A 269,314-nucleotide genomic window follows, 5' to 3' on the forward strand; every position below is an offset into this window, starting at 1 on the left:
CGATATCCATTAATCAAAAAAAAAACTTATACATATAGATATACATATTCTATATTCGTTGATCTATTACTTATAGCATTATTATGTATAATATATGAGCATCAGATATTTATGTAATGTGTATAAGGTGCGTATTAATTATATCATAATAATATAATATAAATAATACCTACGTTAGAACACTGTTGTATACAAAATATCTACCTAGTACCTACTATATATATACTATTTGTTTTTTTTGTTTTAACTTTTAAATAATGGAAAGCATATAAAGTTGTATATAATATATACCTACAAAGTACAAAGAATTTTGTAACACACTCAAGGGCATAATCAAAAATGTTTGAAGGCATTGGAATTTAGATACCTATTGTCGTCGCTATAGATAATTACGATTTTACAATATTAAAATTCATTATTCATAGCCTCATAGGAATATGTGTTTAACAATATTTGTAAAAGTATAAGCTCACCGACCAGCATAATTGAAATATTGACGTATCTTGAATTATCTTCGGAAGAATTTGGATCCCTTCATAAATTATTTATGATAAATACCTACGTCATATGGCCCAAAACAATATTATAAATTTTAATGAATAATGATGAATCGATAAAAAAAATTGAGCATTTATATCCTATGTATATTTTAAGATATTATTTCAAACATCGGAGACGAGTGCGATATATTATAGAAATTAAAATACAAGGAACTTTTTCCGAAAACACCTGGAAATAATGAAGACGTTTTAATGACTTCAGGTATACGCCAAAAAGAAACAATATATTAAATTTGATTATATATTATATAAGAGATAGGTACTATATGTACTTACATAGGTATTATAATAAGAATAATATGTTCTAAAATAAGTACCTATGCCCTATATAATATAAAGTCGATCTATACACATACATGCATCATTGATTATCAGTGTATCTAGTATTTGTAGTCAGTGAATAATGATATTATTATTATTATTATACTTAACTATGGCACAGTAGCTTAGCGTGCGTGTATGTTGTGTATTCACAGTCTACACTTCAAAAATTGAGAAATAATAATTTTTTTTTTATTATTACATTACATAGTATTTACTATTTTGTATTTCTGTGAACAAATATATTTAGTATTATGGATTATTTTCATAGTTCGCGGGGATTGATCAATCCGAAAAGTGGCTACGTCATGCGATAATGTATAATAATACAATCGAATCGCGATAACTCGAAGTTGAAGGAAGATATATCTAATTCGAATTTATATTAATTTATATATAATTTATATTTCTAGAGGAACAAAAAAAAAATTCGAGTTGTCAAGTTTTTCGAGTTATTGCGACTCGATTGTATTACAATTTACAATATTAAGGGTAGTTTTGACTATATTTTTGTAGGCTCTACCACGCCATAGTATAATTATTTATACCTATGTATAGTGATAATAATTTATATATTTTGTTATACATGATATATTTAACAAAACATAAAACGCTTTTAGACTGTCGCTGTCGTATACTCTTCACATGTATGCGTGATCACTGATCAGTATTACATACACTTTAAATTTGCATTTTGCACGTTATTCCGCCGCGTATTTTATATTTTTAACATTTGTTATTATCATTTAGACACTCGTATTATTTGTTTATTGGAATCAAGAGCGGATCCAGGGAGGGGTCACTGGGGCAAGTGCCACCCCCGTTGGAAAAAAATAGTATTAAAAAACATAAATTGTATCATATTGTTTTTGTTTGGTGGGGGGCTATATCTATATTATATAATGTTTCCTATAAAGTGCCCCGGCCGTAAATACATGCTGGATCTGCCATTGATTGGAATACTGTGTTTTTAAATTTAAATTAGCATTTTTTAAACTAATTAATAATTTAAAAACTATTTCTAAAGCCTTTCATCAATTCATTTAATTTTGATGAAAAAAAAGTATTATTGGGGTAGTAAATAGTAATAATTAATACGATTTAATATATGAATAACTTATGTATGTTTAAAATTGTATTTTTGAAAACTGAATACTATTTTGTACTCACGATCGTTTATAAAAGTATTTGCGTATTGTTGTCTACGAACGGTTTTAATTTCAAAATTTTCGTTTTACCGGAATTTTGTTGCATTAAAATCATCGAAAACCGGATGGAGAATTTGCTACCATTATTGTAACAGACAAATATTACCCCCAAGATATTTTTACGGGGGGGGGGGGGAGTAAGATTTCCTAGGCATATTTTACATTTTTACCCTCGATACAATAATATTCCTAGGTTATCTTTCCCTTGATAAAAATATCAGGATAATTATACTCCCTCCTCCCAAGAGAAAAATTTATCATTTTTGATACGTATAGTTTGGTTTATAATATTTATACATACATATATGTTTACGCTTTATTCTAAGGTATGCTTAGAATGTAACTGAAATGTAATATTTTTGATAAAAAATGTACAAAGAAGTTAAAATAAGTAACATATTGTACTCCTTAAAACCAACATTGCATGAAAAATGTATTAAATAGATGACAGGAAAAGCGAAAATAAAATTAACAATGGATAATTTAATTTTATAAGTTAGGCATTGAAATAGTATAGGTAATCTTCGAGTGATTGTATTTAAGAGAAAGCGTTCACTATTTTTATGTTTTTATATAGTTTTTGCGCATAACTCAAAAAGTAATTATTTATACAAGTACATTTCTACATCACTGTCTTGAACATTAATAAACGAATCGATTAAAAAAAAAAATTTAATTTTTAGTGGTTTTAATTTTAAATCTATACAATCCTAGGAATATTGTACCACCGTGGAACATACGATGGCGGATAAAATACTCTAGTCAAATTACAACCAATCACGATATATTATTCCTAGGAAATTCTTACCTGAGTTCATATTATCTTAGTACAATTTAGGCAGTTATTTATAAATGACTTAGAATATTCTTACTGGAGGTTGAAATTACGCTGCGATATTATAAGGGAGAGAGGTAAATATAACCTTGGAAAATCTTGGTAGTTATTTTTTCTTTTTGCATTGTTAAAAGCTAAAACTCATTGTATGTTGAAACAATTAAATTAAAAAAGATATATTGTTCTAGCATTTTGACATTTCGATATAATGCAATTATTATATCGTAGAAAAATGAAAATAACATTTCGCTTTTCCATATGTATTGTAATTTATATTTTTATTAGATAAATATTTATGTCTATATGTGATTACAATTTAACCGTTATGTCCAAAAGAAAAATAATATTATACGATAATTCATGCAACTAATATTGAATATCTTTTATAAAGCGCGGTTTTATTATACAATCCTTATATCAATATAATATAAAAGGATTTTGACGTAGGTATTTTGTATATAGGTGTACTGTATATGCTTGTTACAGCCTACAGGCCGTCTATAAAATATCAACAACAAAGTTATAATAGTAATTTATAACATTGCATATTTGTATAGATTCTATTAAAATGCAATCTCGTCGGAAATTACAACAAATTATAAGTAGATTTTGATCAGTCAAGTTTGACAGCTATATGTCATGACACGCCCAAGCGTATGTATATTAAACTCGAACAATATCGTAACATAAAAATTAAAAAGTTAAAATTGACATACCTACTAAACTTGTGCCTATTTTTTTAATAAATAAATTATACGGGTAAATTCAATAATGTATTGATGCGTGTATACGAAGCAGGTAGGCATATGAAAATGAAAATAATTATTTACAGTATTGGTTTTACTCAAAAACATGTTTGTTGTCTGTACTTGTACTTGGAAATTAATGAATTGTGTATGTGCGTATAATGCACTACATAAAAAAAAAACTACAATAATAGACTTTCAAATACGAAACAGAATATCACAATTTACGGTAACTATAATATAAAAAGTTAAAATAAAACGATATTATACTTTTTATAATGATAAATATATTTTTAACAAGTATAATACTGCGAGTATACTTACTTACTAATTAATATTTGTATCAACTTTAATAAATTAGAATTTAAAAATGCATTATCTGTTTTCTAACAAAATACTAATACTTAAGTCAACATTGAAAATTGTATTTTACATTTGAATCATGAACTAAGGTATTATCTTAGTTCATGATTTAAATACTTTATTTTTTTCATTCTCGTATATGATAATATGTAATCTGAAGAAAATATTTTTGTATAATATCTTTTACTTTTAAATGTTTACATAGGTAATGGGTAAAAGTTAATAATTCTCAATAAAAGTATTTTATTATTACACCATGTTATATTTTTAACATGCGTAGAGAAAAATTAAAAAATGTATTAATAAGTAAGATGGTAATTTATTAAATTAATAATTCAAATAAAAATATTTATATTTTCTTAAATTTGATTCAAACACTTAAATTATACCTACCTAAATTTTGGCGTAAAAAATATTTTAAAAATAATTATTTTTTAAATAATACTTTTAAAAATATGCCTCTATATTAGTCATATTATTGCCTTAAAAATATTTATGACAACCATTTTTATTATTAGTGCTTTTTATTACCATGAAAATAATAAGTTTTTCAAAAAATTTTTTCATGTTGAAGTATAAAATTATTTTTTATAAAGACGTTGTAAATTGAAAAAAATATAATTTATGATTCTTGAGACACAATTAAGCTGTGGAAATAGATTGTATTACAAATTGTATTATTTATTTTCGAAAAGATGCTATTTTAGGACTTTTTCATACTATTCTCTCTAAAAAAGTATTTTTCATAGTCCACAGGGTATGCAAGCACAAATCTTGCGTATCTCCTGCACACGTACAGAGATATAATAATACGAGTATACATCTCATGTATACATGTGCAGGACAGTTTTTTTTATGCAACACATATATTATGTAATCAAAAAATAACATAATATTAGATATTATTATTATTATTATTATTATTATTTTTAATATTATGTATTTATTTAAACGGAAAATGAACAATAACCGCCGTGGCAGTGGCGGAGGGGATGTCGGCGTTGACGTTGACGTGATGGTCGCGAAAACGGAAAAAAGGCGGACCCACAGCCGCCGCCGCCGCCGCGCGGAGTCAGTACACGAAGACGATGGTCGTTCGTATAGGATTCCGGCCGTGGCGCTTTATTGTCAGTACGACGCACGTGGTGTGCGCTCGAACAGACGTTTCTCCGTCGCTGCCGCTTTCGCCGCCAAAGTAAAATTCTCGTCGGCGTGAAAAGTGTATTTCAATTATTGTTCGTTTTTAAAATAAAAATATATATCAATCGTTCCGGTTTCTTTACTGCAACTAGCAATTTTAATACGACAAAATCTATTTTTTCGCGTTGTAGGCCGATCGCGTCGGCCGTTTCGTCGCTTGTCGTAATATTATTATTTGTACTGTTTCAGCAATCATTTAGTATTATACGCGTCGATATCGCCGGTTTGTTTCGTTCGTTTATTTTGTCGGTATTTTTCACTGTTTGGCTGGGTCGAGGATATCGAAGTATATATTTAAATAAACACGTGTCCATCGAATGAGGTAAACACACGAGATAATTGTAATTTTGTATAATATAATTGTATTATTGTAGGATAAACGATTTTTATATTTAATCCGCGCTAAATCAGGGGTCTTCAACCCGCGGATCATCTTTTCGTTTTTTGAGATCCTCGAATACATTTTAAGCATAATATGTATGAATAGTTATATAATATGATCGTTCGATACACGTTTTTATTACGAATATCAGCCCACGAGATTTAAAAAAAAAAGTAATAAGTGGCCCGTTGCCTAAAAATGTTAAAGATCCCTGCAGTCCTAGATCGTCACTATTGGAATTTCTTATAACGTAGCTATAATATTATATAGTTGAATAAGACGACAGGTTTGTTTGATAACGTTATGTATTATATATATATATATATGTAACTAAATTATTATACACTTAGGAATACTTAATAGTAATATGTAATAATATAATATCTTATACGATGTCGGCATAATAGAGACACTTTGGAGTCACGGACAAATAATACAATAGTCAATAATAATACGTTTTATAGGCGGACTTTGATAACCTTTCGTCTTCATCGTCGTTGTATATATATATATGTGTGTGTATACACATAATATACACATGACACATAAGACAGTATCCATATTTTATGTTATGGTGTTACTTATTATTATGTCATCGTGTTCGACAACGGAATCGGTTGCGTATAACGGGCAGGAAAACTTTCGAAGGATAAAATAAAATAAACTTTGATAACGATATATTATATTATATTATATCCGGAGCCTCAGCCCAGACAACGACGATATTCGCTCATTTCTCGCGGATAAATTCCCCCGACGTGTAATGCGTTTTTTTTCCGACGACGACGATTACGACAGAATACTGATGTGCTGTGATATATATTTTATACATTATATGTATAGATTATATAGGTACTGGCTGACCGAATATTGTATCGCGATGCCACAGTGATGATGACGTCGTAAGCGTACGAGTATAATATTTTATCGTTCCATAGTAATATTTCGACAACAGTTTTTGCGACACTGGCCGTGTCGATACATTGATTTTAGTAAGCGAAAAAAAACAATTTTTTTCTTTGATAGCTGAAAACCCGAACGAACATACAGTATATAAGTAGTAGGTACGCTACATAAACATAACTACGTATAAACGCGTTGTGATTTCGACCAAGCGTTATTAGACGTGTTAGCATAATGTATTGATGTTTAAATGTTTTGCCTTTAGGTTAAAATCTATAGACGAACCACGAAAGCGTGTATATTAGAATGGTGTTAATGTAATAGTAGCAATTAATAATAATAATAATAATTTATAAATTTAACTTTGTGATAAGGAATAATGGAATATACGTTTTCCGGAATTTATTAACGGCGGAAAAAAGCATTGCTGCTAATTAACAAATTATATTAATACGTACCACATGAAATACTTATAAAGAGTAGATTTCATATATATTTTGCATTTGGTAATATTTTTAAGATGACTCGTATAATCGTGAAAAAAAATTTCTTTTCAGACTTAATATTATATAGAAACGTAACATTAATAATTTTTTTTTAAAGTTATTAATTACAGTATTACACTATTTAAAGAAATAATATTTTAGTTTAAATATTTACTTACGGTGTTACTCAGAAAAATGTCTGGTAGTCACAAAAAATGTATTTAAAATAATTAGTATTATCGCTAAACTGATATAAAATTGTTACACAATAATGTAATAGAAAAAAAATAAACTGTATATACATAAATATCAAATAAAAAGAGCTGATATAAATTATTAATTATATTAGAACTGATAAAAATCTGTGTTAATGTTTTCTATAGTAAACATTTAATTGTGACACTCTTGTAGACTTCCGAAAGTCCTTAGGGGCATTCATAAAATTAAATAGTTTATCTTGACCAAACGCGTTATTATTTTGTTGCAAATTTAGCGTGGTTAAAAAAAATCGCGTACAACCAATTATGACAGCCAAGGATATTGATATATTGTAAACCCATCTATATATAAAAAAAAATTAACTATAAAGACTTGCCGAAACTCGTACATCTCGTTTTTTTATAAAACCAATCGACTTTACAACAACTAATAATCGTTTCTATTAGATATTTAGATTGTGAAAGTTGTTGCCAATAATCGATCATGATAAAATAATTAAACAAAGACGAAGAGAATATTTCGTACTCAAATCTCACACAATTTATCAGAAAGTATTTGTTTCCAGATGTCATCGAACTAATGATGTGGCGATTCACAAAAATCGTAAACAATCATCATTACAAATTACGATTAAACGGGTATAAGAATTTTTTTCAGGTAGTGAAAACAAGTTGTCTAAGTCTAATATTATTGTATAAATTTACAAATTTAATATTATAACGATACGAAAAATATTTTTTTAGAATTTTCGTGTAGTCCAACTGCATGTATAAATTAGTTAGTATGTGACATAATAATAAAATAATATGATAATAAGTTTTGATTAATAGCGCAGTTGTTAGCTTAAATTTTTTCGTTTTATTTGATTTTATAGTTACCGTGTAAAATATAGATTTACTATTATATAATCTAAAAATATTTTTTATTATCTAATTAACAAACCATATTATTCATATTGTTCAGGATATTTTGTATTTAAATAGACTTTAGATTTTAATGGAAATACAAATTGTCAAGATAAACGTTTAAAGTGACTGGATTTATACAACCTGTGTTCATAGGCGTGTCCAACGGGGGAGGGGGGCAGGGTATGCACTTGCACCCCCTGCGAGATCACGCGCAACCACTCATACTACACAAACAACTTATTGAGTGGGTTGAATTATAATGGTAATGGTTAATATTGCACCCCCTGCGAAAAAGTTCTAGACACGCTTAATAAATATCAAGACTTAAAAAGTAAAATTGATATTTTGTGAAAATTATAATTTAATATAAAAATACTGCGTAGAGCCTAAATAACTATATATCGTACAATAATTAAAAATTATTCTGTTGTATGTCATAGGAAATAAATATAAATATAATTTTTAGTAGATAGCCAATAATAAGTATTATATAATATATGTATTTACTAATTATTAAAACAACATAGGTAGTACTTAATCGAGTTATAGGACTTAAAACTGAATACTATTATCCCATATTCTAATTCGTCAATAATTTGTACAATTTTGATAATATTGGATACCTAGTTAACCTGTGGAATTATTTTATGAATAAAAATCAATCATTTTGAATTACGTAATTGAATTATTGTCTTATCCAAAATTCATTATAATATCATGCACTATACAAATACTGAATAGACGATTATTTTATTTATTAAGCTTTCAATACAAATATAGGAAATGCATAACATATTTAAAATATTTTTTCTATGCTTTTCTTATTAAAACGATTTTATGGAAGTTGTATTATGTAGGCTTTTAGAAATGCATTTTTAGAATTGCGAAGAATTATTTTACAACATAATATCATCGTCGTTGTAAGTGGTTTTACGTTTATTTTTACTCGAGAAATAGTGTGGTATTTTATATTTTTTAGCAATACAATGAAATATCGTTATTTTATATTTGTAAATTATTATTTCAACAGTTTTCCAATTTTATTGTGAATTGGTAAATGTTATATTACAATATATTTTGAAATTGAATTTTTATCATGGACAAATAGGATAATAAATAAATAATATACTTTTATTGTTACACTGATAAAGAAATATTTGATATTTCAATTTAATCGTATTTTTCTGTTTATAGTGATTGCAAATAATTCATTGACTGTTCGATGATAACCAGTTTTTGTTGTTCTAATAATTCACTGTATTTAAGTTCCACAAAGTGCATTTAATAGTAATAATATACTCTGGACTTTGTACGAGTTTGTTCTTAACATGGTTATTATTTATTATTATTATTATTTTTTTTTATCACGATTAAGTTTTATGAAAAGACATTATCATTATTGAATATTTATTAAGTTCTTGTATAAATTATATAATATATAAGTGTGTAGAATATTTTATAGGTATATAAGTAAATACTGCTTTTTTTTTATTATTAATTTTTAATCACATGTGATGATTAGTGTTTAAACTTTATGTGTCAAGCGATCTCAAGGAAAATCATTATCATTTATTTTAAATATTTTAAATGTATACACATTACGACAAATATAATGGTGTAGTTCGGATAAACATTATAATATATGATCTAGTAATAGGTATTCTTTATTATTTTGAAAAATGTCTTACTGACTTTACAATGAAATTCCAAAACAGAATGTAGAAAACAATTCATTTTTCCAATCAATTGTCCACGTTAATCACTTTCCGTAGCCTATCGAGTCTCCATAATATTTCATCCAGGCACCTTGAGTCCCTCTAATTTTTCTCTTTTTATGGTCCACTGCGCTCGGTCACCGGATTTATTTGGTAATTTTGAGACAAATAGCTTTGTCTGCAGTCTTCTAAAGCTGCCACGTCGCGTGCATTAACCAGCCAAACGACAAAGCATTTAATCATTGGCCACCGAGTTTTTATTCTTTTTACGAATATCATACCAAAACTTATTATATAATTGAATCTACTAAATACAATAATAGTATTATAGTATATAGTTGTGTTTGCGATACACGTAGTGGTCGGTCGTCTATTTTTCCAAGACAAGGCAAATAGTGTTATCACTGGATTTTAAATCGCATGATTCGTATGTGCTTAAGAGCGTCGTAATTTCATGGATTTGTCCAGTGTTCATCGTCATCACACTATGGCAACAGAGTGCATCATGTAATACTGTATAGCTAGCGAAGAAATGGGCTGAAGAATTCTGGAATGCAGTTTGTGGAGGGAAAAAAACGAGTTACAAAAAACATTTATACAAACCAATATATTATATCGCATGTGTGAAGAGGATCTTACGGGATGTAAGTAACGTCGATTAGTGCGAGACATTGGAATATAGTTGACATGTATGAGAGAGAAAAAGTTTTTTTCTAACAACGTTGGTCCAAGTTTTTGAACGGTTGAGTGAATTCCGTAACGAAAAAAAAAATTCCTATTGCATCGAGTAATATAATAAAACCGTGTTACTATTCTTTATTTTATTTATCGAGAATAGATACTAAATATATAATATGATGTACTGTATAATATATAAATGCCACTCGCAGTTTTATCGGATTTATTAATTTGACTTGAAAAATAGCGTAAACGAGACACGAGTATTATTATTTATTGTCAGACGTGTATTTTGTATTCTTGTTGTATTATTTAATTATCGTTTGCGCAGAAAAATAAGCAAAGCTATATATATAATATATATATAGTATTCAGTAATGCATTTTGAGAAATGACCCGCTTTTACAACTTTATGAATTCAACATGTAAGTGAGAAGTATTTTATAATTATGATTCGGTAAACATATAAATGCTTTAGAAGTTTTAACACTAAAAAATAAATATGTTTGTCAATATCAAATACTAACATTTTAGGAATTTATAGCTATTAACTATGGATTCTCTGAAAGTTTTCAAAAAATTATTAAAACTAATACATAGGTAGGAATTAATAAGGATTTAGATATATAAATAATAAAATAAGTGTTTACATTTTTATTTTAATTAATTGTTTTTAATATTAAAAAAAAATTGTCATCGAACTTATATAGGTAATGGAAACATATGTTTTAATATTTTGAATGTTGAATACACTGTAATTACTAATTAGTCATCTTAAATTCAAAATAATTTTTACTATTCAATTGGTTATGAAATTGCAGTAGGTATGATATAGATATTACAAAATTAATACATAATACCGTCAATTCTCAATATATTATATATGATATAGTATCATGTTGCTTATTACATAAATAATTATTAATTACATTATATTTTTATCGTTTAAGATTTGTATACAATAAGTGTCAAACTTACCATTATTTTTAAATTATGAAACGATTTTATTTATATAATTACGTATGCGGTATTTTTTACGTCAAACTCGAATTATATTGCAATAAGAAATAGTGATTATTCGCATGATTTCCTCGTGGTCCAAAATTCCATTGTTAATTATTAATAGGTGTCATCGTTTACTGGTTTCATTACCATTAAAAAATACTCTCATCAGTACTTTATGAAAAAAATATTCCGTGCGTGTAAATATTGCTGTTATTACTAATATTATTCCATATGTATCTTATAATAACCGGTTCATTCGGCACATAAGAGACATTGACATTTCGAGTTTCCTCCCTTTACCGGTTGCTATAGTATTATAGTCATGAAAGTATAATGGTTTTACTTAATATCTGACGCCTTTTTACCATTTACATTTATATATTTAATACATCTCATGTATAATATGTTTTAATATTATTATTTTTTAATTGGCTTATGAATACCACGTGGGTCAAGTCAATGAGACGGGTTTTATATTTATATAGCAGGTATATACATTTTCAAACTGTTCAATTTGTTTAAAATGTAATAATATTGTTAATATAATACCTGTCATTTGAATTTCAAATATATTTATTTTTCAACCCTTTCCCATTAAAATAATATGTTTTAAATAATATATTTCCCATAATACCAATTAGATGTTTTAATATTTGCGTACAAATCGTGGTCGTGAATTCTGTTATCTATACCAGGACTGGCCAACTTTAATTGCTTCGTGATTGACCTCTGAGTTTTTCTAGGTTGTCGCGATTGCGACTAAAATATATATATATATATATATATATTATTATATATAATATTTATATGTGTTGCACTTTTATTTGTTTTATCTAGAATATTAATAAGTAATAATAACGTTTAATTTCATAGTTTTGCACAACACGTATTTTAATAAACTTGATTATAAATTGTTACGTTTGACTTATTATTACTTGTTTTTTGATAAAAAAATCAAGAAAAGACATAAGAGTATCGCGATTGACACGAATTCATGTAGCGATCGACCTGTTAGCCACCCCGACTTATACAAACAAAGATATATGTATCAATTATAGAAAAAAATAGATTTATACACTTTTATAAAATTTATATTGATTTTTGTCATTTTTCCTATTGTATAAATAGTAAAAAAAATGTATAATTTTAAAAGTGGCAATACTTGTGGGTAGTAATCTTTCCGGATTTACAACTGAACACATAATATATTTGGCATTATGCAGAAACATAACTTCTATTAACGTTTTATTGTTGACGCCCGTGGACGATTTGAATAGATTTTAGGAAAACCAAATTGTACTACTTTTATAAGAATTATTAACTTGTTTTTTTTTATTAGTATACTTAATATACTAAACGAAAATTAGACATGGTATCTATTATCGTTTGTTGAAATTTTAAATAGGGAGAACTAACTCGTTCTACAGTAATTGTTCGTTTCATCGATGACCTGGAAGCATTCCAGTAACGGACGACAGATGTCAGAGATATTATTTTTGTCAACTTCGTGGTAGATAATTTGTTTGTACAATTAAAAGTGCATTGCGTTGAAGCTATTTAGTGCATGTTTGACCATCACGAATTTGGCTCCAATCCGAGGTTATTGTCAAGAATAAATGAATAAATTTTCGGATAATGCGCCGAAAAATGGTTATAATTCTTTTGTACATTTTCAATATTCTTATAGGTTTTTGGTTGTACACCAATCTCAGTTAGCCGACAGATTAAAAATTAATTCGAAATGCTATATTGTACAGCATAAGACATATAGGGCCTATAGGTGTATTGTATTAAAGTATGATAATTATATTTGTGTAGGCGTGTAATACAGAAGCACGAATGACCAATATATATATAGACAAAGAAATTAATTCTGCAATGTATCTGTATATTATATTATATACAGAAATGTGCATATTTGAAATATTACGTAAGTCTTCATAAAATATAATATATATCTATATTATAGTATCGTAACAGTCCATGGCCAGATTATGCGGACCACGATGCATAAGACGGCGGAAACAATAGTTTATAAATATCGTCTATTTTTTGTTTTCTTAAAAATGATTTCATCGTCTCGTTAAAGAAAATAAAAAAACACCACGGTTTTAAAACAATATAAAAATATTGTGAATTTATACAAATTTCGTGAACGGCCATGAAGTATTTAAAGATTATATTAATATTGTTTTTGTGATTCAATAGTAGGTATACCATAAACATTTTACAACGCAATATGCATTCGTTTATTCACGTTAAGGGCTTTTCATTTTTATTTTTATTTTTTGTTTATCTACACATGAAGATATTTTAACAGTTAGTTATTGGTTAAAAGACAACCTGGTCATATTGCTGTGAAAAATATTTCATTTTTATGGCATGTTGATATACCCTTGTAAGGGGAAATAGTTGTCTTTACCCAGAATGGACTAGTATGCAAAACTGTATAAAAATAATTTCGAATATAAATGATTTAGATCTCTGCAAGAACCTAAGATTTTTATTCATCACTTCATCATATCGTTAGTTATGTTTAAAAACGTATTAGAAAAATAAAATAAAATATTGTCGCCTGAAATCATATGTACACATTTAAAAAACAAACGTTAAATGTCACGTATATAATATATCATAATGAATTAAATTAACAAAACAACAACAACAACATAATCATGCTGTAATTATTCGTGAATCGTGAATTTAATACTTCGTCTGTCAACGATAACGGATGATTGAGGACGCCGTATAATAATAGTGCGCGTTGTGTATAATATTATTGATTGATAGTTATTCAAATGGTTTGAAAATAATTCAGTTTAGCATTTTATTGTACGTTGTAGCAATTTACCTACTTACTCATCATACACGTGTGGGATACTCAACGGTTGAGTTTTAAGTATCCTGAATTCCTTCAGTATGCGATTATTTAAATATAATACACGGATATACCTAAAATATTATAATGTTGAAAGTTTTTTTTGAACAAGAATCCTTTCGTTGAGTTATCGTAACTATTCTCGCGGTAAACTATATTGTGAAGACGAAGATCTTTGTCATAGTGGTGCGCGTATAAATAAGACATTTTTTGAGAACATTAAAGACTATGGTTAATATTATTTATAAATGGTTATTGTTTTCCGGATAATATAAATTTTACATTATGCACGATATTATTGTAGGTATTATTTTATGTTTTAATTATCATTTATCAGGTGTACAGTTACTATAGCTTTGACTGAAATTAATAGAAACATTAGAAACACGCGTGTTTATGTTTATCCAAGGTGCATACTATAGACAAACCATAACTATAGTAAGTTATAGTAAAGGGAGTTTTATTCTATAAAAATGTTTGGTAAATTTTTATTATATCAGTTTAGGTATTGTGTAATATTTTTGTTTATTAAATTTATTATGAACTCAATAATTTTTTTATAATTAATTATATAACTTAATAACCAGTAAACATCAATATCGTACTGCTACTACAAAATATATTAACACTCTTATTATTATTATTATTATTATAGTATTATCTTAGTTAAATAGTGTGGTAATATTATTTTACACGTCTGCCTGTATCAACACTATCAACTCTTAAGCCAAATATTTTTTTGATAATTCTATTGCGCACATAAAAACAATTGAAATTAAGAGGCCCGGGTCATTTAATTTAACGGATGGGGACAAAAAATTACTAAGTAAAAAAAGTATAGATAAAATCTTCGTCAATCTTTACAGTGATGAGTAAACTATATTGTCTACTAAACATAATGTCGTGAAATAATGTTTAGATATAATTACTGTACAATATTATCGTAAAAAAAAAAGAGAGGAAAATACGTTTTGTAATATCGTTGTAGATTTACGTGCGACGGCCGCCCGCCGTTTCCGCGTGTTGTCGATGTTAATAGACTTGAACAGTCGAACGTCCGAACGTGCACAATATATTCCGTGTCACCACCGCGTGTACCTATAATATATTGTAATACCTGTTACACACGGTTCGACAGCCGAGACTTTTATATCATTGTATATAGCGTATGAAGAAACGGGAAAACTACGTTATAGACATGCCTCGGCGCAGAAGTTTTAATCGCGTGTCGTCTCGGCTGGTGTATATGGCGATCGGCGGCGGTGACGTTGGATTTAGCGATTCCGCTCACAGACGACGAGCGGCTTACCCGAAGTGTATTATCCAATGAATTGTTTTTGTTAGCCGTACATGGGATTGTCGGTGGAGTAAGAAGGAAATGAAAACAAAAAAAAAAAAAAAACTGACGACGAGAAAAATGAGTAGCGTTTTATTTTTTTATTATATTATTTTCGTATTACCCAACCTGCTGATGCCTATAGGATATTTGCGTTGCTTCGAAATAACTCTTCAAAAATAAAACTTATTTATTAGGTGTGTCATTCTTTGTACTTATACATAGTGTTTTATTGCGTTTGTTCTAGTCTTTATATATAGTTGTCACATGATATACTTAAAGCTATAAAATATAAATTATGATTAAACAAATCATAACAAGAGTTATACTAACTATATCAAAAACAAACTTTGAAAACATAGAAACAAAAATAAGTACATTTACTTTTACTAAAAACACATTACAAACAAAAATTAACCTTTGATTCTTTTTAATATGTTATAAATAATAATTATGTACGTACTTAATGAAAATACACTTTCCTATTTAATCATTTACATATGTAATTAGTATTTACAATTTTGATTTAAATATCATATGTAATATATTACGGTTTTGTAATCATTTTTTTTTTTAATACGTTTGCAATGACTATCGGTTATTATGACCGACTTTCCTGGTACTTTGAACGTCATTGTAAACGATTTTTACTGTGTACAGCTACTTATATATCTAACTATTTTTAAGGGACGTATACAGAGAAATGTAATTTATATTATAATAGGTGACCACTGACCGGGTATGATATAATGTAATAGAACAAATATCGCGTTGAGACACTCTGTACATTGTATATTAATTTTGTGCTCTGTCACCGTATATAGGTACACGGTAAATAGATACCGTAGATACACTATATTATACATATAGTGTATAGTATAGGTACCCTCGACTGATAAGTCGTCCTGGAAACACCGGTGAACGGTAGACCGTGACGAAGCCTGTTAGTTACTTGGTTAGTTTTTGTACCCGTACGATAATCGACGTCGGCGAAGCTTTCTAAAAACACAATTTGCGGCCGATAACGCGCACACTGATGCAAATACGCCCGCAATTCCTATAGGCGACCGCAGATTAGCAGTACGTTTATTTGCATACCTACTATTATTATAGTACTACAAATTACACTTAATATATATACATAACATTATGCAAAGTAAATATAACATAATACTCCACGTATCATACTAACACGCACAGTACAGGACGATTCAACAGCCACCACCGCGGGATCGTTTAAACATGCGGTGTCATATACTATATTAATATATTAAGTTCTAAACAAATAATTAATACATACACGAATATACCGTTTATTGTAGATGCTATAATAAGTGTTAGTATAGTCTGCAAAAGTCAATAAACGGTTTTGCGTATATAATATAATATAGGTACCCACCCATAATGATATTTTTATTATTATATTGATGCTACACGCCTAGGTATATGGAAACTTTAACGATGACATAAACAGAACAGAACACCAATAAAATATCTATATTATTATAAAGGAGATAATAGCTGCTGTTAACTCTGAAATAATGAATGTTAATCTAAAACTAGTAACGTAAACAATGTTCGGTTGTTTGGAATCCAACCACCATAGTGACTCTCAAATGTTGAAAAGAGACTCAAAATTTATTTTCTCCACAAGACTATTTTCTTGTCCAAAATTTTTAAATATATCTTCTATTTTGGATTAAAGATAAGGCACTAATTTAAACTTTTTAAGAAAACTTCTGGCAGACGAGGTTATTTCTCCTGAATTACTTTACTATGTTAATTTTAAATCTTAAAAATAGAACCGATTTTCCTTTTTATATTTATTTTTCTTTTACTAACTATTTATTGTACTCTCTCTTAACATATTATCGTGACTTGGAACGAGGACCTCGTTTTATGTATGAGTTTTTAAATTATAAGTTAGCTATATCATTAGATTCTTATACATTACTTATACTTTTACATTGGTTTTCGGTTTGCACTTTTTAAAAGTAAATACATACTATATTTTATTGTCGTACCTACAAAAGTTGTCGAGACACAATTATCGCAATAATATTGTATATTATACTATTATTAATGTACTACAGCTATCGATAAGTTGAGAACTGGGAATAACTGATTATATGGGTTCGCATAATAATTTTTGCCGGTCACTGGGGAAGAATACATAAGTGTTATAGTGTAATACTGTACCGGATAGATATTATAATAAAATAATAATAACATAAAAACATGTCGTATCGTTTGTAAAAATAAAAACTCTATTTAGCATATTTAAATATATTTTAAAGTGGTTTTCGTATAAAAATGTATTGTCGATATCGTCGTAAGAAAAAATAAACAAGTGCATATAGTGGTACAATACGATTAAATTAAAAAAAAAAATAACCATTAGACATATATAGCATTTAAACATACACCGTACACTATTCACTATATATTATTATGTAAATTACCAAAGAAAAAAAATGTAATTTATTTCCATGATTTTTTCTTGCGTAAATCAACCTAGCTGATTCTTCTATTCTGTCTATACTCAAAACTATATGAAAAACACTATTGCTGAATTTTTGAATATCTGCACGTACCATTATAATTTATAGGTTTTAAAAATGTGCATGCTTTTTTTTTAAAAGTTATTTGGAGGGAAATGTACTCCAAATAGTTTTCTTTTTTTCAGTAACACGCAATTTATTTTATTATTCGACAACATTTAACTATAATAGCTCAAACCAGTGCAAGCAAAAGTATACACGAAAGCCAGCATTTATGAATTCGGGATATTTATTGTAACCAACACACATTTGAATATTGCAGTTACCGCAAGTTATAATAACGATTATTGAATAATACTCGGTGGACAATATCGCGAAACTGACAACTTTGCAGAATATGAAAGGATGAGCTTTTATAAAAGACTATATAAATACGATAACTTATTGATATTAATAATAAATATTCATTTTTAGCATTTTTAAGAGTATTTTTGAATTATGTAATTTTTGCGAACCACGTGAATATGTGATGATTTATTAGTTTATTACACAGAAAAAAAATAATATCTACTAATAAATAATAACATTTTTTCTGAACAATGTTTTTAAATTTGTCTTTTATATAGTGAACTAGGTGTATTTTTTTATTGTTGCTACATTTTTTTGAAATACAAGACACGAAAAATCATTAAAAGAAGTCATCCGAGAGAAATATTTTTTTGTTCTCTTTTGACTGTGATACACGTAGTTACCTAATAATTATATACCTATCCTTTATATGATATATACATGTATATTATAAAATATGACATTTTCATATGTGTTTATGTTTTGCCGAAATATTGAGAAATACAAATATTAAAACGCAGTATATTTTTTCAAAACATAAACTATTCCCATCGATTTTTTTCGTCCGTATAGTTTGATATAAATTTAATATTGTTTCCGAACATTTTTATTGGGACCTTTGTATGTGTCACGGTGTTGACGGTTTTTGAAAATTAAGGACATTTTAGAAGAACAACATTCGAAACGTGTTAAAACTTTGAGACGAGTAAAACAGATAGCAAAGTTATTTTCTAACGACTAAACCATCGTTTTAGCGTCCTATATTTTAAGACGCGAAGGAATTAAACAAATCAAACTCTTATATTGCACTTTAATCATCATTTTTTTTTTACAAATTTTCTAAGAATTGTAGGAAAAATCGAATTGAAAAAGTTCAGTAAATGATGTTTGCAAAACAAACCGTGAAATTAAGGACTCGTGCACTGCGCAGGAATACGACACTTGATAAAATATATTAAAAATCACAGCCACATTTCATCAGCTTTTTTTTTTTTTTTTTTTTTTTTTTTTTTTTATTTAGAACTTTCAGTATATAACTATTATAGTTCGACAGTTATTACAATATATAATATATGTATAAAAGATTTACAATAATAGAATCTTAATTATAGCATAATTTAGATAATTTGGTGATTAGATAACAATATAAAATGAAATGATACAATATATTATGGTGGACGTATAACGGTATATGGAATTACAAATTACCTTTATTTAATAAAGCCGTTAGGAGAGACAGGAGGGGTTTTATGATTGCACTGAATTCGGTAATAAAAGATGTAAATAAAGTTTCTATATTAGGAGATAGGTGGGAATGGTTATGATTGGAGGAAGTGGCTTCGGCATATGATGGTTTATCGGTATTGGAATTTAAGGTGGATTTAAGGAAGTTTGTATGAGATTTGGGAGTAGATATGAAATGTTTACGACGAGGTGGTCTGTAATTAAGTTTTTCATAAACGGGACAGCCTTTGTAATTGGCAGGGTGGCTACCTTGGCATAAAGCACACCTGGCCGGAGATTCTGGTGACATAGTGCATACGTCAGATCTGTGTTCTTCGCCACATCTGATGCATCGTGGAATGTGGTTGCAGTAACCCTGAGTGTGCCCGTAAGACAGACAACGATGGCATTGAGGTGGGCCTTTACGTGGATGGGGCTTTTCGACAACAATTTTGGTGTGCAATAGATACTCGATTTTATATAAATCCATGTTGTTGGTGGCTATTTTGAGGTCGACGAAAAATAGAGGTAGAGGTGATTTATCGGAAGAGCGCTTAATGTTATGAACGTGGGTAACCTGGTGTCCCAGTTCCGATAGAGAAGTAATTATATCTTCAGTAGAGGTAGAAGGGTGGAGATTGCGGATCACCACCCGTAATGGACGCTTATCATACTGCTGGTATGAATGAAAACTGATGCTGTTTTCAATTAGATATTTAATGAGTAGTCTGTAATGCTCATAGAAATGAGTATGGACGATCAGGTAAGAAGGTGTGGTTTTACAGATAAATTCTGTTGTATTGAAAATTTTCATCAAGTTTGAGGTGAAACTGGAAAAATTACTCACGCCTTCATCAGCTTTATATACTTGAATTATAATACTAATCGATAGTATTGTATACCGTACTCAATTTTTTCTTAATTTGGAGCTATATTTAGAGCATAAAGCTATAATAAAACCAAATATTTTCTTATATCGAAAATGTATATTATGTAGTTAACTAAACCTGAAAGTTCATATCAGTTATTACTACGAAGTGGTATTACACTGATGCTTTTTATTATTTAAGTGTTATTATTTATAGAAAATACTTATCAGTTCATTTGAAGTATTTGACAAACAATTTAGTAGAATTATAGTAGCGAAAATAACTATAAAAATGACATGAAGTATGAAGATTTAAACTTTTACTACATACACGTATATACTTAAATATTTCAAAACTAGCCTATATTAATATTTAACTTATCATAATTTGATGATATAATATCAACGTATAATCTACAACGGTGATGGTTATGTATAATATTTTAAAAAGCAAAATGTAATTTTAGAAGGCATAACATCCAATTGTTTTAATGCATATAATTTATATATATTATATATTATCCTACACCTATATGTGTAATGTGTGCTTCAGGCATAGTTTTTTAGGCGTATATATACATATTTTTTAATGAAGACATTTGAAGAATGTTCTTTATTAAAAACATTATTAATTTACAAAACGTGACTTTCAAGGTCGCAGTTTTTTTGGGTGTTACTGAAACAGAGTTCATTTTGTGACGCCGTCCTCGTATAGAAGGTATTACACGTCAATACTTAATAATATATACATTTTGATAAAAATACGCCCACATTATTTTTAAATTATTTGAATGTTTAATTAATAAATCTATCTGTTTAAAATTTTTAAATCAAAAGCATTTTATTTTAATTTTATGTTTTTAGTTATTTTAAAACAGAAAAATGTATAAACAAGAAACTAAAACTAACGCCTAATGACCATAGACTTGATTACCTATAAAAATGATAAAAACCTTTAGTGTTTAATGTTAAACAAATAATTTCTGTTAAAATTATAATAATAATACATTATAATATTGTTTAATGTGTGCTTTCAAAAATCAAAAAGTTGGACATACTTAACACGTGAAGAGCATCTGAACACTTAGGTATACGAAAAGTCCAATTTTTATTCGTTAAATTGACTCGGGAGATTATAATTTGTAAAATAGATATTATTAGATTATGATATATTGATATTTAATACTTTAAACTATTATTCTAAAGGTCTTATAAGTATACATAGACCAGAAAAAATTGAAAAAATTGAGCTGAGGAAATGCTAAAAGATTATTACTTACTACAATAAATCAATAATCAAAAATAAGTAGGTAACTGAATATAAAAAATTAAATGTCAGACAGCATAATTATTAGGTGTTTTAATTCATATAATTATTTGCTCTCGATATATTCACTCATACTGTAAATCATTTAGTAAAGATTATAAATAATACTTTTTTTTAAATAAAATGTGTAGAACAAGTATATGATGCATCGATGCATATACGAGTACAAAAGCTTTTAAAGATAAATTAACCTGCTATAGTGCTATTTATTGAGCTATCTTTAATACACAATAATTAAAATAAATAATTTGATGATGTTACTAAGTTTTATAGATTTTGTGAAGAATAGAATAAAAAGAATATTAAAAACTAACATCAAAGATCAAACCTAATGCTGAAATATAAAGATATCGATATCATATAATATTTATGTCATTTTTTTAGTTTTTAAATAGTTATTTTTAATAGATATTTATGTAAGTTTTTTACCATGAATTTTGTTTATTTTTTAAAATTATTTTCGATCAATGTTGAAAAAAATATGAAAACTGAAGTACATGTTTCATTTATGTTTTAACACGTAATGTATAGTAACACAAAAGACGTAAAGTAGTAAAGAATATAATAATTATAGTCGCCTACCTATATAGTTAGTGTAAAAATCGGTGTGCATAAAGACCATATGTCATTTTGTAAACTGCATTTCAAATACTTAAAACCGTGACAACTTTTGTTGTTGGTATCGTGCACGTGTGTTGATTGGATATATATATTTTTATTATTGTTCGTTTGTTCAGAATACTGTCTAGTTTTACCAATATTATACCTTATTATATGCATGATATTTGGTGAGTTGAACCAAATGTTAACGGAGTAATATGTTTGACGCTTATAACATGTAATACTATTTGTTTCATTTGAATCGATAATATTTATTTTAGTTTACATGCTAATATAATATGATACGAGTATATTACAACATATCTTCAGGCGGATTGGCATATTCATATTATTACCGACGGCGTGATTTTATCGTAAATCCGTAGTCGGTGAGTTTTAAAATTACCCGCACATTAACCCGCGTATTCGATACTTTTCGCTAACAATTTGCATTTTAAAATTTGTTCGAATAGTTGGTTTGGTTTTGCATAACTACACTACCCATACGTATACAATATACAATCCAGTGTATAATATATACTCGTACATACCGTCCCAACATAGACGCATACTAATCGAACTATTTGTTGTACCGCAACAACGGATTTTTATTTTTGTAGAGTAGACGTATACGCGTAAATTATTTTTTGATGCATGATAAACATTTAAACAAACATTTTTACAAAAGTACGTGAAGTTGGAATAATTTTAATTACTACTTATGTAGCACAGTCGTTCAAAACTCGACTGCAACAACGTGATTGTCGTGTTACTCGTTACATAATAATTGAGGTTGTCATTTGATCGATTAAAAATAAAAAAAAATGTTCAAATAATGGTAAATTTGTTCATTGGAAATACGTAATTTTATTTTTATATTTTTCTTATTACACGAGATATAATATAATGAATATTATACAGTTATATTAATCATATATCTTATGATTTTTATTATGCGTATAATTATATTCACTTATTATTCACTCTAACTAATAAAACCTATACATGTCGACGATGACGATGATGACCCGTTGAGCCTAACGACCGGTTCATGTTAAAAATTATATAAATTCCTAAATAAAGTTATACACATTTATTGAATAATCCATTTAACGTATCATTTATTATTTTAAAAATTATTAATGTTTTGTAAAAATTTTTTTTTTCATAATTATGTCGTTAATAACAAAACATTTTTTTACACAAAAAATATATATTATTAATAACAAGTATTTTTGATTCCTTATTCCAAAACAGGATATTTTTTGTTTTACATCGGAGTATAAAAATCGAATTTTGAAATAGTAGTTTAAGAGATAACTTATTTATAAGTATTTAAAGTTTTGATAATCATTGTTGAATGGTACCCTTTCTAAGTGTTGGTTCACTAAGTATTCCGCCCATCTAAACTTTGAATACTTATTACTGTTATACTACTTGTCCGAAATTTTTATAAATCGAAATACTTATTCCAAAAAATCTTCTGATTTGGAATATAAAATTAAAAAGTCTATGTCATTCAAGTAATAAAATGAGTAAAAACTTAAAAATATAATCAATATAAAAAATAGTAAAAATATATTTAAAAAAAAAAATTGTTTATTAATAACTTGAAATCGTGTAAAAAAATATTTTCAAAACCTAATGTTTTTAAATAATAAGAGTCTTGCTTTAGATAACATTCAGTTTTATATTTACTTAAACAAATAGATACACGACGACGACGACGACGACGACCTGTTGTTACTAACGCCCGGTTCATGTTATTTCTCGTGTGTACATATCTATATGTAAGTTATATATACGTACATATTATATGTATGTATATATAATATAATTATTAACATATGACACAATCCGAATCGGTGCGTTTATACAATGTATATATTAAATTTACATACACTCACATACATTATATGTATGCACATTACACGTGTTGTACAGATACACACACACACACCGGTGTGCTTAAATAAATTCATATATAATAGCTTACAATATTATTATTGTACCGATGTCCTATATTATGTTGTACACGACTCGAGACCGATAGCATAAATCGTGTATATCGTATGTTCTCATTTATATTTGTACATATATTATATATATAGTAACTACTGACTATATGACCGTCGTTTAACCAAGACGATTTCAATGGGCGCCGGGCGCGGGTTTCGTATCAATCTCGTCCGGCGCCTGAGACGTCTCCGTGCGAACTAATGCTGCAGCTAAGACTGCTGCAGCAGTGATTGAGCGATCCTCGTGTAGATAAATCACGGGGACAGCGTGTGGAGCAGTCATTTCGTTTTCGTTACAATATTATTGATTGTATAAATGTACTTTATTTTTATTTATTTAAAATCGATTTTTTTGCCTATAGTATATTTTATAGGGATTATTGTAATGTACAATTATCATAACGGCTGCTGCAGTGTTTATGTGAGTTGAGATTTTATTATAATTTAAAGTTAGGTATGCTGTATGTGTATACAAAGCGAGCCTATTGCGAAAAACTCAACAATACACGGCCTGAAGTAAACAGCGTGATTTTCCTAGCACGCTCAACCTTATTTTTCTTTGAATGAGTTTATTCAAATTTCGATTTTTAGAATTTTTAAGTTCTTGTGATTTTTTATAGTCTTATTTTATAGTCTTATGAAGTTTCGGAGATTCAAACTTATAATGTAATAATTGATAATTTTTATAAAAATGTCTATGCATTTAATTTAAAATTTAAACGATTATTTTTTCAGTTATTAAAATATTTTTATTACGGATAAAGGTCTTTAAAAATGGTTTTACAAAAATATAAGATGATATAATATCAGATTTAGTATTTATTATATTTGGGCCATTTGTATAAATAATAAACACTGATAGATAAATATAAAATATTGAAATTTTAAAATTACTATATAGTTTCCTATATTATATTTTAAGCCCATTATTATTGACATATTATTCTAGGTACTTAAAAATTATTCGTTAGAATTTCGACATCAATAAGTAGGTACGTTAACGTTTTCAGAAAAATTATTCGCTAAATAATTTATAGTAAAACAGGACACTTCTTAAGACTATACAATATCTCATGAATTTAAAAATATGGTCTTCAAATGTATTTAGAAATTCTAAAAATAAGAGTTTGATGAAATAATCTATTAGTAAAAAAAAATGGGGGTGCGGATTCCTAACGATTAACGAATCACCCTGTATGTTATATTATATTATTATTGTTATTATTATGTAGCTACTGCAGTATAGTAGTGTGTGCGGGAATTCAAACGAGACTGGATGTGTTTATGTGATTAATTGGAGATTAGATCGCAAAGACCTCGGTCATGAATACATCTATATCGATCTATTGTATAATTAATCAGAAAAAAATATAATATATTAAATTATATTCTAGTCAATAGTTATTAATTTTACATTAAATTCCACAGTTGCAATATGTATAATAAGAATTGATAATACATTGAATAATATATATGGACGTCTTTTCGAGTGCAAGCTATTTTTTTTATTGAATAGACACTAATATTTTTTTTAATCATCGTCATGCACTTTTACGTTAAGCATGGTAAAAATCCTTAACGTTAAAATTGTTTTTATTATTATTATTGTGACTTAAAAAAAAAAAAACACTTCTGTGATAGAAAAATTTGTGTTATACAGCCAACGGCGTATCAAGAATTGTGCATCATGTAGCGATCTGTAGTACTACATGGCTGTTACCTGTACCTATATAAAATATATATAGTATAATAATAATATTAATACCTATGTCTAAAATATACGCCTTTTGTATACGTAGAAAAGGTCTTAACACTGACAAATACGTACGTTGTAAGACGGGGCTCAAAATAGATTTACTAAAAAATAATAATAAATATATATAATATATATAAGACCTGAGCTGTTACCAAAATGAAACCGAAGAAACATTATTCGGAAAAAAGCAATAGCGATGGACATAAAAAAAACGAAAAAATGATGGGATATAAAAGTTAATTCATTCTTTTGTCTGCGTCATTAAATGTATCGATTGTAAAGTATTACAACCATTTTACAAGGTGCGACCGTTTTTTCACATACGATGCGTTAACAGTATCTTGACCATTCGCGTGACTTATCTCTAAATGTGAATTATGTATTGTTTTAGTTTATATTATAAACTTTATACATTTTTGAATTATTTCGCATACAATATATAATACATGATTCACTAACCATTCTTAGTCCCTTTTTATTTTCAGTATTTCAATTATTCAAAATCTGATTTTTAGAATTATTAAATATATTAATTAAGACTATATTTTAAAATTCTTGAGATATTTTGAGTTATTCTGTGAAAATGGATACTTTTGTTTTTCAAATGCGAACATAAATTTATCGCTATAAATTATTTAGCAGATAATTTTTCTGAAAACAGTTACGTATAAAAATCAAAATCGGAACGAGTAATAGGTATTTGAGTTATTTAACTTTGTGTATACTTAGGTTAATAAGTACTTAAATGGTAATAAATATGGATGATATGGGGTTATGAAAATTATAAAATTTTAGCTATTAATATTAATCTCTCAGTGTTTTTTATTTTTAGAAATGGTCTAAGTGTAATCACTAGATATTCTAGATATTGTTCAATATTGCGTCTATATTGCATTTTTGTAAAACCATTTTTAAGGATTTTTATCCTTGATATAATCATTTTTATAACTGAAACTACCCACTAAAACTTAGAATTAGGTACATATAATAAAAAAAAAACCAATTGCTCAACAATAGAAATTGGGGGTTTTTATTTAAAAAGAAATTTATATCGCCACGAACACTCTTTAAGTAGTACAAAAAAAAAATTTTTAAATGTGAGTTTTATGTTTAATTCAAAAATCAGAATTTGAATAAATTCATTATTAAATGAAAAATGAGGTGAACACGTTTGGTGAATCATCTTGTATATATAATTATATCCCGGGTATACCTTGATGCTATTGGCAGAAATCGTACCTTTACGTCGGGTTTCGAGAAATATATTTATTTCTGGTTCGTAGAAAATTAAATTCCGTTTTAAACGACCGTAAAAGAGATAAAATAATATATTATGTAATCACTGATCGCAAATGAATATAATAGACATTATCAAGTGAAATCCTAAATTAAATAGGTAATTCGCTTAAAAAGGTACACAGTTTTATTTCGCGTTATTTTAGTTTTTAATAAATAAAATCTTAACAATCTATAAATATTACAATATTATTCATGCTATTTAATTGTTTATAGGTAACTCATAATATAGGTACTTACGCGTTTTTATTACAACGTGGTCTCTTAAATGCTGAGTTTTAAAATTAAATTATAAAATATCAGTAACAAAGTATACCTACTGGTATACTAGCTGTGTATTCGTATAGGTAATAGGTACTCAATTTAAAATTACTTTTAAAATTTCTATTAAGATAAAAAAAACACCAACAACCGAATGATTGTTCCGTTTAAGCACTGTCATCCGACAATAGGTGTTTTTAATTATAATTTAAAGTTAATGTAATAATAATTGTTAATTGTATTCCACCGCGACTGCGAGTGAACCGGTTGTGACATTCCGGTCCTCTTGTCGTTGATTTAGGGCATAAGGTCACCCTTTTATTTATACTGGTGAATAATGAATTTTTTTTTTATTAAAGATGTTAATGACTGAAAAAAATGTTAACTATATGAATAATCTTACTACGTACGTAACGCTATTATTGGCTATTGATTATTTTTAAAAGACATATTTTGTTTTTTCATTAATGATAATAATTAATAACGTTTTTAGAATTTTATATGATAATGAAAACGAGGTGCTTAGTTGCAAGTTATTTTGGGTACACAATAAATCAGTGGCACCCAGACTATATTTCTCATGAATAGCAAAGTTAGATTTTAAAAATATAGTATCACTCACCGCCTTTATTTTGGTGTTTCATAAAAACATTAAAAACAATACATATTAGAACTAGATGCGTAGGTAATTTTCATACCATCTCTCAAATAATGTGTAGTGTTTGCTATAATTATAATATGGTTTGCGTGTAACTGAAATGCATTATTTGTCTGGCAAAGAAAGAAAACTGCGATTTTATTGATAAACCTTAAAGAATGGATATTTCCTGAATAAATCTCTGTTTCTCAGATTTTTATTATTATTTAATTTATTGTCTTTGTATAACGCGCATAATAGGTTGCAAAAGTTACTTTAATATTGTCCAAAATGTTCAAATTGACGTACGTAACAACAGACGTAACAACAGACGTTTATATGTTAGACGAAAAGACGAGCAACACTAATTTAATTTGAATATCATTTTGGCGCTTTCGTTTGTTCGAATAATTGAGATAAGTTCACGCGTATAAATCGTCGAAGTGTGATGCGTTCGCGTTTTTAGAAACAAGGACACGTTAATCACCTAGTGTGCGATTCTAAAGAATTTTATGCATTTTATGTTCTTTATGCACTTTGAATCATTATTTAAAAATATTTAATTAGGTATCCTAACCTATTATACATTTCTAATAATATTTTATGTACAGGTAGTTAAATAAATATGAAATATCACTGTCATCAATCAATTAATCGAATACTCATGCATTCAAGTAGAATACAAATTATAACGTTTTTTTTTATTAACTATGCAATAATTTATGTTTGCAGTTTGCAGTTTTAATTTAATAAGATGCGTCATGCGTAGCACTGAACTACCAAAATGTAGAAATTTTTAATGAATTATATTTTCTGATAAATATATTATATTATAATCTAATAAATACATTGTCTATTTGAAAAACTATGTAATTTTTAAATATGATCTATTATTTATATAATTTGACTAAAAGTGTATAGTTAAAATATATATAATTATAAAAAAAAAAATCGAAAATTGGTTATGAGATTATTGACAACATTTATCTAAATTGTTGATTAATAATAAATAGCTAAATTAAAGAATGAATATGCGTATTTTATATTTATAAACAATATATTATGGATACGTAAGTTAAAATGTGATTTTAAATTGTTAATACTAAAATGAGTATCTTAATTTGCTTGTCTATATAATTTTAAACTATTTTTTTCTAGGCATGACATATAATATTGTTATATTATTTTTTATTGATAATACACAATTTCAGAAGCTAAGGCCATTAATTTAAAAATATTTTTATAATACGTCTAAATACATCAGATTACATTTCTTTTATACACAATTTATTATTTTTATTAAAAATTATTATTTATTATTATACCTATATTTATACTTTGAGGATCCATTTGACGTGTATATATATCACGTATAAATCAAATCAAATAAAAAAATAATTTATATTTCTAGAATATATCTTACATATACCTACCAACCTATGTGATTTATACTAAGTAGTTCATCTCGTAATAATATTTTTTAATTATTACGTTTTCTTATAACGTTTAAGATTTTAGTTGATTCGTTAGATTATCGTATACATTAATCACTATTAGTAACGGATTGTCTTGTTTAAAAAAAAAAATCACAGTACATTACTATAACGAAAAAAAATAAAAATGAGTGATTTTATTGTTATTATTTATTCACTGATTTTTTTTACGATCTTTTTATAATATAACGTTGTTATTTTTGTTCGTTGTTATTGGGTTGTTTATATTATTGCCGATTTTTATGTATTTGTTTTTATTTCATCTGTCAGATAGGTTTTAAATACACGATTCCTATATTATATGATTATATATAAATGTCTGCAGATGTGTAAATGTCATTTATAAAATAAGATACTGTTAATTAAAGGTTTGTTATTTGGTTTAGTCCTTATTTTAAAATCAGATTAAGCGTTATGTACAGAAGATAATATCAATAAACTGATCAATGTGAAAATAATTGTTTATAGTTCTTAGTAAAAACAAACCATGCACTCCAAATAATGGTTATAAATTTAGTTAAAACGTTATTTATTCCTAAACATTAACTAAGTTGTATAATATATTAATTGCATTTTCATTTTATTATTATTGAATTTTAAATAACACTGATTAACATGCAAATACTTAAGTATACTTTTAAAAGAATACTTTTTAAAAATAGTTAATAATTTGATAACTATGATAGACGAGATTTTGTAGTCTGCACTAAAATATAAAATATGTAATTAATTTGCACCTCCGCAAGTAGTCGAAAATAGTAATGTTTGTAATTTGTATCAAAATTAGTACCTATCTATGTTTTTGATTGTTTTGTCGGTACTCTCATTGACATAGATAGTCGAACGGAGTTAAATGATAATAATGATTTTTCGATATTTTTATAACTAATTGCCGCCTAAACTGGTAAGCATTATTATAATGTTTGATGTTCGATCCGTCGTAATTGCGTTATTAGTTAATTACACAATATCATGTATATTAATTTTTAAAAAAAATAATGCATTTATTATATTAATTATTATTATTTATATTTTTCATGTATTATTGCTATTATATAGGTAATTTAAAAGTCAATACTGACGTTCCGTAGTACGTGTGGTGTAAATAGGTTATAGTGAAATAACTACTCAGAATCTAAAATTGAATATTATATGTTATTAGTTTTTCGTATATCAATATATTATGCTCGTACGCACTATTGATATTTTAATTTTTTGTGGATATTGAAATTTATATTTTTTTACTAAATTATATATCTTTATTTTGGAGCAAATTACAAAAGTGTTTCAAAAATATTGGTGCTAATTACATATAATATTATTTATAATTCAAGTAAATTTTAGTGCAAATTGACAATAGACCTATAGCTATAATATTCATATTGCCAAGAATCACAAACAAAAATTAATACAAATTTGATTTTATTAAAAAATTCACATTAGTTTGTAAAGATTTTAAGAATATTACTCATCATATAAATCATGTTTACTAGTTTTTGCGATTGTTAGTAATGTCTAGACACTATTATATTATCAGAGTAACTAACGAAAAACATTAGGTGATAATTTCAAAACAAATTACCAGAGTTATAATTCACGGTTTTTTTTTTATCATAATATTACGTTGCTATTTTTTTGTTTTTAGACTAATGTGTCTCTATTGGTATTATTTACAATGTCCGTCATCGTAATCCTCTAATAAGATTGATTGCCCTTCTCATGGTTTTCGCTTTAACACTTTAGTTGTACTACTTATATGACGTAGGCTATTATACTTTATGGTTTCATTACTGTTTGTTTTATCCCCTGCATGCGAAAAATAGGTGGACCTAATCTTAAATTATTTTACCTAAACAAGATTTTCATTATTTCACTAAATACGTTAAAGTAGATAAAAAATTGTATGAAATACATGAATGCATTTCTCATAAATAATCTCATAGTTTTAAACAGTAAAATTAAATGTGTAAAATGTAGTTCTGTCATAAATAATAATAGTACTAATTAAAATAATATTACAATTTACAATATAGTATAGAAGATATAAGTATAATATCAATTTGATATTGTGTGTAACGTCTAATAAGTGATATATAATCATAGACCTTAGGAGAAGGTAGTATAAGTTCTATGTATATAATATATTATAACTGTATATTGTATTTATATCATGGCTAGAAAATAGTTATTAACATAATTGTATTTTACACTAAATCAGTGGGTTTGAAGTATTGAATTATTAACATAAAATACGAATAATGTTTTAAAATGAATTATACAAGTCTATTCCCTGAAAAAATTGTTGTTTTGTGAAATTTTACATACTTGTAACTATTTTAAAACTATGGAATGCAGATATTAAATTAAACAAAGTTTAATTTTAATATATTTTATTGGGTACTTATTAAAAAAAAATATTGTCTATTTAATTTTATCTGTTAAACTTATAGTATGACCTTAAATCTAATCAATAATCGAATTTAAGTGTTAATTATGACATTATGTGCGTAATACCTACTGATAAGGTTTTGGCTGTTAGAAAGCCTTAAGACTTTTAATAGAATACAATTTTTTAATGAGAAATTCGACCAGACAAATAATAATTAATAAAGCGTATAATATACAGACACATTATGAATAATATAAACTATTATAACAAAAATTGGTTTAAAGAAATATTTCTATTGATATTTTATTATAATTTTGCCTATATCATTTTATTACAAATGCTTTTTTTTAATTTTAATATTAGGTAATTATAGTTTAATAAAATTTTAATGAACTTTAAAGGTATATTTAATATTTAATTATAAAAATATGTTTTAATTATGATGTATTGATGTTGTCGAAATAAATTGGTCCTCGACCGATATATCAATAAAAATAAAACATAATATTTTAAATAATAATATTTACCTTCAGGTGCGTATTAAAAAATGTTCGATAATTTTTAATAGTTACATTAACTTATATTATTTTGTTTTAAATACTGTGCTGGTATTAGTGCAATAACATTTTTATATTTTTTATTTTTAAAATAATTTTAAAAAACGAGAATAATATTTGTAACTCTTTTAAACCAATATAATACTACTATACTTTACTCGTATGCCGCAAAGAAAAAAATATTGCATTACCTCAAGTACTTGACTTGTATTTATAGTCATATATATTCACATAATTTTGTTCTCTTAACAGTAATTACTTATGTTTAAAATGATGTATTGCAAAATTAAATTAAATGTGGTACAAAAATAAAACTAAGTTTTTTGATCATTAATGAGTTGTTACGTTACACGTTTTATTATGACTACATTAGGTACTCTCGTATTTGGCTCGATACAGACATTACAAATTTTGTTATTTATTGCTCATATATTATATTAGTAATCTTCCAAATGTAATTTAATAAGCCACTTTAGCATGGTTAATTAATGTACCACCTTCATGGTATATTGTAGTATATCGTGGCAATAATACATGGTTAATAATAATAATAATAATAATAGGAATACAATTAGTATTTTAAGCGAGCGGTTAAAAACACGAATACGTAGATACCTATAATATATATATGACTCGATCGATAATAAAAATAAAGAGATTTTTTTATTTAAGCGGTTATGATTTTATGCACACAATCCGCGGTAAATCACTTAAAAAGTATACAATTGTAACTACAGGGATACAATTGGATATGAAAAAAAAAATTAAACGATTAAAAAAAAATGTTTACATTTATTTCAGTAGTACACGCTTTAAATAATGTGTATATAATATGAAGGTTCATTTGTGTGTGCGATCCACTGCAACCCGTATAGGTAGGTTTACAAGGTGAATTATTGTTGTAACTAATTGTATAGGTTAATTGTGCGAAATAGCTATAAAAATTACGCGCGGCGTACGGCCGTCGGAAATAACACTGCAGAGAGAGTCTGTGCTTGCCGAATTACGCACGAATACCGAGAGGATTACGCGTATATAGGTACTTAATATTTTTTATTTATGATACGCTGTCTAGTGGAAAAAAATGAACCAACGTCTTTCGATGCTTTATGTTTATAGGTAAACAAATGGTGGTTTAAAATATAGGGCTGTATATGCTTATGACCATTTATATTTAACTCGGCTAAGTAAAATAAATTAAACGAGTTGATGCTCATTCGACTTTTGAAATAAATGGATTAAATCAGATGATCATAAAAAAAAATTAAACGAAGTGGAACAATAATAATAATAATAATAATATCACGACATAACTATTATTCAATAAATTATTATCTTATACAATATATTATTATAGAATAAAATGTGCGAATTAATGTCCGTCTTTAGATTTAGTTCGGGCGTGCTCTTAACCTGACCTATAAAATATAATGTCCGATATCGCTTATTTAGACCGACGCATCACTGTTTGGGGTTAACTGTTAATGTTTTAAAATTATAACGTAGGTTAGCTAAGGTATCCATGTCCTGTCGCTATATTTGATTATTATTATCATTATTTTTATTTATCAATTATTGATTATTATTAATAAATTATTTTATCTTAATTTCAATATAATTATAATAATATTAGTCCTGAGAAAAAATTTTACTCTGCAATTGTTCGAATAAACACTCACTACACGTTCTATTTCATTTTAAAACAAATTTCCAAAGAAAGGAGAACATTTTATCTATAGGTCCTTATATTGCTATTAAATTATATATCACTCGTATATTGTATTAAATTTTAATTATTTTACTAATAATTAACAATCAATACTAAGTGCACAAAAAGTTGAATACAAGTAGGTACTAACTATATTTAATGAATGGCAATTTTACCGTGAAAAAATGTTTAGTAATTTACTGGTAAATTTTTTGTAAACTTATGTAGGTATATTTTTTTTTCATAAATATTGAATGTTTAATACATTTATTATGAACTCAATAATATTTTTAGTATTAATTAAATGGATGCAAATATTATATTGCTATGATACATTTTGTCACACCATACGTATTATTCTATACTATTATTATCTTAGTTTACCTCAATAGTAAAATATTATACTTTAACTCCGTGAAACTCGTGAACCAAATACTATAAAAGCAACGTTATTGAGCACATACGAATAACAATTGAAATGAGGGGTCTCTCGATTTGATAAACAATAAAAAATTACCACATTTTCAAAATTATGACATATCTATCCTTATGTTTATTATAAAAACTTAATGTTATTATTTTGAAAAGGTAACCCACTCTTCCTATTAATATAATTAGGACTGAGGCGATAACTATACCCATTCGTCGTAGCCATTGGTCTTAGGTATACCGTTCACGTGTGTATATGTTGTAGTTGTACGTAAGAAAACGGAACATATTTACGCTGTAATAATAATAATATGTAATGAAAAAATAATGAATAATTTTCAACTCAGCTGTCTCCTTCGGACGTGCAGTAGTATAGCATAATGGGTACGCGGCAGATATATAATATGTGCACAACACTATGAACAGCGTAAAATGTAAATATAATTATATACGTCGTCGTTTAAACGTGTATAATAATAATATAACATAACATAGTAGTAGTGCAGTACCACCTACCTGTATAAATTGCACATATACGGACGCGTTAAAAACCGTATTTACCCGTTCGGTCGGTCGTGGTCATCTACCCATTATACCTGTATCACCTACAATTTGCGTTTTACGGTTTTTTTTTTATTATTTAGTAGGAGAACAGAAATATTATACGCTTGTTAATAAACGTCGTGTATGTGTGTGTGCGCGCGCGTGTATTAAATTAGGAGCGGTTTGTTTTGTGTGACACTAACTGCAATAATATAATATGAGAAACTGGTGGGCGGCATAGCGACGTTATAATAATATTTGCTCGCACACTCGCATACAAATGCGGCGCGCGGTGTACCCATATGTCATCGATCCGACCGCGCAAAACGGAATTTTTTTCAAATAAACACAAGAATATTATATATATTATATTATATAATAGATTTAATGCGAGTGCCTATATCGTCGAAGTCGGCGCGAACACAAACAAAACGACTATATTATTATTATTATTATTATTGTTATATTGTGTAACTGCCTACGACCCGTCTACGAGATGTCTCGTATAATATTTATGGTAGGCTGGTATAACTTATACCCAGGTATAGGTAATGTATGGTAGTATTTTATAGACGGACAACTTTGTGGTATACCTACGTACTCTATACATGCCAGACTAGCTGCTGCAGTATAATGTCCCGCACGAATTAAAAATGAGTATGTTCTATTGTTAAATTGATCGGTTGTAGCGTTTCAATCGGTTCGTTCTATAATATCTATATAAGCAAGTTCACTTCCTTTTTTCCTTTAATAATAAATAACGAATTTATTGTAAAATATAATTAATAATCAAATTTTAAATTCTTGATATTTTTGTATCACTTAGAAAGTGTCCCGTGGCGACATAAACTTCTGTTTTTCAAATGAAAACCCTCATTTTTAATCTAAATTATTCATTGAATGTTTTTTTTTTGAAAATGCTGGTACACAAAATTCAAAATTCTAACGAGTAGTTTCTCAGTTATTAAAAAGTTTATACTAAGAATAGCAGCCCTTACAAATGGTTTTACAAAAGTATAAAATATAGATTTACGTAATATTGGAACAAGAATTTATTATACTTGGACCATTTAAACAAATTAAAAATGTTGATAAATTAATATTAATTACTAAAATTTTCAAATTACCATATAGCCCCTATCCATTCTAAACCTATCACACAGTTCACAAAATTATAAATAACTCAACAACTATTCATTCGAATTTTGATGCGAATATTTTATTCAGAAAAATTATCGGCTAAATAATTTACAGTAAAAAAGTGTTTTTATCGGGCATCGTTGAAGAAAAAATGGGGCCAATGGGGGTGAGCATGTTTGGTGTATCACTCGGTATATAATCCTAACTATGATTACAATAATATAATATGCTATATGTCAATAATATTAAACAGTTTAATGAATGAGTATATTTCTAACGTTTTAAATGAATTTTACATATTTTACGGATTTGAAGTTTAATAATAATAAAAAATAGTATTTTCTAGTTAAAAATATTAACATCAACATGTATACAGTTGATGGTTCGATAACGTTAATAAGTTATTATGGTTGCCTATTGCACGTAAAATTATACCTTAACGGAATTATTTTGAACAGTTTTATTGCATACCGCGGGTGTCCTTAGGCTTTAATATAACACTTTAGTAGGTATATAGCAATAATCGTAATAATTATATTATACCGTCAATATAGTCATGCGTATATTCGTTATTTGCGATATTTGTTTGCTGGTTTTATTCATTGATTATTTTACTTACTATAAACGTCATGTTCTCTTTAAAAACATGTCCATAATTTTTCTCAATAAGTTTCACCTTAGGCGTCCAACTTAACGTTTATTACTCGTGGTTGTTAACGCAAGACGTTAATAATATACATTTATATAATACTGTAAAAATCGAAGACACAGAACTTTATTTGAGATTGTATCGCAATAGTTATGTAGTTTGGTCTTGACGTTTGAAAATGTATAATTGGCTGTCTTGAAAACTGGCGATGGGTTGTTTTTAGTTTTATACGATGATACACAGTGTGCAGTATGTTTAATAGTCGAAAAATAGTAAAGCAATATTATTATACTTGTATCTGTTTAAGGATATTCAATTAAGCGTCGAAAGACGTCAGTAATTAAATTAGCGCGTAAAAATTGGATAGCGAAAAAACTTTTTAGACGAGTAGCCCTGTTCGGATTTTGAATTATACTATTAGCGTTCGTTTAATAAATTACCAAAGCTTTCGTAATTTTACCACTGCGCGGGTTGTAATTTTTTAGTTTGTGAAAAATACTTTGACCCCATTACTGTTGCAATGTGCTTTTGTTTTTAGATCGAAATGAACATTTCAACCAGATGACGGTATTTTTGATATTCAATTTTGCACACGCTTTTCTATAATAATTGGTATACACTCATTTTTAACTGCGACTGTGATTCCATCATGAGAAAGATATTAATCATTGTAAGATAAATATAATATTAATTTAATTCATATCAGCGGTTATTTTCTGCGTTTTCACTATGTATCATAGTAATTTTGAAAAAAACTCTGTGAGAGCTATTTTTTTAAATAAATTATAGCATTTTTGCATTCCTGTAAATCAAAAATTCAATATAATATCAAACATAATAATGGCTATTTATACAACGAGTGGCGGTCGTCTGGGTGAGTGAAATAATATTTAACCGTGTGAACGATTTGCACTTTAATGTACATAGTACATGTTATTTTATTTTATTATTTTTTGACTTTATATTAGTAAATTCGAATACTACATCAATGTGTTTTTAAAATTAGAGTTCATTATTAATTATTATCATTTATGTAGATTGTATGTGATTTTATTTTATTCTATCCTAAAAACCTACTAAACTCTTTTGTTCAAACAATATATAGCCTATAACCATTCACCCAAATAGACTACATTTGGGTCGATTCGCCATGTAGAACAGTACATAGTATTAATTTATTAAAATAAAATAAGAACTAGTTAAGCACGAATGGCTTAAATTATGACGGTGACGATAAACACCCCTTTTGCTCCACAATGGCGTTTATGTCACTGCATGACCACATTGTATTCATAATAGGCGTCACAGTATACACTCTTATGCGCGTTCTTTACTTTTATTATGCGTTGCGTTATAACTACACACTCGTATAATATAATAATAATAATAATATTCTATATGTTTTGTGCGTGCATTCTGTGTACAAACAATATATTTCTTAAAACAGTCGACCTAACCTAGAAACCGTTGAAGATTTGACGGATGTTGACTGTGTAATATCATTATAATAACACTATAGGATGGACGGATGAAAGTTTGATCGCGTATGTACCTACAATTTGTAATAATATATAGGTCCTTACTTACTGGTTGGTAGAGACTGTCTACCGCTATTACAATACACTGAGAATTAAATTATAAACCTTGACAACGCAGTATAATACATTATATAATAATAAGATGTAATAATTCATTGGTTCTACGTGCACCGTTGCGGTAAATTATATCTATAAGCTTGTATTTTGCATATAATTGCAGTATTGTTATGCGTAAACAAATTATTACACAGTGGTGTGTTTTTTAAATGTCATTCATTAACTTTATATTTATAATATCATTTAATTTTTTATACTAATTATAGCGATATAGTTTCTATTTAAAGATAATTTTAAATGTTTCACAATTAATGCATTTCTTAATAGGGGAAACATGATTGAACATGGGATAACTTGGTTTCTTTATAGTCGGCGATTTTAATATTAATAAAATATTTTTGGAATAATTTATGGAGATAAGTTAGGTAGATGGTATTTGATAATAAATCAGCGATGACTAATAGTTGATGCATATAACATTATAATATTAGTATTTTTCAATAAATTATAATCTCTCAACAAGTTTTTTTTTAAATGTTGTGTAAATATTTTACTGTTTTATGTTAAGAATAATTAATTAATATTTAATGTATAATTTTATAATATATTTACATACATATTGCTGTCGACTTGTTTTGTGTCATATTTTTTATTTATGTATTAAAAATGTTTGAAGTATTGAATTGAAAAGGTTCAATTGAAAATAATAATTCTACGTGGGGCGTAATGAGACAAGGTCGTCGTATAGGATATAACGAGTTTATTAGTTTGCATCTGTTTGTAGATTATTCGGGTATTTTTAAGGTATATATAAGAAAAATGTGTGTGGAATCTTTTTATTCTAGTAATGTTTCTATATGTCCTCATCATATTATTCAGTTTTATTTTGTAAATCAAAACGAATATTTGTAATTGTTTGTAATTTTATAGATAGTACATTTTCATACTTTCATATTTTGGAAAAAATTTAAAACTTAAAAATATCTCTCTTAACTTAATATCATGTAAATAAATAAAAAGTTTCATTAAAAAACAGTAAGTAGTTGAATATATTGAATATATATGGTGTCTCGTCTTACACCCGGTTCGCACATAATGTCTTTTAAACAGAGTTATGATGTATATTTAAATACCGTGCTCAAAAGTGTAAAAACAATAAGATCACGGAAGAGGGTAACCTGGTTGGCTAATCCTCTTGTTGCCCCCCTAGCTGAAGTACGTCACTGAAACTATACTCCATAATTAATTCGTGACATCGATCGTTTCAACGATATATTATATTAATCTAACGACTGATATCGCATGCGATTTCTATTATAACACGCAACAATTTTTTAGATTTACTACATATAATACCTATCTGAATATACCTAATATGTAATTAAGTGTATGAAATTCAAACTAAAAATCGGTGTTAGGTTGTAGTAAATTATATCGATCGTATCTATATAATACAGTCACGAATTGCCATATTATAACAATAAATTAGTATACGTAGTGAAATCCACTGAACAACTTCTAAGATTCAATAAATTAAATGATATATTGATATATATATATATATTATTAGTTTATTAGCATCTGGTTTTTAAAATAATGTACTCGTTGAATAAAATCTGTTTTCAATTTAAACATTTTCTTAACCTTCGATAACGCACGCGAGGTAATTATTTTTCGCAGTATATATTTTTGATGATATTATGGTATAAGTTATTTTGCGAACATAACACTCAATAGAATTATCCTATATTACAGTAAGTATTATCATACAATTAAAAAATGTCAAATACCATTTCTAAAATTTTTTTAATTATTAAAAAATAATTAATTTATATGCAAAAATTAATATAATTCAACGAAACAATAAAAAAAAATGTATGATAATTTATATTAAAATTAACAAAACACTCAGAATTATATGAAGTTTAAATAATAAAAAAATGAACACTTGTACAGACAATTTTATGGTCTGTACTATACACGTAACTAAAGGTTAAGAATTTTTGAATATTCTTAGTAAAAAAAACGAAAAATAATACATTCATTATGTCAATAGAAATAACGAATCGTATAACTGCTTAGCACTATCAGTTAGACATGTAATCAATCGAGAGTTTTTTTTAAATGATGCGCATAACAATGTTATCATCGTTTCATGTTGATGGCATTGTAAAAAAATTATAGAAATATTTCGATAATAACAAAATATAAATAAAACAGTAAATATCTAAAAAAGAAAGCAAGACATTTTTGTAAGTTGTAGATACTAATTTTTTCTACATCATTTTAGTATATAAATTTGAATAGTTTGTAGTTTATTGTTTATGATGACTTAATAATTCATAGGAGAAAAATTATGTGTTATAAATTGTCACTAATTGTTAATCAAAATTTACATTTTAAACATTATTATTTGTTTATAATGTAATTTTAGCATTTTAATTGCGTCCTAAACAAACGTAATAAACGTCACTAAAATTGTTTGAACCACACAGAAACTAGAAACTGCGCACTTAAATAAAATAGGTGCCAAATTTGTAATCTCTGTAACGTCATGAAACGAATATTGTACGAGATACATCGTATATACCTATATTATAATAGAGATTCATCGGAAAAAAATGCAAATTCATGTACATCTGGATTCCGTGATCATTAAACTCATAATATACAGGGTCTTATCGAGAACTATTCGTTATCTTTTTTTAAATAATTGTAAAAAATAAGGAATATATTTTTTATTATTTATTACCGTCATAATTATTATAAGGTAACACATGTATTTTTAATTGTATAATCTGAAGCAGAATATTCTTTGGAGTATTTCATTTAAAGTTTGGACGAGTGGAGTATTGTTGCACACCTCCTGTGCGGATCCCGTACAATGTTGGTTTGCTATTCCGCTTATTTAAACTTTAAATACCTTTAGAATTCGTAAACTATTCGTCCAAATATCATCTTTACATATCGAAATACCTCGTGTAGAATTAAATAATAGTATTATGTTACGGAAAATTAAATTAAAAAGTATATTATATAATTAACCTGAACTCCTGTAGGTCACGAAACAAAATATTAACGTGCCGATTTTCAGGGCGCAGTGTCGCTGCTGGCAACAGGACCGTCCCGCGTCGGTGACGGGCGGCCGACGGCTGCGGCCGTCGTCGCGTTGACGTCCCCACGGTATCCGGATGTGGCCGAGCCGTCGCCCGTATGCGGGTGAACCGATGACCTGTCTGCGGTGTATGAGCAGGAGGAGGAGCGGGAGGAGCGGCTGCGGCGACAGCAGCGGCACGCTTTCGGCCACGGTCCGCCATCACCGGTTGCGGTCGAGCATCACCTAGGCACAGCGGCCGACACGGCGACACCACCACCACAACCACACAGACACCACGAACACCACCGCTGCCGCGGCCATACGCATGATTTCCGCCCTGGACGTGGTCGCGTTCGGCAACGACAGCTCGCCGCTGACGGTCGGCGGCAATGACACGGCGGGCGGCGCCGCGCCCTCCAACGACACGGCCGCAAACGGCGTCATCCAGTTCCTCGACGACGACCTGTCGTTCCCTGGTTACATACGCACCACGTGCATGGTGGTGTGTGTCATCATACTGGGCGTAGGCGTGGTCGGCAACATGATGGTGCCGATCGTCATACTCAAGTCCAAGGACATGCGCAACTCGACCAACATATTTCTGATGAACCTGAGCATCGCCGACCTCATGGTGCTGCTCATATGCACGCCCACCGTATTCGTGGAGGTCAACTCCAGACCGGAAACGTGGGTGCTCGGCGAGGAGTTATGTGAGTAAATTAAAACATTCGTTATTGCTATTATTATCCTCGTCTCTAGCTTTCGGCATCATGTGTTCTCCCGCAGTACCTATACTGCCGCTTAAGAGTTATACGAACCATCAAGGCCGATTTTAGTTTTCTCGGTTTTTCAAAAAGAACCAAAAACTAGTTCGTTGCTATTGTTTTCGGAAGTTGGTAATATCACAAAATAGGTTAAATTTAACCTACACACAGTTAGTACCATGTCTCAAAACAATTGTTATTGCCAATTCTAAAAAAACACGTACCTACTGCACTAATGTTGCGTCTTTTTGAAAAGTTGGTTTTACTGAAAATTCATGCGAATGGTTTTGATAGTGTAATATTTGCTCTTTATATAGGCCATAATATTTTTTGTTTTATTTTATCATTATTATTATTATTATTATTATTTTTTTTTTATCAAAAATGATTGTTCACTAAAGATTCACGAGATCGTCTTTAATGTTGTAATATTTGCTCTTTAGAAAAGCCATGATTTCAATTTATGCGTTTTAATAACACGAATCCGTTAATCTATTATTGATCTATAAGGAAAATTTGAGTTTTTAAGATTGGCTCTGATGGTTTTTAATCTATAATATTTTATGCATGTGTGTCCGGGGCGATCAAACGCGATTATTACTTATATCGTTTTCGTCGTTCACAACAATAGGAGCACTTCGTATTATTTACCAGCGACGGCGGTAGGATTTTGTATTATAGATCTTTTACAGATTACTATGACAACAATTTACGGTACTAATGCGCATGCTTAATGTATGGTTAATTTAAATTTTATTTTAGTCTACTTACGTTCATCTAACTACTCAAGTTTATCTTAAGACGGCGGAACGGTTTTTTTTTCTATGGAAAAAAATAGACGTTTTATGTACTACAAATTAATAATATAATGATAATTTACATGATATTATATGACGGGTTTATAATATTATAGTATGAACATAAATTTGATTTTTTTGTCGTTCGTAACGTGATGCCACTGAATAGAATTATATTTTTTACATGGCACGTAACGAATATTTTATATATAACATTGTATTATAAGTTATATTGTGATAGATATGTACTGTCGTCTGTCTTGAATGTTATAAAATACTTTGAGAAAGTTGTGGGGTACAGAACGTGTAATTGCACCCTTAAAATGTAAAAAATATAAAATAATAAAGGTGTGACTTTTATTGTATTTCTAGAAATAAGGCAAAAGTGGCATAACTACATAAGAATTTTAGTTTTTATACATTATATTATTTTTTTCCTTCGGAAACTATGATAGGTATCTATTAACAGCTAGTCAGAGTTTAACTTCTGTATGTCTTATGGTTATAATTTATGTATATATTAAAAACTATAATCATAATGACTTGCATTAAAAAGTTTATTTCATTAAAGAAATCATTTGATTTTTCGTTTGATAAGGAGGGAGAGGTGTGTAATGTTTTTAAAATTCTTTCTAATCTTCTGAACAAGATAACTATAACACCACATATGATCACGAGCCTATATATTACACGCTCTCGATTATCTTATTAGGCGTATATACACTATATTATATGTATATAGTGCTGAAGCAGTCGGCCTAGCATAAAATAAAATGTCGATTGTTTAATCGTATCGAGTTACCCTATTACATTTTATCGTACATTACGACGAAAAATAAAAACACGCCCCTTCTTTAAAACAATGAGTTGCTTCGCGTGACCTACATTTCGCATTTCCCGGATTCTTCTCGTCAAACTATAAGTATACGATATTATACCGGAAACCATATACGCTTAGTGTATGATAATAATATGATATGATGTACAGTTTCGATGTGATCGCCTCGAAAAGTCAGAAGAAGTTGTGCGAGAAAATTTGAGGCGACCGTTGTATTATATATAAAAAAAATGGCCTAGTGATGTTATAAAGAGGTAATGATTACTTCTACATAATAAAAGGATGATGGATGTGTGGTTAGGTAAATTAATAATTTAGTATTAGCTATGACAGATAGATGGTAAATGCCTTTATCAGGTATTCAGTGGATGGGCGAGTGGAATATTAGACTAGCCTCTGAAAAAACTTTCACGTGTTGATTACAATTTACAGCTCAAGTTAGCGTGCACTTGAAAATTTGATTGGACTATGGACTTATAACTAAAAAATATTATAGTTTGTTTAAGTAAATAAAACAGAAAAGGTCTATTTATAGTTTGTAACCTAAATTTTTTTATAACATACAAATATTGTATTTTTCAAAATTTTTTAGGCTACATGCCATGTAGGTCTTTTGCCGTTCCCATCACTAACAACACTTTCTCTTGATAGTAACTTCTTTTAAGCATTTTTCTCATCATGTAATACCTTCTATTTGCCACACCAAGTCTTAATTTTATTTTATTATGCACTTTATTTTTTTGATTTATCCAAAAAATTGTATGTTTAATAATTTGGAAGGACTAAGCATTATAATATAATAATATATAGTTACCACCATAAAAGTTAAATTATATACTGTTTTTAGTATTCCGCATTTCCGCATACTTACAATAATAATATATAGATATATATTTATTATAGTTTGCAACGGGTACATTAATATTTTTAGTTATAACAACAATGATACAACAATATAAGTTACAACTAACATTAAACTGTTGATCGCTTCTCTCTCGGAGTTCATAATGTTATAGTTCATATTCTCGGATGTCCTTGTCTGTATATATTTTATACCTGTTTCCTGTTTTACCTTGATATATTAATACTATAATTTGTAGGTGTGTACCAAAACAATAAATATAGTAGGTATATAACGTATAACAAAAAGATAAAATTACTATTAGGTAGTTGATTAATCGAATTATTGTGTGTCTAATAATATAATGTAAAGACTAGGATTTGCGAGTACAGCTAATTCGCGAGAGACTTCCGTGCGGCGAAAATAGCATCTAAGTAGAGACGCTACTACCGCCTCTTTCTAATGCAACATTCTTGGCTCCTGAAATTTCACCTTCACCCACTTGTTGTTCATTATATATGGTGCGGACTGCAGGACTACTGCAAAGTCACACTCGTTATCTAGTTAACAGCAATTAAAGGACTTCTGTAAAACCAAGCAAGTACAATTTTTTCGGCAATGCACTTTTGTTGGAGTAAAATAAAGAAACAATCATCTAAAATTATGTGTAGTAATCATATTTGTCTGTCATAATATAAAAGCATAATTTTTATAGTAAAAGGATTCAATCTGCTTTTGTTTTTAGGTACTGCAAGAGTAACATTTGTCAGAATTTATCTTATTTATTGTCGAAAATATTGCAGATGTTTAACATAATAAAAATGAGTAGTATGCATAAGTTCTATACAACTTAGTGAACTTGGTTAATGTCAAATATTTAGTTTTGTTGTAATTAAAAAAATAAAAGTAACTAGATTTTCAAGGAAAACAAAATTGATAATTATAATTGTGGCGATAAGACAGACGTAGGGAAAAGTTCATTACATTTTTATAACATGTAAATAGTACAAAGACGAACTAATAGTATCCATACATCATGTCTAGCATCTTTCATAGAATTCAAAATTGTAAGCATAAGTATAATTTTCAAATACATTTTCTAACCATAAAAGTATTTTTTGATCATTCTGAAAAGTTGTAAAAAATGAATTACTCTGGTTTGCACAGCAAGCCTTTTAATATTATTGTATAATATATAGACAATAGACATAATATAATAAACGGGCAAACGCGTCGGTTCATCTTGTATACAATGTACAATATTTATACATAAATCCCATTTCTCTCTCATTATTTTTCCGTCTTTCTTTCTCTCTACGATTCACGGCGACAATGACAGCGCGCGTTATTTTACGCAAGTGATTTCGATTACAATATTATCTTTTCGTTTCACTGTTTCAGACGCATTTTATAATTAGACGGGAACGATAATAACGACGAATCGCTCGTCTAACCGACCGCTCCCGCACTCGTTCACGTCGCGTAGAGTGTATATATTCAATCCTCCCCCCCACATATCTTCGCGACAATTTTTATATTGGCTCTCTCAGTTGACATTCTTTTTCCTGGTCGACGCACGATACTTAGCTTATTACATATATATATAGGTTTGCGCTCGAGGAACGATGACGGCGGCGGCGACACTGCAATTTTTCGTTTTTTTTTTCGAACGCCTGAAAATCAAAATTGACGGTTAAATCGAATCGTACGAATACACACGAGGGTACTAGGCGTAGGTGTATGAAGTTTCATTGATGTAACACGTATATATTATATGGCATACAGAGTGATTCACCAAGTATGCTCACCCCTATTTTTCTTTTAATAATGAATTTCTTTTAATTATTATTTTAGAAATTTTTAAGTATACTATTTAAGACCTTATTTATAAATCTTGAGATTATTTATATTTTGTACTATATAAAAAGTGTCCTGTAGTGATAAAAACATTTGTTTTCAAATGAGAACCACCTTCCTTCTCGCTGTAAACTATTTAGTGGGTAATTTTTATAAAAATGTTTATGTGCCTAATTTAAAACTCTAACGAGTATTTTACAAAAATGTAGGGTTTATTTTATATTATATTGAATTTATTATTTATTATACTTTATTTTTAGAAATTACAAATGTTAATTGATACTAAATAGAAACCTTGCGTGCATAAAATATTCAACACGCGTATATCACCACAATATAACAATACATAGAAATATTGCTTAATGTCCATTATAATAATACGCTTGTCGTTATTATATCAAGTAATGTATTGTACTTGGATATTCGATATAAATTGACGGGGGTGTCCCTGGGAATGTGTCTCGTTTTTAATTTTTAATATTAACCCGAGTGGTTTTGATGTCTTATCCACGTATCCACAAATTTATTGAATTGACCGAATGCGTCCTTTGGTCTGCAGTAAAAATTTTTTAGAGACCAATGATCGAATATGATAATCAGTGGCGTATTTATGGGCGGTAGAGGGCGGGGGTTACAAGAGTTTCCTCCCAGGGATTGATTATTTAGAAAATAAAAACAGTAAGATTGATTTAATTTTATAATTTTACTATATTTATAAACTTTTCACCTCCCCCCACCGGGGATGTATGATAAATGATAATACAATATGCTTAATGTTTAATTACATATTAAGTAATTTTTTTTTACAATCACGACTGTGGAAATGGCAAGGAAATCACATTTTATTATAATTTTTATTAAAACAGAGCACGAATACGGTTTACATAGGTCTATATTTATAAGTAGTGAATTGATGAGCGAATTAAATAGAAAAGTAGTTACTAGTTACATATTTTTTTCAAAACATGTATAATTGAATTAGAGATAATAATAAAAAAAAATATCATAATAATTTAGTAGGTAAACTCATCTAAGCTTAATATGTGTAAGAATGGTTATAAACACAAATTATAAAATAAATAATAACCACTTATGCGGTTCTACCTGGGGAACTTAAACGAACAAGAATTTTCATAAAGGGATTATTATATATTGTTTTTTGTTTACGTGTGTGATATAAAAACTTAAATACTTACAAGCATGTTTTAATATATGAATATAACATTTCAAAATATTGAGTAATTTTTTCTATAAATTCTAAAAATTTTGACTAGTTTTAGTGTCTTACAATTTTTTAAGTGAGTCTAAGATTGCCTCATTTTAAAATGTTGAATCGTCTACTTACGAAAATGTCGTATTGTATACTGAATACTGATGGAATATTGCAGTATCAAATTCAATATCGGCTGCTATATCCAAACATTTTGAGAAACAATACGATAACTCTTTTGCATTCAATACGCATTACACAAAGATTAGTTTTTATTCAACGTAAGAATGCCACAAATCAAAATATGGCAACTTTTATTTTGAATTTTAACTTCTATGATTATTTGGATGAATTAAAAATGCAGCAATATAAAGTAAATATGAGATTTTTGTTTTAAATAATAAGTAAAAATTTGACATAAATTTATATCTACGAGTATCTATATATACTTATGTACATACCAAACCAACACACTATTCTTGTGGTCGAATGTAAAGTTATATTGTACATTGTGTTCTTGCATTACATATGAGTTTATTTTAAACTACCTAAAATTCGAGTATAATAATATTTATGATCTATTTCAACATTTATACATTTTGAGTTGCAATGGTCTCGTTATAGGTGTTGATTTGTCTATAATGAAATATATTTTGTGAACTTTCCGTGTATTTCATATTTATGGAGGTACAATCAATTCGGTATAACTGCATATTGTTACTGTTACCACACACAACTATGTGTGTATAATAGTCCATTTGTATAGTTTTATGTGTATATAATTATATGTGCATATTATATCGAATGCCTAAATATACATTATAATATCCATTATCCACTCTTTTTAATTATATGCGCATGCGATATGGGCACATAATTGATAAACTTAGTCGACCAGCAGGTTATAATATACATATCACCATAATTACATTATCATTGCCTTCAACAGTTGATCGGCTGAAGTCGCTCTGAACATAAGTGCAGCATATTTACATATATATATATATATATATATATATGTGTGTAGGTACTAGCGGTACTGCAGTTATAATATTGTTCAAACATCGAACATTCTTACGGCCACATTATAAAATCGATTTTAAACGAGGCTCAGCATAATCAAAATCATTTTAATTATCAAACTTAAATTTCTTTGTAATATTTTGTTTAAGTGATTTTTGATAAATCGCCGGTCAAAAGTAATTTTTATATATGTAAATGTATATAGTATACAATAGTCCGTGTTTGATTTAAGACCTATAAATTTAGTTGATTCTAAAAATGAAACTCTTTGAATATTATTATTCCGCCTGAAGTATTTTCTACAAATACTAAAAAAAATATAAACACACACACACATAAACCTGCACTATAGAAAAAACAAAAACCCAACCGTCTAACAATTTCAACTATATAAAAATAAATTGTATATAAAATATTCATCATCTGCGCAAATCGTGAAGATATTATCCAATGATGGCATTTCTGAGAAAAATCAAGCTATGTCGATAAAAAATAGAAAAAGCGGAGGATAATGAAATTTTAGTATCCATATGATATAAATTTATAGGTACCTATCTTAAATACAATAATTCGCCTGACATTTTGACTGTTATAATATGTTTTAATACGCTTGAAACGTAAAACGTTATTTATAATTTTGTAACGTTTCTCATAATGTATTATGTTTTAAATTTAATATTTGACAGTTTAAGATGGATTTGTTTCAGCAAATATACAGGGTAATTCACAACGCATAATAGTCCCATTTTTTTACATAAATAATGAATTTATGCAAATTCTGATTTTTGAAACTTTTAAGTACTTATATAGTTAAGTAAAATATTTCTAATACTTAAATTTGTTAAACCATTTTAAGTGTCTTACGAAAAATAAACTTATTTTTTTCAAATAAGAATCTCCTTCTTTTCCTTCACGGTGAATAGTTAATTATATGTAACTGTTTTGAAAATTCGATTAGCTTATGAGTTATTTAACTTTACGTACTGATAAAGGTTTGAGAATATTATATATACTTAGTATCTAAGTACGCTATAATATTTTTAGCTTACATAGTATTACTTTAACAACTACCAGTTCGAATTTCGATACATTTAAATTTTCAAAAAAATTACTGGAAAAAAGTTAGTTTTCGTTTATAAGTAAAACATTTTGTATCACCACGTCCTTAAATAGTATAAATAATCTAAATAATTAAAACACGGGTTTTAAGTAAATTTAAAAATTCCGAAAATAAAATTTGAGTAAATTTGTTATGAAAGGAAAACACGGGGGTCATTCGAAATCATTCCAAACATTTGAATCATTCTGTATAATACTATACCTATAATATATTATAATCGTGTAATACTCACAAACTATACGATGTTGAATGAAGATAATATAAAATATATGACACTATCGTATTATGACTTGACCGATACATACATTATATTATACAATATAATCGCGTGCGAAAATTCTATACCAATCGTTTTGTTTGGTATTGTATTTTCGAAGAATAACATATTGTTTTCGCTCAATCTAAATCGTGTCTTATATATATATATATATATATATGTATATCTATGAATAGAAAGAGATACTGCACATTTAAGCTTAAGCAGAATTATAAAGCGAGAAATAAACAATCGCGAAACTTTATACATAACTGCAGATTGCAGTGACTTCCAGACAATGTCAGCTTAATCACCGCAAACAACCAAACATCCGATTTCATAAGCGTAATTTGCTATTTATTAAACTTTAAGTTGAAAAACATAAAATCGCGTAATGGATGGATTTTCATTTTTTTGCACGTAATTCTATTATAGAAGGAAGTATCAAAAAGACTTAACATATAATTATATATAAATGTGGGTCACTCAACTATTAGGTACGATTTGCAGACTACAAAAAACGTAGTAAATAATCTACAGACTTCCGGGTTGCTTCTTTAATTAAAGTAGAATGCAAATAAAAAATATATAATTAAATGGGAGCATTGAAAAACGGAATCAAAGATTTAGACTCTACCGAACGAATTGTTTAATGTGTTTTAATTTCGTAGATTAAAATGTTTTTTTTATTTACCACGCCATTTCTCTTTTTAAATGCCCGTAAACATTGTATGTTTTTTCCCATTTAATTATTTTCCAATGTGTAATTTGTTATATTATTATTCAAATTTCATGTTAGTTGCATACAAATGTATGTGATAAATGTTGAATTTTCTGTAATATTCCTGCACAGAAAATTAAAATTGTACTAGCGTGATATTCTATAAATAATATTCATAATAATTGTATTTAGCACGAAAGATCGTTTTTTTTGCAATATCACGAATTTACATAATCTCCTAAACATCATCGTTATTATAACTGTATTTCAATATTAATGTACAGTGAAACATTTGTATGATTTATTTTTATATTTCTATATAAAATATTATTATACAGATTGTATAATATTATATCAGTACCATTGTACCGAAACCATACAAACACAACAATAGAATATAGGTGCACACTTTAATTATAATAAAAAAAATATTTACAATTTTCGAATCATTTTTGTTTTTGTTTAAAAACTTTAATTCCCTCTGGGGTAAATAAATATAAAGTATATACACAGATATAAATAAAATAATATGTAAACATGGAAAATACAGTGTACATAGGCTGTATTATTAGAGTTTAGTATTATTATATTATAGTTTAGTATTATTATATCATAGTTTATCTTATTCAAATATAGAACACCCCGCGGGAGAGCATCGTACACGCGATCACGTACACTATGCTTATTATAATATAGTGAGTTTAAATTTATTGTATTAGATAAACGCGTAGAAAAAAACCGAATTACGTTTGAAACGCCGCATGATGATTTTCAGTGATATTGCGTATTATTCGGACTTATATATTGCAATCTGATTAAGTACAGATTTTGGAAAACGTTAAATGTTAAACGGAATAATATATTATATTATATAGTTCGAGTTGGTCGTTGGACACGACTGTTTTTTAAAAAAATGTACAATAAATGTTTCAATATGGCTCCAGAAACGAAAGTAATCATTTTTACTACGATTTTTATCACTGTCTTTAATCACTGGTGGACACAAAGAAGTTTGAATAGAAAACGAATAATATTATAATTGATACAATCGGTCGTGGCTGTAGGCAGTAATAATAATCAATGCACAAGTATATATTTTATATATAGGTACACGGGGACACGTGTAAAATGTTACGTCCGCCTAATTGTAATGGATGCACGTGCGTAAATTTCCTTTACCGGTATACCTTTTTTTCGGTACCTACCATATTATAGATTATAAAGACTGGCTGACTATACATATGGCATACGACGTATAATATATATATATATATATATATATACATATACACTATATACAGTGTAATATTGGCCCCCTAATTCGTCCTTGCACACATTACATCGAACCGACAGGGACGACCCACGCCTACTATAATATATATTATGTAAAATACAGGATGGTCACCACGGAAACAGGACGATTTTTGAGTAAGAGGTAACTGTACTATAGGTTATTTTTTAAATACAAATCATTTTATTACGTGCGATTTTTTTTTAAAATAACGTTAGCTCTATCTAACATCAACTTTACAATACTATGCAAGTTTATCCATAAAGTCGAGGTGAATGCTTTTAAGTGTGCTATGGAGTGAGTAGATCTGCACATTTCCGGTGGTGGAGATGCCCGATTGCGGCCCGAATTTGAGAGCCCTATTGCATGTCAACTATACAAAAGTAACCCTATTGCATCATAGCCACATTTGGTTCTAGTTATTTTTTTCTTACATATATATCATTAGCTACACAGCATACACAATTTTAAGTATTATAGTCAGTCGTAATAAACGTAAATATAATATTAATACGATAAACTAATCTAGATTAATTATAGTATAGTAATTGTTTACGTAAAAAAATAATAATAATATTTATTTATTATATAAAATACTAAAATTGTAAATACTATTTTGATACAAAAGAATTATAAATAATAGATCTCCAATAGCTGTAAAAAAGGAAAAAGACTCCAACTATAATAAGAGTACAAGGGAAAACTTTTTAAAATTGACTATATTAAGCTAAAATAATATAAATAATATAATATATTATTCGTAATATACAAACGTTTTAATGGTATACATATACTGATATACTTAGTTAAATTTAGTAAAAGACATAAATTATACACAACGAATAAATTTTTTTTTTTTAATGTCATCAATATGTTTCATTTGTTTGTTTGTTTGATTTTTTTTTTTTGTTACTACCGTAGTACAGCTTAGTCCTACTAGCTTTGTATTCTTCTAGTTTATCTGTTCTCTTATCTTAAATGAACTAGAAAATAAGGATATTTTTTAAATAGCGGATATACTTGGCTAACAAAAATATGTAAATAAAATTGCTTTACTTGAGAAATAACCAATGAGTATTATTTATTTAAAAATCGTCCGTTTTTTATGAACTAAATGTGATCTCCATGAAGAACAAAAAAATTTTTTTGGTTGATTTTTTGTTTTTGTCATTACTTTTTTTGGATAATTATGTGAACTAAATTTGTATGATCTTCTAAAAACATTAACATTAACTCAATACTTATAGGTACGGCGGTGACCGAAAAATAATACATCACGTATTATAGGAAGGCTGCCATCACCGGAAATAAACAAAAATAGACGCGTCTATAAATTTTTCACGAGATCGTCAATGGGCTGGGCTTATATGGGTAGAACGAACGTCGTGCGGTATGCGATGGTTTGATTTATTGTTCGACACGTCACGAAGAATCGTTTACAACGACTGACTCACGCGATCGAATTGTATTTTATTTGACATAACGGCTTTCGCAAATTATACACAATATAATGGTTATAATATTATTCTACAATATATAATAATACTAATAAGATTGCGTTCTTTTATAATATGACACGTACCCGTTTATAACGACAAGTGGTGGTAATGTTGGTGGTTGTGGTGATGGTGGTGTGTATATAATAGGTATATATTAAAAAAATATCCGACGCGACAACTGAAACGAGTTTAGGAGTGTTACTGAAATGATATCTAATACTGATTTCCCATACAAGTCTTCGAGCGGAGTAGTAATGGACTTTTACGGTCAAACCAAATACCAATAATAATAAGAGTACCCGTACGAAGTAAATACGTCAAAATAATAATTTATGACGTGTATAATATAATAAGGCTGATAATATTATTATATAATATACAGGGTGATTCGCCGCTCATACTCAATCCCTTTTTCCCCTCAATCCTGGAATTACTCGAAATATGATTTTTGGAATGTTTAAAACTACTTAAAGTTTATATTTTCAAATCCTTGAGATTCTTTGTAAATATTATTCAAGGAGTGTCTTGTAGAAGTTCAAGCTTTTGTTTTTTTTGTTTTTTTTTTAATAAGAACCCCTTTTCTTTTGTAAACTTTTTAGCGTATAAGTTTTTTGAAAATGTTGTCATTCTTAATATAAAAATTCAAACAAGTAGCTTATGAGTAAGTATACTTTTATTAGTACTAAGTATAATCAGATGATATAATAATCTTAAAAATTTAATTATTAACAATTAATCTATCAACATTTGTAATCTGTAAAAATGGATCAAGTATAATGAATGCTAGATCCAATATTATAAAAATCTCAAGAATTTTAAAATAAGGTCCTTAAGCATATTATTTAAAAATTCTAAAAATCAGGATTTTAATACATTTATTATCAAAGTAAAACACGGGGTAAAGCGAATCACACTGTATATTTTTATATCATACGTCGAACTACGAACGTTTAGAAATTGTGCGGTGGCGGATTTCGTCTCGTTCCTCTCGAATAGGTTCTGGTACTATTTGCAGTAGACGAGTCGATTGACTGCACTGCAATATATGGCCGCGATATCTACTATAGCGGTGCTTTCAAAATATAAAAAGTAGTTTTCACGTCCCGCGGTCCGTTTGATTAATCCGTACCCATAACACATACCCACCTGTACATGATAATATGATATGCACGAAATATTCAAATTTCAAATCCTAGTCCAAAGAATATAATATAATGAAGTTTAAAAATATTTTAAGTTTATTGTATATTATTAGCGTCAGTTTTAATACGAGTACAACGATCGATATATTCCTAAACTATGTACATATAAATAGTATATAATATACACTATCGCGTATTTCGGTTAAAATATTATTTTTATTATTATTTATAACCTTGGCTCAACAATCGCTCAACGTGTTAATATAGTTATACTTATATTACTGCTGTTTATTTATGAATTGTATTTGTCATATTATTCGAAATCGGATTTTCGTGAAACACGTCTATGGTCGTTATTACGTAGTTACTGATTTGCATAATATTAAATTAAAATATATTTCAGCCTTCCGACGCGGGAAATCAAAGAGCATCCTTTTTATTTAATATATCGTCAGTACGCTGTAAACGTCAGTTCGTGCATATTTAGATTATTATTATATGAGCGCGTGTACCGTGATGCGTATAGTGTAATACGACGATTATTCTCCTGTTATGGAAACTCGTTTGCCACAGCTCCGCCTAAATACCTACTATTTTACGTCTATATTATTATTATGCGTTCGGTCGGCGTGATGCGCCGTGTGTCGGACCGCAGACGTCGGCAATTCCCCGTGAGTAGGAAATCGTCGAGATGAAGCTGCTGCACGCGACTAACCGGCCGCCGTTTCCAGCCCGGAGCGGGCCACCTTACCGCTGACCAGTACATCTATACCTATATCGAAACGATTGTGTCCAGTTACTATGATTATTTGGACTGCAAACGGAATGTTAGTTCTAGAAAACTGTAATACAATATACTCGAATGGGCGTTCGTCGAGATGGTCGTGAAACAGTATATAGTCGCGCGTGTATATACATATATATATATACATATACATGTATGGTTTACAGGATCGGAGAACGGTTCAAGGGCGGGCGAGGGATGATAAATAAATCCGGAAGGAGAGTAACGAAATGGAAAACTAAATGCACAATAAAACAATAATAAAGCCTAATATGCGAAGGAATCACGATTTGGGGGAGGGGAGAGCGGATGAGGGGGAGAAAAATAATAAAAGAACTTTGCCCTGTTTTGGAGTAGAAGGGCCCTGCCGCTGCTTCTGGTGTATTATTATTATTATTATTATTATTATTGTTATATAGCCGCTGCTGTTATCGCGGCGCGCGTTGGGGCTAGTGGAGCATGTCTTGTCGTGTTTGGTTAGACCCTTTGCCCGCCCGCGATCGTTCTTTTCCTACTCGCTGTTGTTTTTAATACGATATTTAGGTCACCCAGCACCCTTTAGAAACGTCTCGGCACGTGTCCGACTGCGGTGGCTATGTCGTCGTCGTTGTCATCTTTGTCTCGATCTCGTGGAAGACGGTATAATGATAATAATAATATGCGTAATATTATCATAATAATATTGTATTATGAACGGACTTTAATAACACTATAATACTGTAAGCGTTAAGTATTTTATTATCAAATAAAATTATGGTCGTGATTTTCAGTAAATAATCGGCTTGGAGACTCAAAATGTTTCACCGATAATCGTTGACTCGATTTCTCGATGCCTTTTTTAGAGACCAAGTTTTGCAGGGTTACACGTGTGTACAATTTCGTTGTTTTTGTCTTACACAACACGGAAATAAAGTTTTGCTATTATACGCTAAATAAATCTTTATTGTACATTTAATAGTATTGTAGAGTGCATTATTATACCAAATATATCAGAAACACAAAATATATCTAATCGGAAATAACAACAATATGACATTACAGTAAGTTATGGCATCATCGTTAGTAACATTGTATATTATTACATTATATAATAACAATGTGAACTATATAATAATATACAACTAACACGAAAATTGAAAAAAAAACTGAGTGAGACAAAATATTATGTTTATTTATTTAAATAAAATCAACCTTGTGTTTGGTTCGGATTACAAATTGCAAATAGGTAGTAGTACTTCAACAATATAATATTACCTTTGCACATGAACTACAATATGTTTTATACGGAAGACGGATATCTCCTTCTTATCGTGGGCATTGCCTCTTCTTGAAATTAAAAAAAGTAATAAAGACCTATTTAAAAATATTATATAGATTTGACAATTTTAGACAAATTTCGTTTATCTTATTAATTAATGATTGTTTCTTGTTTGATTTATAATACACCATATTATCATAATTTATTAGCTGCCCGATATTGTTTTGGAAAAAAGTATATTTCAATTATATATTGACAACTTTAACTATTTTTAAGGTTACACCTTATTATACTTCATAAATATACAAAATATTTGTGAAAACATATAGTTATTATTATTGTTGATTTATATTTTTTTACATATTTTTTTATAATATAATATACACATATTATTTTTTAAAGTATTGTTATTTTCATATTTTTCTATTAATAAATGAAATATTTAAAATCTGTTTATGTAAATCATACAACGAGTAAAAGTTATAGTAAAGCGTGGTATTATAGGACATGTTATTTTAATAGAAAGAAGTGTCCAATGGCAACACTTAAAATGTCAGAATTCAACACGTTTTGAGATTTAATAGTTTTGGATAAGTCATATTGTTAAAGTTAGATGACATTAGACTTAGTAAGGAGTTTATTGATAGCTGTTTTTAATGGAAAAAAGTATTTTTCAGATAAACAATACATATCAATAATGATTAAGACCTGTTTAATTGTCTTGGAAATAATTGAATTGTTTTTTAATGTATTTATTAAAGCTATAACAGCGTGCGTTTTGTCTTGAAATAAATTAGTGAAGTTAAATAAATATTTTTTTAAATTTTAATCTCTCCAGGAAGACTATGTTCTAATGTCATTTTATATAAGTCCCCTTATATATCCCACTGTAGAAGATCGTGTCGAGGTTAAAATCAAAACGTTTATAATAGCGTTGTGTACCCATAAGGCTTAATAAATTAATAATTGTGTAGAAACAATATAACCTGGGAGGTTATTAAATCATAATATCAGTGGGTAGAATGGACGAAGGGATGCCGTCGTTACGATCTCGAGTTGATGGCAGTAGTGTGTAGTGCGTGATGGTAAAATTCACCAATCTCATTAATAAATTATATATATGACTATTGGGACGCGATCAATTCATTCTGTTATATTTTATACACCTGTAGTTGCACATGCCGCATAGTATATATTTTACGAGTATATATACGCCGAAATCGTCGTAAATAATAACAGCAGTAGCGGTAATAACATTTTATTACAGCCGACTATTATATATAATATATTATTATATTTATATACTATAAAAATAATACATAGTCGTGTTGTATTACAATCGAAATCGGATACGCTCGAAAAATTAATGGTCTACAATTTCGTCTTTAAAAAATATGTACTTGTATTTGTTGTTTACTTTTAACACGTATCGAACGTAAATAATAATCTATGAGGTACATTTTGTTTTGTGTGATAAATCTTAGATTTAAAATACATTTCACTCATCGGGTGGTGTTTGCTCCCTTTATTCTTTCACTTTGGTTACTTACAGAGTTAATAGTCAACATTGAATTTACATGATTATTTAATAAATTTTAGTTGTTTTTATAGTATTATACATCATATTGAATACGGACATATATATTTTATTATTTTCAGTGCTTGTCAATTGATAAAAATTTAAATTTAATTTCCTTAGATTTTTCATCGACGTGTTTTGAATAGACTCCAGTCATTGAGTTCTATATTTATTATTTAAATACAAAATATGCACGATCTCTGCTGTGCTGAATATTGAAGTCTTAGTAATAATGCAGTAACTAAAAAATTTGATTATCGTTTTAAAATTTCATTTTTACTTATAGGTATAATTATTTTGCTAATCCCTGGGATGTCATCTATTTTGATTCGTCGTATTTTTCATAGTAAATAAAAGATTTTTATTTTTTATCTTTAATTTTTTGAAACGATCGGACAAGTATAGAAAGGAGGAAAGAGCTTTACGGATAATATGTTTATTATTTCCTCTATATTATAAAAATAAGAACTTGTCATTCTTTTATTAATTTAAAATTTGAATAGGTTTGATTAGGTTAAGTAGGTACATATATTATTTTATAGACAAGAATATATTTTTATTTATGTTATGACGTATAGATTAACATCAAATATAATATAAATTAAATTAATTAATAAGTTAAAAATCATCTAAATAAAATATTATTTTTATAATAATCGAAAACTAAATTACTGTACATTAATTTTAATATTTGAAACATGAATAAATGATTTTAGTATCCGGGGAAAAATATATGTATTAATTATTATTCTAGTTTAAAAAATGTATGGGAAATAATGGAAAGTATCTTTCCTTTTTTTTCGGAGGGAAATGATCTCACTCGTGCACAATTTTGAGTTATATAATCGATAATCTTGCCGTGGTAAAATAATAAGGTATCTAGAATATGCAGTAAAATATTATTATGCGGAATAAGGAATTATCGTTTAAAGGATCGCGCGGTTAATCGCAATTTGTTAGACAAGGGGAATATTATTATTATTGCGAGGTGTAATTTATCGACGCACCGTTGTTTGTTGGCTTATTAAAAATATGACGGTAGCTATATTTACACGTACATGCACGTAAATTATATTCCGGTATATTATACGCGCGCGCGCGTCTTAACCTTAAGGTCGTACTCATTCGTTTGATAATTTGTTATTATACGGCGGGTGAGGCATACGAACCGATATGAACGAGAGATAGGTGTACCTACAAATTCCGTTATGTTCGAGTACGGACTCGGAGTTATTTTCCCACAAATACTTTAAAAAAATAGTAATACTTAAATAATAATAATAAAAAACAACGTGATAATAATTGAGCTGGACAAATAATATATACATACCTATATATATAAACGTATAACGCATATTCATCATTCTGTCAATGACGGCGACGTGTGGTTAAACGACGTCGAAATTAAATTATTACTTTTAAATATGTATATCCGGTTTCCGGTTTGTTTTAACGTTGTAGGTACAACCTACCATTGATTTCTCATATAATAGTATGAACGTATTTTTATAAGTAATAATATATCATTAAAAAAAATCAATTACACGAAATTAATTTCAAACGTGAATATGTTAAATATTGTTTAAAGTTTTTTGCACCAAACCCGCATAATTGTATTAAATGAAATTATTATTTTTTTAATTAAATCAAAGATAATTACAATTTACTAATATTCATAATACAATATTTCTTTTTGATTTAGGTATCTACGTTCTTAAAGCGTTTTGTTTGTGTTGAAAGTATAAGGAGGTTGTTTTAGTACTTATAATAAATTGTATTGTTATGATTACATTTTGTGATAACAGTTGGATTATTAAATCATATTTAATATGTAAGTACAATTATCACTCGATATAAACCATATACATTAAAGATAACTTGTGATAATTGATTACGTATTTATAATAGTATCTACAGATAGGTAATGGAAACTTACAGTAATGACTATAGTTTTTATTATTTTATTTAAAAAAATTGTTCGGTTTTTAAATCTAAATTTATATAGAATTGTAAGGTTTTGGACCAAGATAATCCATAACTTTTCGCCAAAAGAAGTGAGTTAGTATAATTAATTTTAGCATCATAATATGTTCAAATTTTTTTTTCAGTAGTTATCTACTACTACACTATACACATTTTTAATGGAATTCTCTATCACTTATATAATCGCATATGTTTTGTTAGCTGCTTTATTGGCAACATTTCGATTTGCGGTTAGAGTCATGTTATTATTATTGTTTACCTCGTATATTATTATTAATGGTATTATATTTAAATCACGCTGCACGATTAACTGCACAAATTTCGCGTCCTTTCGTTATCGACTACTGCGTACATAAATTTAATAATATAAAATATATATTATTTCCCCTCGCAATTCCCTCGTCTAAGTATAGGTAAGTATATTTGCCAGTGTAGACAACAATACGGGGGACGCATCACTCAACCGCGACGACTTTGCAGTTGCGAGTGATGTACGAGTATAAATATTGGTGTCCAGCCAAATCGACGTCCTGCAGGAAATATATTTTGTGTACCGTATAATTTCCTACTGTATATACCTTTAAATAATATGTATAGTATGCATACGACGAGACTGCTGCTGCTGAAGTAGGTGTAATCGTTGATGTAGTATATAGAGACTACTTTGCTGGTATATGCGTCACGTTATGTTAAAAATATGAACAAGATGGAAATTAATATAAAATAAAAACATTCCCCCTCACCAAAGACTAACAGAGTGAGGAGAAAAAAAATGGTTATCATAAGTCGAAAAAACTCTCGACGTCTCATTCTATACAGTGTGTATTTTAATCGTTTTTTCTAAATATATCTTTATCCGTCATGTTATAAAATAAGTATATATATATAGTGATTTTTAAATACAGCCAGTATCACATTATATCATGAATTTTTTGTAGGTATATTATAAAATTAAGTATCCAATCTAGCTCAAATATACGTGCTTAGGAATATTCAATGGCGCTTTCTTATTTCCAGGGCTGATAAAATATTTTGTTTTATACTTAGCTAGGAGGTACAGTGGTGTCATTTCAGTTTTTAAAGGATAGGTAAATGTTTTTATGAGCTCATTTAACTAGAGTAAAAATTTCTAATTAAAATCAAAACCACAAAATATAAAATATAATTAAGCATAATATGTTTATTGAATGCATGTTAAAAAATCGTACTAGTATAGTATACAATATAAACGTTACCTTAACAGCAATAAACGTATCTTATTTGGGGAAAAATATTTTTCATTTCCTTGTGCACAAAATTGTTTACAATTATGCATGTGGTACATTTATTATTTTGGCGCAAAAAGTGATTATATTGATCAAAATAATTATCCATAATTGGACGTTTGAATTAATTAGTAATAGATTAACAAGACTACCAAATTTTAAATTTCATATTATACATCTGTTAACAATCAATAAGTAGAGAGGAGGATTAAATCCCATGAACTCGCACTCTCTTGAGTACACCTCTGATCTCGTTAATCGTAATGACACATTTAATATAGTCACTTAGGACACAGCGTGGATTTTGATTTATGGTGGAAATAAAAACGCAGCCCTCGACGGTGCAATGGTGCAAACGTAAATGTAGCCATTGGCGATAAATGTAATATATTTTGATAATAGCAATTGACTCCTATGCTTTGAGATTCTCATAATGTATGAGATCCACAGAAATCGTGATTATGTCATTTGGGATGCGCACGTAAGCTCGATGGTTTTTATTTTCATCGCTATTACGAAAGCATAATATATCCTGACGGAGACTCCAACCTGGATAGTAAATATATAATATAACGGTAGTCGATCTACAGAGAAAAATCTCCCTCACCCCGCAATAACAGGCGGTCGCGGTGGCAAATCAGTATTAACGATCATCGTTATTGTAACAGTTTGCAGCCCTTGTCCGTGGGCGCAATTAATGCCGAAACGGTTGCTGCAGCAGGAAATTCGACCAAGGATAAAATCCCGCGTCCTCATTTTAGACGACTCGACGACGCACACTTGCGCCCGCGGGGTATGAGGGATCGATGATGGACCCGGCTTCGTCGCGTTCAATTTCCCTCCTGTCGTCGTACTATGTACATATTATTACAGTCTCGGTACAGTAATAACGTAACGGCAGAACGAGTACGCGTGTATAGACGCGTATACAATATGGTACATAAAATCGTATTACCCGTGGCCTCGCGACACCGCCCGCGGCGAGGCCACTCTGCTCCTAATGGGTCCGAAACATTTAAAAGCGCTCACCGCGAGGACTCTGGCCGCACGTTCGTAATGTGACGGCTTAAGAGTGTGCACTATGCCCGCTGCACGATCAAGACTTTTTAACTGTTGTGTCAGACGATCCACGACAATGTCCGACGGAGCAACGGCGTGTACTATATTATTATTATATAGCCTCGACGACGATTTCTATTTCCGCGTCATCCGTCGGCTAGAAATGCGTTTCCTCCCCCCATGTTCCTAAACTGCGCGAAGTCTGTTCGGTCGGTTTCTCCTCCCCACGGCCGTAATCATTATATTATCGTAGACCGCTTCGGACCTTTTACCGTGAGTGTCCGAGTGCTTGCTCTTATTCTCTTGCCCACTCTCTGCGGTCTGTCGTCTCTATTTATTATTTATACGTTTTAATGTTTAATATATTACAAAGACCCTCTTCTCTCTTCTGCCGAAAACCGATATTAATGTAGTTACTATATACAGCGGGAATGCGGCTAGACTTGAATAAATATTAAACATAAAAATTAAACTTCGAGTTAAAGTTACTTAATTTTTTGTCAAAAACTAATTGAATCTTCAAAATTTGACATTTATTTATCTAAGTTTTTTATACAAAGCTTAAAGTTTGTTCGAACGGTGTATACCAGTTTGTTGACACTACGATATCGTTTTTTAAATTTATTTAAATTAATTTATTGTAGCTTTATTGGAATTAAGATTTGATGATTTCTCTTCGTATGGTTTTCGTAAGTTCATTTTTGTTTCTGGTTAGAGATTGCTGAGCACATAACGGTACTGGTACGATTAAATGCTTTATAAACCAACCAGTTATAAACGTTCAAATAAATTTGAAAAAAATAAGATAAGAAAAATATTAAATGAAAAAATAAAAATAAAATAAAACGGTTATGTGCGAAAAGTTAATCGAATTTATTAGGTGCATAATATAGAACGAAAATATTGAAGTTTGGAACGACGCATCAGATCAAGAACATTGAAAATGTATCAGCAAACCGAAATTCTTTAGTTATACATTAAGATAAAAACGTTTAACTGAGATTGTATAAAAATATAGTGAATATCAGCGTTTGAAAAAGATTATGGGTGAAATGAAAATGGATATAAATAAGATGTGTAGAGATTTAAAGAAATTGACTCTGGATGAAGCATCGATGAAAACTTTAACAAGCGGATTCTCTTTCCTATAATATATGAACAAAAATGGATGACAATAATTTAGAGAATACGTTTTATATTATAATAGTATTATTTCGCATATAAATAATATCGTAAAAAACGTTTTTGCGATTAATTATATAGTATATTATACTACAATATAGTATTTGAGTGTAAACTATAATTGCACGTGTAATATAAATTAACTATAATATTAAATACTTATAGAAGTATCCGTAAAAACAATATTTTTAAATTCTTGAAATTGTTTGTATACACGTGCGATGGTGGTACAAACTTTTGTTTTTAAGTGAGTATATCCTTTTTTTTTATGTAAATAATTTAGTGGGTGGTAGTTTTTTAAATGTTGATGTACCTGAAAAGGTAGTTTTTTAGTTATTAAAATATAAATAGGATTATAGCCCTAAAAATAGTTTTATAAAAATATAAAATAGATATAACACCTATATTTAATTATATTTGTACCATTTTTCTTAATTAAAAGTTTATAAATATTGGTAGATAAATAAAAATTGCTTAACTTTTTTAATTAGCATTATAGTTTAAATATCTTTTTAATCCATTATCATGAACCAATTACCCTTAATACACAAAGCTAAATAACTCAAAAACTATTCCTTCGAATTTTGAATTAGATACATTAAAAGTTTCAAAACAGTTATTCGCTAAATAATTTACAGTAGAAAAGGGGTTTATCGCTTGAAAAAAAGAATTTTATATCATTACTTGGACATTTCTTAAGAAATAAAAATTTTTTTAATAATTTTAAAAAATAAGTATATTTAAAAAAATTGAAAATTCGAATTCAAATAAATTCATCATTAAAAAGAATGTGTAGATGTACATGCCTGGTAAATCACTCCATGTATTATAGTAAAATAAATACTATGGTTGAAACGAAATAAGTTTACTGACGTAATTAATGATTTTTATTCGTTTTGATAATATTATTTTAAGCGCGTATAAACTAAACTTGAAATAATTTTGCCACAAAGTTACGCATAGCTGACACTTTGTAATTAATTCGCGATTTATGTGTTTTTGTATATGATAATGGATAACTAAAAAGATCGTGCGTTTGTTGTGATTATTATTGTTATTGTTATATATAAATATAATAGTGGAATGTAATTTCATATTATTCGCACTGTGTCTCTGGGTCTACGCTGTACAGTATTTTAAGTGAGTGCGCGTAGTGCTTTATTTTAATGCAAACATAAATCTTTCCTTATTTAATGTATTTTTTTTTATATTTTGTTTGTTCCAAAAACTTTATTCATTGCAATTATGGCTTAATTAATTCGAGAAACCTAACATACTGAAGAGTGAACAGTGAAAATCAGATTTTCTCGATTAGAGGTACTATTGTTTTTAATGTTTAAACAAATTATTAAATTATTGTTATTTTCACACTTAATATATTATAATAACTTAATGTGTATTGTTTCTATACAGCTATTGTTACACTTATATTATAAGCTAAAATATTTTAACGTTATTGTTATATAAACGATTTGTAACATAATAATCAAATATCAAATATTATAAAAAAAAAAAAAAAAAAAAAATGCATAAAATACTAATATAATAAATTAATATTTTAATAGATAGGTACCTATATAGCCAATATATATATATATATTTATTTATATTTATTATTGTTATTACTTTTTAGTGGTATAAGGGAAAACACACATACAAGATACAAGTATGAATTGTACCGTTATAATGTTATATTATTATATTCAATTTACTGAAATTGCAATTAAGATTTTTATACTTATAAAATGTCTATTGTCTTACATAATAAGTATATAATATTATGATATTATTGTATAGCATGTTTATGACGGTACAGTAAACGAAAGTTTGTTGACGCATATAGTGTCTACTGTCCGAATAGACGGCGGCGGATACGGCGCGTCGTCCAATAGAATTTTGTTTTGTGTTAACAAAAAAAAAAACAGTTTTTAAGTTGTGTGGCTTCTACTTTTTCAAATAATGAAAAAGTTTGTTTCAATTTTCATATCTACAACGAATAAAATTTATTTAAGAAAAACACGTAACGTACTTTTTAATTAAGCTCTATAGTGTATAATGTTATATCTCTCTATATTATTGTAAATAACAATTTTTGTAAATTTATGTCTTTCACATAATTAAAATATTGATAGTAAAGACCGAATTTTTGTGCAGCTAACTTCTAAAAAATGTGCAATTAAAATGCTGAAATGTGCAAAATCGTGCAAAACCAAATCTTTATTAGGAATTATGTAATACATTTTTTATTATAAGTACTTCAAATTTTATTTTATTGCTATTTATTTTTTTTTTTAATATTATTATTTATTTATTTATTAGTTGGAATTAACTATTAAGTAAAATATTTAAAAAAAAATTATTTTATTTAAATAAAATAATAATAAATTGATTTACAGTATTTGATTAAAATTTGTTATTATGTGCATTTTCAAGTTTTTTCTATAAAATGTTATATTCTGTCATCGAATATGTGTAAAATATTGATGTACAATTTTAAGATACAATGTTAGGTGACCTTTGCGTCTTGCAGACGACTATATAATATTATAAAAATCTTCATAATATTTTAATTTTTTACGTACAGATTGTTCCGTAATATTCACATTATGTATTATTCGTCATATACACCCGCGGAGCTTAATACAATTACCTTTCAGTGATACAACTTTAAAATTTTGAATGGAGAATAAAATTTTCTATAGCTTTCCCCCCTCATTTAGACAAATATCGGAAAGATTATTAATTTGCTGAAACTATTTTATATTTATAATATTTTGAGTTAAACCATTATATAATTCGCGGTTTTAAAATATATGTTTATCTGTTTATGCTATTTTACACAATATACTCTTGAATATTTGAAAGTTTTTATTAAAATATGTACATTTCTAGCAATAGTAAGTTGCCGTACATATGAACTTAAGGTATAGTTTTATGTTCATAAAATTAAAACTTAATTCAAGAGTTTCTTGGAATATTAAAATAAAAATTAGAACATATAGACTACAGTACATTTACTACACATAATATTAAAAGAAAAACATTCTTCGAGCCTTTTTAACGACCGGGATCAGGTACTCCTATCAGAGGGTGCCCCTTGATCCGTTTTTGGTTACATCGCAGTTGCTATAGCTCGCCAAATACGACAGACGTGTTTGAAAATGAAATTCAATCCGATCCGGTACTCAATCGCGACACTGTGAAGTCATTGCTTATTTATTTGTTCGTATTACTAAATTCATTGTATATGATCACAATAAATAATACTATGATTATGTTAATTACGGAATTTTTGGATATTTGCGAAGACTTAAACAAATCCTTAGCGTGAAAAGAGAAATAAACGTTAACAAAAAAAACTCTTAGAGTTGGTAATAGACGTATAACTTATATAATATACACGACGTGGAGAGTGATACATTATTTGTATTAATAAAATATTTTAACATTTATATTAAAATCAATATACACTGATGATGTATTGTTGGAACGATGGTGTACACATAAACGATAGTCGCGCGTTCGTTTTTTTCTTTTCGTGTCATTTAATTTTGTGCGTACCTAGCTTATTATATATATATATATTTATTGTGTTGGACTACTCGCGTGAAAAGTTAAGCGCACGACTACCTTCGCGGAATTACTTTTTCTTCTTTTCCCCCCTTTCCACCACCACCACTAAAGAAAATGTTCAATTTGTGGTCCTATTACGCAGTACGCACAAAAATCTGATAGGTATCGTTAGTCGTTACGCAGTTTTCTTTGGACGTAGTATAATATAATATTATACAATCGCCGAATTTCCATGATCAAAAGACAAATCATACATTGATAATACATATTATATATTTATACATCGAAATGGCATTGTGTTGTATGCCTACCAAGTTATTTTTATTAAAACATGCCATCAAATGCTATTGTCGAGAGAATTCCCGTGGCCTACGGTAGATATATTTTTTCATAACAATGTCTAAAATGACACGTGAAGGTACGTCATATTATATATATTTTTTTTTTTAGAGAGAATCGTATTTTACGCAATATTACAAAATAATAATAACAAGAAAGCTCTTGTACTTATAGAAATATTATTATTAGTCGGTTGTATATGTCCGTACGTGTGAGTGTATGCAGTGACGTAGGGAATTTAAAATTGTTTCTAAACTAGTCGAATATTCTACCCAGCAAAAAATCCCGATAAAAATATTTACTGTTATATTTTTAACTATTTTATTTTTTTATTTTTCTATTATTTTAAATTATTATCGTCCACCTATTGAAAACTCACAGTCGTCCTTTTCACCATGTTATAGGTGCATGTATGAAAGCTTTTATTTGTTATTAATTTATACGTTTGCTATTTTTAGATATTGGAAAAGTATAGAAAAACTCCTTTCTAAATATATATTTAATTTTATTTAATTCGATAATATATATTATTGCCAATTTATTCCTGTACAGTTATCTGCACTCTGCAGTGATTGATAACTATTTTCGGAGTTAATAAAACGTACACACAAAGTTTGCGATCCATAATATATTATTATGTAAACTATACGTGAGTATGACAATGTTCTATAAGACTAATATATAATTAATTAACTGATGATATTGTAGGTAGACAAAAATGACACATATTTATGTGCTTACACTTTATAAAAGTTATTAGGTACTTGACAGTTGATAAGTAGGTATTCGAAATTCTATGAACGTAGCTATAAATGTAGGTATATATAAGTACATTTATAATATTTAAATATTATAAATACGCTTTTTTACAACAACGCGAACCGTAATATAAAATAGCATTATTTATCATATTCCGATAAAAATTGTATTTTCATACTTAAAGTTTTGCACGTATAGTGTAACCTGCCTAAAAGATCGACAATTATTGCACTTAAATATAATATATGCATGCAGATATTAAATACAACATTTCATTCAATGTAGGTAATTCTATGATATTTTGGAAATATATAATATATTAACTTTGTAATTGGAGAACAGCCAAAATCGAAGTGTACGAAATCTTTGTACGTATATTTATCAATTAATATTGATAAATTAACTTTTTTAATTTTGATTAAAAATATAAAGTGTAAAATTACATGAGTACATGAATATATTTGCGATTTGGATAAGCACCTGTGATATGGCCAATAATTAATTATTAATTAATCGTATTATAAGCCGTAACTGTACAGAGAGACTTATTTATCCTGTTCAACAGCCAGTACTCAATAAAAAAATTATCAAATATCAGCTGTGGAATATAATGTAATACAGCTAAGAACAAAAGACGGATAACATTTTTTCTATGCCACTGAGGAAACGCGCATATAAATCACGAGTTGTCAATTGTATTTTCATCAATATATTTGATATAAACATTAAAAATGATTGTTTACTGAAAATAACGTTATGTATGATAAATCCCGTTATATCTGAGAACAAGTCATCGTTAAATTGCACAACGGATTAACATCACATGGACAGTAAAACGCGTTCATAATGTTTTCTACAGTTCTGTAAAACTAACAAATAAATTTGATTAAAATGTATTCACACTGATATATAAGGCTCAAACTGCAAGTATAGGAAACATAGACAGTTATAACTTAAATAATGCATACGGAACAATAAATTTGTTTTAATATTCAAAATCACGAAAGAAATAATAATAAAAAAAAAAACCATTGATTTTCCGGAATTTTGCATATGTACATATTATATGCTATTATAACATAATCATTTGATAATAACGATAAATGTTAAGTATACAGGTTGATTTGTCGAGTTAACTCAACACCACTTTTGTATTTAATAATGAAGTAATTCAAATATTCTGTTTTGGAATTTTTAAGTATACCTAAAGGCCATTCTTTTTTCAAATTACTAAGATTTTTTATATAGTTTAAGGAGTGTACTACACCGTATTAAGTAGTAAGCATGTTGTATGTGTTAAAAAACAATTTACGAGGAAAATATTCAAATATAATTTTATATAATTGTGCAATATTTACATAAAAACTTTATCATCCATCTTGATGTGCATACTATTGAAAGTCTAAAGTCTACACACAAATCAGACTCGTACATACGAGACTTGAGTGCATATATAATGTGTATAATTTATTAATGTACTACCTATATATATAAGATAATAAAATAAATAGTATTTGATGTATCGTAAATGCATGTGTATACAAATTATATTGCTTGTCTTAATGTAAATTACTGATATCAACAGATTTTCTTTCATAAAGTCTTTTGTGAAATTCACCAATCATATTTTTTTAAATTTATTATTGACTTTATTTGAATTCGAAATTCGAAATTTTTAAATATACTTAAGGACCATATTTTAAAATATTTAAATTTTTATTTAATTTAAGGTGTATTCTGTAGCAATGTCCGTTTAGTTTTTTCAAATGAAAATCGTCTTTTTTCCTTACATTTTTAGAAATGTCGATAGATCTAAATTGAATATTGATGTTATAGTTTTTAAGTAATTTAACTTAGCGAACTTACTAAGAACAACTGGTCCATGATAATATAGATTTGAAATACATGGGATCTTATTTAATCATGAATATATAATTAATATTAATCTCCTAGCATTTTATAATTTCTGTCTGAAAATTGGAAGACTACAATAAATACTAAACTAAATATTATATATTATACATTTAATATTAAATTTGTGTAAAATCGTTTTTAAGGATTATTTTTATTTTAATTTTTTGCTTGAATTTCAACTTTAATTTTCAAAATGTATTGAAACATCATATTATTATGCTTAACAACTTTAGTAAAAACAGGCTGGTTCTGGTTTGAAAAAAGAAGTTAGGGATACTCCTTAAATTATATAAAAATCTTAATAATTGAAAATATGATCCCTAAGTGTGCTTGGAAATTCTAAAATTTATTAACATCGAAGCAAACAATGAAATATGCATAGGTACTTTTGATGCATGAAATCAAATTAAAATATATTTTATATTATACAACTGTTAGAGATGACATATAGTATATACATATTAGACGTACATATACACCTCGTACGTTAAGGTTTGACTTGTTTGTAGGTTTTCGAATTTCGATAGTATATACACAGAGAGATGGGCGATTGAGTTTTTATGCGAATATCGCACAGTCTATTTAAAATTATGTTTGAATTTTTTTCTAGTATAATTTTTTTTTTATACACAAATAACGCGCGTACCGCTCAATCCAGCGGTGGCGGTCGGTGCGAAGTGAAGGATACATGTTATTAAACGTCTCGCTGTTGGCTCGAAAACAAAATGCTGTTCCAGGTAAGTGCCGTGGAGCATTCCAACCATATAATTTGTTTCTTTATTTATTTTCGTACACAGCAGCAATATAATAATCTATGTACTAAGTGTGTATAAAAACGTGTCTACTTACTAAATATATTATGATAATAATATTACAACGTCTTAAACTAAAACACCCCAGTACGGTATATTCAAATTTCCGTTATTGTTCGGTATATTATTATTACCAGGACTCAGAACTCCGTACAAGGTACTTCATTTTGGGTACCTACTTACATTTAGTCATAGTTATTACAAATTTAAGATTTTATTCGATACGAATTTGTATTATATACAACTCAAAACCAAAAACGTATGCTTCATATTTTCGCTTATTTTACCAAATTTAAGTGATTTAAATGGTCTATATACTATCTCTAAGGGGTCCGACAGAGAAAAAATTTGGGATACGCTGACCCATAGATTATGTAGATTAATTTGTATATTAAATTTAATATTAATATTCAAAATGAAGATATTTTGATGATGATAGAAGAAAAAGTAAAGCGCATAATTTTGGTACTTGTATCATCAAAATTTTTGAATATTTATGAATAAAGTTTTTTCTCATTTAAATGCATAATAAATTTAAAAAAATTGCATTTATATGATTGTATATACATTCTTTTTTGTAAATATGGTTGCACCTATTTCATTGTTTTAGCGCATAAAGTTTAAAGTCCTGATTGTTATTGTTATGATGTTTATATCATATAGTTGTATAGTCCTTAGTGTAAAATACAACAGTAACAAAGGATCATGTAAGCATTTGATTGATACACATATACCATTATAACGACTCGTTTCCATACAAAACATCATAATAACATATAGTCATATAGATATTATGCAGTAGACAATTAATAAATTGTTTTATTTTTAAATTGTGTTGCGATTTTTCTCCATTATTTCAGCACCTTGTTTAGCATTTACCGGCTTTGGAGTGGCGCCAGAATTTAGGGACAAAAAAATGTCCGAGAGAAACGATTTCGTTCATATTATTCCGAGATGTTATGAGGACGCGATAAATCAAGATTTGGCCGCAATGCGATACATTACATTCCACGCAAAATGTCTCCGGAATAATAACAACGCAATCAATTAGCTCACGTTACTCCACTTTCAAAATGTGAAATAAAAAACAATATTCATAAATCATCTATATTAGTATATTATATTATTAATATATGAATATTATTACAATATTACGAATATAAACGATGTATGCGATCGCGGAATAAACATTAAAATAAAATAAATTAGATAAATTAATTCATTATGAATGTACCATTGGTTCACCACTTTGAATATTTTCACTTTTTTTTTTAAATTTTAAAAGTTTTTGCATAATTTCAAAAATATATAAACCTAAAAAAACGCTCTTAAATTCACTCTATTTATTTACTAAGATTATGCCAATTTTCTGCGTAAACTGTAAATACATTTATACGACGTTGTAATTGGATGGCTGAATAATGAATAGCTTTGGTCGCTTCAGAGCTTTAAAATTTCCCAAGAACGCCTATACAATTTTTAATTTTTCTCTAAGTATACAAATAATGCAATTTGTTGTAATATATTTGATTCGAAGCATACTACCTATTTATAAAGTTTTAATTTTTGTCAAATCAAAATCCCACATTTGTAATTTTTGTTGTATTCGTTATCATAATATGTATACCTATATGCATTACAAAGTAGATACATTTGTATTTCTTTGTAGCTTTTTCACTGTAAACCGCTGAAATCTAAGTTTAAAAATGGCACTTGCATCATAAGAGTAACTTCATCGTTTGTTCTAATATCAGTAGGTAAATTTCACTTGTGGTGAAGAGAGGGACATTGAATGTGGTAGGTACATAGATCAACTCTATTTATGTATTAACAACTAATTCTGATACTTGGGTAACTACACAGGTATATTATCTAATACTATAACCACTGCTATTTCGTATCTATATATTTTCTTAAATGCTAGCGATACTTATTTTAAGCTAAATTATGAAAATACATCAATCCCAGTTGTATTAATTTTCAATACATCTAAAATTATTATAAACCGTAGAGAAAAAACAACGGAATAGGTATCATGTATATGATAAAACTGTCATTGACTGAAATGACCGTTTCAAGGAAGCGTGTGTGATAGGAATCGAGAAAAAAACCTCTAACAATAGTACTGATACATATGTTATAAATATTTTGCTGGTAATACGTAAGTAATTTCTAAATTTACCGATCGTATATTAAAATATAATAAGCTGTATACGAATAATGCATGACGCGTGACTCTAAAGGATTACGCGACGGTTTATTATACTTAATGATTACTTAAGATGATGTCCAACTACATCATGGTGTTTGCAAACGTGGATATTATATAATATAAATTATTCATTTTTTTTTATGCGATTATAAGATTGTAAATTATATTTAAACCAGTTCGTGAGTGATTGCATCTCGATATAATATTATGGGTAGGTACGATAATTTTGTAAGTACACGTGTTATAACCATACGAGTATATACTGAATGATTTTATTATCAAGGAAAGCTCGTAATTTAAAAAAAAAAATGTTAACATTTTTGAAAATATTTGTTTAACATAATTTAAAGTGATTACAAAACAAATTTTTATTATTATCATTGTTATTTTTTTAGTTTTTACCTCGATAAATAAAAATTTAATTTTAAACGAATACCTATACTATACCTATACTCTATATAGTTTATGACTGTATAAGCTAAGTACTCAGAGTTTGAATGAGCGTATCGATTTTGATTCCCTACTTCGGTCATTTAAACTTTAAATATACTATATACTTATATAACTGTAATAATTAGCAACTTGTTCGAAATTTGATTTTTATCTACCAAAATACTTCAAATACCCAAAATTGTGTTATAAAATAACGTAATGTAATAATGTAACGTTATCAATAAAACCAAGTAAAAACTTCAAAAACTGATAATAATAAAAAAATTTTAAAAATCTTTTTCAAAGATGTTCTATAACGAGCGTTAAGTAAATACTTAAGTCTTAAAGTAATGTAAAAAAAAATACTTTCAAAAACGTTTGTTGTTTTTGAAATAATGAGTGTTTTATGTAGTTAAACGAATCGTTCGGTGTAATCTATATTATATTACAGTAAACTATATGAAAACTATTATGTATAATCTGTGCGATGACATGACAACAATAATGTTTTAAATAATGATGCACGTTATTTCGGGTAAATAGAACTGCGGTGTCGGTGCGTCCTTTGAAAATAATATCATGAAAAACGCTACAATAAGACGTCGGACCACCATCACAGTCGCGACATTATTTTTATCAGTCGCGTGCTCGGTGTCCGCTGCGACCTAGCACGCGCATTCTCAAATTCCTAGCGCCGGAACAGAAACAAAAAATCAGAAAAAAAAATATTAAAAAATCACTCGTCCGAATCGTAATAGCCACAGTGCGCGGTGGTTCGTATCAAACACAATAATATTTTATTAAATACCACGATAATATTATATTTTTTCTATCGTTGCCGTGTCCGACCCATCGATTATTATTATTATTATTATTATTCTATTATTATGATATTTTTATATTCGCCCGGCCGCCGCGATAATGACGTTCGATTCGCGCACGGTGAGATATCCTTTTCGACGTCCGGTCGACACGTTTTTAAATGACCGTGAGACGATGACAATATGTACACATAATAAATAATATAATCGTTATATTGACGCCGCCGTGTAGACAATAAACGTCCAATCGCCGTCTGTCGGTAATTTTGTTATTATTATTATTTTTTTTAATCCACTTCAAAAGAATTGTGTCAATTTAGATGATAATCCGCACCGTACGTGACATAATAATTATTATTTATAATATTATTGTACTATTATTGTATCATCGACGCGGGCGCTGAATACTGCCGCACACATGATAAAATATAAATATTATGTATAATAGGTACGATAAATTCCTACGCCTATACATAGTGATAGTGACGGACACGCACGACAATGCAGCGGGCCAACTTATCAGGACCGGTGCCAGATTTGTCAAAAATATAACGGGCTGATAAATTTATAAAAGTCCAAAAAAAATAAAATTAAGCCCAGTCGAGTTGCGCCACCAGCGACGCTAAGGCGGCCGAAGTCGAAAATATTTATACGCGCGCAATTTTATAGTTTTATATATATATATATATATATATATATATATATTATAATACCTATTAATATATAATACCATTACACAGAGTATGAACTGAATATTTGTGAATTTGTTTTGGAAAGAGTTGTTATAAAAACTAATATAGCTTGTTATGGTACTAGGTATCCCCTCACAAATTTTCTACACCCCCTTGCCATAGGGGTAAATATGATTACATTTTGAAGGGGATAGATTTTGCGTGATTGATGCTCAATATCTATTATTATATTATCTATCGGGATTCTACTTTACTTTCATTGTAAAAAAATTATCAGCCCCTCTCCTCAAAAAACTTGGCTTTGCCTTATCCCCATGAATAAAGTTAGGTAACATGCCACGAATTTTTTGTGTTGAGATATTGAAGTATACGTATATGCCTAACGCTTTTGTTTTCTGATCAAATGTGTATCATATGGTACAAATTATTACCTACGCTAAATTTTCTGTTACGAATCCATGATGCAGACAAAACTAGTAAATATAGATGGTAGGGGTTGGCACTTGATGGGTATTTGAGAAGTTGTGATATTCTTAGAAAAATAAAAAATATAAGTATAAGCTTCAGAGAATAAAATTTAAAATGTATTTTGTCATTAATAAAGTAACAATTTAAAAAAAACAATTATGATAAAAATTATTTTTTTTTTTAAATGTTTAATTCAACTAAAATTATGTAAAAAAGGTTTTTTTAAAAACGTTATTATATTTGAAATAGTGAGTGTGGTTTAATAAAAGAATCAAGTATACATTTTGATTTACGGACTTCAATTGTACAATAATAAATTAATATTATCAAATATGCTCTAAAAAATGTAAAATAAAATATATATTCTTAAAACTATAAAAATCATAAAATATTCAAAAATATACACTATACATTTTTAATATACATATATATATTTATTTATTTTTTTTATTTAATGATAAATCTATAAAAGTCCACGATAAACTTGCAACAATGATCTAGCCTTAGTTATAGTTGTTAAACAGTTATATTTTTTTATTCTACATTTTATTTTCATTGTAATATTTAATATACAAAATATTTCCCATATTTTAATAAGTTATTATTTATTTCGTCAAAAATCGTTAGTTGAGCACGTACATCACTATTATATTGTAGTATTATACTTAATACTTCGTGATCAACTAACTATATGTATTTAATAACATTCATTGATATTTTTTAAAGTATGACTATTAAAGTTGAAAACTATCACATTGAGTCGAAATATATTTCACGGAAAAAGGTTTAGAAAAAAACAGTTTAAAACACACTTTGCATGCGATACGAATGCATTCCATTACGATTGCGTTGATTTACCAGTGAACTTTATATTTGTTCTTTTCCGAGTAATTTATCGTTGCGTATTTATACGCGTTTCATACTATTATTTTTTTCTGTTGAATTTCGTACTAAGGTTAGAAGACCGTGTGCGATATTTACTGGCTGAGCTTTCATTATATAAAACAAACGGAGGAACACTTTCCGATTACGTTATATTTATAAATAAACTCGTATTAAAAAAAAAAATCATTCGTGACATGGGTGGGACGTGGGTCATATGAAATCACTCTTAAGCCACATTTAGATTTACGGAACATTGTCATAGACGCTGCCGCCGCACGCACCGGATGTATTATGAATTTAAAAAAATATGTATACCTCTAGTTTATTGATATATTAACTTTAATATTATAATCCGCTAATATGTCTTATTTAATCGAATAATATACGTAACAAAAATATTAAAAAAATAAAATATAATAACGATGATGTAATCGCCGAATATGTCCCTACGAATTTATATAAACAGATGTCGTCTATTATTATTTTTATTGCGTTTATTCTGCTGTACGATATTATTACACAAATTTCATTACGATTCAAACGCACATATGATGAACTAGAGTCCAGAGGATTTTCACAACTCTCAGGAAGAAAGTAAAGACGGCAAACAACTTTGTATCCTTATTATAATACGTTTTTTAATTTTTTTCTGATCGCATCTTCTTGTTTAGTCTAAATTTTCCCAACTGTAGTTGAATTGGAAGCTGAGTTGGTTCCTGTTAAAATTTGTGATGCATCCTATTACTGGCCTAGTTAGTTTTCATTTTTCGCATTAAGATAGTCAAGTGTGATATCCCTTCTCATTATTACAGGCTTAGGACTGTTAACTTAGAAGTAAAATAGGCATGGTTAAAAATGTGCGTTAACGACCATTGAAGTGGGAGCCAACTGGTCATTACTTATGTAAATATATAAAATTTAATAAAATAATTTCAATTTGGAGACTTAAAAGCATTTTATAATATATATTAAGTAATATGTTTCTATATTTTCTAAGTTGAATACAAAATGGATGGATGAAAATATATCATTAATTTTTTTAAAACTGGAAAACAATAAACGCACAAGAAATATTAATAAATCTAAATATATAAAAAAATTGTTCACTAAAATTTTTCCTTCAGAGCTGGCTGCAACAGTCTAACACGATTCGCATGCCGATAATGTTAAATTCCGATTTCGTACGCATGTCTGTCCTTGTGTCATTTTTTTCTAACATGTACCAAGTGATTCGTTTGAAACGACTAGATTTGCTTAAAATGTGGTTAATTACGCGCACCATTGACGCGTTTTTCTGGTGACTGGGTATATAATATAATAATATTTGTGCATGCATTATTTACACGCAAAACACCGTGCCCACCATAATTGTGCGATATTATTATTATAATATAACATAATATATTGTGTTCGACTAATCAAGAGCTGCTTGTCGGAAGGCTTATTTAGAATATTATATAATATTATTATTATGTGCGCGTAGGTACCTAACATATTTGACGATAACCCGTTTTGGATTCGACAACCGTTTCTTTTTATTCTCAATCTGCAACACTATTTATATATTATTATTAAATATACACTACAGTAATTTTGCAAAAAAAAAAAAAAATTAAAAAGAGCAATTTTAAATACTATTTATTCAATAAATAATAAATTAGTAAATTATACCATCTGAACAATTTTTATATAATAGGTACATTTTCTAATTTTAAATATCAGTATATTTATACAGTTTAAAGGTCAAAAGTATATTTAAATGGGTCACCGAATTGTCTCCCTTGGATTTTTTTTCTAAGAATTTAACTTAATTGCTCATAGCTTATATACTTAATAGTCTTTAATTATCATATAAAAATATTAAGTTGATCAAGGTATCCATAAAATAAATATACGATCATTGATAATAAATCATTTGGACAATAAAATGTATATTAGAATCTAATATGATTTATTCATAAGTGGTATTTTTATTAAATGTCCCCCCTCTCGTTGTTAAAATTATTGTCCAGGAACTTTCCTAGGAAGATTTTTGAAAACTATTTTTAAATTATTAATTTTAATACTTCATAGATAGAAACTTGTTTTTTTATTATACTTCTAACTCGTATTTATTATAATTGACAAATATTAATATTTTAAAATTAGAAATAATTATCAAGATCGTATTTTAATGATAACTGTTTTATTATTTAAGATAAATTGAATTATTTTTTATCACTGTATTCTTAATTATATTTTATATATAAATGTTTTTTTTTACATTTCGAAAAACATTATTAGTTCATAATTAGTATAATTTGTGTTTGTAGTAACAGAATGAGTTGAAAAATTATATTATTTTAGTGTTGAACGTGTTTATTTTAACTACAATTCCAAATATTAAATTCAAAGTTAAAAAAAAGTATTTAATACAAAAACAGTACTTATTTAAAATGTACTCAGATACTTGTTGATAGACAATATTAATGTTTGAAAAATTTTTTTGATTACCGATATTCAAATATTTGATAACACTGAAGGTGGTCACACTATACTAGAATTGGTGTGATATGTACCTACTCGTAAAAAAAAAATTGAAGAAAAAAAGGAAACGTCGAAGCCCACCCAACCAGAATTTTTCTTTTTGACCGCCATATCGTTGGTTTATACGATTATTATTATTACTATTATATGCGCAGGTATAGTATGCGTATATATAGGGACGCGCGTTACATGACGGAAATCCGGTCGGACGAGAGAGGGGGTCGTGTATAATATGAGAGGAAAGAAAACCGTTTTTTTGACGACCGAGTGGCATACATCTATATGCGTGCAAACTTCGGTACGAAGACAACGACGACAACGACGGGTTTATCGTAAAGTTTTACTGTCCTATGTCGCCGTATTATCGCAACGATTTTTACGGTCTAGTAATATATATATACATGTATAATAAGTCAAGCCCAGTTCAGCTCCTTCGCGAGAACGATGAAATTCACGCACACCGTATATGTGTGTACTATGTACGTACATTATTATACATCACACGCACACTTGGTCTTTTTTCTCCCTTCGCACTCGGTCAGCTGCACGATAGCCACTGCAACCCGAGCAAGTCCCCCAGCATCACCGTACATATAATAATACATGTATGTATCTATGTTTCGATCCCCGAAAAGTCGTCGGTCTATCCCTCCACTTTCCGTCATCCGGATAGACCCCGACCATAGACGTACGATTGTACTTATATATAATACTTGTCGTGCCCGTCGTCTCGTATAACTTTAATACTTGTCGACGCTTAAAAGTAATTGCGGATTCGATACCCCACTGGTTTTTTTTTTTCCAGGCGTAAATGGTATTTCGTAATATTATATAAATACAATTTATACGCTTGGGCAAGGACGAACGGAGTATGCAATAATAATCTATAGTGGACGTGATTTTCCAGGGCAAGAAGGGGGTGAGATCGCCGAGATCGACGAAGAAAATATACTAAGCGATGCTTGTCACATATTTTTTGGGGACATAAGACATTTTTTTGAAGTAATAGATATTACTTAAAATATTATAAAAATAATAGTATAGGCATTTGTGAAAATTATGTTAAATAACTGTTTTAATAGAGGACATGCTGCTTTTAAACTTGGAAATATAGGTGTAATTGCAAGTAAATTTAAGTAAGCACTTCAAGACGCAAGTATACATAGGGGAAAGTGTATACAATGAATATATATATACATAAATAAATACCATATGGTTAAGATGACACCATATAAACTCATAAATTGTTGGTAAAAACTGTTTCACGTGAAAAACAACTACTCAGGTTTATTTTAGTTTTATTGTTAAGAAACCAAATTTATAAAAGATACAGAAATTCTATAACAGAATACAATATTTTCTCTAGCAGCTTTTTCCAATAAAAGTTAGGTAGGTATTTAGTTAAGTTGAAAAAGTATAATTATTTTAAAACAATAAAAGATTTTTTTATTAATTACATTAAAAAAAAAAAGTTAAAACATGGAAATATAGTCTTTTTTATCACGCATAAAATTGGTTTTTAAAATTTATCCAATCTGCAGAGTAGTCTTTTTTTTGTGTGAAATCGTTTTTTTCATAATGTAATCTCGTAATAATTACGCTGTTCAATCAGTAATGGTACTGATATTGGTTTTCGCTTATAAGTTATTTTTGGTCAATATATATTTTAGATTTAAGGTTTTAAATTTTATTACAATTTCCAAAACCAAACTCCTTGAAAATTATGTGTGTATTGTTAAAATTTTAATTTTGTAAATTTTATTCTTTTTTGAAAATATCATACAATTAGCAATGTGACATATAACTGAGACGGTTCTATATACTATTTCATGTAATAATATTATAATTATTATTATTATAAAACCATACTAATAGAAAGCAACAGTGAGGATCTAATAACCCTCACGTCCACCCGCACGATAATAATATACATAAATGCAGAATTCACTCTGGGAACTATATTTATTATGCGTTATAAATTATAATATTATGTCTATGCGATCAACCTGCTGCACGCTATGTATTTTACGACTTTTTTTTTTTTAAAGAAAATTTATATTTTTGAATAATCGCATCATTATACTATATGCCATCGATTATAAAACAAAATTTATTATCATAGGTACTGTTTATTCCATGCCGATTTCTATCGCAGCGAGACGCGCGTCGAATGGTCGTCCGCGGACTTTGTTATTACTTATTATAATAATATAATATATCGTATGTGCGGTCGTCGAGGTGTGTGGTGAACATTCGTTATAATATATTTACAGTGGTTTATCGTGTTCGAGTGATTTATTACGCCTTGTCGTGCGCTCCGCATACGAGTATTACACGTAGATATGCACGCGCGTTACGAATTTTGGTGGATGAACAGTTTTGTATTTGATTGCACTCGAAAATATTAATTTACACATGTTCTTATGTCGAATAAATTTTACGAGCGGTTTGAATTAAAAAATAAAAACAACTTCGACTAGTCGTGTATACTGCAGTATACATAGATGCGAGTACTTCTGTACATACCAGATGATTATAATGTCTAAAAGAATACTAATTATTATATAAACAATAAAAGTTAATGATGATATTCTTTTTATATAGGCTTAAGCCGTAACAAATAAAACATTTCCAAAAGAACTATATTTTTTATCGTTATCCATTTTTAGGCTTTTAATTTTCTATGACAGTATGCAATTTTAATTCTTTATTTCAAAGTTTGATCTTTTCTGGAATACACCGATGTATAAAAATTAAATTTTGAGCAGTATTTTATGAGTTATATTTATTTAAAGTTAAATAAGCGGAGTAAAATGCTGCAAGAGAACTCCTAAAAATGATGGTTGAACCTTTCGTTCATCACAACTTTAAATAATTTTAACTAATTAAGTACTGTTTAAAATTTTGGTTTTCGTGAACTTTTTATTTGTATGAAAAAAACTGTTTATTTTTTAGCTTCGTTTTAATGTCAAAGTCATTCATTGTTTTGTAGGAATGTAAAATATTACGACGCACGTAAATATGGTTAATATTCTAAAATTAGCTCGTATTGCATTTTCAGGACATTTATGAAATTGTATCAGTAAAACAGAAAAAAATAAAACTGTGTAGACTTGATTTCTGGTAGATATATAATTATATTAGAACCTAGTGATTATAGCTACGTATGATAGTATACGCAATTCGCATATGTACGGTTCGTATTGAATTACGGCAGTAATCCATTAATATTTTAGAAAAAAATTTGCCAATTTAACCTCTCGCACATCTCACTCCCTCCACTGGTACCTGTTGCTATATATATATATATATATATATGAGATGTTTAAAGACCATTTCGTATATTACACAAACAACTAGTAGAACAAACCACACGCGTTTTGTTTACCGCGAAACAACATTAAGCTGTCAAACATATAATATTATATATATATAATTTGCCAACGTTTATTCGTCAGTCGCGGTGCATATTTTGGGTCGTTTGTGATGCTCTTCATCTGTGGTATATTGTTTTTTTTATCCTAGTCCATTTTCCCGTTCATCATAAAATACAGGCTGATTCACCAAACATGCACACTCTCCTTTATTTTTTGAATTATACAGAATTTTATTTTTGGACATTTTAAATAAAGCTTAGTATCATATTTTTAAATACTTGAGATTGGATGGAGATAGAAACTTCAGTTATCAAATGAAAATCCTTCTTTTCAATTGTAAATTATTTGGTGGATTTTTATGAAAATTAAAGTAGTTTTTGAGTTATTTAACTTTGTGCACTGAGGGTAATAATATTATTATTTAATAGGTAGAATGTATGAGTGTTGTAGTAACTTTAAAGTTGTAATAACTAATATAAATCTATCAACATTTATAATTTGTAAAAAAGGTTTAAGTATAATAAAATGTACTATTATTATTATTATTATTATATTTTAATCTATACATTCTAGTAAAACTATTTTAAGGACCATCAAATAATCAATTTATCATATTACATTTTAATAACTGAAAACACTATTTTAAATTTTGAATAAGTAAAACATCCTTTTTAGAAAAATTATTCACTATATAAGAATATTGTATAATAAAAAAAGGCGTTTTCAGTTCAAAAATAATAGTTTGTATCACTACAAAACACTTCTTAAGTATTAAATCCTAATAATTTTAAAATATATTTTTGAAGCATTTTTAAACATTTTATTCCAAAAATTAGATTTTGAATAAATTCATCATTCAAAAACAACTTTTGATAGTGACCTAAAATTTCTGAATGTAATATATGCTAATGTAGAATGCTTCTTGTATAAATTATAAGGTTCTGTAAAATATAAATGATATTTTCTATTCGACTATCTATGTGATAAATTTATTGTTATTTTAAACCATTTAAATTTGTAATAACCATGGCCGGTGAACAATGAAATTGAAAAAATGTACATACAATTAAAAAATATTATTTTATTTGTCTGAAATTATAATAATTATCTTAATAATAACAGCCATAGTTTGAGTTTTAGATTCTGAACGGGTGAAACATACATAAAAACAAACGAATTGAATAAATAATATTTATTTAAACAGATCCAAATACATATACATAATATAATTTATAAATATTTTCACATAACATCAAAACGTCTCTTTAGCCGTATTCAGTCACGTAATAATAATAATTATAACAATAGTATAAATATATGTAATACATAATTGTAATTTATAGCACTCTAGTACACACACTGCTGCTGACAGTCTGAATACGTAGTTATGACTAGGATGTTCAAACATTCCCCGAAAGTGTTTGTGACAATACGTCATGTGAAAAGTCTTTGGTACCTATTTAGTAATTGTCATCACTATTTAGTCAATATTTTCGTTGACGTTTCAACTAAAAACATTGGAAACGAGCTCGTGGAGGGGCATTATACATGTATGCTTCTCGATAGATACACCATACACGACCAAGGATCACGTATATGGTGTACGGAAATCATATACGTTATATACGTCATGCATTTCCGTATATACGTGTGTAGTTCTCAGTCGTAATTCTGTATTTCCATCAAGAATACTGTTTTCATATAATGCCTTACCTATCTTTTCATTCTGATTTATTAATATTACCACGCGTTATAAAGACAATAATATATTCCTACAATTTATAATAATATTATTATTGATCACCCCCGCTGAGTTTTGTATATTGATTGATTAATTTTGAAACATAGCCAAAGGTGTAACATATCTAAAGAGAAATGTTTACACAAAATCAGTTATTGACAAAATATTTTCATATTAATATGTTGAAATTCAAAAACAGTAATCACAGGTACTTGAATTTTTTCTATAATTAGTCCATAATATTTTTTTAGATATGAGCTTTTGAAAGAATTGTCAAAATCACATAAATTTGTAAATTATTTAATAGTTGAAAATATATAGCAAAGATTTGAAAATTGAATACAAGGCTTCCTCGTAAGTAGTTCATACTGAAAGTAAAAAATCTAAATAATATAATATGTAAAAACATGATTTTTTAGACATTTGAAGTTAACATTTGGATGAAATTAGAATAACAATTTTAGTTATTTTGTTGTTATTCAAAAATATTTTTCGTTGAGATTTGAAGCGTATGTATTTATATATTATTATTTTTTTTTACAGAATGATATTTAAAATGTCCTTAGATTTATTTTATGCTATTATTTATTTATACCAAGAACCTATTCACACCATTTTTCGATGTGTTGGTATTACTTAAGAGTCAATTACAATAATATATAATATGAATATATTTTATTATAATAACTAGTTATATAATAAATTAAATATTTATAGTAAAAATTAATTTAACCTATAGCATTACTAATAAAAAACTAAATTAGTATAATAGCAATATTAATATATCATGTAATATACTTAGTTATATAAGCCCACAGACTTGGATTCATTGAATTTAAATTTAACACATATATAACAGTGACTCATCCAATAAAAAATTCACTCGAAATTTACTGTAAAACTTAGATGGTATTTAATTGTCCTCCTTTTTAATTTTTTTTCAAATGAGTGTTTTTAATATTTAAATTAACGAGATTTGTAAAATGTATATTATATCAATTAATTAAGTGGAATCTCGGGTCTTATAAATTATTATATATATTAAATATTAAAGATGTTAGAAAAGTTTCTAACTTACAGCCTACAATTATAACTCCTTGATATTTGATACCATTTCTTTCTGAATAATAAATACTAATAAAAATATGCTGTACTTATATATTAAGCCGAAGAAATTACGTATCCCGGTTAAATACTTTTAAATCCCGAATCGTCAACCACGGCACCATATTTACGAACTTACGAGTCCTAGACTGATTAGACTTATTATGACCCCATACAATATGTTTGATAACGCAATATTAGTGCAATCAATTTGCCGTGATATTATGACAACATATAACGCGACGGTTTTTTATGTAAGAAAAATATCATTTTTACACAGGAAACGCACAGTTATTTTTTCCTCTCTCTTGTTAATATTATATATAATATATATAGCACTTCTGCACTTTTATGCGCTTATCGCGTCATCCCGGTTATTTTTACAGTACCTATAGGTACTTTTCACACAATTTTACACACACACACTTATCACGTGGAGTCGTATTATCGTGTATACGATCCAATTACAGTGCGGTGAAGACATCGGACCATTACAACCGTATATACTGCCAGTACACATATATACTGAAGCTCGCACACCGAAATGAACATAATATATAATATTTGTCGAAATAAATATTATATACAGAAAAACCAAAATCTCTTCGTGTACACGCCTCGCCCCTTGGACCCAGTAAATACACACATATATATATATATAAATTATATTATGGGCGAGGAGATATTTTACAGCGTGCAGTGTGTTATTACAGAATTTGCGCGTCGTCTCGGGCGAATTCCTTTTAATTAATGTCGGAAATTCGGGAGCCGGAAGAAAACTCTTAATAATATGAGATGCGACCTCGAACGCTATTTGACAGCAACCAAAGGGACTGCCAATCAGCGAGGCATTATACATTATACACACACAACCGAATATATATATATATATATACATATACACACAAAGTATATAATATAGTATATACATTATACACATGAATGGCGTCACGTATACACACACACACACACACACACACACACAAACACACACACATATATAAATATAAATGTATTCCGTATAACGAAAGCGGTAGCACTGTTGACCTTTTTGAAAGGAACTCTTTGGATGACCACTAATTGGACGGCATTACGCGTCTTTTTCATTTAATTACTTGTTGTTTCTTGTGAATATGTCTTGGTTGTTATCAAAGGCCACTACCGCCGTACCTCGTTACCACTCCCCCACCAATAACCATTGCTCCTGTTTCCTTTTCATAACGCTCCCACGTCTAAAAGCCTTGGCTTTTATTATGTAGGTATACGTCTTATATACACGAGCCTTTATTATTATCTCTACATACCGCCTTCTCCATAATTTCGATTCGAAATTGCGTACACTGACTTACTATCGCGGACACCCCCCCCCCCCTTCAACATCACTATACTCATGACGCCCGTTATTCTTTTGCCGTTTTTTTCCCCAGCGTTTGCGGTGAAGTAGAAAAAAAGAACACTTTGAATTTATATTTGATGTGGCCTCGACGATAGTATAATATTATTATGAAAAAAATATATATATATAATATCATATCATCTAATATATAGTGACCGTTATGGTTGCTGGATTATAGTCCATAAATTTCTCAGACGAATCTCATATACTATCAACCACGCGCCCAATTAAATAGTTTACCCCGAATCCAAAATATACACCCTGACTCCGAGCAGAGCTTCAGTTATGGTTTACTTTGTTACGGGCAAACATCGCATAAAAAATACATAAATGTTTTTACATTGATTGAGTGTTGTAAAACAAGACACTTTGTTATAAACAGGAGTATACAGCAGCGTCACAATTCCGAGTTGCAATTGTGTCGCGATGTATTATATTGTTTTACCGAGAAGAACGCACATATTATCGTGACAATCATCATTGAGGTGAAATTCGTAAAATATCTTTTTTATTCAAATTTGATTTATATCTAAAGATGGATATACGTATACAAACATATTGAATTACGTGTCTCTATTGTTAACGCATTAAATAATAATATAATCGCTGTAATTTTTACCGGTATGTATAATGTTACTAGTCATTATAATAATAATATTATGTAATAGTGTAATACACTGTACATAGTAATGAATATTATAGGTACCTAATATTTTAACTGTATAATATGATATTCAGCGTATAATCATTTGTTATTTATAATTCAGTATTTTTAATAATTCGGGACATCCATTGTTTATATTAATACTATTATTTTTTATATATAAATTTGAAATCCGTCCAAAACAAACAAACAGAACTCTGAAATTTACTTTTTTATGGTCAAATAACTAATCTTATTTTTATTTTTAAATTTAATTCAAATCTTTAGTTTTTACTATAAAATATCTATATATATCTACATATATATTTATATATGTATTGAAATTAAAAGTCCATTGTTGTGCACTTTTGGTGATAAAAAAAAAGGATACAAGGATTTATTGTAATACAGTTTAAAGCCTAAATTTACGTTCGAAGACGGTTTTCATTATTACGTTTTTCAAACTTATTATTATCAGTTGCTTGACACTAAAATAATCAAGTAAATGAATTCGAAATATTTTTATTATTAAATTAGATGTCTCTACTCAAATGCTCATTTATAGTTTTTCACTGTAACTAAGAAAAATGTGTTTTAAATATATTTTTCAATTAAACAAATCACTTTTGTTTAATATAATTAACTAATTACGCAATATTTAAGGACCATATTATTTTATATTGTGCTCGTTGTAAAATAAAACATATATGCGAATTTCAGCGTTAAGATTTAAGCGTTTCATTTAAATGCAAAATACATTTAATTATAGTTATGGTATTGGTTTTACATTCATATATAAATTATAAGATTTAATATAATATAAATATAATATTTAGTATAATATAATTATATACGCGGTAAAATAATTAATAATTATAACCTGTAAAACAATGCCAAAAAGTTTCTAATAGACATGATTGTGATAGTTGGTGAGTTGGTGTTTAAAAATTTTAAAAACATAGTTAAAAATATTGTCTTATCTAAAAGTCAAAACCAAACTTAAAGCATTGAAAAAGTAAATTAAGATTACTGGTAGTACTGAAAGTACTCTTACATAATATTTACACCTATAATATTATAAGGATCAGATATTCCTAAGCAGACTCATCTTTGTTATGAATTTGTATATATTTCCCTAAACCGTGTAATAGAAAATTTGATGATGTGTTGTGCACCATGTTTTAGGATCAGTGTGATTTTCAATGTATACTGTAAATATTATACATACATTATTGTTTAAATACATAGTATGATTTTTGTGTCCTCAAATTTGCATTTGATTGCAGTTATGACTGTTATGAGAGACTATATATTAAATTTATGTGTAAGAGTATTCGAAGCCACTGAAAGAGAAAAATATACTACCTACATAAATTCGGTACTTATACCTTTTTCACGATGCATTCGAATACATATTTAATTAAATTCAATTTTGATTAGAATGTTCTTATTTTTTTTTTTATAGGTAGTTGTTATTTTGTATCGATTACCCGTGTTGCTTTCATTTGTTTTTTTTTTACTAAAATTTTTCTCGTTTCGTATTTAATTAGTACAATACAATTATATTGGTAGTCTAATTAATATATTTTTTTTTTCTAAAATATTCAATGTTCAACGGCTGTGCATCTATCGTGTCCTTATTATATTATATTTTGTATACCTATTGCTGCTGTATTCACACAACGCGTATACCCTTCATCAAATTAGGCGCAAGAGGAGGAAAACAAACGAAACGGTTTTACTTTCGTTTGTCGTTGTCCGTTGAAAAAAAAAAGCGTAATAAAAAAAAAATAAAACGAACGCACAAAAAAAACTACGACCATCAATTTTTAAGGTAAAAAAATGTAAAACTTTCTAAAACTCGTTTCTGAGGCACAGTACTCGCCGCTATGGTGGTTGTGACGACGACGATGTAGACGGAGATGGCAGCGGAAGGGGGCGCGAAAACATTGTAAACAGACGCACAGCGAAAATCAAGTCCAGTCACGTAAGTATATGGTGGCGGAAACTTGTATATATGCAGGCGTAATTCGAAACTCTGACCGTTTTCTCGGAGCCTATACAGTGCGAGTGCGATGCCTACGGCTGTGCATTTTCATATGTATAATACTCACAGTATATATACAGAATGTTTTATATAAAACATACTCACACTCATATTTTTCTTTAATATAATGAATTTAATTAAACTCTGATTTTAGGAATTTTCAAGTACATCTTATTATTACACCGTTTTTTAAGAATTCTTGAGATTTTTTTGTAATACTTAAGAAGTGTCCTGTTGTAACACAAACCTGTTTTTCAAATGAGCACCACGCTCCCCCATTTTTATAATAAGTTATTTAATGGATTATGTTCCTAATTATTCAAAATTTAAACGAGTGGTTTTTCAGTTATTAAAATGTTTCTATTCAGAATTGTAGTCTTTGAAAATGGTACAAAATATATAAAATAGGTGTTTTATTAAATCTAGTATTTATTATACTGAGACCATTTTTACAAAATATAAATGTTGATAGATTAATATTAATCACTAAAAATTTTAAATTATTATAGTTCTCATATCTTCCAAATCTATAATCGTGGATTTTATTATACTTAATACCTACCTACACAAGTTATAAAATACAAAATTACTGGTTAAGATTTTGATTTTATTATGACCAAATATCAGAAACAATATTTGATAAATAATTTTTAGTAGTGAACTAAAATTTGAAAATATTGTTTTTAAGTGTAATATGTTTAATAATAATTCTAAAAAATATACATGACTAATTGTATTATTGAAGGAAAAAAGGGTAAGAATACTTAATTATTCACCCTGTATAACACCGTAAATTTTCGTTTCACAAACGAATAGGAACTATTATTGCGTGGGAGTGGGAAGAATTTTCGGCGATAGCATGACAGTATATACACACCGATGAATTCGGTTGAAAACATCACAATATAATATATACGATATGCCCGCGATTTTATCGGTCGCCTTGCGTATATTATTATTATTATACGCAGCCAATCGAGTTAAAAGCGCATATCCATCATATTATATTTTCTTCACAAGGAACTGAAAAAAAATCGGTCCGTTTACGTACCGTATAAATATATGTACGTCATATAATACGAATACGTACATATTTTATACGTGCAATGATATACACACACGAATATGTTAACGTACATATAATGCATCGTTTGTTTGCAGGACAAAACGGTATCACGATATATTATTATATTATACGACTTTAGCGCGCATAAAACCCGTCGCGTCCATACAAATTTTCCGAATTTTTTTTTGTATTTTTCGTTTACTTCCTCCTTCGCATATACGATATACTCATCGTGGTGATATAGTAATATATTTACATGTATATTTTACCGTTACGCACACTCGGTGATCGGATTTCGAATGCAAAATTTCCATTTAAAAAATACTAGCACGTATGCAAATTGCTCGTACATGCATACACACACACACATATACGTACATAATAAATATATTATTTCAACGATCCATTTTGAATATACCACGAGCGGACATCACGTGTACTATCGTTTATAATTTCGTATTATTATTTATATATTATACGTATAATATGTGTTATACAATGTGATTCACTATACATGCACACGCCATTTTTTGTATTTAATGATAATTTTTATCCAATTTTTGATTCTTAAAGTTATTAAATTTTTTCTATAATACCATATTTTAAAATTGTTGAAAGGGATTTAAACAGTGTCATATGGTGATACAAACTCCTATTTTTCAAATGATGAGAACTCTCCTATATTTTATTGTAAATTATTAGAAGAAAATGTTTATTTTTTTTTTTATGTAAGTATAGATGTATTTAGTTATCTAGTTTGAACGAGTATTTTTTAAGTTATTAAAATATTTATACTATGGATAAAAGTCATTAAAAATTATTTTACAAAAATAGAAAAATAGATGTAATGCCGGATATAGAATTTATTATACTTCAGCCATTTTTTATAAATTACAGATATTAAATTGTTAACTATAACATTTTCAAATCACTATGGCATAAGAGATCTTCTAAATCTATTATCAAGAAGTTATTATTTTAATCCCCATCAAAGTAAAAATGTCAAATAACTCACAAACTACTCGTTCAAATTTTAATCATGACAAGTCAAGATTTTAAGAAAAATTTTCTGTTAAATAATTTACAGTAGAAAAGGGAAATTGTTATTTGAAAAATAGCAATATGTAACTTTGCATGATACTGATTAAATAGTAAAAAATATCTTTAACATTTGAAAAAATGGTCGCATATTCTAAACTTAATAAGTTTATTTAAACATTTAAAAATTAGGCTTTGATTAAATGCATTATAGGTATTGAAGACGATAAAGGTAATAAGCATTCTTGGTGAATCAAGCTACACGCTATATTAAATTACATTTGTGTTGAGGATTTCGAGTAAATTCGTATTTTAAGCACTGCTGCTTCATAATTTGTATATAAATTATAATATTATTATATAATATGCTACAACGCGCCATATGCCGAACTACGTCACCCATCCATGCTACTATACATCCACCACGATCACTTGTACGCCTACGTCATTTATTTATTTACGCGTCCTAGTCTGAAGACGATCATCATGATAATATTAAAATGACTAATATATGCAGCAAAAATTGAAAAGATCAAATATTGGCAAACGCCATCATCAAAGAGTTACGAAATTACGTATAAAACCATATTTTATTTTTAATATTTTATTGTATGAGAATTATTGGTATACTTTTAACCGCGTGTAAACTTCTTGCTTTGATCGCTTTACATTATCCTATTTACAGTTTGAAGTTTGAACGTCAGTTTAGTAATTTTTAAATTCAACGTATAGAATATTTGTTGAGACACTAAACATTAACCCCTTTATTTTAAAATCTAATTTTAGTCATTAAATATACACACGTAGATTATAAATTTAGAAAACATTCAGTAGATTCAATGTTTTTTACAATAGCTATAATGTATAATTTAAAGCCGTAGTATGTCGTCAACTTTTGAATTTCACTGGCATTATTGTCTGGCCATCTTTATACATTCTCTGTATTTGTTAAAACTGTATAATGTTGATAATGTTTAATTTATTTAATACAGTAAAAGGTCGATCATTGAATATTAGGAAAAGAAAGAATTGTAATTTTATAAGAAGACACCGATTGATACGAGAAGAAGACTGGATTAGACTTGACGTAATACATATATATATATATATGTAATGCATGCATACCTATTACAAATAATATATTTTATACTCTAATAATATCATATATTCATATTCATACGAGTATTTTATGTAATTTATCTATATATTTTCGGCAAACTCACATGCCTACTACAATATTTTGAAATATTAGATACACTTTATTTTTGTGCATTTATCTTAATATTTATGCTTTCGCTGATCACGAGATATCCAACTTTTTAGCTGGGTTGTTAAATACGTGATCAGTAAATGCATTTGAGTAAGTACTCAAAACATTGAATTGGGGATGCTGAGCATGTTCTTAGTTTTGGGAAAAGCACAAACGTCTAGAAAAAAAAACCCTAAAAATGGATTATTAGAAATTGTTAAATCGTATAGTTGTAATATCATTCAGTGCGAACAGCTTTTAACACACTACTAGTTTACTTTTTTTTTTTTTTTAAATTGTAGAATTACTTTAATTATTCCTACGTGTCTATGTTTTTGTTATTATACGATAACGATATTGACACATTATTCTTTTATTGTCAGAAACTACACTTTCCGCCACCCATATAATATATGTTTATTGTTTGAGTATATGTTAACTGTCAATCATCATAATGAACTATAAAATATATATAGATTTTTACTATCGTTATTATTATTCTATTTTTTCAAAATAATGCATTTTATTTTTACGAAGGAGTGTTGGTATATAAACTGATTGGTGAACTATTTCGAAATGAATGACAGTTATATCAGTCAAAACCACTCGACTGTTCATGATTACATTTTAACCGAGTTCAACTCGGTTATTTATCGCAAACTTTGAGGCACGCAACATAGCAAATGGTTTTAAACATATTAGTGATCTCAAAGCATAAAATGGACTTATATACAATGATGAATAGAAAGAGATTTTATATCAACACAATACCACAATATATTATAATGTTTGATCTGTAAAATACACGAATATTTTTATTGTAAACATATATATAACATATCACCTCTATTATAAAAATACGTTTCGTAACACTATATTAATGAAATCATTCTTAAATATAATTCACTTACATACTATAATAATTTCGTCAGTTGGTTAATAATTGTATACGCTTTATACATACAAAAATCTAAGAACAAGAATATGTATTTTATTGCTTTATTTATAAAAAAAATCTACTTATCAATATATTAATATATATATATATATGTATGTATATATGTATATATAGCTTTTAAATTAAATGTTAAAATTTGATGTATAGGTAACGGAATAGCTAATAATACTTATAGTAACTATTTCATTTTATTCTGTCAGATAGTTAGTGAAAACAGTTTAAAATGTTATTTAATATCGTGAAGGTTTATAGTTAATTATTTATGAAATTTCATTAAAAAAAACTTAATTAATTTGTTATTTTTTATTTAAATTTATTCTTTGATTTTTTTACATAGGTAAATATTTTTGTAGATACAGGAATTTAAAACTTTTAATTAAAAATATTAAAATAATTTTTACACAAAATAGTGCTAACAAAATTGTACATCACAAAGTTCTCTTCAAGGTTTATCACTACGCAGTGCTTAAACAATTTATGACTAACTAAACTTTTTATAATTGTATAATTTTAACGTTCTACATTAGTTTGAGATTCACAAGATTAATAAAAAAAAAACAATGTTTCTTAGAATTTATCCGACGTGTAAAAAGTTACGAAAACTCTACCTCTACAAATGCTTTTTATAAGCCAAATGTACTTTTGAAAATACCTACGTAGAAAATTATAATAAAATTAGTCACACAGTAGTGTTAAACAGAATAATAGACACGAAAAGTCGCACAATTGCCAAACCTATTTATTTAATTTGTAAACAACCAAACAACAAAATAGAATTTAATGTGCCATTTTAATTTCAAGAATTTTCGCATTAATTTTTATTTATTAGTATTATCATTGTTATTATTGATTTAAAATATTTATTTTAAATATGTTTGCTATATTATACATATATATATATATAGCAAATATCGTGTATAAATATATAATATATTAGCTAAATAATTATGAGGTTAAGTTATATAATATCATATTTATAAAATACATAGTATTATATTTAATCATATTTTAAACAAACATAACAATGAAAAAAATTACCAATTAATAAATGCACAAAATAACTGTGAAATATAATTTCAAGGATGACTTAAGCTTTAAAAACTTATACTTGATTTCTGAGAAGTACTTACAAATTAGTCTTTTTAAGTTTATAATGTATATAAGTTAAAATGTGCCACTTAAAATTGATGCCAACCTGAAAAATTAAAATTAATTTAATGTTTTTATTTAAATGTTTCATTAGATAATTTGAACATAATACTAAAACTAATTTTCCAACAAATTGAACTGTTTTAAAATAATAATAATTTATTTTTATTAATTAACTTATACACTTAGCAAATTAATTCATGCAAATATAATTTTTCTGATAAAAATATATTTAAGAATATTCTATGGAATATATTATTTTCTTTAAGCTTTCCGAATAAAAATAGAGGTAGATATTAATAGGTAAGTAAATTTTTTAATGTGTGAAAACATGATTAATAGTTCTCGCTAATTATATACATGAGAATAATTATAAACAGATGATAGATATAAATCTTATAAATAATAATATTTTATAATAAAAAAAAATCGTACAAAATCTACTAATGAGAACCAAATTGATTTATTTTGATTGGTTGGCATTCTATAATATAGTTTTCAAATTGGCTAAAGTCTCTAATACAATTTATTTAATTATTTCGCTTTTAGATTTCATAAAAAATATACGTAGGTATCTCGTTTTGTTTTTGTTAAACATATTATTTTAAAAACAGAAATAAATATGATTTATTCTTTTGTAATATACTTTAATCTACCTTATAGCGAAAACTCTGTGTAAATATATTATTTGATTTAGAGCAAAAGAGTTTTTATATTATTACACTTTAAGGAGAGTAAAATAATATTATTACTGTGACTGTGTGTTAAATATTGAAAACATATTGTGTAACTACAGTAGTTGAACATTTTTCAAACTTCTCAATAGTTTGCGTAAAAACCGCAACAAAACACAGAAATTATCAAAGAATAAATAGAAACAATCAGTTTTTCTAAAAACCTAAATTATTTAAATTTTAACATTTAGTTTGTTTAGTGGTTGAGATTCTAGGTAAAAAAATAAATTAAAATATAAATCAAATAATGTACTTAATTCTCAAAATATTAAGTGTTAATATTAAAGTATTAATAATATTAACAGTTTAACTATGTCAAATATTAAGTATTCTATAGTGTTCTCTAGTTTAAGATATGTAAATAGGTGTTGTAACAGCGTGTGTGTAGTATACGAATTGTTACGATTTTATAACGTAATATTGAAACACGAAGAGGTGTAAAATTAAATAAACAATTGTCAATACAAATATTGTTGGTGATTAGATAGCTTATAACAGTACAGTGATATTATTATTATTATTATATATATATATATATATATATATTAATCAAAGTCAATTAATCTGTTAATCTATCTATAAGACATTAAAACATTTCGAGGGACTATTTTTTGTAAAATTATCATACGAAACTATAATACGGGTTTGAGCGGTATTCATACGTTTAATTATTTCGTGAGAATTGAAAAAACTATTTTTAAAACATTATTTAAATATAAGTTTGGTTGGGATATTTACCTGATGGTTTTTCCTATAACCCATGTGATTAGATAGTCTGTTATTAATGTTTGAAAGTAACATTTGAGTGACGGTTCCTATACGGTTATTGCATTACTATACCAAAAACTAGTAATTTTAAATATTTAATTAGATTTTCTTACACATTTTAGATTTTAACTATAAAATTGCTTTTTTACCAAATAAGTCGTATTGTAAATATTTATTAATAATTTAAAATTATTATTATAACATATTATAGTTATGAAAAGTAAAAGTTACCTATTTAACATAATTGCATATTATTATCGAATAAAATACAATAAGACATAAAATAAAACAAACTACACAGCTATGAGATATGAATAATTATGAATGGTTTAAAAAATTCAAGAGTATGACGTAAACAAGTATTTTTAAATGGCGTCTAAATAATTGAATTATAAATATAAAACATTAATTTTACGCATCGTTATTTTGTTTTTATTTTAACAATATTGCTGTCACACATAAGAGCATTCGTATTTCACATCTCATTCAACTATAATCGTATGTCGTATAAATTATAGAAAACATTAACAATTTGTACAGTTTATGTTTGTTTTAACGGAGTTTAAGACTCGAGTTAATTTAATATTAAATATAATAATTGTTCATATAATGGCTGAAAAAATATAAAAAGTAGGTATTGTAATTTGTTCGACGATTAGTAATGTTAGCACTTTTATACTTGTCTACTATTAAAATATTATAGATACGTATACTTAATTGATTTTTTCTAAAACGTTGAACGATTTTAATATTTTCTGATCAAGCCAACGTACCTATGAATAAAGTCGAATTTCACTTGTCTCAATTATTATATAAAACGTATTTATTAATGAAAATCCGTCGACGGCAGGATGAATAATTTGTGTTTTTAATATCTAAAATAGGATCTAAAATGTATTATTAATATTATTATTTAATATAGCTAAGAATTAAAATGAACAAAATAAAAATATTTTAATTTTCTTAGATTAATAAATAATAATATTAAAATATATATACTTATTTAAGTTTATTTCTAAATTAGTTACGCGTTGTGTAATAACGTCATTAATCTGATTGGGTGCAATTCGAACATTATCTGTTAAAGAACTCAAACAGTTTTATTTAGCTAAGGAGTGCAGTTGGACAATATTCTCACATACGTATCAAAATCGCGTGGAATGTATAATTCGGAACTTTGAAACGTTATACGTCGAAACACGAAAACGAGCGATTTGCGTTATCAGCTGCTTGCAGTAACTGGTTAGACCAAATGTCGTCTTTGAGTAGGTACGATATATACGCGTAATTGATACTCTTCCGCAACCGTGATTGCAAGAGCGTTATAGCGATCTTAAATTACAATATTATTAAGTATTAATATACTAAGTCCGATCACCGTTTGTAGCACGCCGAGTATCACTCGAATGTGTAGTTTTGTCACTAATAATTTACGACCATATTGTCTAAAGACGCCGGGATGGGCGCTAATCGAATTACGATGGTTAGAGTTATCGAGTTTGGCAAATTTACTTTATAGGTAAGAAGATTACAATATTAGAATATTATAGCTACCTTTGGTAACCATATAACTATTGTTGGTTATGCTTTAATGCACATTATAATAATTAATAATACTATAATATTATATTGTAGACCACATAACACTGCTGTAGTTGTTGTTGTTCTATCAAAATCTAGTTTACACAAGAAATAATAATAATACATTTCTATAAATAAATGAAAGTATTAATATAATATTATTAAGAAACAAAATGTTTCGTCTCTTAAAGAATTCCGGCTGTGTTCGGCTGGTGCGATAAAATAGTGGACTTTCGGCTTTCGGCTTTCGATTTTTCGTTTTGTTTTGTTTTTTTATATACAAATTTCGCGGTCGATCCACATGAATGGAATCATTCATTGATGATTTTTCATGAGAATAAAATTGTATAAGCATTAAAATATTATTCATATCATTCCGTTTGATGTTTTAAAAATGTGTGTCGTAAAGTTTGAAAACATTCGATATGCGTACAGCTTGCCAAGTGTTGGACGATCGTTTATTTGGATTTCAAAGTCTATGCGTGTGTTATTGTGTATGTGTTATAAATGTTGTTGTTTAAAATATTATTAATAATCTAACAAAGTTGTATACGCAATAAATTAATTCTACAATATTATGTTTCACTGCGTTTATAAAACTATAAGTTTTAATCTAGTTTACAAACGTCTGTAAAACTCAATTCGAAACAATAGTCGCAGCAATTTGTTTTATTCAAATTCGTTCTAAACTTTGGTGTTGAAAAAAGTGAAACTACAATATTTTGTAAATACTAAGTCTTAACATAGCTAAAAGTTCGTAAGAAAAAAAAAGAAAATTGAACCTCGTCGAGTCGTACTTAAAAAGAGTTTAATTTTATACAAACCGTGTTTCGAGTATAGGTCACCTAAAATAATATTAAATAGATGTACCTAATGTATATTATATAAGTTTATGGACATGAGTACCATGAGAGTGTTTTCTTTTTAAACCTAAAAACCATTAATCATCAAACCCTAAAATTTCCTGAATATGTTTTATTTACGCGCATTTAGTGGTTTTCTCCGATTTCTCACCAAATACAATGAGACTCGTATTTTTATAAATTCTATGGTTGTAGTCGTTTATTGAGGCTGCATCAATAAAGTGCAATGTACTTTCAGAGCAATTTTGTATTTTGTAACACTAAAAATTGGATTTCTGAAAAGTAATAACAATTTAAAACACAACATCGTAACACCTTACTTCTTTAGTTAACCTTGATAGCAGTCATACGCGCGTGTGTTGTTTGTACGTGTTTGATTCTGTAAAATAGTTAACCAAGCAAATTTTCATAAACGAACTTGTCATTCGCGAGTTTGTTTTTTATTAGTTTTCAACCAGTTACGGTATATCAGTGATGAATAATGTTTGCACATCATACACTTGATATATATAACGACTTTCAAGTTTTATTATTTACATATTATCAGTTTTAAATTAATGAAAATATATCAAGATAAAATATTATAATATGTTTAAGTGAATGTTTTTTATTTCTTTTTTAATATTACAAGTATGTTTTTTCTTTGAGTGTATTTATATTTTTCATCGTATTGAATATTAAATATATGAATCGTCGTAACGTTATTTTAATATCAAAGCCCATTTTTCTCACGATTACACAATATATATTATATGTATAAGGTACCAATACTTATTACCATCTATATTTACGTCGTCGATCATCTTGTCTTAATATTTTATAGATGATTCTAATTAACTGTATACGTATCTGTTAATGAACCTACATATAAGTTATATAAACTTGTAACGACTAACGAACGACAATGATGCTTATTTCTTAATTAGAATTAGAAATTAGAAAAAAAAATTATGATGAATATTTTAGACAGTGGTATATACTAAACTTATAAATAAATAATTTCCCCGCATGCATTAAATATTTATATTTACTTCCAGATAGGATTTACAAAATGCGCGAATTCGATAGAATAAATTAAAGAATAATACAGTGTTTGGAATAGGTGTTACTATTATTGTATACATATTTTACGATCTGATCGACTGATTCTATACAGACATTGATCCCGGATCGCTTTTATCTGAATTATTGCGAAACTGCAACGTGGTGACGACCGAATTTCTAGGTAAGTTAAATAAAACTACTACTTATTATAATGAACCGTCTTCGCATACCGTATTCAACACTGTCGTTTTATATCACGACACGAGTGATTTTTTTTTAATTTTTTGCTTTTTGTTTAACGACCGTTTTGCTGCGGTCTGCCGTATCTTATTATATCGTGTGTCTATTGAGTTAAGTATCATAATCTCAGTTCGAGTACACTTTTCGTACACGTCACCGTCAAAACGATAATATTGTTGTAACAATCTTCATCGTAAACCAAATGTCCAATCCACTGCACAGTACTACACATTTTATAGGTATTATATAATCTTGTAGGTGCACGAACTAGGATTTATACATTGAAATTCGTTGTCTTTAATATTTTGGAATTTATGTCGCACATAATATATAATAATATAAAAGTATATAACAATAAATATAATTTTACGTTACACAGTTATACGAGATTTACATACGAAATTACGTTTATCGTCGCGTTTAAATCTGTAAACAAAACTGCAGTGATTCACCAGTGCGTGCTCGTTGTCATTATAATATTATTTTAGTTTGTACAATAATAATAATAATAATAATGTCATATACTTACTACAGTTAGTACTCGCCTCTGCTGCCGATTGACCTATTTCGACGAAAACTGGTAATGTTTACCGGCCGTTGACTTATTTTTATTATATAGTCATGGTGTGTACATATATGTGATCACGCGAGAAAAGGTAAAAACAAAAAATAAAAAATATTGATACGTTGACACATTTAAAGATTTTATGTTAATTTGTCTTTATGCCTTAAGATAGTACATCGTGTCCGTTCCAGTAATGTCTATATTAATATATAATATAATATTATTATTTATAAGAGTCCATTAGCGTCCGTATTTTTAGCTATACATATAACATGACACAATCCCTTTTTGTACAAAATGTAAACATATAATGACAAATACTACAAATCAGTACGGAAAAAAATAATTTAGATGACATCGCAGTAAATAAATGATAGATAGAGGCATTTTTCGTGTCGAAGCGGTTATTCGTCGGTTAATATATAGCTTGTACGCCTCCAGCATGGGAATAAAAAAAAAAACTGTAGTCAGGGACTATCTTAAAAAAATACATGTGTAAGTGCCTTTTAGATCCTAAAGCAACATATTTTTTTGGAGTAGGTACTTATTGTTATATAATAATTGAATTTCAGACGAGTAATTGATGAGTTATAACTTTAAAAATATTTGATTTATTTTATAAAATTCATAGACTACCCAGGTCTCAACAACTTTAACTTATAACATATAAATAAAGACATATTATATATGACTATGAAACATAATATATGATTACAGACAAAAAAAAATGATATTTATTTTTTTATTTTTTACTTTTTATAGTTTTTGTAGTAATTTTTTTTTGTCCATTTTTATTCCAAATTTATAGATTTTCAACGTACACATAAATCAGTAGCACATCACGCGTTATCGAAGTCCGAAACTCCGCGATACACTAAGTTAATTCTAATAATCAATTTACATGAATGTACATGTATACCTACGGATACGTGTTTTATTTTTATAACACAAGTACATCAACGTGATAAGTAATAACGTGGGTAGCAAAATGTTTTCGATGGGAGACTCGTCCACAGTTTTAGACATTTGGAGTACCTATAGGTACAGTTTTAGACGAGTCAATTTCGTGGCGTGCGGCGAATCCGATTTAATGCGTTTTTAATGACGAGCTTGAGACTTAAGCCACACGTAAGTGCCTACATGCATTTTTCGACGACGGCGGTCATAATAAATAACGAAGAACGTACAATATAAAAATATTAAAACATAAACGAATATTATAATATTCACGGAGGAATACGATTTCTGTACCATCGATGTATTATGGTAAATAATAATATATACCTACCTATATTAGTAAACTTAACGAACGAATAAACACGATATTGGCATGATAGGTGAAAGAGGTGCATGCTGCTGTGTAATATAGGAATTCGGCGTCGGCGTCGCAGATGTTACGGGTGGCGCGGCGGGGTACAATAAAAAATGATGATTGCCACGATCAGGTGCCAAGACTTAAAATTAGTCGGAAACAAACAACACGTGTACAAAATTCTTAGGTTTTTTAAACGGTTTACTCTAAAAATAAACAAAAGAAAATTCCATTTTTTTACCTCATTCTCCGGTCTCCGGCCACTCGCCGCCGACGGACAGTATATATTAAGTTATGACGTTTGTCTGTCACAGCGCGGACATCTCGGTGAGCAGCATAGCGTGCGCCATAAGAAAATAATTGTTATTATTATTACTACAAATCGTAAACAAAACGACACGTGGACTAAAGATTATGGACGATATTGTATTTTTGGCCGTAGTTTATATTATATATCCAATAAAATGCAAGAAAATCTGTAATCTTTATACGTACAAAGTATATTTTATTGTCACCCAAAGAAAAAATAAAAAAATATTTCATATCGGTACGGTAAAACAGAATAAAATCGTAATTGTATTAAATATTTGTGGTATTATATTACATTGTCGTATAGTTCTAATTGATATGTACCTATATTGTTATATCGTACATTTATCATAAAATCGTAATATCATAAGCTATATAATCATTAATCAAGCAAAATAATATTACGCCCGACGTCAAAAACCGATCGCCGTCTGCTGTGGCCTGCCCAGTAATGCTGTCGAATTCAGCCAAATCACTAACAAATGGTGAGTCCCAAAAAGTATGCTGTAATTTCTTCGATTCGATGATGAAACAATATGGATCAGTTTCCAATATTGCAAGTGTTGTCTGGTGCAGGTAATGCGTTGAACATCCGATCATCGTCATCGGTTACGACGCAGCTAGTATCTACGGGCTCGACCAAACCGAACGCCGTGAAGTGTGACTTCACCCGTCTACCCAGGAAATCATAGACTTCGATGCCGAACATTCACATAACGTTTGATGAAAACGAAGCAAAGAATTTGAGGGCATTTCTATGCAAGTTTTGGCCGATGTTGAAAATAGATCAACAAAATCGGCCTACGTGCACAATTATTTAGATCCAATAACCAGCACCAGTCATGGAATTGAGTCCAAAGTATATATTATATTTATATATTTAAACCTAAAAAAGTTTCTAATGGCTTAACGGGTTATAATGTAAGGTAAAAATATTTTTATATTGTGTAATTTCAAAATCGCAAAAAAAACAAATTGACAGTTGGAAATAAATATTGAATTTATCAAAAATAAAAATGCCAACGGCACGTAGTGTTCCCAAGCGGTCACCCATCCAAGTACTAACTACGCCCGACGTTGCTTAACTTCAGTGATCGGACGAGAACTGGTGTATTCAACGTGGTATGGTCGTTGGCGAACTGCAGGTAGAAAATAATATTAACTAAATATCGTAATTAAATGTTAAAATTTTTCAGTGGTGGTAAGATATGAAAATTGAATTCAGTTAATTTTCAATATTTTTTAAAAAGCAACACAACATAGAAAAAAAAACCGTTAACGAAATATGAAGATTAAAGAAAGTATTATAACACTGTTTCTTCGGATAGGAAAAAAATTTACTTAAGTATGATTTAACAATGATCTTTTGTAATTAGATTTTATGTGTATTATAACTATTAGAATGAAAAAAGATTTAACACAAAATACATCAGAAAATTGAATTGATTCTGCATCATCAATCTTAATGTGCAATACACAATTTTTAATATTATACAGCAGTGATGTAACGTTCTTATTCGATAAAAAAAAGTAGCTCTATAAAGTACAACGAATGTCGTTAGTATTTCCAGAGGAAGGATGGTTATGGTTATATCTTTCTCATCCAGAGTCATTTTTTTTGTTTTTAACCATATTACTTATTAGTGATGCTGTTAAAATTAATTACCTACTGTGTTTGTACTAAATAATACACATATTAGTATTTGTAACTATACAAAGTACTGAAAAATCCATATAAAATATGTTACCTTTTACCTATTTAAACACTTGTAAAATGTACTAATTATACGAGTTATATGCAAATTATAATAATAAATACTAAAATACCATACACATTTATAATATGTGTCAACTAATCATAGAAAATTCTTGGGTACCTACCTACGCTACTGACGAAAACGGAACGTTTGACTAGTACACAGCGTTTTGCTACATTTAATTCAGTTAAATAAATTGATCTTGATACCTTATCTAGATAAAATCATCGTTTATTTATGTTAATTAAATAAATTACAAAATAAGTTCCAAACTGGTATCTAAGATAGAAATTATAGCTATTTAGATAAACTTACGTGGTCATCTAAATTATTTAGTATATTTTATTAGTAATTTAAACTATGCAAATATTACTAAATTATAATTTTTAAGAATAAGATAGACAAATATAACTATTATTTCTATGTAGACAATATGTTATTAAATTGTTTCATTATTTCAAAATATATTTATATATATATATATATAAATAGATTTGAGCACAATTTGCATTAGTACGGAAATATGCCGTAAAATTTTATAGAAAAAAATAATACATAATATGTATTATATTCGTTACGAAAATACAAACTATATATAAACTAAATAATAATATCTATAAAATTCGCGCATTTCCGCAGAAATTCCATCCAAAGTACCATCGGTTCTACGATAATATCTTTGCGTATCAGCACGCCCGGAAATGTGCGTAAACATCGTGTTAATTGATTTTAGAAAGTCGATTACACCGTGCCGCCGGAAGTTGTAAATAAGTATATATTATACTTACCAAAGTAGCATATGTCATCGCTTGCGAATCTCACGAGATGCAGCAGCCGTGTATTAAATATATAGGGTGGTTTCCTTTTTAACACCAGTCATTTTTTCAGTTCACAGATTTAGTTTTCTTGAATCAATTGTGTATTATGTACTTTTAGTCGTAAGCCACATTAAACTAGTGCAGAGCGTGGGTTACTTTTTGAATTTAAGTAGTATAATACGATCTATAAATCTCTATACAGTCGTAAATCTATCTGTTCGCTAACGCGGTGAAGACAATATAATAAATAAATACTTCCTTAAACTTACGGGAAAAAAATATAAAACTAAAAAAAAAAAACACCGCAACTATACTCGTATATTATGTTTACGTTTATTTGACGAAACAACAGTGTGTTGTACGTGTTACCGAATAAAAATCACCTTGTATATAATTTATTAGGAATCGCCGCGTGTTTACTGTATAATTGCTCCACCGTCTAGTTTTTGTGCCAATAAACTCGATCGAAAGAACGTTTAATATTATTATTCTAATATTGTTTGGAAAATTGTGCGATTAACTAAATGTTTACGCAAGTTTTTTTTATCCCGTTCACGTCCACGTTGTGTTTGTATAAAACAAAGAGCTTTTAATTATTTAAAACGTTAAACACTTCAACCACCCGAATTATAACGTACCTATTAATAATAATACGGATTTTGGATTAACTTATTATAATATACAATAAATACAAAATAAATAACAGTGCGATTTTAAATTTATATGTACTGCTGTAGTCAGCGCAACTAATAACTTTGATATTAACTTAGAAATAAATCGATAAAAAATGTTGACAGTTCTTACAAAAAATTAGCGCGTACCATTGAGGTAATATAATATAATATATAATTATTGCTGTGTTGTTTACAGTAAATACGACGACTATTACACGGGTGCATATTATAAAATGTGTATATACGTATAATGGCTTATCTCGGAGCCAATAAATATTTCGACGGTTATATTCTCTCATGCGGATTCGGAAATTTATATCGTCCGCGGTGTCGTTTACACAGTCGTAAATTTATCGCACGTAAAGTGAAACGGTTTTATTTTTTTTATTAATATTTCGTCGAGTTTGAATTTACGGCCGAATCACGTGGAGCGTAGTTAGTATAATAATATTATGTATGTAATAATATTATACCTATACGGCGCTATACGTATATTATAACAACCCGACGACTGCCATATCCGATTTCGCGACTTAATGTACCTGCAACGGTATACCTATAATAATTGTTTAATTAACAGTATAAGAAAGTGCATTGTATTGTACACGCTAAGCGCGTTGAAGCTAGAACAGCTCCCTAAAACATATAGAATATTATATTGCTTGCACGCGGTATATGACCTGCAGTGAATAAGACGACGATAACGATAACCGCCACCGCTACACCATCTGGAAATCAGAAATCACGGAATCGTATATATTTAGTGAACGGTCTACTGAGATGTATAACACGCACGCACTGTCATTTTAAATGTCGTCGTCGTCTTCGTGTTTCCAACATTCCAACTGTATCGGATGGATTTCCGAATGACGCGGTTGTAATTTATTGTTATTTTTATTACGCGCGCAGCTTCCTGCAGGTTTCGTCACTGCGGAATACAATAATTGCAGTCTACGTAACCGATAAAAGTAAAAAAAAAATATCGTTTTTCGTATAAAATACATGGTAATACTTTTTTGGAAATGTCCTTACGACGGAGAATAACAACCATTTTGGTTTCAATTTTTTTAATTTATTTGTAGTCTCCCGGCTCCTTATAATAGCGGAAATATTATCAGTTGTTCCTGAGCAAATCCATTATACAATGAGATTTTACTACAGTAATATGATCGTCGTCCCCGTGTTTATATAATATAGTTTATAACAATTAATATTACGCTCAGTCGTTATTGTAAAATGTATGGTTGCAGTAAAGCAGAAATAATCCCTCAGAAGTCGTTTGTTTGTGATTTCTCAAATTTCGTAACCGACATAGCGATATGGGCTAACGGGTCGGAACAACATCGTAAAAGTTTTCATTACTATTGTAATATTATATAAACATTTGTCAACTTGGCCAAATATTTCGTTAATGTTTTGATTTGTTTGTTTGTTTGTTTTTTCGGGGGGAGGGGGAGGGGGTTCCGCGTAACACCTGTTTTTTTATTTCCTTCTTGAGATAAAATTAAATATTTGCACCAGTATAATATGTACATTGTACTTGTATATAATATAAACAATATTATTTTTGTTGTGTGAAACAGTCAATCATTGTATATGTATTAATTGTTCATAACTAAATCAATATTAACATTTGAGACGATTATTATTATTATTAATATATTTTTTTTAATATTACTTTAATATCATATTATACAGAGAAGAGAAAAAACCATGGGTGAGTTTTACACTTATACCTAAATTAATTAGTATATCTAACTACAGCTTTTTATTAACATTATAGGAGAAGTAATTCTTAAATGATTTATAGATCCAAGAAAATTAAATAACAAATACAATATTAATTATGGTTAATTATTGGTTATAACATGATTTTGTGAGTATAAAACTGCAGGTATTGGCGTACTTAAATCGTGGACGTAAAAAAAATAATCTTTCTACCGAATAATTAATAGTATAGACCTATATAATTTTGGTTGCTAATATTTTATGTTAACTCAACTATGTGAATGCAATGGATTCGAATTAAATTCCACCGGACCAAAAACTGAACAAAATTATAAATTGCTTTTTAAAACTTCGCCTACAGTGTATTTTGTTTATGTATACCATTTTTTTCCGTATTCGATATAATATGAATGTACGAATACTACTTAAATAGTTGGTATTGAAGTAATAATATTAGACATTTTACAAACATTTCATCGAGCACTATTTTTAATTTTTATACTGTTTACACAATTAAATGTTATCATTTACTTCGAAAGAAATTTAAATATAGTTTGGAGCTGTTTTATTATTTTTTTTATTGCAACGTGTGTAGTCGATGAAAAGTTTCAAAAAAAAGGTGACGCGTTCGTGAACTACACTCGACAACAGCCTATGTTATAAAACAATATCAAAACCATAGACGTCGGAGAACGATTTGAATTTACATATTATTCTAATAAAACCTTAAACCATGACAAAACGATTTGTATATAAACAACAAAGAATCCAAACGCCATATAGATTTATTTGTCATGTAAGTATCTGCGTGAGGTTAGACTCTGCGAACATGATGATGTTTAAAACGATTATTTATAAGTGGTAAAGTGTCTTAACACACAAGAGTAAATAATATATGTATTTATATATACCTATATAGGTAGAAAGTTAAACAATACTTATAAAAAATAATATTCTGAAAAATGTAACATATTTAAAAATTCTTTGTATGTGATATTTATGATTACCGATGTGCTTGAAAAAGTTGAAGGTTACTCTATTTTCATTTTTTTTAACAGGTAACTTTCAGCTTTTTTCACTGGTATCTTTCTCGCCTCTATGTCTATATATTTAATATTTATAGACACCTAACTTTACTAATACGACTTATTCGTTGCAGAATTCATTTTACATTTAGTTTCGGTAAAATTCGTTACTGAGTATATCGTAAGTATGTATAGTATGTATACCGAAGACTACATTACAAATTGAATTATGTTTGTACAGCACGTACATGTATTGTTATTGTCTGTGGATATTTGCAGAGACCCATTCAAGGGTCGATTTATCAATGATTCGGTCAAACGATAAACATAAAATGTTTAGTGTGTTATTTTTTTTCATTCCTCTGATTAATGATTTGTGTGACTTGCGTTTATCGATATTATCTCTAAGCTATATTCTATTCACCAAAAGCACTTTAAACGTAACGTTTTAAACTGTAATGCGGTAACCTATACGATGTGTACAACGGATAGTTCATCGTTAAACTGTATGTGAATAACAACAACAACAACAACAACAATAATAACAATAATATAGTTATATTACAAAATTATTCGCGTACTGTAGTTAACTGATTAATACAATACAATAATTATAAGCATGTAAATACATACCATAATACGATATTATACAATAAATAATTATTCAATATTATATTTCTCGTAATACTATATAATACACCCAAACTTTGTGACGGGATAAAAAATATAAGAATGGCTAAACGCCTACCTACTATCTCTTTTAATAATAATATTACACTATATTATATTCGTTATACAGAAAAAACAACTATGTATATTAGTATAATTATTATTTATTAATTTAATTTGCATGTTCTTAATCATGACACTCGTTTATTTTATTTTGTACATAATTCGATATAATTGGATCATGTGAAATAAATTGTATACAATGTCGGCCGTTTGAATTTAATTTGAAATATTGTTTTACACCGCCTGTTGTAGAATTCGAAAAACAGACACCGGATAAAACACAGACAAACTGAAAAAGAATGAAGTCTAAACCACGAAAACGTCAAACACATGACGAAAATACGTGTTTGGGAGCTAATTCGAATAATCCGAAAACGGTATAGTGGGCGGGCGGACGGACGTGTGGCTGCGGGTGTTTATGTCAGACGAATCGTGCGACGATATGATCGATGCGCGCCAAGTATTAAACGACAATTTATTATTATTCCGGAAGGTTCGAATAGGTATTGTATTATATTATGATAATAATATTCTATTAACGGTTTAATATATATATAAATAAATAAGGTTATAGTAATATAATGTATTTACGCGTATCAAAATCACAATAATAATAATAACGTGTGAAGCTACATGGATTTAGAATTCGTCAAGTAATAAATATTTTATTATCTAAAACCAAGCCGAAATATCACGGAGATCTAATATAATATAATATCAAGAATTTCTAATGGGATGTTCTCGTCGGGCCTAACCACTTACACCGTTCGAATTTAAATTAAACATCAGTATGTATACGATAAAAACAAATATAATAATATATACATATGTATTATATATTATTATTTAAATCATATTATGTAGTAAAAAAGACTCATCAAATTATTCAGATGGATGGTTAGGGTATAACAGCTTATCAGGAAAAAAATGTTTTTCTTCAAACAGAGAACAGTGTAGACGTTTTTGTAGCCCTCACCACACATAGTCTTGCATACTTCATTATCAACATTTAGCAATTTGTATACAACTAATTGCATGTTTCATGGAAAAATTTGCAATTCATCATTGACGTACTCAATGTCCAATGGGTCTTCTAACTGAAGCAAATTCCCAAGGTATAGAACGTTTATGGAAACACTTCTTCGATTAAAAAAAAACACAAATAGAACTATAGTAATGTTATTTGTTGTCATTTTGATTTCTGATAAACTCGTGAAACAACAATAATAATCCTAGGTCCTTCTTTTTGATAACATTGGTGAAAACTACACTGCGAAACTGCAGCTGCTATAAAATTGCATCTACAACTTATATATTATATGAAGTAAATAACTAATAAGTATAAAGTCTAGGTGATGGAAGAGGATGGCGATAGGAGTGTATGTGGGGTTGGAGGTGGTGTAGATCTTCTCGATCTGACACGAGATAAATTCACTGTGCGAGTCGGTCGGACGCGACGTGCGCGTTTCGGCGTTTCTCCGTCGTCGTCGGTAATAATAAATGAAATAACCAGCCGGGTAATAAAGAGTAATGCTGGCTAGATGCACTATATGCGCACACGTTAATCCGCCGATAAATAAAAAGATTATCCGGACACAACGTTACGTCGTCGTATATATATTCTATAAATCTACAGGGGGACGGAGTCATTACTATTATACTTACTGAGGGGCGGTTGGTGGCGGTGATGACTTCTGTTATAGTGGCAAGTCTGTCGATTTACGACTGCACGAGACGCTGCTCATTAGATAATTTATAAAATCATAACATTTTTCAATAAATTATATTATGAGACATATCACGTGCGCGCGCACGCGTGTGTGTGCAGTAAACCGAGTCAAGGTAGGTACAATATAATGATACCGCATACGTCATATATTGTGTGGTCGTATAACTAATTCCGCAACAGTAGTCACAATAATAATAATAATGCGTCTTTCGATCGATGCGGTTCGGAGCATATAGTACAGATAGATCATCGATAGTTATAGTTTTAAATGAGTTTATATGATGTAAAACCATATACGCGGACCGGCCGACCACACACAAAGTGTGTATAATACGTTCGCCGACAGTCTTTGAAAACGGATTTATATTTATTATATATATATATAAATATATAGGATGATAATAATAATAATAATAGGGGAAAAAATGAAAATCTCTGAGAATTATTGTATATATAGATGAACTTGCGTGCGTTGTCCGCGACCGTGCAGAGTCATCAATCAAAATGCCGCCGCGCGCTTTTGTCCGCCTCCGTTCGCCGGCTCGTCGTCGCCCGCGATCGTCAGATCGTCATAGCGTATATTTATACTACAGTGATATTTATTATATTATTACACAGCTCCACCGGGAACGTCATCATCATCATCATCGACGTTTGCGCTGAACGAAGTTTAGCTCCGCGAAAACTTTTTGTTAGGACTTCGCTAAGAATTTGAATCTAAAATTAAGTATATTGATTATTATACGAATATATACGAGTTTAGGGATTAATCGATAGTAACACAGGTACTGATGTTATAAATGTCTGCATTGTGTTATATACATGCATTAAACGTTTTTGGCCTTTGAGAACTATGAAAGAATTCGCCTCTGCCTTCTTTTCCTCCTTCCCCCCCCCCCCCAAAAAAGGACTTTAGCTTCTACTTTCTGTAAAACCATATCTCTGTTACAGTTAAGTACTTGAATTAACAAGACTGTCGATGAAATAATTAAACACGAGTACGGGACAAAAAAATAATCACTTTGAAGTGAGCATCAAAGTTGATGACAAGAGGTTTTGAATAGACAGCTTTGAAATTGGATATGTTCTTGATTATTTTTTTATTTTCAATTAACTTATGAAAAAAGTTTGGCTTATTTATTAAAAAATATAAGATAAATGCATTTTTAATTTTTTTTTTTATGTTAAACAAATCTTGGAAAAATCTTAATGAAGTTAACTATGACTTAAAATAACTATGTTTTCAAAAAGCACTATGCATCAATAAACATTTGTTTAAAATTTGAAATGTAGTTAGTTTCCAGGAATTCTATTTTTGAACCAATTTATAAAGCAATTAATGATATTTTACTAATTATAGACAAAACATATACTATGTTTATAAATGTATGTAGATTATTATAAACTACGTTACCGATTCCAATTAGTTCTGTATAGTGTAAACGCTGTTTTTGGTGATGAAACGCATACACTAGTATACACATTAAACGAAGACGTGATTTATTTAAAATTGTCTGCAGAGACTCAAGTCCCCCTCGTTGATTATTCCATGCTATGCCAATGTAATTGTGCTGCCTTTCAATATAATAATTTATTCGGTAAATTTAACGCGTTCAGTTAGCGTCAAAAAGTGAATATTATATAAGATGTATTTCACATATAACTCTGTATTATATTTTATTATGATGGCTGTATGTATACGAACTGCAGAACGCGGTAAAATAAAACACGAACCGTTTGGACGTTCGGGTTAGGGCTTAAGAGGGAGTGCTTAAACGATCGTCGCGAATAGATAAAACGTAAAGAACCGTACATATAGAGGACAACAGTACAAAGTATATTGTATTCTAAAAATGCGTACGTATTACCTACCTATATATATCGTCGGTGGGCGTCGCGCGCAATATGGTCATCGGCTAGGCCCGTACGCGGTCCCATATATGTCGGCGTGCAGTGTATATTCGATTGAATCGGTGGAGGTCGGAGGAGGAAAAAAAATAATAATAACAATAATAAAAAAATACGGTACCTAACTGTATAGTAGGTATTTATATATATACATATATACATTTGTTATTAATATTTTCAAAGAAGCGCCGGCCAAATTACAGTGGTATTGTGTGTGCTCGCGCGCGCCACATTACTTATTACTATTATTATTCATATATAATATTATGTGTATATACAATCGGCCCCTACGACTCGTCAAAAACGCGAGTTCGTGACCGCGCCATTTCGAAACGATGCGAAGTAAAAAAAAAAAAAAAATTCGTGCCGCAGGTGGCACATGACCACACGCGTATTTGTACATAAATAGAATAATATGTGCCATAAACATGTACCTTTAAATATAATATATAAAATGTGTGTTGTTATATATAACACAAGTAACAAGACGGTAGCCAAACGCTCGATCGTGTACGTCATGTATATACTTTATTCGACGGTTGTCTACGCGTACATTTATAACTTTAATATTTTTAAAAGTAATTATTTATATTATACATAGCTCTAAGTATATTCCAAAAATTAAACAAGCGAGAGCTCGTCTAATCGAAAATTGACACTTTTTTATAAACTTATGTATTAAATGTTCCGTTTGTAGACAAAATGTTGTACTTGGTTAACTGATTATCAGTTGATTGTTATATTAGAGGTACGTGCACGCGTGGAGTCATCAGAGTATACTATTTATATATAATGCGTATACAATACATAGGTACATACCTGCTTTACAATATATTATACAATAATAATAATCAATGATCGGAATTAACGAGTTAAAATTTAAAATTAATTTAATATTATTTAAGTAACTCATTAGAAATCTATGTTTTTTGGAATTATCTTTTTTTAATTATTTGTGTGTAACGTATCAATTTCAAGTCTATAAATATATTTGTAACCGCTGAGCTATTATAGTCAAGTTATAGAAGCTAATAATAAAAAAAAGAACTTCATATTATATTGTTTTCAGAACTATTAAAGTTAATTTTGAATTTGTTATGGAAACAAGAATGTTGCATCCAAAATTATAATCAAAATAAAGTCGGTTATAAAAACCTGTATTGTTAGGTACCATCATTTTTAGTATTTCGAGAATCGAATACCGGTTACCTTAATTTTAACACAAATATTGAAATCATAGAGGTATCATCTCATATTAAAATATTTATAACGATTCCATAGTTCTACTGAAAAATAGATTGGAATAATTATTAACCATTGTATACTTGTTATGTATTCCAAAAATCCTTGTTAATGCTATAATAAGCTGCTTCAAAATATGTATAACTATAGTGGGCCAATCCACGATAGGTAATTTGAATTTTGATAGTGTTTATCTATTTTTTTTTTTTGGTACCTGTGGTATTTTGAATACTGATTAGAAAGTCAAATTATATCTTATAATTAATTTGATTTTTTTATTCATTTTTTTGTAACTTAACAACGTTTTTAAAATATATTATAAATTTATTTTTAATTGAACTACATTTTTCCTAAATTAGCTTAACTCGATGAGTAGAACAAATTCATAAACTTTGGTGATAACATATATATAATAATAATATTTATATATATTATATATAAAGTGAGTGTAAATTGTTTCAATCCAATTGGCTAATGAAACATTTGATGACTCAAAAATTGGCGACAGTCTATCTCCAAGTTCATACAGCTTATCCAATATCGATCATTTTCATGATAAATCTGCCAAAATAGACTAATAATCTTACAAATGTTCTCGTTCAAAATGAAAATAATATATTTAACTATATATTATATATCTAAATGTTAGGCTATACCTAGGTAATTATAATATTTAGGTTTAGACGCAATTCCATCTATCACGCAAACGAGTTTCACCTTGTGCCCTTATCCGTTTAAAAATCTGCAAACGAACCAATGTGCATTATGATTAGAGTATATCTAATGGTCGGTGTTTGAAAATAAAAATATGAGTTCAACTCGTTTATCGGTACAAGAAATCATCGTGAATCGTTCACGCCTCTAATTAATGTCTGACCGTGGAAAAAAAATTAATAGTTACCTTAGCGTTATTCAATATAGGTAGGTAGTAATTGTTGAAAATGACGTGACGACGAAATATATAATATCTTTCGTCGCCGACTAGCCGGTTTATCATAACGTTGCGTGCCATCAAAATACTCGAGATGCGTACACTTTGTACACGAATAACATTTAAGTACCTATCTGTTATGGAAATCTCTTTAATATCGTTTTTGATCAATTTGATCCGTCTAAGTTGTGTAAACGAACATCTTCCATACATTATGCACCTACGTAATATTATATAATACTAGCTATATAATCCAATTTTGGTAGGGAAAAAATGAACAAACATAAAATATTGTATTATATCGGTATATCTCGGTTTTAGTGTACCTTAGTTCATAGGCAAATAGGTATCGGTGTACCATACGTTTTGTAAGCTACTAATTCAACCAATATGAGCAATCCACTTGTTGCGGATTAGATATAGTACTTGGTATATTTTCAAACGTGATTCAAACTATAGGTACTTTATAAACTTAACTGATATCTTTAAGAAAACTATTTAAAAGTTTTGTCAAAATCGGTCTTGTAATTTTAGTCTACAATTTACACATATATTATGTCATTGCTGCAGTCTTTTGTTGTACATCTGTATGAAAAAACATAATTTTCTTTTATTTAAAAAAAAATAATAGCAACGGATAGTCTATACTAAATTCGTTTTTTTTCAAATTTTATTTTTGTAATTAATGTCAACTAAATATATAAACACAAAAATGAAAAAAAGTATTCTATTTTAGTGAGCTATAATAAAATGTATGTACGAGTCACTCTATAGCAACTTATATGAGTTTAAAAAAGGAGCTTAGAACACCCTCTGAGTATTAATAAGGACATATTGATATAAATTGTATTAAAGTCAGCCCAGTAGTTTTAGAAATAAGCCGTTAGTAAAAAAATTAATTTCACATTTATATAGGCATGTGAAAAATAAATTATAATACGGTTTTATTAAAATAATTTTCAGATATAATAATAGGTAGGCACATTTAACGGTCGTCTTTTAAAACGAATTCAACAGATTAATCATTATTGTCTAAATGACATAATAAAAAAAATTCTAACTGTAAATAGAATGCATATTTTTAATAATAATAATGTTATGTAGGTACATAATAGCGTGTTGTTATTATGTACATATAATATCATGTATATATCATAGTACGACGTCGACGCATGTACATGCAGCTATCATATGCGATGAAAAGTTAAGGAAGGAAATGTTCATGTGCGCCGAACGGGAAAAGGGTGGTGGACTCGATGTACTTAAATATATATAATATTATGATAAATAAAATATTGTTATATACCTATTGCATACCTACCTACGTATATATTTTTTTCCCAGGACGCATAAATCACGGTCACGTTTAACTCGCCGAATTAATTTTAACCACGGGCCCTGTCAAAGGCAGTAAAGTTTCAAAGTAAGATTATGGAAAAAATAATAATAAATACCGGCGATGCTTGAAAAAAAATGGAAAAAGCAAAAAAAAGGTGTGCACTGAAGGTTATGGCTTAATTAACGCGTTGTAACGGAGTGTTATGCACTCGAATAACGAACGGATGATGGCTTTATAATATATTCACCGGTGCCATATTTCATTAGCAATAATGCATATATATATATATTATATATAAATTATATGCAACGCGCAGATATGTAGGTAGTCTCTGCTGCTGTAGCTGCAGCGTGTCGTGTGTGTGATTTATGCGGTTCTTATTATTATTAATGCGTCATAATATTAATATAATACGGTCACTGAGACATTTTCATAATTTTCGAATAACCCTAGAAATGACAGAAACGTAAAAATAAAGATCATAATATTATAGTACATTATTACTTCTAAGATGATGATTTTTTTTAAAAACTATTTACAAAGACAATTTGGGAAATAGTTAGTGTTTACAGACGAAATTTAGTTTTTTCAAATGTTTCTGACAACAACGTGATACACACGTCATAGTTATTAGTCATATCATGTAGTATAATAATTGTTTAGTTACCATTTCTGTAGGGAAATTATGTTCTAGACCACAAAATTTATAGTTGTTTTCTTGTAAGAATCCTTGAATTTCGTAAACTTTTCTCATTTTTGAATATAATTATAATTTTATAAAAGCTTGTTTTTAGTTTTAGCTTGTGGTACTAATATTTAAAATTTAATCATAGTTTTTCTACGCACAATAATTTATGTCATACTATTTGCAATAGAAAAACGATAGATTTTCATAATTACTACGGAGCGTGAGCCGGGAAGTGAGACAATAATATCTATTTTTTTAAAAATATTTTCAGTTAAATTACCTTAGATATAACAAAATCATATAACAACCAACTATACGAATTACTTAAATAACTAAGTCTAATCTGGCTAATGTCTATAAAATTCAACATCAAAATGTGACTAGATAATTTTATTTTAAATCAAATATTCATATTAAAAGAAGACTTTTAGAAAACAATGTACACTGATGAATTAGGATGATTTAGGATTCCTAAGTTAGGAATACTACTTCATTGTAAAGTTTTGTGTTGCTTTCTGTTCTTAATGTTATTATTGTAAATGATCTATTATGTTTAATGTTGACAGCTGACAGGATATATATATATATAGCCATATAGTATAGATTAAAAATAAATACATACATTTATATTTTTTTTAATATTCGAATACGTAATTGAAATGTAATTATTAGTAATTAGTTATTATTGTTATTATTTATTATCATGTACACGTGACATAATTATTACAGGAATAATATTTTTTCATTCTGCTTTTGATAGTTTAAAAAAAATGTAAAGGCCAAATGCAAGACAGATGTCCGTTGATTTGCCAATGAACGAATTTTGGGTGACCCTTGTGAAATGAAAATCTAAGTTCTACGTTTACCGATCTCGGAGGTATTGAGAGTACGGTCAGCGTGGGTTGGCGTTAAACACTTACCTGCCAACTGCTATTCAACGTCGGTCATCGCTCCTAGAAAATGCGAATGATGTTGTTATACGTTCCTATATTATATTATTATTATCATCATCGTCGTGAAAGGCGTAGGTGTCCTTAAATTGTGCGCAAAGATTTCGCGGCAACGCACTTTTTCCTGGACCTCGGACACCACATAATATCATATAGCGTTATAATATCATGCGTGCGTACATTCGCAGCTTAGCTATAAGTTAATCTAACGGCCGAGTGGGACATCAAACGAGTTCTTCTGAATTCATCCGTAAATCCGTCGAGAATTTTTTCTTCCTAGTACCTACGTGTCGTGCAGTCAGTGGGACGGGAAGAAGATCGAGTGTGGTTTTCATTTATTTACTTTCTTAATTTTCTTTCGTACGAAAATAACGTGGAATAATAATGTATTATTATTACATTTGGATTTGGTTTCCGCAAGGCTTAGTCCTCTACTCAATTAGATGCGATTAACGATCCGTTAATATTGTAAATTAGTTTTGAGCGAGTCATTTTGGATTTTCTTGCACGTGTGTACTAACGTTTATTTCTTCAGTTCGTTATCAGCCCCAACGCGTTCGGCACGCCGATCTTGTACACATGTATCCATCATTACACGGTAATCGTCATGCAAAATCCCTTTAGAAATATTTTTGCACACATTTAAATAAGGTATTGGTATTGTAAAGTATTTGAGTAATACTTGAATACCATTTCAAAAGTAATAAATAAATACAATTTTATATATTACCAATCAACAAGACGTGTTTGAGTACTTACGTCATAAATACTATTTTACTGCATCGAATATATTATTTTCAATGTTTTTTCTAATTTATGTATATTATTTAGAATTGTTATTAAAATTAACGATAACTTGCATAATATTATCATTTTACAAAATATGATGCTACTAATACGGCTGTTATTAATGTTTTGTACATCCAAAGTTTTTGAAGCGTAACAAACATTTATCTTTATGATACCATTGATGAATAACAATTCAATTTATTATATGTTAAATAATAAAATATTCGTTAAAAAATTTTTTTTCTTGATAATTATTTTAAATTTTAATATATACATATTGATACTTAGTTATAAAAAATATATATAAAAATATTAATATGATTATAAGATATAAAAACATAAAAGTTTCCAGTAATATTACAATTAGCAAATAATTTAAACTTGAATGAAAATAATATAATACAATATATTTATAAAACGCAATATTTATGTACTTGTATGTTGTTTGCCCATGAAAAATGAATATTTATTTGTTTGAAAGGTTGAAATTATTTACAGAAAATAAAATATTTATTTTAATTTAATATAATTTTGAACTTGTATTTTATACTTGGTCAAAATCATCCTAAATAATTTTTAGAAAATACATGTAGTTTAATTTTAATGAAGTTTCAAACAAGGTAAATTGTACTGAAATTATTTAATTTGTCACCGGCAATGCCTTGCAGGATCAACTATAATTAATAAATACATTTACAATATAAACTAAAACCGATGACTCTTGCAAATGCAGTTTTCAATGAATATTAATAACATCTTATAGATGTCAATAGATTCATGGACGACTTTTTATTATTTAATACATACATTTTAAATATTAAGAGTAATCCACCACGCATGATCATCACCATTTCTCCTTTAATAATAAATTTATTCAAATTATGATACTTAAAAACTTCTGGTTTTCAATTAAAATTTTTTTTTTTTTTTTTACTATTAATTATACAATCAATGATTTATTTAATTTTAATGTGAGTACCTAATTCAAAATTCAAACAAATATTTGTTTTTTTTTTTATTAAAATATTAATACTGATAGTATATAGATAGTTTTTAAAGTGGTTTTACCATTATATAAAATATATAAAATATTGGATCTAGTTAAGATCTTATTTACACTTAGAAAATTTTTACAAACTATTAATATCGATTGACTAATTACTAAAACTATTGAAACTACTAATCCATAGCACTGATATCTTAACCGACTTAACACATTGTCATTAAACTATTATTTATAGTACGCAAAGTTAAATAACTATTTCAGATAAATTTTCAAAAATATTATTCACTTAATAAGTTATAATAAAAAATAGAAGTTCTCATTTGAAAAGCAGAAGTTATCGTATCTTTAAAGGGAACTCCACTTTAGAACTACTAAAATCTCAAAATATATAAAAATTCCGAAAAATCAGATTCTGAACTACATTATTAAAAACCTGTTTGTTTGAGTATGCTTGGTGAATAATTCTGTAGCTGACTAATAGTAATATATTATTTTTATATTTAGATATTTTTACTATTGGTCACAAAAAATAAAATAGCGTTATTATGATTGAGTATAATTTCAGACTTGTATCTTATATAATATATTATAACAAATAATTTGTGTGTAAAAAATATGTGCATTTTACATGTAATAGAGTTTAAGAAGGGTTAAATCTATGGAGTGTGCAGCATCCACTCTTCGCTGACATTGCGATGTTTGTATACGGTTGACGACAATATAATTATAAGAATGTCGTGCAGTATTTACGTGTAGTATATTATATTATAATAAATAATTATAATTATTACATAACACGCAATTTGTGATCACGTTTATATGAATTTACGTGAAAAAATAAAGTCGTAGGTACATAGTCGGATTGTGGGCGTATAGTATAATATATTAAATATATGTATATAAATATGGCTGTTATTCCCCTGAGTGGATGATAAAAAGGTTATATATTTTCAGCAGAATCCCACAGGTTGACCACGCTTGATATTCTACTCCAACACTTCATTATAAATATATCATCCTACCAACTAGGTATTCGTTTATTGATATATATACTTTTTAATTCTGTATAATTTGTATATTTATTAGTTATTACATAAAAAAACTTACAATTTTTCCATTGAATATCAAATTTCGATGCTTATTGTAGGATTTTTTTTTTTAAATTGAAAATGTATTTTTCAATGTTTTTTAGTTTAATAGCCTTACTTATAACTATAATATTTTAATATAATTATGTACATCAGAGGATCTCCACTTGTGTGCATTTTCCATTAAGGTGGTAATAACAATAATAATTATTAAGAAATTAATTTATATTTTCAACACATTAAAATATGTACATTAACTCTTTTATCTACGTGGGTAGGTACCTAAACTAACCGGGTAAAAGTAATTTTCATAGTTCTTTTAAGTTTTTAACGCTACAATAAATTTCTGTTTACCATAACGTTTCGTACGCCTTTTGTTGGTATTTTATAATTCTAAAACAACAAAAACTCAACTTATTTTAACTCTTACTATTAGCAATTTTACACCATTTCTGAAATCAACATAAAATAACACTTAATAAATATGTATGAAATCGCAACATAATACACTTTCATTTTGTCGATATCTTACAGTACGTGTTTATATAAAAAAAAAAAACCATTTTATACGTGATTCATGCGATACAATAGTTGGTTTAAACAATATGTAAAAAAAAATGTCACAAATATTATGAAAACGACATAGGTTTTTTTTTATCGTTTATGAGGATATAGATAGATAAGAAAAAACGTCTTTCCTCGAGTTACTTTTGTATTTTTTAAAGTCGAAAAAAGGACTACGAGAAGAAGCATAATGATTTAGCCAATTTTGACGATATCTAGACGCCATGTAAGAAAGAAAAAAATTACCACTGAACACTCTAGGGACGAGTTTGTTTCAATAATCGTGTTGTTTTCTCATGACCCGCCGAGAAAAAATATAATAACATTTTATGGCATGCACTAATAATAATAATAATAAAAAAAAAATAAATAGAAGAAAAATAAACTTTTTACATTTTAAAATATTGATTCATTACTATTACAGTTAGTATATAGATATGTACCGTACATGACATATACTAATTAATCATACTTTGTTCTCACGATTTTCATTTTAATCTCTCACTGACCGTTACATTTTAATGGTAAAATAATAATAATACGAGTTGCGACGTACCTATTTAACGTCTTATTTAACCCTGCTGGATAGTGTATATTACAACAAATACACATTTTGTCTACTATAATATATCCGTATAATCGCGTAATACTGCAACGACGTCTTTATCTATGACCGTATCCAGAATGGAGAAAGAATAGATTTAAAAAAACACAGAAGACCCCTAAGGATTAGACCCCCAATTTTAACAAAATTACTAAGTATATAAAACAAAGCATTAAGCATTGTTTAAAACAAGCAATTTTAACAATATTTTTTCGTCGACCTGCAATTTTATTTATATAATATATTAAAGACGCGCCACACAAACACTACACTATTGAGTGTAAAAAAACTAAAAACAATATAAATATATTAGATATTTTTAATGTCTTGGTTTATTATGTTTACAGTTTATTAATTTAAAAATATATAAATTACACACTATTTTATGTACCCCCTTGTAACACCCATTACATTTTTTTATTAGCTAAATTTTAAATTTAAATTAATTATACAATTCAAATAAAAATGAGTTTGTAATAATTTGTGTTCTTGTTGTGATTTGGTAGGTCGGTTGGAAACAAATAATTTTCGTGATTAAATAAGAAAATAATAATAATAATAACAGCAGGAGTTATTTGCTTGTTTTCTCCTGATCTAAACATTTTATATTTTGCTTCTAAAAATTAATTAAAATCGAATTAAATGCGTGTTTTACTGAATCGAATTGCTTAATATTATTTTTTACTGTCTACGAGAATATAATTAATAGATTTAAATGTATTACTACAAAAACTATAGTGCTATTAAAAAATGTCCGAAGCAGTTAAAAAACGGAGTTAACACTGGATGATGATATCACAGTATTATAATTTATAATAGTTAAAATTCTGACAAAAATGCGATGTAGTTATAGTTTACGGACGTGTTAAATAATATAAGATCTTGGAAACTAGAGCAGTACTTTTTTTTAGTAGATAGATTATACGTATATTTGTGTTACTTGGATGTTCTTAGTGCAATGAATCGTACTTATAATATATAAATTATTTGTTCATCGAGTGCTTCACATACGGTACACCGTATTTGTTTTACACCGGTTGATGCATTTAAATCGAAGTTTAAATAAATGGACATGTAATTTTGGACTATTTAATGTTTTTGTACCTTAGTACAAAAAGGATAACAAGTCTATGATAATAGATTTGGAAAATATACAGGCTGTAATGAGTGTAATGAATTTAAAATTATAGTTATTAGTTTTTATTAATTAATATATATATATCAGAAGGTAGCTAATTTGTGAATCGCGTCTTTTTATAAAATCAAAATTTACTTATTATATTATTAATAATTTAAATTGTTTCGGTAAATATTTATAAAAATATATCAAATTATAAAAAATATATTTATAAGCATTTTGGCTCTTGATATCATTGTATTTATCCGTATAATTTGCGAATATATTCACGTTGGCCACCCCTGATATATTTTATTATACAATCATTTTGATCAATGAGTATTTTACAATTTGTAAAAATTGTTCAAGTAAATAAAAACTAAATTTTAAATATTTTGAATTTTCTAAGGATTGTAATTTATTTAAATTCATTATTTAAGGAAAAAATGGTGGATTGCTCTATGTATGTATAATATATATTACATAGGTACGCCGCCGTCGCTGATCGTTAATAATTTTATTTGACACATTATCGCGCAAGTACAACCCGTCTAAAGTATCGTGTAATTCAAAAAAATATATTACACCTAAACACGCGATGTTGTGGTACTCGGAGTAGCCATAAAAACATATTTGACGTAACACATATTGTATAGTTATAATATCATATGGTAAATACGCGTCGTTTGATCAAAACTTCGTATCATTCCGTTCGAACAGTTAATTTAATATCTCACTGTACGATAATAATATAATATTGTAATTATTGCTCGGATGAATTATTATTCGGTGTAATCGGTCGTGTATATAATATATTATATTCACTGCACGTATGTTACGATTTCTTTGTTTAAACAATTTCGTATTATTCGTATTAATCGCATTTATATAATATTACAATCGCGACGTGTAATATCGGTGTAGCGATTTATTGCGTTTACGTATGATAATATTGTGTACCTGTATGTAATATAATAGTATTTAGATCACGGATAATTATTATAATTATATTTTCACAAAACAGAGAGGCTGCAGATTTGGGAAAGAGAAAAACAGAAAGGAAAAATATTATAAACTTGGCTCAATATTAAGCTTTCCCGTCATCGTCGGTATACTATAAGCGGCGAGTGTCTCCTGCTGCTGTCGATGACATTTTTTTCGTAGTGATTTCACGAATAAATCAAAGATCGACACCAGGCGGTCTTCGGTGGTCGTGTACTCGTGTATTGTTCATAATAATAGGTTGGTAGGTAGATGATTTACTGTACTACTGCGAGCATACTACGACTATTGTAATTTAGTGTTCTGTGAAAACAATTAACGCGCGAAATATGACAAACATTCTTGGACCTGTCTATTACAAGAAAAACAATGAGGTGGTCCACGAAATCGTAGTTATTGCAATGCTGCATTTTTTATAGACATTATAATAACTTTTTTTTAAACTTTATTTTTTTTTTTTTGACGTTGATACCACATTTTTTATTTTGCATGGCCAAATTTAAGTAGGTAGAATACTTGATACTGCAACGTGTTATTAAAAACCATCGTTTTAAAATATGCGTTTTCTACCACGTCAAATAATAAACCGTCAAATAAACCTAAACGGAATGTATACAATAACAATAATACATAATGTATTTACTCGTATAATTTTCCAAAAGCAGTAAAATTCCGCTTCAAGGGTGGCGGTCAAGCAAATCATTTTTACTCATAATGTTCACTGCAGTCGTTAATTTTATTTTTATTCGGTTTTTTTTTTTATTATAAACCCGATTTCTTTTTATAGAATAAAACAGGCGTAGATTTGAAAATTTTAAATGGGGGAGAAGGATAAATTTATTTTCACAAAAAAATACAAATATAATTGTGCGTACCATTATGGAATTGTGTGTCATATATCATATATGTATTATATATTAATAAATAATGCATAATATACAATATGTTCAAAAGGAGGGGGGTTTGATTGTATGATTCTCATATCCGCAGCTTATTTTCAACAATGGTTGAATATTGTTAATTATATTTTTATCTCATTAAATGAGGTTATATTTGTTGTACAAACGATGAATCGTCAATCGTTTTCAAAAAAATTTAGAACATCCATAATCTATATTTTGTTTTTGGAGAAATTATATTTTCCGGTACCATGCATTATTAATATCATTATGCTCATATATTTGGTCAATGTAAATTAAAATTTATAGACTGATGCTAATAGACATTCATTGTCAATTTATCTTTGTTTATTTAAATTTGTATTTATTGTGTTTTTAATTATAATTTGAGACTTCTTTTTTATTGGTATAATTTGGTTTTTCTTCGATTTTTTTCTTTATTTTTGAGGTATATTGTAATCTGATGTTCATAATATAAGATGTTGATAATTGTTTCAAATATTTTTAAATTATAAATTATTTCGATATATTTTAATGGCGATGATAATTGATAATAATAATTTGAGTTGAATCCAGAGTGAAAACTTTCATAAGCGTAATACTAAGGGGAATTTTTTCTAAAAATATAATACATATTGGTATATTTTTGTACATGTGGGATTTGCGTACGCATGTAATTTTGTTCGTTTAGTAAATCACATATGTAAATGTTTACCTGCTATGATTCGTTTGAAAAAAAAAACCCAAATAATAACAATATAAATATGATTTTTGGTTTGACAAAATAAACTATTTACTATAAAAAAATAAATAAAACTTAAAATCAAGTGATCAATCATGTATTAGGTATTCATTCATTCATTGTAAATACCTAAATAAATACTGTAGGTATATAATTTATGGTATAATCAAAATTTTAAGTGTTAGCTGATCAATTTCCAAAGTATTGATATATGTATAAAATATACTTGAAATTAAAATAATTAAAATAATTCAATTCATATAAAAAAATAAATTTACCATTTACAACGCTAAATTCAACACTTATGTCATTAATATTATATTATATTATGTACAGTTTTCAGTGTTTGAATTTTTCGTACTGAAAACCATGTCGTCACAGAGTTTTCACTATTAAAAGGCAAGAAAAACTTCTTCGAAAAAGTATACCAAGTACTGTTATGAGCTATTTATAGAAACTTTCTGACTAAAAACTTTATGTCCAACTTTGATATACAAAATATAAAATTATAGTTAATATCAGTTTCGTCAACTTGTGAAATCGAAATTAAGTAGAAACTCTTTACGTATTCGATTGCATTATTCAACACAAAATCAATATTATGTTGTTCGACGTTCGTTATAAATTTAATGACCGGTACATAAAATAATAGCTTGGATTTCAAAAATTGCATTGTCTATAATATAGGTGTATTCACACAGAAAATATTATTACCGTATACACGTGTTCTAATGAATATTTGCAGCATTTTGACGTTTTGCCGTGTTATTATTTTATTTTTCTGAGGGAACAGAACAAACGAATTGTCGGACTTGACCTACAAGCGATCGCAGTAAAAACAAGCAAATCACATGATATGTAGGTTAACCCTACCTATAGTTTATCTATAGATGTATATTATGCATCTCCGAGGCTGGATCGGGTCCAGAAACTCGACGAGGCTCGTTGACGGGCGTGCCATTGTTTTCCGTCGGACGGGTACAACGCGGACTATAAAGGCGCACATCAAACGGAACGTTTGGCGGCGGCGCCTCGCGGACGCGTGTATTGCCGGAGTGACGAAAAACGATTGTCTGTGCGTGTTCGTACACCTATATAATATTATACGTAATACGTATACAGTGCGATCCTTTTACCGAAGATCACTTGTTATTTTTCAAAAGCGATTTAAGTCGTTTGGAAATAATTTTAATTTGTCTTTACAAAAACCACTTTAAAGATTATATATTTACATACAGTATATTTTTTTATACTTCATAATTTTTTATTATTTACTATTGTCATCGTTTTTATAGTTTCAACTTTTTTGAATAACAACACAGATTTTTAATTTCATACTTCTGATCAGAATATTATTTGATTGGCTATTATATATTATAAATATTTAAAGTTTATATGAGTGCCGAGTGGAAAACTGAATAGTAGTCAAAATGGTCCCATGGTCATTTTATTTCCTTTAACTGAAGAATCACTCGGTATACACTACTCAAAGAACACAAGGTTCGTCTTCAGAGTCTTCACCACACTCCCCCTGCCTCCTTGAGGGGGAACGTATACTCGTATCATTCGTTCTTTATACATAATATACCGGATTGCCATTTTTCCAGACTCCTCTGGCATTATTGTTTCTCTTTTAGTATTGTATAAATACTGCAGAGGTTGACGACGACATTTCTTTACAGTTTAAATATTTCGTTGTATTTTTTTTTTTTTTTTGACGTATAACAAACATAATATATAACTATATACCCGAATTTATTATGTAAACCGTAAACCTATATAACGTATGTGTACACTCGATATCGTTGTCAGCACGTATGTCTTTTTTCGGCGACGAGTTCTTCAGAAGTTACAGTGGCTGGTATTATATATATAGAGTCCTATGTAATCCATTTAACACTGTATAACAAGCGCTACACAATCCACCATTTGTGGCACGCCTATCATGCTCAAATTAAACGAAACACGTGTACATGACGTGATATCATCCCTACATGATATTTATATATCCATAGTTCATAGCTTTTTATTTATTTGGTATAACGAGCTTACTATAATTTTGTTTTTTAACGGCTTGAAACCTATTCTTGATTTAACCTAACCTAACCTAATCTGTTCTTATTTTCCAGATATTATATCACGGAAGATTCACCGTTTTCATATAATATATACGCCCTGCGAAAAACTGATATAAAAATATTAATATAGTCTAAAAATATCAAAATTAGAAAAGCGTTCATCAATTTTTGGAATTCTCCAGAGTACAAAAATATAAATTTGAATATTTAATTTTCATTATAAAAATTTAGAATTATTCATTAGCTTAAAATAATTTAAAATCTTAGAAAAAATAAACTAGCTCTTATAAAATATTATGTTAATGGAATGATTGATAAATGTTTAGTTGGTTCACGTTATATATATTATACACGTTATATATATTATATATATTATAGTGTCATTCCCTACGCCCAAAACGGCGTTTACGGGATGGACCGTTATTTTTTAAGCACGATTCTATTAACTCGTGTCTACATTAACTGTTGCGTTTCTCATTATATCTATTGACCATCAATGAGAAGTGCAGGCGAAACCTAATAATATGACCAAAAATGTATAATAACGCAACCTACGCATAGCTTAACGAGAATATCTTTATGTCCGAAAATGACTTCAATATGGTTTACATTTCCGAAACAATAAAAACAACAACATAAAAATCCATTTTTGGTCAATTATTGTAAAAGCAAAACTAACTGTCACATTAACTATGATATTTATTATACTTATATTTGTTTTCAATAGGATACATGAATGTCTGTTATTTCTAGTAAAACATATCGATGAGAATTATTTATAATAGCAATATGTAAAATAGGTATATGACATAAAACATGTAAATTTATTCAAACAAGAAAATTTGAATTTTAAGTTTTCATTCAACAATAAAAATATTTATATTACATTTATCGTTTAAATTAACAGAATAAAAATGATTTCTTTATAATATAAGTTAAGATAAAAATAAGACAATTATAATTTTATTTTTTCAGAAATATTAAGAATTAATGCAAACGAAATATACCTTTGATAAATTATTATTCGAATAATATGATATTAAAATGTTTTAATTTATTTTAAAAATTAATTAACCCCAAAGTTATTGAATTTTCAATACAAATTTACATAAAAAATATTCATGAAAGTTTATTTTAAAACAATGATCATTCCAAAGTTTGTATAATAGTAAAAACGATTTACTTGAGAAATATGTTTATAAATATGAACTAACCTAACCTAACCAATTTATAAATATTTTGATAAAGTCCCATTGTTTGTCTTCTAATATATTATCCCGGCATTTAAACGCAATTCAGCAATATACATTAAATTTTATCATTTATAATATACTTACTGATGAAAAATTAATGTTTAAATTCACTTATTATATTGTAATCAATGTTTTTTATAATTATATACAGTTTTAAATTCGGAAAGGAATAAGGAAGAATTATTAATTTTACGATAATATATACTCATACATTTTTTGTTGTTGTCTAGAGTCATAAATATTCTTAATTTTATTGTTGTAAGAATATAGATTAATTAATTAAAAATTTAATTTAGAATGTAAATTTTGTTTAAATTTTATCAGTAATACAAAAAAGTTATTATTTTATTAATCGGAAAGACAACAGACATGCATTACGCTTATTATTATTATTTTATTTGTTTAGTTGATGTGACTGATTAATTATATATTCTGATTTTATGTATGATTGACTTAAAACAAAATTATCAAACATAACTAAAGATGTTACAATGTTAGGTATTTTATATTCCCTTGAAATTTAATTTTAAAATGTATAAGTTATTGTTAACACTTATTAAGATTTAATGTGTTATAATATAGTAAAATGTCTTATAAATTAATTTTTCTAATTAGTATAAAAAGAACATAAAAGCGTTGCTGATGTAAATTGATACTCAAGATTTTAGTTTTCTCGGTTCACATAATATATTATCATTAAATGAAAATTATTCATTTTTATCTATCACAATACTTTCCAGCAGCTCACCAGAATGTATTGTGTCGATAAGGTTGTGTAGGTTTGTCACGAGCGATTTACTGCCTTTAAACTGTTTACTTTGCTGAATGTTTTTTTTTTTTTTAATACGTATGTATGTTCTATTGGGGTAAGGTTAGATAACTTTGTTTGTATCGTTTCACAATAAATCATTTTTTTTTTTTTTTGGAGTTTTTGTTACTGTACTATATAACGTCTATATTAAAATTTATTACAAACTTCTCATTAAAAGATACTATTTGAATGTCCTTCCGGTAGATACACGTTAAATAATTTTAAACTAAATTGGTTATAGAAATTAATATTAATTGATAAATTATTATTATTAAACTAATATGGAATATTTAGTAATTATTGTAACCAAACTTATAGTATTTCTCAAATGTTTGTTTGAAACTGTTAAAAAAAAACCTCAAAACAAATTATATTTTTAAATGTAATGATTATAAGCGTTTTTGAAAATAATTAAGCATCATTGAAAAATAATATCATAATATTTGTTAATAACAATAACAGTGTATACGTACAATAAAATAAAGTAGGTAAATCGTAATAAATAAAAGACGATTTAAATATTAAACACAGTGATATAATTTAGATAAATACGTTTTTACCCAGCTAATTTAAAATTTGAATCTCTTAATGTTTTGCAGTATTTGATTTTTAGCTTTTCAAAATCTTAATAAAAATCACGTTTAAACTTAATACGTTTCATACGTCATCTAAAAAACTGAGTACCTACAATTTAATAAATAATATTATTTATTATTTTAAACCAGATATCATATTTCACATCGTGTTGCTGCGGAATTTCTTTAAATTAATACGACGTAATTTTACAGGAAATATATTGCATTATTACGTTAAATAGTTTTTCGTTTTATTTATCTAAGTATGTGTTATTTTTTAAATTAAATTTAAGTACATACACTTTGAGTTTCAAAAAAAAGTAATCGGGAGTCAATACATCATGCAATATAAACTATAGCATTATAATATTGGAATCGTGTTAATATTATATCTCCGAAACGTAAATACGTGAGAAAAGTATAAAAATTCCTATCCGTGAACCATTTAACAGAATAATATAATATTATATTGTATTGGTCTATCGAAGATCAATATTTTGAAAGATACTATTTACAGTGCGCATCATTTATAAAATTATATGGGTAATGAAATGGCTGTTAATTATGCAAAGGTTTGGTAAATTATATTAATTTCATATCGTAAACATGTTAAGTTTCCATTAATAATGCTTTTAAATTATTTAAAAATAATAAGTTAACATCGTTATAATTAAAAAGGCAAATTAGCCTTAATTTAAACTTAAAATATCTATAAAAAAATGGTTGTATTTATATATTTTGTAGATTGTATATTTGTATGGTTTTACTAAAATTACTTCTGATGAATCTTTTATTAAATTTTCAAGACCTAGATACAAAACGTAAAGTTTTTATGAATTTCTAACTACAAAATAGTTTCAAAGAATTTGAAATTTTGACAAATCTTTAAATTTTGACCTTTTTATAGTATAAACTAGATCTAATTTTCTATACAAAATCACTTTTAAAGTCGGAAAATGAGGCATTTTATCAACTAGCTATCGTGTACACATACATAAAAATAAAAATACACGTCATTGTAAAATCAATGTATTAATCGTTCTATTTAGAATCTAAAATAATCTATAGCATATTGCTTTATGTTCTATAGGTAGTATTTCTGTGTGTTTCACGCTATAGCCGTTGACTAGTTTCACAAATTGTATGTTTGTATTAACTAAATTATTAAATCAAGGACTATTTATTTGTTTATTGGTATTTAAAGTCATTTTAGCTAAAATCAGCTTTTATATACATACAACAAAATGAAACAGTTTAATCACAATTGTAGATATGTGTACATTTAACGTATCTTTTTTTTTTCAAATTTACAACTAAGTTGTTCCAACAACAATTTATTTAAAACTGGTTAAATTTAAACGTTTTTTTTTTAAAAATTTAACTTTTTGACTAGTTAATACTCATTTTTGTGGTAATTATGATCGTATTTATCGACGTGTAGTTGGGGCTCGCATTTCGACCGTTTTTCCTGTATATAATACAATGACCGATGATAATAAAATTGACGTGACCGCCGCTGGACACCAAATATTTGAACACGGCGTTCGAATTGGCAAGTGTACGCGCGGTTTTTTCTGTTTTGTCTAATGGGAAACGCATTTATTTGGCACGATTGATGTGCTGTAGGCGCCATACGAGAATACTACGTCGACGGTGAAACAAATGATGATAATAATGTATCGTAATGTGATTATAAATTTGTTTTTGCGCGAGGCATTCGATTAAAACGTTATACCACAACCACGCGTTAAAATAATATGTTGACGGGGACAACAAACATTATAATATTATTGTGTGAATAGCGACAAGCCAAATTTGTTCTTTTTTTTTTTTTTAATCATCATTATTCGTAGTCAGCGGTCTCCGTCGTGCCGTCGTAATATTATCATGGTCGTCATTGAGTTTCAGGCTTTAGAAGGGATTTTTTTTTTTTTTAGTCCTCCTAGCCCTATCAGAAAATACACTGTTTTTAACAGTCTTATAAAGAAACCAGCAGGATTGTTTTCAAGGAAACAAATTGAATACAAACGGATTTTATATACTCGTGAATGTTATGGTTTGTCCAATTACTGTAGTGGTTTTATATATCTTTTAATCACAATGTCGTATACATAATATAAATATATATTATTGTGAAAGAGTCCATACCCCTGCAAGTATATTATGTATTTTATTTGAAACGGGGCCGACAATATAATTAAATATATATATATATGTGTGTGTGTGTTAATAGTTTCAATCAGATTGTGATAATGACATCATGTCGGTGGTTGATGTGAAAAAATGAACACATTTCTTTTGATATAAAAATAAAAAATAAACTGATCCATAATACTGTATACAACAATTGGAGAGGCGTGGGCTTTGGGACAAAAGACTGAAAACTATAAAAATGTATATAATCGTGTTAATTTTAATTCAGTATTATTATAAATTACCAATTATAATATATTACGTACCAAATAATACGATAATAATAAAGTGTCTTTTTACGAGTTGTTAGAATTTTGGTAAGAATTTTTTAGTTTTTTAATAAGACATTTTACGTTTTATTACGTACATTTATTGGAGTTTTTGTCAATTTATCTCAATTTGTCATATTTTTATTCTGTAACGACTTTTGGTATAAAAACTTTATTTTCCAAAAGACAATGTTTACAATAATGGCTATAAAAATATTTTATTAGTTTACACAGCAGATCGAATATATGTAAGTATACAAGCCATTGGGGGAGAAAAAAGACTTGATAATTCATTATAGTCGAGTGATTAACATTATAAAATTACAACATCGAGAAATCGCCGTCATCCCTTAATTATGATTCGAGTATGAGCCATAAGAAATCTTAATATAATATATCAAAGTCACCAAAAGCAGTACGTTTTGAAGTAAAAATAATATTATCACGTCGATCAACGTTCGCAACTATATTATAACAATATACAGACTAATATACAGACCAATATACTAGTCTGTAATAGAAGAGTTAGAAGAAAAAAAAATTTTGGTACAGGTTCAACATCAATCAAAGCATTCCTATTGTTACTTAAGTGTAAAATGTGTCATTTGAGAATTTCTTTTTTTACAAAATAATATTTATAGTTGCATTTATGTATATCAGTAAACTTTCCGTGCGCACGTCTGTGTTGCGTTTGACACACGGTAGTCATGTACAGATGAAACGTGTATTTGTCAAAATGTTGTGGGTTAAAAAACGAGTAGTCCTGCACGCAATAGTACCAACTACCGATATAATACACTCAATTTTAAATTAATCAGCTCAGACATGTTCATTCATATGCCGGACAGACTCGTATACGGATATACCTTATACACTTACGTCTCATATTATTTTATATTGTATATAAATATTAATTAGTATATCATACATAAATATATATATAAGCGTGTATAATACATCCTGTACAATAATATATTAAATATCACACCATTATTGAAGTACGTTTTTTTTAACCGCACGCGTCTTCTGGTTATGATTTCAGGTAAAGCAGTGCCTTTCGTCGAGCTCACGGTAGCCCATGCTTCCGTACTGACCATACTGGCCATCAGCTTCGAGCGATATTACGCCATTTGCGAGCCGCTGCGTGCCGGTTACGTATGCACCAAGACCAGAGCAATGATCATCTGTCTGCTGGCCTGGGGACTGGCCGCACTGTTCACTAGGTACTTATTTAATCAAAAGATCATACTAATATCATACGTTTTAGCGAATAATACACACTAAACTACGTTCCTACATCGAATATTTATACTAATGTATATCATATTAATATATTATTATCCATATTTTGATGTTAATACATTTTTCCAACGAACGAGTTTTTTTTATAGGTACCAGATTTTAAATATTATAGTTTTTAGTGATATCGGACCAATTTTGCGACTCGTTGCGCGTTATTATTGTTTACCAATCCATGTATACTATATAGCATAATATTATAAATGTTAAAAAGTAACTCAGTCTGTCGTTACATTTTAACATCTAAACCTCTGAGCCAATTTTAATGAATTTGATAAGTATATCTCGATTCTTAAAAAAGGACATGGTCAACTTTATTACTTATATAATTAGTAATAATTAATTTCTTATGAGGTGAATCTAAATAATAAAATAACTATTCTATTGGTTACTCGGTTGAAAATCAACTGGGTGGATAGAGATTTAAAATTTAGAGAGGGTTTTGATTATATATTTTAGGAATTGTCTAAGAAAGATTTTTTTTTTTAAATTTAATCCTTAAGGTGAGGTCAAAAGAGGCGAGTTGGAATAGAAAACAATATTTTATGGTAAAATTAACTTGAAACTATTTGTATTAATGCTCTTTAACACAATTAATGAAACACGTATTTTGAGGTTTTTTAAAATTGCGGTGCCTACGAGTACTTATGTACTCTTAAAGCGTTATAAAAAATTAAATAATTAAGCATATCTTATTTATAATATATATTATTATGATAATGATACCAAATTTTTCTAAATCTACCATATTGTTGTGTTTCATTCTTGATTTACCATATAGAATTCTAATTGTTTGACAGGTTTACTGATATTTTTTTTAATTACAAGACTACGGGCATCCAATATAAATAAAAATTATTAATTTATTAAAAATAATGATGATGGATATGTAGTACAGAAGCCAGGCACGTAAATAAGTGCGTATTTTTTTTTTGTGAGGGGGAGAGATTTACCTTTTTTAGAATAGTTGAGGCTTAAAAAATGTACAAAAATGGTTTTCATTGTAGTTACGAAATTGGTTACTTACATTTGTTGGCCATCATAATGATCATAATCATAGTTCAATTTTTATTTTTTTTTGTTTTTATTAATTATTAGTTACTATAATACGATTTTTTTTTTGGGGGGGGGGGCGATCGCTCCTACCACTCCCTCTTTAAATTACGTGACTGGCAGAAGCACTATGAAAATACATAACAATAATTTTACAAGATGAAAAATTATGCTAAAGGAAAACCGACCACGAGTTTTTATCGGCGAGTCTTATTATACGGGTGGTTTCTTAAATAATTGATGAAGCAGTAGGTAATATAAAAAAAATAATTATTGCGGGTGTTCCAGATTGACCCTTTTGAGTTTGGAGAGTCGAAAGAAGTTTTTGAAGAAAGGCAATATTATGATAGCGACGATGAAGGTGTGCTAAAAAGGAAAGATTTATTAAAATACGAAGGATGAGACTGGGAGTATAGTTATGTGAAGAGCAGTTTGTGTTAAAAATATATTTTACGAAGCTATGAAATCTGCATAAATTATTATACTTTTTAAGTATTATAACATTTATAATATTGTACGAGTATAAATATGATGTAAACGCTACGTTTTTATTATACTTATAATATATTCGTCTCTAGCGTTGATGATCACTATCGCGCGATTACGTAAAGAAATCCGTAAAATCTGACTGTACTGTCTCTAAAAAAATATTTATACTCGCGGGGTATAAATGAAATCGCATAGTGTTTACCCATCAACACCCACTCGTCCACGAGGTTAGTGTACCTTATAGGTACATAGGTAATAATTATATTTTATTACATTTTACCTGTAACACTAACCTAACCTACCTTATATGTATACGGAGTGTCCCCTCCCCCTGTTAACAGTTAAGTTGTTATATCATATACCTAATATATCATGTAGGTATACAGCTTCAGTCCGGAAGTCGCACGACGTTAACATCAAGACGATAGTGGTACATTATAATATATAGTTTCAATCGGTCCGAGTGATCACTTCTCGGGACGTAAAATAATAACCATAAAAAAACGGACGGCAAACGGCTTATTCGCATGTTAGTGTATAGAGAGCATTACATTGACCTACGTAGATATACACAAGTATAAAAGCGACGACCACGATAAACTGACGACTTTATTACGAGGCCGTCGAATAAACACATAACATCATATTATTATATGTGTTGTATGTGGTATACGCGGTATAAATATTTCACATCCGTTTCCCGCGCGTGTACCATAATATATATATATATATAACAACTGGTTTAACCAATATATGTCTTTTAATTGTCGTGGACAACAATACGGTATTGTAAAACTACTGTATATGGACAAAAAACATTGATACAGGAATAATTTATTATTTTTCTTTAAAAATTCATCAAATAACCAAAAAATAAAAATGAAAACCCGTGCTTTCTTGCCAATAAATTATGACAAATGTACTCACAAATTCTTTGTATTCGACGATTATAATAGTTACAATACGCTATTGTAAAACTAAAATATAGACAAATAATAATGGATATAAATGTATAAAATATAAATTTCATACTATTCGATAAAAAAAAAAAAAAACGTTATGACGTATTAAAATTCGGGGGTTTTCCTGAAAAAAATTAATACAAGACAGGTTTCCAAAATCTCTTTTAATTCCTGTTAATTACTAAATACACCATTATATTTATAACGTATAGAACTAAAATATAGACAAATATTATATTTATAAAAATTGTATGTTTTCTATGAGAATTTCATAATAAAAAGCGCACGGATTTCATCTTTAAAAAAAAAACGAAAAGGTATTCAATATCTCTTTTATTTTATGTGGAAAACAACAAGGTATTGTATAACTCATAAAAGGACCAAAAATAGATTTAAAAAAAAATATTCAAACAAAAATGCATTAATGCAATTTTTGACCAAAAATTGTACGATCAATAATTTGTGCTTTGATGTCTTATTTGTAAAACTTTATATACAGTGTACTCCCGAATTCATTTAGTTCATCGTACATTAACGATTGCATTTAATGCGGTTATTATTATAATAATGTTTTATCGAATATTTGTATACAGTGGACTTTTCAACCATAATTTATATAGATAATACCACTTCCACAAGAAAAACACTATGAAACAATATAATAAATCGTGTTCACATTTATATGTGTCACATTCATATAATATCGACACCGACATTTGAAGTGATGTTAAATATAGACAATAATATTATGTACACACAGCATTACATTTTGGGGATTTAAACACCCACCGATAGACAAATAAACGTGATCCCTGACCGATTTTAACACCATTGCAATTCTATACACTGGCATCATATTATATGGGTTGATTCACCAATCATTCAAACCACTATCTTTTTTCTTTAATAATGAATTTATTCAAATTCTGAATTTTGTAATTTTTATTTATATTCATATTTAAAGTCCATGTTTTCAAATACTAGATAGTTTTTTTCGAGTATCAAAAAGTGTGCTATAAGTGTACTTACATAGTTCTATTTTTAAAATTTGAACCTATCGTTTATCGCGAATGTTTTAGTGAACGTATAATTTGTTTGAAAATATTATTATATACTTAACTCAAAATCCGAATAAGTTGTTTTTTTTTTTATTATTATAGTAATTCCCTCGGCAACTGGGGACAATATTGACTACAATATATTAATTTTGATTTTTAAATTTTAAGGTGTATTGATAAAATATAAGTAAACAAAATAAAATAAATATACATATACAATTAATCTTAATACATTAAAAATATATATTATCAATATTACTAGATTTTTGTATGGAATTTTGTATCTTTGAAAAATCTGAGGGCGTTTGCAATACCAGTATTTAAAATGTTTAAGTTTTCTATTTAATGGTGGAATAAATTATACTTGCATCGTTGTGGTTCATACTTCTTACATTCGGTTAGAATAAGTAGTTTCTCTTTTATCAAAATGTTAATATTAGATTAATAATCCTTAAAAATGGTTTTACAAAACTATACAATTTAAGTGGTACTGAATCAAGTATTATTAATTGTACATTGAACATTTGTAATTAATTGAAAATATTAATTTCCAAAATTTTAAATTTAACACAGCCTTTATATCTTTCAAGTCCATTATCATTAGAAATTAAATTGCTCAAAAGACTGCTCTTTTGAATTAGATGCATTGAAAATTTCAAAAAATGTATCATCTAAATAATTTTTAGTAGGAAAAGAGAATTATTATTTAGAAAATAGAAGTTATAGAGAAGTAGAGTGTCTCTACAGAATTCTCCTTATTAAGTAATGTAAACATTTTTGGAATTTTAAAATATGGTCTTCAATTTTATTTCAAGTATTAGGTTTATTTTAAAACATCATTAAGAAAAAAAGGGATAAGCATACATTTTGAATCACATTCTACACGATTTACAGCTTGGCAGTAGAACTAGCACATAATACTTATAAAACTAAATTGTTTTGGTTGAGTGAATAATACGAAATTATAGATTAATAACGAAATTGTTCGAATATATGAGCGAGAAAAAAACATAATTGTAATAATACAAGTTACAACTCGAAGTATCTAGGTCGACAAGCTATCGCGGGTTAATGTAATATGTTGTGTATGTGTGTACATTTGTCCTTAATACGTTTACTTCAGACGCTGTGTAGTAGCTGTCAGTGAAGAATGTTTTCATAATATTAAACACTTAGAAAACTTTCCCGAAAATAATAATAATAATTTTGATGTAATAAAGTTTAAAATAGAATAGTATAATACAATAAAATGTGATTTCTCGAAAAATTATTTTAAAGATTAATCATAATATTTTTATCTATTGTTTTGGCGACGTAATAATACGATCGAGGATTTTATTTTTTCATAGATTCTTAAAGAAAAATATCGCGCCTGGAAAAAATGTTAGCGATTTGTTTATCTTTTAGTACTTGAATTATTATTATTTTCTTTAGTTTTTTCGTTCATGCCGATCGTTATTTAAAGCTGGAACAACACGATTTGTAACCCGCAAACTGCTGTACATCGTCCGTCGTGTTCTGTCGAATAGAATTCAGTCGTCGTCATCGTCGTTCGTTGTCGCCACGCTGATGAATAGCTGCTGTCATAGCCAACATCTGTCATAATAATATATATGGCCGCTGGATAAGCGTCCATTGATTTTGTAAAAACAGCTTTGTCCCAATTTTTTTCCATCAGCATAGTAAAAACAAACGATTTCGACGTACGAAATTACGACCGTGATGATGATGATGATTAAAATAATAACAAAAATATAATGAGAAGTAATCACTGATAATGTATAGAAATTCTGTTATTGGCAAAAACGGTTGGCGGGAACAAAATTATAGTATTGTATATCGTCATTCACGACGAATCGGCTGAAAACTACCAACCAAAAACGGCTTACTAGCGCAGTTTAGTATTTTTGACCCTAAAAGAAAACGATGACCGAAATATAACGTATGCTGCTATAATATTATTTGATTCCTTTGCTTTATTTTTTTCGAGCACCGCAGGACGATATATTACTTTATATTATTATTTGTCCAGCGTAATAATACGTTTTTTCGACTCCGCCAGATGTTAATAAAACGGGCTGCACGAATAATAAATATAACTTTTTTAATATGAAGTGTGTGATGATTATACATATAATATATATATATATATATATATATATATATATATATAATCGCAATAAAAAATAAATACAATAACAAAGTTTATATATAACCTACGTTCTATATAATAATATATTGATACGTGATTTTATTAAGTTTTCGTATGAAAAAAATTAACAATACAGTATGTGGCCAAACTATGTTTGGAGGTCAGTTTTAGCTACCACAAAAGATATTATTATTACTATCGATGAAATCATCCAGATTCCTAAGCCGACGAGAAACTGAAGAAGCCGCTGGATATTAAATTTCTTACGGTTAAAAAATATTAAACAATGTCTCGACTTCAACACAAACGAAAACACAAAATAAACGTATACACTATATACCTATAATTAATTTTTTGAAAAATTACTATTGTTTGAGTACAAAATTAAATATAAGAATATAGTGCGTTAAGCTTATATATACCTACTATATTAAATTTGTTATATAATATTGTCCTTTAACAATTCGTACAATAATGGTTAGAATGATAAACATCGGCGACCTCAGACCTCGGCTCAGCTAGGTATTTATCATTAAAACTGCCTACATGAAACTAGTTTGTATAATATTATTATCTTCAAAATCTAAAAAATATTTAAAACATAAGTGTTTTTTTTTCTAACATATAAAAATTATCATAATATATTTTTTTGATATTTATAGTGGTGCATTAAGTTTAAAAAAAGTAATTTCAGTGGACAGCGATCATATTACATACAAGTATTCGTAATTTATTATTTTCTATGACACTTTAAAAAGTCTCCGGGATTTGCAATTAAATTAAGTGACGGGGACATGAAATATAATGAGTCTTTCAAAAATGTATATTCATACATAAAAAACGTTGTGAAAGTTTACTAGGGTTATCCGCAGCGTTTTAAAAGTTAATAATTATCTACATTCATATTCTACTGTACATTATATGAATTTTAATTGTGTAATTCAATGAAAAAAACGATACATGATTATGAATTGGGAGATTAGAAAAGATATAGTAAAAAAATGTCTGCATTTTATATGACAATTTAGGTATATAGTAGACATTTTTATTGAGATGTACTAGGAAAATTAAAAACAACATAAAATATTGTTTCGATTGAGTAAAGTTGGAAAAAATTTATAATAGTGTTAGTATACGTTGGTCATGTGCCAAACCATGCACAGCCATATAGGTAGAGGGTGATTATTAGATTATATGTTGGTATCGATTGTCGATAAATCGTTATTTTTATCAATACATCGAATAGCAATTATATTTTGAAAATTCACTCAATTTGGTAGTTTTTAACGACTGTGAGATGAATATTATAGGTTTTTTCGTATAAAGTATTGTATTTTTTTTTTTGATATTATTAGTCAATATTGATCTTGTATCTATTATATGCTGTACAAATACCCAAAAGAGTAAAAACATTAATCAAAGTATAATCGTAGTAGTAGATATTTTATGTTATAAAAAAAGTGTTCTTATTATTTTGTACTCAATACTCGTCTTCCCTTGTTTTAGACTTGTGGAATCTAATAATATTGGCATAACACCTATGCAGTAAACTTAATATTTTATTCAAAAAAAATCCTTTGTCCTATTTCGAAGTTACGACAACTTGCAAGGGTACAAAATATTTCAACACGACAATTTTTACGCAAACATTTTACCGACCATATTTCCGAAAAGACGTACTATATGTAACGTTGACGTAATAGTTTTTTTAACTTAGAAACTACACACCATAATTCATATGAGATCATGAACGTGTGATTAAAGATGAAAAATTCACATCGACTTGTGTAAGAAATCATTGATAACTGTTTTTGCAGTTCTTTGATGTACTTGTGGCGTGGTGAAGCGACCTATCATCTCTCAGTTTTCTTTAGGAGTGGTAGGTAGTCAATGGGTATAATTTAACATTAACTAATATTTTAGTATTTATTATTATATTATATAGTTTAAAAATATGATAGTAAATTCCTTAATTGGATTTTGATTGAGAGGTATCCGAGACTTGCTTCTGAACAAATTTCCAGTTTCTCATATCACTGGTTGTAGATATGCAAGCTTTTAGTTTTGATTTAAATAATAATTGGTCAACAATTTATAATTTTTCCAATTTATTCAGATTTATTAAATATATTTCAGCTATTTCGAAAAAAAATTGAAAATGCTAATTATGAATTAATTATAAAAACCTAACACGTTTATACTTTTGTACTATAATCGCATTTTTACACGCCGTTCCACTGTATTATTATTACGGGAACACTAGTATCATGGTAAGGTGAAATTGAATATAAATTTATGAATATCTGAAACAACATTTATAAAACATTTGTAAATCTTATTAAAGACACTTGACATACTGGTGGAAAATTATTTTCCTTTGAGTTTTAAGCAAGTTATAATACGTCAGTGGAACCACCCAAGTTATATATATAGTACATTTATCAATAATATTTATAGCTAATATACGCTTGGCGCATTCAATTTTATAGCCATAATATATAAATGATATAGTTTGGATTTTCTCAGATTTCTATTGATGACAGTATTCACTATTTCGAATTAAATAATATACTGAAAAAATTACATGATATTAATTACTATTAAATAGAATGAAAAATTAATGAGCGTCATATTATAGTGATATAATATATTAGGATTATATGCAGTAAAACTATATTATCTATTCATTAGCAGTATTTTGTTCAACAATGTATTAGTTAATTAAATTATCATTTGATAATTTCCCATTTATTAACAGAAACACTTAAGTTATCGAAGAAATAAAAACTCAACAATATTGAAGTTGTCCCTGTTTACAATAAAAATTTATTCTAATATTATACGTTATATTATGCTTACTATTTATTGTGCAAGCTAAAATCTTATCGTCAATAGACTGAAATAAGACCAGTTATAAATATTTTTTCGATGTGAATAGTTCTTTAATATTATTAAAAACTATAGCATACAGTTATGTTATAATATTATAAAAAATATATAGATAAAAATCACAAAGAAACTATTTAATCGTCATTTTTTTTTGTATTGATTTTGTAATTTTTTATAATTGCTATTAGATTTTTTAAGATTTTATAAGATTTTAGAATTTTTTATTTATTTAGTATCAAACTCCTCCTAAACACGTCAACTACCACACATCGATTTAACATTATTATTTTATACATTTACGTGCGTCGTGCAATCACATATTTATTAATATTATGTAAATGTATACGCACAAGCTCAATATAATAATAGTAATATATTGCAGATCATTTAAGAGTTTCGGCACGTAATATGTGTACCTACATTCGGCGTGACTATACGATACCCGACACGGCCGTGCTAAACGTTTCGAGTTTGGAATAGATAAAAATTGTCGGCAAAAAGATTTCCAACAAACACGCAAAAGTAAAAAAAAAAAAAAAAACATCAACCCCAAAAACGTATATTATTGGTATTGTTACTATGAGACTACGACAGAAAATAAGAAAAAAATAATTTCATGTGAATCGAAATCGACGCACTCAGGATACAGTATGTTTATACGTACAAGGTGTTTCGGTGTTATCATCACAAGCTTTGAGGTTTGAGATTGCCTCTGTTAATAACGCATTATTAAAAGTGGCTATGTTGACTCTGACTGTTTTTCATATAAATTGATGATGTACTCGTAATTGAATATTTGGTGTTTATTAGCAAGGCCGATAATGTTACAATTTTTACTAAGAATTAAAATTAAAAAAAATTATGATTGACCAGTCGTAACCCTTATTGACTAAGGTCTAAAACCATTAAATGCAATAAGGGAAAAAATAATATATACAACGAAAAAATACAATATAAATTTATCGTTATTTTCCTAATTCTAATTAATAATAATAATTGAAAGAATCTTATAATTTTTATGTAAGCTAAATAATTTTTACCGCCTTTACTTTTGATAAATAATTTTTTCATCAAAGACAATACTAATGGATTTTGTGAAAATAAGATTAAAAATTTACCTTTTACACTAATTACTAATAATTATTCATGATTTTTTTTTTGCGTTTATATATTTTAAAATATGAAATAATTTTGGAAATAAAAAATAGATCAACTTACTATCGTGTATTAATATAATAAATCGCGTACATTAGACATTAATTAACCAAATATGTAACATGATTCTGTAAAATAAAATATACCAATTCAATATATGTATTATAAATAATATATACCTAACTTTAATTCTAGAAGAATATACATAATTGTTTTTTGTTATCATTAGAATTTATATGAAAAACATATCACGCACAGTTAACTGATATGTGATTTTGAAGTGAAATTGACACCTAGCCGAAAACAAGTACATGTAATTAGATTTGCATTTGATTTTGCAGTAGTGTTATTAAAAATTTTAAATTCTATACACTGTTGTCCCGTGAGTAAATTGTCATGCATCGTTGTCGTCTTTCTAAAATTTATGATAATCTAAACACTAAATGTCTAAATTGTCTACACGTTAATGGGAATACTAAAACGGCTAGCCAATAGAATATTATAATTACATAGTCTAATTTATCAAATCAATGTTATAAATATTATATTATGTTTTCAATAGATAATGACTTACGACAACATAACAGAATGCAATATATTATTTAATTCGTCATTTTCAATAATGTTTGAATTGGCATCAAATTTTGCATCCATATTCATTGAGACTCGATGAGTGTTCATAGCTTCGTTTTTCAATCTATATAAGTTGTTAAAGGGTGGTTCACACATAAATATCGTTTTGGCGTCAAAAAAATCGAATATTTGTTTATATACTTATATAATATTATCTTAGCGTTTATTACAGAAAATAAAAGTTATTATAAAACCAACAATATAGAGAGAAAACATTTCAATGACCTATATATTTAAATTTAAAAGGCAATTCCTCTATGAGTAACTACTCAAAATTTAGAGCATAGCTTAAATCACGTTAAAAAATATATCATGTGCTCATATATTTTCACGAGACCACACAGATCCATCTAAGTCAAATTAACTTAGATCATACAGCTGTAGTAATACCATATAAAATGCATATGGATAAGGTGACGTTGAACAGTATTTTAAATATTTTCGTTAATTATAGAATAGTATTTCTATGGATTTACTATAGAATAGGTACTAATATGTACAATAACAAATGTCATGAATTTAATGATTGTTCCAATTTTTTTTCAGGATAAAGTTGGGTAATACAGGTAGTATTAAATTATTTACAAACAATTGAAATAGAAAATGTCTTTTACGTTTTGCCGATACAGCACTTTTAAAGGGTACTCAATACTTATATATATATATATATATATACACACATTTAACTGAGCGCAGAGTAGAGAGTATACATACCGTTTAATTTAGATTCCACTTACACACTGACTTTGGTGTTTCGAGATAGTTCTAAAAGCCTGTGAGCGAAAAACACTCAAACACCCTGTACACAAACAAGTATAATAGTTGTTGTTCTTCGAAACCCCAACGATATAGTACATAATAGATATATATAATACGCATAGGCATATACGCATATAGGCATATATATATTATATAGGCTTACCGTTATATACATATTATAAAACAATTTCGATCGGTCCGGCGCCGGGCAAACACTGCACACGGGGGCGCGGTATGCACGTGTATATTATTGCGATATTTCCAATTAAATCCTGCGGGGATTTTTAATAAGCTCCGAGCCCTCCGGCGGCAGCAAGGATCGTGCTGTTTTTACAAACCTCTCACGACCGTAATAATTACGGCGGGGCTCGGTCGTAAGCCAGGCCCATCGTCTTGTCGCCACCACCGCCACCAATCGACGGAAATTACTGTTTGGTCTCCGCGCCTTCAGTTTTTCCCGGAGGAACCGTTCCAAAAATGTATAAACCGCACCGCCGTCATCTATATTGAGTCATCACATCATAAAATATATTTTTATATACGATATTATAGAAAAATAAATATTAAACAAGAATAATTGTATCGTCCTTACGATTAAAACTCTCATAAATCAATCAGACATGTTGACAAAGAAGGTTTAGAGCTATTAGAAAACGTATTAATAACCAATTAAAATTATGAATTATGCATTTTACAAACAACTAAAAAACGTATAGTTAAATAATTCTCTTGATTACATTTTCCTTTGATTTATCTTCTTACTGATGTTCTTGTAAATCTTTAAGTCCAGTTTCTTCAAATTTAAATAAATAAATGGTACCTAATAAATTATACAAATTTCTTTGACCAGTTAATTATTTTATCAATTTATCATACATTATTATATACCGATCGGCCGCGGGGAAGGAAGCGATAAGAAATCGATGCACTACAGCAGTATCATTCCTCAGAGTTTATAAATCACATTTTGAGCACATGACTACAGCCGACTCTAGTGCTCACAGTTTTGAGTTTTAGCAAAAGGCTAAAATTTTAAAATATAATAATATAGTTATTGCCATTTCGTACGATTTTCACGCCAAAAAAAACCAGTAGGTTACACATAAATTAAATATGTGTTATACGCCAGTATTTTTTTATTTAGATGAATTTTTAGTCCATATTGGGCTGCAACAATAGGAAATTACTCCAAACACGATAATAGTTATCTACAGTGGATCAAATAGAACAAAGTCTTAGAGATTTTAGTAAACTATCTAAGTTAATAATAATAAACTTTAATAAAAAAAAAAAAACAATCGTTAAGGATCTTTTGTCATAAAAAATATTTTTTGATGAAAATTTAGAATATTAAATTAAGTTTTACGTATTGCTAAATGTAATTTTAAGTTCTTATATCTATAAACAAAAACAATAATTTATTGCTTTCTTTTAATTATATATAATATACATGTAAATATTTTTAATTTATTTACATTATGTATGGTGAAATAAAGTAAGAATAAGATAAACGATAAGAAAAACTTGGGTATTATTGAAATGTAGAGATTTTTAAGTATTTTTTTTTTTTTTTTTAATCCGCATACCATAGAACATGGACTTGAAGTAAAAACATTGATTTTCTCCTAGTGATTGGTCAATATATAAATGAATATCATGATATAAAGTATTAGAAAAACGAAAAAAATTTTGATCATACCAGAAGTGATAAAAAAAAACAAACATTGCAGAAATATAAATAATTTTTGAAATAATGATAAAAAAAAATCACCCAGTAGAGTTGGGTGGCACTTTAGTATACGTGGTATTCATTTATACCACTGACTTATAATAAATATTATACAAAAGTTACACAAATCAATAAATGTAATGGAAAATTAGAATTGACTTGTAGGTTTTTGATGATAAAACAAAAGTAAATTGTCGTTGAAAAATCGAATATTATTGACTCGTATTTCTTTGGAGAAAGAGGTCTTGTGTTATATTTTTACTCCTCTTCCGCCACCGCTCGATCCGATAACAATACGGTTATTCTTCATATGAAATCTCGATATCCTCAGTAACAGAGTGCGCGGTGGCGAATGCCGTTCCTTCTTTTTTATTATTATACAGTTGCAGCCGGATTTCGCACGACCGTGGTTGGAGTGTCGGACCGGCATATTAATGGAACAATGCGTGTATACTATACACCTATACACATAATACAGCTATTATTACTCTGAAAATATATCGCGAGGTTTTCTTGTGTGTATGGTTTGTACAGATAAGAAGCACATACGATTTGGGTGATGTTTACCGGCCTTTAGTTAAGACCAGTAATGCTCGACACGTTCTCTGACCACAGCTATATAATAATAAAATAACATTTTTTTCTGTGAAAACACAATATTCTTATTATCTACTACAAATCATAATTCTATGTATACTATTATTTATTACAGCGGCCGATAACCAAAACCACAGTAAATACCGAACTGAGTAAATAGAAATAATACACAAGTACACATTTGTATTGTCGTTATAAGTCGTTCATGATTGATAATATTGTATTTTACGATAATTTTCACCAGCCTTACCTTACCTAAACCTGTGTTAAAATTCACATTAAAAAATATTAAAACTATAACAATATAGTTTAATAATTAATATTATGTAGATTCAAAAAAAACACGCGAAAGTGATGTAGCTAAATTGCCTAACCAGGACGCCGCGTTACCTTAATTAATGTATTAATATTAAATGAAAGAAATAGATACCTAAATAATTGATAAAAATCATCAAAACATAATAATTTTCAAAAAATAAAAATAAAAAATTAGATGACTGAAAATATATTAAAAATTGTATGAAAATAAATCTTTCTTAGTGATTTAGTAAAATTATATTGTAGAAACGTTCAATGCGTTAAACAATCCTAAAAAATGTCACTAATAACTTCTTAAATGTTATTTAGATTGTTAATTTTTTCTCGTATACTGTTATTGTACTAAATAAGTATTTTATATAACATTTAAAAAATATATATAAATAAATACACATATTCTAAAAAAATATAAAAACTCTCATTAAAATTTAATCTTGTCAATCCAATGAATTATATATTTTAATTTCTTGAGAATCAATGAAATTTGAAAATAAAAATAAATATTAAATGAGAAAAATTGCTGTATTATAATAAGATAAAGTTATGTGATTGTATACAATTCAAAATACAATAAATTTAACGTCAATTTGTCATGAAAAAATAAAACTAAATGACAGTTTTTTAAAATAATTCCGGACATATCACTTGTAGAAGTAGAACATATACGAATAATACTATCAAGCATTCTACGTCATTCGAAAAAGTATAAAATAGTTGTATTATTATTTATTGCAATCATGATTGTTCTACACTATAATATATCTATGATATTTTGTTTTTATAACGTAAAATCGAAAAATATCACGTTTTGCAGCTTTCGTACATATTTCACAAAAAAATAAATTAAAATCAAAAATTGTTTTTATCGGTTACATCACTTTTTTTTTGTAAAAACGTTGTCTTATTCAAATTTACGCCTGCAAAACTGTCTAGTCTTTTTCAACAGGTGAAACATCTTAAAATTTAAACATAAATAGTTATATATTTTATTCTGGTGAATCGTATGTACGAGGTGCATCACCACAGCTCTATTGTATATACCATATTTATTCAAATATTGATTTGACTGATAAATAAATAATATAAAATATTTTATAAATATTTGTAATTTGTATAAAAATGCGTAATGTGTTCAAGACACAGTATTAAAATTATAATGAATAATTCGTAAATCGCTTTTCTTTCTACTGTATGGTATTGGATTTCTTCAATGTGATATCTTCAGAATCAAGAAAAAATAATGATAATACATTTTACTATTATACTCATAATATTATTACAGTTCAAACATGATGTATTCAATTAATATTTAATATCACGATACAAATAAAAGTAGATACTGACTATATAGTGCTTTGCATATATTATATAGATATACAGTTATATGTATATAAATATATTATATATTATATTCAGATGATCATATTTTATATAATAAAAATCATTCGGGACGAACAATATTTTGTTTATACTCTTTAAAAAACAACTTTTAGTTAGTGTTTGTACGTTAGATAGTTAAAATATAGTTATTAGAATGGGTGGCGACCGTACTGGTTCATAATTATACTGTACGATGCGCCAATATGATATATCTCATACTTTTTTCATGGTTATTGCTCACAATTTATTGTTCGTTAGCACCCGATGATAGTTACATGAAAAAAATATATATTAGTATAATTTTTAACTATGATCTAAACATGTCAATGTTATAAAACTATAAACCATGTTGATTTGTATTCATGTAAGAGGTTTTTCATTCACTCACACCATATAATATACCTATATGATATTATGATAACACGATTGAAATGGAACTTTTATTCTAAAAACGGCATTAAAATATCCCATTTGAACTTTATCGCGACAAACGGTCATGGTTCTCAAAAACGTAACGATCCTGTTTTAAACGGGACGTTGGTCGCCTTATATATTATGCTTTATACTTACGTGACTTGTATTATACGATAAAAATATGTAAACTGAAATTATACTACTCACACGCTTAATATAATATATTATGTTATAATTGTTATTTTTGTTGTTGTTGTTGTTGTGTTTGTAATTGTCATTATTATGCTGTGGTCGTCCGATCATCAAAGAACGCACAATCGCATATTTTTGTTTTTTGTTTTTGTTTTTGTTCTTCTGTTCGCAGTCCGATCACGATGATCTCAGAATACACGCAAATGGACTACATCGACGGTACCAAGGTGCCGGTGTGCCTGACCAAGGCCAACACGTTCTGGCCGATAGCGTTCTTCGTGACCATCATCGGCGCGTTCTTCGTGATACCGCTTTTCGTGCTGGTCGTCCTGTACACGGTGATCGCGGCGCACCTGATGGCCGACCCGGGCACCAGCTGCACGGACAGCGCGTGCAACCAGCGCGCCCGCCGACAGGTGGTGCTCATGCTGGCCACCGTCGTGCTGTCGTTCTTCGTGTGCCTGCTCCCGTTCCGCGTGTTCACCATGTGGATCATACTGGTGCCGGAGCACACGTTCCTGGACCTGGGCCTCAAGCACTACTACATCATACTGTACGCGTCCCGGGTCATGGTCTACCTGAACTCGGCCGTCAATCCGATCCTGTACAACCTGATGTCGTCAAAGTTCCGGCGCGGCTTCTGCAAGCTCTGCCGGTCCCAGTGCGGCAGCGGTGGCGTCGACGACGGCTACGACAGCTACGACGACAGCAGCGCGGGCGGTTGCGGCGTCACCGGGTGCGGCGGGCGCAGGCGCAGGCGTCGCGGGCGCCGTCGGGACGTGTTCCGGCTCCGGCACACCGGCACGCTCACCACTACGCTGTCGAGGTCGTGTAGCGGACCGCAGACGCGCATCGCCGATGGCACCGCCGAATGCGGAAACGGCACGCGGAACGGTTCGGCCCGGCGGCATGTCGACGTCACCAGCACGGCCGCGGCAGTCGTCACCGCCCTGCTCGGCCGTCACCGCGGCGTCAAGACGCATCTGCAGGTCGACGACGACCATCTCAAAGAGAGTTTTGTATGACCACCGCCGGCGCCGACTGCTTTCCGCAAACTGCTATAATTTAATAATTCTTATTGGTTCTCAGATATTTTGTTGAGATTTATGTATATTTTTTTTAATCCCCTTAAACGTATTTTATAATATTGTTAACCATATAACTGCAGTGATTGTATCGCAATTATTATAGTTAATATATACGATTGTACCAACATTTGAGATAGTACCTATTGTGGGGTGACCCATCGACTTACGATGATAATAGTTGTAGACTGCCAGTCAAATTAAGTAGCCGTGACAACAGGTTTCTCGATTTATAAAAACGCGACATTACGATGATTAAGCGATACCCGTGAAATAGTTACAATAATGATAAATTATAATATTTACTTTGGTAAAACCTATCATACGAGTACTACGGGATAGAGTCTACAGTGTTTCTCGAACGAGTAAGCTCACTGGTGGGTCGCGATCCATCTCTGGTGAATCGATAAGCACCTTATTATTAAAAATAAATTTGTACAGTTATATTATAATTATTATAAACCAATAAAATATTGATCATTAATTAAAGTTTTTTCTGAGAAACTTTGACCACGATGTTTAAAAATATTGAGAAACACTGTAAAATTGTATTCACCCGTAGCGGTATGAATCGAGTTTTTCAGTTGGTAAGACATCATATCATTATTAGTTGATGGGTAACCAAACTATCTTAAATTCATTTTTTTTTTTTTAATTTATGTACTTATAATAATATGTTATTGTCGTTTTGGCCCGGCCGCTCGATAATCTCTCGTTCCGACTTCGAGTCGCATCTCTAGTCGAATTGTCGTTATCGTATTATTATTATTATTATTAAATAGGATTTAGTATTTTTAACTTTTACTCATTCATATTTGTTTAATTTTAAAAAGTTTATGACCCTACAAGGTTCAATGGACCGTTGCAGATTTCTTCAGATACCTACATAATATTATGTGAAGTGTGTATATGTGCAATATTAAAGTCGAAATCGTTACGAATTTACGAGTATAGGTACATAAATAGATACATAATAAAGCATTTTTGCGGTACTGTTAAAGTTTATTCAAACTTTCATCTAACAACGAAATAATAAAAGTGCAGAGCTTCGATTGAGGTGCTCATACGCCAGGAAAAACAGCAAACAGCAACAGTACAAGATAAAAATGTCTCGCCTCGTTTGAGTTCCTGCCGTAGACTTAAAAATGTTTATCACTATAGAATATTAATTAAACAGCAATTGGAAATTTTAATAATTCTAATTTCATAATATTTACATCGATTGCAGTCATGTGCATTTATTTTTTTTTATCAATTGAATAAATCAAGAATCGCACCTATAAGAAAAAGTTCCGTTCGTCGTGTTCAATTTAAGTCTTTTTTCAATCGTATTGTGTATATATATTGCCATCGTGTTTCAAACAGATTTTCATATCTAAATAAATGATATTTATTTATTGTTATTGACCGTAAAAATATTACACATTACTTTTATAATCAATAATTATTGTAATATTCTCGACTATTGGCGGTAAGCCCCTATTTGTACACGTCAAGTTTTCCCTCAAAAGCAGAAAACACTTTTTCATATCAATAATATTATAATATTATTATTATCATCATACGTACAGTATTTAATAATGCAGTCGATAATAAAATATACCGCCGTGCGCAGCCTTCAAACTCTTTTGCTATCAGTTTTAGATTTTTTTCTAATATTTGATATTTCTTAACCTACATTTTTTATTTATCATGCAAGTACGACACAATCGCCCGCCTTATAATTTATATATATATATATTAAGTCTACGGATAGTAGTAACTGCTGCTACAACCATAAACTTTTTCACCACTTTCGAGCTTCAAATACGGATAGATTAAATAAAATAATAACAATAGTAACAAGTAAAAATAACAACAACCACAATAATAAAACATATAAGTACGAAACGGAATTTTATATTATTACTCCGGTGTTAAATTTCTCGTATAATAAACAATTTTGTTTTTATACATTTTTTATTGGATATAAATAATATTTTGTAATATATTATTATTACAATACGAATAGGTACACTGACTAATTGTTAATAACATAATATAAATTTACCAATTAGTGGCCCCCTCTTCTAGGCTTAACCCATTCAATAGTATTTCAAACCTACACCCCACACCTACAAAAATTGATGATACTTTTTTTTTATAAATAAATGTTAATAAAAAGCACTATGTAATATTTTTTTAATAATATTTACCACTAAGTAAATATTTTGACTAGAAATAAATCGTTCTTATTTTCTACGAAGTGCTAGCTTGAACAAAATACTGACTAAATAAACCTGAAGAACTTGTGCCCGTAGCATAATCCGTTTAAATTCAATAAAAACAATAAATCATTATGGGTATACGAAAAAACATTTCTGAGAAAAGGAGACGGAATATTTAACATAAATCGCTTATCAAATAAAACTGTGCGCATGGATTTTCAATATTTTCAAATCAGTGCTCGGGGATATATTGTATTACATTTTCAAACCTTAGGTATTTATCAAACAAAATGTTATATACGCTTTAAATACAAACTAATTTATCAATTTTTGAAATTTTGAATAATTGCTAAATAATTTACTATCTACTAAATAATTTAGTTACATTATCTATGATGGCAATTTTATAACGGCAGATGGCAAATCTACGAAAGCAATAAAAATGTTCTTAGTTTATTAGAATTCCAAATGTTGTACATTATGATCTTTGGTAGTTTAATAATAGTCTAACTATGATAATAAAATAAAAGTATCTATCTACAAGTTTTTTCTTTTTCTTTCGTTTCTCAACACATTATCAATCATAATATTTTTATTACAACGACAAGTTGAAATAATATCGATATTTATCTACTTTAATATAAAATTATTCTAATTACTATTCCATTTAATCATATTAAGTTCGCGAACGCGTACGACGATCATTGATGGTTGTACAATATTTTATATTTTGACTATTTCGATAACGACTAAAGACGATATTAGACTATTTGAGCATACACGGAGTCGTCACGTCATTCAAGACATAGATGTCCAAAAGTGAAACGTGACTTCAACAAATTTAAATAAACCAAAATATTTTTTCAGTAACTTACTCTCTTTTTCTAATATCCATACATAGAGATTCGTTAAGCATGCTCATCCTTTTTTATATACTTATTACTTAAATACTTTATACATTTATTCAGATTCTGATTTTTAAATTTAAATTATACTTAAAAATCATATACTTTTAATTAACAACTTAGATTTTTTACAAAGTTTAAAGAAAATCGTAAAGTGATATAAACCTATTCGACCAAATGAGAACTAGGTATCCTCTGTTTTTGGCGCTACTAGACATTCTTTGAATGGTATGAAAAACCGAATATTGGATACATAGAAATAACAAAAATTAAAGTTTTAATAAATGCATTATTTGGGGTGAGCATGCCTGAGTAAATCACCCTGTTTATCGTAAAAACCCACTGAACCGTCAACTACCGTTGCTAATTCAACACTAAATTGATGCCCATATAATATTATAATCTCGATTGACTTCTGTCTTAAAAAGGTTACAATAATTGTATTTCTTCAACTAAAATCGCATTTCAACAATTCAATTAAAAGTTCGTACATACGTATTACGTATATAGGTATATTGTATATTATATTATGTAGCAGCAATATATAAATGAAATATATTACGCACGTTGTTATTTTGTTGTTTGCTACCGTCAAATGCATGTAAATTATTAAATTATAATGAAACGCGTGATGCCGTTTTGTCTTCACGCGTTTTAATTATTTATTTCACTTATATTACGTGGTTTATACCTGTCCGCATAAATAGTCAAAAAAAACGCCCACCTCGTTTGAAAAACACGCACCGCGCTCATAAAATAGTATTATAATATTATAATAAAACTATTATAATATACTCGTACTATGGTACTGCACCCTAAACTTTCAAGTGTTCAATTGAAAAGCGTACCTTAAACGCATTAAGCCACAAATCATGTATTTTATACAATAGATAGTGTATATATGTATAGCACATAATACACACGTATTTTCCACGCGTAGTTATTATTTTATCACGAGTGTAATATTCGCCATCGAGTCACATCTTCCTGTCAATCACTGAAATAGGAATATTATGCGACGGTCACATTTCGTTAGTCCATTTGACATTCCTATACAGCTAAATAATAAATGATGTACATATAATATATTATGAAATAAGTGCACGACGACTGGTCCTCTACACACATGTTATACAGTTATAAGACGTACGTTTGTTGATTTTATACTATTTATTTTATTTGTCTCAGCGTGTGATTTCTGAAAGGGCAACAAATCTCCGACAAGCTTATTACTAGGGCCCAGATTTAAATGCCCTAAAAACTATCATAATAATAATGCTCATAAAAAATTACCAATATTTTTTTATAGACCTGAAACTACGAAGCGATAGGAAAACGGCGATTTAAGTTTAATTTTCGGTTTTTTAATAATCTTTATCTTATTATCATAAACTAACAAAAAAACTGAATTTATACACGCGCTATAAATAAACAGCATACTGAAAATAAATTCACTCGCAATGCATCTCCAACTGAACAATTAGTTATAAATTTGTTTAAGCCCTTGTAAGACACCATCGATAATCGCTGGAGATAAAGATGTTACCGTATTTATATAGAGAACGATTTACAATTGGTTCAAATTATAAATACCTTAAAAATGTTGAACCAAATATTATGAAAACAATATTTCGATGTATGTACTAAAAATTCAAAAATGGCCCTAAAATGTTTAAAAAGATTCCCTTAAAACAAAAAAAACCATAAAAAAAATGCAAATTAAAAGTTTCACCTTTATCTATTTCATGAAACGAATTATGTACTTGGAATACATAGTCCTAGAATATCCAAAAAATAATTCACTCTACATATAAATCTGATCTTTACTTATTTCTATATTGATGAGGTAACATTTCGACGTATTAAGACAAGTATTAAGTATTGTTATTACGCGTAGTCGTTCAATCAACAAAATTATTAACACCGAAATCGCCGTTAGTTTTTCATTTCTATAATATTATTTTATTATAAATCATAGGCTTAAAAAAAGTAGGGCGTTTGAGAAATAAAATCGCAGTATAATATCGTGTACAGCGTTGTAAAAAAAATAAATTACCCGTCGACTTTTTTTGGAAATACTTTATGAAAAAAAAACACGAATCGCGTTTGAAGATATTTATAGGTGTAGCGGATTGGAAGATTGATGATTCCAAAGGATACGTTTTGTAAGCGAATCAATAATAATTTTTTATGTGCATTTTTCGATTTCTTTGATGTCGGCTGTGGAGTCCAATTTAAACCGATAGAACAACGGCCTAATTTGATTGAGAATTTTGTTTTTCAAATATTATAAAACTTTCAATCGTAGTTCCCGGCTTGATTTTAATTTAAAGCTACAATCGCACGACCATCAAAGATCATTTTATATCATACAGGCGTACGTCATTGATCAAGTAGGTATTATTGTTATTAAAATGTATTATATATTATTATCGATCCATCGAAAAACGCGATATTAATAACTCGACTAGTCACTAAGCAAGTCTATTATTTATAATTATTATTATTATTATTATTATTATTATTTATTGTACTTAAATATTACAATATAATACACGCATTTACGATATGTTATTGATTAGTGATTACCTATTGTGTATTATACCGCCGTCGCCCACCGTTTACACCGATAATATTATTATTTATATATCTACTATTAATTTTTATTTTTTACCTAACGCACTGTTACAATATTATTATTGTAAATACTTAGTATTATAAATTTATTGTATTATATTTTAGTTATATATAAGAATGACTATTTTTTTTTGTATACAATTTTTGTGCACAATATAATAATATATTTTACCTATTAGAATTTATAACTATACTGTTAGGTATATATATATTGTTTTATATTGTTTATTATCCGATACTAGACCGATACGTATTGTTTACTATACACAAATTGACAAAAAGTATAAAAGTTATGTTTAATATCATATATTACTTATATTATTGTGTATGTTCGTAATTGTTTTATGCTGTCACATTATTTATTTATACGTCATTATTATTATATTATTATATTATATTATGCAAGTGCCTATATTATATACTATATCCGTGCCACACGTTTACCGCATCTGAAATTAAAATAAATCAAAATTATTATAATATTATTATACATACGATCTATATACACTATATATTCTATCTTTATCATACATATACATAATATGTAAAAAAAAAATATGCTGTTTTCCTTTTCTATTTATATATAATATGTCGGCCAGAATCACAAATCAACAAGTGCGTGAGGTTCTTACCACGCTAAAATATGGTAATAACTTCTAAACATCGTTATAATAACGAATACTAGCTTACTAGCTAATGATTAGTGACGTAACTATATCAAAGGGTTGAAATTTAAAGAACCCCTCTTTTGAAAATAAACCCTAGTCACGCCACTGCTGCTGATACCATATCAAAGATGATACATAGTCGACTTCTATCGGAGACTCTAAGTATAAGGGAAAAACAAAAAATTCGAGTTGACCATGTTAAGTGTCATGGCGTTTGATGAAAAATTGTTTATAGGTATTCAATATATCATATTTGAGGTTTGAGTAACCTGCGATAATCGGCCGTATTATGGTGTACCTATAAGAATGATTTTTGATGATTATTATGAATAATTATGATGTATGGATTATGATAATAACTATTATTTGTTGCATTGCATACCTACCTCGTATTATAATATTATATCTGTTATCTTAATATTTAGTACGTCATGAAAAAACTGATTTTATAAGGATTCATAATTATATAGAATGACAGCTTGTGCTGGCGCGAAATCTGAAGGAAATATTTTCGAAGAATTGACTATATTTATATAATGTATTTATAGATCGATTCACAAACAATGAAAAATGTATAGGACGTATATATATTATAGATAAATTTACGAAACGTCTAATACGGTCGCTTCAGCGACCCTTATGGATAATGCCTTATAATATGTGAATATCTGCCCAAGTCCTACCGACATCTATTTAATATTAATTCGGCGACAGGCAATTGCAGCGTTTATTAGATCAACTAAATTTGCATTGCATATACATAATATTATGTAGTATTTTGTAGTATAACACGCATTTATTGCATTTACCCACATTTTATACCTACTTAGTACTTACATTTTACATGCAATATATATTTTGTAAATGTAATATAATATACTGGAATAGAGAATGAGAGCGTGTTTAATCTCTCTGTACTATGTATTATAATATTATAGTATTATATAGCTCAACGCAACGAAGAGTCTAAGGCCGACGAAGGAATCTAAAAAAAAAAATACGTATAAAACGGTAGTATTTGATTATTATTAATTTTTTTTTTATTAATTATTTATTTACGTCTTATATTAGCACTGTCATAACATAATATAGGCTTTTTTTTATTATTCGAATAAAATGACTAGCGGCTTTGGCTAGAATATACTTGTGTACCTACATATATTCTGCGGCGCTTTCGCCATGCGATCTATGTTATTGTCATATTATTACATAATATTTATCATAATATTATATTGATTTTCTAACAGTGGCGGATTTAGGATTTTTTCGCGGGTCAGAAAGGGGTAGGGAGGTTCAATTTTTTATGAACATGTAATATATTATGTTATTAAACATTTTAACAAAATACAGAATTCGAATTCCTAGACGTGCCTGCGATATTTTTTTTTAAAGCACGAATGGGATATTATTATATTAACTTCACTCCCGTAACCCCTTCCATAGATCCGTCACTGTTGTCTAAGCTTATTATATATTTTTACTATAAAACAATGATTATACTTAGCCTATGTGAATGTATTGTATGCGTTACGCCAAACTAATACTATTTTGACGTGCATGTCATCATCTATTGTTATTATTGTGTAAAAATATTTAATATCACAAATATATCCGCAACGGAATTATCACCAACTATAATGTAATATACGTTTAACGCCTATTATTATAATATGTAACATACACCCTACACACGTGTGAACCGTATCGATTTTTAAACGACCATAGTGATTTAAATAAATTTACAATTTACGTATTGTTTTATTAACAGAAACATATTATTATCACATGTGCGTAAAATTATAATATTGGCCGACGGTCGGAAAAATCGGTACGTGAGTCGCACGCGCCTCGTCTGCTGGCGGTCTGTTGTATTATACATTTTTTGTGTTTTATCATCACGGCCGACTGAAACACGTTCTTCTCTATTTCTTTCTTTCACGTTTTAAGGTTACAAATATTTCTTATTTCAAGTCTATTATATTAAAAGCTATGCCTTTATAATAATATATATGTAATATAAAATATTATGTGTTCGTTTATAAGTTTATACATTATTATATTTCATGGCAGCTGATCGTACTATTGTGGCTTGGGCAAGCTTTAATTATTATTATTATATAGGTAGTGCGTCATAATTACGAGCGAATGAAATATTACAAAAGCGACACGATTAAGAATCATATTGTTACTATTATTATTATTATTATTATTATTATTATTACTACAAAAATTTACAATATTATAATATGCACGTAAATTGCATTATTATTTTTTCGTAGCCTGTATATAATATACATATAGACGCTTTTGTATATGTTGTTATTTATTATTTTATTATATATTTTTTTATTTTATTTTTTGTATACGTAAAATGGGCAATGACTCATTGGTTTTCTGGAGGCGATCGCTTAGCGCTGCTCATTGCGCTGATGCGGTTCTCATATTGTTTTATTAATACGGGCTTCGCGTTTTATAATATGTATCATTATATGACATTAAGACATAATATTATTATGTCTGCAGTATATTAAATGATAATAAATCGTGGTTCATGATATTGGTATAATAATAATAATGATGATGATAATAATAATAATATTAATAATATAATCGATTGCGTTTTCTATATATTATTACGATTATATAATAAATAACTATACGTAACGAGTATATAAATTATTATACATAATTTATTATGATAATATTATATTATATGCGAAAAAAATCTATTGCTAAATTTGCAGGCCCTAACAATATACATCGATATTGTTTTTGTTTTCGTGTAAGAAACTGCATTTAATATATATAAATAAGTGCAGCTCTCATGTTTAATATAATATTGTGTGATGTGTATTCGTCTTTTGTACAGTTTTCGTGACGTCCATATCATTTCAGACATTTACATGAGTTTCACAATTAAAATGTTTATAATAACGCAAATAGACAAAAATACTTTTTACGTATAAAAAATATATATATTCCTATTTATGTATATATAATATATATGTATGACGCGGTCCCGTATTCACATTATCCTTTCTACCTGGTAGATTAATAACCAAATAGGTGGTATTACCACGGGTTAACAGAAACCAAAAAATAGTATTGTAGAAATTCATTAAGACCTAGAGTAGTAGTTTCATATATATATATATATATGTTTTTAGTTGAACGTATGTGCATATAAAATATTGAGAGTGGCTTCTACAGTTATCATTTTTATCAAGTATAATATACTTGTATGAATAGGAGGAGAGGAATTGGGAAATTAAACAGTATACTTACTTTTCGAAATAATTAATAAACATATTTACATATATTAGATTAGATTAAACAAATCTTTTTCTAGTTTTTTTTACTATTGTATACTAAAACTATTTTTATGACTCCCATGGCCAATGATTATTATGTACAATAAATACTGGCTCGCTGAAACATTTAATTTCTCGGTATCCTAAAGATCCAGTCGAACCCTGAGTTCTCTGTTTATGCATATCGAAGTCGATACGATAATAGATAACCTACTTAGAGTACAAGCCACAATATGTTCACAACCGTGTCATATATTTATATGTATATATAAATAGTATAACTTACTGTCGTAGTATACTCGTATTGCTAAAACTGCCTTTCATATGTGATCAAACGGTTTTGGGTTCTTATCGCTTGTTGTCGTTATAATATTATATTATTAAGAAAATCTATTTTATACATTTAATTTCTCCATTTACATACATGTATAATATTAATACTTTTTTGTTATGTTTTACAAAGAAGCTCCGGGAGATTGCCACAGCAGGTACTTTTAAAGTACATAATAATATAGTTATTATGTATAATGTTCACATTTTCAGTCAGACAATTTGACGTCTCTCGATCAGCTTATTTTAACGTATGGCATACAATAAAATAATAAATTATTATCGTATGGCGGCGGCTGTCACTCGGAGCTTATAGATTGCCTACAACAATATTGTGCTGCAATATTAATCTTATAATAAACATAATACATACCAATTGTCGCGCTCGTTTATGACGTTGCTCAGTCTCCTGATATGTAAGTGAGGCCTTAACCGTTAAGTGAAAAATTCTAAAGGGAAATGTACATTTTTAAAATTATATAATCAACTCGTGGAATTTAAAAGGGTGCCGTATACGAACAAAATATACATTTTAAGTATTATATATTTATAATTTGTTGCAATTGGGTTATTCTTTTGTGTTTGACGCAATCGATGTATGGATTTTTAATAAATTTCAAATGAAAATAAACATTAAAAACAAATACACTGTGTATTACTGGTGGTATTGACGTATCGACTTTCATGACTTTTTCTCGATAGTTTTTTACATCTAAAAATTCTCTACATCACACAGAAATGTAATATCATATATATTATTACTATTATATACTTCTATATTTCGTAGTTACGTCAAAATCTTTTGTACATAAAGTAGAAAGAAGCCTATACATTTTTGTTTCGCTCCAGGCCTCAAATTACATAAATCAAGAGCTGATCATCTACCCGTGAAGATTCATACTCGTACGAAATTGTGCCCGTTGGTGACGATAAAACATATAGCTTGCGCAATACGCTGCTTTATAATATTATATGTAATATTGACCCCGCCAAATATTATTAAGTTTTACGCGAGCGAGATTGGTATGTATTATTGTTGTCTGCAGCTCCAGATATATATATATATATATATATATATTACTACTTATTATATTATACATATGCACAACAAGTCCATACTCTCGTTCTTCAATACATTTTATATATTATAGAGAGTGTATACTTAAATGTGTTTCCTACTATATAAAATATTTCTGAAATATAAATTTTTTTAAATTTGCCTTTTTGTTATGATCATGAGCATTATAACTTGAATTTTGTTTAAACGGCAATAACGCGTGTTTTCAACACTAGATTTGGATAGATTGATTTTTTTTTAAGCCGATTTTCCTTTTAATTTTGGACTATGGCACTGGAACCAAAATTGATAAAAATTACGAATTTAAGTTTCAGTTTATAATATAAATTATTAAATGTTTCAACAATCTTCCTTGGTTTACCAAATTTCACAAATTTTTAACTTAACTTTATCCACTTGTTGTAATTTAGTCAATTATAGTTTAGATCCACAGAATTTCGTTTTTTTCAAATTTTATATCAGAAATACATTTTTTTCGTTAAAAATTCAAGTTGTATGGTACATGCGCAGAATAAATGGTCTAAAATTTTCAAAAATAGACTAAAAATGTGTATTTCAGTATTTCTTATTTTTTAGCTCACCTCTTCCCAGAAAACTCCATTTAAATAATATGTAACTATAAGCATAAGAGGTATTTAGCGTTCATTTTAAAAGGAAACACATTGTATACTATGTCGAACGATTTATTTAACGCACTACAATACTCTATTTGTTTGATTGTACTTTATTTGTTTATATTTTAAAATCTAATAAATATGTGATTACTTATACATTATTGTTATCTCACCAAATCACCAATCAATAATACCATATAAATCGTACTCTTCCCGAACGAATAGTCATTGCATTCTGCGATATTCTTCATTTCTAAACTTAGAATGTTTAGGAAAACCAAGTATTGGTTCCATATATTCAATATTTATATACAAGAATATGTTATATTATATCATATGTATGGTGATCGGTCAAAATATCTCTGAAAAAATCAAATGTCAAATATTTTCAAAAAAAAAATATCTCCTGAAAATAATATCATACATGGTAAAAATATACATCTCCAATAGAAAAAAAAATAGATGAAATCTCAATGTTAAAAATGTAAATTAGATTAGAAACGCAGGAATAGTTAGAATGCAGCAATATAATTAAAATTAGAGATTTTATATATTCTTCTTAATATTTAACGGCCGTTAAAAAACCAGGAATGTGATTAGAATTTTCATTATGACCATCGTTATATTAACCTATTTAGTATTTTTACAAACTATAATCTAACTTAAATTTTTGTAATTAAATTGGTATATAATGTAACATAATACCTTGAAAATGTATATGAATATTATAGAATACATCCTACAATGCATATTTTCTATTACATTAAAAACTTTATAAATGTTCGATCACCTACCTACTGTTACGTGACCAGTCGTTTTTGAGTATTTTAAGGGGAAAAGACCAACGGGCAATTATTCAGTATTAACTATTATTAAATTTAGTAAATGCTAAATTTAATATGACAGGTAGTTAAAAAAACGACAGTAAATTCCTTTATCGGGTTTTTCAGTGAAGTGGGTGGAATATTAGACTTGCCCATTATTTCAAGTTCACCACGTCACTGCTAAACACTATTACTATCAAATGCTTATTTCACCGTTTTTTACTTATGCCTTATATCGGGTATTATATTTCTTTCTCGAAATTTATATTTTGGAGATATTTAGACCGGTGAAACTTGAAATCTAACCGAAAAATTATTATTGTAGTGCGTTAAAATAATCACAGTTCGACTTCCATATAACGAATAAAGTTTAATTTTAAGTCATTTGTAATGTTATAATGTATTGTCTACGAATACGTCCAAATACAATGCAGTGAAATCTCTGCTGACGGACACTTCCAAAAAGTGGAAAAAATTTATGCGACCGTGAGTGTCCGGTATTTAGAGGTTTCTCTGCGTACGTTTCGGACGATAATATTATAATATTAAGCAGTGACACTCAAATATTATGACATTACGACGAGACATGGTCTTGTGCACAGCTGCGGCTTATGTCATTTTATACGACAAATACGATATACTAATCTTCGACGCGCACGCGCGCGTGCCATGTCGGTCGCGCGCTCGCGCACGCGTGTTTTTTCTTTGTGTCCGCAGCCCGATGCTCAGGCTACCCGACTACCACTGGGAAGAGTACGTGGACGGTACGCTGGTGCCGGTGTGCCGTACCGAGGCGTTCACCGTGTGGCCGGTGCTGTTCTTCGTCGGCACGATATCGGCGTTCTTCGTGGTGCCGCTGTTCGTGCTGTCCGTACTGTACGTGATCATCGCCCGGCACCTGATGGCCAACCCGGGAACAGTGGCGCCGAACACCAACCGGGCGGCGCTCCGGTACCGCCGGCAGGTGGTGCTCATGCTGGGTACCGTGGTCGTGTCCTTCTTCATGTGCCTGTTACCGTTTCGGGCGCTCATCCTGTGGATCATCCTGGCGCCGCCCGACTACAACATCATGGAGCTGCTCGGCGTCAAGAACTTCTACCTGCTGCTGTTCTTCAGCCGCATCATGCTGTACATCAACTCGGCGCTCAACCCCATCCTGTACAACCTCATGTCGTCCAAGTTCCGGGACGGGTTCCGGCGGCTGTGCGGCCTGCGCCGCGGCCCGTGGGGCAACCGGCACCTGGGCCGCAAGGGCACGGTGACCACGACCTCGGCGCACGCGGGCGGCTCGGCCACCGGCGGCACCACCACCACCACCACCACCGCCACGTCGAGCGTAAAGAGCGACGGCGGCAGCAACGACCGGACGACTGCGGCGGCCACGGCCAACATGTACGCCCGCATGAAACGCAACGGCGTCACCGTCGTGTCGGCGATCGACCGGAGCGGCCGGACGTCCGACGCAGGCGGCCGGCACATCATCAAGCGGTTGAACAACATGACCGCGGCGGGCATGCTGAAACTACATCAGCCGTCACCGCACGAGAGTTACGTCTGATGCGCACACAGCTATAATAGTAGCCGTCACCGTGATGAACAGATGATCAACTGCTTATTAAATATTTGTTGTGATAAATATATAAATATTGCGTGCGTGCGTGTGTGTGTATGTGTGTGTGTGTGAGTGTGTATGTGTGTTATATACTGTTGTTACGATCGAAACATTGGCGAAAATCTAGTAAAATTGTTTTATAGGGGTAAACGGGACGTTAAAAAGTTCTTTAGTTTTTTCTTTTTTTCCTTTTTTATGATTAATGGGCTTTTAAAATCACAAGCAAATTGAAATTATATTATTAGGTATTTTTAATAACTAAGACATTTATTTTTAAGTAAAAACAATTGCTATGTTATAATAGCCCGAACACTTCGATAAGGTATAGTCCAATTGCAACCCTTTTAATGCTAAGTGGTGAGATTTCCTACCACAAAGTATTCGTAGAAAATTTAGAATATTTTTTCTGTTGATATAACATTATTTAAATATTCAATCACACGTTTATTATTTTTCTATAAACAAGATTCGTAAATCTAAAATATCAAAATTATTTTTCCAATAACTTCTAAGGGTTCAATACAATTTTTAGAGCTCTAAACGATCTTACCAACCCCTCCCAACCATGATTTTTGCCAATCGATCGAAAATATAGTTTTTGTGGTGTTTTAACGGTATTCGGTATATGAAACGACTGTTCCTGGACCGATCTAATATTTCTATATAGAATTCACGTTTCAAGTCCAATATTTATTATCACATACAAGAAATTAATAGTTTAAAGTTAAAAATAAGATAATCTCAATATTAATAATATTCTGTTGAATCGTAAACTACTCGATTTAAAGATTTTAAACTACTTAACACTACAACCTTCAACTATAAATAATAAACTAAAATAATTATTATAGAATAATTATAATTCTTAATTATCACAATTATTTTTGTGTTGGGTCCATATGATCGATGAGATGGTACAAAATTAGGTCTATTGATTTCCATAGTTCGAATGCACAGGCTTTACGTATTTGCATTTATATTTACATTTATTTGTGACGATCATGGAATATTACAATCGACTTCCATGTGAAAGACCCTCTCACAGATATTGTATAGGTAGAAATTTATCTAGGAATAAATCTATATTTTAAATCATAATAATATATAGTATATTTCTGTACGCGATAGACGATTGACATAATAGTTATACATATAATAGGTAAACCAGTGAATTACTGCAAATCGTTGTTGTATATGATAAACAAAAATATTACTTACTCTAATAAGTCTAATAATATTAAGCACATTGATCACGTGTAGACATATATACCAATACCGGCAATACCCTAATGGTATAATACCATAACCGAGGTTATCACGGTCACACAACAGATGTGTTAACATAAATCTTACGATACCTATATACAACTTGAATAATTTATATATATATATAGTATATACCTACCACAGTAAGCCCCACAAGACATCACATTGTTCGTTATTGGTCCTCTCCCCCTTTCTTCCCCTCTGAACCTTTTCAAGTATTGTCTCCTTCAAATTCTACGCCACATATCACGCCCTTACATATCTCCTGTCGATTTTTTTTTCGATGATTTTTACCCATTTTTACCAATTTTTATCGATTTGTATTTATATACCTTTGTTACTATGTATAACAATAACACATGTGTATTTATAATTTGTAATATAATGTAATACATGACTACATGAGCCTCTCCGGAATTCGTCCACACAAATTACGCATACCTATTACAACCTACAACAATAATAATACTACTATAATAAGTATATAATGTGAATACCGAATACATATATGGGGGGTTGGAATTCAATCTCTCTTTCTCCGGTAAAGTTTTATTTAAAAAAAAAAAAATTGTTTTATTTAGACGTTATATCCAAGTAGACCATTAAGATTTTTATAAATATCGATGTCAAATACTACTATAATAACGTCATAACAATAAATTTACAATATTTTATTTATTAAAGATAATAATATTTAATGTTTTCCTTATAAACCGCCCCCGTCCACCCAATTTATTTTCTGTATATTATGCGTGCCTTATATATGTCCCTACATTAGTCTATATATAAACAAATACAACAAGAAATATGTCCGAAGTATTATGCGTTTAACACAATATAGATACTTACCGGATGTACAGTAAATATACGTTAATAATATTGTCCTGTTAATAAAATACTGCCATAATATAGATAATAATAATTTTCCGTTTCCGTTTCTGTGTATCAAAATTCACAATACATAATATTATGATACATTTCCACTTAATATTTATACAATAATATACACATATTATAAGTTGCATTTCGTATTCGTATACATTGATTTATTAATTTTTAATCAGATTTTTTTTTCCTATAAGGTTTATTATTATTCATCACATTATATTATATTGAGTGCTCGTGATTCAAAACGATTAGTTTTGTAGGAACACGCATTACGATATACTTATATGTACTCAATTAGTTTTCGAACATCAAAATATTTATGTTTGAAATTTATATTTTCTCGAGCGGTACCTATCCACTTTAATCAATTATTACATAGGAGATATGTGAACAAGCAGTTATTCAATAAATTTCGAAATGTATTAATTTTTATATGGCCAACGGTCGTTTTGCGAAGTTTACACACAGAAACCATATGAAAGTAATTTTTTTTACTTCGACATTTTTATTTGACGTAAAAATATATAATTTCTTGTATAATTTGTTTTCAATTTTCTACATGTTTTACTTCCATGGTTGATAATATTATACTGTAATACGAATATTTTTGTATGAATGAATAATACGCGAAAAGCGTGCACCGCGTAACCGTAATGAATAAGTTCTAAAACCAAAGATAATTAGTCTCACACTAGAAAAACTTAATAAATAATTGTATGGTGTAAAATATAATACATATATTTTTTAAAAGTCTGAATTCTCGCCGAGTCTGTGTACAGTGGTAATATATCAATACATCGCTGTACCTACGTTGTACGCAAGCCTTTATTACGACGTTAAATTATATTTAAACGGATTATTTTGTACATTTATATCGGTATTTAACAAAAATAAATAAATTTCCAAAATGGTTTACATTTTTTATAATATACTCGACCTGGGCGTATCCAAGTCAATTAATCGGATTATCTACCTAAATATTTATGCTCGTTTTATACATACGCGCACATTTTAAATATGTACCTACGTTTATATCGTTATCCCTTAATCGTTGGACGAAATACGCTATGATTAAACCACGCTATCACTTATATTATGCAGTGATATTTTAACAAAGTTTTTTTTTACATATAACTATTATAAAGACCTTTGAATACCTGACTGTAGACGTTTTATATTGAAGATAAATAAGAAGGTAAAAGTGTTAGACGATCGCACATACAATTTAAAATACATTTTTTTTCTTAAAACTTACATCACGAATTGTATAAAAATCTATTATTTGAATAATTTGACAAATCAATACGCTCTCCAAAATAGGCTACGGATAATTTGTTAATTTTTTTCATTGTAGCCATAGTTCCAAAATTAACTAATTCAAAGTCGATTATTAAGATGCCAGAGACTCATGAACAACGATTAAATCTCTTTTAATAAAGTGATTAATTTCATTAAATATTTTTTTTTTCAGTCGAGTTGAGTTTATACTTTATTTTAAAATAAATATATTGATATATATTATATATCATCATAATCACTATTTAACGTTGTCAAATTTGTAGGATGTTCTGATGCATATCTAAGGAGATGATATACCGCGGCAAAATTACCCTACCTATTTCTAAGTCTATATATAAACTGCAACAAATAAAAATTTAACATTATACAAATAAACAATTTGCGACAAAACCGATAAGATACCTTATACAAATCGCGGTAAATTTTGTTATATACTTACTATATATACTATAGATACATACCGACATATAATATACACGTCTATCGTTCAATTAGGTATACACTATAAGTGTTTTAATATAACTATATTTTGAATAGAAAGATTCATATTTTCGTTGTTTAAGAGAACGTTATATCCGTATGTGTTGTCTCTGTCTTACTAATGTACATCATAGCGAATTTGCGTTCAGCAGAACACGTTTTGTGATGTTAGCTTTAATATTGGAATAAAATATATACCTACCATCAAATTTAAAGGTAAGTATATTATCTAGACAATGGTATATGCTTTTATTGATATTATCATTCTAAAGTGAGTTATGAACATTTTAAAGTTGTAGTATTGTACATAGCTATAACTCACTTTAAAATCATAATATCAATTAAAGCATACAACATTGTCTAGATAATATTCTTACCTTAAAATGTTTAAATATAATAATAGGTAAATTTACTCAATTATTAAAGTTACCATCATAAAATGTGTTCTGCTGAAAGCAAATTTTCTATGATGTATGTTAGTAAAATAGAGACATGATGTGTTTACAGCGGGTATAACGTCCTCTTAAGACCAATATTATAATCCTACGTGTTTTACTTATTTTTGATTCATATTTACATTTAAATTTTAAATTAGTTAAACATTTTGATTGTTTGCTATTCTAGCTAAATATTGTTGTAAATATCATATTAAATTATATATTATATATTAAACGACACAGCACTGCTTTAACTTCATCTACTACTTACATCTAAAATAAGTAAATACGTCTTAAGTAGTATTATTTATAGTAAGAAAACCGATATTTAGTATATCGCGTTAAAACTTAAAAATAAATTTATATAAATGTATATATATAACCTAACTACTAGAGTCTATAGTGACTAGACCATTATATAATAATGTATATGTTTTCGTATCTGTATGGTTTTTTCGCAGATTGTATGATGTAAATTTTTTTTTTTTTGCCGCAATTGAAATATCGACTTTTAGAAAAAGGGTAATTTTTCTGCAGTTTACGTAAAGTCCATATTTATTGCAATCTATCAATTTTAAAATATAAGTATATTTTAAAACACGTTATCATCAACAATTTTCGTCCAACATTACTTACATATATATATATATATATATATATATATATATATAATTATAATATCATGTCCTTTTATTATTAAAAACGGCTTTCTTCCATAGCCCAAAAAACTATAGAAAAATTGAAGGATTTTAAAATATTATTTTTTTAGAAAATTTTAAACAAACAAATTCACAAAAACTCAGTTTTTTCAGTTTCTTGAGTATTTTACGGAATTTAGATCACTAAGGATATTGATATAGAGAATCTCATAATAACAAGCACGTGCTTATATATGTGTGTGTGTGTGTGCTTGTGTGACCTCCGGTGCTTTTTAAAAAAAATATCTAGCTAATACTATACAATATTAAAAACACTATAAAATTATTATATACGTGTTAATCTCTATATATATTAGGTATATATAATATGTATAATTTTAATATATCATCCTAATAATACGTAACATATATTGTAGACTGTAGTACATACCTATATACCAAAACCTAAGTACATATGTAATATTATCATTACGTTTTTTATAGTTCCTTTACGTGTATATTTGTGTGTATGTGTGTGTGTGTGTGTGTGTGTGTGTGTGTGTTATGATTAATCAACATAATTTATATTTTATATTATTATACATTAATATGTATACCTATTATATTTATACCTATACATGCAAATGTGCTCGGTGCGCGGGTAGGTAGTAGGTACCTATAATGGGAATAAGTCAATTTTGATCGTTCGTCGATTATTTTGTAGAAAATTATGTTTTAGGTACTTACCAACCTAAAATTGTATCACATTAGTTTTATCATTGAATTGTAATTAATGTTTATTGTATTATTTCTGGTCTTAAATTACTCATAACAGTACTAAATCAATTTTACTGTCATAATAATCAAACATAAAATAAAAAGTCTCGTTGTTTTTTGGCTGAAAAATAGCAATTTTTGATTTATTCTCTTTAATAGTGTTAAGTATATTTATTTGTTCGTTTTTAAAGCATATTTTTATTTTTTACCGCGATAATCACACCATAAATAATATAATGTTACACTATAGTAACGCTTGCCTCTCAACAATTACAAATTTATACCGTGTAACATTAGGAAGAAAATATATATTCTAACGGTAAAATTGTATTACCCATGCTCAAAAATAAATATAATATACCTATACTGTGTATTCACATCATTTTCATGTATTTTATATTAAAATTGAGATGTTTCTAATTTTATTTTCATTGTTTAGTTTATTATAAATTATAAATAGCATGATTTACTGCTTATTGATGTGGATAATATTTTCAACTTTTCAAGTATGCCTAATGGCTAATAATTTATTTGTATTTATAATTTAAAAAATGATTTAATCTATATAAAAGCGTTTAAAATTTTTTTTAAAGTTTACACACAGGAAATATGTTAAGCATGACAAACACAATGATAATCAAAGACTATTTAATTTGTTTGTAATTATAATGTTACACGGTGAAATTAGGGTTTTTGAGGGAGCTAATCCACATTAAACACGGTGTGACTAATGCCACAGTGAAAAATTAAAACAAGCTGTCAACGAACAAAATATACAACGATTAGGTACTACTCCTTTTTACCCGCACACCGACAAATAACGTATTATAAATAAGTATGTAAATTGTATTATGTATACAGGATGATTTACCAAAAATGCTCACCTCCATTTTTCTTCATTAATGCAGTTAGACGGTACCTACCTACTCAAAATCTAATTTTTAAACATAGTTAGGTTAGGTACTTATAGAACATATTATTTGTATTTTCATATTCTTGAGATTTTTTTTATTATTTAAGGAGTGTCCTGTGGAGATTCAAACATATACCTATTTTTCTATTATATTTAAATAATTTAATAGACAATTTGTTTTGAAAATTGTGACATTTTAAAATCGAAATTTAAACTTGTAGTTTTTGAAATATTTAACTTTGTGCACTAAGGACAGTAACTAGTACGTCTATAATAGGTAATATGTGGGGAAGACATATAGGAATATTATGGTGAGTTTAAAATTATAGTAATTAATATTAGTACCTAGGTGTACCTATTAAAAATTATAATTTGAAAATATGGTCCAAATATAATAACACTAGATTCAATCATATAATATTTATTTTGTAAGACCATTTTTCAAGGACTATTATCTTTCATATAAAAATGTTTATAACTAAAAAACTGAAGGTTCAAATTTTTAATTAGGTTTATCAATTGATTTTAAAAATAGAAATCCATTCGCCACAGTACACTCATCCATACCTACCTAAGTAGTACATAAAATCTTCAAAATTTCAAGATATCGCTGTTAAGCGTATTTAAAAATGTCAGAAATTTCAATAAATTCATTATTAATTGAAAAATGTGGGTACGAGCATATTTAACACTGTATGACTTTTGTATATAATATTAAATGGCATATGTGATAACAACAAAACGTTTGCAAAATAATTTATATAAACATTATACACTAAAATATAATATAATATTTACCTATTACCTACTAGGCATATAAAAAGTGACAACCGAAATAACATATTATTATATTATATTCCTTCATTTAAGTTTTATTTTATGTACATTTCATAATTTTTTTATTTTTTAATTATAAGAATACTCATAATGCTGCATTACATGTTTTTTATTCGTTTATTGTTTGTAATTACCTACTATTATTATTTTTTTATTTTTTAAGTGTATTTTTACTTTTTACCGATTTATACCTTTGATTTAATGTGCGTACAAATTTTACCAAAGTCAATATATTAGAGGTTATCTAATATCTATATAGTTATTTCTATTATCTACATTATTATATTATATACCTAATGCCTAATGCCTAGGTACCTGAGTATCGACGCAGGTACGTATCTACAATAGAACTATAAACTACAAATATTTCCTTGTTGAAAAATAAACCTACACTTAACTAATTAAGGGATACAAAATCCAGTTTATATAAAAAGTACTGTCTGTAATAATATATAATAGCAGAACAGTACAGATGATTGAATGGAATCACTATTTATACTTTTATCGACATTTATCTGAATACCTAATGGCTAATGGTTTTAATGTTAGTTATTATTTAATACAGGGACAAAATTTCAATGAAAACACGGGGTGCTAAAGATTCTTATTTTTTTTAGGAATTTATCTTATTGAAACGGATTACACAACGAACAACTCCATTTCTTGATATTTTCATATATATTATATTTTATTACACAATCTAAAAATTTTTTTACAATCAGCGTAATAGCTAGGAATGTAGGTGTTGGGTTGTTTATGGTTGAATGAAACCTTTTATTAAAGGCTTTCCAGAAATAATTATGTACACTGTACATATTATAAGTAGGTAAATATATTATAATAGATTTTTATTGAACATATGTGTCTATTGGTTATTTTAAATTTAGTTATATTATACAACTTATATAAAATCCGAATAATAGTTTATCATATACCATGGCATAAATTATGAGGATGTTCAAGATCAAAATCCGGGAGTGCTACTGAAACTTTGGGGAATCATAAGTTCCTACACGAGAGTAACAGGTAGACAATTAAATACGTTAATTCCTACACAAAAAAAAAATGTACATATGTAAGTTCCTACACAGTAAAGAACAGGTACAAGTGTAAGTTGATTTAACTACTAAAATATCGATGTTGAAAATACACGACGAGGAACCAGTTTGTGAAAAATATTGCTCGTATAGGACGCGTCCTCCTTCACTAAATTTATTTTCTACATTTTGTTTTATTCGGTCGAATTATATTTGTCAGGAACGTCGGTAATCGGGCAAAATCGGCAAGTACTCGTATATATCAAACTTTGAGTAAAATTTAAAATATTTTATTAAGTATTTATTAAATATGCACATTTTATGTAATTACCTCAAAATATGCAATTATTATGCATTTTGATGCAAATATGCAAAAATATGCAAAAAAAAAATTAACAGTAGAATCTACGTTTAACGAAACGTCAAGATATTTAATCAGAATTATTATACATCAAATGTAGAAGAAAATACAATTTCATAAAAATCCGGCCCCTAATCATAATGCTTAATATTCTTTTTATGTTTTTTATATAAAGATTCGTCTTTGGAAACGAGTTGTCCAATTTTACGTTTCACCTATATTAATAATAAAAAATTATAAAAAATGAATGTGTATCATGATATTATTATAGATGTTTTATATGCACTTGAAAAAGATGATTTGTGTGTGCTTCGGTGAAATCACTAACTTCATATTCTATTTCCATATCATCCTTCAAAACGCGATGGAGTAATCAATATTTTAATAATTTAAATATTTAATACTGTACAATATTTATTACTAATAATACATACTTCGTGTTCTAAATGAAAAATTGCTTCAAAAGAGCAATATTTTTCGCAAACTAGTTCCTCGTCGTGTATCCTCAACATCGATACTTTAGTAGTCAATTCAATAATCTAAATGATATTATTAAATTTCAACGTTTGAATGTAGTTATATTTATATACATAATATGATAGAACTATAGTCTACAATACAAAACAGCAAACTTATCCAATTTTTATGTAATATAATAATGTCATGTTAAATGTTTGCAAAATATGAATAATACGTACTGCATCATCAAAAATCACAGATTCTTTATAACCTTGTGATGTTTTTCCGATTATCAAATTATTAGCGAATTTTTTGATAAGCGTCATCATAATGAGATCTATAAGACTGCGAGTTTTTATTTTTAACGAATATCAATCGTTATATTTTTCGAACAAAAATAATATATAAAATGTACAAAAATCAATTGTTATATTCCATGGTTACGTAAAAGTATATAGGATTATTATATCAAAATCATCATGAACGAGGAACCAAATATATTACATTTATTTATATGAGACGTTTTGGTGGATACAAATATTATTTTAAACGGACATTATTTAATACCAAACCATAGATACAAGAGAATGTAGAGGGAAAGACATGGTTTTAAGCTAAAATAATTTCAATCAATTACAATGTAGACAAATATATTACCTTGCTCTTGCATTTTTTTAATTTAATACCTACATACATTTAGTAGGTATTTAAATCATATTATTTATGTTAGTATATTTATTTTATATAGTATAGAGTAGTGATATAATGGGTCCATGGACAGACTTATACATTGTAATAAAGAGTGTCAAACGATGTATTTAATCTCAAAATGCGATTAGGAAAAGCCTTAGAAAATGATATTTATGAATCATCTATGTAACTTATAGTAAATTATGAGGTGAATAAGTGATTAGCGAATCATACAATTTTACATACAAAATAAGATGTGAAGTAAGCATTCTATTCCCCAAAAAATTATTGAAAAAACAATTAGTTATTATTTACAAATATACAGAATCTATATATATATACAATACACCAGTATGTTTTAATTAATCAGTAAATCATTAAAACCTGATTTTAAATACGATGTAATTATGTATTACTATAATAGTTCCAAAAAAAACTTCAAACAGTAATAGGAATGTAAAACATTGTATTTAAATAACAAAAATTTCGAATTTAATATAATATAATTTTATAATATTGTATAGGTAATTAAGTTATATTATATGTAATTATAATAAATAATTAATGTTCTAATCAATATAATAAAAAATTAATTATTCCATAAAATATACGAACTATTATGATTTTATATGTCTTACACATGTAAAATAAACTTTTTTAAATTTTATTTTATTTTTGTACGGAAAATAAAAAATTACAAAATATTGATATAAAACGAAAGGCCGACGGTTTCATATGCAAGCTAAACCGTTTTTAGAGGCATCGCAAGCAACCTTCACATGTTCACTCTTAAAAATACGTAAAATCAGTTTTTTACGGCAAAATTGTCAAAAAGTGACGAAGGCCGATAAAATAAAATAAATAAATCGAAGATTCAAGTAAATTGTTTCGGAAATATTACTGTCAATGCGTGTAATATTTCGGATATGATGATTAACAGATTAATTGTAATACCTATTATAGTATTGTATCGAGTACGGAATAAGACGCATACATATATATATTATTCTGGAATGAGAATAAAAATTAATTCTATATTTTCGAATAAATTATGCTTTTTTTAAATTTTTTTTATAAACGTTTCATGTAGTATACGGCTGAAATAAACAAAAATCGATTATATAATTTTCTTGAGCTATTAGCAACCGTTAATATTTAAAGATTAAACCAATATTCTATTCTAAACAATCATTTGTCATATAGCAAGTGTAAATTAATCAAAATTCTATACCATATAAATATTTTATCAGTAATATTAAATCAAATGTTGATGAATAAAACAACTTTTTTTTAAGGGGGTCGCATTACAAAAAAATAAAAACGGAGGGTCTCGATCCAAAAAAGGTTGAAAACCACTGCGATAGACAAAAGGTGCTAATTTTATATTTTTATCAGGGTAATAAATATACTGGATTCGGGGCTGTGCATATAATAGAATATTTACAATTAGAATAGTCCTACGAATAATAAGATATAGATATGGAAACCCAATGAAATATTTATACAATTTTTAAGAAATTCCGTATTATCTATTTACAATGTATAAATTATAGTATGAACAGTATTTAAAGTATCTTTAAATTTAATTCCAGAAATATTATACATCTACAGCCTTGGATTACACCATCTAACTATAAATCAATTTATTAGTTAAAAACATTTTAAATTACCACATATCTTAACCTAATGCTTTAGAACCTTATCTGACCTTTAATTAGATATCGATAATAAGATAATTGTTAAATACTTCAAAATTATAGTTTAAAAAGATACCCGTGTTTAGATAGCTGTTAGTCAACTATACGTATAAAAATAATTTTAATAATTAACCAACCAGTTATGATGAAAATTGACAATAAATTAAAGAACAAGAGTTGCTTCGCTAAAGGACAATAGTAAATTATTATTATGGAAGCCAAACCAATCATCTGAAAAAAACTTTTAGAGCTCATCTCATAAAACACTTATATTATAATTAATGACATTTTCACAAAAGTTTATATTATTTGAATATAGGTATTTAAACTTAATTTAACAGTTATTTTAAATTATTCAAATTGTTTTATCAGAAACATATTTGAATAATAATTTAAATATTTCTACTATCATATTATATTTGTTCAAATACTAAAAAAAATTAATAATAATAAATACTCACATTAATGCTTTTATACACGTCTATATTGAAAAAAAAATTACAAATTTTAAGCGAATATATTGTTGAATTTTATAAAGTACTAGAATTTAAATTGGAAAATAATTTTAACAAACAATGTACTATTTTTTTATAATATTATATATTGTACAATTAAAATTATGTAGACAACAAATAAATAAAATTAATAAATAATAATAAACTAATACAGTTTGTAATGAATAGTTTTCGCATCACAGCTTTATAGTCATGAAAAAAAAAAAAATTATATAGTAATTGTTATGAGGACTAGGACCTTTATTTTTATAAATTTTTTTTTCTTTTATGTAGAAAATAAATTGTATAAAATGTTATATAAACGCTATACAAGCAGTAACTACTTCAGTCATTCAAAATTGATTTTTATATACATACATGACGTATATAAATGTATATATATATAATATATATATTATGTGTACCTACATATAGATAATTTAATAATAATTAATATATTTGCACAAAAAAAATAATGCAAACCATTTTTAGGCTGCCTTATTTGAATATATATAATTTCTATAGAATCTATAGATACTATTTAGTATTTATGTTTATAATATTATATTACTTAGACATCTATTATTTAAATATTAAAAATTAACTAGATAAATTTAAAAGGTTAGGTAATTGTTATTACTTATGTTTGGGCAAGTTTTTTGTTTCAATATTATATATATATATATATATATATAAAGTGGCAAGAGTCAGCAAAACACTAACTAAATCAGCTGCCTGTTAGAGGTATATTCGTCTTTATATTTATTGCGATTGTTTTTGTTGCTACACGCGATTTTTTTAATCTTAAACATGTAATAATTAAAAGTTTCATAATTGCTATAATATTCAAACTTAGATTTAAAACAAATTAATTTTATTTTTAAGTTGCAATCAATTATTTATGGAAGACTAAAAAAAGTAACTATACAGAATAACGAAATATGTGTACATTAACTTATTATTTTGACCATTCAAAGAAAACCTTAATGTTAAGTAAACTTTATACATGGTAGCTAGAAAAATGTTTTCTTCCAATTTGTACTTTATATATCGATTGTTAACAGTAAAAGTATCATGGTTTAAAATTTAATAATTAATAATATAATTTAAAACCAAATGGGAAGACAAAGAAATCGACATTTTGTAGCATTTTAAGTAGGTTAAAATTTGAGTGGCCACATTTCAGCCATATTTATGCGTTTTAGTCTGATTAAACAATGTTTAAAATTATAGTTAATTAAAAATTTAAAAATAAAATCAATTAACAATATCACTTTATCAACAGCCTAAGTAATTATGTTATACATTTTCAAAATACTAATTTTATCATCAATGTACTAGTCAGTAAATCCATCAAAATTACAAATTGCCATGCAATAATGATAATAATAATAATAATAATAATAAAACATAAAACAACATATAATAAGACATGTAAAAAAAAAAATCATTAAACAAATTCCAACATGGAGATTTTGTGTATGACAAATCGTAATGAGATTTAGCTTGCTGACTAAAACATTTCAATAGATATTGTTTTATAGACACCACTAAAGAAAACAAAAACAATGATGATTGAATGTACTAGATTAAAAGGGTACAAAAAAAACTTTTAACCTTGTTTATTATTGCAAATATTCATGTTTCATTGTTTTTCTTTTCTTTTGTCTTACATCTTTGATTAATTATTTTTTAATTTAAAGTTTTGTAAGAAAATAAAAATGAATTATTACAAATATATTTAAACAGATTTTGTCAATTTATGGATTTTAAGGGGGAAAAAATTAAAGGATTGTAGGATCAGTGGTAATGTATTAAATCACCTAGACTCTAAACTCTAAGATGTGATATTCCATCAACTTGAGATTTCGTCGGCAATTTTATTTTGTTTATTAAGAAAACATTGATCCTTAATAGGAACTGGCTTTGATCTAGCTGATTGTGTTTTCTAAAACAAAATAAATGAAAATATTAATATGATGTATGATAATTTTTTGACACAATTAAAAGAGAAAAAATCTTTATTTCTAAAATGTAAATATAATATACTTAATTATAGTAAACTTACTCTTCTACTAAATGGAAAACAACCAGTCTTTTCAGGTTCTGGCATTAAATCTAAAATTAAATCAGGTGATCTTGTTTTATTTGGCCCAAATACATTAAGTTCTTTATAGCAACCAGTTTCAATCATCTAATATAATACAAATAATTATGTAATAGATTAAAAATATGACCAATAAACATTTAAACTAATATTTATATATCATCAATAAAATGCATTTATCTTTATTTAACACTCAAGTCAGATAATAAAATAATACTTAATACATGACTTAGTAGTTTAGTACTATAATTTACTATCTTTTTGCACATTTTTTTTCAGGAAAACTTATAAAAATATTAATAACTAGATTAATAGTTTTTGTTGGAAAAAAAATAAAAATATTATCTTTTAGTTAATAGTTCCAGGAAAAAAATACGTAAAAGAATGTGCAGTAAAATTAACAAATGAAATGTATTGTCAGAATGTTCAGATGTTATATAATCGAAAACATACTTCATTTTGCCACGGTATAGACACTGAGCCTGTGTTGAATTTTGTATAAAATGTATCATCTGTGGCATCTAAATTTACTCCCTTAACAGTGGAAAATTGCTCTATATCTAATACATCCTTGGCATACACAGCATGAGGCTATAACAGAACATGTACCATTGTAAATAGGAGTTTAAGAATTAATAAAAAAATAACTTAATAAACCATACATCTGGAAGAAATGGAGGATCTTCTACACCAGCTTCAAGTCTTTTCCAGTTAATGGTCTTAAAAAATTCATGCTGTTTTACTTCCCTTGCACCATAACGACCGTAATGACAACCAAGTCTTGACTTTGGAGACTTTTTCAATAGCTGAAAATTAAATTTTTCCAAATTAAAACATAATACATTTTTAAGTGATTATAATTATCTGTTACTGTTTAACTAGAATTATAAAAGGTATTATTACAATTTTGAAAATATTAATAAATCAATTGAAAATTTTTATTATACCATTATTGATATCTAACGTTATAGAGACAAATGTACTCAATTTAATAAAAGAATCATACTGTACAGTAACCTATTAATATAGGTGACGGTTGGGAAATGCTAGTCCGTCACCCCACCAAGTCTACTATCTATACATCTGCTATATAATGCACCAGCACACAAGTCAGCTATCAAATATAATTCATATTCTGAATAAAATATAATTCTTATTTAATATAATATTTATGATTAGTGATCATACCTGTTTACAAAGTAATTTAGCTTCTTCAGTAAATTTATGAGAGTATTTTTCTTGTTCCTCTTTTACTCTCCGATCAACTACTTCACGTTTAACCTGTTAATTGAAATATTGATTGTTAATATTTAAACAAAAATTTAAAGAATAAATATTTTTTTACTATAACCTACTCTAAAAATAAACTATTGTAAATATTAAAACATTAGTACAGACATATATGTCATATTTTAAAGTTAAAATTACACTTATATACAAGTTACACTTTTTTTTTATAAATATGTAAAATGTCTAATTTATAGACTCATACTCTAAAACCTAGTTAGATGTACGAGTACTTTTTTATGCATTCAAAATTATTTAGAAATAGCCACAAAAATTGTTCAACAATAAATTATTGACCCATTAAATCACGGTACTTATATCATCATATACATAAAAATAAGATTTTTAAATAATGTATACTTTATAACAAGTCTACAAATATTCAGTAATTTTGTATAATCAGTCTCCAATAGCTGAAAATCCTACAATATGCATATTTTTTCATTTAACGTGTAACACTAAATCCAACCATGTAGTGTTAAGGTGTACACAATGTCACGCTTATGAATATTTATAGTAAAAATAATAATGATTCAGTAAACATTAAAATATATATACATATTGCTCACATTGCTCACACTAATATATATAATAAACAGATTTTATAACAAAGGCTATTGCTTTAAGCATACCATAATGTTCATAACATTTTATTGTATACCTACTATCCAAGTTTAATAGGTTATAAACCTATAATAAAATAAACAATCAAACATTTTACTTTGCTAATAAAATAAATATTTTAATTAGTAAAACTCAAGTATCACAAGGACCAAATTAAATGTTTTAATGAAAAAATATATTAAATCATTTAATAACTAAATACATTTATTAAGTTTTTTTAAATTATTTTTCCATGTGCCTGATATATATTTTAACATTGCTAATTAGATATTGTATAAAGCAAAAATACCGATATTTTCTTACTTAACATTGAGGACAATGTACATATTGCCCGCACATTTCTTATAATGACCAATTTTCTACCTGGCCCATAACATAATATATTTAAGTATTTTTATTTTTCGTGAATACAAAATAAAACATTTATTGCTTATACTATCTATATTAATTTACTTATACATATTTAATAGTGAGAAGTATTCATTATTTCTTACTTTTTCTTTTCGAGCTCTAAATGGAGCTTGACCTTCAATCATTTCAAATACTAAACATCCAAAGCTAAACCAATCTGTACTATATGTATACTTTTCATTATCAATTACTTCTGGTGCTATAAGATAAAAAGAATAATAAAATAATTTTTTTAATTTACAAATACATATTATAATTAACAAATCAATTTTTATTTACCCATATAACCAACAGTGCCTACTCTTCCTCTGACTGATTCACCTTCAGGTATTTCCATTGCTAAGCCTAGGTCAGATATACGAACATGACCTGCATCATCTAAGAGTATATTTTCAGGTTTACAATCCCTGTATACTATGCCTTGGACATGTAAATGTTCTAATCCACATAATACCTGTAGTAAAAAAATTAACTAATGAATTTATATACAAATCAGTGTATAACACAAATAGTGTTACTTTATGATATAAATTAACCATTATATAATACACTAGGGACAATTAGTTAATACCACAATAAGACATTTTTTTTTTTTTTAATATAAACCAAGTTTTTAAATATTACAATTAATTATTTATTTAAGAGCAATAAAATTTTTAATTATGACATAGGTAGTCTTAAACAAATACAGCTTATTAACAGTTTCAAAGAAAAAAATATTTTGAACATTAAAACGAAAAAATTACCTCAGCGGCATAGAATCGTGCCCTTGCAATATCAAAACCAGGTTCTGAACCCATGTTATAAATATGAAATTTTAAATCTCCACCATTCATAATAGTTAACACCAAACACAGTGCATCTTTAGTCTCATAAGCATATGCTAAACTAACCTAAAATAAAATAAAATAATTTATAAATTTAAAATGCATTAATAATATTTTTTAAAATGAATTGTAAATAAATATAAACATACCACAAATTTAGAATTAATTTTTTGTAAGATTTGTTTTTCAATTAAAACCATTGCTTCACCTTTTCGTTTTTTAATACGTTTTTTTTCCAATTTTTTACAAGCATACATCTTGCCAGTTGCTCTAACTTGACATGCACAAACTTCTCCAAAGCCACCTTTACCAAGTACTCTATACATGCGGAATGTTTTATATGTAACAGTTTGCCTGAAAAAAAAAAATTATCACCAAGCTTAGATACCCGAGTAATGGCACTTCTATTTACAACACCATACTTTCCATTACATAATTAAAATATATACACACCTTTCTAACCACTTCCATTGTAAAAACCTATGGAAATACATTGAAGATTCAAATAAACTAAACGGACGACCAGCTAAGAATGATTTCACGGCAGTTGAGCAATCAGTAAATAACTCTCTATGAGCAGAGTCTAACTGGTGCCGACATCTAACTATCATATCTTCACTTAGTACGTCCACAGCATTAACTGCCTAATACCAAAAACAGTTAGTTTTTAATAATTATGTAAGAAAAATCAAAATTAAATAATGATTTATATACTTACGTCTCTTCTTATATATCTATCATAAAGTATTTTTGCTAGTTCTAATCTATTTTCATCAGATTCTATTTCATATTTTTCCTGTTAGCAATATAGAATAACAAGAACATTCAATTATATATAAAAAAAATTAAATGCATTTTAATTTAAACTTACAATAGAATCTAAAAATACATTGTAACGATGAAATTCTTGTCGTTCTTCTTCACAAAATTGAAGAAAAAGTAACCGGCCAATTGGCTGTTGATCTATAACATAGCTGTATTTCATATCTAAAACATAAAAAAATGTTAAAATAAAATATAATAAAGTTTAGATGTGTTTTTAACTTTTGAATCTAATAACTTACCTATTAGTGGTTTAAAATCAACACACTGAGATATATGTGGGAATTGCAGGATTTTTTTCCATTTTTTACTCTTCCCTTTATTGCTATCTGTACCACCTAAAACAAAAAAAAATATAACAATTAAAGAAAGTAAGTCAATAGGTACATTCGAGGGTATATTGTTTAAATAAAAAATGTAATGACTTGATTAAAATACATTTCTAAACAATTTAATCAAACAATGATTATTATAACAATTGCTTAAATATCAATGTTGTATTTGTAAAATATAGTTGCCTAAAAAACTTTTATACAAGATTGAACATGAGAAATATTATAAATAATATCTATCAATAAAAATATTTCTATATAATTTCTCACTACATTATAATAAAGATTCAATTTTTTTTTTTTCATAAATTATAACTGTTAAAATGTACAAATTGTAACCTCAATATTAAACAATGAAAGGAATTTAAAAATGATTGTTTGAAATTAACAAATAATACTAAAGATACTACTTTCCTATTCTTCATGCATTATAAGTACCTGTTAGCTAATTATTATTGTCGTAGTTATATTATTTTGACATCAGGACATCAGACTAAGCTAGCTTACACTTATTCAATTACAAATAATTAATATAAATACCTAGGTATTTACTAAATTCCATTTTACAAATATAACTTGCCTACTTTAAATTAAAACTCATATTACCAATTTAATGTGTCTAATTTAAAATAATATCAAGTATTACAAAACAAACTACGATCAGAACTATTGATTTAAAATTTAAAACTAAATACCTAAGTAATATAAAAAAACTATTTTAACTTGAAATATTTAATTAAAAACAAGGAATAATTGTAAATGTCATAAAATTGAAAAATAGAAATTGCTAGAAATAATATCAACAACTTGACGCTCTAGGTATAAAATAAGTTTTGTTTTTTGAAATATCAAGGCAAACAAATATTGATAAAACTTAAAATTAGGCAACTAACTTATAATAAAAATTACAAAATGTCCATAACAACAACATAATAATTATTTCATATTATTTCTTATTCAATGAGTTATCCAGTGAAATGCTACAGTACACAATAGCAGACAATACATTTATAACTTTAACTTGGTCACTATAATCTATAATTATACTGACTCAAACAAAAGACAATGTACCTACTTAATAATTACTTCGAATAATATTTCATCTCAGTTTATCAACATTAATCAATAAATACTCAATACTAAGAAATTAATACTAATGATAAATAAATACTAAGACAGTGTCAATACTATGGATACATGCTAAATAGCAAATACTCTTATTACTAAACAATCATTTTCAATCAAAATAATTTGTGATTATTTATGGTAATCAATCCTAGATATAAATACGCATCGTAAAATAGTCGTATAGAAATATAAATGCAAAAATAGTTGCTCACATTTTTTTAAATGCATGCTCTTAATCCTCATGCTCCTAACTGAACTTTATTTGCATGAATAGCTAGGGAAATATATAATATTAAATTTTGATAGGTAGGAGGTAACTATCTAATAAATTTTATTAAAATTGTAGAACTTATGCAAATTAGTTAAAAGTTTTATGCATACACAACATATGACCAAACTCGAGAAACATTTTAAATAGTTTTAATACAAATTAAAAAGTAAACTAATTAAATGATATAACTGCAGAAAGTTTAATTAATATCCTTCAAATACACATCTGTTATTACATAAGTTTATATTAAATTAAAACTAATTGAAATATTGTTTCTCATAATGTTTTACTTTGAAATTAAATTGTTTGAAAACAATTTTACATTACCCTACCTAGTACTTACATATAACTATATTCAATGAGCCACATCAATAAATTAACTTAATACCTAAGGATAAAAAGGATAATGCAATCATTGCAATCAAATCATTAAAAAAAAACAAAATGTACTCTCTAACCTTGTTAAATTTTTTGTGACACAATAAATGGGAATACCTCCGATATAATATATATCAACCTATTTTTGATTAACATTTATTAAAAGTTATAAACTAATTCTAAATATATAAATACCAAGCATACACAATGTTAGTAGGTAACTACAAAAATATTTATAAAATTAATAGGTACAACAATACACTGCTGGTAAACAAAATATTTTTGTAAAATTTTTTCTAATTAAACAACAATTAAAATATTTATGTATGAGTTATTAGTAAGGACAAAACACATTGTTTTTAAATAATATTAAATAAGTAGAATTACAGTACAAGTTAAGAATATTAATTTAATCAAAAACTAGTAATAAATAGGTAGCTCATTAGTCAACATTTAGTGGCCCACCTAGATTTGATTTTATAATATCTTGAGCATATTATCGATATGCTGTTGAAATAAAATAGATATTAAAAATAAATTTTACTTTAACCCATTTTATTTATGCTTTTGAGTCATACCTACCAATCTATTTGACAACATTTTTTAACATATTGAACATTGGTAGTTTTAAATAATTTAAAAATAAAATCAGTAAATAATTTATACCATTATCATATTGGGGATCAAACAATAATATTATGTTTGACACTATATAAGTATTGTATTGATACATCACATACATTGGAAATAGATATAGAAATGACCAATATTTACAAATTTTTCAAATTGTATTTAGTACCTACCTACCTATTTAACATATTTTTAGACAGTACAAAAGCAATGTTTAAATACTTTTTTAAAGAACAAGAGTGTGCAAATGAATATTCTTGAATAATACAACGACACACGTCAAATACAAGTAGTAAAAAAGTCTCGATAGGTAATGTCTGAATCTCATTATTGAAAGTGTTTGCAATACAAACCACTTAGAAAAAATGAACTGAGAAACAATAGTATTGTAGAAAAATCGAGACAAAAATAGTGTGGTGGTCAAAATTTTACCAGAAATAGATAATATAATAAAGAAAGAAAGTGAGTGCACTGTTTACGATACAGTTTGACACTGATGGTAAAAAGTAATCTGCGTAGAGTGATGGGACGGATATCTAGACGATGCTAGACCTTGAACAATGATGTACCCCTGACCCAAGATTATAGTGAATTAGTTTGAAAAAATTACCATGGCTGATGTACTTACATGCACATTATACAGTATTATGTGTCTGTATGAACAAACATTACACATGATATAGATATAGGTGCGAATACCTGTATAACATATACATATATATATATATATATATAGGTCAAAGGGGTCGCCTAAAACCATTGCATTGGTGATAGGCGTGGCGGAATGGTGCGAGTGGGTGAGGGGTTGCGATAAATGGAAAGGGGACCTCCTCCCCCCCAAAAAAAAAAAACGGCCCTCATTCGCCCCGAAATTTGCACCCCTCGAAAACATAAACACACGCGACCGAACCCCCGTGACACCAGTGTCCGTGAGCAGTGCCTAATAATCACGTACCCGGAACGACTAATTCCGATTCGGCGACCCAAATACCCTAGCCCTCGGAGATCACGTCTGCATAAAAATTTGTGAATATTGTCATAGCGGTAATTATCATTATGGATTATTATACTTGCCTTCTCTTGCTTTGAGGTACACGGTATTGGCAACAATGTTTTCTAATTCCATCAGTTCCAGTTTGGCTGATTTCCGGATGCCCGGGCTGACGTCCACCACTTCCCATCAATGACACCGTTAACCGTTTTTGACGTCTTCGTGTCCGCGCGTCGCCAATGTCTGTGCGTGTGTGTAAAAACCGTCCGCGTACTTATTGTAATAATAATAATAATAATAATAATAATAAATAATATTATATTATTACGTGTGTGAGCGTGTGCGCGCGCGAGTTGTACGTGTGCGTGTGAGTATGTATGCGCGCGCGACCCGACAAAATCTTCCGGTTTGCGTGTTGATTTTTTTTCCTCGCTTCGCTCACCACCACTTCCCGCGGTTCAAAATAATTTTTTATTTTTCGCCCGTACACGCCTAACAACTATTCCAAACGGACGCACACGTAAGACATAACGACAACGGTAAAAATACGTATCGGAGTATTAAATTTGTATTAATTTTTTACAGTCGTTATCACAAGACACGGCACACCGAACAAGACGCAACGAGAGTGTAACGAAGACGGCAAATCGGCGGTCTCGGTTACCAATAGCCTATTGCTCGAGATACGCGTCGACGGCGACGGCGGCACGACTAGCGGCGGCAGGTACAACGCGTTCGAGAAAAGACGTGTGCACCTACCTACCTACCTGTCTGCCAGCAGCCTACTTACTACTACTACTACTACTACCACTACTACTACTACTACTACTACTACGATTACGAGTAACGCGGTTGCCTATATACACGTCCTATGACGAAGGTGATGACGATGATGATAATTTCTAGTAATAGTAATAATATTTAAAAACGAACGACGATAATAATAAATATATATTATTATTACTATAATAAAAATACTAAATAGCAGTGTTGTTGTTGTAGTAGAAGTGGTAAAATGTAGTAACAGTCGGCGGTGGCGGCAATTGATAACAGTATTTATCGTGTTATATATATATATGTTTTATTTCGAACACACTGGTACGGCCGAGTCGTCGTCGTCGTCGTCCTCGTCGGCGGCGGCTATATTGTGTATAGCACGGTTTCCTCCACCCCGCGCGCGCGAGAGAGACTACCAACGAACAGTGCACGCGTTGACGTCGTCGACGCTATAGTGCCCGCGCGCGTCGCGTACCCGGTTCGTAGCTGGTGCTGCCGCCGCCGCCACAGATCGTGCGTGTGTGCGCGCGCGCGCCGGCCGTCGTGATGGTCCGATAGCGGCCGTAGGCGCAAAACATCGAACTGTTCTGTGTTGTAGTGCTGTTTCGTAGTAACCGGCCGCCGGCGGTTACCCCGCCCGCCTATCCAAGGTGGCCCGCCCTCGCCGACGCGCGGCCGCTTCGTTTCAGCGCTCGTTCGTCGTCGTCCGGCAATAATGCGCGCGCAATCCGCGGGCGATGCTGCCGCGCGAGCGTTTCGCTTTCCGTACTCTCGCGCGGCGGTGGCCCTTAAAACGCGCGCGGAGGATCGACTTTTCGCGGTGTACCGTACCTACACGCCGTGCTATCGGGCGTGGGCGATGGTGACGGGGGGGGGGCGCACATTTTGGGATTCGCTGTTGCAATAACAATATATTGTAATATGATAATTGGTATCATGAAATCACAAGTCGCTTTGTCGATTTTTTTTTTTTTTTGTCTATTCAAATAAAATAACTCGTTAATAATCTACTTCCTGCGAGCGTGTACCTATTATACAAACTATAGAAAGAAAAAAAATTATTTATACAAGTATATCTACTTAGAAATTAATTAAGTACGAGTAATTAAACTGTTGATTTATTGCATGTAAAAAGACATTTGATTTTATAAGTTAAAATTGAAGTTTATCAAGAAGTCAATTATAAACAGTTTTATTGGCATTCATAAAATGATTATTTCATCTAACTGAAAAAACAAGAACCTAAGTAGTCAAATCTTTGACCACTATCTAATTTTATTTTCAGCATAATGTTATTACTGTAATATATTATATTGTGTTCTATTACTATTACGTATCGGATATATTCTGCTGATCGATGATTTTTTAATAAAAAACATGATTAACAAGTTTTTATAGAGTAATTTAGCGGATAATACACCAAATAGCTTATAAAAATATTTGGTTTTGTAGATCTATTTATAATCATTATGGTTTATTCAATTCATTTCAGTTAATAAACACCCAAAAGATATATAGTTTGTATTCAATACTTACATCGATAGTCAGTAAATGTATCATTTTTTTAAAGGAAAAAATCCTATTTTAACTTATTATTATATTTAGTTACTAATGAGTTTAAATTTAATAACTTGAAACGAAGTAATTAAAATCTCACTTAAGTAGCGCTCTTCTTTAAATAAATGACAAATCCTATTATCGAAATCTCTACTGAACCTATTTAAATTCCCGATATTATTTTGCAGATATAGCAAAACGTATAATCATTGAAACTGTTTTATATTGCTTTTCTCGTAGTCGTATCATAATAATATATTACACAAAATTGTACCACTACATATTATAATAGCGTATAGGAACAACCGAGCAAGTAAGAACTTAAGTCCACCATAATATTAATTTCAAAACCCTTGGGGCCTCACACTTCCCAACTATAGTTATCAACATATAAAATATAAATTACTATTTAAATCAATTTCATCATTTACAATTTATACCAACAATATTTATTTTATACCTATTAGGCAAACGGAGTAATTGACTTACACCCATGTTATATGTGGTAGAGTATTATATTGTCATTTGTCCTGTTAACACGTTTCTTACGAAAACTTTTGTTTCTTGTATTTATATCACCTATAATAGTAATTTAGTATCACATAAACATTTTAAGTATTTACTTTTTTAATATTTTTTATTGAATTTAATTTCAAAATGTGTTGATTCAAATCATATATACTTTGAAAAATAAACTTGACATAATTTTGAGGGTCTCATCAGTGACTGATGATCAGTCTCTCTTTAAGCGCCAATTTTATAGCTGCATTAATACCTAGATAATATCGTACATATATATTATTATATGAACACCTCGAGCACAACGAACTATAAAACATTATTATTTTTTTTTTAACATACGCGTTTGTGCAACGGATCTGCGTGCAGCGCAAAACATCTATATTATGTGAATTCCATGTTACTCCGCGTGATTTCCGTGACGATGACTAAATAACAAACAACTGTTTTCGACTTTGACCGATTTCGTGTAATATTCGTATGTGCGGGTTCGTTTTTAAATTCAAACACTGCTTGATCTGACCTCGCTGCAAGTTCCCCTGCGAACAGTATATACATTATGCGTCCCGCGGGGGCATCGCCCTGGAGTAGTTTATACTATACCATGCTATATATACACACGCGACGTAAAATAAAGAGGGAGGCCGTTTATCGCAAGCAATTTAAAAATCGTTAATCCTCCGAATGCTGTGCCGAATTTTTACGCGTATACCTAACATAATAGACTTTATAAGCATTTGCGTAGTATAGCTCATGGCATTGGATTAAGTGTGTCCTCCTGTTTGCACCTATAGACATGTTATGACATGTATAGTCAATCATAAAACTAGTATTAATATAGTATAATTGTATATACATTATTACAACGACCTCAGGCTTTCTGCTCTGTGTAAGTTTTTTAGGTGGAAAATTTGCAGATGAGTTGTTTATATCGTGCAGTAATCACTGACATCGTATTGAATATTGGCTTTCAATTATTAGCATGAAAAATTAATATAATCAATATTTATCTATTAAAGAATCGAATAAATGATATTTATTAAAAGTAATCGAATTTGTTTACAAACTATAAAATAATAGTTTTTTCTCTCTTTTCTATACTTTTATTTATTGTTTTAGATTCTGAACGGAGTGATAGATGTATTGATTTTACAATGATATGTGTTTGTGTTTATTTTTTGTCTGTCTTTAACTTTTGGGGAATTAAAATACTTTGATTTCTGGTAGAAAATTTGAAATATAGTTTATGCTTTAAACTTTAAAGATGTCAAAATTAATTTCCAGAAATTTTCTTGATAATTGGAAAGTTTTCGAAAAAAATCATTTATTTTATTTTATTATAATTCAAATATGAATAACCGTAGAAATTTTCACTATAAGTATTTATATCATCATTTTCTATATAAATAATTTCAAAATATTTTTACTCTTTTTGAGCTATTTATAAACATTTTCAATTTTCAATTTTTAGATTCTGAACGGAGTGATTGTTTTGTTAATAATGTCGATAAAACGTTTATCGCTGGTCAAAATGCTTTTCAATTTAATACAAGGTTCTTTATAATTTATTATTTATAGAAATAAAAAAATATTGAGCATTATCCGCAAAAAAATGTATAAATATTTTAAGTAAGAATTTTAACGAATTTCTTAAAAATCGTGAAAATTAGCAATTTATCTTGTAGTTACAAACTTCAAAAGTACATACCCAAAGTTTAATATTTAATACAAGGTTTTTTATAAGGGTTTAGTTTATTTAAAAATATATATACTTTTATAAAAATATTAAGTAGCTTTAGGTACACAGGCATAATTTTTTTTGTATGCATTTGAAGTTTAAACTTTGACAAAATCACAGCAATTTACAAACTACGAATATTTTATAGTAATTAGGATATAATAATAGTAAGATAATTAAAACTTATTCACAGCTTTATACCACGAATCTATTCACATTTTTACCATAAGATGTTAATTGTTTCAAAAGTTAATAATATTAACAACAGTATTATATAGTAAAGTATATGTACTCGTATTATTATAATACAATAATTGCTATTTTTGAAAAAATAAAATCAACTTATTTAATACTTATAGGTAGTAAAATAAATCACTTTAGTTTTTAATTGAAATAGTTTTCGTTCAAAATAGTTTTTCGTACCTATAGCTTATATAGGCACAACGATATACTATTGCATTAAAATTTAACAGATCCATTACAGTGACCCGCAATACCCGCTTGCTCATTTTATTTTATTTTTTTTTATCCTATTATTTGTAATTATTGGTTTTTATTGTAATTTAATCACTCTTTATCTCTGATACAAGCTTTAGCTTATAATTTATAGATGATCATTTAATTGTATAAAAAAAAACAAGTATCATGTACTTTTTATGAATACAATCAATTTGGATAATGTACCGTCAAAGAATCGCATTCATTATATACTAATAATGTAAACGTTATTTAATATTCATAGACCTTACTACAATATATAATACATGTGTCATGTCTACAAAAATACTAAATTTAGTAACATTCAATTGTGAAGAACGACCTACATGAGGTATTTGCGGTTGCTGATCCAGTGATCCATATTTTGTTAGTGCATGGTGTTAGTGGCAACCTTTAAAAATTATTGTATTATAATTAAATAATATAACAATAGCAAAAAGTGTATAAAAATTAATTTAATTTGAGTATAAATATTACATAATATAATAATTAATTATCTGAATAATTGATAACTGAAAATTACTTACAGCTAAAAGTACGATTTACTATGTGAAATTCAAATAATTCAATCATAAGCGCCAACTTAAGATTATTTATCAAATACAAAGTCAAAAATCATCAATACTATTACAAATCCAAAGCGTACCCGACTTGTAGATCAAATTAAACTATACATTTGTACGAGTTGAATGACTCATAAAAGGTAGTCTCTGACTTGGTGTACAAAATTGGAACCAACCACATCTTATATCCCTTAGGATTTCCGGACAAATAAAACTGTTACGATATAGTTAATACTACGCTTATAATGTATGACATTTCATGTATTAACCATACATGCGGATTGCGGATGAGTAGTGATTTAAGTGTTCATCGGGCGCAAAATGGATAGTCGGGTCGGTGGATGAGTTGGCGCTGTTTCTGCAAGGGCATAACAAGAGAGATAAAATATAATAATATTATCTTTTACATAATCGCAAAATCGTAAAAATGTAATAGCAAATCTCTCGCACGACTCGTACGCCCCTTCCCCGCCCAGCTAGATATAATATCGTTTTTACTATTTTTGTTTTGTTTTTTTGCATACATATCATACATACGCACTGCATGCTCCGCGATAAAGTTGATAGTAATGTTTTAATGACGGAAAACTCACAATAGAAATGTACCGCCTGAAATGATAAAATAAAAATGCTGGCCCCCCCACACGCGTGAATTCCATGCACCTATCTATTATAGTGTAAAGTTGTAGTTATATATACGCTACGCATACCTAGCTGGCCAGTAACCATCTACCTACAATATTATTATTGCTTATATTATAATATTATTCATTTTGGACTGATCAAAATATCTATTGCGCTCTTGATATTTATGCATGACGACGGACGAGTATTAGAGTATACAGGGTGATTCATCTTGTATGCTAACCTCTGTTTTTCTGCAATAATTCAGTTATTAAAAATCTGATTTTTGGAATTTTAAAATATACTTAAACGATATATTTTCTAATTCCTGGGATTTTTTTATACTATACTTAAGAAGTGTTTTGTGAAGATACAAACTTCTGTTTTTAAAACGAGAACTTCCTTTATATACCTACTGTAAATTGCTAAGTTGATATTTTTTTCTAAAAATGTTAAATCTATAAAATTCGAACGATTAATTTTTAAATTATTTAATTTTGAGTATCAAGGATAATTATATTGGTTAATGATGATATATTTGGATGATATGGTGAGTTGAATAGTCTATCATCATTTATAATAAATTAATAAACACTAGATTTAATATTATATTACATAATATAAGTAATTTTTTTTTTTATTATTATTATTGTTTTACTTGTTAGTATTTTTATAATTTGTCTATGTTATTCTAATAGTTTTCTTTTGTTCAACTTGTTATCACTCAGTTGTAAGTTTTTGTCAATCTAATATATTGAATTTTATTTTGTAATTGGATCTACAATAAAAAAAATTATATATAATAATTCAAAAATTACAAGTTTAAACTTTGAATTAGGTAGGTACATCAATATTTTCCTAAAATTATTTATTAAATAATTTACAGTAAATATAGGGAGGGTTATCATTTGAAAAATATATGTTTGTATCACAAATTTATAACAAAACACTATTCAGTATAAAATATCTTAAAAATTTTAAAACATGGTCCAAAAGTAGGTATATTTAAAAATTCCAAAAATTAAAATTTAGATAAATGTATTATTAAATTAAAAATAGTGAGCATGCTTGATGAATCATTCTGTATATAGGCGTACAACGAATGGTATAATAATAGTATAATATATGCACATTGTGCGCATAATAAATTATACTTTCTTTGCAACGATATTATAATATTATTCAATTACCATAGCGCTATAACATCTCTCTCTATATATATATATATGTATATCTTCTATTGCTTTGCCCCACCCCAAATAATAATTATCGTATACCATATAAGTTTCTAAACGACCAACGTCAAAAATTGGATCAAAAAAAAAATGGTGCCAATAAAATCAGCGTCGGTTCGGTTTCGGCGGTTTCGATATTTCATCGTCGAGGCTTGAACTATATTTGAAGTCTCATCTAGAAATAACGCAGGCTATCTATATAAAGCCGAATATTTTTTTCATCTATTTCTTTGTTTCTCGTAGCTAGTGGACCACAACTATTATTTAAATGTTTTTAAAATATATTTCAATAAACTTCGAATTTACCTGAGCTGGTGATCTGGTAAAATATTAACCACCGAGATTATATGTGCAAATAATTCAGTGGCGTACACAGTTATTTTTAATAGGAGGGGGGAGGTTACATTAAAAAATTATAAACATCAATACATTAAAATATTATGTTGCTTAACATATATTTATTTTTATCATAGAACATATTTAATTCCTAGGTTATTGTCCCAACTCATTAAAATTTATATACATTTTTAAACATTTGTAGTAATTACGTATTATAGTGATAAAACAAACCAAGGAGGGGTTGAAAAACTTCCCCCGTGTGTGTACGCCACTGATATAACTATAAAATTATTTTCAATATTGTTAATTAATTAATTTTTTGAAACCAATTTGATTGATACTTGTTTAAAACAATTAAAATGCAATTTCAAACAGTTTTTTTTTAAATATTATATAAATATCAAAAAGATTTGAAGACATCATTATTCATTATGATAAAAACTCTTATAGGCATTGGAATCGTAAAATTTTAGCGTTAAATATCTGGATATAACGATACATCGTTATACCGATGCATTTTACCAAATTTGTGTAACTGACACTATTTAAATGTAGGTATCAATACGTAAAAACCTTGATTCTCATTACCTTCACTGCGTTGGATAGCATGTAGGCTAAAATTATATTTGATTCTCCTTTTAATTTTTGATTTACCGAATGAGGAAAACTTAACCTATAATCGTATGATTCATACGCAAGTTATGTATCAAAATTTTTGTTTTAAAATAAATAAATATATATTGTATAAGAATCTATAATACCAAATATTAAGATATAACGAATTATAAAATATAAATAACTACGTACTTATTTTATAATATTAATACTTACTCAAATTTAAAATTTATTGAAATTCAATTTTATGATAAACGTTAGGCGTATATGCCTTGAATCTATATACATTTATTAGTACGAGTAAATTATTTTACTCAAGTGTGAGCATGGAAAAAGTTTTTTCTATTTTATAACTAACTAATTATTATTGTAGATACTAGATGCAAATTTAACAAGATATTTTGGTATAACGTCCAACAAACATAGTTATATACTTATATAATTACGATATGATATTATAGATCGTACTCAAATAATATTTTTTTTATTTACTATTATAATAATTTATTGTTAAACTAGTCTTATTTAAAGGTAGCATTTTGACCTAACATTGACATACCAAATTCTTGAACAACTTTCAAATAAGTTTTAATTACAATGCATTGTAAATTGTAATTTCAAACTCATCTATTGAAAGCAATATTACCACCTGAAACCACCTCTTTACAGAATACACACCAATGACACGTCGTCGGCGTGTAACCTATCACTGAATCAGTCTGTCGACATGTTTACCCGTTTACGTTTCTATTCAAATACATCATGCACCTATGTAAAAATTATTGACACGCAATTTACGAAATGTCATAATAGTTTGACTTTAAAATCCCACTCGCGTGCAATTTACATAGTCCCTACTCGAAATCGAATAAAACCAATCAACATTGTATAACTAACAATTATTATTGCAGCCAATGAAGAATGTTGTTTGATTAGTTTTGTTAAAACAAATGGTTCAACAGAAAAATAAAATATTTATGGAGTAATATTAGAAATAGTTGATAAACATCAGTGACGGATCTAGGATTTTTTTTACGGGGAGGGGCGGCAAATTATATCATATTACAGTGTACTCATACATATAAAAAAATAATGTGACTAAATTTTGTTGAAAAAATTTCAACCACAAGTTAAAAAATAGTGTTTTCAAACAAAAAAAAAAACAACAACTTGTTACTGATTTTTTTGTCAAAAATAAATGTTATAAATGTTATAAAGATTATAGGTATATCATAATACATGACTTTTTAAATACAAACTAAAGGTGTTCTTATTTCATTTTCCTTAAATATATATAACATTACAAGATTTGATTACAATATTTTAATAATAAAATTATTGAATTTTTGTTTCAATTTGAATTTAAAGGATTATCCACGGAATTCACTTATCTGTGGATGTCACGTTACTCTATTATGCGGATAATCAAGGATACATTGTATATTATATCATATCATATCATTTTATAAGCATAATATTACTGATTTAATGTTTAGTTTTACTAATATAATATAACTATCAATGGGGGGGGGCTCGTGACTCAGTCTTCCTTTTTAAATTCACCACTGATAAACACATTAATACATTATGTATTTATATATAACCTAAAACTGTAACACTTTCAATTTTAAACATGAGACATATTGTTTTGTGATATGTTATTATGATGTAGATTATTTATATTTATACTGCTTAGTAGGTATTTGTAAAATTCCGATTAAAGAAAAAAATGTCAAATTTTAGTTATTATATTGCATTTTGATCAAATTCTATATCTAGAATTTCATAAATATTTTTTTCAAAAGATATGCATTTTTTCCTAATTGAATTGATCAAATTTCTACGAATATACCTATAACATATATACCTTATATACTTACATATATATATACTACATTCAAATATAACGTATTATATAGTTAAACAAATTATGAATACAAATAAGATTTATATAAAATATATAAATATTGATATATGATATTGTTAATAATATATATAATATATATATGTTTTTAAACATGAAAATACGACATTTGAGTACTCTGTTGCTCTTGTAAGCATCTAAAAATATTCTCTTTATTTTCTCTAAAAAAAGATAAAAGAGAAAGCGAGAGATAAAAGTTTTGTTTTAAATTCCATGTGGACAGAGTATATAAGTTATTAATTTTATAATAATATAGGTTAGGTATGTATTATTCTGTGAGTATTTAATAACTATTTTTAGTAAACTAAGTGCTCCAAAAATTGTATGTAATATAGCTGTTCATCTTGAATCGTATATTCGTATATTATAGATAGATCATACTATACATAGAATATAGCTATTAATGCATAACTAGACGAGCATTTTATAATAATACATAACATATACGAGTATATTAAGATATTAGTATTATATTTAGACATTTAGTATAGCATAATATATTCATATTTTTTATAATGAAGAATAATTTTGATTTTTTTGAAAAAATAAAGAAAATGTTAAATAGATTATTTATTGAATTTGTATGTCATTAAAGTATAAACTGTTAAAAACTACCAAACTATAAATAAATTGCGAAATAATTAATTTACGGCGAATTCGTTTTGACCTAATTCGTATGTAAATTATTATTTTATAATAATTAAATAAAAATATTATTTTTAAAGATGCAAACTTTAAAAGTTAAAACCAATAAAGTAATCTTAAATTTTTGTTTTATAATTTTAGCTCAAAAATAAATTTGGAAAACGTTAACTTCTTTATTACAGAATTCAAAAAATGTGTTTTTTAATAATTATTTATTTTAGTATAAAAATATAATCCTTTGTATGCCAATTTATATTCTTTAACCTTCCAATTAAGTATTTTTATAAATTATATATTCTGCAGTCGAATCATACAAATCACGAGTTGTTGAAATTACTTACTCTCGATTATACCTATATGCATGGACATTAAAAATATATAATTATTCAGATATTAATTATTACTTACGTATACACGATGCATACATTTATTTATTATTTATTGATTTTATTATGCAATAATGTTTTCAATGTTTTGCTACAGACTTAATATGCGTTTTAAATTATGGATATTATAAACATTATAATGTGAAGGTATTTGTTAGTGTTAACTTGACATCTGCAATCACAATAGTTATTTAAATGTAAACTGTTAGTTTTTGTAAGAATAAAATTAATATTTGTGATAAATAACTATAATATATTTTAGTATATACGAGTATAAAGTTTTAAATAGTTTAAAACAAAAATATAATTTATATTTTTAATAAAAAAGAATTATGAATTGTTTCCACTAGAAGGGCTTATATGTTTGAATCAACTCTGACAAAAAAAAGTGGAACAAGTGTGGTCCACTCTGTTATACAGTAGGTGTCGAGTGTATCAATATAATGGATGTGTTAAATATGAATTCAATGATAATAATAAAGTATCATTGTATACGAAAAGCAATTCTGAGTGGATATAGTCTGTCAGCCAATACCATCAGGTATATTAATATTATTAAATTATGTTTTTTTTTTTTTTTTGATATTGCTATTAAAAATATAATTTATTTTAGCAATAGTACTTATTAATTATATAAGGTGAATTTAATTGTTGCGAAAACATATTGCATTTTATCATATTATTAATATTCAATTATTATAATAATAGTATATATTTTTACCATATTTATATTATATTATTGTTATTCATTTATGAGTCAGAATCGCCTTACCAAAAAACAACATAAATAGGTGATAATTTAAAATTAATTTACATATTTTTGATTATTGCGTATACAAAAATTCATATTATGTGTAAAAAATTTTAAGTCCTCTCAAATAATACTTTTAAATCATGTCAAAATAACTTACTAAAAAGTGGTAAACATGTATTTTTAATAATTTTAAATAGATTTAATAACACCTTATAAACATCTTGTAAGACAGTTTCAAGATTTATACCTAGCAAAAAAAAGTTTTATTAACAATAATTGATAAAAAAAAAAAAAAAATATTTAGAACATTTTATTATGACGTATAGAAAATAATTCGTCGTTTAACTTTAAAAAGGTACAAACTCTTTACAATTTTCTATCAGAAATCACTCTCAGAGTTACTAAACAAAGTATTTTTTGACTACTTATTGTATAGGTATATATAGTCACAAAAAAACACATAAATAATTGTAAAATTAATATTCAATATTTATTACTCCATTTAGAATATAAAAGTAATAATTAATAATCAACACATTTTCGTAAAAAATTAAAAATATTTTATATTGCTAATGTTTCATTCGAAATTCTGAAGAAATGTATTCCTGTAAATTAAAATTAATAGTGTAATATATTAAGGGAAAAAATGGTAGGAAAACATTAATAGGTATAATATTAAATTTCGTGTCAAAAACTGTATTTTATATGCAAGTACCTATAGTATAAATTATTCTTTACATGTTTATTCTAAGCTTTGTTAAAACAAATTTTTGTGTATGTAACAAGAATTTGCATAATATTTGGCACATGCAAAATAAAAATAAATGTATCGTATAAACCATTTCTAAAATATAATACAAACTATATACAAATATATAACCAACTGTTATGTTGTAAAATATTATTATATACGTTATGGGGTTGCCTTGGAAGGATCCTCGAGACTTTGGCTCAAAATTTTATGTGGAACGCTTTATTATAGTGCAGTATACTGAATAATGGAATATATATAATATATCATTTGTTTTTTGTTACAACTGAACATGTACTGCTTACACACGAAATTGAAAAAATAAAATATAGTGACACAAAATAGATTAAAAATCCGCATTCCTTTGGTGCGTCTATTATTTTATAAATCACTGTTAAAAAATATTTATCAGTTAGAAGAGACTTGTAGTAAGTAAAATATTTTATTATATTATTACTAAACTAAAAGGGTTGTACAATTATTATCGATCACACACTCACTCACACACACAACACACAAATACAAAATAAAAATAATAAATTCGAGCATGATATTATAGTAGGAACCTCTATACACTGGTTTATTGTGGGACTTTACATGGGCATTATTTAGCCATTATTGATAAGATAAATACTGTATACTGTATAATTTATCATTAGATAAACAATTGTAAATGGATTTTTATTGTTATTCGATTGGTATTTCGATTTTATTTACGATGTATAGAACCTAAATTAGAGGTGAGGCCAGATTATATGTATAATTCTATAAAACAGGACGAATTCTTCACGTTTCCGTGTTCCCTTGAATTACCTAGTATTCATCAGATTTAATAATATTTAAGTATCTTAAATCTTAATTCATATTATGTTTATTTAGTTTTTACGACCACTATATTATACACTCACGACTCATTTCCGATTTTAATTTATTAGTGAACAATTCTAAAAATGTACAATAACTAACAATCAATAAGTAATTTATAAAACATTCTTGCTACATTCCTAAGTGCATTATTATTTGAAAAAAATATCATTAGTTCGCAGGTGGATGAGTTGTATCCATCTAAATATTTTAAGGTTCCTTGTAAGTAATCCGCCGAGACCTTGAGGTAATATTCCTAATGAGTAATGAGCAATAATATTGTAGACCTGTATTTTATGGTTATTTAAAACGATTTTATACACACCACTATAATATGTACAAACGAGTCAATCGTAATGAGCCGATATTTAGATTTTAGGTAATAGAAAATAAAGATTGTAACAGGCTACATTAATTTATGTAATGTACACGGGGGTAGATATCAGAAGTGGACATTCTATAGTTCTATAAATACATTATTCCTACGTATGAACCGCTACAAATGCAATAAAATTATAGAATATATAAATCCTAATTAAAGATTACATTTACATATACACGTACCTAGGTACCTATATTATAATATATAACAAATAAACTTTAGGGTAAGTAATAGGTATAGTGATGGCAAAAAATTGTAACACTCAATAGATGTACGATGACAAAAATTAAAACTGTGTTTAACGTGATTAATAATATAAATATATAGTGTATAGGCACTTAATTATATTATTATTATATCTTAATTTAATTTTGATCTTACCCCGATAGTGGTATTATTAATTATTTGGACGTAAGTCACCCAAAATCGCCTAATTTATTATGGGTTGGTATAAAATAACATTAACATTCTTCTCTCTAACCTATTTTGTCTCCATAGCACGAAGCTATACATTTTATACACTGATCCGGTTACACCGTACCTAGTCTTATTCGTTGTTTATTTCAAAAAACCATTATAAAATTCCACGACCTTTATCAAAACATGAACGGCCAAGTGATGCGATCAGGGTTTTTGTATATTATTATGTGCGTTATTTCTATTGGACGAAACCGATTATAAATCGGAAGTTGGGTTCGATTCGATTGGCCACCTTTTTTATAGCAGTTAAACCAGAAATGCTCTTTGGCTCAATAATATACATATAGCTTACTGTTGATTTAGTTTTGTTTTATTACGATTACAAATTACAATAGATATAAAACCAAAACAATAAAAATACTTATTTTCCTTTGCCTTCTGGTATTGGTATTTGTTTTAAAATCATAAAATTATTTTTTTGTTTTAAATACCTATGGTGATATGTGTAAAATCTAACAATAAATAATAGAATTTTCGAAGAAAAAGTAATTTTTGAAATTGCTGTATAATTAACCCCGTTACAATTTACGACGTGTCCACTAAATCATCACAGTGAAATTATAAAAGTATTAAAAACAATAATGCAATATTTTGGTTTGAAATTTTAAAAGTAGAATTTACAATATTATTTATTAATACTTTTAATCAAAATAATGAATTTTTTAATTAATATTATTGAAAATATAACTTCAGAAATATGAATTATTACTTATAAGCATAAAATTGTAAATTGTATAGGTTAAAGAAACCATATATTTACACACATTTTTACATTTTAAACGTGTTTGTAGGTATTTCAATATTTATATTTTATTTATTACATAACGTCAAATCAATCATAAAATCGAAATCGGTGTTTAAGTATATAGTACTTCATTATCTTAGTAGGTAATAGGTATTTTAAGTTTTGTGTTAATATTTTATAATATTTTGGTATGAACTAAACTACTAAACACTACCTAAATATCTTATATAAATTGACGAAAATCTAACCGGTATATTTATAATATAGTGTCTAGTATAATTAGTATATATTATACAGTATATCTGTAATAAATTGTAGGTCACACACAAACACATTGTACCGGTGCTGAAACAAATTATGTAATAAACATGACGTATTTAACGTAATATAATACCAGTATATTATAATATTATAATATATTTATATATTATTCATTAAGGTTTCTAACTAGTAACTATAATATTTAAAATATTATGAACTAGTTATAATAATTACATTTATGATTAATAATTATTAATGTATTTACCCATATAACATTACGGTGTAACTTAAATGGTATAATTAGTTTCAATAGCTGAACTGTTATCACTGTATTTTTTATGTCAAATAAATACGAGTATTTAAATAATAAGTCGAGACTTTTCGTTGTATAACTAATGCAATCAATTATTTAACAGAAAATAACTTTACCTACTGATAATGGTAAGCACAAGGGTTGTGCTGGGGTGTGTAGAAGTCCCTCGACCGACCACGGGAATGTGTCAATAAGGCGGGGGCTTGTAAACATCTCCTTATTTAGATCTTAAATTATATCTACGCTTATATTGCCGTGATTGGTTACGTAAAAGTGCTATAATCAGCGATGGATGTTTTAATAAGGATCCGCGTAATTTTATGTAGAATATATATATTGTTATTAATTACATCACATAAAATAGTACGTGTAATATTATTACTATTGTTAGTAATGCACTAATGCTCTCTCGGCCTACGTACACATTTGAAAATGTTATGATTCTATAATTAATGTTTCACAATATATTAATATGACCTAGATGGCTAGGTGTATTCAAATTTCGAACGAATACATTTTTAAGTAACGTTTTATAATGCGAACAAGTACATAATGTTTAGCATTTTAATTTTTAACGCATAAAAAATTTCAGTTATTAACGAGATATAATTTATATTATTACTCATTTATACAGATATATTTGTATACATTATATTAAATTGTTATTAGAACATTATACCTAATATTATGATAAGTAGTACTTACCTACTTGAAATTTAAACATCATTAGTAGGTACATTTAGTAAAAACTGTGCTCCTGTAATTAACCTGCACTTTTATTCTGTATTAAAAAATTAAATTTTATGAAAGTCATTAGTTTAAACGAAAATGTATTATTTATACATGATTAGTTATTAGTTATTACAAACAGTTTTTTTTTTTTTAAAAACTTTTATTTTATATCATGGTTATAGGAGGTAGGTACAAGCATAATTCGAATAAAACTTTGAAGTTTTTTCTCTATTATTATTTATTAATATTCTTTTCGTTTACATTGAATAATCAATATTTCAATAACTCACCACGCAGATCTAATTTCTGTATACATTAAATAATTAATTCACCTTGGCTATAATAATATATCAGCCTCGACCTGTCGACACAGACCATACAAGCCTAACCTTCTAATTCTAAGACGGGCCTACTTTTTTTTCTTTATTTTTTTTTTTTTTGTTGTTACCAAACATTATAATTATACCCTTTATTGGTTACGTTATCGTTTGGCGAGGTGTTTAAAAGAAGTAGGTACACGCGAAATCTTCACTGTTGAAAATAATTGCAAAAACCGTACAAACAACTACGTACCTATGACCAATATTTTCATTCGTTATACCTATGCAAATAAGTCATAATATGTAATATATAATTTATGTCAAATCGAAATCATTGAAAATAAAATATAAATCACATGTGAAGTGTGATGAAAAAACTAATGGGAATCAAGTTTCTTTTCATAATAGCAGTACATGTATAATATTATACTGGGCATATCAAACACGTATGATAGTTTTGAAATTCCTTACAGCTTATATAATTTAAATAAACACAAAATGATTATAAGTGAATTTAAACCTAATAAAATATTTATTATTACAAAGTAGGTATACGAGTATACACGTAGAATTAAATACTTTACTGTGAATTCGAGTAATATTTTTTTATTCGATTGTAAAAACCCATCTTTAAGGAGGTGAAATTATACGGTACACACTATACATATATAATTTTAATTATATATTATTATAGTTATAATTAAATTGTGTAAAAATAATAAATATACATATATGTGTATTCTATTAACGACCAAAAATAATATTGTGGTTTATTCATTTTATATAAAATACAAACGTATATAAGTATATTATCGTCAAAGTTTATGGCAACGTTTTGCCGATAAAATTTTAAGTTTTTAGAGAAAATAATTTTACCTCAAAATATATAGACGCGTTGGATATTATATTTCGTATTTCCATCACTTCAATTAATAAATCTTTACGATACATATGTTTTTAACGTCCAATAAACGATAATTTACCATCATAAAAGTACTAAAACTCGTACAGATTTTGAATTTAGCATTAGAAAAATACATGCTAGATTTAAAATCAATTTTTATAGGTTTTTCATATTTCGATTTTTACAGTGAACTCTGATTTTTCTTTTTTGCGCCGTATTTATATCTTTTCCAGGCATTTAACTACAATATATTCCAGTAATCTAATGTTATTTTTGGAATCGGTGCAGAACCAGTGCACAACCGACCACCATAAGATTAAATAATATGTTTTTAACTTGGTATGATAAAAATAAGTTCACATGCAGACCAGTATTATAGTTTGAAATGAAATGTTTTCAAAGAATTGTTTTTTTTTAATATTATAGTAAGTATATAAATGATATCTATGATTCTAAAATTTCAAAAATAATTATTATAACACAATAAATTGTCACTCATATTACAGACAAAAATAGCATAATATCTATTGTGTAGACGTTTACATATTTAAATACTGTCTATAAATAAACATTACACATAATATTTCATAAGCTATAAATAATGATAATAGTAATCATATACAATACGTAATAAGCTACTGTTCTATGTTTTCGACTGATTGAAATTTAATGAGTATTTTGGACACAATTAAAAAATGTCTTTTACATAATACGCGAGTCGAGATGACTATAAACATTATTATTATATTGTACCAATGGTATTAAACTTACTGCTGTATAAACAAAACTCGCCACGAATGTGTGCCGTAGATGAAAATGCATATAATATTGCAAATGTGTACTAGACTATGAATTTAAAATGTATGTACCTATATAAGGGTATGTAGTGCCTTTATGGATTTTCATAAAAAAAAAATGTCATAACTTAACGTAAAATTATTACCGTTTTGTAATAGTTTTTGTTATATACAGAGCAGAATTTTATAACAAAAAAAAAAAAAAGAAAAATAAAGTCTCATAGCATATAATATAATATACACCATACAATGTCGGTACATAATTTGATTAATGCACGTGTATCGTGTATGTTTATTTGACTTTGATAAGGCATAAATAAAAACGACATCTAGTAAAAAAGTATACTGTATACTGCATACAAATATAGCTGGACAAGTTAATCGACTTTTTTAATTAGTAATATAGTTGAGTCAACTTCGAAAAAACTGATCAAATTAAGTTAAAAGTTTATTAGACAAAAAAACTACCCATAATCAAATAGGTAGAGTCAAAAGTTACATTTTTCATCAGCAAATAAATTTAAAAAAAAGTACAGGGTTACTTAAAATTACATCTAAAATGCACTTGGTATTTTAATAATTTGTAATCTAGAAATATATTTATTAAATTTAAAGAAAACGTTATTTTTTTGAAATTATTATTTGTATTAAATATTCATTGCATTCATAATCATCATTAACGGCTAGTTTTATTTTAATGAACTTTAAAACTAAATTTTATAAATTTATAAAATTGACGAAATTGTAGATCATTATTAAGTAAATATTAGTAATTTAAATTCTAAAGGAAAGAATAGCCGCTATAGTTGGTACGTATAAACAAGACAAATAAAATATTTTTTAATCTTTTGTCGAGTGTACCTCCTGCCTATAATTTTAAGTCATGTACATTAACATTTTGGCAATAGTTAATGATAATTGATGATATTTGATGAGTTTGCACACTAATGTCATTATAACGATAATTGAATCACCTGCACCATGTGTTAAAATCATTCTGATGCATATTTAAGTATTTTGTTTGAAATTTCTTCTGTCATCACATTAAATCAGCAGTATAAAATAGCATATGTATTATATATAACTAAGTATTTTGTTACTAGGTATGTAATAGTATAATTTCGTTTTATTCATTAATATATTATTATGTAAATAATTATTAATATAATCAGTCTTGTCAACTGCGTTTAACAAGAATAGCAGAAAAAAATAATTATATAAATATATAATATAATAAGTTTATTATACTACCACTATAGATGAGTATTCTTTGTAAGTATAGTTAACAGTTATAGTTTCTTGACTTTTATTATAGTGTATTCTATAAATTATTACCATTATATTAATGTTAAAAATTATTCAAACAATTATCTTTTTTATTATTGTATTTAAATTGATTAAATTAATTTCCACTAATCAATCTTATTTTTTTAAGAGATTACATAAAATTGTACTTGTAAAATTGAATGTGTAACAATAATACGTTTGCATTATATAATTATAATATGACGTAAATGTAAATATATTGTGTCGCAGTTGTTAAGTAAAATCGGGTAATCCGTTAAGTATAAAAATTATACTTATATAACTTATATGGTATATGGAAATTATTTAATAGCAATTATTTATCTTGAATTTCAAACATAAATCTAGCTGAAATCATTTGGTGTTTTAGGAAATTGTAATTGAAATTAGATATGGAAATAGTGCAAATATTAATATAAAATAGTAAATACTCTAAATTAGATAATTATATATTTTTGAGTCATATATAAATGTTAAATTAATCAAATTTATTAAATTTATGAAAATCAGATAAATATTGAAAATTAAAAATATATATTTTTAAGTAGATAATGCAGTAATATTATGTCTTACTCTCTATTTATTTATTGCAACAATATTATTTAATTTATATTGATGACATCCACAGATTACCGTTTACACTTGAATATAAATATTATTTTTGAACTAGTACACATCAAAGTTTTATAATGACGTTTTTCTGTTTGATGTTTATTGACTATTGTAGACAATTTCTCTTTTGTTTAGTGTATTTTAAATAACTGTAACGTTAAAATAATTCATGTTTCAATACTTGGAGTATGTTAAATGTTTATTTTACTAAATAACAGAATTTTGAAATACGGTAACATTTAACGTTATACAAATTCATAAATATGGTCCAGAATCGATACTTATACAAATATTTTATATTTTATGATATATGAATAGACTTATTAATAAATTATTATTAAGTATACTAATAACTTTCACTCAAATTTCGAGATAATTAATAAAATTATGATATTTTGAGGAAATATATATTTGTAAATTTTCAGTATTCAGTGAACTACTTCGGTACATATAAATATTATATTAGATACATACTAGGTATGTTAGGTGTTAGTATTGACGTTATATGTAGTTTTAATCGATCTACTCCTGATTTATAATAAACCATAGTCCATAATAATTAATCTTAAAATTATTGTTTTAATATTCTCACTTAAGAATCTAGAGGGTCATTATTATTAAGTTTCAAAATCTTAAGTTATTATTCTCGTGTGTATTACATAATTCATAAAAATTTAACACTACAATATAATATATTTTTATACTAATATAATATATGTTAATCATACAGATTTTTAAAAGTCAATTACAATATTAATTTTGGTTAGAAAAACTAGAATTTTTGTTCTATTTTCTTCATCGAAAGGTTCTTCTAGGTTGTCTGGTATTGATAAGGTATTTTGTATGTTTTGAAACTATGTACATTCTTGAATTATATGCTGAATAGTTAAGTTAACTACTAACTAGTCATTTATTGTATATGAGTGCTTGGGTGTTACTTATGAAGAGTCGAGGGATTCTTGCTCTTGTTAAAACCACTTCCTGCTGTCTTTAGAAGTGTTGAGAAAAATACAATCATTTTTTTTATTTTTATGGCATTTATCTATAATATATTGAATGGTAATATTGTAGATATAGTAATCTTTTCTCTCTTAACAACATTGGCGTCTTCACATTTATCATATCCACATTAATCACATTTTTTTTTTATCATTGGCCAGGTTTTTTTTTTATATGAAACAGCATCGAACGGATTTTGGCACACACTCTCTTTTAAGTAGGACTCTTTCTACATGTTATAATACTAAATTTGATATTTCGCGGATAACCAATGTAATATAAAAAAAACCTATCCTTACCTTTAAGTTATTTTATACAAATGTTATATATCATTCAACTTATCGCTATTACATATCTAATCTATAGCTGTATATATTTTTTGTGATGTTCAGTTTTGTACATTTTATTTTACTTTTATATTTGATTTTATAAATTACATCGATGTATAGTGTATACTATATTTTTAGTACTTTAAGCTTTTGTACGTTTATAAATAAATAAATAAATACTTATATAATGTACCGTGTACACACAATTAGAATAGTTATAGAGTATCTACACAGACACGCGTTTGTCTTAATATTTTAAACTCAGTATTATACTTTTATTTCTGTCCTTCAATTTCATCACATAATACATACGATTATACTCTAGTTGAAAAATTTAGTGAGTACCGCAAACGTGTTTCATTAAACCCGTGGAAAATATTATCAAAATAATTTAGATATAATTTATTGGGGTAGTGTAACCAGGAAATAATAAAATTGATAAAGTACCTACACAGAGTTAAAAAAAAAGAATATAATAATAATTTGTAGGTACAATACTATTGTGTTATACCTATAATGCCAGTATATTATATTAAAATCTAGCGATAACTCTAAGCGATGTAAATTTCAACAACCCATAAAATGTATTTTGTACTTAAACACGCTGAAGCGTATACATATCACGTTTTCTGAAGCACCTAAATATTGTTGACGACTGGGATTTTTATTCTCTCATCGACATTTTAGTCATCCCAATTCTTCACCACTGTATATAGCCGATGTATAGGTACTTCTGCGCATATACAAGTCCACAGCGACAACAGCTGCAGCAGTATAACACGCGAACACAATCGATTTACCGATTAAGTGAACATTAAAAAAGGTATTGCCTCTTAACGATCGCTGCTAAACGCATTTAATTTTCATTAGTGATGATTGTACGAGTGGTACATGCGTGTTGTTGAAATTCATTTGAACACTCTCGATTTATCATTTACATGCCATGTGTATACTGTATATATATGGCGAAACTATGTATATACTATAAAATGGAAAAATAAAAAATGATTCGTAAATGTTCTTAAACGACGCACAGGTATAGATAATTGTAATTTGGAGTTTTCTATTATAAACGAAAAAGTTTAGATACATAGAAACTTAATAAATAAATATTATCGTTTGATCAGTTATAAAATGATAACAATAGTTTACAGTTAATTAATATATAAGTGTTATATACTTATATACATAAAAATATATATATTAATACAGAGTTTTGTACAGTTGAAATAATGATTTTCACGAATAAAAATGTGAAGCTCTTATATACATATAATATACTTCTAATTAATAAACATTAATAATATGAGCAATAAATTGGTGATATTATGTATAATCGTTAAATAGAATAATTTAAATGTACCATAAAAAATAAATTATATGCTTAAATTTGTTTCTTAAATGAGTTGTGATAATAAAAAAAAAGGTATACACTATACAATATGCATATTAAAATGTTGAAGTACACTATGCCACATTTAATGTTATATTATATTCTAGTTCAGAAGATACTCAGTCGTATAATTATACAATACTATCGTATAAAAAAATATATTGTTAGCTTATATAAAATATTATATAATTACTTCCATCGTGATTTATAAATGGGCTTATAAACAACTAAATACATTAACACATTAATATGTACATACTAATAATAAATAATTTAACAACATTTTCTTAAAAAATACAAAAATATGATCTAAGTAAGTACTACTGCTTTGTGTACACACGGTCCAGCTTGTCCTTCGAGCAATGCGGGCCACAGGTAAGTCCGAACTTGATTACTCTCCAAATCTGAAGAATGATATCTCACGTGCAAATCCCGCTTAAACGATCTCTGTTCATATTCCAGTACAAAGCTAGGTGTCTACGTTACAAAAAATAAATAGAACAGTGATTTACTATAATATGGTATAAAACTATAAAATATAAGGCATTAGGTTACATAATATTTAGTGTGCATTGGTATTATAACTGTAATAATCAATACGTTTTAAAATTTAAAATAAAAAACCAGGGAAGTCGCTATGCAATATGTTATGTATACTATTTAGTATAATATAGAGTAGATGTCAATCATAATTTATTTACTTTGTCATTGAGTAACTGTAATGGATGACGTATTAAGTTTGGATTAAATGATAAATCTTTGTAGGAATGCGATGAAAAAGAATTCCGCACAGAGACGGTCTGATAGCCTTATTGTTTTTATGAATTTCGTCAAAATTTTAATTCCAAATACTCACAAAAAATTGTGATTATTTATTTTTGGTAATTTGTAGTTACTGCAAGAAAAATTTGTCAGGAACTGTTTTTGCATTTACAATTTTTTAACTTATTAGCAAATATTTTACCCTGATCCCTAAAGTTTAGGTATACCAATAATAAAATAATACTTAAGTTTTTTTATTTTTTTATTAAAATGTCGTAACATAATATAAATACGACTGTTTAAAACAATGATATTAAATACGTTAAAAAAAACAACAATACACGTAATACTACGTAATGCACATAGAACTAAAATAAAAATGACGAACTCGTAACATTATACTGATCAACTCATATCCAATGTGACGTGAAAATTTAACTACAACGCATTACCACACACGTGTTATATTATATAATAAAATATTCTCACCTGATTTACTAGTGCCCAAGCTAAGCGTACTGCGTCACAGATGTATTGATGGAGACCGGCACACGTTTTTAGACACGGGTAGTCGTACAACGTCGCCCACAGCTGAGAGCTTACTTCCTGTTGGTGAAACGCAATCATATTAGTATTAGGTATATAATAAAATAATTACATTGCTAAACAATGAGACATTTTTCAACAACACATTACAATTCAAATGTCTTCCTACTAATATAACTGTTATTAATAAATTTATATAATACGCGATACATATTTCCCGGTAACAAAAGTATCATATAATGGAAAATTATAATACTGCTGATTCATTTTTTTTTTTAAATTATATCTTAGGTACGTGTAGTATTTTGGGATAAACAAATAGTGTGATAAAAAATAAAAATAAATAATAATCAATTATCATTTGCGTTTATATGCGCGTTATGAGACATGAGTTATAACAAACACGAAATATGTAAAAAATTGTATGACGTATTTGGTTTTTAGATAACGACTTGAATTAAACTTGAGTATTATCGTTTTTATATGTATATTTTAAAAATTTTGAATGAAATCCGTCGATAAGAAATTCATTAAATATTAATGCTAATCGTTAAACGCAAAGTCCCATAGGTGAATATGTGAATATATTATAATCACATTGTTATCTTAAACAACATGCATACGCGAGTATTATCAACTGGTATATATTATAAACAGCGAAGTACGTGATACAAATATTTTACGAAACGCTTACCTCGATGCACTGGGTCAAATCAAAAGTGTCCACTGTCCTCCTCAAATAGGAGCAGATGGAAGCCTCCAATTCGACGTGTGCCGAACCGGACGGCGTCGGATAGAACAGCAGCCGCTTCACTTGTTCTTTTTTTTGGTTCAACATGGCTTGGGTGGACCTGAACGCCAACTGAAAAACGTAATAAAATTTATCCGATAAAACCGATGGTATAAATTATTGGAATCGGACACGGCTGGTGTATAATATTATAATAATTTATCGGAATAATACTTACGACGACAACGGAGAAAAGGATTTTCGATTTCAGCTCTGTGGCGTCGGCGAGCTGCGGTAACACGTCTAATTTTTCAAGCGCCTCGACGCGGGCTTGTGAATACAGGTTACCGTAGCATCTTACCAATCTCGGTCCACTCAACTCCCTGAGAATTTAAACAATAATAATTAAAACAATAATGATGAAAATATAAAGTCTTCATTTAAATCTCCATTGACCGTGATTACTACTACGCCGGTCGACGTGAATTAAACGAACTTTATGTGATAATTATATATTATATTGTTATTTAATTAATTGTTTTTGTAATTTTTTTTTCCATTTAATACACGCTAATCTCGTTGAGCGCATTCGGTTTAATGGTCTCGTCCACAATAAACATATTGTTAAACGAGCGAATTAATTTATCATGATTCATATTCGGTATTATACAAAAGAACGATTTTATAAAACGACAATAAAAGTTCAGATCATTAAATTGACGGTTTTATTTTAAATCTTTCTGTGTCCTTAATTTAAATTAATATCGATTATCATATAAACGTTCCAATAAGTAGATTGTATCAAAAACAACGAGATATATGTTAAATTTCAAATTCATATTATTTTGCTTTTAGATGTTTTATTATATCAACATGAATTGAATATTTTAATTTCCAAAATGATAATTATTATTTAACTTATAGTTCTTTGAGAAAAATGTATTTATTTACGAAATTAATTAATCATATTGTTAAAAAATATTAATTATTATTCAAATAAAGATAAATATTTTATATTACTACAAATTACGAGTAGCATAATGTAGGATAAATACAAGATAGTATAAATAATAATATTATTTGAAATTCTTAACTGGAAATGCGATTTAAAATGTAAATAAATTGTTTCAATTTTCTCATCATCATCAATCATCATCACGTGTATTTCTTCCAGCGGAAGTCAATTCAAACACATTTTAATTATTTGTAATACAATTAACCAGAGGCATTGCAGTCTAAACTGTAAAAAGTTCTAAGCATATACATAATATCTACACAAGTGAAATTGTTGCAGCCGCGTATTCGTACCCTCACGACCCCGAACCTTGTATTTCCTATTACTCGCACAAACTCAATTACGGATTTTAAACGCATTACAAATGCTAATTGGATTCTACCCGCGTAGAGTTCAACAATTTATACATTTAAAAAAAAAATAAAATAAACAGCTATATGTACCAAAGCTTCAGTTGCCATTTATAATTTAATTTTGTCGATACAATCGCCGCAGTGACCTACATATTATTATTATACATACGGTACGTCGATACTGTTGTAATAAGCGAATGATGGTGTGGAGCAGTACTTTACGATATAGACGTGGCGTATTGTATTATTCGTAAGCCAATATCTATTAAAATCGTCGAAATATATATCAGTGATTTCACGTAAAATTCGCATTCTGACATAATAGTATTACACGTATACGCGGTTGGATCCATGACCCTATATGTGTGTAATACAATATATATACGATATAATAATAATATATATAAATATAAATTCACCACAAAAACCGTCTAAACCGCGACTATATAGTGGCGGTGTGTTGGCAAAATCTCGATTATCTTTTTGAATCACTCCACTTTAGCCGCGATTCAACTGTGCAGTGTACATATAAACTATTGCCGCCATATAAATTTAACAACAGATTATAAACCGACAGCCGAAACAGATGCAGTTTAAATACACGACCGTTCCACCATGACATAAAATATCCATTGCAGAGCCGCCTACACAATACGACTGATACACGCGGATTTCGACCGTAGTGGATTAAGTAAATCGTAGCCGTTCATCAACAACGAACGATTTAATTACAAAAATTATTCTCCAGTGTTGTAATTATTTCATAAGGACGAGAGGCTACCAGTATAATCTTGAACGATACGACGATGTTTACTCGCAATACTCATATTATACATCTCTCATCACTCTCTCACTCTCTCTCTCTCTCTGTGTGTGTCTCGTCGTTGTCGACAGCCTCATCATCTGTTATCCGAATAAAATGATCAACATTTCCAAACAGTGTGTTACGATAAGTTGTTTGATTTTTCGTATACAGTGGGTTACAACGATCATCACGCACGTAAGGTGAGGAAAACAAATTTCAGTTTGTCTGCAGCCATCATATAAATCAGAAATATAATTTTAAACTAGCAGTATTCTGTTTTGTAAACAAGTACCTATCTATAGTTTGAAAGCAAAAGTTTGAAAATTGTAATACGTTCCTCGTCCGAAACTTAATACGATAAGTTTGCAGTACCTAAATAAGACGAAAACATGACCATATTAAAACGGATCGACAGTTATATTATATTTACTATATGAGTAATGACCGTTCCGTGTATTATGTAACCCCTTATTTTCGCACGCGTCTTACAACATTATAATTTATAATGCATTTATTAAACGAAATCAAAATATGTCCAAAATTAATCCTTTCTAATGACTAAATGTATTATACATTCATGCATACACATAATAATGTAGACTACCGAATCCTTTCCGGTATATAGTGAAAAGGAAATCATATGTATATTAACTAAACCCCGCTGCGAAAAGCTTCTAGCCATCGTTTCATTATAATATACAACACAAGTTGTTGTGCGAACTTCTCGACAAAAAAAAAATGAAGCTATTAATATATTAAAAATTCTATTCTTGTATTCGCATATTTGCCCATTATGTGGGGAAACTTTCTACAATTATTCTCGTTCATTGGAGTAAACTATAGTATAATAATTACGTTCTATCTGGATGATCAATTAGCATCTAAAGTTTATCATTGCGGCAAACATCTGTAAAATATGTTACTTTAAAACATTTCTTCACTATACACGTGTTGTATCTTTCTATGAAATCCTTTCTAAGAAGTATAATATAATGTAATTTTATTATGTAAAATATAAGTATGGCTCGCCCTTATCACTAATCTTTAAAACAACTGGTTAAGTCACGCGTTACGGTTAGTTTTTCTTCTGTAAAATATGTTAAACATATTCATCTCGTATTAGAATATTTCATATTATAACTATACGCCGATTTGTTGTGATAAGAGCTTGCGCGTCCTAACTGTAAAGTGTAAACTGTAATAATTAACTGAATTCCATGTACGTATATAGTTAAAAAGTGTTTTAATACATTAAATGTCATATAAGTAAAAAGAATCCGTTTTATTCAAAATATTTAAATCGATCAATACTATTTCATTTTATTATGTTTTTATTAAAAGTTGATACAAATAAATATTGAGTTATTTGTAGAGAATTTTTGAAATTCGTTAAGTATAGGTATTATATGTTATTACAATCAATATACGCTGTTTGGTATAATATTATAAAATCGAGTCTGTAGAAAATATACAACGACCTACACAGTTTTACCATGTGGTTTAAATTATATATAATATATATAACCTACTTTGAAAAAATATTGAATTCTAAGAATTTATCAACGAAAATAATTGCAAGGTTGCTCTATATATTATCATTATAATTATAAAAAATGATAATTTTTATATCTACCAGTGGTGTAATTATAAATTTGCTCTGGGAAGGGACAATATATAATTTTCCGAAAAATTTGATTATCAATTTCAAATAAATAAAGTTATAATTTATAACAAAATATAGATCATGGTTAGTAGTTGTAGTAGAGGTTATAAAATTAAAAATTTTCTAGATCCTTTGAAGATATCATCAGTAATATCATTGGATTAATTTTGATATCTCTAAATACTGTCTACTTGCAGCAACAATGTTTATCCGTTTATCAATTTTAAAAGCGTTTAAAATTTTAAAGCAATATTTAATCGCATTTCGCATGTACGTTTTAACTCTAACTGATTTAATCTTTGATTCTTTAATCGTCATTATTACGGCATTATATCGATAACAATATCATAAACCAAAAAAACAATTTTTGGAGATCTATTCCTCTCATCCACCATTAGTCTTTTCCATGGTAATTACACATGGACTGTCCTAAAAAAAGATTCAATGATGATAGACATATTATTTTCATATATGCCTTCGCTTCATTATAATTTGACTAGAGTAAATGTTTATTTTAATAAATGTGCAATATTGTTATTAAAATTAATTTATAGCCAAAACACTATATACATATACACAGTTATTCAAAATGAATAATCCGATACTTTAAACTTGGATTTCTAGGTCACCTGATCCTTACGCCATGTGACTACTTATTTTGAGTATATGTTAAGGATATCTGTACCTACTTATTATCATCAACCACACAAATACTTTAAACAATGAGCGGAGTAAATTACAACAGATATGAATCATGGAATTAATTCGAATTCCGACTAGGCGTTGTTCACATAACCGAGGGAAGGCAAATAGAACATTTATAAGTATTATTAAATAAATTTAAAATATTATTATTTTATTTAATATATGCTATGCTAGCTCAAAACTCAAAAACTAAAAACATACAAGCGTATGAAATCTGATGAATCATTTTGAATAACCACTACGTAATATAATGTAGCTGAATGTACTTACATACTACCCATTAATTTGCCAATTGCTACATGTACAGTATTAGGTCAAACAAGTACATAGGTACATACATTCAGCGAATTTAAGAAAAAAACTATATAGAAAGTCTTGAAATAATTGAAAATATACGCGTTCTTTAGTCGAGCCGATCTCGACATTAGTGAAAAAATAAATAAATTAGAAACTCCCAGCAGGGTTGGTTTGATCCTACGTTCTGTACGAAGTATACGATAAGTCATTTCTAATGAAAAAAAAACACAAACTGACTGTAATATATAATTCAGTCAAAAGCCGTAAGTACGTAATGAAGCAGCTAAATTAGCCTGCATAAAATAGTGTACAAAATAAATGGAATGGCAACTGAGAAACTATTTGTGCACAGTTTAGTTCACTGCAATATATTATGCTTTCAACATTACAACAGAAAAAATGTCGTGATCTCATGTATACTAGGAATTCTTAAATCCTGTTATCTAAAAAATAAAAATAAAACAATGAATATTTTTCTTGTCTTATCGCTTGTATGTCATTTATACTAATTAGTTGTTGCTATTATTATTATTATTATTATTATTATTATTGTATATCCGTTTTACATCATAAGATTTTATTTAATATTGAAAACAATTTTCATATTTTAATACTTGGTATAAATAATTTTAGAAATTTTAAAAATTTTTATATACGACTATTATTTACTTTCCTGTATACTTTGAAATTTTCATTTAGAGTAAATACAAATAACGAATAGCGAATTAGTATTCTTGTATTTATTATTGTAAAATAAGTTTTCTTTTATTTTAAAACAACATCTATGCAAACAGTGTCAGTGAAATTTATCTTTCAAAAATAATTTTAGAACCAATAGGTAAAATATTGATAAGTATCTTGTACGTTATGAATTATTTGTACATGTATAGGTACTTTGTTATGAATATTATATAATCGTCAAATGTGTTGAATGTGTTTTGTTGGATTTGCATGTCTATTATTATTGTAATTACGTAAAATCTATAGATTCCATCGGCTGTAAGGTATTAAGAAAAAATATATTATGTGTTTTTTATATTGATTGAAAAAAATGATTGTTAAAAAAGTTATAAGTATTTTTTTTTCTGTCTGACTGGTAACAATATAATTAATGCTAGCTGTATATCAGTGTTTTTTTTTTATATAACTTAATAATATTTTGAAAGTAATCCTACAAATACCACTTGTTCAACTAAATTCACTGTTTAAACAATACAAAGAATAACCATTATTAAATTTAGTTGAAACCATTTCATACATTAGTATTCTTATATTATAGTTAAATGTCGGTTAAATTTGAAGTCTATTTGAATAGTTGAAAAATCATTATCGTTCACATATATGGATATATAAAGATATTATTACTCAATATATACATTTTATATATATTTATATATAGATTAATAATTTAAAAGTAAGATTAACTGGAAAAGCTCGTTATTATTATTATTATTATTTAACAATCTATTTACGTCGATTTTCAGATTATTATCAATGATGACAATGTAATGGTTTTATAATGTTCACTTTTTTTTTAGCTTAACGTAGTTATAGTAAATAACTTTGGTATAGTACGTGCGTGTTATCTAATTTCAGTGAGACTCTGTCAGATATCATGGCAGATATTCTAGTGTATATTTTATTTGAACATTATTTTTTCATAATATTCACACGCAATCTTATTGAGTGTGTAATATAAAGGTTAAGCTTAAACCTTAAAATTACCCAAATAAAATCACCTTAATATTAAAGGTAATGTAATCCTTTAGGTAATAAGAATTAAAATATGTTTGCAATAATTATTTTTTTTTTTTTTGACTAACAAATATGTACAAATAACTTTTATATAAAATATATTTTTTTTAAAACTCACTTAGAAGACTGTGCCTGTTTAGTAGCTTTGTTTAAAGACTCAAGTTTAGCTTTAGTTCTTTCTAGTTCGACTTTTGTAGCTTCCAACTCCGTCTGCAAGGCCAATTTCTCTCGATCGTCGTTAACGGTCTGCAATTGTAATGCAGTCTGTGGTCCACACTTACGACAACAGGTCAACGTATTCATCGATTTCTCGGTTGACCATTCCCAATTTGGTGTCGCTGAACCAAAAAAACCAAATATATATATAATATGTATTTATATATTATATAAAAATAAAAGTAATAATAAATAAATATGAGCTAGTTTAGGTCGTTTGTACCAGTATAAAAACAAAACCAAATTGCTCATCCAAATTATTTCCCGCGTCCCAATTTTATTTAATTCGCATTGGACTATACAATACACACTACCTATAAACTAACAGAAAATTATTATTACTAACGTCCGTGAAACCTAAAATCGATCCGATCAAATTAAATGGACTATGTATACAGAAAATGAGTGTGATTAAAATATCAATTTTCATCGACAGTGGTCTACAGCGGTGGTTTTACAGTCGTTCATTTAAACCCGCAATAGCAGTTATTTTCCTCGTTTATATCTCTATACGGGAATATCGAATGCTATACATACTATATAGTCAGTAATAATTATACACGTTAATGGTACTGCGCCCACACATTTGTAATTAATACGCAAAATAGTAATGACACTACGAGTATATACGCGTTTTATATGAAAAACGTATATGACCAACGTACGGTAATAATAATAATGATGATAATAATTATATATTTTTGTTACCTGTCGTGGACGACTCTGCGCCATCAGGAGGACTCGCCGAACTTGATCCAGTGCTCATTACTAATCTAGTGCGAGTGCTGTGATTGCTGCTCGACCGCACTGTAAATAATAATATATATTATAAAAAAAAATTAGCACATTGTTGTGGACCGTTAGATACAAAATAATTATACACATATTGTACACGTCCAACGCGTGACCTGTACAAATTATTATAAACGTTGCATAAAAAATACTTAGTATACATATTATATTTTATAAATATAATTTGTATACATCACAATCGGAAATAGGTACTCATATTCAATACATCGCCGTTGATTTTTTAAACAATTGTCCTGCAATTAGGTATTTGATTTTTACGAATAATAATTTAACTTTGAAATTAAATCTAACGAGTACATTTCTAGTATAATGTAACTATGTGACACATTTGTGTGAAAAATACAATTTATAAATATATATTATATTATAACGAAATGCATATTTCGATATTGCGCGAGTTCCTGCAGTAGGTTTGGCACTATGGTAAAATTATTTACCTTAGATGATATTAAAGTTTTTCGAAGGGAACGTCAATTATGACATATTATTTTTCTTAGATAAATAAAATAATGTAACCATAGACGCGTGTAATTTGAAGAAAAAATGGGGTAGACTGAAATTACCTATTAGTTTCGTGTTATTCAAAAGAAAAAAAATTGTTGTTTTTTATCACCTATATATATATATATATTATATATATACAATTATTATCGATTATAAATTCTAAAATGAAATTAGCAATTCCGACGATTTTCTTATTGGCACTTATTAAACAATTTAATAAAAGTTTATTACTTTGCCACCTATAGAAATGACGGCCACTCTTCAATACATGCTGATGTGCCTATCAGTCAGAAATAATAAATTATAAAATGTTTGCTTTGGATTTCGCAGGAAACGGCAAAACGTAGAAATCTAAATTTAAACTCGTCGTCTTGGGAGTGACAATTCCTTCCGTGTTCGGAAATTGCACGACACCAGCAGTTTTTTATGTGCACTCGTGTATAGTCCCGGTAATTGGTAAATTTCGAAAATCAATAAATAATAACGCGAGTTTCAGCAAAAAAAATTACTCAACACCTACAATAATGAAAATAATCGAGACATCAATCTCACCCGCGTTTATATGCGTGTCATACTCTTATGTACATTAATACCTAAATGCGTATAATTAATAAAATTATACTTTGTTAATGTATAAGATAAGTACATATATATAAATATGGTGATTCACTAAGCATGGCCACTCACATTTATTTAAATTCTGGTTTTTGGAAATTGTATGTATACAAAAATAACATATATTCAAGTATTTAAGATATTTCATAACATTAAGGAATTGTTCTGTGTTAATTCAAATTTAGTTTTTAAGAATATCCTTTTTCATTATAATTATTTTTTTTTTTTTATATTGATGTATATAATATTAATTGAAATACGAACTGGTATAGATAATTTATGAGTTATTCAACTTAATATTCTAAACAGCATGGATAATAATCTATTCATTATTATAGTAAGTTATTAAAGATATGGGGGTTCGGGGTTATGGTGATTTGAAAATTATAGTAACTAATAGAAATATATTGGCATTTTATGTTAAAAAAAAAATCTTCTGAGTATAATAAGTACTAGATTGAATATTACATTCATTTTATATATTGGGTATATTTAACGTAAAACCGTTTAAGGATTATTCTACATTCAAAATAGTTGATACAATAAGCTCTAAGTTATATTAAAAACTCGGAAAAAGGGACGGATATTGCTAAACAATTTCGATTAAATACGTCTTCTTGTGTGCAACCGTAAATATATAATCATATATAATATAAATATATAACACATTCTGGGAACTATTTGTTGTATGCGCCCAGGAAATTTGAATTACGTTCTGCGCGTAAGTATAAACTCTTTTAAACAAGTATCTTTCGAAAAGTATAAAACACGCACATGGTATAAACTAAATTTGATTCGTACATTATTAATGTAATTTCTTATCACAATAATATATATTTTTTTAACATTAATATTTTTTTTTTAAACAATTATAATAATTCATTATACTTATAATAAATCATTCATTGTTTTTAAAATTCATGTTTTTAATATTCTTTTTGTGAAATTAATATTTCATATTGAAGTTAAGTTGATCGATAAGAATATTTGTGATAAAGTAACAAAATCATGGGTACAACCATCATGGTGTGAATGATGTCAACATCACTTAAAAAAAATTATAGGGCGTTTTTTAAGGGTATTTTTGCGTAAAATGCATTTTTATAGGTATTTTGGATATTTTTTAGAGCTTAATTTTATAATTTTAAGGGCATTTAAATTCGAACCCTAATAATTGCATATTATATATTGCAAACTATTATATTATATAAATTTCCCTTACACGCGATATTATATTATTATAATAAACTAACACCTGCAGATGTTAAATGTAAAAAAATCATTATTTTTTTTTTAAAATATGGTCTGAATATAGTCAAAATATCATAGCCCCCCCTCCACACCTTCAAAAAGTTGATCACGCCACTGTCGCCACTGGAGTAGATCCGCCACGCATCATCATCAGCGTCGTTTCACCTCAATAACGTCGGAACATTAATGTATTATTAAGAATGAGCGTTCAAACTTTATCGACGTATATACGTACCTATATATTATACACGTGCGTATATATAATATCATTATTGTTATTACTTATTATATATATATATATATATATATATATATATATACACAAACACACCAGATTGCCGCCTACAGTAGGTACATGCTGCACCGCAGTTCACACACGTACGGACAGAATAACACTCGTTCCGCGCGTATTATATTCTCATATATACAATAATATACATACCTATTATATACCTAGGCACGTGATTATATACGCGCCATATATGTATACACCTATATTATATATATATGTACAGAGTATGATATTATATTATAATCTCCGAATGTATTATAATAATACATGAGCGATTCTCACAAGACGGACCGAATAATGTATTTAATGGCGATTCGAATACGCACAGACCCGCTTTCTCCACGAGTATCGTAGATGTGCGTATAAAGTGTACACATATATAATATATATGACAGTTGATGTCGTGCATAGTATATATATATATATAGGTTTAGAAAAATACTACGTACATATGTATACGATGATTCGCCAACCATGCTCACCCCTTTTTTCAGTTCAATATTGTAGTTATTCAATATCTGATATTTGAATTTTTTTTTTTTTACTGCTTGAGGAATGGACTTTTGGTTATCAAATGAAAAACCTCCTTTTTACTGTAAATTATTTAGCAGATATCTTTTCTGAAAATGTCAATATATCAAGTTTAAAATTCGAACGAGTAGTTTTTGAGTTATTCAAGTTTGTGTAATATGTGTATTAAGAATAATAGATTCATGATAAAAATAATATGGAAGATATGGAGGCTATGGTGGTTTCAAAATTATAATAACTTATATTAATCTATCAATATTTATAATTTGTAGAAATGATCCAAGCATAATAAATACTAGATCTAATATTACTTACTGTTTTCTACTTTTATAAGCCCATTTTTTAGGACTAGTTTGATAACTGAGCAACTATTTGTTTGAATTTTTAATTAGGTAGATCGGCATTTTCAAAAAAATTATCTACTTAATAATTTACAGTAAAAACATTAAGAGGTTTTCGTTTGAAATACAGAAAATTGTTTTAACGGTAAAAATAATAAATTACATATATTTAAATGTTGTTTTTAACTACTCAAAATTATGGAAAAAATATTTTTAAAATTGTTAATAGTTTTTAAAATGATAAGTGTCTTATTACGATATGATATGGATCATGGATCATCTGATATAGGATACCTAAATATCTGCGAACACATTTATAGATGTATACATTATTTATACATATTATATTATATATTATACATGGTATTTACTATTTTTACGACGCCACACCACCCACCGTACACCCACGTGTATATAATACGCTATATACATATGATGCATATCATTATACATGTATAGTTCGAGGTCCCATTATTATATTACACCTGTTCTGTGCGCGTACAATATCCGTATAATAATTTGGCGGCACCGCTGCAAGAATAAGAAGAAATAATAGTATACGAATATGCGAAAGTCACGGGGCTTGATTGTGCGTTAGATTATTATGTATCATATTATCATAATATACGCTTCCGCCGGTATAATCGTGGTCATTTCGCGTTATAATAATAATATGTATGGTCATTGTCGCCGCGATGCAATTTAAATAATATATTGTATATATTATTATAATATACGACATCGCGCGATCGCAAAGGGGTCATTGGCGAAATGGATTGTATGATTGTACAGAACATGCACCTTGCCACACCGCAAGATTGTGCATACCTGTGTTACCTGTGTGTGTGTGTGTGTGTGTGTGTGTGTGTGTGTGTGTGTGAAAACTATTTAGTGTCGATTGAGCGTAAAATTATAACGTCGTGTCGACAAAATTCCGAATGGAACAATTATTTATTCGATTTTTAGCTTCTAGAGACAAGGTTTTTAATGTTCGTGGTTTATTTTACATTAGTAGCGAATGTCATACGTCATGCAGGTAAAATAATAAAACGTTTAAGGTCTGGATGTATTAGTTATAATCGCATCCCAAGATAAATAGATACACGTACATGATGAAAATAGCTTCTTAAAGAAAGACAGCTCTCTGCGCCCACCCTTTTACTTAACAGCATTAAAAATTGTTCTTAGTTTTTTATTTAGTTAATTTTTCTATACTTCAACTGTTTATGATTACATTGATATTAATAAAGTTGTACATTAATCTTTATGCATTTTAAGACAGAGAAAACACGTGCAATATGCGAGTATGACGTTCTCTTAAGAGATACTCATAAAAATAAATCTATATTTTACAATGTGCAATTTAAAATTATAACATGCAGTATGTAAAGACTGTATTTAAACATTAAGTTTTCGACCTCCTCTCTTCCTTTACAAAAGGTTCTAGGGACCACCTTGCATGACAAGACTGGTTGATTTATATGTACGCACACTTCATATAATATGTTGTAATATTATTTCAAGTATGTATATACCCTACCCACCTGCCGATATATACATACATATAATATATATATGTGTGTGCGGGTGCATGTGTAAAGAGTCTGTTTATTTGATTAAAATTTAAAACACAACGATATTTTACATACACTACATATGAGAAAAATTTATTTTTAATCTTTTTTCCGTCCATATGAGTTATGTGTTTTGAAAATTAATCAACTTTCAACAAATATTTGAAACGCATTTTTAGGGTTTAAAAGTCAATAGCGTTTAAATCGAAAGACAGTTTTAATTAAAAATTTTTGTTTTTGGTATTTTCTATTTTTCAAACACGTATAATTTTTCGCTAATGAAGTATTTAGTATTTGAAATATTCCTTTTAATTATGTTCGAATTGTTGAAACTGCAATCAACTTTTTAAGTTAATAAAATTATGTACTTTGACTGAATGTATTTTTTCCACAAACAAATATGATTGTATAAATCAAACACATTTTAGATTTATACAGTACCTGGGTACTTATTAAAATTACTTCATTTTAGAATTGTATATAAAAAAAAACAGAAATATATATTAAAAACGCTGTGTTTTTTGTAACACATCAGCAAAAAACTAAATAATTGATGTTAATTTTTTCACTGTAATGTTTATATCAAAGTTTATATGTATATATATTTTTTGAAATGTACGTAAAACTACTATTAGTCACCTGATCGTGAAATGAAATTGTGTCTGGCTCTTTTGGTGACATACGGTGAATTTCCCGACATCATTATGGCACTGTCTGAGTCCGAATGGTAGCCAGATATATCGCTAGAATCTTCGTCCTCCGCGACCTCCTTCATGAACTCCAAAACCTTTAAAATAATAATCATAAATAACTAATTAGTTATACTATTTACTTCGTGACCATTGGAATTATCGTAAGTGTGATCCCCGTCCATACTTCAAATACTCGGGCGATTTCAGATCATCTATATCATTAGAAAGTATCGTTTTTAGGGTTCGCTCACGTATACGAACTATAGATTACTAAGAAAACTTCAAATATACGTCTTGTCAGCACCGCAAAACGATTCGAATCTCGATTTATTTGTTTTGTGAATCGAATCAATATACTTTCTCTCCCATCGTCTTCATTTCGATGATAATTATGTATGGGAAATAAACATACATATGTGTACCTATCTATGTTTACGTTACTGATAACAGTGGAATTCGATCCAATTATAACTAACCGCAAAGGTTGAAGGTCGTTAGTGAAAATTCAACCAACCCTCGAACGGACGATATAGCTAGCTAATAATAATAATAATTGCCATCGTGAGTGTAATAACGTCCTGAATTGCGTTCATAGTGTATAGTATACACTGTATACATTATAAAGCCACTACAACGACTTATACTGATATACATGTACAATACGATGCTCCGGTGTATAATAAAATAGCGAACATTCACCGGCGCTCGTGCATGCAGTAAGTAGGCGCACAGGCTGCACAGATGCCTAGGGCTCAATGCTCGAATTTCAGTCATTATAAAAAAAAACCCCCCCGTATAATTTCTACCTAGTAGAAATCCAAAACTTTTACGAAAACACTACGTACAATGTACATGGAAGTAATAATACCTAGTACGTACTAGGTTTGTATAGGTGTATAGTATAAACTGTACAGCCATTTTCCTCCAAAAATGAGATACCGTATTTTCGCACTGTCCGTTTTCCTCCATTATAAAAATAAGATTGTATCATCCTATCATTAATTTGAATAGGCTATCTATCACTTTCTGCTATAGAAAATCGTTCTTTATATTTTTATGTATACATATTGTTATATTGTTATTTGTATATCTTTATGTTAACATCGTGCTAAATATTAAATAAACGGAATCTGTCGTTTGCGCTTCATTAATCCCTCAGATAAAACATTTGGTTGGACGTTTGCGCATCTCACATTTTTAATATACCGCAGTACCTGACAGGGGGAAACTTCAACATTCTTAAGAATAATGGGTTACGAGTTCAGAAATATTTAGATTTAAAAATAATTTACTTGTAAAAGATTTCGATAATTTTGTAATTCTGTTTTATAGACAATGATTAACCAATGATTAACGATCATTTTATTTTTATAGTTTTTATAAGTACGACGTATAATAATTTTTTGCGTGAATATTGATTAATTAAGAAATATAGTTAAACTCGGGTAAAATACGTTTTCTTCTCGTATGTTTAAATCAAGGATAAAATAAAATATTTTACATTAAATTATATATTTTAGTATTCAAATATCACAAACAGTTAACCACGCGTCAACAGCCGCGATGCGCAAACGGTCTATAATAATATAAGAAAGGGTTATTTGTAACAATAGCGATGTATCAACAGTGTATACAAAAAGTTATTTTTTACGATAGCGATGATGGTCAAACGGCCTACAAAAAGGTTGTTTCATAACAATAGTGATCCGCAAACGTCCTACGCTTGAAATAAATTAAAATTAAAAACCGTTGTATAATAAAATTTAGTAAAAATGTGTGTATAATTTAGAACTATAATAACTTTAAAATATAATATAATATAAAAACTATCGTCGGTTAGAACTGTTAGAAGTATTAATAAAATGAATAAGTTAATATTTAGAGAAAATTATACATACATGATTTTAGTTCAACTATGCGTGTAGAGGACAACAGTATCTCATTTTTGAAGGTAAATATAGTTTTGCCCAGGTAGGCGTAAAATGTTAATTAATATTATACTTTGTCGGGTGTTGGAAAAAAAAGAATCTCATTCTTGTGTGTATTTGAAACCCATTTTATCACCACACTAATCTATTCATCAAGTCGTCGTATAACTCGGAGGCCGTCGTCATAATAATGATCGTTTGTCTTAATGGCATAAACCGCTTGTTGTATTTTTGTTCATATCAAAAGCGTGTAAAATATGAACAAAATCTACCGACGTAAAAAAAAACCCATATGGATTATAGAAGAATATGCTCTGTAAGTTTATTTAATCAAAATGTCTTGCCAAATATCACTGGGTTAATCGTGACCAAAGTCATACTTGACTTATGCTGAGGAAAATAACAAACCTACTGCAGTGGTACCTACTACCTACTGTGTGTGTTTGAAAAATACCGGTTAGAAAGGCCACAATAACATAAACGTTGTATATTTACGACGAAAAACAACTACTCATCGTTAACTCGTTTGAGATCACAACAGTTCTTCGGTGCAGTGTGTCAGTAGACTAATATATTCGATATCCCGGGGTGTTTCAAGTGTAACCTTGAGTTCCAAAAATAAATTATTAACTGGACAACAGTTTTCAAATAATAAACCTGCATATGTTATGAATGACTTGATAATTTTGAATTACATATTATGGCAAGAAACTGGATAGGAACACGTAAAATAGAAACCGTTAATCGCAAATGAAATCTTATAGTTTTGGTAAAATACTTATATTAAATGCGTATAAGGAGTATTACACTGAAGTATTACAACTTAAATTAACTAAACATTTATTAAAAATGTATTGTCATTAATTTTTGTTTTATTTATTTACAAATAATTTTTTTAAATTAATAATATTTTGTAAATTAAAAATATACGGAAAAAATTATTCAAAAAAACATATCTTAAATGAAAAAAAAACACTATCGATTATATATTTGTTTACAATTATTTAAAAAAAAAAAATCACAGAGTTCTTGTATTACCTATTATTATTTTCTTATTAGAAGATGTTTTCCATTTTATTATTTCACACACAAACTATAATTACTTCCTCTTTGTCACAGAATTCCTATAATTATATCCTATAGTAGTTATAGACTATACTTAATTCATTGTTATATAATATGGATTAAAAAAAACAAAAGATGGTAACAAATTACAAATGTATTACCTTTCTTAATTTTATATTATTATACTTATCTACTGTACTCATAAAGTTAAATACATCAAGTAGTTATATTTTCATGGGAGATTAAAAGCGGAATAATAAATTTACCTTTGTGTTTTTAAATTTAAAAAAGTAAGATATAAACGTTATGTAATTTTTTTTACATAAAAATATATAACTATAATACCACGGAAAAAAGCAAATTTATTAAATTTATTTTTTCAAAGTTTTAAAATATGTATAATATGTACATCGAAAATAAACAAATACTGCATAAATATATTTAGTTTTTAACTTTTAATTAAAGATAAGATCAACTTTATATTTAAAGGTATTTTAGAAATTCATGTATTTATTATTATAAAGTATAATATATTATTTTAATATATTTATTATATTTATAAAAAATGTATGGATATAATATTAAATATTTGGTTTTATAGATATTGAATTATAAAACATAATTTATTAGGAATTAAGTAATTCAATAAAATATTACTTTTAGTTTTACCGTTCATCATTTTTATATCACTATAATAAAGCATAGATATCATGTTATGCAATGATTATTGACTTGAGGTTATTATTATTATTATTTTTTTTTTTTTTGACAAAATAAATAATATAATCAATGTGATTTGTATAAGTATTGTCTGATATTGACGTATAATAGCATATGACTTATACGTTCATTAAACCACATGACTGTTATTTATTTTGTTATTAATATTTATTGTATTGGATATGAAATTGTTCAAATATAATATTCTATAATAAAAAAGTAAGTAGGTATTTTCAATTAAAAATAGACGTATATATTTTATTACAGACGTAACAATGTCATATTTAAACATTTGAAAACATACTTTGTAACTTTTATTTGAATATAAAAATTATAATTGTATTCGAGTCTAATGAAATAAAGCGGGGAATTTTAAAATGTACACTGGTCTTTTTTGTATTAACCTAACCACCGTTTAGAATAATTGTTATTATATTCTTTGGAATTGTCCATTGTGTTACATGCAATTCGCAGCGATCAATTTTGGATTGGTTTATGGGAAAAATATCCAGTAGGATTGTTAATAGATTACGTGAAGACAAAAGACAATAATATATAACTGCTACGGTGAGTACTTCCTAACAGTAGGTACATCATTGCATAATCCATTCATACTAAACTTCTAATAATTAAGACCATCATCTGAAACATTCATCTTTGGGTCGCCTATTGTGATGCTAATAACTAGTCGACCGTCGTGCTTCTAGATTACACTGTTTCGGCAAAGTTGGTGTCCACACGCAGCCTCTGAATGAACACGGACATTTCGATGGATTCATTTACAATGGAAAAATGAAATCTTCCGATTTCGTTTAATCGATTAACAAACATTTCATGAAAATCCGTCTAGTAGTTTTTAGGACTACCTGAGGAATTACAATAACAAATGCTTTTTTCGCAACGAGTGTAAAAAAAAGGAAAATTCATATTATAAAGTATATAAAATTATTTGGTATCATTTTGATTGTAATGAAGTAAAACATTATTTTGCTTTTTCTTACTTAAATGAACTTATTTTACTCCTTATACAGTTATGCCTACTTACTATTTTCCTATTTTTTTTTTAAAATAATTTTCATGCAAATATCATACACTTGTATATATTTGTAAATTCCGAGCCCTACTATACAATATTCGTGTTTTGTCGTCAAAATTATTTTGTTTGTTATCGAGGTAATAAATAATTAATAAATGGCTGATAAAGTAATAATTATTATCAGAATACATGCTGAATGCTGATTACTGTAGTTTAGTAAAAGTTACAGTTTTATAACTTTAACTTTTGAAAAGGCAAAAAATAATTTAATTTTTGTTTTTAGATTTTTCAAGCTCAAATTAAATTAATGACTACTTTTTTCAATTATAAATGCTTTTAAATACGATTTATTTTGCGACATAATCCGAGCTCTATAATATACTTAATGTACACACAACGTACGATTTGCATATAGTATACACGTAAAACTGCCCGATATAAAACACACAGAGCAACTCGTGTTATCCGTATCAGCTAAGTATATTAAATTGAAATAATTATACGGTGTCCTTGGATATACGCGTTATTACATATATATATATGTAGGTATACGGTCTCGCGTGTTCATATAATACTTGCTGGTTTTACAGTTAGGTAATATAGGTATAATATAATATAGTTTGTATACAATTTACAAAAATTTTTTATCACGGATGTCAGTTCGTTCACACAGCGCGTTAGCGTTTAAAACGCGAACATAATGGAAAAAGATGAATATGTGAGAAAAACGGATGTGCGCGCGTGTGTGCGACTAGTTCCCTCAGTAATAGCCAGCGCCGGTCTAAGAGTCGACTCGTCCACGGTCATTGATCTCGTCACACACGTATATACGCGACACATCTGCTGCAAATCTTACGATGGCCCTCGCACATATGACCGTAGACTCGACCGTTAAACTGACAATTAATATTTCATGAACGACTTTGCCTTGGTCCTAACTATATAGCACAATATTATATCATAACAAAGAAAATCAACAACCCCCTACCCAGCAAACTGCAATTCTGTTCAATTGATGTAGTTATATATCGATTCAACTTGCAATTTACAACTGTTAGGTAGCACAAGAAAACTAAAAATCGAAGTGCAACTGCTAAATAATTCTCAAAATTAGGCACCGCTAATGCCTTAATCCGCATACTTCTTAGTTTAAGTGATATAATGGTTTAAGGAAAGGGACTAACTCGTTACAACAACACGATCGATCATATTTACATATATATGTATTCCTAATACATTATTTTTTAATAATACATAAGCCCAACGTGTATTTTATTAATAAAAACTTCTGATCATTTAACTAAAATGTCTTAGGACAATTAAACGAAAATAAAAAGTTGAGAAAAGCTCACTCTTTGAGCGTGTTATATATTTTCAGGTTCTAAACGTATTTCTAGACGTAATAAACAATAATTTTAAAAAACTTTGGTAACCTTTATATCTCAGCAAGTACCTATTTTTTAGTATTGGATTTTATCTATTTTAAATATTAATATTTTCATAATTTTAAATACTGGCTAGAAAGAATTTATTTTTAATAGAACCGTTATAAAATCTTAATGAGTATATATAATGACTACATACAGTAGTAACTATATATTAGTAACTAGAGGAGGTATGGACAAAATGAGAACTTAAGCTGTTCTAATCTTATGTTTAGAAACTTCCAAAATATAACTGTACGCGAAAAAAGACATACCACGCCCTGTACGACCTAATAAACAGTCGTATATTTTAATCCCGTTATATTTCTATATTGTCATACTTTTATAGGTATGTGCATAAAATAAAACCCTATACACGAAAGAAATAAAAAAAAAACATTATATTTTTTTATTGTTTTGTATAGAGTTATTGAAACCTAAGGTAATAGTTATAAACAACAGTTTCTGTTCAACGAGCGCCAAGCGACAACGATTACTTTGTCAGCGATAAACACGAGACATGTCATATTGCCGTATTGCACAATAGAATAATATTATGAATTCCCACAAATAGGATTACCTTTTCAACCCATAACGGGCAAACGTTAATCATTAAATTATCATTAAAAAAATTATACAAAATTGACTACTTATACAACTTTTAAAGGTTTTTTTTTCAATTCGAGTGTAAATTATTTGTCCCGTTTAAATAAAGTCACCCTTTTTGGGACTTGTGCATAGTATACATATCATGCATTGTGGTAGTAAACCCGTAACCACAGTAAGATACTAATATATATATATTATAGTTCTCACCTGTTCACAAGCGTGCGAGTATCTCATGAGAAGAGGCGCCACCACGTGTTCCGATTCGACTTTGAGCTCCTTCCGGAGCTGAGTGAACTGGAACAACGCGTCCTTGTCGTACTCGACCCGCCGCTTGAGTATGGTCAACAATATGGCCATCGACTTGTTCTCCAAAACGGGTTCAACGACGTTCAGCAGTGTCTTGTTCTTGATGAGTCGCTCTTGGATGTCGGACTGCTGCAGGGACAGCTGACGCTGATGCGACGCCTGCACCGGCGCCGGGCCCTTGCTCACGCCGTCCCGCTTTCCGGACAGGCTGAGCTCCTCCAGCTTGAGCAGCGCCGATTTGTACGTGTCCACCAGCTTCTGGAACTCCACCTTGAGCGCGTCGTGCAGGTTGGTGAGCGTTTCGTCGCTGGTGCCCACCAGCCCGTGCTGGCCGAGGCCCTCGACCGCCTTGTCCAGCGACCGGCGGCGCACCTGCAGCGCTTTCCGCAACTTGGGCTCGGACAGTACGATCACCTTGAGCAGCTTGCGCGTGCTGCCCAGCCACCGTTCCGCGCCGCCCGCCGCGGTGCCGGTGAAGAGCTTGACCAGCCGCATGAGCACGTGTTCGGGCCGGAGCACCTTGACGCCGCAGTCGGACGACAGAAACACTTTGGCGTAGAGCGCCTCCAGTATGGACAGGCTGTGCGGCATCGCTTCGACGAACAGGTCGATGGGCAGCTGGTCGAGGATCGCCTTGAACGTGTTGTGGCTGAGCCGGTTCACGAAGTTGGCCGCTTCCCTGTACTGGGCGTTCTCGTACAGCAGCAGGATGCGCTTGACCGCGAACCGCGGGCTCACGTCCGCAATGGTCATCGAACTCACCAGCTCCGGGAACCCGTCCACCCAGTTGGAGTTGCGCCACTGCATCTTTTGCACGTTCACCGCCTGCCGGTTACGGTCCGGCTTGATCCGGTTGCCCAGTCCCTTGACCGGCTCGGAGCTGTACGAGTTCCACGTGGCCGACGGATCGGACAGCGGCGGCGGCGGCAGGGTGAGCATGGTTCCGCCGCTTTTCGGGTACGCCTCGTAGTATCTGTTCATGTCGCGTCGCGCATAACACTCCGTATATCCGGAGTGCGGCCGGAAACGATAACGTCGCTTCTCGACGAAAACCCGCGCGGACCGTCCGCGTGTATGGAATCGACGGGCGAATAAAAAAAAACGTATACGCGCCCGTAACACGTCCGATACTGCGAGATTGCAATAATTATAACACCGCGTTGTCGCGATCAGACGATGCGAACGCGGTTAAGCGCGATTGAGCACGGTCAATATATGCGGTTCGTGTTCTGTGCGGTGCGGCGGCGCACTGTGTGGCAGCTGACTACGACGTGCGCGGCTGGTCACGCTGGCGAAACTGGTCAGGTGAGAGACTCTCCGGAGACTGGGTGTTTGAAGAGCCGGTCTCGGGTACGCGCGCGGAGCCGGTTAATGACTCTCGTCTCGTGGGAGAAAACCGCGTTCGTCTGTATACACTGCTCGTCGGGTCGCGAGATCCATCCGACGTGCCCCTCCGTCACGTCGTGTGCGGACGGGGTCCCGGCCAATTTTCACGTTTGTTTACACGTATGTTTAGGTACCAATCGCGGTTAACCGTAAACGAATGCAGCCGAATACGACGCAATAATATATTGCGTTATACGTGTAACGTGCAGTGTATATGCGTGCGATTTTACTCGCGAGTATGAACGATGATTCACCGAGTACGACTATATGCTGCTCATCCCCGTCCTCTAGTTCTCGTGACTTTACTTACTATAGGGAGGTACTTAAGAAGTGACCCGTGGAGATATTATAAACTTCTATTTTTTTTTAAATGAGACCTCTCTTTTTCGACCATAAAATATTTAGCAAATGATATCCGGGATAATGAGTTTGAAAAATCGAAATTTGACTAAATAAATATAATTGAATGAAAAAATGGGATTTAGCATCCTCGGTTAATCACCATCACATTGTATAGTTATTAAAATAGTTGCAGTTTACTAAAAACTGTGTAGATACTAAACACAACCCCTGCACTCTCCTTCTTCGTCCACGGAGACGACAGAACTCGGGCCAAGTCAAGTTTCTTGGATATAATTCTTGTAATTCCAACGTATAAATATTATATGAATATTATCATAAAAGTAATCTTTTGACAGTAGATACCTTTTAAAAGTAAAAGTTGTGCACACATTTTCAAAATTTCACACAACTTAGACGAAAACATCTCTTTTTTGTGTATTATAAATTATAATATATAGACAACGATCAAACGTTGTTATTTAACAAAGACGTAGCAAATTCTCAAGTTTCAAATTAATAATGTAATTTATAAGTATACGAGAGTAATAGAGTATATTACGTCATTTGAATTGTTGAAGTTTTTTGAAACATTTAAGATGTTCGATGTTCCATTAACTGGTACGATTTTATAATATATTAAATGTGTACTTGAAAACTTTATATTACTTTGGTATTTTTTTCTTTTTTTAATACTTATATATTTAATATAGTATTTTAAATAATAATACAATTTAACATTCAATAAACTTAAACTACAAAAAACAATTTTTCCGGAAAATTAAATTATCCATGTTTTATGAACGCTTTTTTAAATAGTTATTTCTCTTTCTTGCAAAACATTATTAATAATTCGGACTAACAAAATATAATTTTCTTATCTCAATGTTATTTAACTATTGCATTCAACTACACCTTAAACGCAAGAATTCTTAATTTCTTGTTGGTAATTAAGGGTTAAAACTTGTTGAGATAATTATTAATTATACATAATGTATTAATATCATGAAACGTAGGAACTTACATTATTCATTTTGACATTAGCCATTAGCCGCTTTAGAATTATAATGTTGGAGTTCTTAGATGTAATGATTTGAATTAAATAAAATCCTTTTTGAATTCATTATTTGTAATTTTTTGCGATCCATTGAAATTGAATATAATGATACATAAAATATTTAACACGATTATCCATTGGTGTTTTAATGCCAAGCAGCCAGCCGATTCCTTACACAGCTAACCTATATATAAACATCAAATTTCAATTATTAATTTTTACACGCAACTATCATGGAAATGATTTCTTTTGTAGTACGGCGATTGTAACCTAGTCAATAAGAAATAATAACATCAAATCTTCATAAAAATGAATGAAGTATGAGTAAAAATCGTGTAAACTATTATTTTATTTTTACAAAAAAAAAAAAATCGGATGCAATTGACGACGATTATTGTTTATTATATTATAGTGTATTACTTGCATGTGCTATGATTTAAGTCTATCTTCTCCGTATATATTATTGCATATGTCTACTAAATAGGTCTATACCATCGTATTTAGCCCTTCCAGCCATGTTCTATACCTACATTAGCTCGGCCACGCCACGTTAAGATTCTTTTGGACATACAAAAGGAAATACAATACAAATACTTTTAACTCCATTAGATCATTCGCACGACTTTTTTTTATTATTATTAATTTGTACGTTCCACATTGAGTGTAATATAGTTCATTTACAATTATGAAATTTAGATTCCAATTGATCATTTGTATTATCTATTAATATTGTGTATAGTCTATCATAACTATCATTATAGGTATCATTGTAACTTAACAAATTAAAAAATATTTCGATTTTAAATACATACTAAAATACTTTTCGTATTATATAAATTTTGAATGTACATATGCTATTTACAAAATATAATCATCGTTGTTATTACATTCGAAATAATTTTGGACATTTAAATGAATAAAGTTTTGATAAAATTTATCGGAGTATTAAAACTGGTCAAGTACTAAATCAAAATAAAATATACATACTACAGTTTTGTATACTCAAATTGAAACAATATTCTTAAACAATATTTTTTAAAGTTGTTTTTTTATTAGCTTATATTCTATAAGACTTTAGATGTATTAAAAATATATAGGTAGTAAGTATTTATAATAGTGTGAACATTTTTTATTAATTTATATAATAATATCTTACAACTATTGTATTTTTCTATGGGAAAAAATTCAAAAAATGTATATATTACTTGGGTATTAAAGTAAGTTATTGTAAGTAGATATTTAAAGGTCTTGAAAACATTTCATCGATAAAAAAAACACATAAAATATAATATACTATGGTGTAAAACTATAAGTGAGTTATATTTTTATAATTATATGTAGGTATGACTGTCGATTGATGTTAGTACATTTCACTACAAAAGAAAGTTTTCAAAATGTATTTTCCAAACATCACGTACTTGCTGTAATGTACATATTTATTGTCCCACAAAGCATTTTCTAAGTACTTACTTTGAGTTAACAGCGTATAATCATTCGTGTTAAAGTTAATGTCAAAACATAACATGTAAGCAAATAAGAAGTGTAAATTTTTAAGATATTTAAACATTTCATTCTTAATTCTAAAAGACCTATTTTGTTCTGTTTATTTTTGATTTATATTATAATATGCAATTGTATATTATATTATATTATTTTATTGTACTTATAAATATTATATAAAAATATTTTGAAACAAATATTTCATTAAAAATATTAAAAAAATGTAATATTCTTACAATATGTTCGGTATACAAATATAATGGTTCTCCTTTTCAATACTAGCACTGCATTGGAAATATAACGGCATTATGAAATTGTTATTACTTATGGCTTTTACGAAAAAAATGTTGATGGTATTTATGTATTTTTTAATACGTTTACAATATTAAAAAAAAAAAATGTAAAAACAATATCATTTTTGGAGTGTATATATAATCCGTTCTATTATTTCATTATTCAACACTGCTACAATACCATTCAGCATTTCAGCCATTGTTGACGATTGTATAATAAACACAAAACGTGAATATATTAAATACTTTAATATCTATCATCATTGTTGAATCATCGCTCGATGTAATAATACACACGCATATACAAAGGTACTTACTATGCGTATCCTAATCAAGGTTTTTATTTAATATTGTAATTAAATAGAAATGATAACGATAATGTTGCGGATTGCCAATGGTGTTCAATTTTCCACCCGAAACGCCACAACGGTCTAATAAGTTTAAAATTTAATAGGATGCTATCCATTGTGCAAGTATTTTATACATATATGCTTAGCGTGCCACACGTGTATATACGTATATCGTTTGTAAGCAATAAAACTCCACTTTAGCACACGCGTTTATAGTATGTTAGCAATGTGTAAGTACAAACAATCCAATTTGCGTTCGAACGGTAAAACAAATTCATATATAACGTACATTTAATCGTTTGGGGATGATTTGACGATTTCACGTACAAGAGGGGATTCTTATAACCAAACGTTGGGACTTTATGTACATCATAAAGATGTTTAGTGTTATGATTGCCGTGTAGTCTAAAATGACGAAACACACTAAACAGTAAACAGCGTTAAAGTTCCGCTGTCAAATAAAATAATTCATTTCCTAATGAGATTGTGTGTTAGGTATAAAAATTCTCATCATTAAACAGCTACCATGTATGTATTATGAATTATGATATATTACGATGATGACGGTGTGTTAACGGAAATACCACGGTCATTATATAATAATATTATTTTATTCGAAAAACATTTTCCCAGGATTAGATCGATAATAATAATTATTATGGTAAAAAAAAACAATGTTATAATATGTTTTTATTATTATAAAAACCGGATATTTATTTTAAGTATCGTTGTATGTTCAACGTTCAATATAATTAGTTTTTTCGTGACGTTCAATTTTAATGAACAAAATTTTTGTTCACGTAAAATAAAAACTGAAGATTAAAGTACGTTATAAACATTTTGTTTCAAAATGACCATAAAAGATAAGTCGTATAAAGCTATTAAAAAATAAGTGGACATTATTTTAACATTGGGTAGACTGTTGTTTTAAATAGAGCAAAACTATTATTAACGCATACAATAAAACTAAAACATCAACGTATTACAAGATTTTATTAAGCAGTTAATTTTTAGTTACGAAAATTTAAACTGGCAATTTAATTAATTTTTTATAATGTAATCAAATTTACATAATAATAGGTACAATAACATTATAAATACTAAATTTTTATTTATAAGCGTAACTTTACTTTCATTTGAATACATCATTTGTTTATCCTATAATAACTGTACAAGCATAGGTACTTATAAATAATTGAAAGATACATAATCGTAATTAAATAATATTTAATATAGGTAGGTAACGTTTAATATTTTGAAAAAAGTGAATATGAATAAGTAGATAGCGATAAATTCCAAAGTTCATAACTTAATGCGATCGCATATTCTATAGAATATGTACTACAAACGCTATACAACATTCAGAGCATTAAAAGTCCGAAAAACTTAAGTTAACTATATCGTACTTGCTCACTGCAGATAAGAAATTAAAAATCTAAACTAAGTTGTATAATATTTTCTGTTGAAATAATATTAGGTGTATTTGTTGAACTTGCTAAAAGTGTTCCAACTTTTGGTTAGTTTTTTTTTTAAAACCAATTTCTTTAAAAATACTTTTTGGTCTTACAAAGTGATGAAAAGTTTTTTCTTTAAAATAATGTATATATTTCACTGAAATAATTTACGATAATCGTGAAAATGTTTTTGCAAATAAAAATTCACCCTCTTTTAAAATGCCCTGCGATAAAATTATCATATTACCACAATTGTATAATCGGAATAAAAGTGATTTTATAGCTAGTGCAAGTAAAAAAAATGTAATAAACACAATAAATATACCTACCTCTAAACATTATTGGTTTTACATGTATTTTAAAATGTGATCGAAAACACGTTTTGGATCGAATTTAATGCGAATCCATTTTTTATTCTAGAAATATTCTTGGCAATAGGCAATTATGACCTACAGCATAATGCGTTTTTAATATTTTTTAATAATATATTACACCTATTATGGTGTCCAAAATATGATTTGTTTAGTTTGAATAATTTATGGGAACCATCAGTGACGTAGTCACGATTAATATATTATAGGTTAAGTATATATATATATATGATGTGAAGGGTTTTAGGGCAACCTAAAAAATACATTTTTATTCTGTTCACATTTTCATGACGTTAAACTGTCAAATGAAACGCTGATGGCTTACGTTTGACGGGAAACCAAGAAAAATTACACTTTCATGCTGGTAATTATTGGTTTAAATAAATTATCGCCAATGTGTGGTATTGCTATGCTACATTAGGGCACATATGTTTAATAATAATAATTACATATTACAGCAGGTAATTAAGGTTCCGAGGGCTGTAACGTGTCATCGGTTATAATATATACGATGTTTGATGGTCTTCAAAATTTGTTTATGAAACCATCACATTCATCGAGATTTAAGAAATTGGTAGATAGAAAAATTTACAAATTAAGTATGATAATATTATCATAATATATGTATATACGTTATCAAAATGCATAAATAGGTACCTAAAAATAGTTACGGAGATTTTTCGTCAAGCGATATTAGCTCTTTTATTTTCGACGTTCGTAAACAGTTTATTAAATCGTGTACTGTGGACGGTCAGCCGCGGAGAACTGCGTAAACCATAATAATTGTCGTTGCGTATATTATCGATTCAATGGAACAATTTAAACGACTACCTATACACGACGAGCTGAACCCGAAGTCGGTCTCGAAAAGCTAGAAATCAAATTTAACGGTAAGTATAGTATTATGACAATGTAACATTTTATTGTGTTTTTTTTTTTTTTTAACACTGACCATCGTCACCACATGTGCCGTAATGGCGTTTTCGTTCTGTTGCCGATTTAGTTTTGTATTCTTTGTCGTCGTTTGAACAGTCCGTTTGTATACGTGCACGTCGAAAAGAAAATAGATTTGTTGCGGAGCACATAAAATGTTTAAGAGGCATAACATAAAAGGGGAACTCTGAGAAATTAAAATCGTTTATTTCGTTTTTAATATCGTTAGTTGTGTACTGCATACACGCTCAAGAGGCCTATTTCTAGAAAATATAATATATGCGTCTGTTGTCTACATTAGAGACCCCCGTGTTGCATCTGTTGATTGACGTCGGTCGGAGAGAGTTAATCGAAATTTTATGAAATTCTCTAGTTATGACTCAAAATTACTATGCCACACACAAACCGGCTGTATATATTATTCTTCGACGACTCATAGTCTAAGTACTTGAGTAAAGAACCTTTTCGTGGTTTTTTTTACATTATTACAATATTACAATTTAAGGCCCAAACAAGTGGTTTCACTCTCTTCGACATGTTTATTAATGAATTCTCGTTCGACGCACTTGACTGTTTACTTGTATATTTTCATCCCTACGCCGACACTGATAATTATAAACCCCGCATATATCGTTATAAAAAAATATAATACTAAAAATATATATATTTAACCGGTAACCCTGAAGTATCGATTTTCCGTAGCTTATAGTGGTATTACATATACTATTTTATTTATGAACATAATGTATGAGATAAACAAAAAATAAATCAAAGATCGATTTAGACCAAATAATAAAAATAAATAACCATATTGTATACTTATACGTTCTTAACTAAAGGTTTTCAAAAATATCGAATGTATAATATTAATTTATATTATTAATACTACAAACCTAAATACAAAAAAGTAAAAATTATTCACTATTCAGCATAATATGTTAAATATATTTATATATTCGTGTTGTAAAATTATTTTTATTATTTTTATTTTTAAAAATAGTTCACATTTATTCAACAACTACTAGAAAACATCAAAAACCATCTCTCATATAAAAAACTTCGTTTAAAATATATGTGCTCTATTGATGGTGATTCAAAGTGACAAGAATTATTTTCAATGTCGTCTAGTATATACAATTGAAAAAAATAATCACAATATTGTTTTAAACTCAATATCATTTTCGATCAGTTAAAATTACTAACAGGCTACAGCGATATATTATAACAAACTTATATAATTATTTTAGTACTTAAAATTTTAAAACAAAACATTATATCTTAGATACACAAAGTTCCGCTCTGTAGAGTATTTTTCCGGATGCAATGATTTATTATTGCTTTTAAATTAAAAATAATAATACACCACTTCTCTATCTTTTGACATTGAGGTGAGTGAGGTGAGACAAGACGTATTCACATATATATTATGTATAATTTTTGTAACGCGTTTGTACTTTTGTATTACAATATTATTTACATAACTATGTTTATAATAATTACTTATTCATATATATAAATAAGATACAAGGTTATTCACCAAGCAAGCTCATCCTAAATGTTTCTTCAATAATACATTTATTCAAATTTGGATTTTTGGAATTTTTAACAATATATTTAAGGACAATATTTTTAATTACTTAGACTGTTTTGTAGAGTTAAAAGAAATTCAAAGTCATGGTTCTTAGCTTATAGTTCTTATGTTGATTCTAATATTTATTTAACTCAAACACATTTTACATTATAAAATGTTAATAGATTAATCCTAATTAGAGTATTTTTACACCATCATATTTTCTTAACCTGAAACCATGGATATCAACTAAAATCAACTTAAAAACTTCTCGTTTGAATTTTGATTTAGATAAATTAACATGTAAAGAATTTAATAATAAAAAGACTGGTCCTCGGTACCGAAATCTAATCAACTGGTGTCTCAAAGTTTCAATTGTAATATTTTAATTATAATCTATACACTTTGTACACGAAATACGTCTGTGCACGTTTAGTCCTATAATGTATAATATAGGCACTGTATTATTATACAGCTACAGTAGTGTAGTGCGCGCACAGGATTTTTTTCAAAAGGGTTTGCGTTGGTAATAATTTTTCCGAAATTACATACAACCGATACTTTAATAAAGGAGAGAGGCTTTTTAATAGGAAAACACATCACTTTTACGAAGGAATACATTTCGTGACCCCTTAACCCCACCCTCCCTCTTCCGCGTGAGCATCGCTACTGCGTATTGTGCTGCACAGGTATGCTGTATCAGTGACATAGAAGCAATTAATGCACTGGACTCGCACTGCAGATTTAATGCGCTCGTTATAATCGTATTAACGGTATGTATATTTGTCGTACAACGTCAATTTTTTCGTCATCCGTTCAAAACAGTATTTCGTCGTATTTTTTTCTCGTAGAATCAAATGTATTTTTAAACCAAAATATATGATACGAACGAATACAACGACTTCCCATATTATAGGTAGGTATATATAATGTATTAGGTATACGGTTAACCTACAGACTTTTGATTAATATAACGTTTTCTAAACATAATACGCGTGTGCAGCAGATGAATATCACATTAACGAGAGAATAACAGCTATTATATTATAGCTAGTATAGGCGCGTCTTGTTTTAGACATGCGACGAACGGCGGCGGCGGTGGCACGAACTTGCGGTGGCGGCTAACCATCACCACCGCCGGCCGCCGTCGCCGCTTGCTGCTGCACATCTGATCGTCCGATCGATATAAAACTCGTCGGCGTACCCTCGACGCGACGCCAAATTCCACGGCCGATATTATATTATAATATGTTATAGATTATATATGTTTATATTATTATTATTATTATTGCTATTCGGCCTATAAACAGTTCGGTCCAGACCTGCACACGGCTGCAATGCGCGTGTACTTACGTGGTCATTATTATTATTATAATATATATTATTATTATATACGCGGGACCGTTAATGTTATGCGGGAATTTTTACGACTCCGAAGACCCTCAAGGGTTTCGCGTTCCAGCGGTGCGCGGTGGATTTCACTTTTTTCATTTTTTTTTTTTTCCTCTGGACTCGGCGGCGGTGCACATGAGTCAGCGTGGAAAAAAGCGAATCGTTTCTACATATTATTATATTATATATACTTGCGCGCGCGCGAGCGATTCCGCGATAGACGCTACGGAGCGGTTTTGGAGCCGTTTCCGCCGGTACCGCCCCGGGTGGAGTCACAGACCTTTTTTTTTTTCCATTCGTTTCATTGCCGCAGATAGTCACCTCGAAGTATGTCAGTGGGTCGGAATGCGATACGTGTCTACACACACACGCACACAAATACACGAGCCCGAAGATGTATCTAATATGTATATAAAAAATATAACTGGTTTCGGATTTCGATTTTCTATTCTGTTTCGGCACGTGAATGATATATTATAACCACCGTAATTGTGTTATGGATGCTGAAGAAAGTAATATCCTGCCGTGTAAGTCGCTAAATACACACACCAACACACATTAAGTTATAATGCGTGTGTATAGTATAATGTATAGTATATTATTATAGTTTACGATTCAATTGACGACAATATAATGATAGCTGTCATCGGTGGCACAGCTGCACGTGGGGCGAAATACGATCAGACGTCAAAAAATACTGAGGAAAAACGGTAAAACCTTAGTATTATAGGTATAGGTACGATTCGTTAGCCTGAGAGTCACACGGGCGAATTGTGAATCGTCGTATACCGGTGAATATTATGTTTTCATTTAAATGAAATAAACAAGAGTATACAGGGGGTATTGTATAGTATAAGTATATTGGACGGAAGATTAAATATTTGAAAAAAAAAATAACCTACAAGATAGAGAGTGCACTTACTGAAGTAAACTATTATCGTAATACAATATAAAATATAATTCCGTACGACCGTGATTTAGTAACGCAATAGCGCGTAGTATTAAACAAATTTTTATGTCAGTCGACTAAAAATCAATTATTATCTATTTTTTTTGAACTGACGTTTTACATACCTACTTCATACATACAAACACCTACGCATAATTGATCTCTAACACTAATACCTGTCATGCTATTAGTGGATTTCACTAATTTAAATGTGTTTACAATGGTTTTTGAAAAATTATTTGTTTACGTTTTCATATACATATATACATATATGTATATACACACTCCTATATATATATGTCAACCGTCAGGTGAAGAATAGCATGTAATAGTAGGTTCATTGGCGGCAACCATTCAAGTTTTCACAAATAAAACCATAAAACATAATTTCTCAAATTATATATATTTTTTTAAATAACTCTAAATCACAGTGTAAAAGTTATATGCTTAATATTATTATTTAAATCAAATTACATTAATATTAAATAGTTTACATACCTATGTATAATAAAATATTCTTGCTTTAAAACTAATAAATATACAACCAATACCTGGCGGCTGGTGTATTGAAACGTATTCAATAAATATCTCAAAAAAATGCATTGACAAAAATAAAGTAATTTAATCTTTAGGTACAATAATTTCAAATATTTTCGATATGTTTATTTATTGTTGTTGTTTATTTTTTTTTATTAAGCATTTAATTTCCAAAAATTCTCTAGAGTTAAATTATTCAATTCATAACACATTCTATATGGTAAAAAAATAAAGATAATTTATGTATCGTATGATTATTAGAAATTAAAATATTAGAATATATATGAAGTAAGTACATAATAAATAATAATGATAAGAAATAATAGACATTTTGTTTTCTTCGGTTTTTATTGTTTGTAATAACAGTTATAATAATAATAACAATACAGTAATGAATGTAAAAACTACTTAGGTTTTTCTTTAGATAAATATTTATTGATGAATTAAATTGTTTCAAAATATTTTTATTTAATAATAGCACTTGAAAAAATACGTAGCATAATAATTTATATTTGCCCTTAAGAAGACTTTTTAAAAGCTTAAATGAAAAGTGAAAGACGTAATACTTTCACATCAAGTCTAGGATGTTATAATTATAAAGATGAAGTTTTATTAAATACTTTAATAACCATAATATAGTTAACAATGCTGAAAACATTTTGTTAAAACTGTAATATGATGGAAATTAATTTAAACTTAATTTTATGAAAATACCCATAAGAATACACGTATGAGGTACCAATTTTATGTATAAAATAATTATTAGCCAAGCATTTTAAATAATTCAGACTATTTATAAACGCAATTAAAATATAACTTGGCAAAGAAAAAATGAAATATTTCAAATTCCTAAAAAATATAAAGAATATATTTGATAAAACATTTTAATTACCTATAAAATTATTCAATTATTTTTTAAATATTATACATTTAATGCAATATAAATTATTATACTTAACTACGTTTATTTTTAATGCTAAGATATTTAACTTTTCTTTAGGTTCTGAAAATGAATTTCAAACTTTTAAAAAAAACCCAATTCTAAATATTTACATTAAATAAATTAAACTTAAAAACCATACTTTCACGCGTAGCTAAACCAGTGCATTACATTTAGATGAATAACTGTGACGCTTCTGTTTACAACAATATCTAATTTTAATCTCACCCGAACGAAAATTATAAAAAAAAATCGGTAAAGACCGAGGTAGGCCACTAGCCAAACCGTATAGGCACAATAATTAAGATAAACAATTTTAGAGGGCTTATGTACTTTATATTTATTTAAAAATACATGCAAGTGTTTGAAAACAACTTTTAGAAAGACTTTAAAGTGTTTTAAATTGCACTAAATTGCGGTAGAAAGTCAATCGCGGTTGATCCTGAAAAATGTTAAAGGATTTGAACTTTTGTACAGATATTATATTATTATATAATATAGAAGTGTTAATGAAAACTCATAATAATATTATAATTATAGTCAGAAAATTGAATTTATTGGGTAGTCGACATGGTGTATTTTTATGAATTTTTTTAAGCTGATCTTATAAGAAGACACTGCTGTCCATCGATCTCCACGTAAAAATTATCTGTATACAGCTAAACTAAATCAAATCTATTTTACAATAGTAATAAATAAAACAATCAATTATCAAATGCCTTTATTGCTTAAAAGTTTAGACTATAATATATAGTTCTAACATTGTCTCTACTGCAAGACGATGACGTAGATATTTTTATACAAAAAGTTTTAAGTTCCGCGATTTGCGGTCATTGGTTACCTATTCTAAGAAAATTTTAGAGTTTTACAACTGTTGTAAACTTGCAAACAACTTCCGAAGTTAAGATCGATTTCAGTTGACAAAGAAAAACTTAACAAATCAAATAGTTACAAAATGTTATAAAGTAAAAAATAAAAATAGAGTGGGATGGTCAGTCTCCACTTAATTAAATTAAATATATTAAATTCTAATGCATTACAACTCAAATATATTTTAAGATTTCCTTGTATATCTTCATCCTTTTGATTTGTGAAAACATTTTACTTCGTAAGATGTATTGTTTAGTACACATTTTTAAATGTGTAGTCCAAAATTAAATTATATTTTAATCTTATGAAGATATTTATAAACTGCTTAAAAAAATTGTCAATACTTTAACAAAAATACAGTAGTAACTACTATAACTATATAACATATTAAATCAATAAAATACATTTTATTAGACAATCTGAAAATATTATATTATAATTTTTTAAATGGTCTTACATGTCTTTTATAATTTGTTGCACTTTTGTTTAAATAATATAGTAATGATAATAATATAAATAACGATATTAAATATTAATACATTTATTATTTTCAATTTTGAATAACATTAGGTTAGTATAAATGTTGTAAATACTAGTTGCTTTACTTTTGTAAAATTATAAAATTAATAGTTGTATAAAATGCGAGTAAGTATTTAATATACTTAGGAAAGTTTTTAATTTTTATGTTAAGAATACTGTACGTGGTCGTCCTCTTTAAATACATATAATATGCTTTCTTTTTCAAATATTCAATTATTTTGAACTCAAAGCGAAATCAAGACCACTTAGTTATTAATTAACGTTTTTACTCTCTCAAGTCTCAACAGTTTTTCAAATTACTCCTACTGCCTATCATGCATTTTTCAATATCAAAAACTATACGCTAATGTGTAATCATTTTAGATATAATAATATTATTATGTAAATTCAAATTGTAACACAGTATTATAATATTATGTTTTTATATTTTTTAAATATATCTAATAATTAATCTATTGTATAGGCAATAAATATTTCAATTTATAAAACGCATAACTGATACATATTCCCTAAACTGATCATTATTATTTTTATCAATTTAGAATCTAATATTTTTAGTAATATTTTGTTCGAAAATATAAATCGTAGATTTGAAGATTTCATTGATCTAACCTTATTCTAGTTTAATACCTATCTAAAATAAATAATTAAATTGTGTGTTTGGTTTTTAACTTATTGTATTCTCAGGGATTTTTTTCAATGATAATTTATCACCCTTTTTATTAATGATGTTGGTTTAGTTTTAAAACACTCCAGACTTCTTTAGTTCGCTGATGACGCTTAAGTAAAAAAAAAAAAAATGTTAAATCGCTTTATGCCGGCATTTAACTACAAGATGATATATTAATCTCTTTGCTGCCTGGTGTATTCTGATGTAGATACAATAGTATGCTTTTTAATTTTAACGCTAACAAATGTAAACACGTCACATTCGATTAATAAGTCATCAATTATATTTAAAAATTGTAAATTTTAATTATTCAATTTTGGTTTGAATGAAGCTGTAAAGAGAAATATATTGATTTAGATTTAAGGAATAAATTGTTTGGTTCTCAATATTGATAAAACCCGTTTTTAAAAATCGTGACGTTTAGTTTTTTAAACAAGCTAGGTGTCTTATTTTTAATCCCTGTTTAAATATCGTTTTAGACATTAAACATTAAACCTTTAATACAAATAATTAAAAATCTTATATAACTAAGCTATTTTATTTATTTTTAATCAATCGAAATCGAAATGATTTCTGTGATTTTAATACTATAATTATAGCACTGTATAAAATTATTATTCTTTTGTTTGCTCTGAGCTTGATCACAGTTATTTGGAATAACTTATTTGGACAGTAGCCAGCTCACAGGCAGTTACAATCGTTAGATTCTTTAGCCGTTAAACAAAGAAATTTAAACTAAGTTTTTTGTTTAAGTTACTAAATAATTTTGTCGATTGTCCAGAATTGTTAGCAAGTATACATTTTAAATTTCTTTAGAATAAAAGTATAACATGCGTGTTAACAATATATCTCTTATTTTCAGTTTTCACCATATACATAATGCGATGTCTTAGTTACAAACTGAAACTTTTTGAATATTAATATTGATTTTTATTTAATTTTGATGTTACAGTGTTTTAAAAAAAAAACTTGAGAGATAAGGAACTGTAAATTTACCTTTATACTGTTTCTCTCGTATATAATACACGTTGATAATAAATTATAAAACATTTTTACTAAATTTTAGTCCAATATGTTAACTTCTTTAAATTTAATCATTTAGCAATTTTGTGACAGATTTTTAGTATTATAAATAATATTTTTATTTAAACACTCGGAAATTATAATATTATATAACTTAATTCACAATATTTTGAAATAGAAAAAAAACTTTGTTGGCCAGTTAAATTTTCGTTTTATATTTTTACTTTTAATCTCTTTAATACTCTTTGAAAAAAAAAATAAAAATTGCAATATGATTAACTATTGCTACTCTTTGGTATGGTATTGCATGAATGTAAACAATATCATACCAGAGTTGGAAATGGATAGCTACAACAATATACACTGGCGCTTATGGAATAAATGATTTATTTTATATTTTAATTGTATAACCAATATTCGTGAGTGACCATAGTGGTTAGCATTTAAGTAGATATTTGCATTGTTGTTTTAATAACTCAACGAATTGCCAAATGAATAAACATTTAAATTTCATTCGAAAACGTAATAGTTTTTATTCTACTTGGAAATATGTTAAAATGTTACCTGCGCATATTTGCCTCTTTTTTGTGCTTCCTTCTTAAAACTTCCTGTCAAACACACGCCTGTCTGTTGGCGCTACATCAGTATAGCGTATAATATATACAATATATATATATATATTTATGTGTGTGTGTGTGTGTGTGTGTGTGTGTCTTATGTATACTGTATACACAGACAGGATACGTACGATCGGTGGCCGGGAGGCAAGCATTTTCCAAAACGAAGAACGCGTAATCGCTATAAGTATTTCGATAGGAAATGCTGTGCGACCGCACCGTTGAGATGGTATTTTCCAGTCATCGCACGCGCGGCACGGAAAAACTCATTATAATTTTAAAAGCGAATACGCTGAAATCTGATAACAATAATAATAATACGAAGAAGACGAAGAAGAATATCAAGAATAAAGCGTATAATAAACCTAAATACTTAATATTATAATATAGATCGTATTCCGTTGCAATAAAACATTATTTTTTTCGATTTATAACAGTTCTTTTATATATATATATATATATATTTATTATATTGCTTTTATAATATTTACATTGTTTTTACATCACAAACTTGAACTGTTGTCGATTATATAACAAATCCAATACTTACCTGTACAGTGTACACAGTCCAAATTTTTCAACGTATTTATATTATTATATATTATAGACGGTAAATGCATAATATATAATATTATATTGTTAATGCATCTTAGTAAAGTTTATCTGTATAAAAAGAAAAAATTATTTCAATAGTTGATCAGATTTAAATGTTACGGATTGCTAAATAGTAGGACCACACGTCATGATCACGCTCGTTATAAAAATATAATTGCACGCTATAAAAGCAATCGTATTTAAACTAAGTACTTACCTAACTACTTATTTTTGAGTATTAAAACATACATTACGGTAAGTACATATTATTATAATGTATAGATATTAAATAATACAAAATATTTTATACTACAGGCTGTATAATGTACTCATCGTATATTATAAAATCATTACTAATCTATCAATTAGGTTTTAATTTCAAAGTTGAAATAAATCAAAATCAATAGAATACGTGTATGGTTTAAAACTTTACAATAGATATAACAATGGCCATTATGTCTTTTATTTTCTAAGTTCTTGAAAGGCTTTCTCGTTATTAGTTCACTGCCAGGATTTCGCTTTTCACTTAATAGGATTATTACTTTATTGTGTGTATAGACATTATAAACGATAACCTTTACAGAAAACACATCACTATAATAACTAATAAGTAATAACTAATAACTAATAAGTATAATAACTATAAACTGCCGTTCGTATATGACGTGCAAATAATATTCTCATATGTCGATGAATCTAACCGTTATAAAATGTTCGGTGTTACGATAATTTTATTTTTATTTTTCAATTACAACTAATACAATTTAATTTGCCATCGACGTGATTATAATTTTCTCATTATTGGGTACAGGTAGTATGCAAGACAAAATGTGATTCATAGGTGTGCATGTAGTTACTATAAACACGTCAAACACAATTATAGCCGTTTGATAAATGCATATTCGGGTACAGGTAACATTATATACCTATACGATAGGTATAAGCACACATCGTAATTATAGTTGTAATTGGATTAAATTTATATATTTTTTTTATGCAAATAGCAGTTCTATACATAATACAGGATAAATTATTAATCACGCGTAAAAATGGACTCGTTGAAATAATTATGTAAAACTTGTATTATATTTATTTCACTAATTTGCCGAGACGTCACTAAAATTTAAATTATCCAAAACTGGTTACTTACATACCTATATATTATGTATATTATATATATATTTATATTATTTATATTATATATATTATATATATTTATATTTATATGGCGATGTATTCGTGGGTATCTTCACAATAATACATTGAGATATTACCCATATATGATACCGTTTTGGTCTTACATGAGGTATCTATATGTATAATATAGTCATGTAGATCTATGACCCGATCGTAACGGTAGATCGTTTTTATTCATTCTCTAGCGCGGTCATATACCTATAATAGATGTATTATATTTATATTATATACAGGGTGTTTCACCAAATATACTCACCCACACTTTTTCCTTTAATCATAGATTTATTAAAAAATTTATAATAAGTATGCTTAAAAATTCTATACTTTAAAATTCTTGAAATTTTTTTGTATTACTTAATAAGGAGTGTCCAGGGGTATAAAATTTCTGTTTTTTGAATAAGAACTTTTTTTTTTATTGTAAATTATTTAGTAGATGATTTTTTAAAAAAATTCTTATCTACATACTCGTAATTTAAATATCAAAATTGCTATACTAAGGATTATGGTCTTTAAAAATGATTTTACAAAAATATACAATAGATGTAATATTGGATCTAGTATTTATTAAACTTTGACTATTTAAAAAAATTAAAATTGTTGATGGATTTATATACTAAAATTGTAGCATGGTGTGGCGTATTATTTGGCCACAATAACTAAATAGTGCTGCGTTCAAGCACCGTTCGGCGATGATAGTTCTTGGATGGGTTACCACCCGGGTTCATAGCGACGAAGCCATGTCCCATGTACGAAAACACGACGTGTCCTAAAAACCTACCGTACCATACCCTATATAGTAACAAACATAAAATCCCCAAAGCTAACACAGCTATAGTTCCTATATGTTCCAAACCCATTATCATAAACCTATTATCTTTAGAACGCAAAATTGAATAACTTAAAAACTACTTATTTAAATTTTGATTTTGATACGGAAATATATATATATATATATTAAATAATTAACAGTAGAAAAGAAGTAGGAGGATAAAAAAAAACATAAATACGTATTTCCACAGCTCCACAGGACATTTCTCGAGTAGTACAAAAAATCTCAAAAATTTAAAAGAAGTATGATCTTTGAGCGTATTTAAATATTTCAAAAATCAGATTTTTAACTAACTGCAACATTAGATATTGGAGAAAAACGTAGTAAGCATGCTCGGTGAATCATCCTGTATATATAATACGTATACGTCTATACGTCATGTTATTATGAATTGTTGCACTATATACTCCTGTCGTCGTTATTTATTATTATATTCCGTTTCGTATACCTATATGCGCGTATAGGTAATTTGCAATATTTAAATTTTCCACCAGTAAAAGCACGTTGTTTGTAGATGCACATCACGGGACGACATTTACGCAAGTTTAATATGACATAACATTACACGCGAAAATCCTCTATGGTAGGTACGATGCGTGATATTATATTACCTATGTACTCATCGTACGCGTATCGGGAAGAAGTATAATAAAATATGACATTATTTAGTCGCATGCGCGTGTACGCGGGTATGTTGTCGTGGAAAAGCCTGCGAGATAAAAGGAAAAATTCCGAAGGTTGACATTACTCCACGGTAAGTTTTATCATAATTTAGTCGCAATACACAGCTACCATTGAATAATATATATAGATAAAAGGTATGTGTGTGCGCTGCGGAATCAGAGGACATGTATAATACACGTATAATATTATATATATATATATATATATAAATACTCCACATCAATATATATTATATATATCTATATATCTATAAAGAGCCAATGATAAAAAAAATAATAATTACATAATGTCATTAATATATATTTGCTCTGACCGTTACACAATAACAATAATATGGTTTACCGTATTATTTAATAACGACGATATACCCCGAGATAACGGAATCCGAAGCTGGCGGCCGTAGCGTTGTGTGGTACATCGACTAGAATGACTCGATGGTATTATATTATATACCTACTAATGGATTGACGGTTAACAATTACTCGATGCCATAGATCTCATAATTACTTAATTATTATGCTGTGCTTGTAATTATTATTATTGGATTTGTATAGAACAGGTGGGTTATAATTAATATTAATCACAATTGTACGAGTACATATGATATAGTTTATTATTATCACCGAGCTATAATCATATAATATCCAGCTGTATAAATAAATTCGTACTAGACAAAAGAATATCGTTCTCGTTTTATATATACTGTTAATATATTCAAAATTATTCTAAATAGTTGTTAACATTTTTATTAATTTAAAAATGTGGTTAGAAACTACTTAAAATATTTAAAAAGTAGAATTCACATTGCCTATACACATACCTTCGTGATTCTGCACCCATCCGCTATATAATCGATCATACTTTATATACGTAGTATATACCAATTCGATTATGGTAATTATTAATGACGTTTTCATTATGAAAAAATTAGATGAAATGAAATCGGATTTAAATCATCAGTATTTAACGTAGGCACATCATATTAAAGGATATACTATATATTATATTATGTATAATGTATATACCAATCTAAAATCAATATCATATAATTTTTATTAATGAAAAAAAAAACCAGAATCTATTGTTATATACAATTTAATTAATAACCCAGAATCCACTGAATCAAATCTCTGTGGTAATTATTTATACTTTTTCGAAAAATTATGGAAAAAAAAACGTTATGTATGTTGAGCGCGTATATATACATACATAATATAATATGCGTATATTGTATAAACTCGTATAATAATAATACTACATTCGTTTTAGTCATGTCTCGTTCTATTTGAATTATAGTCGTAGTCAACCGGCACAAAAAGTTGATGTATGTTGCGTATTGCGCTTGATGAATGTTATGTTTCTGGGACTTTGGGATAGACCTACTCAATCACATACGCACGTAAACGCGGTTTACTGAAACTCGAACGGAATATTTTATACTATGGAAAACAACATTTTCCTCGCGTATTTATAATATTACAACAATAATAATGTATACGATAATAATATAATATATACTGCGCGTCCGATGTACAATAATATACAAACTATCGTGAATTTAATTTAAAACGTTTTCTATCGAAATACAAATAATATTGCAATTTTATTTTGTTTTTTTTTTTTTTTTCTAAAAAAATGTAAATGTTAACTTTAACAATTACATTGTATACTCCGTGTCTGAAGCTACGAAAAAAAAATACATATTTTATTGATATTTTAATGTACGAATTTATATACGTATAATGTATAATATATATATATATATATATATATATATATATATATATATATATATATAGAGAGAGAGAGAGAGAGAGAGAGAGGGAGAAAGAAGGAAACAGATATAGGATGGGTATTAAATAATAATAATAATAATGTAGGTACGACATTATTTGGTATATAAAACATTAATACCGCGACTGAGTTGTAATAACGTATAGCAAATGTACATGCATAATATATTTATATCGAAACACGCTTATTCGAAACAGAATATTTTATTCTGTGTCGAATAAGCGTTTTTTTGTGTGTCATTGTTGAAGAAAAATCGATAATCGCCCTGGTATTTGTATAATATATTATATATTTTACTTAATCCACCATTGACAATATACCATACACGATAAACGACGTTAAAATTGTAGTATACACTATACACATTACACTACATATATTGTATACATCTATATTATAATACGAGTATATACCTTTTCTCGCGTAACGACATAACATTGTTATAACTTATAATCATTAATAGTAACCATTTCAGAACATTACATATACAGAGTGATCTATAAAACGCGTGATATATAATATACCTAACAATGATGTCCTTTGAAGTAGGTATCTCATGTTTTTTATTTTATTTACACAAAAAAAAGTATAACAACTATCAAGCTGTTATTGCACCTGTTCATTGAGCACCCGATCTGATTGATGTTCTGTTCTTGAAACGTCCTAAGTAAATATCATGTACAGTGAGATTCACCAAGCACTCTGAGTTTTAGAATATAACCATTTACAGACTGCTCTAGGTCAGGTTAGAGGGGTAAACATTTTTTTTCACGAGAACCCTTGTTTCTAATGTAAATTGTAAAGTCAATGATATTTTAATGCATTTAAATAAAAATTCGTGTGACATCGTTTTCAAAGATATTAATCTTTAAACACTACACGCATAATAGTCATTGATAATGGTTTTACGCACAAAATTTAAAATAAATATAATATTTAATCTATAGGTACTACTGAATATATAGGACAATAATACCCGGACAATTTTTACAATTTTAGTAAATTACATATTGTTATAATATTCATTAATTTAAATTTCAATCATAACATCTCATAACTTATAAACTTATTATCATAGGCTATCAGCCTTAGTATTTAACTTAAATAACTCAGGAACTATTCCTTCAAATTTTGATTTGGACATATCAATATTTTCAAAAAAATTATCTGATTAAAAATTTACAGTAAAAAAATAATGACTTCTAATTTGAATAAAATAATTTTATAAAATGATAAAACCACTTTAAATACAGTATGAAATCTAAAGATTTGACAATATGATCCATAAGCAGAATTAAAAATTCTAAAAATCAGAGATTGAAAAAATTCATTACATATTAAGACAAAAAACGGAAGTGAGCATATACTACAATATCATTATACTATGGTGAACCATCTTGTGTATAACCAGATAATTATGATTTATGAAGAGTTCATTATTTTTTTTTTATTATCCATTCGTAAAATCATGGTAAAATAAAATAATGAAATGGCTTTAAAATTATTTTTCTCTCTTTTCAATGTCATCGCTATGGCAAAATGTATCTCAGATTCGGTTTACCGTTAAAAAAAGGTTGTATACCTCTGATGTATTTAACATTAGATATAAATAATAGTATTTACTTCGAATTTTATATTTGTGTTAACATTTTGTAGAGTGCACTACTATATATACATATAATATAATATAATCCGAACGTTCCATTAATAAAATTATAATATTATACAAACATTATTCTCAATTCGTTATAGAAGCCAAAAAAACTAAAATTATAATCATTATATCCGGTGCATTATGAATCATTATGATTTATGAATAATATTTAACTTACACGGTATTTTTTAAAGTAATATTTTAGACAAATAATATCTATATTATATATATTTATACATACTAATATATTATAATACCATCATTCTCGATTCGAGTAATAAATAATGATTTACCGAAAAGTATATTTAAATTAAATTAACTCAGTATACAAATAATAAAACATGAATACAACTTACAATGTTTGTTAACTATATTACGTATATTTCTATGTAGGTTTACCGGAATGACTATAACTATGGTCTATGAATATATTTTACTTAAATGATAACTGATAAATATGTAAAACAAATTTTAAACCAAAGAAAATAAACCAGAACTAATCTTTTTGTAAGATATCATAATTTCTTGTCACGATGACACAAATAGAAAAAAAATAAACGAGATTAAAAAAAAAAAAAAACATTACATGGGAAAAACATGATATATAGGTACATCCATTAATCCAATATTATACCAACAGACTGAGTGTTAGACACTGGTCTCGCTATATAGATTTCACCGTTTTTTATTGCATTTTTTAAACTGCTGTAATAAAATTAAAAATTTACATAATTTAATATACATTTTGTATTCGAATTTTATTTTAAACATTCTATATAATATGCATATATTATATTATATTCTCGTGAAACTTTTGGATTACGTAATTAGCTACCTGAAAAAGTAAATACCGGAAAAATCACACACATACACAATCAGTATTAAACAACAATAGTTCCTTTACAACGTTCAGAGTCTAAAAATATGTAATAATTTTTATAGTAAACTTCAACCATTTAATTATTACCAATCAACTAGGATAAATATTCAATTAAAATTAATAAATCGTACTGAAACATGAATAAAATTGAATAATCAATCCTATATTTTATTGTTTTACCTTAACATATCGTGTATTACTTGTACCTGAGCATTTAAAACATGTCCGAATGACAAATTTTATACTGACACGCATACGGCGATTGAAAAATTATAATGATCAAACAGATCCTGCTTTGTAGCCGGTTTAAAATATAAAAATAAAAATAAGGTGATTACAAATTACAACGGCACTGGAGTTCGGAATGTCGGATATAATAATATATATTGGTGAGTGCAAGTGCGGTGTAACGTGTCAAAGTACCTACGTCCGGTATAAGTGGTATGATATAGACTACCTATAGCAATGAAGAATTTTACTATGTTGCAATTAAATTTAAAAATGGACATTGCGTGCTTACAAAAAAAAAAAAAATTCTTAACGGAAATATTATATCGTGGCAGTAATAAATGAATGATTCATCGAAATAAATCGTTCGTTTTTTTTTTTTTTTAAATACAATAGTTGTTAAGATAATTTGTGTATATATTTTTGAAAAAAATACTTAATTAAAAGTAATTTTAACATTTGGTCATAACTCATAACCATAATTATTATAGGTATATAAGTATATGACCTATAGGTACGCTTAATGGCGTACTTAGTTTTTTTGAAAAGTAGGGAGAAAATATATGCATTTTTTACCACTCTCAGACCCCATTGTAACAAAAATGTAAATATATTTTTTCGTATATTACCTGTAGATGCCAGTTAATTATAATTTATGTATATACTATTACATAACTTATTACTACCATCTTGACCCATATATTGGCATAAATCACCCCATAATGGTGTTAAATAAGTTTTTATTACTTTATTATATATTTTATTGTTATAAACTTATAAATCAACTAAATGAAAAATTCAAAATTGCATAGAAAAAAATATTGATGGCAATATCATACTACTGAGTACGTGTCTTAAACAAATATTTGTAAATTTTAAATAATAATATATTGTATCTTATTATAGTATTATATAGTCAGAAATTTTAATATTTATTTTTGAGTAGTAAATTGTAATTATTATAATACCTTATAGTGGATTAAAATATTGTTCTGAAATGTTTAATTAATACACTATTATGCTGTATTACCTTAAAAATGCGTACAATTATCAAAAATAATTAATATTTAATTAGTACAATTTACCAAACATCAAATAACATTGGCGCTAACCATCTGTATAGTTAGTGATTATCCGTTTTCGATAAGCAATTCTTGAGAAATACTATTAGTTTAAAATTAAGAATTTAAAATATTCAAGTTATTCGTTTGACTTTAATAATAATGTAGGTCTAAGTTCCCAACTCTACCAGGTGTTCATTTACATATTTTTTACAAAAACAAGTATAATGTGTGAGTTTAAAAACTATGTTATGGGTAGGAACACAGAAAGGAATTTTTGTGAAAGCTTTGTTGAGTGCATCTCTTTAACATTTCAAAATGTGGCTTAATAGAAATATGAAAAAATTGTTTTAAACTACATAATTTTTGTTCTGAAAAAACGCCAATATATTATGATCAATAATAAGAACACTGCCCATAATTTTTAAATAATATATATAAATCGTGTAGGTGCGCAATTTATTATTGCACTGCTGTTATAATAATAATTGAAATGTTTTTCAAATACATTTATATTATATGATGTTTTTCGGATATAGGAGAGTGTGCCCCGCAGTGTGTGAAATACAATTTGTATTTATGGTCGCAATATGGCTCTATATATCCTCATATACTATTATATACGCTGCACTATACGTCTTATGTACATTTGGAGTTATAGGTTTTTATAAATTGTTACGTATTTTCAGCTAGGTACAAAGTATACGAATAGTCTGTTTTCCTATATATGCCGTTTAAACGAATAAATCATAAGCCAATAAATTGCGTCTGTGTGTTCATAAATTTAATAGTCTTATAACAAATAACATCAAAATGACATATTGCCCAACTGGGAAGTCGACCGTAAACATTATTATAACCTTAAGCTTCAAAGAATTGTTCATCTGTACGAAAACGTCCACTAAAAAAAAAAAAATACCGACGATTTATTCGCATGTGCGGGACTCCTAGGACTCCGCGGAAATAATATAATATCCTTTATTCGTAATCAATTATCTACGTGGCAGATAGACATTTAGTTCGACAGGTGCAAATAAATTCTTCGCGCGCGCGTACGTAGGTATGCCTAACCCGTTATAGCGTCCTAAACTTTGTCTTTGGTGTAATAATTTTCCCGAAATAACATAAAATGTCAAGTGACCAAATTTCACGCATATGGTTATACTCTATATGACCTTTTATAAGAAAAAAATTATCCGAACTCGGCTTACGGGTTATAAATGTTATAATTTAATAAATGAATCAAAAATGCATCGGTTAACCATCGTGTTGTGGGATGAACAACAGCAAATACCATAATAGTTATTTAAAAATTAATTTCTAATCTTAACATGGATTCGCTGCAAAACTGGTTTTTAATGGCCTAATAAACCGTATAACTCGTGAAAACTTTATGCACAGACTGTAAAACACGCTGCCCTGCAGAAACAGGTATACCCAAATACATTCCTTTTGGAATTAACGATAAAAATGATTGACTACATTAAAGAAAGATTTCTACGATTTATTAATGTGCGCACGGAAAGATATCGGACTAATAACAACGTCCGACAAACAATAATATACGATATTATGACGTATATCATATGAATCATATCATTATGATTATACCGCTGCGGCGTACGATACCGAACGAAAATCGGACACATGCTTCGACACATGACTGTGCACGATAAACTCCATTCGAACAGCTATTGATTTTAATTTTTAATAATACTCGTGTTCCATTACTGTGTTGTTTGTGTGTGTATCGAAAATGCACTGCAACGTGTGTGTGTGTGTGTGTGTTAGATGCGGGTATAAAAAGTTTTACCGAAAACAAGTTTGGGAATTTGAAATACTAATTCAAGTAATACTATATACAACTTGCAGTACAGCGCGAGTTTATACTTTTAAACTACTCCTACAACAATAAGTTTACTCGCCATTGAAATTACTATTTATAAACGAAATAGTTGTAACGATAAGCGTCAGTGCATTATATATTATTATATATATAAATCTGCGCAGCGTTCTACGAGCTCTGGTAAGTTAAGGTACATCAAACAAAATCATTTTAAAAGAGTAAAAAAGCAGCACATAATATACGTTTATTATTATTTCAAGTCTCTAAAAAAGTAACCTAGAGAAGAGTTACTGCGAGTAATAATATTTTAAGTTTTTGAAAAATAGTTGTTCGATTTAAGTATGTATTTCGAATATTTGGAGTTAAATAATAAAAAGTTATTTATTGAATTACAAGAAAGGAAATACAACATAATTTATTCAGATAATTTAGTGAAGTGTGCATATAATGAAACTTTTACTTTTCAGTTTGGAAAAATCGTAATTTAAATTTATAACTCAAAAAGTATTTTGATTTAAAAACATTCTATATATCATTCAAACACGAATTTTAAAACAAAAACGTTAAACCGTTTTATTTATTTATTCGCCTAATTTAAAACGGTAATACTTTGAAAGTTAAAGTAGGTACATACTATAACAACAACTCAAAAATAAAAAAAATGGTTTTGCTAAAAAACCAGATGTCTGGCTTATATATAAACCAGACATATAATAAGATGTCTTACATATTTTTATTTCTATTCAGGATATTTTATTATTCATTTTCAATATCTTCAATATTATTATGAAACTCTCAAAATTGTTTTGTTTGCATTACGTTGCGTTGTCAACTGTATCAAAGGTATATTTAAATTATTATATAAATACCTGCAGCGATTATTGACTTTAAGTTCCAACCTCAATTCGTTCCGAATAACAGAATAAACGGATATAATATTCCATTTTACTGTTATTGATCGAAAAGTTTCTCGTGCCAATATTGTCCACCAAGTTGTATCAAATAACCACGATACCTTACAGACAAACTAACAGATATTAGATAATTTATGAAATAACGAACACTAGTACCTACTTATGAAATAGATTTACCTATTTTAAGCTTAGTTAATAGTTAACGTTGCATATTTCTTTATGAACAGTTATATTATAATTCTTTCAGAATAATATAAATCAGTGTACGTTTTTATTATTATATTTTATATCCATTGAAATTTAGGAGTAGGTATTTGATTTCCTACATGAGTTGTGAATGGTATATGCATACGGAAATTATTCTTGACGTGTATCTAACCAATATATCAAATTATATTATTATTTATTATTATTGAAAAAATACTATTAAAATTTATTGACTTATTTCTATAAGATCGTAAAATTTTCTATTGTTCACTTCCCATAATTTGTATATTATTGTTGGCTTAGGTATAGTCAAGTAGACATCATTTGAACTAAAGTAAGAGTTAAAATAACAGTTAATTTTCTTCATTTAATATGTACACACTAATGACGTACGAATCAGTCAGGGTTGACTAAACTTACGATTTACTCACCGGAATTGTCAACGCAGAATTAATATTTAATTTTATACAGCTGCGGTATTAAAGAAATAGCAAATTATTCGAACAGCCCAATCCAGATTTCTCAGTACTAAAATAAATAGTAATTACTATACCTTACACCCAGACCACTCGGAACCAATTCAACGCCATCCTCCGCTCCGGCAATAGTGACATCGAGTTTTGCGTCTGCGGAGACAATTTTTTCGTCTGATGCGATAACTTTGGATGACCATGACCTGCGGAGGATAGCCCATCATCATCGTGTCACCGGATTCGATCGTCGTCCTAAGCTCAACGCCTGTACTGGACGCGTCGTCTGCCCGATAAATATAAAATACTAACCAGAACAAGATACACTACATCAGTAATTCATGATTTTACAATGAATTACGAGAGTTTTGGAAAGTTTGAACAGCCCGACAGCGGCGATCGATATTGAAATATAATATGTTGAGAACGATATTGAAGCGGTATATTTTTTGGGGAGCAAAAAAGATTAGTGATGTCTACCTATCTGAAGACTTAGGACTAGCATTTCGTAACCTACTCGGTATCCGGCACGGTATCCTTAGCTCCGGCAATACGCCTGCTACAAAGTCATATTTTTCATCTGCTCCCGAAACAGGCAGCCGTTGTGATCTATACGGTTGGTCGACATTGTGTTACGCAGCGTTCGACTGTTAGTCTGAGCGCCACCGAAAACACTCGTCTCAGTCACAACCAACGCAGTAGTATAGTACCAAACCGATTCCACAGATGACGAACGGAAGTATACCAATTTGTTTCGGGTGGTTCGGATGATGACGTAAAATTTGACTGGGGGCTTGCGAACCCGTGGACTACCGGGCCTGGTCGCGATGCGAGCGGCTTTTTTAAGGATTGCATTTGATAATGTTTATGCTAATAAAATCACAATATTCATTGTATAGTTGCGTTACATTTATAAACGAACATGTATCCTATAGCTTTTTTACGAAAACATCAATGCAGCTAATAAAATAAAAAATCCATCCAGTTTATCCTGGCACTCTGCAACCGTAACGATTTTAAACAAACAATGGTCTGAAAACTATAGTAGATATATTGAAAAAATAATATAAATTTTGGATCACTATTTTTTTTAAATCATAACGGTTACCAAGTGTCAGTTTAGGTTAGGTATTTAAACAAATAAAATTATAAATTAAATGTTAAAATGTACATGTTATTTTATTTTAAAAAGTAAAAGTCCCTCCGTATTGCCCAATAATTATAAAAATAAATATTGGGTTTTTTTTATCTAATTTATACTTAGACTTTTGAACTACCGGACTTATTTTCGTTAAAATTTTAGGTAAAATACTTGATTTCCTATGTTTAAAAATGTTATTGGTCGGGTCAGATAACAAAAATATTAATTAAATCAACATAATGCGCTACATTATAACACTGTTGATATTAAACATTAGCTACTTAATCTACAGGATAGAGATAGACACATTTTTTAGATGGTAAATGACCAAAAATAATACTTTTTAGAAAAATAACAAAATATGGGAATTAATATTTATGACTTATTTATGTGACACAACACGATTGTTAATTTTTACTTTTTCGCTTAAATTATTATAGGTAAATAAAAAAATGCATCTATACTATAGAAATATTATTATCTGCACATAATATATATGATGCAAATGAATGCAACTGATCATGATCTCGATTAATAATAATATTATATTGAAATAATAGATAAGGAGATTTCTCTTGTATAGGCATGCACTCTGCTATGAGTATATTTATTTCTCACCACAATCTGGAAATTCAGATCTAATATCAGTACCTATCTATAGCAGTTTAATAAACAAACTTTCAGAATTACACGAACATCTATAAGCATAAAAATGTATTATTGATTGATGTTTCAGAGAAAGTTTTAAACATTTAATTAAGTTTAAACAGAATTACAGAAAATATGGAGCGTAAAAGAATTCACTTTTGCATAACATATTAGTCTTTTAATGTAAATAAACAATTCAAAAGTCAAAAGTCCTATAGCAGTGATGCCCAACCTTTTTTTGTTCGGCGTGCCATTTTGGTAAATAATCATCTCCGAGCGGCCCACCAAATATAAAAGTACAAATAATCCCAATCTTAATCTAATAATATAATTTTGTTATACATTATAATTGTACAATATATACGGCGTATATTTACGCCATAAGATCACGGATTGAGGTATACATTGTAGGTACTTACATATAATGATCAGTATATCAAAATATGAAAAATAAATTATTTATAAATTTATGACGGGCCACACAGAATACCTTCGCGGGCCGCGGGTTGGGCACCACTGTACCTATAGACACTAAAATGAAATATTCCTACTGTGAAAAAACATTATACTGTCGAAAAATGGCCTACAGCTTATCATTATACTGAGTGATCATTTTGTCGAACAATAGTCATTATTTAAAAATCTATTAACGTTTATGAAAATATTTTTTTTACATAATTTTCAGTCGAAATATTTTTTATATTTTTGTCGTTATAATTTTTAAGTCTTTACTTTTTTGAATGACAACAAATATTTTTGATTTCATATTTTGAAGCAGAATATTTTTCAGAGTATTTCAATGTATAAAAATCGAAATTCAGATGAGTAGTTTATGAGTTATAAATATTTAAAGTTTTGGTGAATGGAGTAGAGTGATACGAGGAAATCCCGCAAAATGTTGGTTTACTATTTACTCCGTCTAAACTTTAAATATTTATAACTTCTAAACTACACGTACGAATTTCAATTTCTATGTATCAAAATACTCCGAAAAATATTTTGCTTCAAAATATTAAATTCATAATATAAGTTCGTTCAAAAAAGTAAAAAGTAAAAAAAAAACTTAAATAAAATTATAACGATAAACAATATTAAGGAATATCATTTTTTTTTTTTTTAAATCGACTGAAAATTATAATAAAATATTTTCAAAAACTTTAAAAGATTTTTAAATAACTATAATTATTAAAATATTCATATTTTTTGATAAAAGAATCACCCTGTATGCTCATACTTATATGGAAACGCACGCATTAAATGTCCGCCGCCTTGACATCCCCAAATTGGATCGGTGCCAGATTATACTGTAGAGCCATTAAGCCCGTTTGCGGTATGACAAAAGCAAACTATTGGTTTTGGCCGTTTTTGGATAAATCCTGGCAATGGGCTGGAACTGACTTTTAAGCAGTCAATTTAACTGCGTATTAGTCATCCAGATTCCAGACATCGATTTTTTTGGTTCAATGTAAAACACAAGCACACATAATATAATGCTATTATACAGCTATTGCTACATGGTATACTGTACAGCAGTATACATGATCGGCTTAACAATCTTAACCTAAACATTTCCTATTATCCAATATAATAATAATAATTATATGCAAATCTGAACATTTGAATAATACGTATTTATTTATTTTTGTACACATTTTAGTGTAGATATGACAGTACAAAATGTTCATCTATAGTATGGATATTTTTAGTACATAATATCTATACCTTTCTTTAGATCAAAAACCTCCACTTCAGCTTGGTATTTAAGAGAGGTCAATCATTAAATTTATTTTATTTATTAGGTCATAACTCCAAAAATAATCTGGTCTAAAGACTTAAAATGTTTACGCTCGCCAATAAATGTCGGAAAATAATAAAAATTAAAACATTAAACGTATATAAAAAATTATTGTACAAGACATATTATTTATGAATCTTAATTCTTAAACCATACATAGAGAAATTTGTGGTGATTTACTACATCTAGCGATCGACTGTCTATTATGAAGGAAGGTAATTCTTTTGAAGAATTGTATTAAATTCTAAATGGATGGTTCAAATTTTGAACTAAACTGGACTTGAGACGTTTAGTTCAGTCCAAAAATTTTAATTTGAAAAAACTTCTAATTTAACTTTTGATATTCTAGGAGATGTACAGATAAACATTAGGTACTATTGAATACAAATTATACCATGATTTAAGGTGGCGGTATTTTAAAAAATGTAGACAATATTTTATGGAACTAATTATAAACTATTTATTTTATTCAGTTCAAGTCACATTTAAAACACGTAGTAACATCAAATTTTATAAAAACATAAAAATACGTTCTAACGGTTAGACATGTAAGGGATGCAAGGCCAACATGGATCTGCTTGCTACCAAATACTTAAGCCCTCTCTAAATATTTTACGGAATTTCTACCTATATGGTACTTATTTAATATGTATGAAATGAAAAACGATAGTTGTAAATATATTCACCGCGAAATAAAATACGTCAATTGTTATAAACTTATAACTATTAATTTATTATGTATATCATACCATATTATAGACATAGGTATAGCGTATGAATTACGACACAAATAACATTACCAAAGCTATTAATTTATTTTTGGCACAAGTCTGCGTTTTATACTGCAATTTTACACATGAGTATTAATTGTATTTTAACTAAATAAAAATTAGCGTTTTAATTTATAATTTTTCAGTAATCAAATACCCCTTTGTTCTATTAAATTTTAGTTTAAGTTTCTAGATAATAATATAATATATAATATTATTATATCATGTCTTCTAAAGGTTTAGTCATTACTAAATGTAATTTCACCAAATGACATTTTTTAAACTTGGTTTCTTCTTACACTAAGTTATAAAGAAGTGTTTTTCTTGGAATAACAGCTATTTTATATTGTTAATAAAACATAAGAAGCAAAGTATACGTTTCAACGCTTTTCAACTTTAAACATTATAGTCATTATACATATTTTTTTTTCCATAACTATGACGATGTAGACTTCTTATCATGATACCAGCGTTCTTCAATAGTTGTAGACGTACATAACCTAGACCAAGTAGACCGTGATTACAAATCACAGAATTAAGATTAAACATACAATTTTCTATCGAACTTAATTTATTTTCGAAATGGATAATAAATTAATAATAAAATTTAATATTTTATTATTAAACGACAAAATGTACGAAAAACATAAAATAGTTTGTCGTTGTAGCCGTCGCCCGTCACTCTTCCGAGCGACCGGGCGTCCGATCGTCGCATCTAACACGTCGTCACTCGCCGTACGTCGTCGTTGCCGCTGCTGAGTAGTCGGGTAATAAGTGGTAGATCGAAGGGAAAACGATATATTTTCGTCATATACGAAAACTCAGACATGAAAAGTTTTTGGTTGTAACTTTTAAGCTATCTATTATATCCAACTAATCTGCTTTCGAGTCATTACTCTACATTTCCATCTACACAATATTTCTGATCGATCGGTACCTTATAATATGATGTATTGATGCATTTAATGTTCAGTAGTTAGCCCTGTAGAGCTGGGCAATAAATTAACACGAATTAATTCGGTTCTCCATTGGACAACTCTTTAATCTAGCTCCTGTTTATATACCTGGTCGTGGCCTCAACGATTTTTTTTACTTAGCTTCGAGCCACTACCGTTGTGATGGATAAATAAATAAAAAGAATATAAATATTAAACAACCTTTATATTAACCGATAGTTTGGATTTTTCCCGTTTTCTAATGGTAAATACCTATTTATATAAATTGTTTTTGTTTTAATATTCGAAGGATATTGAAAACAATATTGACAATTACGATTATTTTAATGACTCATGAGAAATACTAAATAATTATTAAACTACAACAAAAAGAAGTTACTCTTATGTTCACTCTATTATTTCAAACCGAATTATATATCTACTGAGTACATACTTGTTTATTTTTAAGCTTTTCCTTCCATTGATAAATCCCACGTAGTATTATATAGCACTAATCCAAACTATAGGTAGATATTTAAAAAATCATACTCCCTAAAAACAATTATTAATTACACGTATGACGTATGAAGCTCGTTTAATTACATATTTTCCCTAGCATATATAGTCCACTACTAAGCACTGATCATCATAAACATGATACATGAATAATTAACTGTAATCAGTATACAATTATTATTAATTTTAATTTAAATTACACTAATTGGTAACTGATAACTTCACTCAGAACCTTTAATTATTAT

At 28.0% G+C, this 269,314-nt stretch overlaps 3 protein-coding genes and 1 non-coding gene across 6 annotated transcripts; 1 reads left to right on the top strand and 3 right to left on the bottom strand.

The window, feature by feature from the left end:
- The first annotated feature begins 5,132 nt into the window (after positions 1-5,132).
- On the top strand, positions 5,133-173,914 carry LOC132919660 (growth hormone secretagogue receptor type 1-like). 2 transcript variants are annotated; one of them, XM_060981425.1, is made up of 4 exons: positions 5,133-5,555; positions 42,176-42,888; positions 134,818-134,998; positions 165,231-173,914. In XM_060981425.1, the coding sequence occupies exons 2-4, from the start codon at positions 42,504-42,506 to the stop codon at positions 166,069-166,071; spliced, it is 1,407 nt and encodes a 468-aa protein (XP_060837408.1). In that variant the 5' UTR covers positions 5,133-5,555; positions 42,176-42,503; the 3' UTR covers positions 166,072-173,914. The 2 variants fall into 2 exon arrangements, with proteins under 2 accessions (XP_060837408.1, XP_060837407.1); XM_060981424.1 differs by lacking the exon at positions 165,231-173,914 and adding an exon at positions 151,027-158,178.
- Positions 104,282-104,400, bottom strand: LOC132923536 (5S ribosomal RNA). Its single transcript, XR_009661192.1, has one exon. It is a non-coding gene; the product is annotated as a 5S ribosomal RNA (ribosomal RNA).
- A 4,244-nt stretch (positions 173,915-178,158) lies between the features above and the next one.
- Positions 178,159-189,450, bottom strand: LOC132920303 (G protein-coupled receptor kinase 2). 2 transcript variants are annotated; one of them, XM_060982578.1, is made up of 15 exons: positions 188,535-189,450; positions 188,290-188,449; positions 184,719-184,814; positions 184,526-184,641; positions 184,373-184,450; positions 184,108-184,298; positions 183,804-184,008; positions 183,574-183,720; positions 183,107-183,281; positions 182,911-183,026; positions 181,694-181,786; positions 181,168-181,311; positions 180,959-181,096; positions 180,467-180,592; positions 178,159-180,346 (listed from the first exon to the last, which is right to left on the bottom strand). In XM_060982578.1, exons 2-15 carry the CDS (start codon positions 188,339-188,341, stop codon positions 180,254-180,256), a joined length of 1,770 nt encoding a protein of 589 aa, XP_060838561.1. In that variant the 5' UTR covers positions 188,342-188,449; positions 188,535-189,450; the 3' UTR covers positions 178,159-180,253. The 2 variants fall into 2 exon arrangements, with proteins under 2 accessions (XP_060838561.1, XP_060838560.1); XM_060982577.1 differs by having other exon boundaries at positions 188,290-189,450.
- Positions 189,451-211,213: 21,763 nt separating this feature from the next.
- On the bottom strand, positions 211,214-235,485 carry LOC132920766 (uncharacterized). The gene is made up of 8 exons (XM_060983421.1): positions 234,017-235,485; positions 226,975-227,122; positions 221,123-221,221; positions 220,317-220,536; positions 213,844-213,988; positions 213,570-213,737; positions 212,819-212,935; positions 211,214-212,044 (listed from the first exon to the last, which is right to left on the bottom strand). The coding sequence occupies exons 1-8, from the start codon at positions 235,094-235,096 to the stop codon at positions 211,877-211,879; spliced, it is 2,145 nt and encodes a 714-aa protein (XP_060839404.1). The 5' UTR covers positions 235,097-235,485; the 3' UTR covers positions 211,214-211,876.
- Between the last annotated feature and the right edge of the window lie 33,829 nt (positions 235,486-269,314).

This window comes from Rhopalosiphum padi, chromosome 2 (genome assembly GCF_020882245.1).
Source record: "Rhopalosiphum padi isolate XX-2018 chromosome 2, ASM2088224v1, whole genome shotgun sequence".
Classification (NCBI taxonomy): Eukaryota; Metazoa; Arthropoda; class Insecta; order Hemiptera; family Aphididae; genus Rhopalosiphum; species Rhopalosiphum padi.

Coding starts and splice junctions, on each gene's coding strand:
- LOC132919660 (XM_060981424.1), top strand. CDS start 42,504: ATGATTTCCGCCCTGGACGTGGTCGCGTTCGGCAACGACAGCTCGCCG. Junction 42,889..134,817: donor GGTGCTCGGCGAGGAGTTAT/GTGAGTAAATTA, acceptor TTATGATTTCAG/GTAAAGCAGTGCCTTTCGTC. Junction 134,999..151,026: donor CTGGCCGCACTGTTCACTAG/GTACTTATTTAA, acceptor TTCTGTTCGCAG/TCCGATCACGATGATCTCAG.
- LOC132920303 (XM_060982578.1), bottom strand. CDS start 188,341: ATGGAATTAGAAAACATTGTTGCCAATACCGTGTACCTCAAAGCAAGA. Junction 184,299..184,372: donor ATAGATATATAAGAAGAGAC/GTAAGTATATAA, acceptor TTTTGGTATTAG/GCAGTTAATGCTGTGGACGT. Junction 180,593..180,958: donor CTATACCGTGGCAAAATGAA/GTATGTTTTCGA, acceptor GTATTATATTAG/ATGATTGAAACTGGTTGCTA.
- LOC132920766 (XM_060983421.1), bottom strand. CDS start 235,096: ATGAACAGATACTACGAGGCGTACCCGAAAAGCGGCGGAACCATGCTC. Junction 227,123..234,016: donor ACTCGCACGCTTGTGAACAG/GTGAGAACTATA, acceptor ATTATTTTAAAG/GTTTTGGAGTTCATGAAGGA. Junction 212,936..213,569: donor ATTTGACCCAGTGCATCGAG/GTAAGCGTTTCG, acceptor TTTCACCAACAG/GAAGTAAGCTCTCAGCTGTG.